At 42.5% G+C, this 288,358-nt stretch overlaps 1 protein-coding gene across 1 annotated transcript; it reads right to left on the bottom strand.

Moving 5' to 3' along the window:
• Nucleotides 1-133,430: 133,430 nt before the first annotated feature.
• prkx (protein kinase X-linked) lies at nucleotides 133,431-261,509 on the bottom strand. The gene is made up of 9 exons (XM_041199379.1): nucleotides 261,097-261,509; nucleotides 218,896-219,064; nucleotides 214,867-215,130; nucleotides 188,176-188,295; nucleotides 181,755-181,850; nucleotides 169,930-169,987; nucleotides 147,616-147,693; nucleotides 140,058-140,200; nucleotides 133,431-137,753 (listed from the first exon to the last, which is right to left on the bottom strand). Exons 1-8 carry the CDS (start codon nucleotides 261,290-261,292, stop codon nucleotides 140,075-140,077), a joined length of 1,107 nt encoding a protein of 368 aa, XP_041055313.1. The 5' UTR covers nucleotides 261,293-261,509; the 3' UTR covers nucleotides 133,431-137,753; nucleotides 140,058-140,074.
• Between the last annotated feature and the right edge of the window lie 26,849 nt (nucleotides 261,510-288,358).

The raw sequence follows: 288,358 nt of genomic DNA, 5'->3' as shown, positions 1-288,358 counted from the left end.
AGAGTGTCATCGACTGCCTGCACGTGAGGCATCCCGTGATCACCCAGGGGTATTCATCAACTACATCAATGTACACTGGTGTGCAGCTGCAATAAGACCTGTCTGCAGCTGTATTCAAGATTCCTGTGCACCTACCATGATGCTTTTATCCTGGGACAGCTCACCCTCCCTAATCTCTTCACACCTCAGAGCGGACATGCCTGCTGGCTGCTCGAAGACAATCCGATGAAAGGTCATTGACCTGAAACATTAATTCTGTTTCTCTGTCCACACAGATGCTGCCAGACCTGCTGAGCATTTCCAGCATTTTCTGTTTTCATTCCATTTTACCACAAGCCCTTTCATCAAGGATCTAACATGCTTCTTCTTGGACTTGAGTTTTAAAATTGGAACATTAATCTTTATCTGAGTCATAACTGAGTTGTATTGTGGATGACTTAATTTATTGCTGCACTAGAAAGGGAACAAGTTAGCATAATACAACTGCTGGTATTCAGTGCCACGTCAATCTTTTGCTAAACTATTAATAGACATCTCATCAGCAACCATTTTTGGCAAGGGTGGAGGTGAAATCTTTTTTTCATTCATAGGGCCGAATTTTGCCCTCGTCGGGCGGGCTCAGAGGGGGTGATTGGGAAGCCTCCTGCTGCCCGCAATTGGGGCCGGATCACAATTTCACGCTGGTGGGCCTACTAAGGCCCACCCAGTGTGAAACATGCGCAGCAGCGTTCAGCGTTGCCTGTTTGGGAGGGTGGGGAGGAAGGAACACAAAGTCACGCATGCGCGTGGGTGCGAGCTGGGAAAACTCCCTGAGGCACAGAGCTGCTTCAGGGAGATGAAGAGTTGTGAACCTTCAAAATAAAGATTTTTAAAATGTTACAAAACGTGTCCCCTCATGTGACTGTGTCAGACGAGCAGGGACATGTATTAATGAAGTGTTAACACTTTTATTTCATTTTTGTTTTGCTGTTGGAAATGTCATCCCGCCAGCGGATGAGGTTTCCTGAAAAAATGCAAAGGCCGCTTGGCCTTTTCACCAGTTGGATGAGCAGCAAAAAATGTCTTTCAATTATAACTGTAATGGCCTTAACAGGCCTTTTAACTGTCAGCAGGCGCACAGCCAACTCCCGCGTACGGCCGCCGACTGAAATATCGCGCGAGTGCGCGATGAGGTCAGGAAGCTTGCCCAATGCCATCGCGTGTCATTTCACACGTCATTGGGTCAGGTTGGCCGCGCACCCGCCCGATTGGCATTATATTCTGGCTGTAATGATACTTCTTTCTTCAGATGTTAACGTTACTTCACCTCCTCAGTCTTAATTTCAAGACCAACAATTTACATTTATATAGCACCTTTAAAACACCCCAAGGTGCTTCACAAGAGCATGATGAAACAAGGGAGGTGATCGCGTAACAGTATTGTCGTTGGGCTAGTAATCCAGCGATCCAGGGTAACGCTCTGGGGACCTGGGCTGGAATCTCGCCCGGGCACATGGTGGAATTTGAATTCAATAAAAATCTGGAACTAAAAGTCTAAAGATGACCATGGAACCATTGTAATATTGTTGTTAAAAAAAAAAGCCCATTTTCCCTTTAGGAAATCTGCTGTCCTCACCTGGTCTGGCCTACATGTGACTCCAGACCCACAGCAATGTGACTAACTCTTAAATACCCTCTGAGCAAGGACAATAAATGCTGGCCTAACCAGTGATGCCCACATCCCATGAACGAAAAGGACACAGAGTAACACAAAGAGAAATTTGGTCAGATGTCAAAGAGGTAGGTTTTAAGGAGTGTCGCAAAGGAGGCAAGCAAGCTAGAGAGGCAGAAAGGTGTAGATTGTAGGGTGTAAGATGGTATTCCAGGTCTTAGGGCCTAGGGAACTAAAGGTATGGCCATCAATGGTGGAGCAGTTTTAATCGTGGATGCTGAAGAGGCCAGAATTAAAGGAGTGCAGAGATCTTGGAGGGTTGTGGAACTGGAGGAGTTTACAGAACAGAAATAGGGAGGGGCAAGGTCATGAAGGGATTTGAGAATGAGGATGAGAATCTTAAAATCAAGTTTATTGGCCAGGAGCCAAAGTAGGTCAGCAAGCACAGGGGAATGCAGTTAAGGCATGGGCAGCAGAGTTTTGGATGACCCTCAGGTCACGGAGGGTAGAATGAGAGAGACCAGCTAGGAATGTGTTTGAAGTTCGGAGGTAACAAAGGCATAAATGAGGGTTTCAGCAGTAGATAAGCTGAGATCATGGCAAAGTCAGGCGATGTGAAGGAGTTGGAAGTTGGTGTTCTTAGCGATAGCGTGGACACGATGTCAGAAGCTGATCGCGGAGTCAGATGTGACACCAAGGTTGCAAAACAGACTGGCTTAGTCTCAGACTGTTGCCAGGGAGAGGAATGGAATCAGCGAATGTTCTTTAATTTTGACATTGGACCAGCCACCTCATGGAAGTGGTGACTGCAGCTCGACAGACTCTTGCTACTTACAAGACCAGAAATATTAGTCATACATTACCAGACACTGACCGCACACTCTAATCAGCCAAGCATTTCCAACTCTCGGGTTCAGCTGAGACAACATCTCATTTACACTAAGGCAGCAGATACTGTGGAATGAAATAAGATCCTGCGCCGTCATTGGGTGTAACTTATGAGTGGTACAGTTAAGAATTGGCCTAAGAAACCCCATACAGTTTAACTCTGCTAGTTCAGGATCGTTAGTCACCATTACAAGTTCTCACGTTTGACGTAAACAGTGCTTCTCTTAACTGAAAGAAAAGCTGTCAACAGTTCTTCGTCACGGAAGTTACGCTCAGCCATTAACATACAAGTGATGTGTTCCTGCCTGCCAAGGGTTTCAACTCCTTAAGATAAATGGAATAACACCTTAAAATAGCAAGTGGCATTTGTTCAAATGCATTAAGCATTGCTACACACCATCTCAAAGCCTTGCTTAAAAAATTATTCTTTGAATAGTTTAACAGAGAATTGTTGTGCAAACCAGAAATGGCTATAATTAAGTCATGCCACATTCCCAGGACTAGCTCTTTCTCAATATTTTTTTGAAAAGTGCAACATCAGTAAGAAGTGTGGAGAAATGGTCTTTCAAAGCAAGACTATTAACACCTGTCAACATCAGGGCATCTACCAGGTGTTTTCCTAATCTAGCCAACTTGAGTTCAACACAAGGTAATAAAAACAGAAAATGCTGGAAAAACACAGCAGGTCTGGAGGCATTTGTGGAGAGAGATCGCTCTACAGATGCTGCCAGATCTGCTCAGGTTTTTTTTTGCAGCATTTTCTGTTTTTATTTCAGGTTTCCAGGATCTGCAGTATTTTGCTTTTATTTCAGTGCAAGGCAGTATAAGATCATCCATTTGGATACAAGAAAGAGAAATTGGAGTATTTTCCAAATGGTGAGAAACTAGGAGCTACGGAGGAGCAAAGAGATTTGGGTGGTCATGTACACCAATCACAAAAAGCTAACAGGCAGAAACATAGAAAAACAGGAGCAGGAGTAGGTCATTTGGCCCTTTGAGCCTGCTCCGCCATTCAATATGATCATGGATGATCCTCTATCTCAACGCCATACTCCTGCTCTCTCCCCATACCCCTTGATGCACAAAAAGTGATCAAAATTACCTTTATTTCAGGGGGGATGGAATGTAAAAGGGAGATAGTTGTCTTTCAGCTGCACCAAGCCTTAGTTAGACCCCATATGGAGTATTGTGTTCAGTACTTGGCACCACACCTCAGGAAGGTTATAATAGTCTTGGAAGGGAGTGCAGTGCAGGTTCTCCAGAATGATACCAGCGCTAAGTGGTTAAGTTATGAAGACAAGTTGCACGTGCCTGGTTTCTACTCCTTTTAATATAAAAGTTTGAAGAGTGCTGTAACCAAGTGGTCTAACCAGTGTAAGGTGGTAACAGGGTTTGATAGGCTAGCTAGAGAGAAATTACTTCCTTGGCCATTCAGGAACAGGATCAAGGGGCACTTCTTCACACAAAAGTTAGTAGAAATGAGGAAGCCTTTCCTGCAAAAGGCCATTGATGCGGGGGGACAATTGGAACTTTCAAGACTGAGGGTGACAGAGTGTTCTTAGGTAAAGATATCAAGGAATATTGAGCAAAGAAGGGTAAATAGAGTTAAGGCACAAATCAGCCATGATCCAAGTGAGTGGTAGAACAGGCTTGAGGGACTGAAGGGCCAACTCCTGTTCCTATTCTTTTAGGAAGCTGTCTCCATGCTATTTCAATATTTGGCATTGTAAGATCCCATCACTAATGAATTGTGTCTGTTTGTTATCTTCATGCACATATTTTTGTCCCATAGGGAATAGCGGGGAAGTGTTGGAAGGGTTAGCAGGCTGGTTATCAATGTGTCAAGCAACATCATAAACAGTCCTTCCATGGCTAACAAGTTCTGGTGTTGGACTTGAACACAGAGCTTCTGTTTTAAAGGCAGTGGCCTTATCTACTGAGCCAGAAGCCTGTCTAATTGTAGCTATAATGCACCCCTACCTCTACAAAGGGCCATCAACTTTATCATTGTTATGGTCAAATTAAATTGGCACTAAATTCACATGCAAACTCACTTCACTAAGAGTAAAAAGAATTGTCATTACCTTGTGTCTTTCACAATCTCAGGATGCCCCCTGAGTGATTAGGTGAAGGTAACAGGGTTCTTTCTGATTAAAATGATTCAATATCTCATAGAATTCATTAAAAAATCTTTGTGCTGTGAACCCATAACTCTGGAACTGCCAGAAAAAGTCAGTGGAACACCTTTGCAGACATTCTTGTCTGTGCCCTGCATTTGCCTTCAAAGTTGCGATCAGAGCCTGTTAACACAACACTTAATTCCTGAGCAGCTATCTTATCTATTGTCCTTTTGAACCTCAAGGAGTTTCCTTACATGAAAGTACTTCGCTGATGTGACATTTGTATTTGAATGCTTCAGATTACAAATTGAGCCAAGGGCTGCTGCTTGCTGTTCACAAAAGAAGGCCACAAACAAACTCTTCAGACAAGGAAAGAAATGACTCTCAGCTCGGCCAGGAGGCAAACTGGCTGATAAATACTGAACTCACTGGCATCTGAATCCAAGTATTTGAATCCCCAATTAATTCAAGCCATGAAGTAAACTGTATGCTTTGTAACATTAATGACAGCTAGGGTTCGTGCATCAGTTTACTGAAGCAGCAGTAATTAATTCTATGCTGCCAACCTTTTGGGAGAGACTCATGAAATCAGTCATCACAAAAAAAGCCCCTTCACCATCTTGTAAGGGTGCCATCAGTTATGTAGATTGGAGAAGCTGAGGCTGCTCTCCTTGGAGAAAATGAGGGGATCACAGAAATGGTTTCAGCACAGAAGGAGGCCATTCAGCTCACTGTGAAAGGAGCAATTTACCTAGTGCCACTCCCTGGCCTTCTCCCCATAGCCTTGCACATTCTTCCTTTTCAATTAATAATCCAATTCTCTCTTAAATGCCTCAATTGAATCTGTTTCCAAATCTTTTCTGCACTCTCCAATGCCTTAAGATCTTTTCAAAAGTGAGGTGCCCAGAACTGGACACAATATTTCAGTTGAGGCCGAACCAGTGTGCTATACAAATTTAACATAAAATTCTTGCTCTTGTACATTATGCCTCTCTTAATAAAGCCTAGGATACCATGTGATTTATTAACTGTATGCAGCAGTTCAAGAAGGCAGCTCACCATCACCTTCTCAAGGGCAACTAGGATTAGGCAATAAATGCTGGCCTAGCCAGTGAAGCCCACATTCTGTGAATGAATTAAAAAAAAAATTGCTCTCTCATCCTGCCCTGCCACTTTCAGTGACTCACGCACATATGCACCCTCTGCTCCTGTACCCACCTAGAATTATATCCTTTATCTTCTATTGTCTCTTTGCATTCTTCCTACCAAAATGAATTACTTCGCACTTCACTACATTAAATTTCATCTACCACTTATCCGCCCATTCTACCAACCTGTCTATGTCCTTTTGAAGTTATACACCATCCTCCTCAGAGTTCACAATGTTTCCAAGTTTTGTATCATCCACAAATTTTGAAATTGTACCTGGTACACCAAGGTCAGGGCATTAACATATACCAGGAAGAGCAAGTATCCTAACACCAACCCCTGGGGAACTCCACTACAAACCTTCCTCCAGCCTGAAAAACATACACTAACACTGCTCTCTGTTTCCTGTCATTCGGTCAATTTTGAATCCATGTTGCTCTGTCCCTTTTAATCCATGGCTGGGATTTTATGGCCCCGCTGCAGTGTGTCTCCCCCTCAGTGGATACAGCAAGCCGCTTAGACAGTGGGATCGTAATATCCTGACAGGTGGCGGGGCCATAAAATCCTAGCCCATGAGTTATAACTTTTCTCTTAAGTCTGTTGTGCAGTACTTTATCAAACGCCTTTCGGAAGTCCCTGTACACTGCATCGACAGCATTACCCTCATCAGCCCTCTCTATTAGCTCAAGTTGAGAGGAGATTTGATAAAGGCATTCAAAATCATGAGGGATCTGCACAGAGTAAATAGGGAGAAACTGTTCCCTTTGGTCAAAGGATCAAGAAGCAGAGGACACAGATTTAAAATAATTATGTTATGATCTCAATCGAAACAAGTAACTTTTTAAAAAAAAAGAAACTGAAATCTCTGTTATTTACTGGGAGAATAAAGTCAGAAGATTTCACAGTTTAAAGCAAATTAATCAATCAATCAATCAAGGTCAATCAAAACAAACACAAATATTATCTTGGGTAACCACCTATCCTCTAAAACCCAGAATCAAGGTAAGTTAAACATGAATTGCCAGGCAAATTGCGATTGACTATAAACTATAAATTACACTTTAAGTGACAGATACAACTGAGACAGATCTTACAAATTGGTCTAGCTGTCCACTCAGCATATATGTCATCAATCCCAATCATAAAGTCCTTCAAAACTCTGATTTACTCACAAAGAATTTCAGCTCTATTTCTAGGATTTAGCCTGAAACCCAGCCAATAACAGCACATAACCAACCTGAGTTCCAAGGGCAGGGTCTTCACCAAAAATAGGACACATCTACAGAACCTCTTAAACTCTGTTTATGATGGTCAAGATGGTATAGATTTACCAATATTATCTTCAAGTAACAGAAACAGCTGCAGCAATCATATATTTCCCTATTCCCAGCTTCTGGATCTAGCCTGTCTTCTTCAGCCTGCCTGTACTGCACTACTGGACTCATCATCATCTGACCTCTGCTGGCTCTGTGTCCTCTTATATGGTTTCACCCAGTTTCATTCTCACCAGAAGTTTTGGCTTCCAATTTCAGTTTTAGTCTTAAGTTTCCTGAAGGGTTTCCTTTCCCACTTTCTCTTTTCATAGAATCACAGAATCACAAAGTGCAGAAGAGGCTCTTTGGCCATCGAGTCTGCACTGACATTTGAGAAACACCTGACCTACCTACATAATCCCATTTACCAGCACTTGGCCCATAGCCTTGAATGTTATGACATGCCAAGTGCTCATCCAGGTACTTTTTAAAGGATGTGAGGCAACCCGCCTCCACCACCCTCCCAGGCAGTGTATTCCAGACCATCACCACCTTCTGGGTAAAAAAGATTTTCCCCACATCCTCCCTAAACCTCCTGCCCCTCACCTTGAACTTATGTCCCCTCGTGACTGACCCTTCAACTAAAGGGATCAGCTGCTTCTCATCCACCCTGTCCATGGCCCTCATAATCTTGTACACCTTGATCAGGTCGCTCCTCAGTCTTTTCTGCTCCAATGAAAACAACCCAAGTCTATCCAACCTCTCTTCATAACTTAAATGTTTCATCCCAGGCAACATCCTGGTGAATCGCCTCTGCACCATCTCCAGTGCAATCCCATCCTTCCTATAATGTGGTGACCAGAATTGCACACAGTACTCCAGCTGTGGCCTCACCAATGTTCTATACAACTCCAACATGACCTCCCTACCTTTGTAATCTCTGCCTCAATTGATAAAGGCAAGTATCCCACATGTCTTTTTCACCACTCCACTAACATGGCCCTCCGTCATCAGCGATCTATGGACACACATGCCAAGGTCCCTTTGTTCCTCAGAACTTCCTAGTGTCATGCCATTCATTGAATACTTCCTTGTCAAATTACTTCTTCCAGAGTGTATCACCTCACACTTTTCAGGGTTAAATTCCATCTGCCACTTATCTGCCCATTTGACTATCCCGTATATATCTTCCTGTAGCCCAAGACACTCAACCTCACTATTAACCACCCGGTCAATCTTTGTGTCATCCGCAAACTTACTAATCCTACCCCCGACATAGTCACCTATGTCCTTTATATAAATGACAAATAATAGGGGACCGAGCACAGATCCCTGTGGTACACCACTGGACACTGGCTTCCAGTCACTTCTGTCATCACCCTATGTCTCCTACAACTAAGCCAATTTTGAAACCACTTTATCAAATTACCCTGTATCCCATGTGCATTGCCTTCTTTAAAAGTCTCCCATGTGGGACCTTGTCAAAGGCTTTGCTGAAATCCATATAAACTACATCAACTACACTACCCTCATCTACACACCTGGTCATCTCCTCAAAAAATTCAATCAAATTTGTTAGGCATGACCTCCTTCTGACAAAGCCATGCTGACTATTCCTGATCAAACCTTGCCTCTCCAAGTGGAGATAGATTTTCTCCTTCAGAATTTTCTCCAATAGTTTCCCTACCACTGACATGAGACTCACTGGCCTGTAGTTCCCTGGCTTATCTCTACAACCCTTCTTAAATAGCAGAACCACATTAGCTGTTCTCCAGTCCTCTGGCATCTCCCCCGTGGTCAGAGCCCATGTGATCTCCTCCCTTGCCTCCCTCAGCAGTCTGGGACACAAATCATCCGGACCTGGAGATTTGTCCACTTTTAAGCCTCCCAACACCTCCAAAGCCTTGTCACTCCCTATATCAATTTGCTCAAGAACCTCGCAGTCTCTCTCCCCGAGTTCGATACCTTTGTCAGTTTCCCATTTCAATTGTGTCTGTCGCAAAAAAATACAAGCTTTGAAACTACATTACAATTGGCAAAAAAAGCAATGGTGACATGAGGAAGAATTTTTTTATGCAGTGCGTGGAAAGGATCTGGAACGCCTGAGATTGTGATGGAGGCAGGATCAATTGAGGCTTTCAAAAGGGAATTGGATCATTATCTGAAACGGAAATACAGAAAGGGGAGAAGACAGGGGGAGTGGTGCAAGGTGAATTGCTCCTGCAGAGGACCAGCATGAACAATACAGGCTGAATGGCCTCCTTCTGTGCAGTAACCATTCTATAATTCTAGGCATTGTGCATAGTGGATCACCAAGGAATTTCCAATGCTGCATTTCAGGGTCTATCGTAGCAGAAGTCATCAGGGAAGACATGAAGATAGCAGGGCAGGAAATAAGGTAAGAGGGTAAAGTAGAAGCAAAGTACAAAAATGTAGTTTTGCTGTGACAAAAGGAGACTTAACCAATCAATCACTGTCCTTGGACACTTCTGTCAACACCATTTTAAAAAGAGCAACATAGAGTCACCCCATGTCATCTCCTGGTCATCGGTTTCGATTGCCTGGGAAGGTTTGTTTGATAATGCTGCTGTGAAATGCCTTGGGATGTTATAATACATTAAAGTCTCTATATTAATACAAGTGGTGGTTACTGGCCCTGGGACTGCATTTAACACTCCTACGCAGATAAGGTTAAAGGCGGGGCTGGTGGTGGACTAGTAAAATCCAGATGTAGGCTTCCTACCTGCCCGCCCCAACCTGTCTCAAATTTTACATATGGTGAAGACATCAGGCAGCCCACCTCCCTTGGACTGATTAAGGCCCTTAAGGCTATTAAGGCCTGTTAAGTGCCCAGTAAATGGCCACTTAAGTGCCTCACCCCACCCTGCCGCTATTGTTTTCCATGGCAGGAGGAGACCTACACTAAGCGGGCAGCTCTAGCTGTGTGGGCTGGTCAGGCAATGACGGGCTGGGGGGGTTCCTCCTTTGTGAGTCCTGTTTGTCCATTGGAGGCAATGTCCCCAAGGTCATTCCCCACCTTTTACCAACCCACCGGCATCTCAAAACCAACCCCCATGTCCCTCAAATCCCTTGCGGGGGCTGAGAGGCTGACCCTGGCAATATTCTGGACTTACCAGGTAGTCCAGCTCCATTGCAGCACATGTACCTCTGGGGCTGCCTGTAGTCCCAGCAGCGGCCACAGCTCGAACTTGGCACTGCTGGGGCTACAGAGCCTCCAGCCTATCTGTTTGGTCAGCGGCTCTCTAAGGCAGCACTTCCTCTGGAGAAAGGGGGGTGGAAGTCTTGCCTTAGGCCAATTTTTAGCCATGTGGGGAGGTGGGCATCCCATTGCCTTGACTGTGTAGATGGTTGCAGCAGGGGCAAAGGAACAAGGGAACATCAGGCTTGATGGACCACTTGGCCTTCTCCTGCCCCATCAATTTCATTTGTTCATAAGTTCCACCATAAAAATAACCAGACCTCTGTGTTCAAAGGTATTTAATGGAAGTTGATTCTTATGCATTTTATGACTACCAAAGATCATGAAAGGTGCAATGAAAATTATTTCTTTTTACCATATGGATAAGCTGTACTATGATAGATGTTTCTCCAGTTGCAATCTATAGTGAGATTGTGATTCCCTTCCTTTATTTTTCTTGGCAATGAAGTTCCAAGAGAAAGCATTCACAATTTCAGTAGGGATATCCAACTGAGGGAACCTTCCCAAGCGTACTTGCCATCTTGCTACTGATGGAGTTAAGATACAGATCAGACATGAGTGAATTGAATAGTGGAACAGGCTTGAGGGGCTGAATAGTCTTCTCCTGTTCCTATGTCCCTAGCTAGCAAGAACAGTGTTTCTTGCCTCAATACACACACACACACACACACACACACTCTTTTGGGAAGTTAAAGGAATATAAATCCTGATGATGATCGACATGATTTATCACTAGTTATTCTGCCAGATCAGTAGATCTCTCAGGCACTGACAATTTATCACCTGCTCATCTAGAGACTGTTGATTTTGTTCCGGGGTTGACTGCTGTTTCTATGAGGTGCAGTCACCATTCCAATACCACTGGCCCGTGAACAGAGCCTTTTCTGTCCATATGTTCCAAGGTTGCTTCCAATTTTTATGATGCAAGTCAACCTACAGAGCATTCAGGGGCCAAGCTTGGGGCACAGCATATGTGTAAATATATATATATATTTATATATTATATATATATGCACACACATATATCTATAAATAATATATAAAAATATATAAAATATAATAAATATTTAATATATACAAAAGTATATATATCTATATCTATGTATGCATATTAATATCAACATCATAACTCCTCACATTAACTTTAAGCAGTCAGTATTACAAAACGATCTTTGTAATGGTCACTTTGTTGGTTTGTTTTGTATTAGTTGCCCAAGAAGAATCGTTCATTTCTGGTTATAACTTAGATGTTTTAATGACACAAGTTCTTTTATACAAACATACAACATAGAGCAGAAGTAAACCATTTGGTCCCCCAAACCTGCTCCACCATTCAATAAGATCATGGCTGATCTGTTTGTGTTTCGAATTCCACATTCCCATCTACCCCCAATAACCTTTGATTCCCTTGCCTAACAGGAATCTGACTACCTCCACCTTAAAAATATTCAGTTACCCCGCCTCCACCACCTTCTGAGGCAGAGAATTCCAAAGTCGCGCAACCCTCTGAGAAAAAAATTCTCCTCATCTCTGCCCTGAAAGGGCAACCCCTAATTTAAAAACAATGCCCTCTAGTTCTGGACTCACCCTCCAGAGGAAACATCCTTTCCACGTGCACCTTGTCAGTACCATTCGGGATCTTTTATACTTCAATCAAGTCACTCCTCACTCTTCTAAACTCCACTTTCCTCATAAGACAACTCACTCACTCAGGAATCAATCTAGTAAACCTCCTCTGAACTGCCTCCAAGACACTTACATCCTTCCTGCACACAGGGCCAAAACTGCACACAGTGGGCAGGATTTTACTGTCAGCGAGCGGAGGTGGGGCCCACTCACCGACGCATAAAATAACACACGGTGACATCGGGGGAACTCCCGATGTCATCCCGCCCGATTTAAATTTTCAGGAAGGCGGGAGCACAGCAAAATCAGCTGCAGGCCCGCCAACCTGTCAATGGCCAATTGAGGCCATTGATAGGGTCAATTAAGCAATTAAAGGACCTGCCCGTCCAACCTTAATGTTGGCGGACAGGCCAGGAGCCCCGGCGGCAACTAGAAAAAACCTGAAACCTCATTCACCGGCGGGATGAGGTTTCATGTAGGCCTTTAAAAAATTTTAATAAAGATTGTGTAAAACTTTTGGACAAGTCCCAACTCATGTGACATTGTCACATGAGAGGACATGTAAGGGAAATTTTATTTTTCTACTTCTATCTTTTTCTCATGTACAGCCGATCTCCCTGAGGCTGCACTTAGCCTCAGGGAGATGAGTGCGCTCTTTCATGTGCATGCGCGAAAGAGCGCACTCTCAATTTTAGGCATTCTCCCACCCCCCACCCCACACCCGCACAGCGAGCACATAGCACTTCCCTGTGGATGTCATGCTGGGTGGGCTTTAATTGGCCTGCCCACGTAAAATGGGGGGGAAATTCTGCCCAGTATTCAATTGGTCTCACCAATTCCCTGTATAACTGAAGCATAACATCCTTGCTTTTATATTTAATTCCTCTCTTAATAAAGGATAGCATTCCATTTGCCTTCTTAATTACTTGCTGTACCTGATACTAAACTTTTGTGACTCATGTACTAGAACACCTAGATCCCTCTGCACCTGGGAATTCTGCAGCCATTCTCCACTGAAGTAATACTCTGCTTCTTTATGCTTCCTGCCAAAATGAACAACTTCACATTTTCCTGGATTATACTCCAACTGCCAGATTTTTGCCCACTCACTCAATCTAACTATATCCATCTGCAAACTCCTTATGTCCTCATCACAATGCTTTCCTACCTATCTTTCTGTCATCGGCAAATTTAGCTACCATGCCTTCACCGCCCTCAAATAAATCATTGATATAAATTGTAAAAAGTTGAGGCCCCATCACAGACCCCCACGGGACTCCATTCGTCACATCCTGCCAATCAGAAAAAGACCCATTTATGCATGCTCTCTACTTTCTGCCAGCCAACCAGTTTTCTATCCATGCTGATATGTTACCCCCTACACTATGAGCTTTTATTTTCTGCAATCACCTTTGATGTGGCTCCTTATCAAATGCCTTCTGGAAATCCAAATACATCACGTCTACAGGCTCCCCTTTATCCACAGCACATGTTACTCCCTCAAAGAACCCTAATATATTGGTCAAACATGATTTCCCTTTTCTTGTCATTCATTCATGGGATATGGGCTTCACTGGCTGGGCCAGCATTTATTACCCATCCCTAGTTGCCCTTGGGAAGGTGGTGATGAGCTGCCTTCTTGAACCGCTGCAGTCCATGTGGTGTAGGTACACCCACAGTGGTGTTAGGAAGGGAGTTCCAGGGATTTGACCCAGCAACAGTGAAGGAACATGATATATTTCCAAGTCAGGAGGGGAACTTCCAGGTGGTGTTGTTCCCATGTGTCTGCTGCCAATGTCCTTTTAGATAGTAGTGGCCTTGGGTTTGGAAGGTGCTTTGCCCTCCATAGTGTTGAGCTTCTTGAGTGTGGTTGGAGCTGCACTCATCCAGGCAAGCGGGGAGTATTCCATCACACTCCTGACTTGTGCCTTGTAGATGGTGGGCAGGCTTTGGGGAGACAGGGGGTGAGTTACTCATTGCACAATTCCTAGCATCTGACTTTATATGGCTAGTCCAGTTCAGTTTCTGGTCAATGGTAACCTCCATGGATGTTGATAGTGGGGGATTCAGTGATTGTAATGCCATAGAACCTCAAGGAGTGATGATTGGATTCTCTCTTGTTGGAGATGGTCATTGCCTGATATTTGTGTGGCGTGAATATTACTTGCCACTTGTCAGCCAAAGCCAGGATATTGTTCAGGTCTTGCTGTATTTAGACATGGACTGCATCAGTATCTGACGAGTCACAAATGGTGCTGAACATTGTGCAATCATCAGCGAACATCCCCACTTCTGACCTTATCATGGAAGGAAGGTCATTGATGAAGCAGCTGAAGATAGTTGGGCCTAGGACACTACCCTGAGGAACTCCTGCAATGACATCCTGGAGCTGAGATGACTGACCTCCAACAACCACAACCATCTTCCTTTGTGCTAGGTATGATTCCAACCAGCAGAGTTTTCCCCCGATTCCCATTGACTCCAGTTTTGCGAGGGCTCTTTGATGCCACACTTGGCCAAATGCTGGCTTGATGTCAAGGGCAGTCACTCTCACCTCACCTCGGGAGTTCAGCTCTTTTGAACCAAGACTGTAACGAAGACAGGAGCTGAGTGGCCCTGGCAGAACCCAAACTGGGCACCAGTGAGCAGATTATTGCTAAGCAAGTGCTGCTTGATAACACTGTTGATGACCCCTTCCATTACTTTACTGATGATCGAGAGTAGACTGATGGGGTAGTACTTGACTGGGTTGGACTTGTCCTGCTTTTTGCATACAGGACATTCTTAGGCAATTTTCCACATAGCTGGGTAGATACCAGTATTGTAGCTGTGCTGGAAAGGCTTGGCTAGGGATGCAATAGTTCTGGAGCACACGTCTTCTGTACTGTTGCCAGAATATAGTCAGGGCCCATAGCCTTTGCATTATCCTTGCCTTCAGTGGTTTTTTGATATCATGCGGAGTGAATCGAATTGGCTGAAGACTGGCACCCGTGATGCTGTGGACCTGCGGAGGAGGCCGAGATGGATCATCCACTCGGCAGTTATGGCTGAAGCTTATAACAAATGATTCAGCCTTATCTTTTGCACTGATGTGTTGGGCTCCTCCATCATTGAGGATGGGGATATTTGTGGAGCCTCCTCCTCCAGTGAGTTGTTTAATTGGCCACCTCCATTCACGACTGGATGTGGCAGGACTGCAGAGCTTAGATCTGATCTGTTGTTTATGGGATCGCTTATCTCTGTCTATCACTTGCTACTTATGCTGTTTGGCATTCAAATAGTTGTGTGTTATAGCTTCACCAGGTTGATACCTCTTGTTTTTGCCTATTTCTTTTTCTTTGCTGTTCCTGGCATGCCCTCCTGGACTCTTTATTGGACCAAGGTTGATCCCCTGGCTTGATGATAATGGTAAAGTGGGGGATATGCCAGGCCATGAGTTGACAGATTGCGTTTGAGTACAATTCTGCCGCTGCTGATGGCCCACTGCACCTCATAGGTACCAAGTCTTGAGTTGCTAGATCTGTTCGAAATCTATCCCATTTAGCACAGTGGTACTGACACACAACATGATGGAGGGTATCCTCAATGTGAAGGTGGGACTTTGTTTTCATAATGACTGTGTGGTGATCACTCCTACTGATACTGTCATGGACAGATGCATTTTCAGCAGGCAGGTTGGTGAGGATGAGGTCAAGTATGTTTTTCCCTCTTGTTGTTTCCCTCACCGCTTGCTGCAGACCCAGTTTAGCAGCATGAGCTTTAGCACTCAGCCAGCTCAGTCACTACTGGTGCTACCGAGCCACTCTTGGTGATGGACATTGAAGTCCCCCACCCAGCGTACATTCTGCACCCTTGCCACCCTCAGTGATTCCTCCAAGTGGTTTTCAGCATGGAGCAGCACTGATTCATCAACTGAGGGAAGGTGGTACGTGATAATCAGCAGGAAGTTTCCTTGCTCATGTTTGGCCTGATGCCATGAGACTTCGTGGGGTCCAGAGTCAATGTTGAGGACTCCCAGGGCAACTCCCTCCCAACCGTATACCACTGTGCCACCACCTCTGCTGACTCCTCTCTCAAATCATTCACCAAGTTTTCGGTGTAGGCTTGGCCCTGTTGCCTATATTCTTGCCTTGGGATCAGATGTTTGTCAGTTCAAGGTCTATCCCAGAGACCAATAACATAATTAGACCCAACTAGATTGACACTTCAGCATTGTGCTGAAAGAGTACAGTATTGGATAGCTCTTTGAAAGAGCTGACACAGACACAGTGGGCTAAATGGCCTCCCTATGTGCTGTATCATTCTATGATTTGCCTTTTGATTGAGACCTTAATCTCAGGTGTAAAAGGTAACGCGATACTATATGAAGAGGAGCAAGGAGTTTGCCTTAGCCAACATTCTGTAATTAAAGCTGCCATTATGCATTATCTGGTTATTCGCACATTTACAGCTTTGGGACTTCTGCTGTGTGCAAACTGATAGCCATTTCCTCACAAAATCAAAATGATCATACTTCAGAAGTAATTTAATGGATATGAAGCACTACAGGCGAGTCTGAGGATGAGGCACTAAATGTAAGTCTTTTTAAGGAAAAGCAGTGGGAGAGGTGTCGGAAATGGTCTCACTGTCCTTACAGCTAAGGAGGAGAGGAATCAGGTCAGGGCCCCTCTTGTGATCACTGACCAGTAACTTGCTGGAAAGTGTTTTTCATGAAGACAAGATTGGACTCAATGCTGTTGGCCCTCCAACGATTGACTACAAATAGTAACAAGTGAAAATTGGACTATTGGATGAGGTACTGGATGGCAATCAATACTGATGGTTCATACCCCAGCATGAACCAGTGTCTTCTGTAGAAAAGGGGTGAAAATTATGTCGAGCAAGTGGTAATATTTATCAATTTCGCCGTAGTCTTTTGAAAGATGGATTCGAAGGTGGGCATTTTTATAGTGCATGCTGAATAAGCAGTATCAGTATCCATTAAGAGCTTCTGGGGCAGTGGGCAGCATCCCTATCTCAGGGCCTGAATGTCTGGGTTCAAGTCCCACTTCAGGACTTGATGGCCATGGAAGGTGCATTCATGACATGGACAAACAAGTTGGTTATCAGCCTGTAAATCTTTCCAATACACTTGATGGCAGGTGGTAAGAGTGGGAGAGTTTCCTGGTCAGCCATACGGCAGGAAGCAGTACTGAGCAGCAAACCACTGCAGTACTTTGCCAAGGATAATCATGGACCAAACTAATGGATGGCCATGGACACTAACACTCACTTACGTCATGGTACCTGGAGGAGGAGGTGTGATAATTAAATATAACAGTCTACTCGTGCCTAGAGCACCCTTTGGACCACCAAAAATGGGATTGCAAGTAGGATAGTGCTGCCTTGAATGTGTAAGAGAAATAGCCAACAGGCACTAGATGTTAAACCTGCTCAAATAAACATGGTATTTGCCATGGCTCATTTAGTAACCTCTTGTCTCTGGGTTATGATTCTAGTTCAAGTTCTACTCCTAAGAATCGAATCCAAAATCTTGCTGATATTCCAGTGAGTACTGAGGGAGTGCTACACTGTCAGAGGTGGCATCTTTCAGATGAACTATTATATGATGTCCCTGTCTGCCTTCTAGGGGTGAACGTATAATATCCCAAGGCCTTATTTTGAAGAAAAACATGTCATAACCAATGTTTATTCCTCAATAAACGTCACTAAAACAGATTAGCTGGTCATTATCACACTGCTATTTGTGAGAGCTTGCTGAGTGCAAATTGGCCGCTTCTTGCCCTACATATGAACAGTGCCTACACTTCAAAAGTACTTAATTCACTTAAAGTACTTGGAAACATCCTAAGACCATGGTAGTCACTATATAAATGCAAATCTTTCCTTTTGCAGGCAGTAAAGATAAGGATCCATGTAGTGCCGAGATTTCACTAAAGGAAATCTGATTACAATGACATTTGATATGAATAAATTTAGTCATCTGTTGGGTCTGGCTAGCAGACTGAACCTTATTATGCTGTAATTACAGAGTCTCCAAGATGATTAGGCAAACTGTGGCTTATGGTTATAATTTTATAAACTTTATAAAATTTTATAAATGTTATGTTTATAAATAATTTATAGTTAATTAAGATGTGGAGTGTAACTATGAATTATGGAATCACAGTGATCTAAAATGCAATGAGTTAGAAAAGGAGAAAATTGTCATCTCAGCTTCAGGTATGTTGAAACTGATGTTGAAATTTTGAAATTGTGCCCTGCACACCAAAGTTTAGGTCATTAGTATAGATCAAGAAGAGCAGATATCCTAATGCTTACATGGGTATGATGTCTCTAATTATTGGAATGAAAACAGGAGCCAAACATTTCTTTGATCATCCTCCTTATTATGGGGGGCAGCTGACTTTAGCATTGCTAGACAGCCTTCAAGAAAGTATAGGAGGTGAATCCACAATCTCACACTCATAGCAGGGAGCTATGATTGTGGAGACTGTGGTAAAAGAACTGGGTCCTATCTCTGACCTGGGAGCACAGTGCAGTGAAGTCACTCCTTATACAAATATGACTGCCTTTAAGTAGTAATGGTGCAAGCACTGCACCTAAGCTGAACAGACTAGGGCCACTGGCAGCATGCTGGCAAAGGAAACCTTAGCAAGCTGATCTGTTACATATCCAGCTGGCTTTCTTATGGTGCCTACACAGGCCTTCATCTGTAAAGCATCTGGACAGGAGTGACTGACCACAAGATTGGTGGTTGGTTTTTACCACTGGTGGTCGTCTTATTCCCCCTGGACTTTACAATCGTTGACCACATTCAGGGTATGTGTTTGTTCTACATTGGGACTTCCAGTAGGCATCTCCAAAAATGACAAACAATCTGATTTATATTACATACTGCAAGAGATATATTTAAAATTCTTCGCAATATCCTCCAAAAGAAGTAAAATAATGTTTATTCCATTCAGCAATATATCTGGCAGAGTTAGTTCTCTCCTCCCATCCTCCACCATCAGGAAGATTAAGTTAGCATGCTTACTCAATTGAGCTATGTCCTTTTGATGTGACTCAAACATGCAATCTGGCCTGGAGATCATTTTACAGAATGAGTTCTGTCTTCATTAATTTAATGGCAGCTTCCAATGTCTTCATCAACCACAATCTACAAAAGCTGAAATTAAACTAAATGAGAACAATGCATACTCATAAGGTCACAAGACTCTCTCCTTCATTATCTTTCCCTCTTGAGTTATTTCTTTTTTTACTGAAATTAGTTGAAATATAGGTTAGTTATTTACTATATTTCCCTGCTCAAAGGCACCTTGCTGTGGAATGAGTCCATATAGGAAACCCTCCAGTTCATCATCCAAATGGCCCATTCTCCATGATTGAGAGTGATCAAGTGCTTGAACCTTGGCCCCTTAGCCATTGTCATTGAGATCAATTGTAACTATAATCAGCGTAAGTCAGGAACCAAACCCTGGGACTTTATTAGGGTATTGATAAGGATCATGCTAGGTTCTATAATGCATATGAAGTGTGTGTTTTCACCTAGGGATTTCTATGTTTGACCATAGCTCAGAGAGATGACTGTATCTGCTTTGTGCAGAGACCTTTGAAGGAATGCAACAGGTTAGAGCAGTTAATAAAGCATAAGGTATCCTGGGCTTTATAAAGAGTGGCACAACACGGTGAATTTCACCACATATTTTAGGCATTAAAGAACCTCTGAAGTAAAAGGTTTTGAGTTGAAATTTAGCCCATGTTTAGTGCAGAACACCATCTTGGTGAATCAGTTCAAGTCCGTGCTAGGATTGGCGTCCCAGAGAATTGCCAATGACCCAGCATCAGGAAGTGGAGGTTGCCACTGAAAGCCATCCCCCTGCCTTTGTCTCCAATGCTCCTGCCCCCATCTCCCACAACCCCCACCCAATGATCCCAGGCCTGCCTTCATTCACTCCCACCTTTGGTCTGGAATCCCACAATGATCCTGAGACCCTGGTGTGTGCCTTACAGTCAGCTGCCACTACTCCTGCTGGTGCTAGTGACACGAGAAGCTGCCGACCTCTAATTGGCCAGCAGCTGTAGGCGGGTGGGACTTCTTGCGCCAAAGCAGAATTGCACGCAAGACCCGACAGTGGCCACTTATGTACCTGAATGGCAATTCATTCCATTGGGCCTCGGCATGGAACTGACTGGGGTTCCCCACCTGTTCTCTGGCCATTGGGTGAGACCCCTGTCAGCCTGACAAAGTCCCAGCTCGCACCTCCGACAGTGCAGCACTCCTCAGTACTGCACTGGATTGTCAGTTTTGATTTTTGTGTTCAAAGTCCTAGGGGGGGACTTTGTGACTCAGAGGCAAGAGTGCTACCAACTGAGCTATGGCTGGCACAATGAGTCAGTGCATGGGATTTTGAGTGTTACTTAAAGGAACACCACCTTTTACTGCTCACTTGCTGCAAGAGGTTTATAGAAGACCTTTGAAACACATCGGGCGGCTTTCTGGGTCTCTTTGCCAACACTTCACCAAACACTCCATTAACATTAGATAAAAACAAAAAACTGCGGATGCTGGAAATCCAAAACAAAAACAGAATTACCTGGAAAAACTCAGCAGGTCTGGCAGCATCGGCGGAGAAGAAAAGAGTAGACGTTTCAAGTCCTCATGACCCTTCAACAGAATTGAGTGAATATTGGGAGAGGGGTGAAATATAAGCTGGTTTAAGGTGGTGGGGAGGATGGTGGGAGAGAAGTGGGGGGGGTGGTGGTGGTGTGGTTGTAGGGACAAGCAAGCAGTGATAGGAGCAGATAATCAAAAGATTTCACAGATAGAGGTGTTGAAGGTGGTGATATTATCTAAACGAATGTGCTAATTAAGAATGGATAGCAGGGCACTCAAAGTAAAGCTCTAGTGGGGGTGGGGTGGAAAGACTAGCAGGGCATAAAAGATTTAAAAATAATGGAAATAGGTAGGAAAAGAAAAATCTGTATAAATTATTGGAAAAAACAAAAGGAAGGGGGAAGAAAAGGAAAGGGGGTGGGGATGGAGGAGGGAGTTCAAGATCTAAAGTTGTTGAACTCAATATTCAGTCCAGAAGGCTGTAAAGTCCCTAGTTGGAAGATGAGGTGTTGTTCCTCCAGTTTGCGTTGGGCTTCACTGGAACAATGCAGCAAGCCAAGGACAGACATGTGGGCAAGAGAGCAGGGTGGAGTGTTAAAATGGCAAGCGACAGGGAGGTTTGGGTCATTCTTGCGGACAGACTGCAGGTGTTCTGCAAAGTGGTCGCCCAGTTTACATTTAGTCTCTCCAATGTAGAGGAGACCGCATTGGGAGCAACGAATGCAGTAGACTAAGTTGCGGGAAATGCAAGTGAAATGCTGCTTCACTTGAAAGGAGTGTTTGGGCCCTTGGACGGTGAGGAGAGAGGAAGTGAAGGGGCAGGTGTTGCATCTTTTGCGTAGGCATGGGGTGGTGCCATAGGAGGGGGTTGAGGAGTAGGGGGTGATGGAGGAGTGGACCAGGGTGTCCCGGAGGGCACAATCCTTACGGAATGCCATCAGGGGGGTTGAAGGGAAGATGTGTTTGGTAGTGGCATCATGCTGGAGTTGGCGGAAAAGGCGGAAGATGATCCTTTGAATGCGGAGGCTGGTGGGGTGATAAGTGAGGACAAGGGGGACCCTATCATGTTTCTGGGAGGGAGAAGAAGGTGTGAGGGCGGATGTGCGGGAGATGGGCCGGACACGGTTGAGGGCCCTGTCAACGACCGTGGGTGGAAAACCTTGGTTAAGGAAGAAGGAGGACATGTCAGAGGAACTGTTTTTGAAGGTAGCATCATCAGAACAGATGCAATGGAGGCTAAGGAACTGAGAGAATGGGATGGAGTCCTTACAGGAAGCGGGGTGTGAGGAGCTGTAGTCGAGGTAGCTGTGGGAGTTGGTAGGTTTGTAATGGATATTGGTGGACAGTCTATCACCAGAAATTGAGACAGAGAGGTCAAGGAAGGGAGGGGAAGTGTCAGAGATGGACCATGTGAAAATGATGGAGGGGTGGAGATTGGAAGCAAAATTAATAAATTTTTCCAGGTTCCAACAAGAGCATAAAGCAGCACCGAAGTAATCATCGATGTACCGGAGAAAGAGATGTGGGAGGCGGCCAGAGTAGGACTGGAACAAGGAATGTTCCACATACCCCATAAAGAGACAGGCATAGCTGGGGCCCATGCAGGTACCCATTGCCACACCTTTTATTTGGAGGAAGTGAGAGGAGTTGAAGGAGAAATTGTTCAGTGTGAGAACAAGTTCAGCCAGATGGAGGAGAGTAGTGGTGGATGGGCATTGTTCGGGCCTCTGTTCAAGGAAGAAGCTAAGGGCCCTCAGACCATCCTGGTGGGGGATGGAGGTGTAGAGGGATTGGACGTCCATGGTGAAGAGGAAGCGGTTGGGGCCAGGGAACTGGAAATTGTTGATGTGACGTAAGGTGTCAGAGGAATCACGGATGTAGGTGGGAAGGGACTGGACAAGGGGAGAGAGAAGGGAGTCAAGATAACGAGAAATGAGTTCCATGGGGCAGGAACAGGTTGACACGATCGGTCTGTCCATTAACATTCTCTGAGGACTTTACTTAAAATGAATAGGTGCAGTATTCCCCCACCTTACTGGACACCTTGCAGGTGTTACCAGAAGAAAGTGGGTCCTTGGTTATCAGTATCTTTCTACAGGGCATTTCTTAGTCTGGTTGAGGAATGAGAAGAAGCCTTGAAGTCGGGCAGAGCAGTGCCAGCTGCTGCAGAAGTGAGAGAGAGAGAGGGAGAGTGGAGGGACAGGAGGGTGAGTGGACTCCTCCCACCTGTGGGGACAGGACATCCCTCCTCCTTTAGAACATCCTCCATCAGCACCTCCAGTGCCATGTCTAAGAACCTATGTGCCTTCATACTCAGTCCCTGGGCCATCATGCAAACATACAAATTTGGAGCAAGAGTAGGACATTCAGCCCCTCAAGCCTGCTCTGCTATTCAATAAGATCGTGGCTGATCTGATTTTGGCCTCAACGCCTCTACCCTGCCTACCCCGGGTGCTCTTTGATTCTCTTGTTAGACACAAATCTATCTTCCCCAGCCTTAACTATATTCAATGACCCTGCCTCTACCACTGACTCGCAGCCCTCCAAGGAAAAAAAATTCTCTTCATCTCCATGTTAAGTAGGAGACACTTTATTTTTTCAACTGCGTCCCCTAGTTCAGGTCTCTCCCACAAGAGGAAACATCCTTTCAGCATCCACTCTGTCAAGCTCCCTGAGGTTCTATATATTTCAATAAAACCATCTTCATTCTCCTAAACTCCAGTGGATACAGGCCCAACCTGTCCAGTCTTTCTTCATAAGATAACCCCTTTAACCCCTTCATCCCAGGAATCAGTCGAGAGAGCTTTCTCATCCTAAAATTTGATGGTGTGTGTCAGCCACGCCACTCCGCACCGTCAGTGAAAGTGGGTGCATGGAGCCTACATTTCCTGCCTTACAAAAATTGCATCTAATCGGCACTTGAGTGCTAAACCTGTAGATACCTGATGTTGGAGCCTACAGAGGAGACGATAGTGTTGCGGTATTGTTGTTGGACTAGTAATCCAGGGACCCAGGGTAAAACTCTGGGGGCCCAGGTTTGAAGCCCGCCATTGCAGATTGTGGAATTTGAAGCCTAATGATGACCACGCAACCATTGTGTTGTAAAAACCCACCCGGTTCACTAATGCCCTTTAGGGAAAAAAATCTGCTGTCCTTACCTGGTCTGGCCTACAGCTGACTCCATACCCACAGTAATGTAGTTAACTCTTAAATTCCCTCTGAACAAGAGCAATTAGGGATGGGCAATAAATGCTGGCCTAGCCAGTAACACCCACATCCCATGAATGAAATAAACAAAAAATGAGAACAAATTATGGTAATCAGTAATTAGATCCAAAATTGTACACCAAAAGGTTTGGAAGAAGAGGTTTGGCTTATTAGCACAGCTAATTTTTTATTCATTCAAGAGATATGGGCTTAGCTGGCAGGGCCAGCATTTATTGTCCATCCCTAGTTGTGGTGATGAGCTGCCTTCTTGAACCGCTGCAGTCCATGTGGTGTAGGTACACCCACAGTGCTGTTAGGGAGTTCCAGGAATTTGACCCAGCGACAGTGAAGTAACGGCAATATATTTCCAAGTCAGTACGGTGAGTGACTTGGAGGGGAACATCCAGGTGGTGGTGTTCTGTTGCCTTTGTCCTTCTAGATGGTAGTGGTTGAGTGTTTGGAAGGTGCTGTCTAAGGACCCTTGGTGAATTTCCTGCAGTGCATCTTGTAGATGGTACACACTGCTGCTACTGTGGGCTGGTGGTGGAGAGAGTGAATGTTTGTGGATGTAGTGCCAATCAAGCGGACTGCTTTGTCCTGGACAGTATCCAGCTTCTTGACTGTGGGGAGTATTCCATCACACTCCTGACTTGTGCCTTGTAGATGGTGGACAGGCTTTAGGGAGTCAGGAGGTGAGTTACTCATCACACGATTCTTAGCCTCTGACCTGCTCTAGTGGCCACAGTATTTATGTGGCTAGTCTAGTTCAGTTTCTGGTCAATGGTAACCCCCAGGATGTTGATGGTGGGGGATTCAGTTATGGTAATGCCATTGAAAATCAGGGGGCGATGGTTGGATTCTCTCTTGTTGGAGATGGTCATTGCCTGATATTTTTGTAGCGCAAATGTTACTTGCCACTTGTCAGACAAAGCCTGGATATTGTCCAGGTCTTGCCGCCTTTGGACATGGACTACTTCAGTATCTGATGAGTCACGAATGGTGCTGAACATTGTGCAATCATCAGTGAACATCCCCACTTCTGACCTTATGATAGAAGGAAGGTCATTGATGAAACAGCTGAATATGTTTGGGCCTAGGACACTACCCTGAGGAGATCCTTCAGTGATGCCCTGGAGCTGAGATGACTGACCTCCAACAGCCACAACCATCTTCCTTTGTGCTAGGTATGATTCCAACCAGCAGAGAGTTTTCCCCCTGATTCCCATTGACTCCAGTTTTGCTCGGGCTCCTTGACGCCTCACTCAGTCAAATGCTGCCTTGATGTCAAGGGCAGTCATTCTCACCTCACCTCGGGGGTTCAACTATTTTGTCCATGTTTAAACCAAGGCCTGTAATGAGGTCAGTGTTGAGTGGCCCTGGTGGAACCCAAACTGGGCATTAGTGAGCAGGTTATTGCAAAGCAGATGCTGCTTGATAACACTGCTGATGGCCCCTTCCATTACTTTACTGATGGTCGAGAGTAGACTGATGGAGCGGTAATTGGTGGTAATGGGGCGGTAATGGGAGAGGCAGTGGGGTAGTGGTATTTTCACTGAACTAATGATCCAGAGACCCAGGGCAATGCTCTGGGGTAAATAAAAACAGAAAATGCTGGAAAAACTCAGTAGGTTGACAGCATATGTGGAGAGAGAAACAGAGTTAATGTTTCGAGTTTGCATGGCCCTTCTTCAGAGTTAAAAAGAAGCAGAAATGCTCTGGGGACCAGAGTTCAAATCCCAATATGGCAGATGGTGGAATTTGAATTCAATGAAAAAAATCTGGAATTAAAAATCTAATGACCCTTGGTGAATTTCCTGCAGTGCATCTTGTAGATGGTACACACTGCTGCTACTTAGGGTTGGTGGTGGAGGGAGTGAATGCTTGTGGATGTAATGCCAATCAAGTGGACTGCTTTGTCGTGGACGGTATCCAGCTTCTTGACTGTGGGGAGTATTCTATCACACTCCTGACTTGTGCCTTGTAGATGGTGGACAGGCTTTGGGGACTCAGGAGGTGAGTTACTCATTGCACGATTCCTAGCCTCTGACCTGCTCTTGTGGCCACAGTATTTATATGGCTCATCCAGTTCAATTTCTGGTCAATGGTAACCCCCAGGATGTTGATAGTGGGGGATTCAGTGATGGTAATACCATCAGGGGGCGATGGTTGGATTCTCTCTTGTTGGAGATGGTCATTGCCTGATATTTGTGTGGCGCAAGTGTTACTTGCCACTTGTCAGCCAAAGCCTGGATATTGTCCAGGTCTTGCTGCCTTCCATGAAACCATTGTTGACTGTTGCAAAAACCCATCCGGTTCACAAATGCCCTTTAGGGAAGGAAATCTGTCATCCTTACCTGGTCTGGCCTACATGAGATTCCAGATCCACAACAATGTGATAAAAGCAAAACACTGCGGATGCTGGAGCTTCAGAACTGAAGAAGAGTCGATTCAAAACATTAACTCTATTTCTCTCTTCACAGATGCTGCTAGACCTGCTGAGTTTTTCCAGCATTTTCTGTTTTTGTTCCACAGTAATGTGGTTGACTCTTAAATGCCCTCTGAAATGGCCTTGCAAGCCACTCAGTTTCTCAAGGGCAATTAGGGATGGGCAACAAACGCAGGCCTAGCCAGCAACACCCACATCCCATGAATGAAAAAAAATCAAATGCCTGCTTTCATCCTTTCACAATAAAAGCCCCCACTGAGCACAAAATTGAGGAAGTTATCCTAAACCTATATAAAACCTAATTTGGCTCAAGCTGGAGTTTAGTGTCCAATTATTTAGGAAGGAGGTGAAGCTCTTGGACAGGATACAGGAGAGATTACTAGAATGTTCCCACAGTTGAGGAATTACATGGATAGACTAGAGAAGCTGGAATTGTTCTTCTTAGAACAAAGAAGGCTAAGATGAAATTTGGTGGGGGTATTTAAAATCATAGGCTTTGATAGAGAAAATAAAGAAAAATTGTTTCCAATGGATGTGGCATTAACAACAGGGTAGTGTCCTGGGCCCAACCATCTTCATCAATGACTTTCCTTCCATCATCAGGTCAGAAGTGGGGATGTTTGTTGATGATTGCACAAAGTTCAGCACCATTCATGACTCATCAGAAGCAGTCCATGTCCAAATGCAGCAAGACCTAGACAATATCCAGGTTTGGGCTCACCAGTGGCAAGTAACATTCATGCCACACAAGTGCCAGGCAATGACCATCTCCAACAAGAGAGAATCTAACCATCAACCCTTGACATACAATGGCATTACCATCACTGAATCTCCCACTATCTATATCCTGGATGTTACCATTGTCCAGAAACTGAATTGTATCAGACATATAAATACTGTGGCTACGAGGGCAGGTCACAGGCTGAGAATTCTGTGGAGAATAACTCACCTCCTGACTCCCCAAAGCCTGTTCACTACCTACAAGGCCCAAGTCAGGAGTATAATGGAATACCCTTCGCTTGCCTGGATGAATGCAGCTCCAATAACACTCAAGAAGCTCAACACCATCCAGGACGATGTAGCCCACTTGATTAGCACCCCATCCACCACGATAAACATTAACTCCCTCCACCACCGACACACAGTGGTAGCAGAATGTGCCATCTACAAGATGCACTACTGAAACTCGCCAAGGCTCCTTTGAAAGCACCCTCCAAGCCTGTGACTTCTACCATCTAGAAGGATAAGGGCAGCAGATGCATGAGAACACCACCAGCTGGAAGTTCCCCTCCAAGCCATACAGCATCCTGACTTGGAAATATAACTCTGTTCCTTCACTGTCTCTAGGTCAAAATCCTGAAACTCCCTCTCTAACAGCACTGTGGGTGTACCTACACCACATGGACTGCAGTGGCTCAAGAAGACGGCTCATCACCACCTTCTCAAAGACAACTGGGGATGGGAAATAATGGCCTAGCCAGCGACACTCACATCCTGTGAAAGAATAAAAACAAAACTGAAGCACAGATTTAAGGTGATTGGCAAATGAATCAGAGGTGACATGAGGATAAGCATTTTTACACAATGAATGGTTAGGATTTGAAATGCACTGCCTGATAGGCTGGTGGAGGCAGATTCAACAGCAGCTTTCAAAAAGGAATTGGATAAATACTTGAAGGAGATAAAAAATACAGAAATATGGGTTAAGAGTGGGGGTGTAGGACCAACTGTCACTTCAGCTCTCCTCCTGTTGTGCACAATTCATGATTCTTTGATAAAAGATAAGACTACTTTCTCTTTATTGTTTGTTTATTTCTAAGCAGTCTCATAGCAGAAAATTTAGGAAGAGGAATGGACCAAGATGTACAACAATTCCGATCCTTTTATTCATTTTAAACCCTTCTTCTGATGTCTATCCCCCCTTTTCCTTGAAGCTTGTTTGGTTATCTTCTGACCAGAGAATACATAAAAAAATTGAGGTGGGCATTTGGCCAAGTGTTCGCAGTGAATGTGAATCAATAGAAAAATGTTGAACTTAATTTGGTATAAGTTGGACTTCAGCATTCAGGCCAACTGGGGAGATGATGTGCAGAGTGGAAATGTCACATTAAACAGTATCCCTAATGCAACTGAACCATTCCATAAATGTTCCATGGAATAGTTGATGCTTTCAATTGCTACAAACAAGATATATCTTCATCATCATTGACCTTGAACTTAATCCAGGAAGCAATAACAATTATAATATTTACTATTGCCCTGTGTATAGATCGATATCATCAGATTAATTTAGGGAAATACCTTTTACAAGATGAAATCATAAGTGCATATGAATTAGGAGCAGGAGTAGGTCACTCGGTCCCTCTAGCCTGCTCCACTATTCAATCAGATCGTGGCTGCTCTGAATGTAACCTCAACCCCACATGCCTGCCTACCCCCGGGGCAGAATCTTCTGTTCAGCCCCCCGCTCGCCGACGCGTTAAATGGCGCACGGTGATGTCGGGTATGCGTCCCGCCGTTACCGTGCGTCGTTCCAATCTTTTGTTCGGCAGGTGTGCACCGGAATCAGCTGCGCGCCCGCCGAACTGTCAAGGCCCTTAGTAAGACCACTAGCCAATATGACAGGGCTGCCTGTCCGACCGTAATGTTGGCTTCGTGCAGGCAAAGAGCCCAGGCGGCCACGGGCGGGATGAGGTTTCATGAAGGGCTTATTAAATTAATAAATATTTTTTAAACATTTCATAAACATGTCCCAGCTCATGTGACGCTGTCACATGAGGGGACACGTGTAAAATGATTTTTACCTTTATTTACTTTGAAGTTTGAAATCGAACTTAACATCCCTAAGGCAGCCCCGTGCCTCAGGGAGATTTCTGCTCTCTTTCACGCGCATGCACGCGAAAGACTACAGGCCCTGACTCTCCCTCCTCCGCCCCCCGCCCGCACAGGGAGCGCCGAGAGCTATCGGGAGCGCGTCACGCTGGGTGGGCCTTAATTGGCCCTCCCACGTAAAATGGCGGCGTGCAACCGAACATGGGCGGCAATCGGCTCTGCGCCTGCCCACACCGGCTCCCGACAAGCCCGCCCGACGGGGAGAAAATTCACCTCCCAATAACCTCTCACTCCCTTGTTTATCAAGAATCCATCTAGCTCTGCCTTAAAAATAGTCAAAGACTCTGCTTCCACCGCCTTTTGAGGGAGAGAGTTCCACTGACTCACAGCCCCCTGAGGGCCTCTCATCTCCGTCTGAAATGAGCGACCCCTTAAAAACCATTAAATAAAGACATGTGTGTGCTTTGATTCATAATAAATGTCTCTGAGGTATTATAATCAGAATGGAGTGCTGCTACAGTTTTCACTCATACACATTCCAGTAGAGATAAATCCCTGCCATCAGCAGCTATTCCCATAAGGAAGAAGAACCTGGATTCATGGAGCACCTTCCATGACCTCCAGACATCCAAGAATGTTTTACAGCTAATGAAACACTTTTATAGTCACTGTGGTGATATGGGAATAACAGCGGCCAATTTGTGTAAGAAGGCCACAAGCAGCAATATGATAAATGACTAAATATTCTGGGTTTTTTTTAATGTTGGCTAAATAAATATTGGCCCAAACACCACTTGGAATCTATTCAGCTCTTCTTTGAAATAGTGCCAAGGCATCTTTGACATTCACCTGAGAGGGCAGTCATAGCCTCAGGACGGCATCTTTTTTTATTCTTTCATGGAACATGGGCGTCGCTGGCTGGGCCAGCATTTATGTTGCCCATCCCTAGTTGCCCTTGAGAAGGTGGTGGTGAGCTGCCTTCTTGAACCGCTGCAGTCCATGTGGTGTAGGTGCACCCAGAGTGCTGTTAGGGAGGGAGTTCCAGGATTTTGACCCAGCGACAGTGAAGGAACGGTGATATATAGGTCCTGTGTGTGACTCGGAGGGGAATTTGCAGGTGGTGGTGTTCCCATGCATCTGCCGCCCCTGTCCTTTTGGTGGTAGAGGTCGCGGGTTTGGAAGGTGCTGTAAAAGGAGCCTTGGCGAGTTGTTGCACTGCATCTTGTAGGTGGTACATGCTGATCCCACCGTGCATCAATGGTGGAAGGATTGGAGGTTGAAGGTGTTGGATGGTGTGCCAATCAAGCAGTCTGCTTAGCACTCATCCAAGCAAGTGGAGACTATCTCATCCAAAAAACTGCACAGAGCAGCACACCCTGCAGTATTGCACTGGCTTGTCAATCTAGGTGATATCTTCTGGTTCCTGGAGAAGGGCTGGAACCCAAGAACTGCCAGCCTCAGAAGTAGGGAGCTACCAAGTGAGCCACAGATAACATCTTAATTCATCTACTGTAACATAATTCAATCCTCATGTAATCAAATACAATGATCAAGAAAAATAAAACGGAAAGTAACATTGCAAAAAAATGGTGAACTCCATTCAAACCAGGAAGGTCCCAGTACCACCCACAATGCTCTATTACATTATCGGATCCCATATCACAGAATCATAGAATTGTTACAGTGCAGAAGGAGGCCATTCAGCCCATCATGTCTACACCATAATGAGCAATTCACTTAGTGCCATACTCCTTCCTTCCTCTTCAAATAACAGTCTAATTCCCTTTTGAATGCCTTGATTGAACCTGCCTCCACCACAATCTCAAGCAGTGCATTCCAGACCTTCATCACTTGCTGCATAAAAAAGGTTTCTCTCATATCGCTTTTGCTTTGCAAATTAAATTAAGTCTGTGCCCTCACGTTCTTGTCTTTCATGAGTGGGGACAGTTTCTCCCGATCTACTCTGTTCAGGGCCCTCATGATTTTAAATACCTCTATCAAATCTGCTCTCAGTCTTCTCTCCTCACAGTGTTCCAGTATCTTTACAGTGCAGAAGGAGGCCATTCAGCCCATCAAGTCTTCACTGGCTCCCTGAAAAAGAATTCCACCTAGTCCCACTCCCCTGCCTTATCCCCGTAACCTTGCACGTTCTCTCTTTTCAGGTAGCAATCTAATTCCCTTTTGAATACTTCAATCGAACCTGCCTCCACCACACTTTCAGGAATTTTGTTCCAGACTCCAACCACTCTCTCGGTGAAAACATTTTTCCTCACATCACATTTACTCCTTTTGCCAGTTATTTTGAATCTGTGCCCTCTAGTTCTTGATGTTCTCTTGAGTGGGAACAGTTTCTCACTATTTACCCTATCCATACCCCTCAGGATCTTGAATACCTCTATCAAGTCTCCTCTCAGACTTCTTTTCTCCAAGGAAATGAGTCCCAGCCTCTCAAATCTATCCTCATAGCTACAGTTCTTTATCCTGAGAACTATTTTTGTGAATCTCCTCTGTACTCTCTCCAATGCCTTCAAATCCTTCCTCAAGTATAGCACTCAGAACTGGACACAGTACAAAAACAGAATTACCTGGAAAAACTCAGCAGGTCTGGCAGCATCGGCGGAGAAGAAAACAGTTGACGTTTCGAGCCCTCATGACCCTTCGACAGAACAGAACTGGACACAGTACTCTAGTTGAGGTCTAACTGGAGTCTTATACAAGTTCAACATGAGGTAATTGGTACACTAGAGAACTTACAATTGAGAGGAAGGAGATGTTGGAAAGGCTATCTTTACTTAAAATAAATAAGTTACCAGGACTGGCTGAGACGCATCCAAGGCTACCTTCCTCCAATCTGAAAAACAACTATTTCTCATTGCTCTCCATTTCCTGTCACTCAGCCAATTTCTTATCCAAATGCCTACTTTCCCTTTCATTCCATGGCCTAGAATTTTGCTCACAATTTGTGTGGCACTGTATCAAATGCCTTTTGAAAATCCATATACACCACATCAACAGTGTTTCCCTTATCAACCTTCTCTGTTACCTCCTCAAAAAATTCCAGCAAGTTACTTAAGCATCATTTTCCCTTAATGAATCCATGCTGGTTTCCTTAATCATCTTGCATTTGTCTAAGTGAGTATTGATTTTATCTCTTACTATAGTTCCCAGAGGTTTTCCTACCACTGAGCTCAAACTGACTGGTCTGCAGTTGCCAGCTTTATCCTTGCACCTGTTTATCAACAAGGATGTAACATTCACAATTCTCAAGTCCTTTGGCACCTCCCCTGTGTTTAAGGAAGATTGAAAGATTATCACTAGTGCCTCTAAAATTTCCAGTCTCATTTCCTTCAGTACCCTTGGATGCATCTCATCCAGTCCTGGTAACTTATTTATTTTAAGTAAAGATAGCCTTTCTAACAACTCCTTCCTCTCAATTGTAAGTTCTCTAATGCACCAATTACCTCCTCTCTCACCTCGGTCTGGGTAGGATCCTTCGTAAATACAGATGCAAAGTATTCGTTCAACACCTCTGCTTTCTCTCCGGCCTCCACATGCAAGTCCTCTTTTTTGTCCCTAATCGGCCCAACTCTTTCTTTTACCAACCTTTTATTATTTATATGCTTATAGAAGGCCTTGGGATTCCCTTTTATGCTCACTACCAGCGTCCTTTCATGCTCTCTCCTTGTTTTTCTTATTAGCTTCTTCACTTCCCCTCTGGTCCTTTTATATTCAGCCTGATTCACTATTGTATTTTCTACCTGACATTTATCATACACACACTTCTTCCTTTTCATCTTTACTTCTATCTCTCTCGTCATCCAGGGCTCTCTGGATTTATTTGTCCTACCTTTCCCCTTCAAAGGAATATGCCTTGACATTGCCCGCAATGCTTTTTCTTTGAAGGTAGCCCATTGTTCACCCACCATCCTTTCTGCCAACATTTGATTCCAACTCACTCGACTCAGATGCATTCTCGTCTCATCAAAGTTGGTTTTCCCCCAGTTAATTATCCCTGCTCTGGATTGTTCCTTGTACTTCCCTATGATTAACCAAAACTTTATGATACAATGGTCACTGTTCCCTAGAGGATCTCCCACTGATATTTGAACCACCATGGCCAACTCATTCCCCAGAACTAGATCCAAAAGTTCATGTCCTCTCATTGGACTGGAAACATACTGCTGCAGAAAATTATCTTCTACTCACTCCAGGAACTCTCGACCCTCTTGTCCTTTTGTACTATTCCTATCCCAGTCTGTATTTGGATAATCGAAGTCTGCCATTATGATTACCCTATAACTCTTGCACCTCCCCGTAATTTCTTTGCAAATTTGTTTCTCCACATCCCTTCCACTAGTTGGTGGTCTACTTATTACACCAATCAATGGTATTGCACCTTTCCCATTCCTTACCTCTAGCCAGAGAGATTCCATCCTTGACCTCCCCGGAGCATCCTCTCTCTCCAGTACTGTAATGCCATCTTCAATCAATATTGCCACTTCTGACCTCTGACCACCGCCTCCCCCACCCACACCACCACACCACCCCCACCGCACCCCCACCCACCACCACACCCGCCGCACCCCCACCACTTTCTTCCTTTTCTGTCTTTCCTAAACACCTTGTACCCAGAAATATTTAACACCAAGTCCTGCCCTTCTTTGAGCCAGGTCTCTGTAATAGCAATATTATTGCAATTCCAATTGTCAACCTGTGCCTGTAGTTCTCTAAGCTTATTAATCACACTCTGTTCATTCACATACATGCACATTAGCCCTGATTTAGGCTTTTTTACATTCCCCCTTATTCTGGCCCCATCTAATGGTTTACTATTGCCTAATCTAATTGTATCAAATTCTCCAAGCATTCTATCTACCTTGATACTACTCTCTGATATATCCTCATTATCAGTTGATACTTCACTACTTCCCACTGCCAGATTTTCTCCTCTCCACTCTGAATTGATAGGAACCCTCAGGTTCCTATCCCCCTGCCAATCTGGTTTAAACCTTCCCCAGCAGCACTAGCAAACCTCCCCCGGAGGACATTAGGCCCATTCCTGTTAAGGTGTAAACCATCCTTCTTGTACGGGTTCCACCTGTTCCAGAACTGATCCCAATGCCTCAGAAACCTAAAGCTGTCCCTTCTATTCCATTTCTCCAGCCACGTGTTGAACTGCTTAATCTTCCTATTCATGGCGCTGGGAGTAAACCTGAGATTACTGCTTTTGAGGTCTTGCTTTTAATTCCTTTCCTAACTCCATAAAATCTGCTTTGAGGACCTCATCCCTTTTCCTACTTATGACATTGGTCGCAATGTGGACCCTCCTCAAAAGAATGTCCTGCAGCCACTCCATGACATCCTTGACCCTGGCATCAAGGAGGCAACATAGCATCCTGGATTCATGCCTATGGCCACATTAATGCCTGTCGGCTCCCCAAACTATGGAATCCCCTAATACTATAGCACTTCTACTCTTCCTTCTCCCATCCTGGGCAGCTGAGACACCCATGGTGCCACAAACTTGGCTCTTGCTATAGTCCTCTGAGGAACCATCTTGCTCACCAGTATCCAAAATGGAAAAACAGTTAAAGGGCGAGATAACCTCAGGGAATTCCTGCACTACCAGCCTGTTTCTCTTAGATACTCTGGCCGTCACCTATTCCCTCTCTGACTGTGTATTTTTAGTTGTGGAGTGACAACCTTTTTAAAACTTTCCAAGGAAAACAGTCCTAAATCCTCCCATCTACCTTCATAACTGAAGTTCCTTATCCCAGAAAACATTGTCCAGGCCAGAAGACAGGAAGGAAAAAAAGTATATATATTACGTCAACCTGGCTACTTTATCAAGTTATTACTTTTATTTTAAAAATAGACAAGGCTTTACCCTGACTAGTCACGGCTCATACCAGGGGAGTTTCTAACCTTCAGAAGCCAGCAGGGTCCATGCCGCCATTTTACATGGGTGGGCCAATTAAGGCCCACCCAGCGTGACGTGCGCCCGGAAGCACTGAGCACTCCCTGTGCTGCAAGCGGGGTGGGGTTGCCTGAGTCAGGAGTGCACGCACGCGAAAGAGTGCAGAAATCTCCCTGAGGCACAGAGTTGCCTCAGGGAGATTAGTTTTAAGTCCAAGAAGTTTAATAAAGTGGCGGAACAATTTTTATGACATGTCCCCTCATGTGAAACTGTCACATAAGCTGGGACATGTGCATCACTTTTAATAAAAAAATTTCGTCAAAATTTAAAATCATTCATGAAACTTCATCCCACCCATGGATGAGGTTCCATGAAAATTGTGAAGGCCGCCTGGGCTCTTTGCATGCCCGCCAACCTTAAGGTTGGACGGGCAGCTCTGTTAATTACTTTAATTGAGAGTTAAATGGCCTTAATAGGCCTTTGACGGTTCGGCGGTGCACAGCTGACTCGAGTGCGCGCCCGCCGAACTGAAAGTCTGAATGACGTGCGGTGACATCAGGACGCACACATGACATCATCATGCGTCATTTTACGCCTCGGCGAGCAGGCCCCGCCCCAGCTTGCCGAGCCAAAGATTCAGCCCATTATGTCTACAAAGGACAAAAGGGACCTTGGCTCCTCTATTAAATACCTCAAGATTGCAGACCTGGGAAAATACACCCTTTGACCAAGACCCCGGAGAAGGGTGGGAGGCATGTCATGTGGCTTCACCTAAGTTGCTAGAACCTGTAATATTGCTGTGTGGAACTGAACCCAGGCAGCCTACTATTTTATCATCTAACGGGTAGCAGTAGAAAGAGCTCTGTCCAGGTGAAGTGCCTGGCCCTAGTCTACACTGTGAACTATTGAAACACTGGAGCTTCTGTACCTGTGTCTTCAAGGCTATATCATTTCTACATACCTTCTCCCATCTTGGAAGTCCTATCTTCTGGAAAGATGAATCACCCTGCAACAGTTTCAGCTTGCTAATGTCTGAAGAAATAGTCAACTGGACCTTTCGATTCTGGACTCTGGACTCAGGTGAAACCATAACTCTTATTTCTATCGCATTCTTGCCCTGTACTCCTTTATTTCCCTTATCCCTTTTTTATTGTATGAATGCAAAAAAGGGGCAGATGTTGCAAAACCTCTTTCCCACGTTTTGTGTGTGTGTGTAAAATAAACCAATCCTCTTAGTTTACCTTATCTCGAATATACTGTGGTGTTATTAATACAGAATTGGATAACTCCCAAAGCTGAAGAGTTGGGAAAAATACGCCACCACTTATAAAGGGGGGATTCAAAAATCAAGAACACCTTCCCCTTTACAGACTGGTAGTGAGTGGAGAAATCAGGGCTGTTTAAACTAATGCCCCTCTTGTCTGTAACACCATTCACGTGGGGTGTTGCAGTTCCCATCATTGTCAAGTGATTTATGCTGAGAAATAGATTGGTGTGGGTGTGAGGTGGTTACACTCATGGTAAAATAGTCTGTCAGCATCCACTGCAAAATGTGGGTGAGGTTCAGGGGGAACTGGGGATCTGCACCATGACCTTCAAGAAGAGGAGAGGATAAAGGAAGAGTGGAGAAAAGAATGGGGAGGAAAAGTGACAACTGAGAAGAATAAAATGACCCAAAAATGATTATATTTGAAGATTTGAGCAATGTGAACATGAGAATGATGCAAATCAGAATAATCTGAACTAACACAAAACCCAGACCATGCAAAAATTGAGGCATGCATAAAATACCACAAGCATTGTAATCTAACCCCACCACAATTGCATGTGGGAAATGTTTCTCGTTGACACTGAGAGACATGGAATGTACAGCTGTGCAAAACACTGAAACCAACATATGCTAAGCTGCAGAAAGACACAATCTCATTCATGAGACATTTAAATCTGTAACATCCAGAGCAAAATTACATCCAGAAGCTGAAAACTTCACTCAGGCTCGGTGTTATGACCAGGTGAGAAGGGGTGAACTGGTTCCCCTCCGTTCAACCTCCTCAGTTGGTCACAACAAAGGTTTAAGTTTCTTTATGACGAGGATATGCATTTTCCAAATCAGAATGTATTTAATTATTTGAGCTGTGAGCAATAAGGAGCCAATAAAACAAGGTTTTCTTGAGTCAAAGAAAGAGCAAATTTATTAACCACTAATCCCAAGAAAAATAGCAAAAATGCAATGTCAAGCATTCAGCCCTCATGTAGTCATTTGGGCCCACACACACACTTAGATATACACCAACACGCGCATATACACACATACACACACATCAGAAATAAGGGGATTTAGATTCCAATAAAAAAGTCAAAAGGATATATGGTTTAGTGTCCTTTGATTGTCCTTGAGGCATAGCTTTTAAAGTGTACAGCCGATTTGGGTTAGTTGGTTTCTTGAATGTGATCAGATGTAGAAGATGTTGCAATATTTACAAAATCTCGGTTTGCTGGTAGGTGCCTGGGGGAGCTGGCTTCTCAAACCGGGTGACACTCTCATTCCAAAAAAGAGAGAAAGAGAGAGAGAGAGAGAGCAGCCCTCAGCTAATTTCCTCTGCTGAAGACCATCTTGTTGCCACCTGTGTCACTTGCAATCCCTCTCTAGGGATTGGCAGTCTTGCATTGGAATACTTCGTCCATTGTGTATTTCCAAAAGGTTTTGGGCAAGTCAGTCTGTGGCAGCCATTGTTTCAACATCCAGTTGCATTGTTTAAATGCAAATCCTTTGCATTTTTTAATGTTTCTCCCTTAGACAGTTATGAGTTTCAGTGGGTGTCTGGATTATAGGAAACGCCTCTCTCTTCACACTCCCTGAGGGTGATTTGGTTGTTTGTCACTTTCCCCTTAGAGTTTGGCCTTGCATTTTTAAGCAGTTTTCTCTGTCTCAGCTCGAATTGCAAAATTTCCATTGAGTTGAATGTTGAAAAATCACATTTTCAAAAAATAAAGGGACATGGCCTAATGGCAATGGAGAGATTGAAGCTACAATCCTTTTTTCTAAATAGAATCTAAATGTTTCAGGTTCCAAAACAGGCGAAGATAATTAAATGTTGGTGCAACATGTTTCCTCAGCTGTCATGACCCACAAGGGGAAGGCTTCTCCTTTAAGATGTTTGATGTAGGATATAATGGTAACTATAGTCAGATATTCCGGAGTTTTGTTTCATAAAGCTCTGGGGTGGGGTGGAGTCGGGGGTGCATGGTGGCGGAGGTGACGGAGGGGCAAGGTTGAGAGAGATCTTGCAGAAACCATCCTGAGAAGATTAAATGGGCTCCCTGATAGAGGGAATGTGCGTCGTCTGTGGAGGAATTGAGCTTTGTAGGATACGTTCAGCAATGCTAAACACTCACAATGGACTTTTGCTTCATGTGAGTGAAAATCAGAGAATTAGGCACTAAGGTTCAGTGCTCCTGTGACTCAAGGTGATCCCAATTTCCTACTGGGAATGTAGCCTTACATACCCTTACATATGGATTTTATAAGAACATTAGAAATAAGAACAGGATAAAGCCAAATGGCCCACTAAGTCTGCTTCACCATTCAGTAAGATCGTGGCTGAACTCTAAATCACCTTTGCTGAATCCAAGTTTCCCTTTGTTATGAAAAGTTTACAGACAGGACTCATTTGATGTGCTCGCTGGAAAATTTTACATTTGGTAAACTGAGTAGTTTCAATTCGGAAATAAGAACAGAAAACTCTATAAATATGCTGGAGGCCAGTCAACACCTGTAAAGAAACAGGACATATTCATACCTTGGGTGTAAAGCTTTCATTAGAACAATGCTCTGGCTATTCCAACACTCCTCTGGCCAGCTTCCCATCTTCCGTACACTTCAACTCAAGCTCTGCTGCCCTGATCCTATCTTGCACCAACATCCCACCACCACTGTGCTGAATTAATGGAGGACAGGAATTCAGCTGAGAGCAGCCAGAGAAGGTGGATAGGTTGTAGAAGCTTCATGCCCTTTTGTGTGTCACACCAACAAGGAGCAGGAGTAGGCCATTCAGCCCCTCGAGCCTGCTCCACCATTTAATAAGAACATGGCTGATCCAATAGTAAGCTGAAATCAACTTCCCACCTACCCTGATAACTTACCAAGAGTCTATCCACCTCTGTCTTAAAAATATTCAAACACTCTGCTTCCACCACCTTTTCAGGGAGAGAGTTCCAAAGACTCACGACCCTCTGAGTGAAAGAACTGTGCCTCATCTCTGTTTTAAATGGGAGACCCCTTATTTTTATCAATGTTTTTTCCATAAACCTGAGTTCATCCAAAACTATTCTCCCCAGTATTCTCATCTCTATTTTAAATGGGCGACCCTTATTTTTATCAATGTTCTCTCCATAAACCTGAGCTCATCCAAAACTATTCTCCCCACATTCTAACTTGCACCAAACCCCATTCACCCTTTACTCCAGTTCTCATTGACCGACTTTAGTTCACAGTCCCCCAAATCCTCGATTTTAAAGTTCACTTCAAGCGCTCAAATGCCTACATGAGCTTTCCGCTCCCTCTCTGTAGCACCCTTCAGCCCCACCATGCTCGGAGATCTTTGCGTTCTTCAAACTCAAGTCTCTTGGGCGTTCCACTTTTCATCACTCCGCCATTGATGGCCCTGCCTTCAGTCATCAAGCCCCTAAGATCAATAATTCTCAATGTAAAGCCCTCCCACTTCTCCACCTCTATCTCCCCTCCTCTAAGACACTGCTTGAAATCTATCACTTCGACCAAACGTTTTGTTCTGTCCTAATGCCTCCTTCTTTGGCTTGATATCAGATTTTGTCTGTGATATTGTCCTTAAAAAGCACCTTGGATCATTTTATTAAGTTAAAGATGCTACTTAAATGCAATCTGTTGTTATTGAGTCTAAAATTTTAACCTCTCCTTTCCCTCAGATGCTAAAGAATCTGCCTTGTATTTCCAATTTTTCTTTCTGTTTGTATTTTAACTTCAAAATGAATTCCATGGATAACTTGAGAGAGGATCATGTTGGAAGGGAACCTTAACACAATAATCTTTACAGCACAGGCAGATCCAAACCAAAACTGTATATGGAGTTAGCCGAAATAAAAAAAAGAATGTCAGTTCCGAAGAAGGGTCATATGGACTCTAAACGTTAACTCTGTTTCTCTCTCCACAGATGCTACCAGACCTGCTGAGTTTTTCCCAACAATTTCTGTTTTTATTTCAGATCTCCAGCATCTGCAATATTGTGCTTTTATTAAACAAAATGCAGACATGGAGATGAAGTCAAAAAGGTTGAAAAGATCTCAACAAACACAAGAAGACAGTTCAAATTCCCACTATTTCTTTACCCCAGCAATTATATTACATACACAGAGTTATCAGTAAATTGGCACAAAGGCATCTCGCTCGGGATTGGCACAGTTGCAAACCATTTTCTTCTGGTAAAATCCTAAGCATTCACCTGATGCTTCTCACCCAACTTGTATCTCTCCCCAAGTCTCCCAAAAGCTGTGCACTAAATTCACTGTTTCTTCAACTGCAGAGCAAACAAATGAGTTCCCTAAACTCCAGTGTACCTGTGCTAAAATGATCAGTTTACTAAGGACCATAACAGATTATTTAGTTAACTACTGGCTCACTAACCTTGCAGGTTTCCCTCTCAGAGCTTCAGATCCCTGTCTTCTCTCTCTGACAAACACGCTGAGCTCCCCTCTCTCAACTCATGTCTTTTTCCGTGCCTGTGTCACTGGATCGCTGTCGCTAGGCAACAGTAAAGCTTTTCTATATTTCCCTTTTTGTCCCACTGAGTTTTTAACCCATTTTAACCCATCTCTTTAACTTTAGGGGCTGTAAAGCCTCATTAAAAATGGATATACATAAACAAACCCAAAAGACCTGACCATTCAGTCACAAGTCTATCCTGACACCCAGTCACTAAGGCTCTTAAACAAAATCTAACTGAAACTGAAACCATTTTTACCTTTCTTAGCGCACACACACACACACACGCACATATATATATACATATATATATATATATATATATAATTATCATTATTCATAACAGTGGAGCAATTGTGGTTGCTCAAATGTCCAGAATTAAATGATTGTAGATATCTTGGAGGGTTATGGGGTTGGAAGAGACTACAGGATCAGGAGGGGCAAGAGCAAGGCCATGGAGGGACTTGAAAACAAGGATGCTAATTTTACAATCAAGTGATCAGGAGCCAATGTAAGCCAATGAACGCAGGGGGTGGGGTGACGGGAGGGTGGTAATGGATGAATAGGACTAGGCACACAAGAAGACATGGTCCATAGAGTTTTAGATGGCCTAAGTTTTACAGAGGGTAAAAAGTGGTAGGCCAGCCAGGTGTGCAATAGAATGGCTAAGTCTTGAGGTAACAAAAGCATTTGCTATGGCGTGTAACCACAACAGTTTTTTTAAGGATATGTTTTTCAATTCTGTGAGTGTTTAACTGTTTATGCACTGAGATTATAAAAAGTATGATCAGAGAGGTTTTCCTGAGCTTTAAAAAAAATTAAAAGAGGATGGTTTTTATTGTTCTTATGTTGCCATGGGAAAGAGGGCAGACCAAGCCATTTTTGAGATCAGGTTACAGACTTCCCTACAAATCAAGGAATATCTCAGAAAGCAGTTTTGTGCAGGGAGAAGAGGCTACTTAGCTTTATGATCTACCACAGCCCTTTGCAGCAGTGAGGCAGTCTCTAGTCGAAGAGGCACATCCTTCAGCCATCTAACGATTCCAGGAGATTCATCTTGGCTGGGGTAAAAGGAATCATTGGAACAGGCTTTACTGATAGTTAGGGATTTAAGGAACTCTCTAAAAACTAAGGAAAGTGCCTGCACATGGTTACTCAAAGCTATTACTCAGCAAAGTATGGATACAGGAACCCACTGGAGGCTTGAAGCAACTGTGGAAAGTTTGTTAAAAGGACTGTAATTATATGAAGAGTGTGATGAGTGGTAAGTATGAAATGGGAGCATCACTTTCTGTAGTTTAAAATATAAGTTGCATACAAGAAGAAAATAGTGTTTAGTCAGTAGTATTTTCTTAGTCATTTGTGTTATGATGTGGCAGATGATGTGTTCCAAGCAGATCAAATCCAGGAGGGAAAACCTGATTGTGCTATCACAACGGTTTTTCAATTTGTATTTACTATGAGATGAGTGCACTGAATTAAGAAGTAATAAGTCCACCAAGACCTTTAGAGATTTTAAAAATTAAATTGAGGTAGTTATTAACAAAATAAAAGATGTCAACCACATACATAAGAGTATAATTGCTATTATAATCACCCCTAAAATTCTGAATTAACCTGGCCCCCAGTTGCACTCCTTTTAAAGCAATGGCCCAAAAATAGATCTTAGATTTAAAACAAACTCAGCAAGTTAACACAATACCCTGAACAATGGAATTCCAAATGGCTTTTCTCCAGCTTTCGTTTCGGTAGGCAACAGAATTGTGCACAATTGCTGGAGGTTTCATTAAGGCTAATTCATACACTTCTGTTAGATCTTACATGGCTTTCTGACATAACCTTTCATTCTCCTTTATACATGTTCTCTCTTTTTAATATGTACATTCTATTCCAGATGCCTTCGAAACTGTATCTTCCTCATAACATAAACATTTTCATGGTGCCAATATTGCCAATAACCTTTGGGGAAAATAAACATAGGCTTGCTTATCTGTAAACAGACTAAGATCCCTTTGAAATCGAAACATCCCTTCATTTATCTAAAAATGCAAATTCCCGTCACATCTTACATGCTAAACTAGCACCCATGTTTACTCATTAGCATGTCATTCTTTTGATGATTTAAACTTGCAGTCCACTTGACTACAAAATGTAATTAAATTACACACAGACGCAACTATATTTACCCCTGTAAACCTACTTTACAATAAACCAGAAAAATAATATGAAAATTATTATACTTTCATCACGTGTTACAGTAAAGGTTTTAAAACATGAAATCTTGTTATGTCGTTCTTTCAGCTATCCAAAATCCATTTTTAAAAGTTATAGGTCCCCACAGAGATTCTAACATGTTCCACAAGTTGCTATCCAATCTGTGTTTTGTCTATCAATTGTGGAGCTGACCATATTGTGAACAGCATACTCAGTTGAAAGAAGTACAATTAAATCACAGTTTCACCAGGATGGAGTGTTTGGGGCCTTAGATGGTGAGCAGAGAGGAGGTAAAAGGGCAGGTGTTGCATCTCCTGCACTTGCATGGAAATGTGCTGTGAAAATGGGAGGGGGTGTTGGGAGTAATTGAGGAGTGAACCGGGGTGTCCCAGAGGGACTGGTGACTTTGGAATGCTGAAAGGGAAGGGAAAATTATTTTGATGGTGGCATCATGCTAAATATGGTGGAAATGATGAAGGATGAGCTGTTGGAGTGTGAAGGCTGGTGGGGTGGATGATGAGAACAAGGGAAACCTATCATGGCTCATCTGCCCTTGAACCATCAGCTCTTGCATCATTTAATCTCTCCTGTCTTCCACCAGATCACAGATCCTCACTTTTGTTCTTTTCCTACCCTCTTCCATTTCACTTGCTTAAAACCCATTATATTTCTAACTTTTCCCAGCTTTGATGCAAAGTCACTGACGTGAAACATTAACTCGCTCCACAGATGCTGCCAGCCCTGCTGAGTATTTAAAGCATTTCCTGTTTTTATTTCAGATATCCAGCACCCTCAGTATTTGATTTTGCTTGAGGAGTTGAGAGAGATGGTTGTGGGACAGGACTGGGTGTCACATGTGAAAACCAACAGTGTGTTTTCAGATGATGTCACCGAGAGGCAGAATGAGGATGAGAAATAGGAGGAAGCCAAGGATGCATCCTTGGGAGACATCAATGATGAGGGAGAGGGAATAGGCAGCACATGGGCTACTGTAGCTATGATTAGACGGATTAGAATGGAACCAGGTGAGTGCAGTCCCATCCAGCTAGGCGGCAATGGAAAAGCAAAACTGGAAAATACATTGATCATCATCGAGGTAGAAGAGTCAAATAAAATCAGTCTTTGAATACCTCTCATTAATCTACATAATGGCAGACCTGATGACACCAGTGAGATCATTGAATTCCTGCCTCTTGCTAGTGTCTGGTGGAATCCCCACCCCAAGGTGGTTGCACCTTGTCAAGAACACAATTGGACATCTCTACCAATACTTACTAACTCACTTCACTGCATAATTGCTTTATCTGTGTCAATTGAAACACCAGCAGCCCTCAATGCTTATGGGTCCAGGTTTTAAAATCACAGCAAAGAGGAAGGTCATTAGTCCCAATAAGACTACCTTTTTGTAAGAACTATCCCATTAGTCCCGCTCCCCTCCTTTTTCCCCATCGCCCTGCATTTTTCTTTTAATTTTGAACTATTTATCCAATTCTCTTTTGAAAGTTAATACTGAATCTGCTTGCAACACCCTTTCAGGAAATGCATTCCAATGATTACAACTCGCTGAACTAGCATCAATTTCTCTTTGTGGAAGAGGCTTCCAAACTTCCAGCACCATTTATGCCTGAAGTGTTCACTCTTGAAATGTGTGTAATGTCTTGACTAGAATCCCTATCTGGTGGAAATAGTTTCGATCTGTTTATTTCTGATCCCCTTCATGTCTTGAAAAGTTCAACCAAATTAGCCTTTATTCTTCTAAATTCTAGGGAATGCAACCCTAGTTTCTGCAATCTCTCCTCATAATTTAACATTTGCAGTCCAGGTATCATCCCGATCAACCTTCGCTGTACTCCCTCCAAGGCTAATATATCCCCACGCAAAGTATTCCAGGTGTGGCCAAACCAGGCCTTTGTACAGCTGAAGCATGACTTCCTCACCTGTGAATTCCAATCATTTCGAGATAAAGCTTTATACTACATCAACATTCTCAGATTGCTTTTTATTACCTGTGCACTAGCTTTTAGTGGTTTATGTGCATGCAGAATGAGATCTTTTTACTTCTTCACAGCTGTTAGTACTTGACATAGTTAAGTTCGCTCTCTTTGTATCTCTATGTCTCTTTGTAATGTTATGCTCCCATCACACAACCTACTGTGCCTCCTAACTTAGTACCATCTGCTCACCGGTTCATTGCTTGTTGTCTTCCTCTGTCACTCTTTGATGGCTCAGCACCCCCCTCATTTCCTGGGCAGGTCTCTAAAGCTTGTGCTCTTTGTTTTCTTTTCCATCTAGCTCATCATCATTACTCTTGTTGCTCTCCTCTGGGTCTTCATGGCTCAATGAGCCAATTGGCCTTGAGTCATTCCATGCTTCCGTGACCTCTTCATGATGGAATGACATCCTGGCAATTTCCGTCATCAGTAGAAGGTTTGGGGAGCATTTTCTTCAAGAGATTTTTGTCTCTTCAAAAGTTCTTTATTTGTTGAACCTGCGGTTGTCCATCTCACCAAACAGACTAAATAAGGGAAACAAAAATAGCTGGCAGTACAAATTGCATGTGGCCTCTTGGAAAGAATTGGCCCGTTAAGTGAAACTTTTTTCTCCCTTTCCAAACTCTAATATGTTCCTTGTGTGTTTGTTTAAATTCTCATTCTTGGATTTCAGGGATGGAATTGCTAAAATCTTTAGCTTGCTGACTGGAATTCTGTCATGAGTAATCTTTCCACTCACTTTTTTTGACAAAGCTCTATTTACAAGGCACTTTTTAAAAAATATCCTGGTTCCAAATATCTTCACAAATTGCCTTGTTCATTGGCGAACAATGATGCCATTCTACAGTTAGAGTCAAGCAGATGACAAGAGGTCTATTAAATCACAGGCCTTTACTGGGATGGGATTTTCAGGCAGGGTGGGAGGAGTTATGGTTGGGATCTGGAAGTCCAGGTTTCCCCCAAATTCCGTGTTCATTTTTTTGACAGGTTCTTCACCCAAAAGCCATCCCTGACTGTCAAGCAGGGAATGCTGCAAGGAGACCAGGTGCTATTTGAGGTAGAGTTTGCAAGGGATTGAATTAGGTGTGAATTGGGGGTTTGGGATTACAGTTGGGAATTGGGGAGAAAACTGGAAGGAAAGTTGGACAACACAGAGGCCAGTGACATGTTGGGGCGGGGGCGGACAATGGAGGGTGTGGCCAGAGATCAGGGGGGGCTAGTAATAAGTGGGGGTGGGATCAGGTGAGTGCCAGTCTAAGATCCAAGATAAAAGTATGCAAAGGCCTCATCAGAGAGTTGTTCTCTGCTGATGAAGCTGCATTGGCAGCCCATACCAAGGAACTCCTTCAGTGGCAAGTGGACAAACTCTCCCATGCCTGTCGAGAGTTTAGTTCGACCATCAGCATCAGGAAGATGAATGCTACTGTCCAGGATGTTACTGTACCCTCACCTATCAGCATTGACAATGTGACACTGGAGATTGTTGATAGCTTCACATTTCTAGGCTCCACAATCACCAGCAATCTGTCACTTGATGCTGAAATCAACATGTGCATTTCAAAAGCTGCAGCTGTTAATGTCCAAGCTGAAAAAGAGAGAATGGAAGAACAGCAATCTGACTGAGAACTCTAAACTCTGCGTTTACCAAGCCTGTATCCTCAGTGCACTCCTCTGTAGTAGAGAGACCTGGACAACATATGCTAGACTTTCATTGTCTCAGACATATCCTTGGTATCTCCAGGTAGGAAATAGTCACCAACTCAGAGGTCCTGGGGCATACTAATTCCATCAGCAAACACTCATTACTAAACCAACCACATTTGCACTGGCAGGGCCATGTTTATCAGATGGATTACAGCAATATAGCCAAAGACTTTTGGTACAGTGAACTCGCCACTGGTCCTGAGCGCCCATACCTTCGCTACAAGGACAACTGCAAGCAAGATATGAAGATGGCAAACATAAACACAAACAACTGGGAGACAGTCACTGGCAGCTGTGACTGCCGGAGGCTGACTGTTTGGAGAGGAATTAGAAGGGCTGGAGGTGAGGAGGAATCCCAGCTGCTGGAGAAGAGGGCCCAGAAAATACAGAGACCAGCAAATCCTGCACCATTGCAGTCCACCACCTTCCCCTGTAGCAAGTTTGGTAGAAACTGCCATGTCAGAGTGGGGCTCCTGAACCCCACCCAGACAATGTTTAACACAGCGTTGACCACCAGGGTGCAAACCATAGTCTCACAAGACAGAAGGCTGCCAGGAGTTCCTTTTACTACAGGGAATACAACAAAGACAAAAACAAAAACAGAATTACCTGGAAAAACTCAGCAGGTCTGGCAGCATCCACGGAGAAGAAAAGAGTTGACGTTTCGAGTCCTCATGACCCTTCGACAGAACTGTCGAAGGGTCATGAGGACTCAAGACGTCAACTCTTTTCTTCTCTGCCGATGCTGCCAGACCTGCTGAGTTTTTCCAGGTAATTCTGTTTTTGTTTTTGTTTTGGATTTTCAGCATCCGCAGTTTTTTTGTTTTTAATACAACAAAGACTTTAATTAGGGAAGAGGAAAGATAGGAAGCAATGGTACAATGTAACAAGAGATATCAACCACCCTCATTATTGTCCAGCAACCTGTTCAATGATCTAGAGATCATAAAACATCCTTTAAATGCCCGGTCAGCAAGAACTAGGCAATGAAAGAAAACGGTATCAAAAGAGATACAACACGTCGTGTTCTTATGATATAAGTCCTTGACCTTATTTGCGCCATAAGACAGAAGAAACTAATCACTCACAAGGGATTGGGTAAACACACTGTGGGTTCATTTATTATGGTCAAGCACATGAGAACAGTCTTACATTGTTAAAAATGGGTCTGTGTATATGCCCTGATCAAAGCAAAAGTGAAACTAAGACTTGATCACATGAACAACTTCTCTTTTAGTGATGTCATGCTGATATCCCGTAATGGCATATTACAACATTCCCCTTTCTTTTTAAAGACATTTTCCTCCCAAAGAAATTCCATTCCAAAGGAATTTTACTATAGGTTCATGTTTAATTACCATTACATTAGTGCACAGAACTGATGAATCTATGAGTCTATAAAGCGTGAAGGTAGTCTGCTGGTACACCCAGATCTTGTAAGGCTAACCTTGTCTGGAGGCTTCTTTAATTGCTCACAGTGATCTATGGGATTGTCGTTCTTGGATGCTGTTCCTGCTTGCATTTGGGATCTTGTCCTAGATCCAATAAGATGCAATAATAAAGATGGTTGAGGAGCTGGAATGGATCTGATTTGCCCTCGATTATGTCTCACCATTGTGCCTTTGTGTGTAATGACTTCATAGGACCTTGGTTCTGAACAAATCCTTTTCACCTTGGCTGGTTGTTACATACCTGCTGTGGGATCTGGATGTGAATTTCTTGATCTAAATATAAACTTGGCAGTTCTGTACCTGCATTTCTATTATGCACGTTGCTCATCTTCTCTTGTAGTTTTAAAAGTTGCTCTCTAGTTTCTGAGACAATAGAATGGGTAGGAGTAGGTAAATTGGTACGCACTGGTCTGCCAAACATGAGCTCCGCTGGTGATGGAATAGTTGCACTTAAAGGTGTTGTTCTCAGATGTAACATTGCAATGTGTAGATCTTGCTTGGTCTGTCTACATTTGAGAATTAGGGATTTCACTGTGTGAATTATTTGTTCAGCTAAGCTGTTAGATCTAGGGCAGTAAGGAAACGTAGTGTGATCAATATCCCACTTCTCACACATATCCTGAAATGGCTTACCAATAAATTGTGGACTGTTATCCATTATGATCACTCTAGGAACACCAAATAAACTGAAAATAATGCTTAAGCACTACTGTCGTGCACATTCTAAGAAATTGTGCAATTGTTGATTAATGGGGTACTTGATAAAGTAGTTGACAATGCCGATGACGTCAGTGCCGTGGACATGAAAGAGGTTGGATATGATTTTGGACCAAGGATGAATCCGAATGTCATGTGGAATCAGTGTTTTTTTTGTGGCTGACTTGGCATATGCTCTTGACATGCCTTACACTTCTTGACAACAACTTCAATGTCATTGTTCATAACTGACCAATAGACTGTCGTACTATCATTCTTGCGAATCTTTTCATCTGACCTACGTCCATGTGTGAGTTGGCTGCGTGCCTGCCGACCTGTCAATGGCTTCTTAAGGCCATTAATAAAGAAATTGAATCAATCGATGGACCTGCTCATCCAACCTTAAGGCTGGCGGGCGGGCTGGGAGCCCAGGCGGGCTTCAGACAAAACATGGAACCTCATCCACGGGCAGGATGAAGTTTCATGAGGGTATTAAAATTTGTATTAAATGTCTAAATAAAAGAAATTGACATCTCCCAGCTCATGCGACAGTGGCGCATGAGGGGACATGTCAGTAATTTTTTTTCTAATCTTTATTCAATGTTTCAAACCTGAGGCGATCTCCCTGAGGCAGCACTTTGCTTCAAGGAGATCTGTGCATGTGAAAGAGCATACACCTGGCTCAGGGAATCCACCCACCCCACTGCCCGCACAGGGAGCGCATAGCACTTCCTGGTGGACATTACACTGGGCGGGCCTTCATTGGCCTAACCACATAAAATGGCAACATGCTTCCAACCAGGGGTGCCGATCGGGAACCCGCCACCCCCCCTCCCACACATCCCCCACCCGATGGGGGGGGAAATGTTGCCCATAATCTCACAGCCATAACCTTGAATCTTTATCAAGAGACATTGCAATCTTGCCATGCACTGGTCATGATTTTCACCAAATCATCTCCAATGGCTTGTGGTCGATCTCTACCACAGAACAGATCATTTGCCAGATAGATAGGTATGAAAACGCTTGATTCCAAAAACTAAAGTTAATGTTTCCCACTGGATATTGGAGTAGTTGGATTGCGTGACAGACAGAGATTTAGAAGCAAATGCAGTTGGTTTGTCTTTTTGTAGAATGAACGCTCCCAGGCCTTTCTGTGAGGCACTTATCTCCAGGATAGTTGTCTCCCTAGGATCGTAAAATTGCAATGTCGATGCTTCTGATAATAATTGCTTCAATGCTTCGAAGAGGTGCCTTCACGCCACAAGAAAGGCACATTCTTTTTCAGCAATCCTCTTAGTGGTGGTGATTTTTGAGTTAAATTGGGAATGTATAGAGACGAGAAATTAAAGAGACCCAGGCATCTTTGAAAATCATCCTTATCTTGAGGAGTTGGCATGGCTTTAATATCCTCTATTTTATTTGTATAGGAACATATGCCAGCTCTGGAATGAATAGAACTGAAGAAATTGACCTGCTGCATTTTGATGTTGCATTTCAGACAGTAGAACACCTGTCCTTCATTACGTGCCACTTGCATCAATAAGTGCAGGTTATGGTCATGTTCTTGCTTTGTTCTTCCCACAACAGCTACATCATTTACGGTACAAATGAATCCTGGTACAGTGCATGTAATGCTGTCCATATGAGATTTAAAGAGATCCTGGCTAACAGATAGCCTGAAAGGAAGTTGTTGAAAACAATATTGTCCAGATGGGGTATGGAATGTAGCAAGCTCTTTGGGCTTCTCCACGAAATATACTGGCCAGTAACCATGCTTGGCATCAAGATTCCAGAAGTGTTTTGCATCTGTAAATCTCAGATTTAATTCTTCTAACGTGGATATTTTGTAAGAACATTTCAAATCTGCATTTAAATGTTGTGGATTAAGGCATACTCTCAATAATCTGTCCCTCTTTATGGCATATGTGATTGAGCTGCCCCAATCTGTGTTCTCTTGTACCCTTCTAATGATACTGTCTTTCTCCATTTTGTCTAACTCAACCTTCAATTTGTCTTGTGTGTGGGTGTTGCATTTATGTGGTGGATCAATTAATGAACTTGCATTCTCCTGCAAGGGTAATGTTGCAAATTCTTTTAAACTGCCAATTTTGTCAAAATATTTTGAATATTTCAATGTTAGGCCACAAACTGAAGGAAGAGGAGTAGTTTCTGAGGCTGTTCTGCCTTGTGATGTCCAACTGATTCCATGGATTATTACTAGTGTGAGGTCTTGACATGCCGGGAGACCTGCGATCATTGGCCTTTAGTTTCCACAATGTAGAACATCTGTGACAACCAGGAGGAAGGATATAATTGCACTTGAGGTCTATTGATCCTGGTCATGAAATTTGCAAATTGTTGTACGCTGGAAGTTTCACAGTAATAGATTTTGCCATGGCCTTCTACCATATGCACAGAGGTAAAATGTTCACACTGCCCTTGTGTCAATCTTAGCCAATAACAAATAGTTACCAACTTTCTTAGGCTAGATAATTTGATTCTTGGCAAGCACTTTGGATGGTGTGACGGCTTCTATGTTTTCATGAGATTGACAGTGTGAAACATGTGTTCACCACTCTTTGTCTCATCATGTGCATCATCGTCATTGTCTGGTTTGTCAATCCCCTCTGATAGGTTACTGGATGGTCATTCTTATTGCTTAAAGGTACTCATTGTGTATGGTCTGTTTAAATCAGTGCACGGCTTTATGTAGCAGCATCAGCCTTTGGGCTAATGCACTGCCCCTGCCAATGGCCCTTACTGCCACATGCAATACAGAATTAATGGAAAATTGGGCATTTCCTTGGCGCATGCAGAAGGCCACAGCCTCTATATGGTCTTGCTAGGTTTTGTGTTCTCATGAATGTGTCAACAATTGGGGTTGTGCTTAGGACCTGTAAGCTTTGTTGACCTGCGAGGATCACTTCGTACTTCCATCCATCCTTGAATAGCTTTTTGATTCCATACACTTTGGGCTTGTCTAGCAGATCTTGCTGGAATGTTTCCATGGGAGTGGGTGTGATCACCAGCTCCACAATTCTGCTTGCTAGCTCTGCAGTTGAAAAATCATATTATATACCCTTTTCTCTTGTTATGGAACAGAATCCAACACTGTATATTTTTAAAAATAATAATCCTATTACTTTTTCTTATTTTTTTAAACTGGACCTTTCTGCTGAAGGAAGATAATTAAGATGGCAGACACAGTCTGTGAGTTATTAGAACAAAATAATTCACTTCTCAGTTTCGGTAATGTCACACCTCGTTATGTCTGAGGAGTTTCTAACAGACCAGCTGGAACTGAACAGGCCAACTTCAAGGAGAGCTACATGAAGGCCATTTGCATTTGATAAGCAAGCTTGTTAGCAGAGTCATTGGGTATATGGAGACAATGGCTTCCCAAACACCAGACCCTCAACAAATAGCACCTCTTTCAACCCATAATGGCTGAGACGTCATCGGTCCAGGACACGAAGCTAATTTCCAGACACTGTATAAACATTCTTTGTTGAAAGGATGTGGATAAGTAAGATCACATGACCTAAGACTCTGTCTTGCTGAACTGGTTAACATTGTTCTTTGAGCTGCATACCCCCGTCTGCTGTTAAACAGAAGACTGGCAGGTCACACAGCTCCAGCCAAGTTGGACAACTGGCCCCCATCTAACTTGACTCTGCTGTGAATATTTTGTACTATCACCTACAGAACTGATTCAATCTCTGAGTGCTTACTTCATCTTGGGACATCAACACCACCGGAAAATCAAATCTTCCACCACCGGTCTTCAGCAGCCAACCTCTGTGAAAGAATTCCTCATTGGACTTTGATTATGAACTCTCTGTAACTCATGTGAACCAATATTCATTAACTCTGTGATCCTTGTATTATATAACCTCCTTTTCTCCAACCCTCCCTTTACTGTATGAATGTGGAATGGGCAGTTGCGGACAATCCTTTCACGGTTCTGAATGTGTGCAATAAACTAACCTTCCAAGTTAATCTTAACTTGAGTTTGCTGACGGCTTATTAGTGGAAATTGGGTCACACAAAAACTGAGAGGTTGGGGAAATTTGTCACCTCTTGTTCTTACAAGAAAAGAAAATTGAAAATGCCTTCTGTTTACAGATAGGTGGTAAGAGGAAAAATCAGTGCAGTGAATTGACGCCCTCCTGTCCGTAACACTCTGCATCTGCTGACAGAGTGGTCAATGGATTCTACAGGTTGTTGACATGAATGCTAGTCGACAAATATGGAAGTTTAACCTGGTTCTGAACCGGTTTTCCGTTAATTGGCCAGCCAGCATGAAATCGCGGTTGGGGGCCGATCGCGAGTGGCAACCCATTTCCCAGCCACTCCCAGGCCTACCTACTGCGCCCGCCCAATGACCCAAAGATCCTGCCCCATATCTTTTGGGGATCCTTCAGCTCTTCTGCTGTTAATCCTGACGTGTTCTGCCTGTGTGCACGTTCATTCCTAATTGTTAGGTGAATTTTTATGGCTTGCTGGCCTGGTTCAGACGCAGCTGAATCGAGAAACCACGGGTGAAATTTGACAGCAGCGGGATTTTACGTCCCTCCTGAAGTCAATGGAGTTTAGAAGGGCTCCCTGCATTTTATGGGCCTTCCCCACCGTGATGGGGCCATAAAATTCCAGCCCATAGCTCGGGACACGGTTTAAACATTTTGAATTTGGAAAGTAAGTCAGCTGAATCCCAGGTCAGCTGGCAAAATCCCTTTGACCTTTCTTCTTCATGTACTACCTGGGATGAGTGGTGCTGTAGCCACTTTCGTGCGATTTTCTGAAGCTCCACCCACAAAGATGAGCTGTGGTGGGAACACACCAGGGAGTAATGGTGCCTGAGCTTTTTATTCAAGTTATTGTTCAGCAACTTCCGAAGCCACCCATTATAATCACAACCTCCTCTGGCCCGATATTTGCTTTGGGTTTTTCTTTTGTTTGACTCTCCCTCGCTCGCTATCGATCCAGCCCACACCCCTGGTCACTCGCCTTTCCCAACTGAGCTAACCCAGTGCTGGTCCTCTCGATGCGCTATCCCACTCACAGAATGGACAGCCTATCTGCTACAATCTCACCAGGAGGGATCCGTCTGCCTACCAGCTCTTTACTTGGGCACTAGCTCAGCGCTGTGTCTTTAAAATTTTTCTTTCCAGGCCCCACACTGTGTTGTCAACATTCTCTGATGCTGTGATTTCATTGTGGTCTGACCAAAACATTAGGGGTCTTCTCCTGCCATGTAGCACAATCTAAGGCTGTTCATCATGTCGTACCTGAGCTTACTCTTGTTGCCACTTGTCTGACCACTACTGACCACTATGCCACGTTCTTCTAATGATATAAGTCCTTGAGTCTATTTGCTGTATGAGACACAAGTCACCAACCAACTCCCTTACGGATTGGGGAAATTTAGAAGTGAAAGCTTAGTGAAACTAAGACAGGATTACATGACACACATCCCTTCTAGTTGATATCCCTTAATGGCATATTACAACACAAAGTAGGAACTTTGACTGCCTTTAACACACGGTGGCATAAAGATGCTTGGATAAGCAATGCTTACAATTTCTGCCAAATTCTGTACATATAAGTTTTAGGCTTAGGACTGGCAAGTATTGCTCTCTAGGAAGTTTTAAGATGAATGTTTTAAAACAATAACAAATTAAGTTAATTGACAAATCACTATCTTTAATAAATCGATTATTAAAGGGAAATGGAAGGAATTAATCTAACATATCCCATCAAGGGTCTAAAGGTAGAACTTCCAGGTTTGGTGGGTCTGGGCTTTTTTGGGAGGGGTATTGAGATAGAACTGCAGTATCTCATCGTCCCTTCTTTGTACAACATACCAACTTTTATTTCCAATGCCTTCCATTGAACAGGGTATATAACAGGCAACTAATCCAAAAAGCTCCTGTCCTCTGCCCCACTGAGTTGAAAGGTACCCCAAATGGCTTTAGGAGATGAAGGGAGAAAATTGGTGGAAAAATAGTATGAGCTGATAATAAGGAACTTCAAATATAAGATATGGCTTGAAAATAGATGCTTTTCCAGTGATATGGGTGGGGCATGGGTGCAGATAAGGGTGTCGGGAATAATTTTGATAGTACAAGAGTGTAAAAAGGGTGATAGCAAATCGGCAGCTCTCTTTACATCTCTCTTCACATAAATTTCCATTCACTTCAGTGAAATTATGACAAAATGAATTCAGCGAAATCATCCAACAGAGCAGTTCAACACCTATACAGGTAAACTGTAGCATGCACTGTAAAGTATCCATCAGCATATACCATTGCCAGTGTGTACTTCATATGTGTGCCACCAACTAGCTTGACAGTAATTTAGTTTCCAGATAAATGAGTCCTTATAATATTGCAACAAGATTACCTCTGTACTCCAACCCTTCCTAAGTTACAATTTTTCATTTCTTGTTACATACCTGTAGTCTGCTGCGGTTTTGTTGACTCTGCTACCTACTTCATAAGACTTGTATAAAAAGGTCTCGTGGCTTAGTAGGTTGTGCTCCCCACCCATCTCTAAGTCAGAAGTTCTGGGTTCAAGTCCCACTCTAAGACTTGTTGGCCATGGAAAAAGCAATGTTTTAACTAGCCTTCCATCACTCCCTCACTGTTTCCCCAAAGGGAAGAATGTGCATGATGATATGAAACAAAACTAAGGATGCGTGAAAAATGCTGGCTTTGCCAGCAATGCCCACATCCCCTGAAAGAATAAGAGAAATAAACAAACCACAAAAAAAGATGCATTGATCTTTATGATTCATTTCCTGAGGTTAAATCATTGAAAGGGGCCATTCAACCAATGAGTCTTTGACAACCCTTTTGATGAACATTCCATCAGCATATACCATTGCCAGTGTATACTTCATATGTGTGCCACCAACTAGCTTGACAGTAATTTAGTTTCCAGATAAATGCTTTTTCCCCACATCCACAAAAAAAAATTTCTCCTTCAAGTATTTTTCCAGTTCCCTTATGAAGGCTATGATTGGGCCGGTTTCCATCGCCCTCTTTGACAGTGCCTTCCAAATCCTAACAATCCATTGTGTAAAAAATGTTTTTCCTCATGTCGTCTCTAGTTCTTTTGCCCATCTTCTAAAATCTGTGCTTCTGGTTACTCACCTTTCAGCCTTTGGAAACAGTTTCTCTTTATTCATTCTATCCAAATTTTCCTTGATTTTAAATATTTCTATCAAATCTCTTCTTAGCCTCTAGTCTAAGGAATTGAATTTTCGGTGGCAGCAAGTTCAAGAAAGGAGTCCGCCAGTAAACTAACAACGAAACGGCATACTTGACACTAAGCTGAATGCCATTTATCCAGCTGATTTACATTGTTTATTCATCAGCTCTGCCTGGATATAATAATGGGCAAATTGAAAGGGAGTTCTTAAATCAATTCAGCAAGGTTGTGGGAACCAGAAGGGAATATCAGAAAGTAATGCTAGGGTGCACTGATTGTTGGGAGAGGCAGATAGCACTAAAATAGAGAATATTAAGTTAATAGATGGAGGAGGAGGAAGGAAGCAAGTAATGAAATCTAAATCAGGGTTACCCTGCTTGCATGTGAATACACGGAGTATAGTTAATAAAATTGGGGAGTTACAGGCAGAGATTGCCTTGTGGGATTATGATGTTGTGGTGATAACAGAGACCTGGCTTAAGGAAGGGCAATATCTGGATGCTAAATACTCCTGGTTACAAAGTATTCAGAAAAGATAGGAAAGGGAAGAAAGGAGGAGGGGTGGCAGTTTTTGTTAAGGAGAGTATTGGAGTACTGAAGAAAGAGGATGTGTCAGAAGTTTCAAAGACATAATCGATTTGGCAAGAGATAAGGAATAAGAAGGGTGAAATTACATTGCTCGGTGTAATATATAGACCACCAACTAGTGGGAAGGCCATAGAAGAACAAAACTGCAAGGAAATTACAGACGACTGTAAACATTGTAGAGTAGTTGCAATGGAGGACTTTAATTACCCATATATAGACTGGGACAGTGGTAGCGTAAAGGGCAGTGAGGATCAAGCGTTCCTAGATTGTGTTCAGGACTATTTCCTACAGCAGTATGTGTCCAGTCCAACAAGAAAGGAGGCACTGCTAGACCTGGTTCTTGGGAATGGGGTGGTCAAGCAGATCAGGTGACGGTGGGGGAACATTTAGGAGACAGTGATCATTGTATCATAAGGTTTAGGATGATGGTGGGAGAGGATATTGGTCAATCCAGAGCAAGAATAATCAACTGGCACAGAGCGGACTTTAATGGTGAAAGAACGGAGCTAGGCCAGATAGACTGGAACCAAAGGTTGGTGGGAAAAACAGTAGCTGAACAGTGGGCTATCTTCAAAGAGGTGATGGTTTGGGCACATTCAAGGTATGTACCCTCAAAAGGGAAGGGTAGGACAAACAAATCCAGGGCTCCCTGGATGACAAAGGAGTTAGAAATTAAGTTAAAGAACAAAAAGTGTGCTTACGACAGATGTCTGGTAGCAAATACAGTTGAGAACCAATCTGGATGCAGAAGATTCAGAAGGTGAAAAAACAAATACGAGAAGCAAAGAGGGATTATGAAAAAAGACTGGCAGCTAACAGAAAAGGAAATCCCAACGTATTCTATAAGTACATCAGTAGTAAAACAGAGGTAAAAGAAGGAGTAGGGCTGATTCAGGACCAAAAAGAGGATTTATACATAGAGGCAAGGGGCATGGCTGAGGTGTTAAATGAATATTTTACGTCTGTCTTTACCTATGAGGCAGATGCTACCCAGGCCATGGTGACAGAGGAGGGAACTCAGTCACTAGAAGGGTTTAAAATTCATAAAGAGGATGTATTGGATAAGTTATCGGTACTTAAAGTTGATAAGGCACTGGGACTGGATGGGATGCATCCAAGAATATTCACAGAATCACAAAGTGCAGAAGAGGCCCTTCAGTCCATCGAGACGGCACTGACATGTGAGAAACACCTGACCTACCTACCTAATCCCATATACCAGCACCTGGCCCACAGCCTTGAATGTTATGATGCGCCAAGTGCTCATCCAGGTACTTTTTAAAGGATGTGAGGCAACCCGCCTCCACCACCCTCCCAGGCAGTGCATTCCAGACCGTCACCACCCTCTGGGTAAAGAAGTTTTTCCTCACATCCCCCCTAAACCTCCTGCCCCTCACCTTGAACTTGTGTCCCCTCATGAATGACCCTTCAACCAAGGGGAACAGCTGTTCCCTATCCACCCTGTCCACGCCTCTCATAATCTTGTACACCTCAATCAGGTCACCCCTCAGTCTTCTCTGCTTCAATGAAAACAACCTAAGTCTATCCAACCTCTCTTCATAACTTAAATGTTTCATCCCAGGCAACATCCTGGTGAATCTCCTCTGCACCCCCTCCAGTGCAATCACATCCTTCCTATAATGTGGCGACCAGAACTGCACACAGTGCTCCAGCTGTGGCCTCACCAAGATTCTATACAACTCCAACATGACCTCCCTACTTTTGTAATCTATGCCTCGACTGATAACTCCCATATGCCTTTTTCACTACCCCACTAAAATGCCCCTCCACCTTCAGAGATCTATGTACACACACGCCAAGGTCCCTTTGTTCCTCAGAACTTCCTAGTGTCATTGAACACTTCCTTGTCAAATTACTCCTTCCAAAGTGTATCATCTCACACTTTTCAGGGTTAAATTCCATCTGCCACTTATCTGCCCATTTGACCATCCCATCTATATCTTCCTGTAGCCCAAGACACTCAACCTCACTGTTAACCACCTGGCCATATTGAAGGGACTGAGAGTGGAAATTGCAGAAACTGGCAATAATCTTTCAATATTCCCTGGATTTGAAGGAGGTGTTGGAGGACTGGAGAATTGCAAATATTATGCCCTTGTTCAAAAAAGGCTGCAAAGATCTACCGTGCACTTACAGACTAGTCAGTTTAACTTCGGTGGTGGGGAAACATCTAGAAACAATTATTCGGGATAGAATTAATAGTCACATGGAAAAATGTGGATTGATTCGGAAGAGTCAGCATGGATTTGTTAAAGGAAATTTGTGTTTAAATATTTTGCTGGAGTTTTTTGAAGAGGCAACAGAGATGGTTAATGAGGGCAAGGCCGTCGATGTGGTGCATATGGACTTCCAAAAGGCAATTGATACAGTGCCACACAACAGACTTGTGAGGAAAGTTATAGATCATGGTATAAAAGGGACAGTAGCAATGTGGATACAAAATTAGCTGAGGGATAGGAAACAGAGAGTAATGGTTAATGGGTATTTTTTGGGCTGGAGGAATGTTTGTAGTGGAGTTCCCCAGGAATCCTTGTTGCGACCCTTGCCTTTCCTGATATTATATAAATGATCTAGAGCTTGAGTGAGCAGGGGACAATTTCAAAACTTGCGGATGACACAAAACTTGGAAAAATTGCAAACTGTGAGCAGGGAAGTGTACAACTTCAAAAGGACAGTGACACATTAGTGGAGTGGGCAAATAGGTGGCAGATGAAGTTCAATGCGGAGAAGTGTGAGGTGATACACTTTGGTACAAAGAACATGGAGAGACAGTATAAAATAAAAGATACTATTCTAAAGTGTGTGCAGGAGCAGAGAGACCTGGGTGTATATGTACATAAGTCATTAAATATGGCAGGACAGATAGAGAGAGCTGTTTCTAAAGTGTACGGTATTCAAGCTTAATTAATAAGGGCATAGAGTATAAGAGCAGGGAGGTTTCGATGAAGTTATATAAGACGCTGGTTAGACCTCAGCTGGAGTACAGTTCTGGGCGCCACACTATAGGGGGGATGTGAACGCATTGGAGAGAGTGCAGAAGAGGTTTACGAAAATGGTTCCAGAGATGAGACACTTCAGTTATGAGGAAAGATTGGAAAAGTTGGGACTATTTTCCTTGGAGAGGAGAAGGCTAAGAGGAGACTTGATAGAAGTTTTCAAAATCATGAGGGGTCTGGACAGAGTAAATAGGGAGATATTGTCCCTGCTCATAAACAGATCGAGAACCAGAAGGCACAGTTTTAAAGTGTTTTGCAAAGGAAGCAAATACAAGGTGAGAAAAAACTTTTTCACACAGCGAATAGTTAGGGTTTGGAATGCACTGCCTGGAAGTGTCATTGAGGCAGGTTCGATTGAGGCATTCAAGAGGGTATTTGATGATTGTTTAAACAAAAACAATGTGCAGGGTTATAGGGAAAAGGCAGGAGATTGGCACTAAGTTAAAATGCTCAGAGAGCTGGTGCAGACGCGATGGGCTGAATGGCCTCCTTCTGCATCGTAACAATTCTGTGATTCTGTGAAATTCTGAGCTCCTCTATCCCCCTCTGTTGTGTTGGTATATAGCACACCTAAGTGCACATTTACAGGATCTAACAGCAGAATATGCTTACAGTGCAGCAAGTATAAGTTGTTAGCATTATAGAGGGCAAAAGTTCATACCCTAGCACTGACTGAGTGATCATATCTGTTAGCCCTGATTGCAATGAATCTTTGCTGGGTCACTATAGGGACCATATTTCTGATTTTGATGTTCTGAAGAAATTTATTTTGACTGTCCAAGTTCACTCCCAGGACAATTGGGATATTCTCAGAAAGAATGGTGCAACTGTAATCATGGCTGTTACTTAAAAGTGTGCTCCCTAGCTGTACCCACATATACTCCCTGAGGATATTTTAAATGAATTATTACACATTTGTAATAAATCACATGAAATAAAATCTTCTGATATGACATGCTTTATGTTCCGAATTAGCCATGCTGCATGTAAATCCTTACTTAATCCTTGACAAACTATTCAAGGTCACCTATCTACACACTTGAGCTAGTCCTACTAAAATAAGGCCATGTGATTATGTACAATGAATATCCCTTGAGTGAAGTCAATGCTGTGTGGTAGATTGCTGGCAACTGAAGATTACCACAACATCAGCCTGCTATCTAATACATGTTCTGCATCATTCCTCCAAATCGCATTAATAGCATCAGGTCAAAGTGACCCATGAGAAGCACCTGATACAACGTGACACGCTGAAACACTTGGCCAAAAAAGATTGCCCTCTCTTTACTCAGAAGACAGGAGATTTTTAATAACAATAGCCATGAATTGCTGCCAGATTTTCCTCCCTCCACCCTCGGGGTCTTCTCATTCCACCGAAAGAGAATCCAACATGTGTCGCAGATGTGCTCAAAGCCTCTGTTACCATTATTGTGTGACTGGCTTGAGGCATTAAAGGATTGGCTCCTGGTCAAGCCGCGCCTGGATTTTAAGATTCTCATCTTTGTTTTCAAACCTCTCCACGGCTTCATCCCTCCCTATCTCTGTCATCGCTCTCAGCCTCGCAACCCTCCGAGATATCTGCACTCCTTTAATCCTGCCCCCTTGAGCATCCTTGATTTTAATTACTCCATCACTGGTGTCTGCGCCTTCAGCTGCTGGGCCCCAAGCTCTGGAGCTCCCTCCCTAAACCATTCCAACTCGCTTTCCTTGTTTAAGATTCTTAGCCCTTTGGACAAGCTTTTGGCCATCTGCCCTAAACTCCTCCTTATGTGGTTTGGAGTCAATTTTTGCTTTATATTGCTCCTGTGAAACACTTTTGGACATTTTATTAAAGTCCCACACATTGTTGTTGTAGTAATAGTTCTTATAGGAGAGCAACACATTTAAAAGCTGATACCTGGACCCAAGGTTAGGTAAAGGGGGTACAGAAGGGTATCTATAGCTCAGAAATGGTCAGACTCTGAAGGATGGAGATAATGAAATGATGGAAAACAATTTCCATTTCTATAAAGCAGCCATTTTTTCAATCACAGCCAGTGTCCAAACTAATCACAGAAACAAAATACAGTATGCTGCACCATGCAGTAAAATACAGTGTATGTTACAATAAAAACTTATGAGTGGAAAAATATTATACACATGATGCCAAATGGTTTCTGTAACTCTGAAAGGTCAGTGGGGCTATTAAATTGGGGTAAAATAATTTTATTTCTATTAAACACTATGCTTTCCAGATATAAAAAAAAATGTCCAAACTGATCAGAGAAAATATAACACACCGCAACTAGAGTTAAGGCAAGCCACAGTGCCACCCATCATGGGAAAATGTTACAGGGAGTTTTAGAAGTGTTGGTGCTGCTGCCAAGGGCAGAATTTACAGTCCATCACTAGAGTTGCCCCTGAGAAAGCGGTGGTGAGTCATCATTTCTGATCTGCTGAAGTCCATTTTGTGAAAAAAGAAAGGCTTCCATTTATGTAGCACTCTTCATAACCACCGGATATCTCAAAGTACTTTACAGCAAACAAAGTATTCTGGAGGCATAGCCACCATTGTGTCGCGGACAGAATATATTTCTCTCTAGCTGCCTATGTGTTTTGTATGGAAAGAGGCGTGTGTTTTCTTACCCTTGGAGTGCACATTCCTATTAAATAACTCAGCAGCAATCTTTTGTGAGATTAAAATAAAGGAGGTTCATTATTCTCACACACGTATCCTGAATTAATGCAATGTTGTGCATTTGGTCTCATGCATGCACACATACGAAGAATGGATACAGATAAAGATAGTGCACTTTTGCAAATTCCAGTTAATTCAGTCTCGATTTATGAGTTCAGGTCTCCCAAGTGGAAGGCCAGCGGTTTCTTGATTGGATTCAATGAATTAAAGTTGAAGTGAGGGCCTAGTAAAGTGAAGGATTCATAGAACATTGAGAGGTTTCTGGCAGGCAAATATCTAGGAGGTTGGTCCTCAGGTGAACGTTGGAACAGGTTAAGCACTTTGGTTTCTTGATGACTTGCAGCTTGTTGCAGAGTTTGGTTCTCAGGCTGGCTGATGAGTGTTGGATCTTAAAAGGCAAAGGTGATGTGGCCTTTCTCTGTGGTCGTTGTTTGGTTGGTGTTTTTCGAAAGTCTGCCCAGGTCTCTTCTGCTTTGATCTTGGGATAATAAAGGATCTCAGTATCAGAAACTAGTTTCAGTCACATGGTCAATGGCCATTGTCCACCCAAAATGGCTTAAAGTCAAAAGGCCATTGATATACAATAGCCAATAGATGGTGGTCTTTCATAGTTAATTTGTGGATAACTGGCTTCTTTTGTTAATTTGCAAACTTGGGGACATAGGACAACATTTTCCCCCCGTTGGGGGTGGGGGGGGGGAGTGCGGGACCGGGTGTGCTTCCGATCAGTGCCCCCAAAAGGGGGCGCAATGCCATTTTACATGGGCGGGCCAATTAAGGCCCCCCTATCATGACGTGCGCCAGGAAGCATAATGCGCTCCCTGCATGGTGGGGTGGGGGGGGGGGGGGGGGGGGGTGCGGTGGGGAGCGGGGATTGTCTCAGCCAGGAGTGGGCTCCTTCGTGCATGCATGCAAAAGAACGCACAGATCTCCCTGAGGCAAAGTGCTGCTTCAGGCAAATCGGCACCGATTTAAAACTTTCAATAAAGATTAGAAAAAAATTGCCCTGTCATGTCCCCTCATGTGACACTGTCCATAACTTTTATTGTAAAATATTCTGCATTTTTTAAATCACTCATGAAACCTCATCCCGCCCGTGGATGAGGCTTCATGATTTTTCCAAGCCCGCCTGGGTTCCCAGCCTGCCCGCCAACCTTAAGATTGGTCGGGCAGGTCCATTAATGAATTCAATTGGTTTCTTAATGGCCTTAATAGGCCTTGGACAGGTCGGCGGGCAGGCATACGAGTCAGATGCCCACCCGCTGAACTGACAATCTATGTGACGTGGGGTAATGTTGGGGCACACACCCGACGTCACCCCTCATCATTTTACACATTGGCGAGCGGGCCCCGCCTTCCTTACCGACCGGAAGATGTTGGTCATAGAGTCTCGGAGTCCATTGACTCTGCGTTTTGATTATGTTTCGAAAATGACAGGTGTGAATTCCACAGATAACATTCGCCTTGGTATGTCCGTTCCAGCGGGGAGGCCTCCAACTACAGTTATTCAATTCAGAACTTTCCGGAAACTTGATAGTCTGCATTGAGTAAACAAACCTGACCCTTTGGCAGCAGTGTAACAGTTTATCAGTGTCCATTTTAAATAGATAAAAGACAGTCCCAGAAGCTTCCATACAAGTACATATGTTTAAAGTTATGAATAAGACACACTTTTCATAGAGTCATAGAGAGTCATAGAGGTCTACAACACAGAAAAAGGCCCTTTGGCCCATTGAGTCTGCGCTGGTCAAACAAGTACCTAACTATTCTAATCCCATTTCCCAGCACTAGGCCCATAGTCTTGTATGCCATGGCATCGCAAGTGCACATCCAAATACTTCTTAAATGTTATGAGTGTTTCTGCCTCTACCACCTTTTCAGGCAGTGAGTTCCAGATTCCCACCACCCTCTGGGTGAAAAATTTCTTTCTCACATCCCCTCTAAACCTCCTGTCCCTTACCTTAAGTCTGTGCCTCCTAGTTATTGATCCCTCACTAAGGGGAAAAGTTCCTTCCTGTCTACCCTATCCATGCCCTTCATAATTTTATACACCTTGATCATGTCCCCCCTCAATCTCCCCTGCTCCAGGGAAAATAACCCTAGTTTATCCAATCTCTCCTCATAACTAAAACTCTACAGTCCAGGCAACAACCTGGTAAATCTCCTCTGCACTCTCTCCAGTGCAATCGCATCCCTCCTATAATGAGGATTCCAGAACTGCACGCAATAATCTAGCTGTGGCCTAACCAGCGTTTTATACAGTTCCAGCATAACCTCCCTGCTCTTATATTCTAAGCCTCGGCTAATAAAGGTAAGTATCCCATATGTCTTCTTAACCACCTTATCTATCTGTCCCGCTACCTTAAGGAGCCGGTGGACATGCACACCAAGGTCTCTCTGATCCTCGGTACTTCCCAGGGTCCTACCGTTCATTGTGTATTCCCGTGCCTTTATTGGGCATAACTGTTGTAATGTAGGAAACAGCAGCCAATTTGCAAACAGCAAGCCTTTGCAAATGACCAGATAATCTACTTTTTGTGATGTTGATTGTGGGATAAATGTTGGCTAAGACACCTTTCACATCTGCAATAGATGGTTTAATGTCTCATTGAAAAGATGGCACCTTCGACACTGTAGCACTTTCTCAGTATTGCACTGAAGTGTTAGCTTTGATTTTCTTGCTTAAGTCCTGCGGTGGGAATTGAACTCAGAGGCGATAATGCTACTAACTGAGCCCCGGCTAGCATAGTGCTGTTGGCTAAGGGGCTCCAGGATGTTGACCCAATGACAATAAAGAAACAACAATAGGTATGTCCAAGTAAGGATGGTGCATTATTTAGAGAGGGACTTCGAACTGAAGGAACATATGATCCAAACATAAGGCTACAGTTCCACTGTACACTTTCCTTTCTCTCCAACAAAGTCTTCTGACACATCAATTACCTTTCTCAATTGCTGGACAATGTTAGACTCCACATATAATATCGCAGGTGGGTCCAATAACCGCACAATGTAGTACTCCTCCAGTCAGCAAGTTACTGTTTGATGGGCATTTGGCTCCCAGCCAGGATAGAAGATAAAAGCATTGCAAGCCCCCAGCAGCGGAGAAGGGCGAGGGGAAAGAATTGCAGTCGGCTGCAACAGCAAAGAAAACAAGAGGGTTTGAAATTCAGGGACATGCCTATAACTAAAAGAACAAAGTAAGATTGTTGCTTTCCTTTCAACCCTTGCGGCAAAACATTGCTCTTTTCCAAACGGAGGTGCTATTCTACCTCTGCAGTAGATCAGGGGAAGGTCAGATAGAACAAAATAAAAGGTCAGGGAAAGGTTTGATGGTGGAGAGATTAAACGACAAAGATGTCATGGAACAAAAGGCAGGGCTGTCCTTTATTCTGCCATTAACACTTACTCTCGGCTAATTATTTGTTTCTTTACTACCATTACCTCTCCTTTTGCCTTTTCTTCCTTGGTCATTTAATCTCTCCTGCCCTCAAACTTATCCCTGACCTCTTTTGCTCCACCTGACCCTTCCCCCTTTATCAACAGCATAAAACCCATCACATTTCTGCCTCTATTCAGTCCCAAAGAAGAATGGCGATGTGGTAGCATAGTGATATTGTCACTGCACCAGTATTCCAGAGACCCAGCGTAATTCTCTGGGGACCCAGGTTTGAATCCCCTCCCCCTCCTTGGTAGATAGTGAAATTTGAATTCAGTAAAAATCTAATTTTCAATAACTATCTGGGATGACCACAAAACCATTGCTGATTCTTATAAAAACCCATCTGGCTCATTAATGTCCTTTAGGGAAGGAAATCTGCTGTCCTTATCTGGCCTGGCCTGCATGTGACTCCAGGCCCACAGTAATGTGGTTGCCTCTTAAAATGTCCTCTGAACAAGGGCAATTACGGGTGGGCAATAAATGCTGGCCTAGCCAGGGATGCTCACATCCCATGAACAAATAAATCTTTTAAAAGTCGGACTCGAAACATTAACTCGGTTTCTCCACGGATACGACCAGACCTTTTGAGTTTTTCCAGCCCTCTCTATTTTAGTTTAAGTTAGATGATACATTATTCTTTAATGGCAGGAGCACAGAAAGATCTCCCTTTAAGGCCTAAAGTGAAATTGCTATAACCGTGCTGCTGGTGAGGGAAGCTTACAGATTGAGATGTGCCCAAACTTTCCTGGCTCCAAGTAAGTTAAGGCCAGCGTGAAACAATTACCTTCCTCATTTTTTAAAACACGTTTGATTGCTTGATGCATGGCCTCTGAAGTGTGATGGCCATGCACTAAATCAAAGACTGTACACCAGTATACCTTGACTTAGCAGTAGCATTCTCGCCTCGGAGTCAGAAGTACATGTTCTGAGCTCCACTCCAGAGACTTGAGCACACAGCGAGGTTTATAATTCAGTGCAGTACAGAGGAAGCGCTGCACTGTCAGAGGCGCCATCTTTTGAATGAGGTGTAAAGTCAAGATTCTGTCTGAATCACAGCGTAGTTATGGTACAAAAGGAGGCCATTTGGCCCATCATGCCTGCGCCAGCTCCCCGAATAAGCAACTCACCTAGTCCTATTCTCCCGCCTTCTCCCCTTAACCCTGCATATACTTTCTTTTCAAATAACAGTTTAATTCTTTTTGAGTGTTTCAATTGAACCTGCCTCCACCACATTCCCAGGCAGAGCATTCCGAACCCTCATATCACTTTTGCTTCTTCTACTAATTACTTTCAATCTGCGCCCTCTCGTTCTCAATCGTTTCACGAGTGGGAGCAGTTTCTCCCTATCTATTCTGTCCAGGCCTGTTTTGATTTTGAACACTTCTATGAATTCAATAAAAATCTAATTTTCAATAAAAATCTGGGATGACCACAAAACCATTGCTGATTCTCATAAAAACCCATCTGGCTCACTAATGTCCTTTAGGGAAGGAAATCTACTGTCCTTTTGTCAGTCTGGCCTACATGTGACTCCAGGCCCACAGTAATGTGGTTGACTCTTAAAATGCCCTCTGAACAAGGGTAATTAGGGATGGGCAGCCTTCTTTTCTCTAAGGAAAACAGTCCTAACCTTTCCAATCTATATTCATAACTGAAATTCCTCATCCCTGAAACCATTCTCGTGAATTTTTTCTGCACTCTTTCCAATGCCTTCACACCTTCTCCAATGGACATAAAAGACCTCATAGGCACGATCTCCCATCTCCTCCAGTCCCAAGATATCTGCACGCCTCCATTTCCGGCCTCACGTGCATCTCTGGTTTTAATTGCTCCACCATTGGTGGCCACATCTTCAGCCGTCCAATCCCTAAACTCCGGAATTTCCTCCCTACACCTCTCCACCTCTTTTTCCTCCTCTAAGACTCTTCTTAAAACCTACCTCTTTGACCAAGCTTTCTGTCATTTGTTCGAATATCTGATGTGGTTTGGTGCCAAGTTGTGTTTGATAACGCTCTTGTGAAGTGCCTTGGGATGTTTTACTATGTTAAGGGCGCTACATAAATACAAGTTGTTGTTGTCAAAAAGGTGAGCACCACTGGTGTTTTGGCTAACATTTATCCCCGAATGAACATATGCAATGAGCATAATATGCAAAAGTGTGAGGTTGTCCACTTTGGCAGGAAGAATAGAAAATAGAACATTATTTAAATGGAGAGAGACTGCTGTATGCTCTTGTTCCGAGGGATCTGGGTGTCCTCGTGCATGAATCACAAAAGGTTAGCACATAAGTGCAGCAAGTAATTAGGAATGCAAATGGAATCTTAGCCTTTATTGCAATTTGGATGGGGTATAAAAGTAGGTAAGTCTTGCTGCAACTGTACAGTGCATTGAGGAGACCATACCTAGTGCACTAGGTACAGCTTTGGTCTCCCTACTTAAGGAAGGATGCACTTGCATTGGAAGCAGTTCAGAGAAGGTTCGCAAAACTGATTCCTGGGATGAAGGGGCTGCCTTATGAGGTTGGACCTATACTCATCTGAGTTTAGAAAAGTGAGAGGTGATTTTATTGAAACATGTAAGATTCTGAGGGCACTTGACAGGGTAGATGCTGAGAGGACGTTTCCCCTCATGGGGGAATCTAGAACTAGGGGGCACAATTTAAAAATAAGGAGGCTCCAATTTAAGATGGAGATCTGGAGGAATTGCTTCTCCCAGAAGGTTATTAGTCTTTGGACCTCGCTTCCCCAGACAGCAGTGGAGATTGGGTTATTGACTATATTCAAGGCTGAGTTAGATGGATTTTTGATCAACAAGAAAGTCAAGGGTTATGGGGGGGCAGGCAAGAAAGTGGAGTTAAGGCTACAATCAGATAAGTCATGATCTTATAGAATAGTGGAGCAGACTCAATGGGCTGAATGGTCTACTCCTGCTCCTCTTTCTTATGAACTTAAAGCATTATCTGGACATTATGTCCTTACTACTCTGGGAGCTTGCTGTGTGCAAATTTCCCTTTATAGCACAAGTGACTAAGCTTAAAAATATTTCCAATAGCTTTAAATTGCTCCAGGATACCCTGAAGCCAGAACAATAGTGCGTAAAATCAATTCTTTCTTTATGTCACTACTACTTTCATTATCCAATTACATGCATGAAAGCTTGCCATTTATTGCTGGTCCATGCAGCTGAGCCTGATTTTAGCACCAAAAGGTTCGCTTTGAAACAATACAGCCAAGTGGCTTGTTGGGGTTAAAACGTTGAGACAGCATTTGGATTGCAAAGGTTTTTCAACAACATTGACATGAATGGCAATAGGGAACCCCAGCATGAGATCTGGCTACCATCTTGTGCATAGGCATGATGTTTGTTAATTGCTTTTAAGGTGAAGAAACAAGGTTGATAGAAGGAATGAAAGAGGTCAATTAGATTAGAACAACATGTGCCCTTGCAAAGCACACAACCACAGTGAGTTCAGATTACTTTGGGCATGAGTGTAAGTCAGATGGGGCTGGATATTCAGTCCAGGGTCAGGAACCTGAGGTTGGTACAAGTGCCAGGTCCCGACCCCACACAGTGTGTTCAAGACATGTCTGCCAGGTTTTTAAAGGGCAAGGCCAGTTAATGCGAGGGTGTAGGCTTACCATCCACCTAAGGATGGTGGGCAGGTTCCTGAGGCTGGAGGACCAATGGGAAGACCTCCAACACTGTTATATCAGGAGCCCCTTCAGCTGAGGAGGGAGCTGTCAATTCATGATGGTGAAAGGGAGCGCGCTTCAGAAGTAGAGGTCATTTTTGTTTTTAAATCTAAGATGACCGCAACTGCCTGGCCGTGATTATGGAGAGGTAAACTGCACAAGAGACAGCCAGCAGTGGCAGCTGTGGCCTGGTGACCATGACAAGTATGGTGGTGATTGGGGAGGTGAGTGGAGGGAACCTTATGAGATTAATCGTGGCAACCCTTCATTTCCCAATGTGAGCCTTGTCTGCATGGTCTGGGCCAGTGTCTCTTTCCCATATTGCCATAGAAATCACATGGTGGCGTGGAAACAGGGCCTGTAATTTGCCTTAAACTGGCTACTTGGGCTACTCGCTGTTTGATAGTGGGCAGCCAGTCCGACCCTGATCCAGCCAGCTCGGTGTTGGGACCCTGGAGCCGAACCGACACAATGGTCAGCTGCGTGAAATTCCGGACTCCAGCCTCTAATCCCAAGCCCAACCTGCTTCTAAAATCCAGCCCATCGATTCCTTGTCAACAAGATCTAAAGGTGGTGAAAACACACACCAGAATGTGAAAGAGAAATCAAGCCCAATCTTTCGGCTGTCACACCTCATCAGTACATTCTAACTGTTCTTCATGCAGAAAACCTTTGCTTACAGGCACCAGAATCCTTTGGCAAAGAGCCTCAGTAGTGTTTCAATAAATAGTTTGTAACTCAAGTTAAAACTCGCCTACAAAATATATAGTCTCACACTTAGTGTTGACTTTACCCAAGTAATTAGAATTACAACCCCATACATAATAATCCTGCACAGTGTTTTACTGATATATTATGCCCAGTGATTGAAAGCAACTTGTGCTTGGCTGCTCCATTTATAGAAATTGGATACAACTGCTGAAAAGTGTGCCTCGGCTGTAGAGGGAAATAAGAAATTATACAGAATCTGCAGCACTGAAACAGACCATTCGGCCAGTGTTTAAGGCTCCACACAAGCTGACACCCACTCTACTTCAACCAGTGCTAATGCACATCCTTCTATTCCTTTCTTCCTCTTGTACTTATCTGTCATCCTCTTAAAAGCATCCATGTGGCAGCAAGTTGAACATTGTATAGGATCTTACAAGAGCCCAGAATGTATCAAAGCTAATATAGTGCTTTCGGAATGGAATCACATGCAATGTGGAGAAGCTTATGTGCACAGCAAGGTTCCACATACAACAACAAGATAAATAGCCAGATAATCTGTTCTTGTGATGTGGTTTGAAGTGTAAAGTACAACTTGATATTTGGGTAGCTCCAAGAGATGCCATTATAAAGACGTTCTATTTTACTTCAATTAACTTGCATTACTTTTGGAAATAGTTTTCATATCTTTTAAATCTCTAAGTCAAGAAGTGTTCTGTAAAAGTATGCCTGATGATAGAAAGAGCTGGTCTCTCCCTCAGGCCTTTTCTTGCTGAAGTAGATTAACATTTGCAGCAACCAGCATGTTGCAAATTTACATTTATATATATGTATATTTGTTCTAATATGGGAATAAGCCTGGGAAGTTTCAGCCCAGTTCCCATTGGACAGGAGGGTGCAACTCAAGCTTACTAGTTTTGCTAAATCAGCAGGTTAGCTGGGGGGTAAAAATAAGGGCCCAATCAATGCACAGAGCTGTCAAGCCACACACTTTTGGCATGAGAATAGTTTTCATCTTAATTGCATACACACACACACACACACACACACACAGAGCAAAATCTTCACAACCCCATTGCAAAGCGCTGTCATGAAGATTCTGTTTAAAGGCTAAACTGGCAGCAGAGGAATTCTGATCCACTGGCAAGATGACAGCATGGAAAGGCTACTTACTATCACTGTTCAAAGGAAGTAAGATTGATATGAATAACAGTCCCTTTGTTAAGGTATAATTATTTAAGGAGCACAGTTAACGTTTCGAGTCCAAATGACCCTTCAACAGAAGTTCTCGAAACGTTAACTGTGTTCCTCTCCGCAGATGCTGCCAGACCTGCTGAGTTTTTCCAGGTATTTTTGGTTTTCTTTGGATTTCCAGCATCTGCAGTTTTTTTTTTTTGCTTTTATAATTATTTAAGGTTGGGTTAGAACATTACCCTTTCACCTTTGGAAAGGAGATGACAGAGAGAATCACATGGTGTACTGTGTGATGTCCAAACTACTGTAGTGATAGGCCAAGTCTATGTGTCAAAATCAATCATTATAACTAAAAAGCCATAGAATTAGGCAGACTCATGGCTAAATGCAGAATTCTGCCCCAAATTACCTATTACTTATTTGCCTATGCCAGTAACTTGATGACTGTGAAGTCTTTGGGACATCTTGAAAATGTATAAGGTTCTTTATAATATAAGTTCTATCTTTATCTTAGACTTCATAATTGAATAATATTCACAAGTTTATTTAAATGAGTACCTGAAGAGTGAAGACAGTGGTGTAGTGTGACAGTGGTAATGATGTTACTGGACTCGTCATCCAGAGGCCCAGACTCTGGTCTGGGTTCATGGGTTCAAATACCACTACGGCAGCTGGTGGAATTTAAATCCAGTTAGCTAATAAATCTGGAATTAAGAGCTATTATGACCATAAAACTATCATTGATGCCATAAAAACCCACCTGGTTCACTAATCTCTTTCAAGGAAGGAAATCTGCTGTTCTAATCTGGTTTGGCCTATATATGACTCCAGATCCACAGGAATGTGGTTGATACTTAACTACATCTCTGAAATGGCCTGGCAAGCCCACTCAGTTCAAAAGCAATTAAGGATGGGTAATAAATGCTGGCCTTGCCAACAACACCCACACCCCCATGTGAAAGAATAAAATAAGAGGTTCCTTCCTCGCTATAAAGATATGGGGCAAATATCCAAACATGCCTTTTCAATAGCTAGAAGAGAATGGCATGGAAAATGTTGCATTTTTGCTCATATCAGGATATTCTATTCAATTAATCAGCTCAAGTGTTAATGTGTTGATGTCAAATTGGAGGCTGATATAGTGTTGGCCCTAAATTTCCATTTCTTCATAATGAAACTGTGGAACATTAAGTAATTTTCCAATAAACTTGTAAGATTGATGAGTGCGAACAAGTTTATTGTCCATTTTTGAGGTGAGATGTTAAATCCTGTTTGTCCTGTTCAAGTGAGCATCAAAGCTTGAATGGGGAGACAATGAGGTTTGTCATTTGAAGGAGTGTGTTCAAATATGCCTCATTTACCTGAGCCTTTCTTCCACTGAAACTCTTAATGCTGGTCATTAGTGATGTTAACTGTTGATGCCGCACTGAGCAAACTCCTTGAAACAGCTTCCATTTGGCAAAAAGAATTCCATCCGTTTTACCCACAAAATGAGAAAAGGTCATTAAACCAACTCTTTGCATGGAATATCCATCATGTGCCCTATCACAGCTATCTAAAATTCTGAGGGAAAGTCTAAACAAGTTCCCTCTCTGACTCGCAATGATATCAGTGCGACTTGAAACTATCTATTTATCCACCTGCAGACCTTTGCCATTCAACTATGACTGATTGCTTTCCAGTGATCGGCCTTGTTTAGTTGTACTAATGCAGAGACAGTATTCCAGGAGGTATTTGGCTATCTAAAGCCGAAATTATTCCTATTCCTCTTATCCAAAACTGAGTCAGATGTTTAACTAATCCTTTTTTAAAGTTGTGAGGAACATTGACCGATCTGATTTTGCAGAGAACTGTTCCTCTATTCTAAGATAAAAGCATAAGGTACTACAGATGCTGGAAATCTGAAACAAAAACAGAAAATGCTGGAAAAACTCAGCAGGTCTGAAGGAGAGTCATTAAACCTGCTGAGTTTTTCCAGCGTTTTCTGTTTTTGCTTCACTATTCTGTTTAAGGAGCTGTGGGATGAACAGGGAAGGGTAGGATATTCAAAATCACAGGATTCTGCTGGAACAGTTAAGCTTTTAAAACCTCTCTTGCAGTCTGGGCAATGTTGTTGCTGTTCTGCATTAAGCCTGACTAGCTCCATAATAGCTTCAGCCACTGACAGCAAAACAAAAGAATATTTTCCATTCCTTAGTGCTGTTCTCCATCACCTTAATGAGCACGTGCACAGCTTTGGTTTCAATTCATTTTAGAATCTGAAAGCAGGAAAACAAAGTGTCTTGCAATTTTCTTGTCACCTTCAGAAAAGTAAATGGAGAATGAAGGCATGGAAAGAAATCTAGACTAATTATTCCACTTAATTTGCAACTGATGAAAATGCAAGCGCACAATAGCTACAGAGAGAAGCAATGTTACCTCAGGTCTTGCATGTCAGCCCTGTCTACCTCACTACTTAATTTCCCAGCTTTCTTATGAAGAAATGGAAATTTAGGACTAACACTGTGTCAGCCTCCAATTTGGCAACAACATCATTAACCCTTGAGCAGATTCATTGAGCACAATATTCTGATATGAGGAAAAATACAACATTTTCCATGTTGGCCCCTTCTAGCTTTCTTCCCATTTATCCTGAAGGTGCTGACTCTTGCCATGGCTCTGTTCTAAGTATACAGCAACTTACATTCACATAGCACCTATAACTTGGTAAAAGGTAAATGTCATTCACCCAAGTTAGCATTCCTCATGAGCAAGCCTAAAAGTTGCTTGTGGGTAAGTTATTATATCTCTGAAATAAAAAGAGACTTGCATTTATAAAACACTTTACATGATCACCCATGTCCGAAAGCACTTCACAGCCAATGGGGTACTTTTGAAGGGTAGTCGCTGTTGCAATGTATGAAACACGGCAACCGATTTGTGCACTAAAATCTCCCACAAACAGCAATGTGATAACGATCAAGTAATCTGCTTTTATAATGCTGATAGAGGGATAAATACTGGCCAGAACACCAGGTGCTAATACCTGCTCTTCTTCGAAATAGTGCCATGGGATCTTTTATCTGCACCTGAGAGGTCAGATGGGGCCTCGGTTTCAGATTTCATCCAAAAGACAGCACCTCTAACAATGCAGCACTAAAGTGTCACATACTGGGACTTGAACTCACAACCTCAGACTCAGAGGCAAGGGTGCTATCAACTGAGTTGTAGCTAACACTCAAATACAGAGGCAGACTGCATTGGAACCTGATCTTATTACTACCTGAATACACACATAGACCACTTAGCAATGGGGTGGGCGGGGTCCACTGGATAAACACCCCTACTATTGCCCCAACTGAAATCAGCTAAACACGCACAGAATTATACTTTAGAATTACACTGTTACACGTGGTTCCACGATGGGGCAGGACTTGCTGAATAATCCCGAGTGTGCTAATAGCTACACTGACAACTAATTTAAGATAATCAGTCAATCTTGTAACATGGCTCACTTACACTTGCTAGAAGCAACATACATTTATACACAGGGGCCCGTACTATGGAAACAAAAGAAATATGCATAAGCCCTATGCCTTTTTTGAATTTTTTGGGAGCTTGGGGAGCCTACAGTTCCTCATTTCATTTTCCATGGCATGCATCATTAACTTGCCAACCAATCAGCACTCTTTTCTCCTATAGTATAAATTATGATTGTTTGAAATTTGGCATTCTTGCATTTGTCCTGATGCTTGCCAGACAGAAAGTAACATGACTCTCTTTTCAACAATATTCAAGTTCTGTACTACCAAGTGACTGAATTATATTTTCTTTTCAGGGGAGTCCATTAAAGACTCCAGTGAATACTGTATTCTAAATAGAAGATATTGTAGGGAGCAGTTAGTTAATAGTTCATTCGCAGGTTTAAAAGATTGCCAAAAAATTCCAAAATTAATAAATTCTAATGGCCCTTGACACATTGAATTTGTGGTTACTGAGTAAAATTTCTTCATTCTCTGGGCAGGCAGTTCATTCACGTTTCTTCCCAGATAGAGCAGTGTTCAGAAAAAAAATTATCCTGCCTAGTTAAAATGCTTGTGATTTGAAGTGAACAATAACTTGCAATTATATAGCACCTCTAGCATAGCAAGGCATCTCACAGTGCTTCACAGTGACATAATCAGACAAAGGTTAACACCGAGTTAAAGATAGAGATATTAGCATACATGACTAAAAGCTTGCTGAAAGTGGCAGGAGAAGAGAAAAATGCAAAGGGGCTTAGGGAGGGGATGAATGGGTGGGAGTACCAGAGACTAGGGCCTAATGGTCTGAAGGCATAGTTACCAATGATGGGGTGAAGAGAGTAGAAGATGCACATGATTACCAATGCTAAAGGAGAGCAGAGTACTGGGAGGGTTGTAAAGGTGAAAGCTGCAGAGTGATGGAGCCTCAAGCCCACAAAGGAATTCGAACAAGAGGATGAGAATTAGGCATTGGAGGTGTTGGTGGGTGACAGAGTCATTCTAGGTCAGTAAGGATAGTGTGATGGGTAAGCTGGTCCCACTACAGGATAGGATACAGAGAGCAGAGTTTTGGATAAGCAGAGATTGAGAGGGAGGTCAAAAGAATGCAGAGGTTGTTGAGTCTGGAGGTGACAAAGGCATGGATAAACAATTTCAGCAGCCTGTGAGCTGAGTCAGAAGACTGAGAGAGAGAGAGAGGTAATGTTATGGAGATGGAAGAAGGCAGTCTGTTTGATGGAGAGGAAATGAATTTAAAAGCTTAGCTTGGGGTTCACTCAGGCAGGAGGAAACACAAGGACAGGATACTAGGTGCATGAGTGGTTTCATAATTCAAGCATTGCACACTTTTGATTTAATTATTTGGACATGAATGAAGCGTGGATATCCAGCCTCTCTGCTGACAAGCTGTGCACACATCCACTATCCATTAGACCATCCACGATCCATTAGACCAGCCAACATTCTACTCGAGTTACAAAGCTGAAGGCATTGATACTGCAAAGACTATGGGTTCTGACAATATTCCGGCAATAATACTGAAGATTTGTGCTCCAGAACTTGTTGCGCCCCTAGTCAAGCTGTTCCAGTACAGCTACAACACTGGCATCTACTCAGCTATGTGGAAAATTGCCCAGGTATGTACTGTTCACAAAAAGCATGACAAATCCAACTTAAGACCATAAGACATAGGAGCAGAAATTAGGCCATTCGGCCCATCGAGTCTGCTCCGCCATTCAATCATGGCTGATAAGTTTCTCATCCCCATTCTCCCACCTTCTCCCCATAACCTTTGATCCCCTTACTAAGCAAAAACCTAACTATCGCAGTCTTAAATATACTCAATGACCTGGCCTCCACAGCCTTCTGTGGCAATGAATTCCATAGATTCACCACTCTCTGGCTAAAGAAGTTTCTCCTCATCTCTGTTCTAAAAGGTCTTCCCTTTAAGCTGAGGCTGTGCCCTCGGGTCCTAGTCTCTCCTACTAATGGAAACATCTTCCCCACATCCACTCTATCCAGGCTTTTCAGTATTCTGTAAGTTTCAATCAGATCCCCCCTCATCCTTCTAAACTCCATCGGGTATAGACCCAGAGTCCTCAAACGTTCCTCATATGTTAAGCCTTTCATTCCTGGGATCATTCTCGTGAACCTCCTCTGGACCCTCTCCAGGGCCAGCACATCCTTCCTGAGATACGGGGCCCAAAATTGCTCACAATATTCTACATGTGGTCTAACCAGAGCCTTATAAAGCCTCAGCAGCACATCCCTGCTTTTATATTCTAGTCCTCTCAAAATAAATGTCAACATTGCATTTGCCTTCCTAACTACCGACTCAACCTGCAAGTTAACATTAAGAGAATCCTGGACTGGGACTCCCAAATCCCTTTGCACTCCAGATTTCTGAATTCTCTCCCCATTTAGAAAATAGTCTATGCCTCTATTCTTCCTACCAAAGTGCATGACCTCACACTTCCCCACATTGTATTCCATCTGCCACTTCTTTGCCCATTCTCCCAACCTGTCCAAATCCTTCTGCAGCCTCCCCGCCTCCTCAATACTACCTGTCCCTCCACCTATCTTTGTGTCATCTGCAAACTTAGCCAGAATGCCCTCAGTTCCTTTATCCAGCTTATTAATGTATAAAGTGAAAAGTTGTGGTCCCAACACTGACCCCTGCGGAACTCCAGTAGTCACCAGCCGCCATCCTGAGAAGGACTCCCTTATCTGCCTCCTGCCAGACAGCCAATCTTCTATCCATGCTAGTACCTTGCCTCTAATATCATGGGGTCCTATCTTACTGAGCAGCCTCCTGTGCGGCACCTTGTCAAAGGCCTTCTGGAAGTCCAAGTAGATAACATCCATCGGCTCTCCTTTGTCTAACCTAATCATTACCTCCTCAAGGAATTCTAACAGGTTTGTCAGGCATGACCTCTCCTTGATGAAACCATGCTGACTTTGCCCTATTTTACCATGCATTTCCAAGTATTCTGAAATCTTATCCTTAATAATGGATTCTAAAATCTTACCAACGACTGAGGTCAGGCTAATCGGCCTGTAATTTCCCGTCCTTTGCCTCACTCCCTTCTTAGACAGGGAGGGTTACATTAGCGATTTTCCAATCCTCTGGGACCCTCCCTGACTCGAGTGATTCCTGAAAGATCACCACTAACGCCTCCACTATCTTTTCAGCTATCTCCTTCAGAACTCTGGGGTGTAATCCATCTGGTCCAGGTGATTTATCCACCTTCAGACCTTTCAGTTTTCCTAGCACCTTCTCCTTGGTATTGGACGCCATACTCACCTCTGCCCCCAACTCTTTTGAACTTTGGGGATGTCACTCGTGTCTTCCACTGTGAAGACTGACCTATTCAGTTCCTCCGCCATTTCTTTGTTCCCCATTACTACTTCTCCAGCGTCATTTTCCAGCGGCCCAATGTCCACTTTTGCCTCTCTCTTACCCTTTATATATCTAAAAAAACTCTTGCAATCGTCTTTTATATTACTGGCTAGTTTACCCTCATATTTAATCTTCTCCCTCCTTATTTCTTTTTGAGTTGTCGTCTGTTGGTCTTTGTAGGCTTCCCAATCCCCTGGTTTCCCACTGCTCTTTGTCGCATTGTATGCTTTCTCGTTAGCTTTTATGCTGTCCCTGACTTCCCTTGTCAGCCATGGTTGCCGCGTCCTCCCAACCTGGCCAATTACTGCACCATTAGTCTACTCTAAATCATCAGGAAGTGATGGAAAGAGTCATCAACAATGTTATCAAGTGACACTTGGTCAACATTAACCTGTTCATTGACACTCAGTTTAGGTTCTGTCAGGGCCACTCAGTCTTAGTCCAAACATGGACAAAAGAGCTGAACTCAAGTGATGAGGTGAGAGCGACTGCCCTTGACATCAAGGCTGCATTTGACTAAGTGTAGTATCAAGGGGCCCTAGCAAAACTGGTATAAATGGGAATCAGAGAGAAACTTTCCACTGGTTGGAGTCATACCTAACACAAATGAAGATGGCTGTGGGTTGTTGGAGGTCAATCATCTCAATTCCAGGGCATCACTGCCGGAGGTTCTCAGGATAGTGTCCTCGGCCCCAGCATCTTCAGCTGCTTCATCAATGACCTGCCCTCCAACATAAGGTCAGAAGCGGAGATGTTCACTGATGATTGCGCAATGTTCAGCACCATTCGTGACACCTCAGATACTGAAGCAATCTATGCAGCAAGACTTGGACAACATTCATAGGCTTGGGCTGATAACTGGCAAGTAAAATTCATGCCACACAACTGCCAGGCAACGACCATCTCCAACAAGAGAGTCCAACCATCTCCCCTTGACATTCAATGGCATTGCCATCAATGAATTCCTCACTATCAATTTCCTGGGGGTTGCCATTGACAAGAGATTGAATTGGACTCACCATATAAGTACTGTGGCTGCAAGAGCAGGCCAGAGGCTGGGAATTCTATGGAGAATAACTCACCTCCTGACTCCCCAAAGCCTGTCCACCATCTACAAGGCACAAGTCAGGAGTCTGATGGAATACTCTCCACTTGCCTGGATGAGTGCAGATCCAACACAGTCATGAAGCTCAACAACATCCAGGACAAAGCAGCCAGCATGATTGGTGCCCCATCCACCACCTTCAACAACCACGCCCTCCATCACCAACAGTGGCAACAGCATGTAGATGTACAAGATGCACTACAGCAACTCACCATGGCTCCTTCAACAGCACCTTCCAAACTCTTGACCTCTACCAGCTAGAAAGACAAGGGTAGCAGACGCTTGGGAACCTGCAAGTTACACCAACTTGACTTGGAATTATATCGCTGTTCCTTCACTGTCATTGGGTCAAAATCCTGGAACCATCTCACTGACAGCATTATGGGTGTACCTACAGCACATGGACTGCAGCTGTTCAAGAAGGCAGCTCACTACCATCTTCTCAAGGACAATTAGAGATGGGCAATAAATGCTGGCCTAGACATCGATGCCCACATCCCACTATAGTGTAAAAAGAAGAAAAAAAAATACTTGAATCAATTTCATGAGAATGGTTCCAGGGACGAGGAACTTCAGTTATGAAGATAGATTGGAGAAGTTGGGACTGATTTCCTTTAAAAAAATGTCGAAAGGAGATTTGATAGAGTGTTCAAAACCATGAAGGGTCTGGACAGAGTAGATAGGGAGAAACTGTTCCCATGAAAGGATCATGCATGGGATGGCACAGATTTAAAGTAATTAGTAAAAGAAGCAAAAGTGATTTGAGGGAAACTTTTTCATGCAGTGAATGGTTGGTTAGGGTTTGCAATGTATTGCCCGAGATTGTGACAGAGGGAGGCTCAATTGAGGCATTCAAAAGGGAATTAGACAATTATTTGAAACTTAAGAATGTGCAGGGTTTTGGGAGAAGGCAAGGGAATGCTACTAGTTGAGTTGCTCTTTTGGAGAGCCGATGCAGACATGTTAAATGGTCTCAGTCTTCGTTGTAACAATTCTGTGACTCTGTGGGTCAAGGACATGCCCCTTTAATTGAGTCCAGATTACATGCAGTATGATGGTGTTGCAACATAAATGATCTTGCCTGATATCCACACAGCCATCAGTTGGAGCATCAAGTGGAAGGCAATATATAAAACCTGGCCACCTCCCTCTGACTGGCAGAAACCCAGAGAGGAGGCACCCTTCCTACCTTCTCAGCCAGGGTATGTTGCATTGCCCCTGACCAACTCAGAAGATAAAAAAAAAATTAACTTTAAGTCACTTGGTAGTACAGAACTTGAACATTGCTGAAAAGAGGGATATGTTGCTGAAGCCTTTTGTCTTGCACTTATCAAGACAAACACAAGAATGCCTAATTTCAAACCATCACAACTATTTAAAATATAGGAGAAAAGAGTTGCTGACTGATTGGCAAGCCAACTTTGATTGGCCAAGACATTGCTATGGAGAAAACAACAGGGAACTAAAGGCTCCCCAAGCTCTCGAGTAATTCAAAAAAATGTACAAGGCTTGAACATATCCCTTTTGTTTGCAGAGAACTGATTCCTGCATATGAATGTATGTCACTTGTAAGAAGCATAAATGAGCCATGTCACAAGCTCAACTGATTATCTTAAATTGGTTGCTAGTATAGCTATTAACAAACTCAGGATTGCTCAGCAAGTGCTGATTTAAATGATTCCCTTAAGTTCAGTGCTTCTCTCCCTCCTTTCATTGCTTAAGATGCTCCTTAAAACTACCTCTTTGACAGGATTTTGGTCATCTGACTCTAATATCCTTTTTTTTATTTATTCTTTCATGGGATGTGGGCATTGCTGGCAAGGCTAGCATTTGTTGTCCAATCCTAATTGCGCTTGAGCTGAATGGCTTGCTCGGCCATTTTGGAAGACTGTTAAGAATCTACCACATTGTTGTTAATCTGGAGTCACATGTAGGCCAGGCCAAGTAAGGATAGCAGGTTTCCTTCCCTATAGCGCATAAGTGAACCAATTACATTTTTATAACAATCAGTAAAAGTCGTCATGGTCAACATTACTGATAGTAGCTTTCAACTCTAGATTTATTAATTGAATTCAAATTTCACCAGCTGCCATGGTGGGATTTGAAGCATGATCATTAGCCTGGATCTCTGGATTATTGTCAAAGTAACACTTCCACTTTCCCACCATTACCTTCTTAAATGGCTCAGTGCCAAATTTTGCTTTAACAACCCTGTGAAGCAACTTGATATGTTCTATTGTGCTAATACCAGTTGTAAATAAATTCATAGAATGGTTACAGCACAGAAGGAAGAGATTCAGCCCATCGAGCCCATGCCGGCTGTCTGTAAGTGCAGCACAACTAGTCCCACTCTCCCACCCTTTTCCTGTAATCTTGCAATTTTATCTGCGGGTGTTAATCCAATTCCATTTTGAAAGCCACAATTATAGCTGCCTCCAACACACCCAGACAGTGCATTCCAGATCATAACCGCTCATTGTGTCAAAAAAGTTTTCTCATGGTGCCATTGTCTCCTTTGTCAATTAGCTTCAATCTGCATCCTCTGGTTCACAACCCCTCCAGCATTGGGAACAACTTCTCCCTATCGATTTTGTCCAGACAGTTATGACCTGGAGGAGTGCATGAATTATCAAGCCCTACTACTCATTTTAATTTTCTCACCAAAATAGCCAATTGTGTACCTATACTTCTAGTACCCAAAAGAAAAGAGATTCTGACCAGGCTTCCTTCAAAAACTCAGAATGAATAATTTATTATAAAACAAAACTCCTTTTAAACAAGTTTCAAGAACTGGTTGGCACAAGATTGTAATAATGTTATGGCACAGCCGATGGTGAATCCTGAGTCGTTCAAATCCCAAAGGGAAACTTGAAACAACTGTCACAACTTGTTTTGAAATTTGTATAAATATCGATATGTATGCCCTGAATTCAGTAGTAATAAGACCACCAAGTCTTATAGGTTTTCATAAAACTAGATTAAACATTTATTAATAGAAGAAATGACTTTAAATACATACATAGATCTGCAAATTACTACTATGATAACTTCTAAATCCTCCACTTAATCTGACTCCCAGTTATACTTTCGTTAAGGCAACAGTAAGACATACAGATTTTAAAAGACCTAGGCAAAGAAACATGATACCTTGAACAATCCACTTCAAAGTGAATTATCTTAAATTCAGTCTCAAGAGAGAATCCATTCATCTGCCTTGGCATTCAATGGCATTACCATCACTGAACCCATCACTATCAACATCATGGGGTTATCATTGCCCAGAAACTGTCCTGGACCAGCAATGTAAATACTGTGGCTATAAGAGCAGGTCAGAGGCTAGGAATTCTGTGGAGGATAACTTGCCTCCTGACTCCCCAAAGCCTGTCCACAAAGCATAAGTTATGAGTGAGATGGAATACTCTCCACTTGCCTGGATGTTTGCAGCTCCAGCAACACTAAAGAAGATTGCCACCATCCAGGACAAAGCAACCCACTTGAGTGGCATCCCATCCACCAACTTCAACATCCACTCCCTCTACCACTGATGCACAGTGGCCGCAATGTGTACAATCAACAAAGTTTGCTGCAGCAACACACTAACTCTCGTTCAATAGCACCTTCCCAACCTGCGTACTCTCCCACCTAGAAGGACAAGGACAGCAGATACATGGGAACACGACCACCTGCAAATTCGCCTCCAGGCCGCTCACCATCCTGACTTGGAAATATATCGCCAGTCCTTCACTCTCGCTGGGTCAAAATCCTGGAACTCTCTCCTGAACAGCACTGTGGGCATACCTACACCCTATGGAATACAGAGGTTCAAGAAGGCAGTTCACCACCACCTTCTCAAGGGCAATTTGGGAAGGACAATAAAAATGCTAGCCTAGCCAGCGATGCCCACATCCCACGAAAGAATATAAAAAAACACCCCACACAGTTTAATACTGGACACAGGAGCAGGGGTTTCTATTTTATCAGATGAAGTCAAATGGTTCAAACAGATTACATTGCAACCCTCATCTATCAAATTACAAGATCCTGTTGGGACAACTTCAAAGCTCTACTGTCTACTCAGTGAAAAGGTCGAGAGATCTTTAAACATATCTATGTCATACAAAATCAAGAGTGCTCTCTACTAGCAGAAAGGCACTAAAAGTAACCTATAAAGTAGATGAAGCTACTGATGAGAGCTCCAGCAGGGCATTTTGAAATGATTTGCTTACAGGGCTAAGGAAGTTAAAGACCGAGTACCATAGCACCCTACGAGCTGATGCCAAACCAATTTGCCTCTTTACCACTCTTGGGCAAAGTCAAGGGAGAAATTGAAAAGATGCAGCAGCAAGGGGTCACCTCACCATGCCAACAAATAGGTGCTCCGGAATGGTTACGGTCCCAAAGCCAACTGCTCAATAAAAATCTGCGTGAATTTAACTCGACTAAACAAATCAATGGAACATGAGATCCACCCGACAGCTTCAATGAATGAGAGCCTTGCCGAACTAGCTTTACTTACCAAATTGGATGTGAACAGTGGGTTTTGGCAGTTGCCTCTGGACAAAGAATTCAGATTGCTGCCCATATTTATAACTCCATTCAGTCATTATTGTTTCAAAAGATTGCCCTTGGAATAGAGTCTGCTCCAGGAATTTTCCAGAGAACAATGCTTCACACAGAAGGTATGGAAGGAGTAATATGCCGTATGGGTGGCGTACTTATACATGGCACCCTGAGAGGAGAGCATGATCGCAGGGTCAGAGCAGTCCTGAGAGTCTTACAGGATGCAGGCTTAACATTGAATGAAAAATGTAAGTTCACCAAACCCATGATCAAGTTTCTAGATCACATAGTACAAGCCGTCAGAATCACATTTGATCCACAAGAAATGAAATTAACCAGAGAATTTCCACAGCCCAGGAACATAACTTCAAAGATTCCTCAAGATGGTCAGCCAAGCAGGAAAGTTCCTGGCAAATTCAGCAGAGGTCAACAAGCCTTTGAAACAGCTGTTGAGACAGGGTCAATGGTAGTGCTGGAATGTGGGCCAGTAAGATGCCTTCAGAAGGATTAAACAATTTTTAACTTCTTCTGAAATCTTGGCACATTACAACCATAGTAGCAGCAAATGCATCATCTACAGGACTGGGGGCAGTTTTATTTCAAATGCAGGGAGATGGCAAGTGTAGACCAGTCCACTGTGCCTCTAGGTCACACACACAAACAGAACAATGATACGCCATGATAGAAAAAGAAGCATTGGCAGCAACATGAGCGTGTGAAAAATTTTCAGATTATGTTATGGGATTGCATTTCAAAATCAAAGTAGCCCATAAGCCACAGAGTTTAAACTAGGCACAGGAGCAGAAAGAACATGAAAGAAATTGTTAAGATAGCACACAGGATTCAATGGTTTAGACTAAGCTTGATGAGATATTGCTCCATCACAACTCATGGACAAGGGGAATAGCAGACACACCATCATGGTTACCATCAGAAGGAGCAAAACAAGAGGATTTACACTTCATCGAGGAGGTTGAAGCATATATATTGTTAATCAGTCAGTAGTTACAGGCCATTGTAAAAATGTTGCAGAAAATAAGACAAGCCCAGCAACAAGATGAAGAATGTTTCCAAATCCAAGAACATTGCCTGGAAGGAAGGCCAGACTATATTACCACTAATCTGATATTACGGCAGTACTTTGAACAGCGCAACCATTTGACAGTCATAAGAACATAAGAAATAGGAGCAGGAGTAGGCCATTCAGCCCTTCAAGCCTGCCCGGCCATTCAATAAGATCTTAGCTGATCTGCCTCAGGCCTCACCTCCTCTTTCATGCCAGCTCCTCATAGCCCTTAACTCTCCAATATTTCAAAAATCTATCTATCTCCTCATTAAATACTTTCAGTGATCTAGCCTCCACAACTCTATGGAGTAAAGGATTCCAAGCATTCGGTACCCTCTTGAGAGAAGAAATTCCTTTGCAACTCAGTTTTAAATGTGTCCCCTTATTCTGTATCTATGTCCCCCAGTTTCAGATTCCCCCACTGATGGAAACATCTTCTCAATATCTACCCTGTCAAGCCCCTCAGAATCTTGTACATTTCAATAATGAATAAAGGCCTAACCTGTTTACCGTTCTTGATAAGTCAACCCCTTCATCCCAGGAATCAGCCTAGTGGATCTCTTTTGAACTGCCTCCAACGCCAATATATCTTTTCTTAAATACGGGGACCAAAACTGTATACAGTACTCCAGGTGCAGCCTCATCAACACCCTGTACAGTTGTAACAAGACTTCCCTATTTTTATACTCCAACCCCCTAGCAAAACAGGCCAAAATTCTATTTGCCTTCTTAATTACTTGCTTCACCTGCATGCCAACTTTTTGTGTTTCATGCACAAGAACACCCAGATCCCTCTGTGCTGCACTTTTTTGGAGTCTCTCTCCATTTAAATAATAGTCTGCCTTTTGAATCTTTCTACCAAAGTGTATAACCTCACACTTCCCTACATTAAACTCCATCTGCCAAGTTTTTGCCCACTCACTCAACCTGTCTATATCCCACTGCAGGTGCCTTATGTTCTCATCACAAAATGCCCTGCCATTTATTTATGTATTGTCATCAAATTTGGATACATCACACTCTGCCTCTTCCTCAAAGTCATTAGTATAGATACTAAATAACTGAGGCCTTAGGACTGATCCTTGTGGCATTCCATTAGTTACATCTTTCCAACCTGAAAAAGACCCATTAGTCCCGACTCTCTCTCTTCTGTGTGTTAACCTATCCTCAGTCCATGCTAAAACATTACCCCCAGTACTGTGAGCTCCTATCTTGTGCAATAACCTTTTATGTGGCATCCTATCGAATGCCTTCTGGAAATCCAAATATACTGCGCCTACCAGTTTCTCTTTAGCAACTCTGCTTGTTGTATCCTCAATGAACTCTAGCAAATCTGTCAAACATGATTTCCCTTTCACAAAACCATGTTGACTCTGATTGTGTTAAGCTTTTCTAAATGTCCTGCTATTCCTTCCTTTATAATGGACTCTAGCATTTTCCCAATGACAGATGTTAGGCTGACTGGCCTATAGTTTCCTGCTTTTTATCTCCCTCCCTTCTTGAACAGGGGAGTCACATTAGCGGTTTTCCAGTCCGCTGGGACCCTCCCATAATCCAGTGAGTTCTGGAATATTTGGACCAATGCCTCCATTATCTCTGCAGCCACTTCCTTTAAAACCCTTGGATACAGGCCATCAGATCCTCATGACTTGTCTGCCTTTAGCCCCATTAGTTTGTCAAGCACTTTGTCCCTTGTGATAGAGACTGTTAGAGGATTTTTCCTCCCATTAGTTACTTGCTTATCTGATATCTTGGGGTGTTTATAGTGTCTTCCATTTTGAAGACAGATGCAAAATATGGGTTTAAGTTATCTGCCATTTCCCTATTCCCTGTTATCAATTCTCCAGTCACATCCTCCAACGGCCCCATTCTCACTTTAGCCACTCTCTTTTTATATACCTGTAGAAGCTCTTGCTGTTTGTTTTTACATTTCTTGCCAATTTCTCCATCTTTATTAGCTTTTTAGTCACCCACTGCTGGTTCCTAAAAAATTCCCAATCCTCTGGCCTACCACTATTTTTTGCCACTTTCTACACCTTAAGTCTTTGATTGGATACTCTCCTTGACCATCTTTGTTAACCACAGGTGGTTCATCCTTCTCATCGAGTCCTTCTTTTTGACCGGGATAAATTTTTGCTGAGCTTTATGAAATATCTGCTTAAATGTCTGCCATTGCTCATCCACTGTCCTTCCCCTTAGTCTATTTTCCCAGCCCGCTTTAGACACCATCACAATTTCTTCATACCTCTGTAATTGCCCTTATTTAAGTTGAGGACATTTGTTTGACACTGGAGTTGCTCGCCCTCAAACTGAATTTGAAACTCTACCATGTTGTGATCTACAGGATCCTTAACTATGATATCTCTTATTAATCCCACTTCATTAAACATTACTAGATCTAAAATAGCATTTTCCCAGGTAGGTTCTGCAATATATTGCTCTAAGAAACAACTTATGATATACTCTAGAAATTCGTCTTCCATGTTCCCCCTGCCAGCCTGATTTGTCCAGTCAATATGCAGATTAAAATCACCCATGACAATTGTAGCACCCTTCTTACACTCCTCCATAATTTCCTGATTTATACTTTGTCCTACATTGAGGCAACTCTTCAGGGGCCTATAGACAACTCCCACCCGTGACTTCTTCCCCATGTTATTCCTTATTTCCATCCAAACTGATTCCACATCATGATCTATTGCACCTATATCACTACTCACCACAGCACTGATATCTTCCTTTATTAACAAAAACACCCCATCTCCTTTTCCTTTTTGCCTATTTGTCCAGAACATTGAATACCCTTAAATATTGAGTTCCCAGTTTTGGTCACCCTCCAACCACCTCTCTGTAATAGCTATCAAGTCATACTCATTTATTCCTATTTGTGCCATCAACTCATCTATCTTGTTACAAATACTGCATGCAGTCAATTAACAGCCTTAAGCTTTTACCATTATTATTCATTCTGGTTCTGATTTCTGTTGCATTCTTCTGCTTATATTTTCTGCCCCCTCCTGTCACACTTTGATTATAGCTCCCCTTTTATTATCCTGAATCTCTGCTGTCTCGCTTTTTTTTAAACTTCCCTTCAATTGAACCCTTCCTCCCACTAGTTAATTTAAAGTCCTATCTACAACCCTGGTTATACAATTTGCCAGAACACTGGTCCCAGCATGGTTCAAATGAAGCCCATCCCAATGGTACAGAGCTCTCCTTCCCCCATACTGGTGCCAGAGCTCCATGAATCAGAACCCATTTCTCCCACACCAATCTTTGAGCCAAGTATTTACCCTTCTAATCTTATTTACCCTATACCAATTTGCACATAGATCAGGTAGTAATCCAGAGATTATTACCTTTGCGGTTCTGCCTTTTAATTTAACCTGACCTGCTCATAGTTCCTCAGCAGAATCTTTTTCCTAGTCGTTGGTACCTTTGTGGACCATGGCAGCTGGATCCTTCCCCCGCACTCCTAGTTTCTCTCCAGCCGAGAAGAGATGTCCTTAACCATGGCACCAGGTAGGCAGCACAGCTTTTGGGACACACTGTCTTTGCTGCAGAGAACAGTATCTATTCTCCTAATTATGCTATTCCCTATCACTACTATATTTTCTTTTCTCCCGCCACTTGAATGGCATTCAGTACCACAATATTGTGGCCAGTTCGCTCTTCCTCCCTGCAGTCTGTGCCCTCGTCCGCACCGTGAGTTAGAACAATTTACCTATTGGACAAGGGCATTGGCTGAGGCTCCTCCAAAGCTAAATTCTGGCTCCCCATACCTGTCTCACTTACAGTCACACCCTCCTGTCCCTGACCATGGCCTATATTTGATGTAATTAATCTAAGGGGTGTGACTGTCTCCTGAAACACAGTGTCCAGGTAACTCTCCCCATCCCTGATGTGTTGCAGTTTCCGCAGTTCGGACTCCAGCTCATCAATTCTGAGCCATAGTTGTTCGAGCAGCCAACACTTGCAGCAGATATCGTCACCACCAAGCGCACTGGTGTCCACCAGCACCCACATTCTACAGCTGCAACACTTGCCCAGCCATCTCTGTTCTATTTAATTAATTAATTTGGATGTTAAATATTTTAAAGTGAATTTCTTAACTGTACTCTTCAGCTGTAATGTATCCTGATTTAAACCACTTGGCCAATCTAAAGAGACACAGAAGAGATACCCACCAATCACCGACCTGTTTTACTTCGGTGTCACACTTTGGCTCTGACAGGTAGAAACAGGTCCTCCTCTCACACTCTCCTCTTTTTGCTGCTGACCTCCTGTCCCAGGGTCCTCCTCTTGCACTCTCCTCATGGCAACATACTAGGTCTCAACATGAAAATAGGCATGCTGAGAATATTTCTGCTTGATACTCTTTAAAGACTTCAAGGTGATCTCGGAAAAGCAAAATATCGTGCCAGATCACAGCAACAGCCTGGTGGCCAGGCATTACTCACTCTATAGAAGAAATGATTTCTAACTGTCCTACTGGTAGCATAAACAGCCAAGGACAAAAAGAACAACTATTACCTTCTACTTTTTGATCAAGGTTGTGGGAGTGCCTCTGAATGGACTTATTTGAATTTAGAGGCAAAAGCTTCCTTATTGTCATCAGTTACTACTCATGGTGGATTGAAGTAAATGGATTACATAGTATCACAGCAGAAGCAGTCATTCAATCCCTCAAGCGAATATGCAATGTACGGCATCCCAGACATCGTAGTGTTTAATGATCACAATTTGCTAATGAGCTATTCCACAATTTCGCAAACAAATAGGGCTTCATTTACCCTAACCACTTTGCCTCGTTATCCTTAAGTGAATGGAGAAGCTGAGATTTAAGCTCTTAGCACAAGAATTATGCTGACAACCAATTCAAGATTATCATTTGGACTCGCAGTGTGGTGCACTTACGCGTGCTATATGTTACATACATTAATATACATGGCGCTATTCTTTGCAGACAGAAAGAACATGTACACATATTGCATCTGTCTCAACTAAACAAAATAGGCCAAGCCATTCCCTGGGTCATTCCCTATGGCAATGCCTTGGCCAATCAGAGTCAACCTGCCTGGTTTGAATTTAAACAAAGCTTGGCAGTTAAATGTCAGTCATCAGTTAACTGGTGCATTCCCCTTCGCAAAGCCCCTGCCAAGCAGAGTCCATTTGCCAACCAGTCAGCGCTCTCTTCTCATGAAGTATAAATTGTTTCTCCTTTTACATTTGGTATTCACAGAATCACACAGTGCAGAAGAGGCCCTTCGGCCCATCGAATCTGCACCAACATGTGAGAAACACCTGACCTATCTACCTATTCCTATTTACCAGCACTTGGCTCATAGCCTTGAATGTTATGACATGCCAAGTGGTTATCCAGGTACTTTTTAAAGGATGTGAGGCAACCCGCCTCCACCACCCTCCCAGGCAGCACATTCCAGACCGTCACCACCCTCTGGGTAAAAAGGTTTTTCCTCACATCCCCCCTAAACCTCCTGTCCCTCACCTTAAACTTATGTCCCCTCGTGACTGGCCCAGCAACTAAGGGGAACAGCTGTTCCCTAACCACCCTGTCCATGCCCCTCATAATCTTGTACACCTCGATCAGGTTGCCCTTCGGTCTTCTCTGCTCCAACGAAAACAACCCAAGTCTATCCAACCTCTTTTCATAACTTAAATGTTTCATCCCAGGCAACATTCTGGTGAATCTCCTCTGCATTCCCTCCAGTCCAATCACATCCTTCCTGTAATGTGGCGACCAGAACTGCACACAGTACTCCAGCTGTGGCCTCACCAAGGTTCTATGCAACTCCAACATGACCTCCCTACTTTTGTAATCTATGCCTCGATTGATAAAGGCAAGCGTCCTATATGCCTTTTTCACCACTCCATTAACATGGCCCTCTGCCCTCAGGGATCTATATACACACACGCCAAGGTCCCTTTGTTCCTCAGAACTTCCTAGTGCCACGCCATTCATTGAACACTTCCTTGTCAAAGTATTCCTTCCAAAGTGTATCACCTCACACTTTTCAGGGTTAAATTCCATTTGTCACTTATCTGCCCATTTGACCATCCCGTCTATATCTTCCTGTAGCCCAAGACACTCAACCTCACTGTTAACCACCCGGCCAATCTTTGTGTCATTTTTGTGAATTGTCCGGATTAGCACAAGATGAAAAGCTTTGACAAGGTGTCTTTTTGCAGCAGTAAATGAAAGTCTTTCTCTTTAAGCCCTCAATAAAACAGCAAGGTGTGACTGTCTAAAGAAACTAATGGAGGCTTATAGTGTACTCACTGTAAGGACATAAATATCATCCATGAATGAAGTGCAATTTTTCTAAACCTTTTCTCTATAAATTTCTACCTAGTATTGCTGATTAGTCCAGAGTCTAAAGTCCTTAGAGCCCCAAACTGAGCCCCGTTTCTCATGATGTGTCGGAATAGAGAGGCCAGGGGACCAAATTAAAGTAATTCTTGTGCCTCAGCATAATCATTCAGACAAGCTGCAGGCAGCTGGCCTGTTGAGGCCAAACTAATTCTGCTCCACACTGAGGCTCAGAGGCAAGTCCAGATCAGAACGGAGGGGTTGAGGGCGCGACAGGCAATCAGGAGGAGCTGCATGAGCCATCCAGTAGCGGCCAACAGATGCTTGATAGCGTCAGGGGGACCGTTCCTGCATCTTTCGATTCCACACACAAAAAAAAGAAATCAGAAGCTTTGACGGCTACTGTTGAGTCCGGCAGTCCTTTTAACAATCACATGCTCGGCAACTGGGTATACCAGTCGTAGCTTGCATGTCACTCTCACCGACAAGCGTGAACAAATTTAATAATCCAGGTCGGAAATGGAGGGAGGAGGCTTACGTTAATATTGAAAAGAGGCTGCCTGAATCTCCTAAAATTGGGCCTTGATGAACTTCAGGTCTGGGCCTCTACCCTGCTAAATTAGTCGCCTTTGCACCCGATTTAGGTCAATAAATGTAGTGTAAATATGTTAAATTTAGACCCCACTGCCTCATGCTGGGATAAGGTTGCTGCGCACTGGATACCCTTTCCCTGAGGTGGAGGATGTCTTTTCTTTCTGTGCAAGCTAACCAGGAAGTATGATGCTCCATCGCAAAAACGATCAGAGCCAAGCCCAGTCCTGTTCTTGATTGACGCCCAAGCCAGCACTTGCTAGCAGGAATCAAGCTAATTTCACCCCTCCTGACATCTTCTCCTCAGGCATTCATTGTAGTGCAGCTCATGTATTGCACACGCCTCAACAGTACCTGTAGAATGACACTGCTGTCCTGCAGGTTAAAGATAATCAATTATCGTTGTCCTCCATCACATTGGTTTAATTAAAGTCCAATGCACCCCCTGTAAATGGTAATTATCCTTTTAAAAGACAGATATTATTTAACAAACAGTTGTTAAAGGCCATCATCACACACCAAACTTAAGACTGCATTCTGAAGGACTACAAGCAAGAAAAAAATCATTGAATTTCACTGTTAAGGCACTCATAAATAGTTTGCAAACTCATCAATAGTGTGTAACTGATTGTGAATTTAATGAACTCTACCTGACAACATATGATCTATGGACTTTAATTTAAAAAATGCAGCGTTCAGTATACCTTTCATTTTTATTCTGAAAGTGAAGGAGACCATCATTTTGCAATGTATTGTAATCATTTGTAAGCTGAAATGTTCATAGTTGTGCAATCCTTTAATTAATTTATGCTTTTTTATTTTAATGATTGTCTATAATTGTCATAAATGATGATCACTTGTTTTATCTGAATCATCATCACAATTCGACACCCACCGCCATGATGATTTCGCAATAGATCAAACAACTATCTATCGTGAAGAAACACTTAAATTATTCAGCCATCAAGTGAACTTGCACACTGCTGACACTTATTAAATATAATTTCACAGTCACAAGTTAATCAAAATCATTGGCGGTTATTTATCAGAATCATAGAAGGAGCCCATTTGGCCCAACAAGTCCATATTGGCGCTCTGTAAAGCAATCCAGTCAGCCCCATTCCCCCGCCTTATCCTCGCAACTCTGTTCAATCGGTTCTTTCATTTAAGAAGATCATTTACGTATATCAATCGTACTTCGGAAAACATGCCTCACTATTGTAAAATTCTAAATGTTTGCATGAGTTGGGTCTTGCAATTTTTCTCATTCCTTTACTCAGGCAGATTCATTCCTTCAGATGTAAGCTTTTATTTCCTTGGTACGCTATAGTGTATGGTAAAATGTTAAAAGCAACCACTGTGTTATCTGGGCTTCTTTTTTTCAGGCCTTGAATGAATTACTCAGGAAGCCTGAGTGGGGCCTGGAGGCTTTTACAGATGGGTCCAAGTTCCTGTCAGCTTCAGTTTTTCTTACAAAACAAGAAGTGCTCCTGGGAGCAATGGTTATGAATCTGTTATTGCACCACAACCTGCTCTGTTAAGCTTAAAGCATTCTACTGTACTTCCTTCATCAAGGCCTCTGTCATGTCTGACTTGTGCCAATTGTATGATTTGCCAGTTCTGTGTTACCTTGTGCCAGGATACTAGGTGCTTGAGTGGTTTCATGACTCAAACATTGCGCACTTTTGATTTAATTATTTGGACATGAATGAAGCATGGATATCCAGCCTCTCTGCTGACAAGCTGTGCGCACTTCTACCACCCATTAGACTGGCTAACAGTCTTTTTAATTCACAAAGCTGAAGGTACTGGATACTGCAAAGGCTATGGGCTCTGACAATATTCTGGCAATAGTGCGGAAGACTTGTGCTCCAGAACTTGCCACGCTCCTCACCAAACTGTTCCAATACAGCTACAACACTGACATCTACTCAGCTATGTGGAAAATTGCTCAGGTATGTCCTGTACACAAAAAGCAGGACAAAGCCAACCCGGCCAATTACTGCCCCATCAGTCTACTCTCGATTGTCAGTAAAGTAATGGAAGGGGTCATCAACAGTCGATCAAGCAGCACTTGCTTAGCAATAACCTGCTCACTGATGCTCAGTTTGGGTTCTGCCAGGGCCACTCAGCTCCTGACCTCATTACGGCCTTGGTTCAAACATGGACAACAGAGCTGAACTCCTGAGGTAAGGTGACAGTGACTGCCTTTGACATCAAGGCAGCATTTGACCGAGTGTGGCATCAAGGAGCCCTAGCCAAATTTGGAGTAAATGGGAATTAGGGGGAAAACTCTCTGCTGGAGTCATATCCAACACAAAGGAAGACGGTTGTGGTTGTTGGAGGTCAGTCATCTCATCTCCAGGACATCACTGCAGGAGTTCCTCAGAGTAATGTCCTAGGCCTAAACACCTTCAGCTTTGACCTTCCTTCCATTATTAGGTCAGCAGTGGGGATGTTCGCTGATGATTGCACAATGTTCAGCACCATTCGCAATGACTCAGATACTGAAGCTATCCATGTCCAAATGCAGCAAGACCTGGACAATATCCACGCTTGGGCTGACAAGTGGCAAGTAACATTCACACCATACAGGCAATGACCATCTCCAACAAGAGAGAATCCAACCATCACCCCTTGATGGTCAGTGGCACTCCCATCACTGAATACCTCACTATCAACATCCTGGTGGTTACAATTGACCAGAAACTAAACTGGACTAGCCATTTTATTACTGTGGCTACAAGAGCAGATCAGAGGCTAGGAATAGTGCAATGAGTAACTCATCTCCTGTCTCCTCAGAGCCTGTCCACATTCTACAAGGCACAAGTCAGGAATATGATGGAACACTCCCCATTTGCCTGGATGAGTGCAGATCCAACAACACTAAAGAAGCTGGACACTGTCCAGGACAAAGCAGTCCGCTTGACTGGCACCACATCCAAAAACATTCACTCCCTCTACCACCGATGCACAGTAGCAGCAGTGTGTACCATCTACAAGATGCACTGCAGGAATTCACCAAGGCTCCTTTGACAGCACCTTCCAAACCCACAACCACTACCCCCTAGAAGGACAAAGACAGCAGATAACTGGGAACACCACCACCCGGAAGTTCGCCTCCAAGTCACTCACCATCCTGACTTGGAAATATATCATCGTTCCTTCACTGTCACTGGGTCAAGATCCTGGAACTCCCTCCCTAACAGCACTGTGGGTGTACCTACACCACATGGACTGCAGCGGTTCAAGAAGGCAGCTCACCACTTCTCAGAGGCAACTAGGGATTGGCAATAAATGCTGGCCCAGCCAGTGAAGCCCACATCTCAATGAATAAAAAAAAAACAAAGCACTGCTATTCTGGAAGACTGAATTATTAAACTGCAGAATGAAAGAGTTGGGAAATGGTTACTTAGTTCAGAAAACCCAGGGCACTACTGCATTTCACATCTAAATCTACTTTGGGCCCTAGCAGTTGCAATTTTGGTTCTGACAACAGATAGGAGCTCAGGGGTGGAACGGGTCAAAGCTCCCTTGCAGCCGATAGCTTATCACTCCAGCACAATGAACAGCATCTCAGCGCATTGTGCACACAAGGCCTGCCCATTTCCATTATGGGTGGCAAAATCTCAGCAATGCATCCAATAAAGCACCGGCTGCATGTGAGGCCCACCTAGTTGTTAAAGCTAACTAGTAAAACATTTTTTTACTAGGTCAATCTCCTCCAAGGATGAGAGGTTTTGGAGTGGAGGTCAGTTCCAGGAAGGTGTGGTTGATGTACTTAACGTTGCTAACTTCCATATTTCCCCTTGCGTTCTAGCCATCATCTTGCCACAAGGCAGAGATTGCAGCTGCTTGGTTATTGGATGGCGTACTTACTGGATTTGTTCTTATTATTTATAAGGAACAGAAGCCTTGAAATTACCCTTTGAAATAGTCAAGGGGGCAAGTTTAACTAAATTTGCACACCGATAAACTGACATGATCACGTACAATGCTGGTTTAACATCTCATTTGGCTATGCTCTCTGTTGAAGTCAGTGGAGGTTAATATTGGGTGACAGATAAACCTGGCATTCCACCTGATCACAAGGGATTCCTGCCCGGTGAACTGGGTTAAAATTACCCGCTAAGTGGCTGAATACTTAGCTCGGCATGATTTTTTTTTCTGCCCGTTATTTTAACAGAGAGGACAACCACTTTAACATGATGAAGAGTAATTATTAGGCTGTATGAATAAAAGTCAAATCCCTGCAGATCCATCGAGTCAGGATCTGCTGTTTTGTTAATCCTAATAAGTATCTATCATCCTTTAAAACACGCGATTGATACTGCATGTGTAGAAATATAAGTTGTGAAAGACCATTTTGCCCGACAGGTTCCATCCACTATATACTAGAATCCATTCTATTAAAGGAAAGCTCTGCAAAATCCTCCCTGATCTCCCAAAAATAATCAAGTTAACACTACAGAACATTTCATCTTGGGTTGTGCATTTTCACCCAAGACAAAAGGAGAAGATTTTTTAAGACAGCATCGCAAAATTGAGACTGCCCACTCAGCTGGTCAACTGGAACCTCCTGATCTCCTATTGTTCTCCTGACACCAGCCCCACCCCTTGTCTCTGACCCTAGCCTAGTCCTCATAATTCTGCAGCTTTTCTCCAACCTCAACTCCTGCCTTTTCCAATACCTACCTCCTACCTGAGCCCTATATTTAACCCAGCTAGAGGAGAGTGTGAGAGGAGGACCCTGAGCCAGGCAGTCAGCTGCACCTAGAGGAGAGTGCAAGAAGAGGACTTGTTTTTAACTGTTAGAGTGGAAGTGTGATGTCAAAGGAAAACAGGTAGGTGATTGGTGGGCGTCTCTTCCGTGTCCCTTTCGATTGGCCAAGTGGTTTAAATCAGGAAATGTTATTACAGCTGAAGAGTACAGTTAAGAAATACACTTTAAAATATTTAACATCCAAATTAATCAATTAAATAGAATAGAGATGGCTGAGCAGGTGATGTATTGCAGCTGTAGTATGTGGGAGCTGGTGGAACTCGGTGCGATCCATGGTGACCTCATCTGCAGCAAGTGTTCCTGCTCGAGGAACTTTGGCTTAGAGTTGATGAGCTGGAGTCTGAGCTGCGGACACTGCAACACATCAGGGAGGGGGATAGTTACCTGGACACTGTGTTTCAGGACACAGTCACATCCTTAGATTAATTACATCAAACTTGGACCATGGTCAGGGGCAGGAGGGTGTGAATGTGAGTGAGGCAGGTATGGGGATCAAAAATTTAGCTTTGGAGGAACCTTAGCCAATGCCTTTGATCAATAGGTAAGAGGTTCTTGCTCACGGTATGGATGAGGGTTGAGGCTCCAAGGAGAATGAGTGAACTGACCACAGCACCATGGTACAGAGCGCCATTCAAGTGGGAGGAGAAAAGAGAAATGTAGTAGTAATAGGGATAACGTAGTTAGAGGAATAGATACTGTTCTCTGCAGCAAAGACAAAGAATCCTAAAGGCTGTGTTGCCAACCTGGTGCCAATGTTAAGGACATCTCTTCTGGGCTGGAGAGGAACTTGGAGTGGGAGGGGAAGGATCCAATTGTCATGGTCCATATTGGTAGGACTATGAGCAGCTTGTGGCTAAATTCAAAAGCAGAACCACAAAAGTGGTAACTCTGGATTACTACCTGATCCATGTGCAAATTGGCATGGCTCAAAGATTGCTGTGGGAGAAATGGGTTCCGATTCATGGGGCACTGGCACCAGTACTGGGGAAGGAGGGAGCTGTTCCACTGGGATGGGCTTTATTTGAACCATGCTGGGACCAGTGTCCTGGCAAATCGCATAACTAGGATTGTAGATAGGATGTTAACTAATTAGTGTGGGGGAGGGTTCAATTGAAGGGAAGTTTAAAAAAATCAAGAAGAAATGGGAGAGCAGAGGCTCAGGGTAGTAAAGAGGCGAATGACAATCAAAGTGACAGGAAGGGGCAGAAAATATAGGGCAGAATACGGTGCTTATCAGGCTGGAGTACACTCGGCACGAACGAGCGTAAAATGACGCACGATGATCTTGGGTAAGCGTCCCGATGTGCACTCGTGCGATAATTCAGTCGGCAGGCGCATGCGGGAGTCAGCTACATGCCCGATGACAATTAACAGGCCCATTATGGCCATTAAAGCAATAATTAAATTAAATTTTTTGCTGCCCATCCAACCTTACGGTTGGCGAGCAGACGAAAAGGCCAAACGGCCTTTGGATTTTTTGGGAAACATGATCCACAGACGGGATGAAGTTTTGATCTGTCATTAAAAAAAATAAAATATTTTCAAACTAATTTCTAACATGTCCCTGTGTCACATGTTATTAACATTCTTTTGATTTATTTTTTATCGTCAAAATTCTTCAGCTCCCTGTGGCAACTCTGTACCTTGAGGAGATTATACTGTGTGCACCGTGCACATGCGCAAGCTTCAGCCCTCATGCTCCTCTCGCCCCCACCCCGGCAGCACTAAGTGCTGCAGGGTGCACTTCACACTGGCTGGCTGTTAATTGGCCAGTAAGCAAGAAATCGCAGACAGAGCCCGATCGCACACGGCGGTCAGCTTCCTGACCGCTCCCAGGCCCACCCGCCGAGCCCACCCAACCACCGGAAAACCCTGACCATCAGCAGGAGAGTGCTGCAGAAATCAGAACCAGAATGAGCAATAATGATGAAAAGTCAAAGCTTTTTATCTGTCTGCACACAGCATTTGTAGCAAGATAGATGAGTTGACGGCATAAATAGAAATAAATGAATATGAATTGATGGCTATTACAGAGAGGTAGTTGCAAGATGACCAAGACTGGGAACTTGATATTCAAGTGTAGTCAACATTCTGTAAAAAGGAAGTGGGGTAGCTTTGTTAATAAAGGAAGGTATCAGTGCGGTGGTGAGTAGTGATATAGGTGCAATAGATCATGATGTAGAATCAGTTTGGGTGGAAATGAGGAATAGCAAGAGGAAGAAGTCATGGGTGGGTGTCGTCTATCAGCCCCTGAAGAGTTGCCTCACTGTAGGACAAAGTATAAGTCAGGAAATAATGGAGGCATGTAAGACGGGTGCTACAATTATCATGGGTGATTTTAATCTGCATATTGACTGGACAAATCAGATTGGTAGGGGTAACATCAAAGACGAATTTGTAGAGTGCATCAGGGAATGTTTCTTAGAGCAATATATTGCAGAACCTTCCTGGGAACAGGCTATTTTAGATCCAGTAATGTGTAATGAGGTGGGATTAATAAGAGATATCTTAGTTAAGGGCCCTCCATGGGGTAGCAATCACATTATGGTAGAATTTCAAATTCAGTTTGAGGCAGAGCAATTCGGGTCTCAAACCAGTGTCCTCAACTTAAATAAGGGCAATTACAGAGGTATGAAGAAAGGGTTGTCTGAAGCAGATTGGGAAAATAGACTAAGGGGATAAGCAGTAGCAGATGTTTAAGTAGATGTTTCATAACACTCAGCAAAAATTAATCCCGGTCTAAAAAAGAACTGGATGAGAAGGATGAACCATCCGTGGTTAACAAAGGTGGTCAAGGAGAATATCCAATCAAAAACTAAAGCATACAAGTGGTGAAAAGTAGTGGTAGGTCCGAGGATTGGGAATTTTTTAGGAACCAGCAGCGGGTGACTAAAAAACTAATAAAGAGGGAGAAAATTGATTATGAAAATAAATTGGCAAGAAATATAAAAACAAACAGCAAGAGCTTCTACAGGTATATAAAAAGAAAGAGTGGTTAAATGGAGCGTGGGACCCTTGGAGGATGCTACTGGAGAATTGATAAAAGGGAACAAGAAAATGGCAGATAATTTAAACCAATATTTTGCGTCGGTGGAGAACAATATAAACATCCCAAAGGTATCAGATAAGCAAGTAGCTAATGGGAGCAAAGACCACTTGTAACTTTCTCTATCATGAGGGACAAAGTATTTGACAAAATAATGAGACTAATGGCAGACAAGACCTGATGACCGACATCCAAGGGTTTTAAAGGGAGTGGCTGCAAAGATAGTAGAGACATTGGTTGAAATATTCCAGAACTCACTGAATCCTGGGAGGGTCCCAGTAGATTGGAAAACTGCTAATGTAATGCCCCTGTCCAAGGAGGGAGGGAGACAAAAATCAGGAAACTATAGGCCAGTCAGCCTAACATCTGTCGTTGGGAAAATGCTAGAGTCCATTATTAAGGAAGAAATAGCAGGACATTTAAAAAAGCTTAATGCAATCCAACAGAGTCAACATGGTTTTGTGACAGGGAAATCACGTTTCACAAATTTGCTAGGGTTATTTGAGGATATAACAAGCAGAGTTGATAAAGGGGAACCAGTAGATGTAGCATATTTGGATGTCCAGAAGGCATTCAATAAGTTGCCACATATGAGGTTATTGCATAACATAGGAGCTCACGGTATTGGGGGTAGTGTATCAGCATGGATTGAAGATTGGTTAACACACAGAAGAGAGAGTTGGGATTAATGGGTCTTTTTCAGGTTGGAAAGATGTAACTAGTGGGGTGCCACAAGGTTCATTCGGAGGGCCTCAATTATTTACTATCTATATTCATGACTTGGAAGAGGGGGCAGAGTGTAATATATCCAAATTTGCTGATGATACAAAAATAAGTGGGAGGGGCATGTTGTGATGAGGACATGAGAAAGCTGCAAGGGGATATAGACAGGTTGAGTGAGTGGGCAAAAACTTGACAGGTGGAGTTTAATATAGGAAAGTGTGAGGTCATGCACTTTGTTAGGAAGAATTAAAAAGCAGACTGCATTTAAATGGAGAGAGACTCCAAAAAACTACAGCACAGAGGAATCTGAGTGTTCTTGTGTATGAAACACAAAAAGTTAGCATGCAGGTGCAAAAAATAATTAAGAAGGCAAATGGAATTTTGGCCTGTATTGCTCGGGGGTTGGAGTTTAAAAATAGGGAAGTCTTGTTACAATTGTACGGGGTGTTGGTGAGGCTGTACCTGGAGTATTGTGTACAGTTTTGGTCCCCATATTTAAGAAAGGATATACTGGCATTGGAGACAGTTCAAGGAGATTCACTAGGCTGATTCCTGGGATGAAGGGGTTGGCTTATCAAGAATGGCTAAACAGCTTAGGCCTTTTTTCATTATAGTTTAGAAGAATGAGGGTTGATCTTATTGAAACATACAAGATTCTGAGGGGGCTTGACAGGGTCGATGTTGAGATGCTTCCACTAGTTTCAAACTAGAGGACATAGTTACAGAATAACATGACACTCATTTAAAACTGAGATGCGAAGGAATTTCTTCTCTCAGAGGGTACTGAATGTCTGGAATTCTCTACCCCAGAGAGTTGTGGAGGCTAGATCACTGAAAGTATTTAAAGAGGAGGCAGATAGATTTTTGAAATATCGGGCAGTTGAGGGCTATGAGGAGCTGGCATGGAAGAGGAGTTGAGGCCTGGGGCAGATCAGTCATGATCTTATTGAATGGCGGAGAAAGCTTGAGGGGCCGAATGGCCTACTCCTGCTCATATTTCTTATGCTCTTATTGACAACTGGCTTACCTTTCTTACCTCCACTGTTAGCTGGTATAGATCCCAATTAGATACAACTCCTCTCCCTTTCAAAAATGATCCTCTCAAAGCTGCTCCTCAGAAAGTCTGCTCTCAATCTGATCATCCCCTCTCAACTCCTATCTCTAATCTCCCATTTTCCCCGAAGATTCTTGGATGGTCATTAGCTCAGTCTTTTAAGACAACTGTCTGTTTAAATCTCTCCCATTAGCCATGGCTCAAAAGTAACTTTCTCACCTCTGGGTTAGAAGGTTGTGGGTTCAACTCCTACTCTGGAGATCTGAGCTCAAAATCTATGATGACACTGTTGATAGAGTCCATCCCTGTTGGGGGTGCTACCTTTCAGTTGAGATGGTAACACAAGTCTCTATTAGGCCTCTTGAGTGGCCATAGAAGATTTTATGGCATGGTTTCGAAGAGGCACGTGGAATTTCATATGTTCTGACCAATACTTATCCCCCATCAACACGGTCAAAGCAGGTTACCTGGTCAATGATCACATTCTTGTTTGTATGACCTAACTTTGTACAAATTGGTTGCTGTGTTTCCTACAATCTAAAACTATTTAAATGGGTTTTAAAACTTTTTGGGAGGTTCTTGAGGACAGGAAAAGTACTTCATAAATGTGTCTATATTCCACCTAGATTCATCCTCATGGCGCGGCAAGTCACCAATGTCTTCTGTGACTATTATCACGCCCATTAAAGGTCATAGAGTGCACTTGGTTCGGAATCTTCAGGAACTGACTTTTCTTTTAAAAATTGGACAATGATGGGCTGCAAAGCTGGCCTGCGAGGGTCACCTGGCTCTCGGTCTGTGGATTCAAAAATTGCCACACTGTCTCCAAAGGACACATTCCAGACTAGAGGTGTCACTACCCATTTCCAGAAACCATCCAAAAAGATATTTCCTGACTTGATTGAGTCACTCTGAAATTAAGACGGTGATTGTCTCAAACTCCCGGAGTAATCCAAGTATGGCTAATCAGCTTAAGACCAACACCATATTTGGAAGGGAATTGTGAGAGACCACATGGCCAGGCAGCTATGTTGGTCTCCCTATTTATTATTTCAGTGCTCTCTATAAAAGACACAGCTCAACAACTGCAGAGGCAGCAACAGCAGAAAGGACAGCAACACCTATACTTTAAGAGCTGGAGATCATAAGGTCTTCAAGCCTGTTCCTTTTCAAGTCCGCCAATACAGCAAACCGACCTCTGGTAACAAGGCTACAAGTAACTAACTCTATGACCAGCAGAAAGTCCATCTCTTTGAGAGAATCCTGTAACAACTCTGGTATATGACTTTGGCTATTGAATTCACCTAAACTGCACTTCAGGAGTGAAAAATTTCTTCTTCATCTAGCCTGCATTCTGTGTCTTCCAAGATGAGCCAATCATGGGAATTATGAACTGTTCTTTTGTTTACAATCTATAAAAGTGCACTATTCTCTTTAACTGTATTTTTCATAAGTGTGTGCGTGTGCGTGCATGTGTACGTGCATGGGCACATGCATGCGAGGGATGTAGTAGCATTATATTTTTGGGGTGAGCATGTGAATAAACAATATTCTTTATTTAAACCCTTGAAAAGCTTGCTGCTGGTTATTCAAATTGTTCGCAAACTTAGGGTTTAAAAAACACCTACCTCTTCCTTTTAAAAAAAAAACTAATTTCAGACAGTAAGGGAAAGGAACAGGGGTTTTTGTTCTTTCTCACCCCTGCCCATAGCACTGTGAAAAGAATGTATTATCCATCCTTATCTTCCTGTCACTGCGTATCCATGAGTCTGTTCCCCAGTGCCCTTAGCTCCCAGCATAGGAACAGTTTCAAAACATTGATAATCCTGAACTCTATCTCTCCTTCACCTCCCTTAACCATGTGTGTTATCAGACGCTCAGTTCACATAGTCATTGGTAAGGCAGAATATCATCCAATTCACTATTAGGAAGACCAAAGCCATTGCTTTTTGCTCCCACTAACTATTCCTTGCTCCTACAGTTCCTTGCTAGAATGAATCGAGTCCTGTTCAAACAGATGGGCCTAAATTTCACGCTCCCCCGCTGGTGGATTTTTAGGTAATGGGTGGGGAGCACGAAATTGAAGGTACCAGATTCCCTCTGGGCTCCCACTCACCCCGGCCTCACAGAGATTTTCTGCTGGGGTGGGCAAGGTCTCGGACCGGACGGCCGCCCTTACCCTGATTGAGGCCCTTAAGTGGCCAGTTATTTGCCACTTAATGGCCGTTTCCTACTCAGCCTCAATTTTTAGGCTGGTGGGAGGATTTGCCTGGCGTGGGGGGAGCTCGAAAATGAACGGCTTAGGCCTTGAGTGGGAAGGTGGGGTGGGAGCACCACCATCAGCAGCCCCCATCTGACTGTGGGGAGCGTCCCGTTAAGGTCCGGTGGATCTCCACACCACCCCCACCCCACTCCCCCTGCCAGCCTCTCCCCGAAACCCGAATCGCTCACTTTGCAACTCCTCCAGGACTTCCCTGCCCTCCACGCCTTGGGACCTCTAAAACTTCCCTTGCTGTCCAGTCCCAGGGTTTAGGCCCTGGCATGTTAAAACGCTTCCACTGCAGCTTCTATTGCTGCAGGGGCTAGAGCGCTCTGAGGTGGGACTTGCATCCGAGTGAGGGGGAGTATACCCCAGTTGAAGCCAATCGATGCTCATTTGAGCGCGAAATGGATGCAGGGCAGCCAAAGCCGGCGGGGATGACTCTTCGGATAGCAGGAAGGAAAGCCCTGCCATCCAAAAATGTTCAGGCCATGATCTTAAAACCTCGCATTCCAATCATAAACCAATTTTAGGAACATTGGCTGGGATTTTGTGGCCCTGTCGCGGGTGGGACCCACCACGGGTGAGTCGGTGCCCCAGCCAGAAGTCCATTGACTTGCGGCAGGACCAGAAGATCCCGGCGGTGGGCGGGTGTAGAAAGTCCCGCTCATTGCCTGCCTCCCGGATCTATGTCACCGACACCTTTACTACCACCAAACTTAACATTCGTTTTATGAAGCTTGCATTCCCTCCATGGGGTCCATCTCTATGGCACTATGCGCTGATTGAGCAATCTATTCTAACTTACCTTGCTTGCCTCACCATTGAAGGCAGAGCCCTAAGCAACCTCAGTCTTGTTTTGGAAGTTTCCCATTAAAAGCCAAAGTGAAGCTTTTGTAAATTGAAATTCCACCAGCATTTATTCTAATGGGAGCACAGGTCACAGATAGGGCTGTAACACGATAAGGCCAATTCTGCAACTCCAGGAGAGTGGAGCTCCTATAATCTTAAACGCTTATGAAGATCAGTGCTTTAGTCATGCCAAATTGACAGTGACAATAAACCCACAAGGAGAAAATTACATCTGTCCAAAGCATGCATTCTTCCTGGCCCTGCTTCCTACGGTTAAAAAAAATATCATGCTTAAATATTACATTTTCTGAGGTGCAAAAAGAAGTGCATAACCATTGGAAGCCTGAATTATAGACAGAAAATGCACAGTGGGTAACGTGTATTGACACCTGACAAATGATCAGAAATCTACTGCTAAAGAATTTGCAATTGAGGATCCCAACTGCAACTAGAATTCCCTGGCCAAGCTGCTGTGCATTTTCTGCTTTTACATCAAGCGGGTTCTCTGTCGTGTTTTTTCAAACTGCAGCTTCGTGGAGACTTACCAAGCCAAGTCTCCTGACCAGAAATTTCCCACTCAGATGGCCAGGCTTTGACCAGCTGTCATTACACTGAATGAACCCTGACTTACTTGGATACTGATCCTGGCAGGGGTTCCAGGTGATAGCGAGCTACTTAAATTGGACTTTTGCAATGGGGAGAATAGTGATCTCCTTTTAAACAAAAGCAAAATGTCTTAAGCATACACAATGAAGCATGGGCATCCACAGGAGAAAATGTGAGTTAGCTCTGCAAGTGTCAGTGCAGGTGGAGCAGCTGGAACTGGAGTTTGTTCATGAAAGGACTGAGTTTGGGAACATAGGCCTGAATTTTTTGGATGGTGGGGGCTTGCCTCCCGCCATCCAAAGGGTAGGTGGGGAACACATCTCTGCCAACTCTGACAGCCCCGCTGCCACTTTACGCTCTGATGAGCGTTGATTGACTTACTGCCTTAGAGAGCTGCCGGCCAATCTGATTGGCTGTCAGCGCTGCGGTGGACAGAAGAGGAATTGTACCAGCCAGCCTGAGTCTAAGTCCTGGGAACCGGAAGACAAGGTAAGAGGTCCCAGGGCGGGAGAGGGCAGGGAAGGTCTTTCATTGGCCACTTAAGGCCCTCAACTGGGGCAAGGGTGGGCTTCCCATCCGAGACCTTGCCCGCCCCAGTGTAAAATCACTGTAAGGTTGTGGTGGGCAGAAACCCAGAGAGGATTGCGTCCCTGCAATTTCACGCTCCCCTGCCCTGCCTAAAAACCCCCTGGTGAGGCAGTGTAAAATTCAGACCATAGATCAGGAGTAGATTAGAAAATTAATTCTTGGGAAGTGGAATTACTGGCTATAGGATTTCATTTATTGCCTATCCTTAGTTGCCTTAAAATATGGTGATCAACCTTCCACAAGTGCTGGTCACTACGCTAGAAGAGAGTTCAGAGTCAGCCTCCATTGGTGTGAGTTTGGAGGCAATTACAGGCCAGACCGAGTGAGGACATGAGTGAACCAGTTAAATTTTTTTACAACAATCCTCCATGGACACTTTTTCTTGTACCAGCTGTTTATTTCCAGAATTATTACACTGAAGTCAAATTGTCAAACTGTATTGGCAGGATTGGAACTCATGTTTGTTGGGTCACTGGTCCAGTAACATAACCACTATGCTGCCGTCACAGCCTGCTTCAGCACTTAACTTGATCATGATTGATCTGCAGCTCAAGTACATTTATCTAACTTGCCTTCATCTCCCTGGTGAAATGTTTAACTCGGATGGACCTTCAGGAATGGTATTTTTGGAGCTGAGGCTGGTGCTCAGGGACCAAATCTAATTATAGGACTGAGCCAATATGAACACAGTGACCTTAAGCCATGGGGCTTGCGGTGGACCACTGTGGATTTCAAATTACTTGTCCTTAAAATTAAGACCAATCCATTCATACTTTTAAACAGAGAACTGCTTAACCCAGATACAATAGAATGCCATAAACAATTGAGATAGACCCTTAGTATATATTAAGCAGTAAATAAAATGCACTCTGAACATTAATTGAAATTCCAGTAGGGCAATAGCAGTCAATAGCAGTGAAGTTCCCCTCATTTTAGTAGACAAGGGAGGTTGTATTTTTACATCCTTGCAGTTGAGAGGAGGATAATGGAGTTTATACACATTTTGAGTGCACCATTGTTTAATTGGTTGCAAACAACTATATTTATAATAAAAACAAAATACTGTCGATGCTGGAAATCTGAAATAACAAACAAAAATAGCTGGATAAACTCAGCAAGTCTCACAGCATCTGCGGAGAGGAATACAGTTAATGTTTCAAATCCGTATGACTCTTCATCAGAACTAAGGAAAAATAGAAATGAGGTGAAATATAAGCTGGATGAGGGTTTGGGACAGGTAAAGCTGGATTGAGGGCCAGTGATAGGTGGGAGCAAAGAAGAGATTGCGAAAGGCTATATCTGTATTGCCAACATGCTGATCTTGTTGGCCTAATAGAATCATAGAATGGTTCCAACACAGAAGGAGGTCTGAACTCGCTCTCTGCAGAAACAATTCAACTAGTTCCATTCCCATGCCCTTTCCCCATAACCCTGCACATGTTTTATCTTCCAGTGCTTATCCGATTCCCTTCCGAAAGCGACCATTGAATCTGCCTCCACCTTACTCACAGGCAATGCAATCCAGATCTTAACCTCTCGCTGCATTAAAAAAATGTCTCCTTTGCTTTTATTTGCGAATCACCTTAAATCTGTAGTCTCTGGTTCTCAGCGCCTCTAACAAAGGGAACAATTCTCTTTATCTATTCTGTCTAGACCTCTCATGATTTTGAACACATCTATCAAATTTCGAACTCGAAACATTAACTGTCTTCCTCTCCGCAGATGCTGTCAGACCTGCTGAGTTTTTCCGGCTATTTTTATTTTTGTATCAAATTTCCTCTCAACCTTCTCTTTTCCACAGGAAACAACCCCAACTTCCCAAACTCTGATCATAACTAAAATCCCTCATTATTGTAAATCTTTTCCACACCCTCTCTAATGCCTTCACATCCTTCCGAGAGTCCGGTGCCCAGAATTAGGACAGTACCCCAGTTGAGACCAAACTAGTGCTTTGTAAAGATTCATCATAACGTCCTTGTTTTTGCATTCTATGCCTCAACTTATAAAGCTCAAGGTCCCATATTGCCTTTTTAAGTACTTTCTCAACTTTATACTTACTTACACTTCCTGATTTAGACTCTATGCATGTCAGTATGTAATATTCAATCAGCCTGTTTGAGGAGACACACCATTGCTTGCCCGGTAACACTTTTTTAAATACCTGATAACAACAAAAACAACATTTTCACACGAGGGGCTCATGTTAATGAATTTTTTATTGTTCCATTTTTTTATATTTGCCATGCTTTCAGTGATCTCCCTGAGGCAGCACTTTGCCCCAGGGAGGTGTGCGCTCTCTCGCACGCGTGTGCGGATGGGGAATCCCTACCCCACCACCCCCCCCAACCCCCCTGCACAGGAAGCGCAAACCGCTTCCCATCAGGCAGCCCGCTGGACAGGCCTTAATTGGCCCGCCCACCTAAAATGGCGGCGGGGCCTGTTTTGGCATCGGCGATCGTCAGCCTGCCTGCCGCCGAGCCGATGGGGCCCGCCTGCCCATCAAGGGCAAACTTCTGCCCTATATAAATGCAAGTCTTTCCTTTTTACCCTCTTAAAGAGACAAGCACATCAGCTGGACTATTATAATGTATAGATTCCTTTAGCTTTTAAAGTTAAGCACAGAGCATAGGGTGGGAGGAAAGCAAATGAGGGAAGCCCAATTTATGACATCCGGTCCGGAGCTGATCGCCGGGAGTGCATGCACCTTCAGTCAAACTATTTCACACCCTTCTAGACAGCCCCTTACAGCCATATAAAAACGATAAGCAGGCAAAGACAACCTGGCTCATCAAGCTAGGTCCAAGCTCGCGATGCCTGGAATATTATGACAAGACACTTCCTAACTTCTATTTCCCCCTCACCCACAGCCACATAACCTCCTGTGCGAGGCCGAAAAAAAGAGGGAAAAGGAAACTGGGGAAGATTCCTCTCTGTGACTCCCTCTGTGAAACCAGTCCAGGAGTTCATTCGCACGTTACATGGTTTTACACTGTTCCCTGTGTGCATTCTGGGAAAGATGAGATCACAGCACCAGCTTGTAACCCATAATAAAATTTTCCTGTAAAAGTTTGGTAGTAGTAAAATTACAATTTCATCTGCTACAATTTTGTGATGCTTTTTACATTGCATCAAATATTTATAGCACAGCAATTGAGTGCAATTTATTGCCAACGCTTCACTTTCGTTAATACAGCATCTGTCAGCTGGCTAACATTTTAGAAATCTTTTTGCCCAGTGATCAGTTTATGATTACTTAAACCTCAACGATTGAAGAACAATTTATTGTTAACTATTGATCTGAAAAAGACAGTCATCGTTCCGTTTGATCCCCAATACTATGGGCCATTCACAACAGACGGGGATAAATTAATGGGCCTTCAGCCTTTTTTAATCCCATCACTTTACTGTTTTCCAAGTAAATTATCCTGTTATTTCTCAAGAGTGCAATATGTGAATGTCAAACCACTTGCTAGCAACCCACTGCAGGTAATTTGGCCTCCAAAGCATTGAACGAGCCATTCTTGTCATACTGCCCTGATATATCTGAAAAATATTAGTCTGCTATTACATTAATCCAATGATTATCTTGTGTTAGATCAAAATAATCTTAGTTTGCATGACAGTATGAACTATGACGAACACCTGTCAATGGAGATCAGCCATACTATTTTCCTCTGCATGAACTGCTAGGGGCTGACTGGTCCCGTTATATCACAGAAACCATAATCGCATGCATAACTCCAGGAACTGTTGGCAGGCACCAAACAAACGGCATCCAGGCCCCTGTCAACGACATTGTTAAGAAATTCAATTTAGACCTTGGCAAAAAGGGATAATCAGAGAGACAGGTGGTCAGCTCATTTCCCAGCACTCAGCCAGTTATTTTACCTCACTCCAGTCTTGAACACATTATACAGGCCAACATTTCAGTGCAGCGTGAAAGGAATGCTGCACTGTGGGAGGTGCCGTCTTTCAGATGAGACATTGAACCCAAGTCCAGTTTGCTCTCCCCGGAGGAGATACTATTTCACTACTTGAAGAGCAAAGGAGGTCTACCCAATACTTGTCAACAAACTTAAGTGACCAGGTAATTATTTATTTAGGGTCATTGTGTTCATGCTGGCCATCAAGCACCTATCTATTCTAATCCCATTTTCCAGCATTTGGCCCATAGTCCTGTATGCAATGGCATTTCAGTGCTCATCTAAATACTTTTTAAATGTTGTGAGGGTTCCTGCCTCTAATACCCCTCAGGCAGTGTGTTTCAGATTCCAACCACCCTCTGGGTGAAAAGATTTTTCCTCAAATCCCTTCTAAAGCTCCTGCCCCTCACCTTAAATCTATACCCCCGGGTTATTGACACCTCCACTAAGGGGAAACATTTCATCCTATCTACCCTATCTATGCCCCTCATAATTTTGTTTACCTCTATCAGGTCCCCACTCAGCCTTCGCTGCTCTAAGGAAAACAACCTGAGCCTATCCAAAACAAAAACAAAAACAGAATTACCTGGAAAAACTCAGCAGGTCTGGCAGCATATCTCTCTTCATAGCTGAAACGCTCCAGCCCAGGCAACATCCTGGTGAATCTCCTCTGCACCCTCTCCAGTGCAATCCCATCCTTCCTATAGTGTGGCAACCAGAACTGCACACAGTAATCCAGTTGTGGCCTAACTAGCGGTTTATACAGCTCCAACGTATTCTATGCCTAGGCTAGTAAAGGCAAGTACCCCATATGCCTTCTTAACGACCTTATCTACCTGTGCTGCTGCCTTCAGGGATCTATAGACAGGTACATCAAGGTCCCTCTGATCCCCTGTACTTCCTAGGGTCCTACGATTCATTGTGTATTCCCTTGCTGTGTTAGTCCTCCCAAAATGCATCACCTCACATTTCTCAGGATTAAATTCCATTTGCCACTGATCTGCCCATCTTACAAGCCCATCTATATCACCCTGTAATTTAAGACTTTCCCCCTCACTATTTACAACGCCACCAATTTTCATGTCATCTGCGAGCTTACTGATCATGCCTCCTATATTCACGTCTAAATCATTAAAGAACACTACAAACACCGATCCCTGTGGTACACCACTCATCATAGATTTCCTGTCATAAAAACAACCTTCGACCACCACTCTCTGCCTCCTGCCACTAAGGCAATTTTGGATCCAGTTTGCCAAACTGCCCTGGATCCAATGGGCTCTTACCTTCTTGACCATTCTCCCATGCGAGACCTTTTCCGAAGTCTATGCACATTACATCAACTAACACAGCTAGTCACCTCCTCGAAAAATTCAATCAAATTGTTTACAGGTGGAGCGTGTGGGGGCATCCACACATAAAATGATGCGTTGTGATGTTGGTTGAGCGTCCCAATATCACGTTGTGCCATCACGATATTTCGTTGGGTGGATGCCCGGTGATGTCCGATGCACGCCAGCCATTAATTAACAGGCCACTTGAGGCCCTTGACTCCCCAATCGGTGCCCATGCAATCTTTGGGTTGGTGCATAGGCGCAACAGGCAGGCGGGCAGGACACATTTGTACAAATCTCATCCACAGGCGGGATAAGAGGGCTCACTGGGATCATGAGTGTGATCACACAGACAAGACGGAAACTTGTCTGTGTGATCTGCAACACTTCAAAACGCATTCCAGCTGCTTTATCTGGACTCTTAACCTTCAGGTCAGCACTCTGCAGTGAGAAATCTTTTCTGGGCCTGCAGGTTTCAGGAAACCTTCCCTTAGCTTGGGAATGGGCGCTGAGCTGTCCACTGGAGGCAGCTCCTCTGAGGAGGAAGGGAGGGCTAGAAGGGGGAGGAGGCCAGGAGTGTACATTCAGCCTCCAGGGGAGCCACCTTTGGGAGGACAGGCGCAGGCACAAGGGGTGCGGGACTGAGAGGTTGTCCAAGGTGGAAGGGGCCGCAGAAGACACCACTATCCTGCTGACAGGGTTTACAGGCAGCGAAGCAGCTACCTCAATATGCCTGAGATGCAGGAAAGAAGGAGGCTCCGTCTGTCAAGGGAGACAGTCAACTCTATCTGTCAGATGATTGGCCCTGAGATTTCCCCTAACTGTGGGGGTGGACACCCCATGCCAGTGGCTCTGAAGGTCACAGCTGCCCTCAACTTCTATGCCTCTGGCTCCTTCCAGGGCTCAGTGGGTGATCTTTGCAGTGTCTCCCAATCAGCTGTCCACACTTATGTTAAGCAGGTTACAGACGCTCTGTTCAGACGTGCATTGAACTTCAAGCACTACTGCTGTGACCAGGCAAGTCAGACACAGCGAGCCAGAGGCTTCGTGGCCGTTGCTGGCTTCCCCTGAGTCCAGGGTGCTATAGAATGTACACATGTGGACATCAAGGTGCCCGCAGGTGAGCCCGGTGCCTTCATCAACAGGAAGGGCTTCCACTCCATGAACGTACAGATAGTGTGTGACCACAGGATGCTGATTCTACAAGTCTGTGCAAGGTACCCAGGCAGCTCCCATGATGCCTACATCCTCAGATACTCCCAGGTGCCGGGGCTCTTCAGTGCTCCAGCCCGACTGGATGGATGGCTGCTGGGTGACAAGGGCTGATGAGTCCAGCAACGAGTCCGAGGATGAGAATGCACAGGGAAATGATAAGGGGTAGAAGCTGATCCGGGCAAACTGCAGGGAGCCAGGGACACCCAGGAGGCTTTAATCCAACAAACCTTCAGCTAGCACCCCACAGATGGACCTCCAAGACAAGCCTGGGCTGCAGGCTCCATACTCGATACCTAAGTGCCAAATCTGCCTGGATAGAAACATTAACTAAGGGCCTTGTTAATAAAGCTGACTGTCCACAAAGCACTCCTAACGTTTTTGGAAACCATACACATGCAGAAGAAAAGAGGCACCCTCAGCCATGGTCACATGTCTGAATTTAATATCACAAGCAAAGAATCTTAATATGAAAAATGACAATGGTGTTGCAATTCAAAGCAAATCATAAATACCTCATCTCATCTCAGGACAACACAAAAACACCAGTGATAAACCCGTGGTGGGCCTAAGGTGCCTTATGTTTACGTTTCCGGGTGTTACGTCTTGGTGCTGCCCCATCGCTCGGAGAGGTATCTGAGACAGCCTGCTGACTCTGCTGTCCCGTTGGCCTCTTCTGGACTGTGCCAGCCCCGCCTGGGAGGGAGCTGCCAGTTCCACAGCTGGCATCTCCCCTGTCGTCGTAGCCTCACCGGATGATACGGTCACTGGGAGAGGGGCAGAGGAGCTGCCGCCCTCATCCAGAACGTCCTGAGAGGAGCCCGGAGAGACAACAGGCAACTGCTGCATCAATGTGAGGTTGCTTCAGACCTCCCTGCTCACCATAGATGGATGGGCATCAAGCTGGGAAAGTTGGTGCCCAGACCATCTCCCACACTGGCACTGACCAGCTGAGGTCAATGCCGATGTGAGGGCTTGCTGGTCAGAGCGCATCCCCAGGAAGCCCTGATGGGTCTCCTGGAGGAGGCTCTCCATGTGAGTCGCCACTCTCTCCATGGAGGACGCATGGTGCTCGGACAAGCGGCTCGTTGCTTCGGCGCATGTAGACTACTCCACCACGGAGACCAAGCCAACATAGCTTGTCCAACCTCACGTATCTCCCCCCGATGCTCCCGCTCACCCGGCCGCATTTCCTGCAGCTGCTGCATCGCGGGCACATCATCAGGCACTGACTGAGCATGTGCCTGGTCCCTTGAAGTCAGCTGCTGATGCCATGGGCACTCTCTACCTCCACCAGCTCCTCCAGCGACTGTGAAGTGCCTTCACCACTGTGTCCCGGGACACTGGTTTGAATTCCCACCGAGGTGCTAGTATAGCCTGCCTTGCAGAGATGGTGTGACGCTGGTGAGACTTCAGGGCCCTCAGGTGTGAGAGGGGGGCCTCTGCTGCTCCTCCTCCCAGCACTGCTCCGATGATGCTGAAGGAAGAACAAGGACATTGGATCAATTAGCGTGGAGGCAATGACAAAGTGCATCCCTGTCCCCTGGATCATTATGCGCTCATCCTTCCATAACCAATGGTCAAGCCATGTTGCAAAATTAAATCATTTAACATTCAGCACTGCTAGGGCTGTTGGGAGAACAATGCTGACCTCACTGTTGGCACAAATACCTGGCCGTGGCACCCCAGCCTCACCGACACCAGTGGACCTTGGTGCATGGCACCTCTCCAAATCCAAGGCCTCCTGCTCAAAGCGGCTAAGAATGGCAAACTGCACCTGGCCGCTGCCAGTCCTCACACGCTCTGCCGCGTTATGAGCATTCTTCTCCTAAAAATGAGAGACGAGCATTAATTAGTGCAAATTACACATGGACTCTCTTCACACACGGCCCACCCCCAACCAGAGTGGGACATAATCAGGGCTCCAGAGCCTCCTCACCCCACTGCTGCCGAACACTCACACAAAGATGCTAGGCCTGCTCCCCACCCCCTCAACCTCCCCCTGGCCACATCACATTAGGCACCACACGGTATATCCTTCCATAGCAAGGAGGCACAAGCATGTGGAGCGCAGAGCGCAGCAGATGGTTCGTTGCCACGCCACCTTGAAGCTCCCTTCCCAGCATCTCATCACCCCGACTTGGACATGTCCTGCAGTTCAAACACAGCGCCCTAGGTGCAGCTCCTCCAGGTTGCCCCCAGACCAGTCATGTGGGTCTCAGTGTAACACATGCTGCGGGGACAAAACACATCTCTTCACCACCCTCTCAGGGTGATCTTGGCATGGGCAATATCTGCTGGCCCACCCAGCCAAGGACACGATGCAGTCATTACACTCCGGCTTTGGGAGGGGTGCATGGGCAGCAGGAAGTAAGCCGACCTGTTGGGTTAAATGCTCAATGCCAACATGGTACCCACCCTGCCAGAGTACAACAAGTCATTGAAGCGCTTGCGACACTGGATCCATGTGTGGCACCACATCACGGGGGCTCACCACCTCCGCCACCTCCTCCCAGGCACGTTTCATCATGTGAGGGGGGCCTCCTTCTTCATCCTGGGGAACCAGCACCTCCCGCTGTGCTGCCATCTCCTTGAGGAAGGCAGAAAGGCAGTCATCCGAAAAACGAGGGGCACACTGGTGCCCTGCTCTGCCCTACCCTCTGGCATGGCCTGCCCCAATGGCCTACCCTCTGGACTTGCATGAACTCCATTGCCCCTCTTCGCCCAGCCATTGCAAGCAGCCGTTCTGAGGCTGGGCCTTCCTTTATACAGGCTGCCAGGTCGCCATTGGACCCGGCGGCCTGAGTGCACCCACAGACACCCGCCCACTCCCGCTGTGCAGGGGAGCCTGCATTGGCCCACCTGGGTAAAATGGCGGCACAGGCCTGATCGCAAGTGACAATTGGGTCTGTGCCCACCCACACCCACTTTGCCCCTCCCCCCACCAACCAGAAAATTCAGCCCGTGATCCACCCTGACAAAGCCATGCTGACTATCCCTGATTAACCCCTGTCTCTCCAAGTGGAGATTCATTCTGTCCCTCAGAATTTTTTCCAGTGGTTTTCCTACCATTGATGTTAGGCTCACTGGCCTGTAATCACCTGGTTTATCCCTACTATCATTCTTGAATAATGGTACCACATTCGCTTTCCTCCAGTCCTCTGGCACCTCTCCTGTGGCCAGAGAGGATTTGAAAATTAGTGTCAGAGCCCCTGGTAATCTCCTCCCTTGCCTCACACAGCAGCCTGGGATACATCTCATCTCGGCCTGGGGATGTAGCCACTTTTAAGCCTGCTCAAACCGCTAATACCTCCTCCCTTTCAAAGCTAAGTTGTTCAAGTATATCACGGACCCCCTCCCTGATTTCTACACCTACATTGTCCTCCTCCATAGTGAACAGAGGTGAAAATTAATCATTTAAAACCTCAACTATGTCCTCCGGCACCACGCACAGATTGACACTTTGGTCCCTAATGGGCCCTACTCTTTCCCTGGTTAGCCTCTTGCCCTTAATATATTTATAAAATGCCTTGGGATTTTCTTTTTTCTTGCCTGCCCGTGATTTTTCATGCCTCCTCTTCGCTCTCCTAATTTTTTTTAAGTACCCCCCCTACACACCTCTAGGGCCTCCACTGTTTTCAGCCCTCTCTATCTGCCATAAGCCTCCTTTTTTTTTCCTTATCCAATCCTCTATACCCCTCGACATCCAAGGTTCCATGGACCTATTGGTCCTGCCCTTCACCTTTACAGGAACATATTGGCCCTGAACTCTCACCATTTCCTTTTTGAATGACTCCCAGTGGTCTGATGTAGACTTTCCTACAAGTAGCTGCTCCCAGTCCACTTTGGCCAGATCCTGTCTCATCATATTGAGATCGGCCATCCCCCAATTCAGGATCTTTATTTCCGGTCCAGCTTTGTCCTTTTCCAAAACGACCTTAAATCTTACAGAGTTATGGTCACTATCCCCGAAATGCTCCCCCACTGACACTTCTAACACTTGCCTGGCTTCATTCTCCAAGATTAGGTCCAGTACCGCCTCTTCTCTTGTAGGACTTTCTATGTGTTGGCTCAAAAAGTTCTCTTGGATGCACTTTAAGAATTTTGCCCCCTCCAAGCCTTTCACACATTTAAAAGTTATGTTGCTGGTGTTTGTGGGACCATGCTGTATGCACATTGACTGGCTTGTTTCTCTCCATAATAACAGTCCCCAACTTCAAAATTGTGACTGTTTTGACTTTGAGACAACCTGAAATAGTGAAAGGTGATTATATAAAACCAAATTCTCTGTTGTGCAATAGTAAATGCTTACAATCTATAAAGGTTGACCCATATCTTCACCTTCTAGAGACAAGAACGATTATCAGTAAAATTTTCTTCTATTTCTTCTCTTCTCAATTACTTTGAGACCTGCAATGAGACACAAAGGATAGTGTATCATTAGCACCATCCTTATTTTTTTGTGTAGGGAGTGTACATTAACAGCAGAAAACACCATTCAGGACTTTGATACTGCCTGACCATTTTGAGAGGGTGATCATTATATCAGACTTAACTCTGAGCCACATCGTCCATTCTTTGACTGGAGGACGCAACTGATTCTGTATGTTGAAGTCGAACGGTTGGCAGAAGAAAGTTAACGCAGAAACGTGTGAAGCGATACATTTTGATAGGACGATAACCGGGAGAAGAAATGTAAAATAAAGGGAGCAAATTCTAAAAGGGACGTAGGAACAGGAAACAGGGACAAATGTGCACAAATCATTGAAGGTGGCAGGACAGGTTGAGAAAGTGGCTCAAAAGGCATATGGAATCCTGGGTTTAATAAGAGAAACATAAAATACAAAGGCAAGGAAGTTATGGTGAACCTTTATAAAACATTGGTTTGGCCTCCAATGGAGTATGGTGTCCAATTCTGGACATTGCCCTTTTGGAAGGATATGTGAAGGCTTTCGACAGGGTGCAAAAAAAAGGTTTAGGAGAATGGTTCCAGGGATGAGGAACTTCAGTTTCCTGTATAGATTAAGAGGAGCTGTGAGTATTTTCCTTGAAGAGAAGGATGTGAGGAGATTTTTTTTAGAGGTGTTCAAAATCATCACGGGTCTGGACAAGAGTTGATTGGGAGAAACTGTTCCCATTGGTGGAAGGACCAAAAACCAAAGGACATTGATAAATGGTGAATGGTAAAAGAACCAACGGTGATGTTGTAGGGTGTTGATTACAGTTCAGTAGCTTTGATGAAGTTTTCATAGTCTTACATAGGTTAACTTTAAATCTTTATTGATTCTTAGAATTATTTACAAATATACAGTTGCGCGTACAATCTACGAGCTGTCTTCATGCTTAGGTATGCATGTGGCAGACCTGTGGTGTACAACACCACAATGATTCTGGGTGCAGGTCATGTGCTCTCTTACAACACTGTATTGGCAGTGCTGTTCTCAGTCTCACATGATGCAGAGATGTGCCAGGCTCTTATACTACAGACGAGGTGGTGAAAAGCGGGAGTGGTTAGGACCTGGAATGCGCTGCCTGTGTGTGTTGGAGGCAGATTCAGCCATGGCTTTCAGAAGGAAGTTGGGTAAGCATGCAGAGAGAGCCATTTTGCTGAGCTATGGGGAAAGGGTGGGGGAGTGGAACTGCTGTGCTGCTCTTGCAGAAAACCAGCACAGAGGCAATGGCCCAAATGGCCTCACCTTGTGCGCTTTAACCATTACATGGTCCAATGAAATGAGTAAAAAAGTTAAAATGTAATCACAATTCTTGTGACCCCAATAAAAAGAAATGATCAGAATACCTCACGAGGAGGTCAAGAAGATGTAAAACAAGAAATGCTAAATTAAGGGGCAGGTAAAACGTATTGGTAAAGTGAAATGCTTCTAATGAAACCAATCCATTACTGCACCCAGCTTTCTGGATTTCACTCCTTAAACCTCTTTGTTTCTACCTGCTTTCAAGATGCTTCAAAAGCTTACCTCTTTCTCATGTAACATCTATTCAATCCCTTGGCCTTTCTTCCCCGTGCCACCTCTCCTGCTGTCCTTTTTTCTTCTTCCTCTTTACAAAAGTTCATCAGTTCCTTTGTAAACTGCGGTGTAAATCTACTACATAAATGCTGCTACATAAATTCAAGCTTTTTAAAAATTATCTAATATTTTTCCTTACGTTTTATGCTTTCAACTAGGCACCATTGATCCAAAGTAGGGATCACCTTTTGTGAAGTCCAAAACTAGATGAAGTTGATGATAATAACAAGGGGAAGAATAACCATGAACTTAAAATAAAAGGGCTTTTCTTCTGATGAAAATTCATCGAAAACTTTGACTAATGCCATTACAGTTAAGTGGAAAAATTCAGCGACATTTTAAAGAACGAGACTTTTGGTGCCAAGTTTATATTGCAGTAATTTTGCAGCAATCCAATTAAAGCCGAGAAGTTGAGGCCAGTTTGGAGCGCAGAGGCATTTGTGGAGTGCTTGTTATCCTGAGCTGTCAGATCAAGAAAACACACTTAGTGAAAGACCTATAAGGTAACACAGCTGGAGTTTTACAAGATGGCATATAGGGAACAGGAAGACTGTGATCACTAAGTTTTATTGCAGTGAATTTTCAGCTTGCCACTACAGTCTAACATTTAAAATTCCACTTTTGTGGTTAGAAGTCAAAACATTCTTCGAAAAAGAAATCAAAAATAGAATCAGAATTTAAAGCTAGAAGCAGCTGCGTGCTGCAGAAATCAACATTTACAAACTGAAGATAAGTTTAAGGAAGCAGACTAAAAAAGGAGGAAAAGGAAGAAAATAAGCTCTGAAGAAGAGTCATACGGACTCAGAATGTTAACGCTGTTTTTTCTCTCTGCAGATGCTGTCAGACCTGCTGAGTTTTTCCAACATTTTCTGTTTTTGCTTAAAATAACCTGGTGTTGTACACATGGGCTATCCCAATGCTGTTTCAACTAATGAATTAGGGTTACTTTGGAATTTAGTCACTGTTGTTATGTAGGAAAGTTGCTAATGAACACGCTTACTGCACTTAACTAGCAAGTTTTTAAACGTTTATTCCTGAGGTGTAAGTGTTGCCGGCAATGCCAGCATTTATTGCCTGTTTGGAGTTGACAATCAACAGCATCAACATTGCTGAATCCCCCATCATCGGCAACCTGGGGATCATTTTCGACCGTAATCTTAACTGGAGCAGCCATATAAATACAACAGTAAGTCAGAAGTTGGAATTCTGTGGCGGGTAACTCAGCCCCTGACTCCTCAGAGCCTGTCCACCGTCTACAAGGTACAAGTCAGGAGTGTGATGGAATCTTCTCCACTTGCCTGGATGAGTACAACTCCAACAACACTCAAGATACTCAACATCACCCAGGACGAAGCAGCCCACTTGTTTGGCCTCCCCATCTACCACCTTAAACATTCATGCCCTCCACTACCAGGGCACAGTGGCAGCAGTGTGTACCATTTGCAAGATGCACTCCAGCAACGTGGCCTGCCTCTTTCAACAGCACATTGCAAACCTCCAACCTTATAGTCTTCAAACTAGAAACGCAAGGAGCAGATGCATAGGAACACCAACACCTCACATTTCCTCCCCAAACCACGCACCAGCCTGTCGCTGGGTCAAAATCCCAGAACTCCCTCCCTAACAGCACTGTGGGTGTACCTACACCACATGGACCGCAGCGGTTTAAGAAAGTGGCTCCCCACCATCTTCAGTAGGGCAATTAGGGATAGCCAGTGACATTCACATCCCAAAAAATAATAATAAAGATAGCATATTGGGCCAAACAGCCTTTCCCTTGTCTGTGATATCTTTATCACTCAAGGGTCCAAGTTACTGTACATCAAATCAACATTACCCTGCCCAGAACATTAGTTTTACGGGTAGTTCCTCACTATGAATCCAGTGATGATACCAGGCTAGCCTGAGATAATCTAATTATTGGGGAATTAGACTACATGCCCATAAAGAGAATTTGATAGTTAGTAGAAAGAAAATGATTAAAACTTTCAGAATCCTGTGAGAGAGGACGGAATGGAATCATGCTTAGAGTCTCATAATGTCTCTGAAAAACAATCTATTCAGAAAACTAAATACTGTTGCAAAAGCCTCGTACAACAGCAGTGCCCCTTGTCTGATTAACACAGAACCCATTTCTTGAGCCCTCACTTAGGTTCTGGTGCACTTAACCTGTTGAAAATAAGTTTTGACAAACATTCTAAAGAATATACGATCATAGATTAAATTATACTTTTACATTTTTGAGGATAAAATAGAGGACATAACAACATGGAAAGGCCTTTTCTACACTAATGCATCCTAAATTGAGGTGATGAAAGTTGTCACAGTTGGTTTACATAAGAAATAAGGATAGGAATAGGTCAATTAGCCCAGTGAGCCTGCTCCCCGAGTCAATAAGATCATGGTTAATCTTTCACTTCAACTCTGCCATCCCTCGTATCCACTATCCTCAACTTCTTTAATAAGCAAAAATCAATCAACATCTGTCTTAAATATACTCAATGACTTGAGCATCCAGAGCTCTCTGGGTTAGAGAATTCCCAAGCTTCAGAACCCTTGGAGTGAAAAGAACATCTCTTCTCAGTCTTATTCTGAGATTGTAACCCCAGACACCCAGAGAGGGAACACATCCCTCCAGTACTGCCCTGTCAAACCCTTAAATAATGTTTAATGTAATGTAAATAATGTAAGAGAACTGTGTTCCTCTCCGCAGATGCTGTCACAGCTTCTGGGGTTTTCCAGCTATTTTTGTTTTTGTTTCAGATTTCCAGCATCCGCAGTATTTTGCTTTTACCTTAAATAATGTTGTCTGTTTTATTTAGATCACCTATTATTCTTCTAAATTCTTGGGAATATAGGCCTAGGCAACTCAATTTCTCCTGATTGGATAATCCCTTCATCCCAGGAATCACACTAGTGAACATTTGTTGCACTTCCTCTAAGGGGAAGTATATCCTTTCTTAGATAGGTTCAAAACTGTACACAGTACTTCATGTGTGGGCTCACCAAGACCTTATATAATTTTAATAAGACTTTACAGGGCCTATAATGAGATGCTAAGGCATTGTAATTAGGCTCCCAACATGCAACAATACTTTTAACATCTCATTATAAACCCTGCTCACTGGAATCACCCAGGCAAGTCGGCATGAATGATTGCCAACATGTTTTACAACTGTACATAAGCGACGTGCACCTGGCGAGCTGCACTTCACTCGGGACTTCAGGGTTTGTTTGCCTACCTTGCTTCAATCAGCACTCCCAGTCATCAGCGCCAGGCTTCGCAGACAGCACCACATCACTTTTAAGGGGGGCTCACGGGCAGGTCTCTACCTATCTGACTAGCCATAAGGCGGGGTGGCTTTTCAATGGCTGCAGGGCTGGGGCTTAATTGGGGAAAGGGGGGGAGAAGTGACCTCAGGCTGCAGGGCGAGGGCTGTACTGGGGAAGTGGGGTTTTCAAGGGTGTGCTTGGAGGCACATGTTGATCGGTGCAAGCGGCATCAAGACAGTGAGGGCTGACGAGGCAGTCTCCAGTGGAGATGAGGCCAGGTGGTGAGGGTGTGTGTGAGAGAGTGAGTGGTGATGATGTCCCTCGAGGTGGTAGTAAATATTCCAGTGAATGTGTGATGGCCTTGTGAGTACGTGAATCTTTCCAGCAATTTCTCTATTGTCTTCACACTTTACCTGAAGTGCAGCATCTAGGACTGAATGCAGTTCTCCAGCTGACGCCGAACCAGTGCTTTATAGAAGTTTAACATAACCTCCTTAATCTTATACTTGACGCCCCTATTAATTAAAACTAAGATACTATTTTTTTAAATTCCTTCATGGATGCGGGTTAGGCCAGCATTTATTGCCCATCCCTAATTGCCCTTGAGAAGGTGCTAGTGAGCCACCTTCTTGAGCCGCTGCAGTCCATTTGATGCAGGTACACCCACAGTGCTATTAGGAAGGGAGTTCCAGGTTTTTGACCAAGAGACAGTGAAGGAACGGCAATATATGCCTGCATCTTCTGGTCAACGAGCGGGGAGCAGGGCCTACTCACCAACGCGTAAAATGATGCGGGGTGACATCGGGTGTGTGGAGGATGATGACGACATGCAGTGAGGTGTCCCCATAGATCCTCACATCGTAGTTGTGAATGTTTGACTCCAGTCTGGCTTATGGCAGCGCCAATACCCTCTGAGAGAATGCTCCTGTCAAGGCCCTAATAGTTGCTCGATCGCAGGAGAAGGATGACAACATGCAGTGTGGACACTCCATAAATCTTCACATAGCCTCTGAGAATGTCTGACTCCTGTCTGGCCGAGGGCAGCTCACTTGCGCTCCATGATCAGGGCCATCTCAGAGACGCAGCCATGAAACTTTAGACACATCTGAAGCTGCGTCCGCCTTCAGCAACTCAGCCCTTCAGGAACTGATGCACAGCATCACTGGTCACAGATGCTGGTGTGAAGGGGGTGAACCCCACCTTAAAGGTGCTGAGAGCGCACAAAGAGTGTGAGGGAACTCTGTGGTGCCTGCCCACTACATTCTGGCAGCAATGACCAGCATTGCCAAGGTGCAGGAATCAATAATGTTTCCAGGGAGTGTGGTCTGAAGACTGCATTGAGCACAGGGAAGATGCCCTGGACTGAGAGCTGCCTTTTATCTTGTGCAGAAAGGTTTCACATCTCAGTGACAAGGACACTGCTCATCAGAACAAGGAGCCATAGGCAGGGTGACATTCTTAGGAGTTTATTGACAATAATGAACAGTATGTACAAAGTGATCAACACCCATGGCCAGGCTGTGCAACTACCTTTACCTAACTCTGCCGCTGCATTTTGGTGCTCCCCAGACATCCACCGTGGAGGTGGAGGCAGCCTGCTGACTGTGACGCCCTGTCTGTGATGACTTTGGTGGGCTTCCTCTGGAGGACCAAGACCTGGAGGGTCCCAGCCTGCTTTCGGGGTCCTGCTGTTTGGCAGTGGTACCCTCCTCGGCCTGTGGACCTGGATCTGCAGTAGTCACAGGAAGATGGGATTCGGATGGGCAGATGATCCCGGAGCATGTACCTGCTGACCCTATGGGTGCCTGAGGGCCCTGGCTGACTCTGTGAGTGGAAGGAGTCACTTGAGTGAGATCAAGCTGCCCAGCACCCCTCTCGTGTACACACTGTTGGGGGCCAACTATAGCATCAGTGATGGAGTTAAGCCCACGCAGCAGCAACATCCTGAACCAACGTCTCCATGGTGGATGCCATCCAACCAGTGTTGACCTCGGTGCATTGCAATGCTAGCGCTATCACCTCAGACTGAAGGCAGACAGATTCCTCCATCGTACCTTGCAATCTGAGGAGTGCAGCGGACATCCCTTCCTGATGTCCCTGAGCTTGCCTTTGCAGCTCCAGCAACTGTGACATGACCGAGTCCAGAGGCTCATCATCTGACTCAGACTCAGCAACATTCTGGCCTCCAGCAATCGCCTGAGTGCCGGGGACCTGGGGAGTCCCTGCTGCCACCTGCGGTGGATCAGAAAGTGCGATGTGCTCCCCAGATTGTGATCCCGAGGCTACTCTGAAGCTTGGTCCAACTGAGGTGTGTGTCTCTGCGCTGGTGGAGGGTGTGGGTGAGCGCTGTGATGGAACTTCGGGGAAGGTGCCTTCAGATTCCTCTTCAGAGGTTTTTTCAGAGCTTGATTGGAGGCCCTGGGTCATGAACTCTGTCGGCTGTTTGGCAGATGTGAAGGAGAGATAATTAGTGCATGGCAGAGGCCTGTGAAACAGGACACATCACCCACAGCATGGTTATCTGATGGATGTTGCACTGCTGGATTCTCACTTGGTAAAGCACTGCCGACCTCATCGTCAGCACAAGACCGGTCCAGATCCCAAAAATGACCTGTTTATTTCTACTCTGTTCTGACACAGCAGATGGTAAATGCTGAGCTGCTCAAATCCAGGAGGGAAACTTGAAACAACTGTCACAACTAATTTTCAATTTGTATGTTTCAAGATGCGGGCTTTGAATTCAGTAATAACAAGACCACTGAGTCTTAAGAGGTTTTTATTAAGCTAAATTAAATAAATTTCCTGTTAATCTGATTCCTTCGTCAAGGCAACAGTAAAACACATAGGGCAGAAATCTTTGCTCCCTTGGCAGGTGTGCACCCGGTATGCATGGGCGTTAAATGATGCGCACTGACGTTGGCCGAGTGTGCTGACGCCAATATGCAGTCACGCGATAGTTCGGTTGGTGGGTGCTTGCTGGAGTCGACAGCACGTCCGCCGACAATTATAAGGCCTGTTAAGGCCATTAAGTTATCAATTATCGTAAGGTTTTTGCTGCCCGTTGAACCTAACAGTTGGCAGGCAGACGAAAAGGCCAAACAGCCGTTGCATCTTTTTCGAAACCTCACCCACAGGTGGGATGAGGTTTCCGAAAGCAAATAAAAATAAAACAAAAACTTGAATTTCTCATTAATAACATGTCCCTGCTCAAGTGACAGGGTCATGCTTTATTACATTTTTATTTTTTAATTTAAAAAAAAATCTCTTCATCTCCCTGAGGCAGCTCTGTGGCCGGCTTGCACTCCCTCCCCCACCCCTCCCACACAGGCAGCGCACAGCGCTGCCGCTCACGTTTCACGTTGGGCTGGTCTTAATTGGCCCTCCAGCATGAAATCGCGGTGCTGTGCTGATCACGGGTGGTGGTCGGCTTCCCAATGCCGCACCCCCCCACCCCCGCCCACTCCCGTCGAGCACCGAGCACCCCCGCCAAGTGCAAAATTCTGCCCATAAATTTTAAAAGACCCCCAAATGACCGAATGCAAAGTGAGTTCTCTTAACTTCAGTCCCTGAAGGCAGCAAGTTTCAGGTATTGATGCTGAAAACTTTTCGCACTTGTTGAATCTTAGGCTGCCCACTCTTACACACAGCCTTCGCTTCTTCAGACATATTTTGCCCTTTGAATGCAAATTCCCATTGTTTTGCCATGCGCAGAATTTTTACCCTGGTGGGCGGACATGCGCCCGACCTGCTCGAGCGTAAAATGATGCCCATTGATGCTGGGCCATCATCGCTACGTCAACGTGCAGTCACACGATATTTAGGCCGGGGGACTCACACGGGAATCGGCAGCATGCCCACCAACAATTAAAAGGCCTATTAAGGCTATTAAAAAGATAATTAACTTAATTAATTAACCATGAAATTGGGGTCCGGCCCCGATCACGGGCAGTGATTGGCTTCCCAAACGCCCCTGCCAAGCCCACCCGACAAGGGCAAAATTCTGCCCGATATCTTTGGACTTTATCTTTCTGATAATAAAAATCTCTCATAGCACTCAGCTTTACCAGCAATCTTTGGGAAAAATAAACACACACTTTCTAAACTTCACCTGGCTGGGTGACACATTTCGCTCACTCTTTTGAAAACCATCTAGCCTGGCTTATTTAAAAATGCAAACCTTCCCTTGACACTTACATTTCTAAACTTCCACCATGCTCACCTAATTAACACTTCAAACCTAATTTATCTTCTTAAATCAAAGCACCCAGACTAGCTGCCTCTAATTCAATTAGGTCTCTCACACACGGATACATAGACACATACCACTATTACTCTATTTTATAATAAATTCCAATAACTTTATGAGAATCTTCCTGACAACTCTGTTTTCTGTCCATTAACCAATTCTCAATCCATGCTAATATATTACCCTCAATCCCATGAGCTTTAATTTTGTGTAATAATCTCATGTGGCATCTTATCAAATGCTTTTTGAAAATCCAGATCCAGATAAACACTGCATTCTTGACTCCACTGTCTCTGCTTGTTACAATCTCAAAGAACTAACATATTTGTCAAAAACAATTTCCTTTTCATAAATCTATGCTGACTCTTCTCTAGCCATGTTATGTTTTAAGCGCTGGTATCATGTTCCTAGTAATAGATTCTGGTATTTTCCCTGTTACTGATGTCAAGCTAACTGATTATTGGTCCGTTTACTCTCTCGCCTTGTTTGAATAGTGTTTTGAAGGTGCAAGAAAGTTCCTTTTGTTCAGTACAAGTGAATGCTAGATTGATAATATTTTGGATGGACTCAAAGAATGGTTAATGTAGCAAATGGAAAAATACGCACTGGCCAGAGTTTTGAGTGATATACTTACTGTCGCTGAAGTTTCAGACCTGTGCAAAACCTGTCTGAGATGCTGGCACTGCAAAAAGAGGAGAATTGTTTCTTTCCTCAGCACTATTATCGTTTACCTTCACAAAGTGTGTAAAACATGATTCAGGAAGAAAATTCCTAATTCCTTCCATTGTTTGACCTTATAAACTTTGCAGTATGGCGGTTATGTTATGAAGCGAGTAATGCAGAGGGTTGGACTAATGATCCGGAGACACGAGTTCAATTCCCACTAGGGCAGCTGAAGGAGTTAAATTCAGTTAGTTAAATAATCTGGAATAACAAGCTAGTATTAGTAATGGCTACCACGCAAACTACCGGATGCAACTGAAGGATTGTCATAAAAATCCACTTGGCTCACGATTATCCTTTAGGGGAGGAAATCTGGCATCCTTACCTGCCCTGGCACATAAGCACTCCAGACCATCTGCAATGAGCAAACAAGTCACTCAGTCGTCAAAGCAGCTCATTACATTTTCAAGGGCAATAAATGCTGACTCTGCTAGTGACACTCATTCCATGGATGAATTAAAAAAACTCAGGGTTCTGTATGTTGGCAAACTTTGGGCATGGATTCAAGCCTATTGGCTATGACCTAGGAAGAACGGCACCACTTGGCACTGACACTACGGACGCACAAGTGGCCTGAATCTGGTATCAGGGTTTAGAGAAGACAATGAAGTAAAGAGCAGCAAAACTTGCTGGAGGGAGTCTCACTCCACTTTGATTCAGCATGTCTTGGGTCTAAACATAGTTGCAAACCCAAAACTGTTTTATGAAAGCACTCTAGTGCATTTTACAGTGGTCGATTTGGCAGACACCCAAAGATAGCCTGTCATATCAATGACAAGGAGATGTGGAGACCTAAACAAGAATTTGCTTTTCTGCATGGTTAAGGACAAAACACTCCAAATGTTCTGCCGCAGGTTACAAAGTGAACATCAGTTCTAAGCTGTCCTCCAAGTAACACATTATTCTGACTGGTGCATGCACACAAATCATAAATCTGGTGCAGAAAGTAATCAAAAAGGCTAATGGCCTATGTCATAAGAGAAGTTGGAACATAAAAGTGACAAAGTGATATTTCAGTTGTACACAGCCTTGATCAGATTCCATCTGGAGTACTGCATTCAGTTTTTGGCAACAAAAATGACGTGTTAGTTTTGGAGGAGTTTCAGCACAAACTCACTAGAGTGATACTGGAACGTGAATTCAGACTGAACTGATTGGCGGAACAGGCTCGAGGGGCTGAACGACCCACTCCTGTTTCCATGCATCGGTGTTTATCACTGGCTGGTTTGGAATCCTCTACCTAATAATCATGGAAATGCCATCACCAAAGACTGCAGTAGTTAAAGGCAGCCCACAACCAAATCCTCAGGACAAGTACTTTAGCCTTGCTAGTGGTTCCAACATGTGAGAATACAATTTAAAAAAAAAACATTTTTAGAACAATTAAAAGTATTGAGGGCTATTTAATAACTCCATCAATACATTAAAAAATTCAAGCAATTGAAAATTTAATAAGAAACAGGGAAAAAAGCATTCCTAAAATATGCTAAATGTAGCATTAACTTGCCAGTTCAGAGGCCATTTGAAAACTATGCAGCAAAATGGAGTACATTATAAATGTGTCGCATTGGTAGCCTTGGGATAATGATGTCAAAATAAAGTTTCTACTAGGCAACATGAAACACAAAAGGACACTATCAAATAATTGGAACATTTGGAAAGATGGAAACATACAATATTTATTTAGTTTAACCGAGTGTTAAAAACGACATTAGCGGTAAAGATCATTTTTTTTTTATACTGCTGTGGTATATCCATAGATGAGGACGTCACAGAATGTTGAGGCGATGTGCTACACTAGTTGGTCTTTGGTATGTCTATTAGTTTTTTTTAAAAAAAAACAAATAAGGAATGGCTTGGACAAACCTGCATTGTGTATTTTGCACATCTCCAAGATATCCAAGGTTGCAGATACTCATATGAGGCACAGAAAATAATGAGAAATATTGCAACCAGATTGAGAATGTCTTTTTTAGGTAACTAAAGGCCATTTCCAACTAATGGCTCAAAGTGATAAACATAAGTAAGATTTTTTTTTAAAGAATGGAATTTGTGCTATAGGAAACTGATCAGGAAAAAGATGTAGGGCACTAGTGGGCAAATGGTCAGGGCAATGCATGATTGCAGGAACAATGGCAAAATGAAATACTCGGGATAGACGACGACGGCAACAACTTACATTTATAGAGCACCTTTAATGTAATGAAACATCCCAAGGTGCTTCACAGGAGCATTAGAAAACAAAGAATGAAAGTAAGCCACATAAGGAAATATTAGGTCAGAAGACAAAAAGCGAAAATATGTAAGATAGATTGTCGGAGAGGTGTGAGGAGTGAATTCCAGCACTTGGGGCCTAGGCAACTGAAAGCACGGTCACCACTACAAATCAAAAGAAATGTAATTACAAGATATTGATGGGACTCCATCTAGAGGTCTGCGTGCAATTCTGTTCACCTAATTACAGGAAGGATATTATTGCTCCGACGCGAATAGCGGCAAGCAACATAATCCAGGTAATTAGGAATTTAAGTGGGAAGTTTAAGTAAGCTGAAAGTTTAAAATGATCTCATTGAAGTTTTCAAAATTACGTAAGGTAACTGGTGCAGACAACTGGGCAAACTGCTGATGGCAAAGATCCCAAATACTGGAGGACACAAGTTAGGATTGGAAGTGAGCAGAGTGTATTCTTGAAAATGTAATTTATTTAAAATTTAGTAACACTGACTTCAACATTTTGAGTTACACACATTTAGTGCAGGGCTAAAGTTTGAAAGGAACTTCAATACACTTTTTCACAAACATATTCTTATTTAATCCTCCCCAATTTTAATAACTAAACACAATGAATTACAAAAGTTCCCTTGTTAATTGTGGGAATCTATCTAATCGATATCTCGTTATAAACAATCAAAACCCTGTCCTTACAGCAAGTACAGAAAATTTCCCACTGCAAAAATGAACCAGGATAAGTTTTAATTTGAAATGCACCTACTGCTGTTTCATATTAGTCTTAAGTCACTCAGCCCTAGAGACACTGATCCAAAATTAATTATCTGGAGGCGCCATGCAAATATGGATTTTATGACTTTATGCCTCTGCATGAGAGTACACTTTCTCTTACTTGAAGCGACATCCTGAAAGGACAGCTGTCAACAAAGCAGGAAAAAGTATGTGGGTAGGTACACTGTACGCAAGGAACCAAAATCAACTGGTTTTGGCACAACTTGATGAAGTGCTTAAGTCACTGATCAATGCTGATTTTATGATTGTTTTTGGTCCCTGTTCCAAATTCCAGCCCACAGCTACTGACTCCACACCCCTCCCTTGCAACAGCCTAATGGTTAAGCCAGTCTGCTTGTAACCTTTGTGTCAAGCAATTGATCCAGAGATGAGCTTCCGACCTCATACTCGTGCCATCACTGAGGCTGCCTATTTCCACTTATAATTTTTCTTTCACTCATGGGATGTGGGTGTCGCTGGCTAGGCCAGCAACTATTGCCCATTCTTAACTGCCCTTGAGAAAGTGGTGGTGAGCTGCCTTCTTGAACCGCTGAAGTCCATTTGATGTAGGTATATCCACAGTGCTGTTAGGAAGGGATGGTGATCCATTTCCAAGTCAGGATGGTGATTGGTTTGCAGTGAAACTTCCAGGTGGTGGTGTTCCCATGTATCTGCTGCCCTTGTCTTTTCTGATGGTAGCGGTTGTGGGTTTGGAAGGTGCTGTTCTAAGGTACCTTGGTGAGTTCCTGCAGTGCATCCTGTAGATGGTACACATTGCTGCCACTATGCATTGGTGGTGGAGGGAGTGAATGTTTATGGACAGGGTGCCAATCAAGCAGGTTGCTTTGCCCTGGAATAGTGCCAAGTTTCTTGAGTGTTGTGGGAGCTGCACTCATCCAGGCAAGTGGAGAGTATTACATCACATTCCTGACTTGCGCCTTGCAGATGGTGGACAGGCTTTGGCGAGTCAGGCAGTGAGTTACTCGCTACAGGATTCCTAGCCTTTGATTTGCTCTTGTAGCCCCAGTATTTATATGGCTAGTCCAGTTCAGTTTCTGGTCAATGGTAACCCCCAGGAAGCTGTTAGTGGGAGATTCAGCAAGGGACGATGGTTAGATTCTCTCTTGTTAGAGATGCTCATTGTCTGGCACTTGTGTGACACAAATGTTACTTACCACTTGTCAGCCCAAGCCTGGATATTGTCCAAGTCTTGCAGCATTTGGTCATGGACTGCTTCAGTAGCTAAGGTGTTGTGAATGATGCTGAACATTGTGCAATCATCAGCAAACATCCCCACTTCTGACCTTATGATGGAAGGAAGGTCATTGATGAAGCAACTGAAGATGGTTGGACCAAGGACACTACCCTGAGGAACTCCTCCAGTCCTGGAACTGAGATGATTGACCTCGAACAACTATGACCATCTTTCTTTGTGCTAGGTATGACTCCAACTAGTGGGGAGGTTTCCCCAGGATTCCCATTGACCCAGTTTTGCTAGGGCTCCTTGATGCCACACTGTCAAATATGACCTTGCTACCAAGAGCAGTCACTCTCACCTCACCTCTGGAATCCAGCTTTTGTTCATGTTTGAATCAAAGCTGCAATGAGGTCAGGAGAGGAGTGATCCTGGGGAACCCAAGCTGAGCATTAGTGAGCAGGTTATTTCTAAGCAAGTGCCGCTTGATAGCACTGTTCATGACTCCATCACTTTACTGATGATCGAGAGTAGACTGATGGGCAGTAATTGGTCGGGTTGGATTTGTCCTGCTTTTGTGTACAGGACATACCTGGGCAATTTTCCACATTGCTGGGTAGATGCCAGTATCGTAGCTGTACTGGAACAACTTGGCTAAGGGCATGGCTACTTCTGGAGTACAAATCTTCAGTACTATTGCCAGAATATTGTCAGGGTCCAAAGCCTTTGCAGCATCCAGTGCCTTCAGCCAATTCTTAATATCACATGAAGTGAATCAAATTAGCTTAAGACTGGCATCTGTGATGCTAGGGAGCTCCGGAGGAGGCCAAGATGGATTATCCACTTGGCACTTCTGGCTGATGATTGTAGCAAATGCTTCAGCCTCATCTTTTGCACTGATGTGCTGGGCTCCCCCATCATGTTTGTGGAGCCTTGTCCTCCAGTTAGTTGTTTAATTGTTCACCACCATTCATGATTGGATGTGGCAGGACTGCAGAGCTTAGATCTTATCTGTTGGTTGTGGGATTTGCTTAGATCTGTCTATGGCATGCTGCTTACGCAGCTTGGCACGCAATTGGTACTGAGCTGTAGCTTCACCTGGTTGACAACCCCATCTTTAGATATGCCTGATGCTGCTCCTTGCATGTCCTCCTGCACTCTTCATTGAACCAGGGTTGATTCCCTGGCTTGATGGTAAGGGTAGAGTGAGGGAAAGTGAGTGAGTGAGAGACATGTCAGCCATGTGGTTATAGTCTGTGGCTAACTACAATTCTGCTGCTGCAGATGGCCCATAGTGCCTCATGGGTGCCCAGTCTTGAATTGCTAGGTCTGTTTGAAATCTAGTGCACTTAGCACAGTGGTAGTGCCGCACAAAACGATGGAGGGCATCTTCAACGTGGAGACTGCACTTTGCCTCCACAATGACTATGTGGTGGTTATTCGTACCAATGCCATCATGGACAGATGCATCTGCAGCAGACAGACTGACGAGGATGAGATCAGGTATGATTTTCCCTCGTTAGTTTTGACCCAGTCTAGCAGCTACGTCCTTTAGGACTCAGTCAGCTAAGTCAGTAGTGGTGCTACCAAGCCATTCTTGGTGATTAACGATGAAGTCCCCCGCCCAGAGTGCATTCTGAGCCATTGCCACCCTCAGTGCTTCCTCCAAGTGGTGTTCAATGTGGAGGAGCATTGATTCAACAGCTGAGGTGGGTTGTACGTGGTAATCAGCAGGAGGTCTCCTTGCCCATGTTTGACCTGATGCCATGAGACTTCACAAAGACCAGCATCGATGTTGAGGGCTCCCAGGGCAACTCTCTCTCAATAGGGGAACAGGACATACCCAGGGATGGTGATGGTGGTGTCTGGGACATTATCTCCTAAAGCAATATTGGTGTCAAATTGATGCTTACATTGTAACTGAGAGAGGAGGAGGAACAGAGATGATGCAAGTAGACATGATCAGATGCCTAAATACTCCTTAAGACATGAGTCTTAAAAATAAGTTTTCTCATCTTCATGACTTTGGACTATACCCCATAGCATAAATAGTGTGGAAAAAATATATTAATGGAAACCTAGTCCTGATTTAGTCCTGCACTTTTAAAGTGGAGCTGTTCATCTAAAGTGATCCATTAATGACCAAAGTATTAGTCATTTAATTATCTCTTCTATATTGTGCAATAAACCAACAAATAATCACAACAGTGGGAAATATATATATAGTAAATTAAATAAAGCTTTTCTGGATTAGTTTAGTTCCATTGATTATTGTTATTCCACAATTAGCTCTCACCGATCACACCATCATCTATAAATTACTTAGTTCGGGGTGGAGAGTGAGAAAGGGAGAGGATTGTGCACATTACCCTCACTGCTACTAGCCCTGAAGCTCTCCACAGGTCTGATTCAGCTGACAAGGTCAATGGTTTTGGCTAGAGACGCTCATTATCATTGCTACTGTTCCATGACCAGGTTAGACTAATTTGCCTCTACCATTAAGGCTTGGTCAAGGCTGATTTATTTTCCTCCCCTTCTCCCATAATGTGCAGCACAGCGTTACCACAAGATTCTTAATACCAATATTTGTTATTATGGAGGGGATTTTATAGAAAGAACAGTTCGTGTTATTCTATCCTGGAAATGAATAGAATTTGCCTTAGAAATCAAAAATATTGATTGACGTTAAGGATCAACATATGTGCCCGAGTATGATCACAACACTATTTTAAAGTAATGTTTCTTAGCAACTTAGGGGAACAAAAAAACTTAACACAATTAAAGAATGCTGGTTTATTAGGTGCTGCAAAAATAACAATCCAGGAAGGCAAACCCAGCTGTTTGGCTATACTAGAGCAATTGAAAGAATAAATCAGTGACTGTACAATGCTGCAAAATTGATTTACAAAATTAAACTTGTTCATATAATTGCGGTAATTAAACAGATTTGGATCAAGGAGACAATAATTTCACCTCTCATTCAATTAATGCTGAAGAATCTTCTGCACTTTGTTTTGGCAGGTTTTTATACATTACTTGATTTACGGATTGCACTTTAAAGTGACAGTTCAGGAAAAAAAAATGAAAACACTGATCTACCCTGTGTTGTTTCAAGTTTTCATGGCAACAGCCATGTTTGAAGCGGTTCGACTCTTAAGCCTAGGGCAAATATCAGGTCTATAAATTAAAATTATACTATTAAGTTAAACTTGACTCACAGGGGGCTAAATCCACACAACACCAAGCTTCAGGAACGTGGATTAGATCCAGAAGAAACATCTGGCAAAATGGTGTTTCTTGCAATATCACATCAATTTAAGACAATGAAGCTTCCTAATCCATTCCAGTAACTCTCACCTAATATGCTGCAATGGCCCTTTCATTTGACCACAGCAAAAGGACAACTTCTGCAGAGAGCTTATACCTGGGAAGGATGGTAGCAGGTTTGACTGGCAGCTCAAGTGGCCAAACCCCACACACATTGAGCTAGGGGAGGGTCACATGCCAGGTATTTGGCTTTCAGTCTGCTGGAACTCAACAAACTTTGGAGTAGTAACAGTCACAGAAGAGGGGATCTCTCTTCTTAAGGTTAGGGAGCTGACTAGTTTCAGAGATTTGAACTAAATTCAGCTCACTAACAGGCATATAATGGTGTGCTCTGTTGTTTTCAATGATTAACACAAACCAGAAGCAGCTTGTTGAATTACAACTAGCTTCCTCTCACTACACAGTGTTTATCAATCCACTTGTGAGATGGCAGTACCCAGTACACAAAAGGGGTTTTCATATTATAACCCCTAGGTCATGCTGTCATACGATCGTATGTTGGATAGTAAAGGCGAACTCCAGATCACAGGGGACACAGGAAACACTGCTAACACTGCAAATTATGGAGCAGAGTCTCAAAATTTGAAATGCAGCCTTTAAGATCAAAACGACACATATTATTGACCTAAAGTATACACAGAAGAACACTGTATAACATTTGGGGCTTGTCATTAAGAGCAATACAGATGAAAAGATGAAACTCAATGAGTTGCTTCTTCACATCAACAGTGGGAATCTCAGGCTTAGCTGAAAGGGCATGCTAACCTCAGCCAGATTGTTTGGTGAAGCACCACCAAGCTGACAATTGGAAAGTTGGATGGGAGTTAAAAAGATGTTTAAAAATAAAAGCTGTAGATTTGATTCACCTCAACAGGCTTGTAACTGGGTGGCTATAATGAGCACTGGCAAGAAACACAGACTTGCAGAGTCATGTCTATTTTCTTAATCGTAAATCAGAATATACAGGCCAAGGCACATATGGGGATCAGTCTTTTTAAAAAATAAATAAAATTACATATTTTCAATTCTTCATCAGGTTTGAAGTGTCTGAATTGGTAGAGGCTGTGACAGTGAACAAATGAAGCACCAAAAAGAAACAAACAATGTCAATACCCTGAAACCAATTACTTTTCAAATCATTAGATTGTCATTAGTTCCTGTAAAACAAATTCAGAACAAATACATTTGGCTAAAAACAATTTCCAACAGCAATAAACATTTGCATTTCAATATGTACAATACAACAATCACATAACAAATACAGCATAAACTGAGCTGTACAGGTGTCCGTCTATTTTTACAATTCTACAGTCCTCAAAAGGTCAGTTTATTAGGAGGTGCAGTATTTTTTATTTCACAATGGCTATCATCAGCAGTTTCTCCCACATTTAGATTGGAAAAGGTGTTTAAAATGTTTTTATTCCCTTGCTTTTGCAGGATGAGAACTGCACATAAATCAGGATGTGCACAGTGACAGTTAACTGTCATGATCATCATCGCAAATGTGGAACTTTGTAAACCTAAACTGCCTTCAAACTGTACAGTGCAATCCTGTTATAAATAGAACCAAAACCTCAACTTTCTTTTCTTTTTACACATTATTCAGGAGCATACATTTAACAGGATTAAGTATTCTGCAGTACATAAACAAGTTAGAAATTTGTTTATGTACAGCAATATTAAGGCTACTTCGAATGGAATATTCATAGAGGTTATATAGTCATTGGATAAAACAGTGAAAAAGGAGGTTGATTAAAAACCTTAATCTTGAACAGTATCTCATTGTACAAAACATATTCAAAGAAAACAAGGATAGTCTGGGTTGGCAAATGAAGAACACTATAATATATAATAAAATGCCTTTACAACAGACATACTTGCATTTCAACTTGCAGTTTTTCTCTGATTTCACATATATAATTTTGTGCAGTCAGCCATTCCTCTTTTGTCTGGCATTCTGTTCATCAAACTCAAAGGTGTAAGATACAGTTGGATAAAAATATTAAGAAATGTAAACCATAAAATTCAGTGCACAAGTCAGATTTCAAAAAACAGGTCTTTATAGCTTGTGATTCTGAGGAGCAGATTACGCACAGATACTCAAGTGAGAATCAGGTGCTCTCTCTCTCTCTATGGGGGTTCTTATATATTTTAAGAAAAACATAAGGCTGTTAGGTGCATGAGTAGAACTTGCCACAGAGTGATAATGCCATGATTTCTCTCTCAATAATTTAGCTTAGTTGGGTCATCAGGTAGGGGAAAAAGGAGTGACCATGTTGACCATAACTCTGCGAAAGAAACACAGATCATCTCACAGCTGCCAAACAAGGTGTGGTACTGGTAGAGGAGTGGAGATCATTTAACTAGGAAATAATATAGGAGAAACTAATTAGAATGTTTGGGAGGCTTGGGGTTGGGAGAGATGGAAGAAAAAATATATCATGTAGCAAACAGCGAAGATCAGACATGCTCTCACAACAGTCAGAATTTAGTGCTATACTCAGGGTTTTTCTAATCAATTCCAATATGCCATAAAAATGCATTCAAACAGATATGTCAAGGTAAACACAACAGAATCCTTAAAGACCAAGACAAAAAATATTTTCTTTAGTGTTTTCTCCTATACAATAAACAAATTCTGGTACATCAATATTTTACTTGAGATAGAGAAAGGTTTATTCCTCTAGCTAGCGAGTTATAATCCATTCTCAAGTTCATTAGCCTTGGTGCTCATCTCCTACCCATCATACATCCTCTCCATACTATACATTTTTCCAAAAAATGAAGCTAAACCCACATTAAAAAATAGTTGTCCGCTACAACTTCTAGATGTATGAAAAACAGATAAAAAGTTTTAGAATTAAAATCTTTTAAAGATTTTTATAACCCCACCTCTCCTAATCAATAAAGCAAACCAAATGGTAAAAGGCCCAGTTGTCATTGTGGCTCTATTAATGAACAAAAGTATTCAAACTGCAAGCCTGTTTTAGAAAAAAAAAAATCTGAAATTTAGCATGAAAACAGTTGTATCTAATAGGAGCCAGTGATAACTCCTGAGTGTTCTGCAGACATCAAATACTTACATCTCAAAGTAAGAAAAAAATGGCAAGATGCTGGTATTTAGGATGATCCCTTTAAACATAAAATCTATATACATATATTTTTCTTAAAAACCACATCCTGATTCTACTCAAAACAAAAATCATAAAATTTGAAATTTTTTATATTTGCATAGTGCATCTATTTCAGGTATCTGTATATACAAAGTGATATGACCCTAGTTTTACATCTCTATGAACACAAATAATTATTTTTTAAAAATAAATCATTGTAAGGAAATACTTGTGCTTTTCAATCAAGGCAATTTTACAATAATAAAGAAATCTGGATCCACTGCTTAATAATACCACATTTTAGAATAACCAAAACAGGAATTCAGTTATTAAAAACAAGTGTCATAATGGACATGTGATAATATAGTTATTATACAAAATTTGGGTGTTTCATTACATGATCTGTACCACACATCCATGTAAAGAAAATTCCAGTTTAGACCTCCAATCTTTTGTGTACATCTTCTAGTTACAACATACTGATGGGTACTGAAGTTGAACCATTATTCCGTCTGGAACCTTCCAATGTGCTTATTTGTACGAGGTCATCATAGGTACAGGCAGGCCATGTAGCAAAAACAAAAAGTGAAAAACAAAATGTGCAATTTGATGTCCGATCCTTTTATGAAAATACTCCTCTTGGTCACACTTCATCAGTGCTCTGTAGGGAGGAGGAAGGCATGTATATAAGGAAATGCAGAGATTATTTTACATTGGAAATGGTCTGTCTTTCCAAAACATTAAACCTTGCAGGCCTCTGGTTAAAGATCGGGAATTCAAGCTTATCAGTGCCTTTCAAAGATATAATTAAGAGTCTCAGGCATCATTTCACCAAGTTCTGTCGAGCAGTTTCAGTGAAAGCTATATTATTAACTCAACGTTACCAATATTAAGTAGTTATATCAAAAGGCTAAATAAAATGTTACTGATCTATGCAAATGATTAATCACTCTACGGAATACAATGGCTCATATATCTGGATCTGGATGAGATTCTAGCGAATCCAAGTTTGGCTTTTAAAGGTGGACTAATGTTGCATTGAAATATAAATAGAAAAGACTGGAAAAACTCAGCAGGTCTGGCAGCATCTATGGGGAGAAAAAGAAAGAGAGACAGAGCCAGGTCAGAGGCTGGGAATTCTGTGGCGATTAATTGCATTTTGTTTCTTCACTTTTTGAGAGTAACTCTCCACCCAACTCTCCAAAGCCTGTCCACCACCTACAAGGCTCAAGCCAGATTGTGATGGAATACTCTCCACTTCTCCTGGACGAGTGCAGCTCCAACAACATTCAAGAAGCTCAACACCATCCAGGGCAAAGCAGCTTGCTTGATTGGCACCCCATCCACCATCTTTAACATTCACTCCCTCCACCGGCAATGCACAGTGGCAGCAGTGTGTACCATCTATAAGATGCACTGCAGGAGCTCAACCAGGTTCCTTTGACAGCACCTTCCAAACTCACATCTACCACCTTCAAGGACAAGAAAGGGCAGCAGATGCATGGGAACACCACCATCCGGAAGTTCCCCAAGCCACACGCCATCCTGGCTTGGAACTATATCGCTGTTCCTGCGCTGTCACTGGATCAAAATCATGGAATTTGCTTCTTAACAGCGCTGTGGGTGTACCTACACTGCATGGGCTGCTGCGTTCAAGCGGGCAGCTCACTACCAGCTTCTCAAGGGCAATTAGGGATAGCCAATAAATGCTGGCCCAGCCAGCAACACGACACCCACACCCCACAAAATAAAATATTCTATACAGCAAATCAATGACACTTCTTTAACATTGCATTGAGATGGACATCTTCAAAGAGTTTCAAGAAACACAGTGAACCCCGCAAAAAACTGAACCAGAGGGGCTCCTGCTTGGTGAAGAACATATTCCCGTCATGTATTCTGCTGACCTATTTGGAAGTAGCTTTTTTTCTCACTGAATTATCCCAAGATAAATAAATGTTGACTCTTCTTGAACTAATTAAAAAAATTTTTGGCACAGGCAAAGATAATAAAGCTAAATAATACCACTCTTTCTGATAAACCTCAAAGAATATTCACCTTTGCACCACACCTCCCAATTTATTCTTTATGAGAAATGATTGTTATGTGCCTGGTTCCTTTGTTTTATGTGGTAGCTTTAGCCACAAGTTAAGTGAAAAGGAAAATTGTAATGGCTATGAGGAAAGGTCACAGAAGTGGAACAAATTGGATCTCCCTTTCAAAAAGTCAGCACATGGGCTGAACGGCCTCTGTGCTGTATTAGTCTAATAAAGTTTACCTAATTTCCCTTTGACTCCTTAAAACATATACTCCTATCTTCACTGATACTGCCTGACCTGCTGGTGTTTCCAGATTTTTCCATTTTTATTTCAGATTCCCAGCATCTGCAGTACTTTGCTTTTGTTCCAACTAAACCCATTCACTATAGTCAATAGTTTACAAGGGTCACTGTAGTTAACCTGATCATAATCTTGAAAACTTCAGGTAATCCCAAAGAATGCAACCCGACTGTCTCATTATTTAAATTCCTAATACCTAACATTTTTTTTGTCTCTGCGCACACTCAAAAGTCAATTGTCCTTTCAAAGTAAAAAGCACAAGTTTTGCAAGCCGCTGGAGTTACAGGAAACTCCTGCAGCTAATCTGAATGGGGAAAACATCTTTGATATCTTCAGAATGAAAGATTGCGTCCTTTAGGTAGTTACCTTTATTTGCAATCTAGAATGCCTAAGATGTTTTAATATGGTCATTAGAATGTGAAGACTGACTCAAAAAGGTTAACCAATGAAAAGATCTGCCACCTCAAAAAATTTAAAATACTTTTTCATATACCAGTTAAATGTAAAATATTGACCTTACAGAGATTCACAGAATGTTACAGTACCAGTATGGACTATATAAGAAAGCATTCTACAGAACTATTTATTCAGGCTTTCAAGCCTTAAATGATAGAAACTGAGTTCACCTTGCCGAGTAGCGCAATCAGAAGGTCTTGAAAATTTCCAGATCCTTGGGAGGAACAGGCGGAATCTTTTTCCACTCATTTTCTGGGTAGGATTCAAAATTTGATGTATCCCCATCATGAGAGAGCTTCGGTACTATTGGTGGCTGAAAAAGAAAATTATGCCTTTCAGGTAACTAACTTTGAGTACCTCTAGAATAAATAAAGATCTGCTGGTAATATATAATTTTGAAGTCCTGTGCAGTCAAAGGGGAGTGGGTATACCCTTCCTCAACCAACAGGTTTACTGGTCATTCATCTTATTTCTTGCGTGCATAAAATGGCGACCATATTCACTTAAAAAACATGACTGATATCCAGACTGATGCACATAAAGCAGATTATTCTGTTCCTCAAAGATGTAATTAGGTGCTGTATATTCCTGAGAAACCTAACTCATTACACCTAAGCCCATGAAAAACAGTTTCACTACATTAGGGGGAGGCAGTGGGTTAGTGGTATTGTTGCTGGACGAGCAATCCAGAGACCCCAGGGCAATGCTTTGGGGACCTGGGGTTCGAATCCCACCAAGACAGACGGTGAAAATCTGGAATTAAGTCTAATGATGACCACAAAACCATGTCAATTGTCATAAAAACCCATCTGGTTCACTAATGTCCTTTAGGGAAGGAAGCCTGCCGTCCTTACCTGGTCTGGCTTACATGAGACTCCAGACCCACAACAATGTGGTTGCTTCTGAAATGGCTTGGCAAGCCACTCAGTTGTATCAATCCTCTAAAAAGCCTAAAAGGAATGGAACTGGATGGACCACTCAGCATTAACCCAGGCACTGGAAACAACAATGGCAAACTCAACCCTGTCCTCCATACTAACATCTGGGGGCTAGAGCTGTCTTACAGACTAGTGCCTGACATAGTCATTCTCATGGAATCATACCTTACTATGTACCAGACACCACCATCAGCATCCCCCAGGGTATGTCCTGTCCCACCGGCATGACACATACACCACAGTGGTTTAAACTCAGGAGGGAGCTTCCCTGTGGGTCCTCAACATTTATACCAGACCCCATGAAGTCTCACAGCATCAGGTCGAATATGGGCAAGGAAACCTCCTGCTGATTACCAAGTACACCCCCCCCCCCCCATCCGCTCAGCTGATGAATCAGTATTCCATCATGTTGAACACCACCTGGAAGAAGCACTGAGGGTGGCAAGGGCGCGGAATGTAGTCTGGATGAGGACTTCAATGTCCATCACCAAGAGTGGCTCGGTAGCACCACTACTGACCAAGCTGGCCAAGTCCTACAGGACAGAGCTGTTAGTGGTCTGTACCAGATGGTGAGGGAAACAAGAGGGAAAAACAATGTAAAAACAGAAAACGCTGGAAAGACTCAGCAGGTCTGGTGGCAGATGTGGAGAGAGAAACGGAGATGTGATGGATTTTATACTGTTTAAGAGGGGGGTGGAGCAGGTGAAGCAAAACAGAAAGTCAGGGACAGGTGGGAGCTCAAGAGAGAGATTGACAAAGATGTAAATCCTTGTCATTAACAGTGCTATCAAGCGGCAATTGCTTTGCAATAACCTGATGCTCAGTTTGGGTTCCGCCAGGGCCACTAAACTCCTGACTTCATTACAGCCTTGGTGCAAACATGGACAAAAGAACTGAACTCCAGAGGTGAGGTGAGTGTGACTGCACTTAACATCAACGCAGCATTTGACCGACTATGACATCAAGGAGCCCTAGCAAAACTGGAGTCAATGGGAATCAGGGGGGAAAACTCTCTGCAGATTGCGTTAGATCCAGCAAAAGGATGTTGGCTGTGGTTGTTGGAGGTCTGTCATCTCAGTTCCAGGACATCACTGCAGGAGTTCATCACCGTAGTGTCCTCGGCACAACCATCTTCAACTGCATCATCAACGACCTTCCTTCTATCATAAGGTCAGAACTGGGGATGTTTGCTGATGATTGCACAATATTCAGCACCATTGACGACTCCTCAGATACTGAAGCAACCCATGTCCAAATGCAGCAAGAGCTGGATAATATCCAGGCTGGGGTTGACAAGTGGCAAGTAACATTCATGCCACACAGGTGCCAGACAATGACTATCTCCAGCAAAAGAGAATCTAGCCATTGCCCCATGACATTCAATGGCATTACCATCACTGAATTCCCCCACTATCAACATCCTGGGCATTTCCATTGACCAGAAACTAAACTGGACTAGCCATATAAATATTGTGGCTACAAGAGCAGGTCGGAGGCTAGGAATCCTGTGGCGAGTAACTCACCTCCTGACTTTCCAAAGCTTGTCCAGCATGTACCAGGAACAAGTCAGGAGTGTGATGGAATACTCTCCACTTGCCTGGATGAGTGTAGCTCCAACTCAAGATGCTTGACATCATCCAGGACAAAGCAGTCCACTTGATTGGCACCCCATCCATAAACATTCACTCCCTCCACCACTGACGCACAGTGGCAGCAGTGTGTACCATCTACAAGATGCACGGCAGGAATTCACCAGGCCTCCTTAGACAGCACCTTCCAAACTCTCAAACTCTACCATCTAGAAGGACAAGGGCAGCAGACACATGGGAACACCACCACCTGGAAGTTCCCCTCCAAGCCGCTCATCATCCTGGCTGGGAAATATATTGGCGTTCCTTCACAGTCGCTGGGTCAAAATCTTGGAACTCCCTTACTAACAGCACTGTGGGTGTACTTACACCACATGGACTGCAGCGGTTCAAGAAGGTACCTCACCACCACCTCAAGGACAATTAGGGGTGGGCAACAAACGCTGGCCACATCTCATGAATGAATTGAAAAAAAATATTGGGAGTGATCCATTATTGAATGGACAATGACAGGTTCAATTAGCCACTTGAGACCAAGTGCATATGTAAAAAACCTGCTAACTCAAGATCAATCAATAGTTTTATCACTTCTACTGGGAATGTGCTGTATCAAGAGACATGACAATATATTTATGGACAGCACAATATCTACATTCAAGTTCCACAATTCACAATAGTATGAAAATGCAAACAAAGGAAAATTGCTGGAAATAATTAAGGGGTTAAATATTCAAGGACACAAGTTTGAGAGAGGATGTTAGAAATTAAGGAAAAAAATGCATTTATATTAAAATATCCTGTTTTTTTTAACAAAACAAACAAATAGGATAAAATAAACTTAGCATATAAATCACTACAGTGATTCCAAGTGATCTTTGAAGTCCTGAACCGATTTAGAAACATGCAAACCTGATTATTTTTGTAGTCTGCACTAAAGCAGATTAAGTTTTGAAGTATGCACATCGGTAAGAAATAGTGCATAATTTCACAAATAGACAGCCAAATTGAACCGGAAAAAAGGAATTACTGGTATGTGTGGAAATGTGTTTTGGGTGGGGTAGCATCTGCACATACATTATTTTGTACATCTGCAGCAGACTAGATTTGTCTCGAGGAAAATTAAGCCATCCAAACTGCAGAGAAGTGGAAGAGATTCAAATAGAAAGTAATCGTTCCAATGTTGAAGGTTGGCTCTGTGGATACTGGTTCTACAGATCAATTGCTTTACATAAATACTACTGTATGGTAACAAATAGTCAACCAGGCAGTTTAATCCAATTTGCATTTATAAAATTAAGCAATAGACAGACAACTGATAATTTTTCAGGATTTTAATACCTGCTTAACAGCTTATTTTCTTGCATAACCTCATGCTCCTTGTTAAATAATATGTCAGAGTGATTGCCAATGTTAATTTAAAGCCCCCAGTGACTTAAAGAAGTTTAACTGAAAATTGCAGTGTACTTTTTTTTTTAGGGAACTCAATGCAATTGATATCTTCTAACTTATCATATGATCACCAGCTAAGAAACTAATTCCAAATAGTAAAATCAACCTCACAATTCCATCCATCAATTCACATGCATGTCATTTTTTTTATTCATTCACGGGATGTGGGCTTCGCTGGCTGGGTCAGCATTTATTGCCCATCCCTAATTGCCCTTGAGACAGTGGTGGTGAGCTGCCTTCTTGAACCGCTACAGTTCCTGTGGTGTAAGTACATCCACAGTGCTTTTAGGAATAGAGTTCCAGGATTTTGAACCAGTGACAGTGAAGGAAAGGCAATATTTTTCCAAGTCAGGATGGTGAGTGGCTTGGAGGGAACTTGCAGGTGGTGGTGTTCCTATCCATCTGCTGTCCTTGTCCTTCTCGACGGTAGTGGTTGTGGGTTTGTCGAAAGAGCCTTGGTGAATTTCTGCGTCGGTGGTGGAAGGAGTGAATGTTTGTGGATGTGGTGCCAATCATGCAGGCTGCTGTTTCCTGGATGGTGTCAAGCTTCTTAAGTATTGTGGGAGTGGCACTCATCCAGGAAAGTGGGGAGTATTCCATCACACTTGTGCCTAATAGATGGTGGACAGGCTTTGGAGAGTCAGGAGGTGAGTTACTTATTGCACTCTTCCCGTCCTCTGACTTGCTCTTGTAGCCACAGTATTTATATGGCTAGTCCAATTCAGTTTTTGGTCAATGGTAACCGCCGGGATGTTGATAGGAGGGGATTCAGTGATGGTAATGCCATTGAACATCAAGGGGTGCTGGTTAGATTCTTCTTGTTGGAGATGGTCATTGCCTGGCACTTGTGTGGTACGAATGTTACTTGCCACTTGTCAGCCCATACCTGGATATTGTCCAGGTCTTGCTGTATTTGGACATGGGCTGGTTCAGTGTCTGAGTCATCACGAATGGTGCTGAACATTGTGCAATCATCAGCAAACATTCCCACTTCTGACCTTATGGTGGAAGGAAGGTAACTGATGAAGCAGCTGAAGATGGTTGGGCCGAGGACACTACCCTGAGGAACTCCTGCAGTGATGTCCTGGAGCTGAGATGACTGACCTCCAACAACCACAACCATTTTCCTTTGTGCTAGATATGACTCCAATTCTCATTGACTCCAGTTTTGCTAGGGCTCCTTGATGTCACACTTGATCAAATGCAGCCTTGATGTCAAGGGCAGTCACTCTCACCTTAGGAATTCAGCTCTTTTGTTCATGTTAGAACCTGGGCTCTAATGTGGTCAGGAGCTGAGTGGCTCTGGCAGAACCCAAATTGGGCATCAGTGAGCAGGTTGTTGCTAAGCAAGTGCTGCTTTATAGCACTGTTGATTACATCTTTCATTACTTTACTGATGATCGAGAGTAGACTGATGGGGCAATAATTAGCCTGGTTAGATTTGTTCTGCTTTTTGTGTGCAGTGTGTACCTGGGCAATCGTCCACATAGCCGGGTAGATGCCAGTGTTGTAGCTGCACTGGAACAACTTGGCTAGGGGCGGGGCAAGTTCTGGAGCACAGGTCTTCAGGACTATTGCCAGAATATTGTCAGGGCCAATAACCTTTGCGCTATACAGTGCCTTCTGCTGTTTCTTGATATCATGTGGCGTGAATCGAATTGGCTGAAGACTGGCATCTATGATGCTGGGGGACCTCTGGAGGAGGCCAAGATGAATCATCCATTTGGCACCTCTAGCTGAAGATTGTAGCAAATGCTTCAGCCTTTTTGCACTGATGTGCTGGGCTCCCCCGTCATTGAGGATGGGGATATTTGTGGAGTAGCCTCCTCCAACGAGTTGTTTAATTGTCCACCACCATTCATGACTGGATGTGGCAGGACTGCAGGGCTTAGATCTGATCCGTTGGTTGTGGGATCGCTTAGTTCTATCACTTGCTGCTTATGCTGTTTGACACACAAGTAGTCCTGTGTTATAGCTTCACCAGGTTGACACCTCATTTTTAGGTATGCCTGGTGCTGCTGCTGGCATGCCCTCCTGCCCTCTTCATTGAACCGGGGCTGATCCCCTGGCTTGATGGTAATAGTAGAGTGGGGGTGTGTGTCAGGCCATCAGGTTACAGATTGCATTCAAGTATAATTCTGCTGCTGCTGCTGGTCCACAGCATCTCATGGATGCCCAGTCCTGAGCTGCAAGATTTGTTCAAATCTATCCCATTTAGCAAGGTGCTAGTGCCACACAACACAATGGAGGGTATCCTCAATGTGAAGGCGGGACTTCGTCTCCACAATGACTGTGCGGTGGTCACTCCTACCAATACTGTCATGGACAGATGCATCTGTGGCAGGCAGGTTGGTGAGGATGAGGTCAAGTATGTTTTTCACTTTTGTTGGTTCCCAGACCCAGTCTCGCAGCTATGTCCTTTAGGGGTTGGCCAGCTCAGTCAGTAGTGGTGCTACCGAGCTACTCTTGATGATGGACAAAGTCCCCCACCCACAGTATCTGCAGGTATTCTGCACCCTTGCCACCCTCAATGGTTCTTCCAAGTGGTGTTCATCAGCTGAGGGAGGGCACTACATGGTAATCAGGAGGAGGTTTCCTTGCCCATATTTGACTTGATGCCATGAGATTTCATGGGGTCCGGAGTCGATGTTGAGGACTTCCAGTGCAACACCATCCCGACTGTATACCACTGTGCTGCCATCTCTGCTGGGTCTGTACTGCCGGTGGGACAGGACATACCCAGGGATGGTGACGGTGCTGGTGGTATTGGGACATTGTGTGTAAGATATGATTCCATGAGAATGACTACGTCAGACTGTTGCTGGACTAGTCTGTGAGGCAGCTCTCCCAATTTTGGCACTAGCCCCCAGACGTTATGAAGGAGGACTTTGCAGGGTCGATAGGGCCGAGTTTGCCACAGTCGTTTCCGGAGCTTAGGTTGGTGCCGGGTGGTCTGTCCGGTTTCATTCCTTTTCTGAGACATTGTCGCAGTTTGATAGAACTGAGTATCAAGATAGGCCCTTCCAGAGGGCATTTAACAGTCAACCACATTGCTGTGGGTCTGGATTTACATTTAGGCCAGACAAGGTAAGGATGGCAGATTTCCTTCCCTAAAGGGCATCAGTGAAGCAGATGAATTTTTACAACAATCATCAATGTTTTCATGGTCATCATTTTAATTCCAAATTTTTACTGAATTCAGATTCGAACTTGGCTTTCTGGATTACTAGTCCAGTGACAATACCACTGCGCCATCACCTCCCCTGTGGTTTATCAAAAAGGTCAAGCAAATGCTACTATTTATCTTGACTGTATTTTCATAGCTATTAAGGAGTTAGCCTTGTAACAATTATTTTGGATACATTTAGGATATTGGGGGCAGTTTTGTTTAGCTTTTCAAAATTATACAGACACATTGGAAAGCATTCAGGAAACAGTAAACTTTATGAGGAGATTTACAGAGCTGAACATATGTTCACTGGAGAAAAGATCATACAGGAGTAAGCAAGTGAAAAGCTTTGCCTTCCTGATAAACAGGATATCCTAAAGTACATATAACAAGAATGGATTTTTCACGTTCTGTTCCTAAATTAAACAAACATTGTAAAAGCACGGCAAATACTTTAAACTTCCATCCATGAATGGTATACAGCACTAAAATATTTAGTGAATTGTTTCGTTATTTGGCTTAATTGTTGCTAGAAAATAATCAGTGTGGTGTATTTTGGATGAAAACATTGTTTTCAGCTCACCTTTAGTTTTCTGAGAGGCACTGCTTCCCAGTCCACATATTTAAACCATCGATGTCGCTTAATATCATCTGCTCCATTCTGAAAATTAATGGGAAAAAGTTTTAGAATTCTTAAATCTCTAAGGATTACACCATACTAGGATTAAATAAATGAGGGAATTCAGTGTAGTGCGACTGTCATGACTCGCCCACTGTTGTACTCACTACACAGTGGAAAAGTTTTGCACAGTATTAACTTGGTTAATTGCTTTTGGAGAATGAGCTATGGGGAACAACTTGTTAAGGCACTTCAGCCTCAAGTGGAGCTTGTACAACCAAGTAAGGTATCTAATGTAACTCAGGAAAACCTCAAATGCTTTCAGATCTTTCATAAAACTTAAACAAAAGGGAGCAAGTTCAGGGTTGTGAAAGTCAAATTTATTACAGGATTCACTTCTTTAGATAAGGGGCAAACAAATGGCTGGAATGAGTGGCTGAGGAGTGTGGTTGAGGGCAGGACATTCAAACCATTTAGCAAACAGCCATATAATATGTCATGAGAGGGTTTCATACGGTATAAAAATTGGATCAAATGGGGTGAACAGAAATCTTTAACCAAACCTATCCTGTGAATGTACTCAGCAAATCAAGTTGCAACTGCCATAAAAGCAGAAAGAGTCCTTTATTTCAGTGGTAAGAGTGGACTGGAAGCCAGGTCTCCAGCAGTTATGTTCAAAGCAGAACATGAGGGAGGGTTGTGCGGGGGCAGGTGGGAGCGAGCGCGAACCAGATCGGCGCCCCCGATGGGGTGCGCGCCGCCATTTTATGTGGGCAGGCCAATTAAGGCCCGCCCAGCGTGATGCTCGCCCGGAAGCGCTGAGCGCTCCCTGTGCAGTTGGTGGGGAGGGGGGTGGGATTCCCTGAGTCGGGACCTGCACTCCTTTACACGTGCACCCAAGAGCACAAAAATCTCCCTGCTGTCTCAGTTTTTAAAAACTAAATACAGAAAAGGAAGTATTATAAGGCATGTCCCCTCATGTGACAGTGTCACATGAGCTGGGACATGTCAATGAAATGTAAAAAATTTTTAATGGAATTTTGAAATTTCAAATTCAAAATTCAAATTTTAAAACACTTCATGAAACCTCATCCCGCCCGTGGATGAGGTTTCATGAAAAATGCGAAGGCCGCCTGGGCTCTTCGCCTGCCCCCCCGCCAACTTTAAGATTGGACGGGCAGCTCATTTAACTATCTTAATTAGTTTTTAAACAGGCCTTATTAGGCTTTTGACAGTTTGGCAGGAGCACAGCTGACTCAGCTGCGTGCCCACCGAACTGAAAATCGAAATGACGTGTGGTGTTGGGGTGCACGCTTGTCACCGTGCATCATTTTACGTGTCAGCGAGCGGGCCGCAAAATTCATCCCATAGAAGCAAGTGACAGATGGCCCTGTGGGGAAGGAGGGGTTGGGGAAAAAGGATTTAAAAAAATGAACAAATAAAATAATAAAATTTAAAATGCATAATTGATTAAATAAATAAAAATTAGATTAAAAAAGGGGTCACGATGGAGGAAAGAGTTCATGGTCTGAGGTTGTTGAACTCAATGATAAGTCCGGAAGGCTGTAAAGCACCTAATCGGAAGATGGAGGTGCTGTTCCTCCAGTTTGTATTGGGCTTCACTGGAACTCTGCAGCAGGCAAAAGATGGACATGAGAGCATGAGAGAAAGATGGTGAGTTGAAATGGCAAGCGACAGAAGGTCTGGGTCATCCTTGTGGACTGAGCGAAGGTGTTCTGTAAACTGGTCATCCAGTCTGCGTTTAGTCTCCCCAGTGTAGAGGAGACCGCATTGGGAGCAGTGAATACATTAGATCAAATTGAGGGAGCTGCAAGTGAAGCTCTGCATCACCTGAAAGGAGCGTTTGGCACCTTGGCCAGTGAGGAGGTAAAGGGGCAGGTGTTGCACCTTCTGCAGTTCCATGGGAAGGTGCCATGCGAAGGGGATGAGGAGTTGAGGGGGCTGGACAAGTGGACCAGCCTGTCACAAGGAATGATAATTGGGGGCGTGGGGGGGAAAGGGAGGTGGTGAGGAGATGTGTTTGGTGTGGTATCATGCTGGAGTTGGCGGAAATGGTGGAGCATGATACTTTGAATGCAGAGGCTGGTGTGGTGAAAACTGAGGACAAGAGGCACCTTATCGTGGACCATGCTTTTGTGAAGTTGGCCAGGACACCAACGAGAGCGCTCCTGCTATTCTTCAAAACAGTGTCATCGAATCTCTTACATCAACCTAAGAATGCAAGCGGTCGTCATTTAAGCATCCCCTCGGAAAGAGTGCAGCTCAGATGGTGCTCCTTCATTACTGCACTGAAGTATCAGTCTACGCTGTGTGTTCAAGTGCCTGAAACAGCCAGAAAAATCACAAACTGGCCATAGGCAACCTGCTTGTTTGCTCTCCCGGGTGAGCAAAAATGAAAAATCCCCTTTATTTTCAGTGTTACAGAAGATTTTTTTAAAGCAATGAAATGAACAGTAGAGTGCTGAAAAATTGATGTAGTGTTAAAAAAAAATAAATTGGACTGCCTTCTCTTTTCCCTCTAAACTCAGTTAAGTGAAAGTTCAAATTAACTGAAGAATCAAAAAAGGCATTGCGAGATTCATACAGATCCAAACAAAGCTATGCTGCAGATTTAAACGTTATTTTTGCATTTCTTCAAGCTCCATCATATAGCATGGGGGTGCCAATTACATTATGGTATAGCATGTCTATATTAGGCAACATAGCACCATGTTCCCCTAACATTTGGCACTTAGCATACAACCGTGTAGTTGAGCTTCAGGGTTGCAGCATTCCTGTTTATCCCAGAGCCTGGAAATGATTATCTGTACACCTGTGACATACAGCCAGGAGTAATCACCACAAGCTTAAAGTGTGAGCAGTACTGTAAGCAGTCCATACAACTTCTGATAACCCCAGAATTGTAATGATGCCCATTGGCCCAGCGTGTCTGCACCGGCTCTCCCAATGAATATTATGACTTGGTGCCATTCTCCTGCCATTTCTCCGTAACCCTGCACATTGTTTCTAATCAAATAATCGTCTAATGCCCTCTTGGATGCCTCGATTGAACCTGCCTCCACCACACTCCCAGGCAATGCATTCCAGACCTGAACCACTGCTGTGTGAAAAAGTTTTTCTCACATCACATTTGCTTCTTTTGCAAATCACTTTAAATCTGTGCCTTCTCATTCTCTATCCCTTTACGAGCAGGAACAGACTCTCCCTATCTATCCTATCCAGCTGCCTCTTGATTTTGAACACCGCTATCAAATCTCTTCTTAGCCTTCTCCCAACCTCTTCGATCTATCTTTGTAACTGAAGTTTCTCATCCCTGGAACCATTCTTGTAAATCTCTTCTGCACGCTCTCCAATGCATTCACATCCTTCCTAGAACGTGGCGCCCAGAACTGTACACAATACTACAGCTGAGGTCTAACTAGTGTTTTATATAAGCTCAGCATAACCTCCCTGCTCTTTTTCTTTATTTGTTCACAGGATGTGGGCATCACTGGCTAGGCCCGTCCCAGGGCAATTGCCACATGTAGGCCAGGCCAGGTAAGGACGGCAGATTTCCTTCCTAAAGGACTTTAGTGAACAGTCGACAACAGTTTCATGGTCATCCTGAGACTTTTAATTCCAGATTTTTATCAAATTCAAATGTCACCATCTTCCGTGGTGGGATTCAATCCTGGATCGCCACAGCATTTCTCTGGAATACTAGTCCAGTCACAATAACGCTATGCCACCACCACCCCCTCTTGTACTCTATGTCTCTATTAATAAAGCCCAGGATACTGTATACTTTATTAACAGCTCTTTCCACCTGCCCTGCCACCTTCAATGATCTATGTACATATACATCCAGGTCCCTCTGTTCCTGCACACCCTTAAGAATTGTACAAAATAAAAATTACTAATTATCATTAATAATAATATGAAAATTAGGAGTATTCAAAGTCATTTATATGGTAATGTTGATAAAAGAATTCTAAAGTACCTAACTTATAAAAAGAGATGAAAATCAATTCATTTTGGAGTTTATTTTTCTTCATTCTATATTTTTTGCTTTCGACTCATGCCAACTATTTGCTAACAGTGAAAGGTGAATGTTTGCATTTTCACCAATGTTTATGATTGTCTTTGCTATAAGAAACTTGAGATTTACTCAAAAATAAAACCATAACATAACAGTCACTAGTGGACTGTATCGCCAATTAGTTTCACAACTAAAACTAAGCGCAAACCTCCCCACCCTTCCTCAGGATGTGAAAAAAGATTAACTATTTTAAGTGCCTTGTAAGTACATAATGAAACAAACCACAAAAATATTAGAGGAGTATCAGTTGCTATATTAAAAAGACTGTTTGTACTTAACACAGGTTAACATTCTGCAATAGTAGAGATATCAAGCAAAACTGAACTTCATCTAAATAGTTTATGATGATCTGACACTTCCTTCACTTAAAAAAAATCAGGATGAAGTTTTTTTTCCCAAGGCAGAGCTATAGTAAATAATTGTATTCACATATATGATTGCACACAATGGCCCGGAATTTGCGGTAATAACAGTGTGGCTATCAACACTCACTGTTATTATCTGACATCAGCTTCTGCCATTCACACATGCGTAGTTAAACCCAGAAATCCAGATGCTGCTGTTAAAAAATAATCTACTTCTCCACTGGCTGGATTGTTGGACTTTTGTCAATAGATGTGATACTGAAATCATTGTAATAGCACGAACTTAGAATGCCTAACTATTAATTCTGCATGAGTTGGTGCATTTAGGTACAAGTGAGCTTTTGACCACATAAAAAAAGTATTACTACTGCTGAATAACCTCACTGGCCCTCAAAAACTAATTTTACAAGTGTGGAGTCTCATTTACTGTGCATCATTTAAATGCAATTTATATTTCCTGCTGTATATCCTGATTTGAACTCTGTCACAGTGAGGATTCTTCAATCTGACTGAAAAGCCTTGCTGTTCCTTGCCCTATTCACACAGGTGCCACAATTCCCCTGTAGATGGCAACACACTGAAACAAATGCTCAATTAGTGGAAATACCTGTTAACAGTCCATAATATGTATGTGAGGTGCTGCTAGTGAGGCCAACGGCAAAAACAAAGAGCAAATCTTGTATTTATCATTAGGTTCCATATAGCAAGATAACAGGTGAATTTTACACACCATTATAAGAAACACAACAACTTGCCATATGCTATCCAATTTTACAAAGCTTCTGGATTAAATTTTAAATGTTTACCTCCAGTAGTTACAACTACCTTTTTGAATGCTACCTGCATACAGAAATTCTATGTCAAACCAAACTACTTTACAGACATACTTAATCTATGTTCTGCATTTTCCTGCCATGACCTACAGAGAAAAATACAGTGTGTTTAGATTCTACAAATATATTCGATGCCTATTTTTACATCAAGCGTAGTAAAAGAATTAAACATCCTTGAATGAAAGAGTGGTAACTGCTCATAATAAAATTTTAATTATATTGGGAAAAAGAAAAATGAGGGATGAAGTGAGACCATTGAAAGTAGCATCAAGCGAGGTCATGACAACTAATGTTGCACAGGCCGCAAATGTGCTAGAACTTTTTAAATCTTAGTTCTTTTCTGATCTGGAAAGGGAATTAGAGGGTGTTATAGCAGTAAGTTATTACACAATTCACATTACAGTTGCCAATTAGCTGCACAAGTTTTAAGGTGAATAAATCTCAGGGCTAGCTGAGATGCATCTGAAGGTCCTTCAGGAAGTGAATGAGTAAATCACAGAAGCTGTGATAGTGGTATTGTCACTGGACTAGTACTCCAGTGAGCCAGGGTAATGCTTTGAGGACCCGGGTTTGAATCCCACCACAGCAGATGGTGATATTTAAATTCCAATAGAAATCTTGAATTAAAAGTCTATTGATGACCAAGAAATCATTGTCAAATTTTGTAAAAACCCATCTGGTTCACTAATGGCCTTTAGGGAAGGAAATCTGCCATCCTTATCTGGTCTGGCCTACGTGTGACTCCAGACTTACAGCAAAGTGGTTGACTCTTAAAAATGCCCTCTGAATGAGGGCAATAAGGGATGGGCAATTATTGCTGGCCTAGACAGCAATGTATATCACTGGATACTGGAAAGGCACCTGGGGACTGTAAAATGACAGGTGTTGCACTTATTTTATTAAAACGTAGAAGAAAGTGACCCAAGAAATTACAGGCCAGTGAGTTTCATGTCCATTAGGGTAATGAAAACTGCAATTAAAGATCATGGAGCACTTAGATGTAAAAAAAAATAAAGAATAGCCAATATGGTCAACATCTTCTAATTCTCCTTAGATATGGGGATAGTGCCAGAGGACAGGAGAATTGGAAATGTTCAAAAGAGGTTGTACTTAAATCCTGCAACTACAGGCCAGTCAGTTTAGCTTCGATGGTAGAAAAGCTTTTAGAAATGGTAATCCGCAACAAATTAACAGTCACTTGGACAAGCGGGGATTAATTAAGGAAAGCCAGCAACGATTTGTTAAAGGCAAATCGTGTTTAACTAACTTGATTAAGTTTACTGATGAGGTAACAGGGAGGGTTGATGAGGATGATGCAGTTGATGTGGTGTGTAGGTAGGGACACCCAAAAGGCACTTGATAAAATTGCTTCATGACAGCTTGCCAGGAAAGATGAAGCCCACTGAAATAAAAGCAACAGTGGCAGCATGGATACAAAGTTGGCTGAGGGACAGGAAACAGACAACAGTGGTCAATGGTTATTTTTGGACTGGAGGAAGGTATACAGTAGAATTCCCCAGGGGTCAGTACTAGGACTCTTGACACATAATAATGACCTCTTCTTGGGTGTGCAGGGAACAATTTCAAAATTTGCAAATGACACAAAACTTGGAAGCACTGTGAACCAGGAGGGGGTTAGTGAGAGATGAGAACAAAGACAGGTTGGTGGAGTGGCTAACCATGTGGCAGATGAAACTTAACACAGAGAAATGTGAAGTGATACATTTTTGTAGGAAGAACAAAGAGAGGCAATGCAAAATAAAAGGTAAAGGGGTGCAGGAGCAGAGAGACCTAGGCTATATATGTATATGTGCATCGGTCATTGAAGGTGGCAGGTCAGGTGGAGAGAGTAGTTAATAAAGCATATAGTATCCTGGGCTTTATTAATAGGGGCAGAGAGTACAAGAGCAAGGAGGTTATGCTGAATTTATATAAGACACTTGTTAGATGTCAGCTGGAGTAGTGTGTACAGCTCTGGGTGCCACATTAAGGAAAGGATGTGAACACACTGGAGACAGTGCAGAAGAGGTTTACAAGAATGGTTCCAGGGATGAGGAACTTCAGTTATGAAGACCGATTGGAGAGGTTGAAGCTGTTCTCCTTGGAGAGGGGGTGGCTAAGAGGAGATTTGATAGAGGTGTTCAAAATCATGAGGGGGCTGGACAGAGTAGATAGGGAGAAGCTGCTCCCACTCATTAAAGGATCAAGAACTAGAGGGTACAGATTTAAAGTGATTTGCAAAAGAAGCAAATGTGACATGAGAAAAAACTTTTTCACACAACGAGTGGTTCAGGTCTGGAATACGCTGCCTGAAAGTGTGGTGGAGGCAGGTTCAATCGAGGAATGAAAGGGGACATTAGGTGATTATTTGAATAGAAACAATGTGCAGGGGTACAGGGAAAAGGCAGAGCAATGACACTAGGTCATAATGCTCATTTGGAGAGCCGGTGCTGACACGATGGGTTGAATGGCCTCCATCTGTGCCGTTAAAATTCTGTGATGTGTGCATAAATGATTCAAGGTGGCAGGATAGGTTCAGAAAGTGGTTAAAAAAGCACACAAGATCTTCAACTTTTCAACTAGGGGCACAGAGCACAAAAGCAATTTGCAGGGCTACAGAGGTGATTTGGGAGTGGGACTAGGTTGCTTTTACAGAGAACCGGCATGTACATGACAAGCCAAATGGCCGGCCGCTCTGTAACAATTCTATGATTCTAAGAAAGAGGTCCTGTGAATCTAATTTCCTGCTTTTATTTTAACATGTGACAAAGGAGCTCGAAAAGGGTGCAGCTGTGGATGTATCGTAAATGGATTTAAATAAGGCTTTTGATGCAGTTCTAGCGGAAAGGCTAGTGTTGAAAGTAACAAAAGCAGTCATCACTGTGAGTATTCTATAATGGATAACTCATTGAGTGGCAAAATCCAGAGGGTAAGTGGTACAGGAATCATCAGCCTAAGATCCAACAGTTGCTTGTTTTAGAACCTCTTTTGTTCAAAATCTTCACTGAGCAGATAACACAATGCTAATCAAATAGATTTCAATGGAGTGAATAACAAAGTTTTTCATTTGGGCACAAACAAAACTCCAGGAAGGTTCTATTACTTACATGGGAAGAAAATAACATATATAGAAATGAAAGGGATCGGGGTCCTGAATGACAATAAATTGAAACTATCACGAGAATGCTCACCGTTTGTAAAGCAATTTAAGTGTTGGAATGTATTAAAAGGTCAATATTGAGCAAAATTAAAAGGGTAAACCTGTCACTTTATAAATCACTGACATTCACTGCAGTTCAGAAAGGGTATTCCAGCTATTGAAAAGATGCAGAAGTACTTGATAACCAGAATGATTGAGGGAATGGAAGAATGGGAATACAAACAATTAAATAGATTGAGCACGAGACATTTTACACTTTTTCTTTTAATTTCAATTTGATAATATCTTTAATTCCCTTAGCCACAAATAATGCATCCTTCACTAAGAGTCTCTCTCACTGGAATGTATCTTTGCTGAACATTAATGCCTCCTTAAATGTCTTCCACTGCATTGCTACTGACCTGTCCCTTAACTTAATTTCCCATTTCACTTTAGCCAGCTGTGTCTTCATACCCTTATACTTGCCTTTATTGAAGTTCAAAACACTAGTCTTAGACCCACTCTTCTCTCCCTCAAACTGAATGCAAAATTCAATCATGTTATGATTATTGTTGCCCAGGGGCTCCTTTACTATGAAGTCATTAATTAATTTTGTCTCATTACACATCACCAGGTCTAAAATAGCCTGCTCCCTGGCTGGCTCCAGAATGTACTGCTCTAAGAACTGTCCCAAAACCACTAAGAACAGATGTCCCAAATCCTTGCACCAGCCAGGCAACACCTTAGATCTGTTGAACTCATCTCCAAAGACAGCATTTTCTCTGTCCTTTCACCAAAATGGCAGCCTAGCATTTGTCCTTGAGCCAATGAGAGGGACCTGAATGCTACAACCTCTGACAAGTGAAAGGGCAAATACTGAACCAAGAAGCCTTAAGATGTAGTTTGCCTTGATTTTTTTAAGTGTGAGATAGTGGAAATGAAAGGGCATGAGGGTAGAGTGGAGCAATTGGATAGGATAAATACAGATGAGAAACTCTGAAAAAGTGGTCCATAATGGCATGCATCCTAGAGATATTCAAATATACAAATAGTTTTGATAAACTAAATGAGCAATAATATTTTTACTTGTAGCAAGTGGTTACATAAAGAGTAAAATTTAGGATTATGAAAAGGGCGAAGAGAAAGACTGACAAGAATTTCTTTTAAATACTGTATTAAAATTTTAAAGTTTAATTAAAATTTTAAAATTAAGGATAGTATTAGGTCCAAAGTGGAGTCATGTAAAGTTGCTAAAAAAAAAGTAGCAAGCCTGTGGATTGGGGGCAGTTTAGAATTTAGCAAAGGAGGACCAAGAGATTGATCAAGAGGGGAAAAATAGAGTACGAGAGTAAACTTGCAAGGAACATAAAGGCAAACCGTAAAGGCTTCACGTATGTAAGAGAAAAAGGTTAGTGAAGACAAATGTAGGTTCCTTACAGTCTGAAATGGGAGAATTTACAATAGAGAACAATGAAACGGAAGCTACTTTACTTCTGTTTCATGGAAGAAGACACAAAAAACTTCCCAGAAATGTTAGGGAACCAAGGGTTTAGTGAGCAGGAGGAATTGAAGGAAATAGGTATTAGTTAAAAAAAAAAGTGCTGGAGAAATTAGTGGGACTGAAAGCCGATAAATCCCAGGGTCTGATAATCTATATCCCAGGGTACTGAAGGAAATGGCCATGGAAATAGTGAATGCATTGGTTGTCACCTTCCAAAATTCTATAGATTCTGGAATAGTCCCAGTAGATTAGAGGGTGGCAAATGTGAACCCACTATTTAAAAAAGGAGAGAGGGAGAAAATAGGCAATTACAAACCAATTAGCCTAACATCAGGAGTAAGGAAAATGCTAGAGTCTATTATAAAGGACACTTAGAAAATATCAACGGGATTAGACAAAGTCAACATGGAGTTATGAAAGGGAAATCATGTTTGACAAACCTACTGGAGTTTTTTTTGAGGACGTAACTGGTAGAATAGATAAATTTAATGTGATGTATTTGGATTTTCAGAAAGTTTTTGATAAGTCCCACGCAAGAGATCAGTGTGCAAAATTAAAGCACATAGAATTGGAGGTAATATATTGGCATAGATTAAGAATTGGTTAACAGACAGGAAACAGAGTAGGAATAAATATGTCTTTTCCTGAGTGGCAGGTGGTGACTAGTAGGGTCAGTGCTTGGGCCCCAGCTATTCACAATACATATCAATGATTTGGATAAGGGAACCAAATGTAATATTTCCAAGTTTGCTGACGACACAAAACTAGGTGATAATGCGAGTGGTTAGGAGGATGGTAAGAGGCTTCAAGGCGATTTAGACAAGATGAGTGATTGGGCAAACATATAGCAGATGAAGCATAATGTGGTAAGTATGAAGCCATCCACGTCAGCAGGAAAAACTGAACGGCAACAAGTAGTTAGGATGGCAAATGGCATGTCAGCCCTAATTGCAAGAGAAATTTAAGTACAGAAGCAAAGGAGTTTTACTGCAGTCCTACAGTGCCATGGTGAGACCACACCCGGAATATTGTGTGTAGTTTTGGTCTCCTTACCTAAGAAAGGATATACTTGCCATAGATGGAGTGCAGCAAAGGTTCATCAGGCTGCTTCCTGGGGTGGCAGGATTGTCGATTGAGGAGAGATTGGGTCGACTAGGCTTGCATCCACTTGAGTTTAAAAGAATGAGGGGGGATCTCATTGAAATGTATAAAATTCTGACAGGGCTGGACAGGCTGGATGTAGGGATAATGCTTCCTGTGGCCTAGGGATCTATAGCAAGGGGTCACAGTCTGAGGAAATGGGGTAGGTGATTTAGGACTGAGATGAGAAATTCCCTCACTAAGAGGGTGGTGAATCTGTAGAATTCTCTACCACAGAGGGCTGTGGAGGCCAAGTCACTGAATATTTTTGAGGAGGAAATAGATAAGACTTCTGGACGCTAAAGGCATCATGGGGTATAGGGGGAGAGTGGGCGTATAGCGTTGAGATAAGAGGATCAGCCATATTGAATGGTGGAGCAGGCTCAAAGGGCTGAATGACCTACTCCTGCTCTTATTTTCTACATTTCCATATATGGTTGTTAGGACACGGAATATCCTGCAAAAAACAGTGAGGGATACAAAATCTATAATACCTTTTAAAAGGGATGTGGATAAATATCTGAAATAAAATTTTAAAAAGGACATATGGGGAAAGATCGGGGAATGGAACTCCGGCCATCCATTTACCAAACTTGGCATGCGTAAACCTATTCCCACTGCTTTGTTTTTAGCTACTCACCTCTCACCGGACCACCCTGCCATGATTGCCATAAAATTAATCTGTTAAATTGGTGCATACTAAAGTTGACAGTCACTCAGCATGCCAATTACTTGATAATTGGGAAAAATGCAGCAGTTCGAAATCATTCCACATAGTCAATTGTCGATTGGAATGATAAGGCACATATTTTACTGCTTGCAAGCATGAGAACATGACTGAACATCTTGACTCAGAATAGTTTTCCATAAGCACAGTGTATAAAACTAGCATGGCATCTGCCAATTGTTGTTATATGGGGGTCAAGATAACAGATGACAGCTTAATCTGGGAGCCACACTTACAATGTCCACAGCCCATCAGCATTTCAATCACATGTGAATCGAAGAAATGTACAAAGCATGCTGTGAATTTAACCTGCAAGTGCTCTCCTGATGCACAGAGCTTCAAAAACTCAAATTACCAAGAATCAGCAGCTGCAGCTCCACCTAACTGGACAGGCTATCCAGCTACACCAACTGGTTGAATGATAATATTAAGGGAAATCAGGCCCTAGTCAGTCAGTTTTATGGATAGAATGGATGTCCTGTTTGGCAGGTTTCTAATGTAATGCTACCAAGAAAGAACTGCAAATCAAGACAAAGCCACATGTGTAGTTTTATTATGTAACAGATGCATTCAATTTTTTATGGCTTGTGCATTCAAATTTTTATGGGAATTAGTATTTTAGATTCGAAAGCAATGACAAAAAAGACTAACAATTGATGACTAAGCAAAGCTTTCAACAATAATTAAATTTTGAGAATCAATTTGTTGGGATCATCCCAAAAGTAAAATAAAATTGCTGTGTATTCACTCACTTTACCTGAACTTTGGAGACATTTATCTATTGGTTTCAAGCCATTCTATAACTTAGGTAATTGCAATGTCGCCACTTTAACTAAAAACAAATGTTACCCAGGGCTACCCTGCTAAAAAATACATAACATAATCATTCAGCAATTTGACCTATATGCAAGTTTATTTGAAACTTTGCATTCTCTAATTAATTTTACTCAGGAGAAAAGTCAGTGGTGAAGCATAAAATTGTGGGTATGCTAGTAATGACCTCCCAATTGTTGCTTCAAATCTACATGATTGGCAACTGCAATTTGCCTTGAGGATATAATATCTCAGTTTATAAATGGCTGACACCACAAAGAAAACCACAAATATCATATAAACTGTTTGGTAAGGTTTATTTGTAGAATTTGGCCAAATTAAGTAAACTATGAAAATTGTCATGCCCAGTGGGCCGTCATCACTGAATGGCCAGGAAAAGTTATAACAAAGCCTGAAGCTACAGCTTATAGGTAAAGTTGCTAACTGCTTATCTTCCTTGATGCATTACACGTAAGTCAACTTGTTACAAAATTTAAAATCACAAGGCTTCTTAAAAGAAAACAAACATTGCAGGGTAGCAATTCATCTCGGGCAGTGGTGTAAGATAAGTGGTACTGGATCTGGCGTCTGTTAGACAGCATCTGATATTCAATTCAGTTAATGGCAACAGAAACTGAATATTAGGTGCTGCTTATAACAGGTGGTTGATCCAATACTGCTTATTTCAATACCACCCGAGAAGAGTTTCAGCCCCAGCAACTTCTACATGATGCTAAAATGCCAGACATCTAATAGAAATAATCCCAAGCAAGAGTCCAAGCTAAATCAGCCATACAAATATCACTGTTGCAATGTGGCTGATTTTTTACCTTAAAATTAAATCTTAGGACTCACGAGATGATATGTCTTAGCTTTATAAGTTACTTAATATATTATTGTTCTTCTCATTTTCAACATGATATATTCATTTTGGTCTTAATGCTTACAAAGCACAGAGAAAACACATTTGTATGAAACTCATTCCAAATTAATAATTCTTTTTAAGTAGTACAAGATTCTGAAGGAGCTTGATAGGGTAGGCGTTGAGAGATTGTTTGCTGGTTGAGGAAACTATAACACAGTCTCAGCTTAAGAGGCTGATCAGTTAGGGCTGAGATGAGGAGAAACTGCTTCACTCAAATGGCCGTGAATCTTTGGAATTCTTTACCTCAGAAGACTGTGGATGTTCCATTGTTGAATATATATTAGACTGAGTAAGACAGGTTATTGGTCTCTCAGGGAATCAAGGGATAAGGGAAGGGGCCAGAAAGTACAGCTGAAGCCCAAGGTCTGCTATTATTGTACTGAATGGCAGAGCCGGCTTGACAGGCTGCATGGTCTACTCTCGTTCCTATTTCGTGTTCCTCCGTACAACTTTTGTTGCCTACAATTTTTCCACATTGAAAAAAATTGGCTTTAGTTTTTCTGTAAACTTTAAAAGCTGTTTTCAACGTATCAAGATCTAAAATATTGGCCTGACTGTGACTAGACCCATCTCAGAAATGGTCCTTGGGTTCCAAAAAAAGTCTTCATTGAACAAGTCTTCTCATCTGGTTCACCAACAACAAGATTACGCCCAGATAAAATTGGTTATCCACAGCATATCAGGGGTTGAAGCAAATCTTCTTTACCATGATGCTACCCAAAAATATCACTAATAAAAGTATTACTCTTATAATAATCTAGCAGGGGAGTGATAGCATAAATTATACAAATAGAGTGCAGTATAACACTCCCAACAGTGAATTTTATTAAGTCCAATAACAGAAATACCAATGGCAACAAATCTCAACTGCTTGATTAGATTTGTTCCATATATACCATATTTATGTACTGCTTGGAAAGTATACTATATTTATGATCAAACTACTTAATTACAGGAATGGAAAGGCCTACGGTAAAAGGCCACCTATATAACAAAATAAGTTTGATTTGACAGTTCCATCAGGCGGCTATTTTTTGTTTCACAATAAATTCTTAAAACAAAATGAAAACCATGAGATCTTGCATTGAGGTACTCTACTAATGAACCACCACTTTCTAACGATATCTTATATCTGGGAAATCAAACACTATGAGGACAAATTCTTCCTCATTTTTTTTTTTAGAACATTGCTATTAATTGTCCCACTAGCAAACACTAACCTTTTTGTCTTATGTGCACTGGCACAACTGGTCAACTTTCAAAAAACCCTCAGACATTCCTTGATGACTTGCTGAACCAATGGCTCTCCTTGCTGGCTGTCCATCCTTTCAAATTTATAATTGTTAGTCCATCCAAAACTGCACCGCTCGATTCTGCACCAAATTCCTCTTGCCCGTTTCATCACCCCCACCTCCCAACCCCCTCTCCACCCACCACCATCCTTTTTGGCCATTATTGGCACCCAGTCCCTTCACTCCTCATATTTAAAATCCTTGTCCAACACTCTCTCCTTAAACTGTTCGTATGACTCCAGCTACTTGTGCATCCTATTTCCTCTTACGCTATTCATCCTTCTAGATTCCACTTTCAGGAATTCCATCCCTGCACCCCTCAGCCTCTCCAATCTTTGACATCCTCATTAAAACCCACCTCTTTGACCAAGATTTGCATCATTCCTCCTAATCTCTCCTCCTTTGACTTGGCGTCCATTTTCCTCATGCTTCTGTGAGGTGTTTTTCTATGTTAAAAGTGTTATATAAATGCAAGTTGTTATTCTTTGGTCATAAGTGAGTTTTAAAATTTTAACTAAAACAAATAGTGCAAGTACAAAACTAATATTGTTTGGTTTCAGTGAAGTTCCTCTGTTACAAGGCACTTGACAATTTATAAAATTTGAGATTGAGCAAATTTTTGAAAGGGCAATGGTCTCTTGAATAAATAAATAAACACATTCAGCTGATATTCACTCCCTCTGCTCTATATAAGTCACAATTTATTTTTTGACTAAAATAGGCAGGATTAAGATACCAAACAGCAGAAAGAGAACTGAAGCGCAACACAATAACTGGTAGGACCAACACCTAACTATGCAACGTTTTAAAGAAAAGTAAAGCATTGACTGGGTGCAAACCTCATATGTGCAAACTGAACATGAACATATGAATTAGGAGTAGGCCACTCGGTCATTCGAGCATGCTCTGCCATTCAATAAGATCATGGCTCATTTAATTTTAGCCTCAACTCCACATTCCTGCCTACCCCCGATAACCTTTCACCCCCTTGCTTATCAAGAATCTATCTACTTCTGCCTTAAAGATAATCAAAGACTCTGCCTCAACCACCTTTCGATGAAGGGAATTCCAAAGTCTCATAACCCTCAGAGAAAACTTTGTTCCTCATCTGTCTTAAATGGGTGACCCCTTATTTTTAAAATGTGAACCCTAGTTCTAGATTCTCCCACAAGATAAGACATCCTTTTCACATTGACCCTGTCAAGTCCCCTCAGGATTTGATATGACTCAATCAAGTTGCCTCTTAGTCTTCTAAATTCCAGTGGATACAAGCCCAGGCTGTCCAGCCTTTCCTCATAAAACAATCCACCCATTCCAGGTATTAATCTAGTAAACCTTCTCTGAACTTTTTCCAATGCATTTACATCTTTCCTTAAATAGGGAGACCAACACTGTACACAGTACTCTAGACGTGGCCCTGTATAACTGAAGCATAACTTCATTTTTGTAATCAATTCCCCATGCAATAAATGATACCATTCTATTAGCTTTGCTAATTACTTGCTGTACCTGCATACTAATCTTTTGCGATTCATGCATGAGGACACCCAGGTCCCTCTGCATCTCAGAGCTCTGCAATCTCTCACCATTTAGATAATATGCTTCTTTTCATTTATCCTACCAAAAAGACAACCTCACATTTTCCCACATTATATTCCATTTGCCAGATCTTTGTCCATTCACTTATCTATAGCCTTTATTGTAGACTCCTTACATCCTCTTCACAACTTACTTTCCTATCTTTGTGTCATCAGCAAATTTAGTAACCATACCATCTGTCCCTTCATCTAAATCACTTAAATAAATTGTAAAGAGTTGAGGCTCCAGTGCTGATCCCTGTGGCACACTAGTCACATCCTGACAACCAGAAAATGACCCATTTATGCCTCTTTTGTTTCCTGTTAGCTAGCCAACCTTCTACCCATGTCAATATGTTACCCTCTACAACATGAGCTTTTATTTTCTACAATAGTCTTTGATGTGGCACCTCATCAAATGCCTTCTGAAAATCTAAGTGCTGTACCTTCACCGGTTCCCCTTTACCCACAACACACGTTACTTCGTCAAAAAACTTCATTAAATTGGTTAAACATGATTTCCCTCTCACAAAACCATGTTGACTCTGCCCAATTACCTTGAATTTACACAAGTGCCCTGCTATAACATCTTTAATAATAGCTTCTAACATTTTCCCTATGACCGATGTTAAGTTAATTGGCCTGTAGTTTCTTGTTTTCCATCTCCCTCCCTTTTTGAATAAAGGAGTTACATTTCCTGTCTTCCAATTTAATGGAATCTTCCCCAAATCTATGCAATTTTGTAAAATTGAAACCATTGCATCCTCTATCTCACTAGCCGCTTCTTTTAAGGCCCTAGGATGAAATCCATCAGGAACCAAGGAATTGTTGGAACTGCAGGTTGACAAGTACGACTTCTCTGGTGATTGTAATTTTCTTGAGTTCCTCCCTCCTTTCCAATTCCTGATTTATAGCTATTTCTGGGATGTTCTTTGTATTCTCTATCGTGAAGACCGATGCAAAATATCGGCTTAATTCATCTGCCATTTCCTGATTTTACATTATTAATTACTCAGACTTGCCTTCCAAAGGGCCAACACTCACTTTGTTAACTTTATTCTTTTTTTTTAAATATCTATAGAAACTCTTAATGTGTCTCTTATTATTTCTAGCTAGCATTTGCTCGTACACTAAGTTTTCTTTCCTTATCTAAACAGGGAACTACAGACCTGTTAGTCTTATATCAGTCGGAGGGAAAATGCTACAATTTATTATAGAGGTTGTGATAAATGGATGCGAGGATAATCATGATCTGATTGGGCGTAGTCAGCATGGATTTGCGAATGGGAAATCATGTTTGATGAATTGTTGGAGTTTTTATTGAAAATATTACTAACAAAATTGATAAAGGAGAGTTGATGGACGTATTATACTTGGATTTTCAGAAGGCTTTTGATAAAGTTGTAAACAAAATAAAAGCACATGGAATAAGGGGCAATATACTGGCACAGATTAAGGACTGGCTAACAGGCAGAAAACAGTAGGAATAAACAGGTCATTCTCGCGTTGGCAGGCTGTTACTGGTGGGGTACCACAAGGATCAGTACTTGGGCCCCAGCTGTTCACGATATATATCAATGATTTGGATGTGGGGACCAAATGTAATATTTCCAAATTTGTGGATGATACGAAGCTAGGCAGGAATGTGTGCTGTGAGGAAGATGTCAAGTGGCTACGGAGGATTTGGACAGACTTAGAAGGCAAGAACATGGCAGTTGGAATATAATGTGGAAAAATGTGAGGTTATCCACTTTGGTAGAAGGAACAGAAGTGCAGACTATTTCCTAAATGGTAAGAGATTAGAAAGTGTAGATGTAAAGGGGCCTGGGCGTCCTTGTCCATAAGTCACTGAAAGCTAACATGCAGATACAGCAGGTAATTAGGGAGGCTAATGGATTGTTAGCCTTTATCACAAGAGGATTTGAGTACAGGAGTAGTGAAGTCTTGCTTCAATATTGTACAGAAGCTTGGTTAGACTGCATCTGGAGTACTATGTGCAGTTTTGGTTCTCTTACCTCAGAAAGGATATTATTGCCATAGAGGGAGTGTATCAAAGGTTCACCAAACTTGTTTCAGGAATGGTGGGACTGATTCTGAAGAGAGTTAGGGGAAACTAGGTCTGTATTCTCTAGAGTTTCGAAGAAAGAGAGGTGATCTCATTGAAACCTACAAAATACTTAAAGGAATAGAGAGGGTAGATGCAAGTAAGATGTTTCCCCTGGTTGGGGAGTCTAGAACCAGGGGGACACAATTTCAAAATAAGGGGGAAGACACTTAGGGCTGAGGTGAGGAAAAATTTCTTTACTTAAGAGGGTTGTGAATCTTTGGAATTTTCTACCCCAGAGGGTCATGGAAGCTCAGTCATTGAGAATGTTTAAGGTAGAGATTGATAGATTTCTGATTAACAATAATGTAAAGGGTCATGGGGATAGTGTGGGGAAAAATGCATTGAAATGGATGATCAACCATGATCGTATTGAATGGCAGAGCAGGCTCAATGGGCTGAATGGCCTTCTCCTGTTCCTATGTTCCTAATCTTTTGGTCATTCTTTGCTTTTTTTTATATTCTGTCCAATCCTCTGACCTGCCACCCATCTTAATTTTTTAAATTAACCATAGATGGTGGGTGGTCCTCTTTCAATTTTTCTTCCTCGTTGGAATGTATTGATTCTGTGTATTCTGAAATATCCCCTTAAATATTTGCCACTGCATCTCTATTGACCTATCCCTTAACTTAAATTGCCAGTTCACTTTGGCTAGGTCTGCTCATTTTTGCCCTTATTTAACGTTTAAAATACTAGTCTTAGACCACTCTTTTCTCTCCCTCAAACTGAACATAAAATTCAATTATATTATGATCATTACTACTTATGGATGCATTTACTATGAGGTCATTAATTAATCCTATCTTGTTGCACAATACCAGGTCTAGTATAGCCTGCTCCCTGTTTGGCTCCAGAGTGTAATCTCAGAAATTATCCTGAAATCATTCTATAAATTCATCATCTACACTACCTTTGAAAAAAGTCAGATGGGCAATCTATATGTAGATTAAAATTACCTTTGAGGTTCTGCTTCTTAATTTGGTCCTCATACTGACTGTGCAGAACTTCTTTCCTTGTGCTGCCTATGTCGTTGGTTCCTACATGGACTGCAGCTACTGGATCCTCCCCCTCCCACTAAGTTCCTCTCCAGCCCTGAGCAGTTATTGTGAACACTGGCACTGGGCAGGCAACACAACCTTCTGGACTCTCACTCTCTGCTGCATAGAACAAGGTAAATCCCCTTTATTATACTGATCCTTACCACCACTACATATCTTTTTGCTCCCCCCACTTGAACGGCTTCCTGTACCATGGTGTCATAGCCAGTCTGTTCATCTACCCTGCAGATCTCACATTCGTCCACACAGGTTGTAAGCACCTCAAACTTGTTTGACAAACGCAAAGTCTGAGTCTCCTCCATTCCTGTCTGCTTGATCCCTTTGCCTGCTTCACTCATGTCACATCCTCCTGTCCCTCACTGCTGACCAAAACAGACCACCCTATTCTAAGAGGTTTGATTGTCTCCTGACACAAAGTGTCCAGGTATTTCTTTCTTTCCCTCCTTCATGTTGCACAGTGTCTGCAGTTCAGTTTGTAGTTCAGTAACCCTGATCCAGAATTCCTCCAGCTGCTTACACTTTCTGCAGATGTGTTTATCCTGGGTCGGCTTGGCATCCAAAAGCTCCCACATATCTTTCAAAAATTTAGGTAGACCCTTATTCCAGCATAAATTGGTGAACTAAAATTTTCTATACTGGACCCTATTCTGGCTGGGACGATCACCAAGAGGTAGGGAGGAACAAACTAAAGAACAACCCTTCATTTACATAGTACCTTTCATTTCTCAGTGCATCCCAATGTGTTACACATTCAATGAATTAGCTAGTCACTGCCACTTGTAGGACCCTGCTGTGCTGCATCTGCTACAGAAAAATGAGATGATTAACCTATTAAACTGTTTTGTGGTGTTGGTCGAGGGATGAACGTTGACAAGGACACAGAACTCTCTGTTCTTCTTGGAAAAGATCCATGAGAACATATAACTCTAAACAGTCAAGACCCCATTAGAAAGCCTGTACCTTTGACAATATAGCACTCCCTCAGTACTACATTGAATTGACTGCCTAGAATTATTTGCTCAAATCCTGGATTTGTACTTGAATCTGCAACCTAAGTGATGAGGTTGCTATTATGGTGGACTTAGTTCACTCATCCCTATTTAATCAGCTTGAAGCATCTTTCCTATAAGAAAGATTAGCACCAAAGCTTTTCATTCAAGTGACTCTCTCCTTTATTAGAAGTTGAGCTTACAAGGTAATTACTGATGAGGTCCATTTAATTCATCTCATGTATTCAGAATGGCCCTAAAGTTCTACCATTGCAGTACCTAATTAGTTCTTAACTTATTCCAAAGTTTTCATTTCCACCATTCTATCAGGGTATCAGTTTCATTAGCAGTTTACTGTGTTAAAAACTTCCTGGTATCAATCCTAGATTTGACTTTAGTTTAAACCTGTCTACTCACACACTTTTAACTCAAAGTAATGTTCTAGATTTGCCTTTTGCCATACCTCTATAGGACCCCATTTAAAACATCTCCTTCCAAGGTAGGAGGTGCCATATGGCCCCAATATTCCCTTATTGAAAGTTCCAAGACTCTTTTAATTACTCTTTTCTGCCCTACCTCCCAGCTTGAATGTCTTCTTCTGGCCAGACAACTAGAACTCAACAAAGTATTCAAAATATGGTTTAACCAAAGTCCAACATAGTTTGATAATGACTTCCTCTGACTTGCATTCTACTGTTTTAACTTTTCGCCCAATATTCTGTTGGGTTTATTAAGCTGCTGCTCTCCATGGCTTGGCTTTGCACTGAGCCTCCAAAGATTCCAAGTCCTTTTCAACTTCACTCTTCAATACATGTGTTGTTTATCTTTCCTTTCAGTGTAAAATACTTCACATTTGTCGGTATTAAATTTCATCCTCCTCTGTTCTAACCAGTTGCATATTTGCCCAATTTATTCTGTAACTTTTGTGCTGCCTGCTTAAAAGTCACTGACTCTCCTAGTTGGGTAGTGTTACCACATTAGGTCGCTGAAATGGTAGATAAAAGCAGTTGTGAAATCTGGTTAATTTTCCATCCTTAAATTGAACACAAAGATCTAAAGATCTGTTAATTTGTCCTCATTTTTTCTGTGGTTCAAGGTTTTAAACTGAAACTCAAACAGTCTGGGAATATAAAAAATTGTTGGGAAGAATTTGCAGCGTTTGCAAGAAATTCAGGGTAGGCAGTATTATGTCTAGGAATGGGCTGCAGCCAACATTCCTTACCAAAAGTGTCGCTGGAGGGAGGGAGAAAATGCGAAGGCGAGAAGAGGTGCGTGGGTGAGGGGGCGTGCAGGAGGGAGCGAGGGAAGGAGGGAGGAGGCCGGGGGTGAGAGTCAGGGCCCCGGGGATGGTGGGCGGGGTCGTGCGAGGGGGTGGCAGGGGGGCCACGGGGGCGCGCAAGGGAGGGGGCTGCGGACGAGAGAGAGAATTCTGTTCAAATCATTTGCTCCTAGCTCACCTTGGCTCAGCAGTTTTAAAAACAGAAATAAAATTGAACACTAAGTTCCATGTAGCAATTCAGAAAATACAGTTTCCTTTCACATTATTGATGCTTACCTCCAATTAAAGGCAGTGAATGGTTTTAAAGAGCCATCAGTTCTAAAGAACAGGACAACTGTTCAACATAGTTTACATCAATTACATAATTCCAAATCTGTAATTTCAATGATGAAGCTTACGTTATATGGTGGTTTCCATCAACGTATCTGTTACTTACCTTCATATTTCCTAATCGTCTTGTCCTGTCAATAACTAGGAGCTTTTTTATGAGGTCTCTGAAACGTAAAAAAGTGTACATGTAACATCAGAAATATTATTTCCGATACAGTAAAAGACTTGGCAAACATTAATGATCTCATTTGAACATGTATAAACAGAATATAAGCAAATCCGTTAAAGTTATCTAAAATAGTATCATTGGCTAGTAACAGGTCATGTAATGATGTTTAAAAAACTGACTTTTTAAACAATTGAAAGGCTAGCACAAGGATTGAAATGTTTTGTAATTTTGCACAAATTAACCTGAATGGAAGGCTAGCATAGCTAACATGTTCCATTTCCATATATTGCTAGATCTCCTGGGTCATTGCTCATGGTTATTCGAAGGTAGAGACGTGAGAGAAAAGGAAAGATGCAGGTCAGTCAAAAACATGTCAATTCTCAATAGCAGAGGCTCAAAAACTATTACAATCCAAAGATTGCCTCAAAGATCTAAACTCCTGAAACGAGTTGCAGAAGACGATCTTAAACATAAGGCAGCAGGAACAGGATTAGGCCATTCAATCTTGCTCCACCACACAATGAGACCTTGAATTAGTCTTGAAAATTTCAATTGACCCATTATCCACAGCCTCTTCAGGGGATGGCAGAAAGAAGAAAAAGAGTTCCAGATTACTACTCTCCTTTGTCTGAAGAAGTGCTTCCTAGAGTCCCTCCTAACTGGTTTAGCTCAAACTTTAACATTATGTCACTTTGCGCTGGATTTCCTCAAAGATAATAGTAATTAATATTATTTGAAGCATTGAAACAAGGATGGGAAAGCTTACAGGGAAGTTTCTTTTTTGTGTTTTTCTACACGAGTATTTTGTGTCTTGGCAGTGATTTTTTTTTTAAATTTAGGAACATATACTAGGTTGAATGGGGTGCCAAACTGGCCAATAAAATAAACATTTTTTCTGGTTCTTCTTTCAGGAATGGGATTTTTGGACAATATTGCATACATGTATATTCCTGCTTTTAAGAAATGTGAAATTTGAAACAATCAATATTCTCTGTTCCCTATCATGTCCATCAAATGCCAAGCAAACACTCAGTGGAAGCAAAATACAATGATATGTCTCTACCTTTAGACTTCATGAAAGGAAAAGGAAAGTACAGGGAAAGTAATTTTCAAGTATGATTTTAAAATTGAATGTGGCGTCTGTCTGGGCAGCATGTAATCTCCTTTCACATGGAGAGGTGGGTTTTCTGGTTTCTGCTCTGCATCCAGTGATGTACATTGTATTGGGGTGGCCCATGTACACAATGTAACAACTCCATTCAGCTAAAAATGAGAGCAGATACCTCAGGCCACTCTGGGTATGATCCACAGGCCAGTCTTTCTCCCCACTATACCACTGTCAAATCATCCTGAACTCTAAAAGGCCTTCATTTCCTAAATGTGTACAATGTAACAATCTACCCTAATGTACCAATGTCTGCCTTTAGTACTGTACAACAAACTGTATAGCGAATGCATAAAATATGTTTTAAGTTTTCTTTAACTGAAGGACAAAGTCTTGTCTGGCATCTGTATATTACATACAAAAAAAACACGACCTATGCCCAACCAATCATTGATAGATCAATTGGACAAACTTCACATATATCAGTTGCAAACTATCTGAATCCAAGTTAACACTAGTGTAACCTCCCCCGACTATGATTAGGGAACTGAGACAGAGGTTTACCTTCAGTCAATTGTGCTGTCCCTCAGTGCTCAGTAAACGGAGCAAAAAATATTCTATCCCAAGCACCAACATCCCTCATAATGATAGGCACAAACAAACAAAAAAAGTCGCAGTACCTAATTGATGAGGTGAGACCCCATTGGACCTCAAAGCGCTAAATAGCTTGGATTCACTGTAGCTAACAGGAAGAGACAAAATTCCCACAAAAAAATGATTAGTTTTGATGATTTAATTCCCATGCAATAAAAACAGAATAAGCACATTACTATATTCCTATCTGTTAAATTGTATTGTGTATATGAGCTTGTATTTATATAGCCACTTTCATTTCCTCAGGATGTTCCAAAATGCTTTATAGCAAATGATTGCTAAGTACTGTCACTATCTTTGCAGAGAAATACTCCAGGAGAATCCCCCCAAACAGCAACGAGATGAATAATGAGTCCCCTCCCCCGTCCTTGCCCTGTTGTCCTGCAAATTTTTTTTCTCTTTGGATAATTATCCAATTCCCTTTTGAAAAACACGATTGAATCTTCCTCTTCCACACTCAGGCAGTACACTTCAGATCCTAACCACGGTGTAAAAATTTTTAATGCTGTCTTTGGTTCTTTTGCCAGTGACCCTATATTGGTGTCCTTTGCTTCTTGAGCCTTCTGTCAATGAGACCAGTTTCTCTCTATCTGTCCCTCAAGATTTTGAACACCTCTATCAAATCTCCTCTGAACCTTCTGTTCTCCAATCTATCCATATAACTGAAGTACCTCATCTCTGGAACCAGTCTCATAAATTTTTTCAGCAAATGCTGTCACATCATTCCTAAAGTGTGGTGCCCAGAATTGGATATGATATTCCAACTGAGGTTGAACTAGTATCTTACAAAGGATTCACCATAACTTCCTTTGGTTTTGTACTCGATGCCTCCATTTATAAAGCCCAAGATCACTTACCTTTCTCATCTGGCCCTTCCATTTTCAAGGTACTGCTGGCCAGAATCTCAAAATAAGCACTACTATTCATAGTTATTAGTAGGGTTGGAATAATTTGCCACAATTGACGATTGATAACAAAAATCTTTAAAAATATTTTTTAAAAGGCAGTGGGTAATTAGTTGAATGTGTACAGGTATAGGGAAAAAGCACAGACAAGAAGCACCAATGGCCTCCTCCTGGGTTTATGCTTCTGACAGAAAGATAGAACTGGTTAGAAAATAAAAACAACAATTAAAGTGTAAAGAAGAGTAAAAAGAAAGCACTTTGACACTCAGTGTACATAGCTTAACTTTTTTTTTAGTAGCAGTGACACCATTAAGTACAAATGAGAGAGCAGCACATAGCTCTCCTTGAGGTCCTTGCATAGGTGGCTAGTGTGAAACAGGAAGAGATGAAAATAAAACACTAGTCCAAAAGCGCAGAGCACACATGTAACAGAAATATAGCAAAGACAGACCTGCTTGATTACAATACATGCTTGTAGCTCTTCTATATTTATTATAATTCCTATGACTAATCAGTGATTTCTCAAACATCACACTGCCATTTTGATTAGGCTCTAGTATCTAGAACAAGCCATGCAGCCCCATGTAACAACATTTGAAAAGCCCAAAAAAAACCTCCACAAATTTTGATTTCCATCATTAACAACCTCAGCTTATGCTTGTGTTATATAAATTTTGTATGTTGGAGAATAAAGGCACTATGCTGTTAGTCTGTTTGCTTCTGTAACGCCATCATCAGCAAAGAAACGGCCCCTTAAATCTGTCACTATGTGCAAGGCATTTCCATGCTATGGCGCAAAGGTACAGTGGAACTAAAGTAAACTTAACAAGAGAATGTGTGACTTATTCAACTGAACAAATGCTGCAGAAGGTGGCAAGCATTTAAATAACATTACAATATTAAGTCTTGTGCCAGCAGGCTGTGAAGAATAACTGCAATGCAATTTATCTGTATATGGCTTCAAACCTTATTCTAACATAAACGTTACATTTTCAATCAAATTAAGGCAGCCATAACAAAAGCAAACAAAGCATTAGGTTTTAGTCCTGGGGGAACAGAATTGAAAAATAGATACATGAGTTGTATTGAACCTTGGTTAAACCGTGGCTGGAGTACTTTGAGCAGTTCCAGCTGCCATATTACAAGAAGAATATAGAGAAACAGGGGGCGCAAGAAAGATTTATAAGGATGATACCATAACTGCAAGGTTATACCTATCAGGAAAAGGGTGTACAAGCTGGACATCCTTTTCTCTAGAAAAGGAAAAGTTGGGTGGCGGTCTAATAGAGGGGATATTTAGAATTATGGAAGTTTCTGATGGGGTAGACACAGAGGGTGGTATCTAACCAAGGTGATGGGGATCTTGCCCAGCAGCTGGAGACCTGGCAAGAGCTCGTGTCACCTCTTTTAGGGAAGGCCGCCATATTAAGTGCCATGCAGGCACAGTGGAGGGCCTCTGACAGGATCAAGGAGCCGGGGTGGAAATGCCGCTTGCCGAGAGCTGCCAGCCGGAGGCTGATAGCTCCACTGAACGGCAATGCCACCACTTGAGGCCTAATATCATCAATGGATTCCTTAACATAGTTGAGTGATGACCGGAGGGGGTATGCGGGGGAGGAAAGGCGGCTCCGAGGACAGGCAGCTGACTCTCAGGATGCCATCCCACACAGCCCCACCCCTTTCCAATGACCAGTCCCTCAATCAGGCACTCAGTGCCTTTGAACAAGGGGTCACCCACCCCCCACATGGATTGGCTTGTTGTGCTCCCTGCATAGCGAGCCCCTTGCCCCGTGCTGGATTAATACCAGTGGCGGTGGGATGAGGCCTTATGTGGGCATTAATTGCTCACTTAAGGGCCTCAACTGGCGACGGGGCGGGAAGGCCATCCACAGGCCTTCCTCTCATGGACTTAATTGGAGTGGAGTAATTGGAGTGGAGACGGGAAGGTGGTGGGGGCCCAACTCTTCACCCACCCACCTAATTAAAATGTCCTCCCGCCAGTAAACTCACCACGGGGGAAGAGCATTAAATTCTGCTGAGTCTTGTGGGGAATGTCAAACTCTATAGTATTAATATAAGATAGTCACCAAGAAATCAAACAGGGGATTCAAAAGAAACTTCTTTATGCAGAATGGCAAGAATGTGGGATGCACTATCACATGAAGCGGTTGAGCCAAATAGACACACTTAAAGGAAAGCTAGAAAATTGGGGAAAAGGGAATACAGCAGGGCTTCCAGAACTGTGGGTCTCAAGCTCTGAGGCAGTGATGGCTACCATGGACCTCCGACAGTGTTAACAGCTGCCTCACACCTCACAGCTCTAACCGTCTCTCTCTCCCCACCCCACCACCTCCACCCCCACACCACAATCATCTCTCCTCGCCCGCTTCCTGCTCTCACAATCCTCACTGAGGGGCCCACAGCAATTTTCAAACCTCAAAATGGGGTCACAGTGGAAAAAAGTTTGGGAAGAACCAGACTAGAGGGTAATACCAATAGTTAGATGGGGACGAATGGGAGGAGGCTTGAATGGAGCACAGTTGCAGATAGGGACTGGTTGGGCCAAGTGGTGATTTATTACCAATGCAATCTATCTAATAAGTTAAGCAGGATCACTCTTTATATATAACACAAACAGACATGTTACATTGTTGGAAAAGCGTGACATATCCAAATTGGACCACGATTAACTAAATGTAAAAACAGCTATTTAACAGATTGCGGCCATCTGGATACCTGAAAAAATGCAATTGCCTGTAAACATGCAGAAATGTGCTTTAAATTACTTTCACATGTAGGTTTAGAAACTGATGGGCTGTGACTATGTTAAAAAGGTGTTATAAAAATAAACCATCAGCATCACAGCTAAAATAAACCATCTTACTTGACTGCTGTCTGATAAGGAACATATACAATATCCTGGCTTGCAAAAAATACTAGGTTAAAAAATAGTAATTTCTAAGTTGAATTGCTAAAATTGTTAGAATTTCTCCACTCAAGTGTAAAAGCCCATTGAAGCTTAGGAAGCAGTGTTTTGCACAATCAAATGAAAGAATACTGGTAATAGTTTAAAGAGCAAGATTGCCTATTTATTCATTTGTTTACCTGATTTTTTTTAACATCTTAAGCTATTAACAAACAGCAAAGCAGATGATAGCTACTCAAGTGTATACTTTTAAAGATGCTGATTTTTCACACAAATTAGGGCTTGTTATGCTATTCAATGCAAAACGATTCCATAAGTTACACAATTAAACAAATAAAAAACATTAATCAATCTCAGGTTGGTTCAGATAACTAAAGTGCCACTGAAATTTTGCTCGGAGTTAAAGAGATTGTATGAACTCCTCTGCAAGATTTTTTTTCATTGAGAAACCAAGTTGAAGGGCTAGTTTAATACAGGGTGCCATCAAAGCTGAGGAAGAGCAAGAGAAAGGGTGCAGTGACGAGGTGACACTGAACATACACAATAAAAGCCTGAAGCATCTAGATGGAAAAAGGGTGCCACAATTTTAAGGTGCTGGGAAAGACCAAATTAGAGTAAGAGATTGTCAAGTACTTCTTAATTTCACCACAATGAGGGGGTGGTGGTGGTGGAGAATGGAAAGGACAAAAGCTATTTATTAAATTTACAATGCAAAACATGTAGGCATGTAGTCAATATTTACATATAGTACAGTGACAGAATTTTTGATGTAGCTTATCAAATGTCTGAAGGTGAAGGATAGCGACCACCTTCTCCCACAACGTCTGACACAGATGTAACATTCTGTAGCAGTAACATCAAGGATCAGAGGATCCTGAGTTTGATACCTTGTCTGTATTGTTAGCTGCTACTGAATTCATATATGAGTTCTGTTCCTGATTGTTACTGGCAACTTCACTGGGGCACTTTACAACTGTGGCATTCCTTACTACTTTTCCATTTACATGCTTCAGGCTTTTATTGTGCATGTTCAGTGTCACCTAATCACTGCACCCTTCCTCTTGCTCTTCCTCAGCTTTGGTGGCATCCTGTATTAAACTAGATCTTCAGCTAAATATTCACCATCATCTTCAGCTTTGATAGATAGTCACCTGCCTATGATAAAATAGCCTAATGACACCTCCCATCCAAACCAATACAACTACACCTCAGTATCTTCAGGAGAGAAGCGCAGGGGGAAATTCAGAGGGCAAAAAACAAATTCATTATAGAGTTCAGAAAATAGTCATAAGCCACTTAGTTTTGAGATTTTTGTCACACAGCCTGTGAAAGAGAATAGGACCATAATTAACTAAAATGTTTTGAAATGTGGGTACTAAGGAATATGCTTAAAATTTCATATACAGACCATAAGGAAAATGAAGAGGTGTTTGAAATTGCAAGTACAAAAAGGACTCTGAAAAGTGATATCCAAAAAAGAAAACATTAGTATTTTGGGCATTTGATCAAAGTTGAAAAGTTACAGACATCTCTTCTAGAGGGTAAAATGGAGGGTAGCGGAAAGAGAAGTCGACCCAGGCAAAGTTAGGGGACAGACATCACAGACTGGTTGCAGACAAGCTACGATGGATGCGTGAGGATGGCGCTAGACAGACGAGTGTGACATTCCATGACAGCTGGTCTCCTGGCAGGAGTAGCTACAAGCAGCAGCAGCAACAGCCTTCTACAACACTTATAAGCTATCACTTGACAATCTCTTACTCTAACTTGGTCTTTGCCAGCACTTTACAGCTGTGGTATTCCTTACTACTTTTCCATTTACATGCTTCAGGCTTTTATTGTGCTTGTTCAGTGTCACCTAATCACTGCACCCTTCCTCTTGCTCTTCCTCAGCTTTGGTGACATCCTGTATTAAACTAGATCCTCAGCTAAATATTCATCATCTTACATTAACTGTTTAATAGTTAAATCTTAAAGGCATTGCGATAGCTGTCATGGCAGTTATGGTGAGTTGTTACAATTTAAGTGTCTGGCTGAAGAATTGTTCCATTAAGCCTCAGCAGCCCAAACTTAGGGTACTTGTTTCAAACTCACACCTGGAGGAGTTCAGCTTAAGGGCACCTAAAATGTCCACTGAAAAGATTTATTACATAAACACTAGCAAATAAGATATGATTCACAAGATAGGTATGCAAGTCTTTGGAGCCACTGAATATTTTTTCCATGTTAGATATTTAACACTTCTTCTAAGTGGAAATGGGGGAGAAAGGTAGGTGGATTCTACTTAAATTTAAATCTCTATCTGGGTTGGATACACCAGCCTTGATCAAGCTTTGTAAATGAGGCCAAAAATAAAATCTTCAACTTTTTTTGTTGCAACAATTAAGAATGCAATACTTCAAGCTGCATTTATGAACAATAGCATATAACATTTTCTTGCCTGAAGTGCTTCTTATTCAACACAAGTAGCAATCAGAATTTGACAAAGTCACAAGAGGGCCATATTTTCCAAAGGCATAGTGAATACCTATGGTTTTATACAAGGCAGCAGTCTTCGAAATGGATTTCTCATACAGGGCAACTACAGTCCTAATTATCAGTACCCACCATGGTGTTTTTCTATACCCAAAACTTTCTCCGCTTCAGCCATTTTAAAGTTTTTTCTTTTAAGCTTCTTTTCATTGAAATATCTTTTATATCCTTCCCACAAGATACTTTCTTGTAAATAGAAAAGACTGGAGAAACTTGGGCTTTTCACCACTGATATGTGGTATCTGAGAGATGATCTTATAAAAGTATTCCCATTTAAAGCACATTCAGTGTTTTCATTGTAGCACGGTTTATAATTCGGGACGTTCCCCAATAGTGCCATTTTCATTTCAATAGCTCCATTTTCATTTTAGCAGTTTCTGTTCAATTGTGTATAAACAAACCACCGCTTCACTGACCCTTCTGCTTCTTTTCCTGCCCGCTCCTCACCCCAACATTCCCCTTACTGCTTAACTCCCCAACACCCCGTTCATAGCTTCCCTCTGACACCCCTGCTCAATGCCTTTCTCCCCAAAACCCCTGCTTGTAGCTTCCCTCCCTTGCCCCACCACTTCTCTTCCCGACGCTCCTGCTTCTCTCCCCAACCCCCAGTCTTCCCAACCCCCTGCTCGCTGCTTAACTTCTCGAAACCCCTGCTTGCTATTTCTCTCCCCAACCCTCCCATGTAACTCCCCCAACTCCTCCTTACCCTTTTCTCAACGACCTTGGCAAGGTGGACATCAAAAGTATGTTTCCTTTTGTGGGTGAGTCCAGAACTAGGGGTCACTGTTTTAAAATTAGGGATTGCCCTTTTAGGACAGAAACAAGGAGAACATTTTCTCTCAGAGTTGTGCAACTTTGGAATTCTCTGCCTCAGAAGGTGGTAGAGGCAGGGGGTCGTTGAATATTTTAGGCAAGGGAATCAAAGGTTACTGGGGTTAGATGGGAACGTGGAAATCGAAACACAAGATCATCAGCCAAGCGGCGAACGAGAGGATGGGGAGAGTGAAGTGGCGAGCGAGAGGGTGGCAAGAGGGAAGTGGCGAATGGGAGGGTGAAGAGAAGGAAGCAGCAAGAGGGTGGGGAGGAGGAAGCGGCGAGCAAGAGGATGGGAGGAAGGAAGGGATGAGTGAGAGGGTCAGGAGAGGGAAGCAGTAAACAGGAAGTAACAAGCTGGAGTTAAGTTATTAAGAGTTTGCAAGTTTTTAAGATGATTTTTGGGCCAGTTAGGTTCAAGGCAGTCAACAGTATTTTAATGTAACAATCATAGGTCAGGAACATAACCTACCCTTACTACATGGTTTCTTATGGGAGAGTGATTTTTGTTTAGCATGCTGCATTTTAGAACACATGGAGTGCTAAACAAAGGATAGCTGCACAAGGTTACACAGTGTTGAAAAGACAAATCCAGAAACGTAAAATAATTACATGAGAGTACAACAAAGTTCAGAGGTTTAAATCAGTAAAAGGCAAACTTAGGACTAATATCAGGAAGCTTTTCTTCACACAGACTGTGACACACGGAATGGGCTCCCAGATTAAGTGCTGGAGGTGAAAACCCTGAAAGCATTTAGAAACAAATAGAAACTGCAATAGAAAGATAATAGACTTCAGTGTCACTTTGGATGAATGAATCAAAGTAGGTTGAATAGCTGAATTTTCCTTATTTTAATGCTGTACCATAGCATTGTACAGTTTTGTTTCATTAGTGAGTTGTCAGTGCAACAATTAACCAGGATTTTAAATTTTAAGAATTTGGTACTGTTCAAAGAAATGACGGAGTTGTTCAAATATTTTAGTCAAAAATCCAGCTACAAGACATGAATCAAAAACTTTCGGATTTCCTACTAATGAGACAACAAATTTGAAGTGTTTCCCATGTCATATGCAAGCCAGGCCAGATGCGCTCCAAAATTGCTTAAAAAAACATCTGTTCCAATCTTTTACTGCGCCAACATTTTTCACAAGACGCCTTCCCCTCCATTAATAAAATTAAATTTCTGCCAAACAGTCATCAACATTGTACTATGGATTTGCTGTCGCTTACAACAGCATAGCAGCCTGTCCAGACACATTTGGACTTATTGAACTGCAATCTCAAAAGTTCTCAATCTCACCTAAATGAATGACTACCTAGCTGGTTTTGTATGCTATGTTACAACATGGACACCTGGTTTGATCTGCTGTTTTAAACAGATTGCATTTCCTCAGATACAAAGCTCCCTTTGAGATTATTATTCAACATGCCTACACATCATCTTCCCACTCTACTTGATCAACTCACAATAAAAAATATAAGCAGAGAATGAGCAATAAGATCTGTAGCAGATAAAGAGTACACCGCAAGAAAGGAGCCATACTTCTGCACTGAACTGATGGCAAAAATACTCAATATGCAATCTCAATCTTAAATAGTGCAGGCATGCCTGTCTCTAATAACAGAACCCGAATCCTCTCTTGATTGAGCTGGTTAACAAGCCAACTGGCCTTTATAGTATGTTGTCCACACTATAATATGGTGGGCTTGAAGAGGCGGGCGGGAGTGCGTAGGCTGTTTTTTTTTTTACATTTCTGTAAAGGAAAGGGGGGGTGCCCTTTGCTCTTCCCTGAACTTCAATTCTCCCCCTCCCACCCACGCTGAGCTGCTCGATCCTTCCCAGTCCAAGACCCCCAACATCCTTAGGTTCGGAGGCCAGGGCTGCCTTCCTCCTGGGCCTGCAACAGCAGCGCCCGCTACTCAGTTCAGATTGGCCAGCAGCTCTTGAAGGTCCCACTGAGGGACAGACGTCTGATTGTCAGCTTGATTAGCCTGCCCGTAGCATGTCATAGCCATGGGTGGTCTTTTTTTCCATGTATCGGCTGCCAACCAACTCTTGCAACGGGGGTGGGGTCTGGCGGAGCAAGAGGTTGCGGCCCCTCCCCTCCTCCACCCGCCCTGCAAAAATTCCGCCTGACGAGTAAACAAACAAATTAGGGCCAGGGACAATCAAATGGGGAGGGGCAAAGGATTAAAGCAGAAAGATGAGAATTTTAAGTTGGAGTATTACTGAACTGGGAGTCAGCAAAGGTGATGCTCGGGGCTTGGTGCAAGATAGAATACAGGCAATAAAATTGTACTCAGCTGATATTCACAAGGCAAGGAGAGCATTGAACAGTTGACTGTGGAGGTGACAAAGGCATGAATGAGTGTTTCAGGAAGTTGGGGGGGGGGGGGGGGGGGGGGGGGGGGGGGGGTGGCGGCTTACAGAAGGCCAAATACAGACAACTGAAAGGTTTGAGGAACCAGCAAAGGTGAGCATAAATGTGAGTAAAATGCGGATTTGCATAACAATAACAGCAAAAAACAGTCATTTTTCCAGCAAGATCTCAAGATCTGCAAGTTAAATTGTAAGAACAGAACAAGGGAAAACAGATTCAAAGTTGTAAACAGCAAACAGAATTGAGGTGAGGATGTTGTCCTTGACATATAGAGTAATCAATACAAGGAATAAACTTCCACTCAGAATACTAGAAGTGAAAATCCAAAGTTAGTTAACAACTGCATGCTATAACAAGATTCTTTTTTGGATGGACAATCTACGAATAGCCTGACTGATAATTATTTTGTAATATCCCAATCATTGAAGGGTTTAATTAAACTTACTTCACATAGAAATCGAGGTGTCTTGGGAAGTCCAGCTTTCCAGCAAGAATCTTTTGGTAAATACCAAAAGGGTTGTCATCAAAAAATGGTGGGTAGCTGTAAAAGATATCACACAAAATGAATGGATTGAAAGAAAACTCAAAGCAAATTATGTTATCTGATAAATGCCAAGGGGTCTTCAGCAACAGTACAACAGAGCGATTGCGAATCAATACCCTGTTTGACACTTTACCCAGTTTCCTTCCCCATCGAATAGCAAAGCAAATTTATGAAACAGTTAACTGTTTTATGAAAATTTATCACTACTTCCAGTACTGGTTATTGGCAATTTAGTGAAAACATGATCTTTTAATCATGGCTACTTGGAAATAAAGTCTCTTCTCCCCGTCTCTGTGCCAGTTGCAAGTTGACAGACTGAAATATGTTTGGGAAATCTGGCACTAAACACTGGATTGAAAGGCCACAGAACAAAATGCCAATAAATCTGCACAACTTCAGAATCTCATTCACAAAAGTTGTAAGGAAATGTGGATTAAGACATGAAAATGCCTCACTCATGCTGTTTAAACATTCTTCAGAAATCAAGGTCAAATTGAGATTAGAGTCAAAGGTACACCTTAGAATCATAGAATGGTTACAGTATAGGGGGAGGCCATTCGGCCCATTGCTCTTTACAAGAGCAATTCATCTCGTGCCACTCCCCTGCCTTTTCCCTGTAGCCCTGCAAACATTTCCTCTTCAGATAATAATCCAATTCCCTTTTGAAAGCCACAATCGAATCTGCCTCAACCACATAGACAGTGCATTCCAGACCCTAAACACTTGCTGCGTAAAAAAGTTTCTCCTCATGTCGTCTTTGCTTCTTTTAACAATCACTTTATATCGGAGTCTGCTGGTTCTCAGTCCTTCCACCATCTTGGGAACAAAGCATTGTGGACTTTAAAATGCACATGCCTTTCCATTACACTTGACCTGGGAGTGACTCATGAATAAACTTTATGCAAAATATGGGAAATATTGATTTCTTAACCCTGACGTTTCTCACCTTAAAACAAAACAGCTTTGGAAGTATTCATGCAAAATTAAGCACATCATGTTAAATTACAGCAAAACTTTATAGCAGGTACATTGTCCTAGGTTTCAATGTGAACCAATTTACGCCATGTAACCTGTACTCATCGTACATTTGTTTTAAATGAAAATTGCAGAATTATTGCTGAAATGAGAAAGCAATAAGGATCAGCTTCAGTCTTTGGAGGTTTGAAAGAAGAATTATCTTCTGACCAGAATTTTCATAGCAGTGAAATCAAGGAAATGTCAAAGCTTTTATTAACAAATCAAAACCGAGCACACATAGCATGAAATCTGCACCAGAACACTTAATTCTGGGGAAAGCACGTACATCTAACTGGTTGGTCATCAATAGCTATTCCCCAGGGCTAGAAGGCTGTATATCTAAATCCAACATATTTCTTTCCCTAATTACTAGAAATGGCTATTTATTATACCTGTTATTTATGGTATGGCGTTTAAGAAATTATTCAGAGCTCTGTCATTTGTAAAAATCTGTAATTATTTTATACGACATGATTCTTTACCACTCAACCACATCTTGTTATATACGATTCAAAAAATCTTCTTGAAGGTCAGAAGTTCAGCAACTTTACAATTAGTGTTTTTTGGTATTTGCCTGGACTTTAGGCCCAAAGGCCAATGAAATAAACAATGTTCAATATTGATATCAAGTAAACTGAAGTCTTGCACATTCCAATTCTAAAAGTGTAACACTTGTCTAGCTTGCTACCAAAATAGTCACTCAGTTGTATTACAATAGGAAATAGCAGTTAGCTTTGGCAGTGATGACATTCCATGAATGAATAAAAAGGGTGAGGGGCGGTGGTGGGGGGGGGGGGAATTTAAATTCGTCACTCATTGTTTTCTAGTAACTCTTGCCTGAATGCATGCGTTCATCAATGCTGCATAAGGATCCATGGGTCTGTTGCAACAAAAACGCTTCTAACATGTTGTCCATGCTCATCCATGAAAAATGATCACGTAGGCAAGGCACCAAAGGCTGCCAATACCAGCTAGTGTACCCAGCATATCAGTGCCATCTTTAGAGGGGAGAGAGCTGACAAACCAAATGATATTGATACACTATGAGGGGTGGTTTACTAAGTACATGAAGACATTGAAACCAAATGCAAAATTCTAAAATTTCAAAACATAATGAGTAGGGGAAAAAATGAACAGATGTACCAAAATTTAACTGGTCCTAAATATCCCCAAACAAGTGTTATTAACCTTTTCATAGCATTACGGTGCTGCTACTTGGTATATTTGCATAACAGACAGCTGAAATCATCCTCAGTTATGCCAAAGACTAACAGCTAAGGACTGATATGTTATTTTAACTGAAAAACTGCAAATTTTCAGGTCAATATCATGAGACACATCAAAATAATTAACTTGCCATTAAACTAAAATAGAGCAGTACATGGATTACCCAGTTGAAACTGAATGTTTATAAACCAGAACAAATATTCTCAAAAAGGATGTTAAAATGGTCACAACTGAATCCAACTGTGGAAACATTCAACAGTAAACAAGACAATGAACTGGTTATGTGTAAAGAATGCTTGGCAGGGGAAAGAGAATGAAGGACATAAAACTGAATAGAGGGAAACAAGATGGAAAAATACAGACAGGAAAATCTTGAAAATGATGATCTAGCAAGATGGAAACAGAGAATATAGAAAGAACTCTTCATCACCTTGGTACATCCTGAAGCAACTTATAAACAGCAAAGTACTTTTGAAATGTAGGAATTCAAAAGGAAATTAAATGGACATTAGAGGGAAATAAACTTACAGGACCAGGGGGATAGAGAGGAGAATGGTACTGTTCTGATTTTTCCACAGAGAACCAGCGTGGGTCAATGGTCCCCTTCTGCACCATAACAGCTCTATGACTATGAAATGAAGGTCCCACAAACAGTAACATGATAATGAGCAGATCATCTGTTTGAGCGATATTGGTCGAGGGATAAATATAGGCCAGGACACGAGGGATAACTTCCCTGCTCTTTTTTCCAATAGTGCCATGGGATTTGTTTTTTAAAACTTCTAGCTGAGGAGGCAGGCATTTTTTCCAAACAATTTCATTTGTGTTATAAGCTTCTTCTCTTGCGAATGTGCGCAAGTTCATTTTCACCAAAGAGAGTTTATGGTGGTGTCGGTATTACTTTGCTGAACTAATAATCCAGTGAACATGAGTTCAAGGCGAACCATTACAGCTTGAGAATTTGAATTCAGTTTAAGAAATATACCAATGAGAAGCTGGCATCAGTAAAAGTTACAAAAAACTCAAATGATTTGTCATGTCCTTTATGGAAGGAAACATTCTGTCCTTAGCCAGTCTACCTATTTATCTTTCCAGTTCCACACATAGCTGTTTGATTCTTACCTGCCCTCCAAAGTTACTTAGAAAGCCACACAGTTACTTTTTCAGGGCAACAAGGGATTGCCAATAATTGCTAGCCTATGATACCCACATCCTAAAAGCTAACTCGACACTTGCAGTGACTTAGCAGATTCACCAGTGCAATAGTTTAGAGAATTATGTTGGCAACCCAAGTATAACAAAAAACTACAAAGTGCCTTTTTTCTAAAATTCAGGGATAAGTTGTAAACTCTAGACAGTAAGCCATACACTCATGCACATTCCAACTGAAAGCGGATGTGCAGCAATCCAAGCAATTTTTTGTAAACTATTCTGAAAGTCACCAGCTTTTATAGGAATAAACAATTGTATGTTCCAAACAATAGTAATTTGCATCCTCCAATTGGTACACCTGCTGCCAAACGTTTTCCAAAGAACTTACAGGCCATAAACACCCTACATTTAGCTTTGCAATCCATAACACATTTTTATGACTTGATTCTGGAAAGTTTCCTGGCAAATGTACATTTTACTGAACAAACAGATGAAGTTTTGAAGAGGGTCGTAGAGGAGGAGGGGGGAATTCATAAAAAAAGACCTTCAGAAACCTTATTGCTTTCTTATTAAACTCTCATACACTGATTTTTTTTAAAAAATTAATTCACGGGATGTAGGCATCGCTGTCTAGGCCAGCATTTATTGCCCATTCCTAAATGCCCTCAAGAAGGTGGTGGTGAGCTGCCTTCTTGAAATATCGTTTTTTTTATTTTAAAACATAGTCATTTAATCATAACGTGTTTCTACTATGTGAAAAATGCTCAAGGATTCTATGGCTGATTAACTTTTCAGGAATATTTATTATTGTTTGTAGGATTGTAAATTATCTCAATAGCATCCACATAGATTTATATAGTGCCTTTAACAGTACAAAAAAACCCAAGACACTTCATGCGGGCATTATCAAACAAATTTTTACATAGTATACCAAACTATATCAATGCCAACACAATCAAAGGTGTTTGACTTAATGTCTGAAAGTGCCCAAATGTATAAAAAAATCCTCAATTGTAAAATGGCTTTGTACATGGCTGGCTTGCTGTTTTACCATACAGCGTTGCCAACAACATTTTATTTTTCATTACGGCCAAGCTTTGTCATATAACTTTAAATCATTTATTTCCAAGATATATATGTGCTTAGAAATGTCTATAGCAATTTTGATTATCAATCAAAATGATTGGGATCCTCATATCCATTATCAAGGGTCCCAAATTCAAGGTTAACCAAGTACCAAATTCTATTTGAGCCAAATTTTATCCTCATCCAACATTCTCACCTGCTTAATTTTTAGCAAGAGTTACTGGATAGCGATCAAGTGAGGAACTCTGGTCAGTGTTTCCTTCCCCTAACCTAGTGCACCAAAACTATACTGCCATGAGACTATTAGTCCAGGGTAAGTCAGCAAAGACGCAGAGTTAAGTCTAACCTTTGTGATTCAGCACCACACCGGATGTTGCTCACATTTAACAAGCCATTGGGGAAGCTCATTAAGGGTCTTAGACAGTGGCTCACTGCCCATTCCACTTAACAGGTCATTTGTCAAGTATTGTGCAAAGTTCAGCTTTCTGGAGTAGGGGTATAGTAGTTTTTTCAAAGCATAGAAATAACACTGCTAACGTTTTGCCTGATTCCTAACCTCAATAATCAATTTAGTTTTATTCATTGCTGAAAGGAGAGAAGCTTATTGTCTTACACTCATCAAGGACAAACGCAAGAATGCCAACTACAGGAGAAAAGGGTACTCACTGATTGGCCGAGGCACTGCCATGGAGAAAGCAATGAGCAACTCTAAGCTCCAGAGTAATTCAAAATAGATACAGGGCTTGAATACATGCTTTTTATTTGCAGGGAACAAATCCCTGCATATGAATGTATGTTGCTCCTAGCGAGCGTAAATGAGCCACATTACGATCTTGGCTGATTATCTTAAATTGGTTGTTAGTGTAGCTATTAGCAAACTCAGGATGGCTCAGCAAGTGCTGTCCAATCGCAGAATCACAGCCACCAGTGGACGTTTTGTTTGGCATTTTGCAAGCACAGGCTGATAAGTAGTCTGTGCTCTTCCTATTACAAACAACTGAGGGAACATGCAGTTTCATTCAATGAGCCAATTGTTTGGGCATATGACCTATGTACCTGGCATCACACTGGCACTGAAATTCATATGCAATGTTGCTCAATTGCATAGTATTTTCCAATAGGTTGCCTGCTTCAGTCTAAAAAGACATTCTACCTAACACACAATTGAGCAATGGCATGTTTGAATTTCGCTGGTGCGATGTCGGGTACATAGGCTGTGCGTTCCAGTGAATGGCTGATCGAATCAAACACAATGTTAATTTGGCTATTTATAATAGCTGTAACAGTGCAGATTGTACTCAACTAGCCCGCACTTGCAAAACCCAAAACAAAATGTCTGTTAGATGTGATTCTGCAATTGGGAAATACTTGCTGAACGTGGATCATTTACGTTGTTAGAAGTGACATACATTCATACACAGGGGCCTATTCTCTGTAGACAGAAGGAATATGTTCAAAGGTTGCACCTATTTTGAATTACTCGGGAGCTTGGGGAGCCTATAGCCCCTTTTTGCTTTCTCCACGGCAACACCTTGGTCAATCAGGATCGATTTGTAAACCAAAAATCATCTTTTTCTCCTGTAGAATAAATTGTTGTGATGGTTTGAAATTTGGCATCCTTGTGTTTGTCCTGATGGGTGCAGGACAAAAAGCATTGGCAATATATCTTTCTTTTCAGCAATATTCAAGTTCTGTACTATCAAGTGACAGTTTTATTTCCAAAAATGAAGTGCTTTTTTAGGTAACCCCAAGATTTAGCATTGTCAAACAACAGCAATTACAAGTCTTTGCAACATTATGAATTTGAGGGAATAACTGAAAAATCTCCAAAAACACTTACCCTGAAAGCATTTCAAACATCAGCACACCTAATGCCCACCAGTCCACAGCTCTCCCATGGCCTTTACTCTGTATAACTTCTGGTGCAAGATATTCTGGTGTCCCACAGAGTGTCCATGTTCTAACAAAAGGGAAAAAAAGGAAATATTCTCATTTATTTTGTTAAAAAGAGTATCAGAGCAAACCACTGTTATTGGTGAAACAGGTCAATGTACAATGATCAAAATATCAACAAAGAATAAACACAGCTATGTACAGCTTGAGTAGCTTAATTATATAATGGATATCCGTTGTTTCAAAAGGTAAAATTGCTCTAAAATGTTTGCTGGGCAATGGAACACTCTTCTACTTTTGGCTCTCAGTGCCAGCACTAAGCAGGTTGGTACATTCAGGTTCAAGGGTGGAATGCCTACAATTCCTAATACGCAATGCATTCTGAATTGTGTCTCCTGCTGCATTGGCAGAGAAGTTCCACTTCCTAAATGAGCTGGGTTTGTGCCTTCAATGAATGACTGGAAACTAATCAGATACTTTGAAGCAGAAGTTATTAGCACACTGTGCCTCACTGTTAACATGGCACAGCCTAAGGACCTATATAATGAAACCTTCCTGGGATGCAAAGTGAATCGTTAGCCTAGATGCTGCATTGCACATTGAGCCACTCGGAATTTCGCCGCCCCCATAATATACAGGAACAAACACTGACACACTTTTAACCCCTCTAATAGCTCATCTATATACATTTTTTTTTAAACATACTTTTATATCACCTTACATTAACAAAATATTACAAGGTGCATTACTGCAGGAGAGACAATGGACAGAAGTTGAATAGAATTAGGGAAGGTGGCCGAAAACACAGTCACAGGTGAGTGTTACAGTTTGGGTTCTCTCCAAACTTTGTGCTCAAAGAAGAAAACAGTTTCCAGGAACAGATTTACAATTCCCATGATCTGCAATTTACATCCATTTGTGTACCATAGATGGAGCAGTTTGTCACAGGATCTTTTTTGTTCCATCAGCAACAGCTTCTCTTCCTGCCTCAAACCTCCAGAGTCTCCAAGCCACATATCCTGGGTCCTACCTATTTTCTTATTGACAGCATGTTCGCCCATGGTACCACCCACAGGCACAAGACCAGTCTTCATATTAATGCTGTCAACACCCAGTTCTATCTCACCACTATCTCTTAACCTCAACTACCTCTTTTCTGTCAGGTTGGCTGTCTGACAGCTGATTTTGGAGGAATGACAGTTTCCTCGAAGGCTGGTAAAATCAACATCATTATTTTGGCTCCTGCCATAAACTTTTTCCTGTGTCACTGATTGCATTTTCCTTCCTGGCTACTTGCTGTGGTTGAAATAGACCATGAAAAATCTTCCTGGCCTGTATGACGAAATGCACAAAGTTAAGAATGTGCAATGAACACTGGTAGCAATATCCGCATCAGCAGAATGAACCATAAGGTTTCAAAGCCAATATCCATGCATTCATTGTCAACATCTCCTACTTTGATCTGCACATCACCTGTCTCCGCCAATATCACAGCTCCTCCACCATTAAAACCTTATTCTCTATGCCTTTGTGACCCATAGATTCAACTAACACAATGACTTATCGTCTACAAACTTTACCTTGCCTAAAATGCAGGTGTCCATGTACAGTCGCAGATTCTTGCTCACCTATCTATCCGTATCTATCTATCCGTGGTGGTCTAAGTTACTTCCTTGTTCCTGAACATATTAAACTCTAGGACCACATCTTTGAACACCTCCGGCTACCATGCTCTACCGCATTGTGGCAACCTCTTCTTCCTCAAATGCCCTTAAGTCTTCTGATCCAGCCTCATGTTCTCCCATTTTCGCCTCTGGATGCATGGCTTGAAATAAACAGGGCACTAAGCCCACTGGGCATACACTGACCAAGCTGTTGTGGTGGAGGATAGAGAAGCATCTGCAGCACACTGCTTCTGGTGCAACAAGTCAATAAGAGCACAAGATACAGGGGGGTCTTCAAAATAAGTCATTCCATAGAACATCTGTATTTTACAGAATTGTCCTATTATACTACTGTAGAAATTATACTTTAATACATTGTATAACTTGTATTCCAGAGAGAATGCTTCTTGGATCCCCAGGCTAGCAAAAGATTTCCAACAACGACTGAATTGATACAATATTAATGCACTTTTCAAGAAGAGAATTAGACTAATATAAACTTCATATAAATCAGCAATAATTAAAAGGTTGCAAATACATTGATAATTGTCAGTTTAATGATTAGAAAGCCCGCTATTCTAAATTCTGCAAGCTTAGTGGAAAATTTCAACAGTCAATGATAATTAAGATATTTAAATCTACACCTATAAGAAAAGTGATAGCTCCAATGAATGCAATTGTACGAGAAACCTAAAATGAATGCATTTCAAACTCCACTGGATGAGTATTCCTCACAAGGAATTTTAAAGTACTGAAGCAGCAACTTGGCCCACTGTGGCTATGCTCTGGTTTCCTAAAAAAGTTAATCTTTCCATAAATCCTTTTGAATTTTTATTCTTCAAATATTTATCTAGTTCCCTTTTAGGGATTATAAAGTCTCAGAGATCAGCAATGTTCATCAGCGTATTATTGGTCAAAGATAAGAAACAGGATGACTTTTTTCCCCTAGGATATGCACATTGCTGGCAAGGTCAGCATTTGTTGCCCATTCCCAATTACCCTGGAGAATTGCGCCTTCTTGAACTGCTGCAGTCCATGTGATGTTGTCTGGAAGGGATTTCCAGGATTTTGGTCCAGTAACAGCAATGATAGTTCCAAGTTAGGATGGTGTGTGTCTTATAGGGGAACTTGCAGGTGGTGCTGTTCCCATGCATCTGCTGCCCTTGTCCTTCTAGGATGGTCCAGGTCGTGGGTTTGGAAGGCGCTGTCAAAGGAGCCTTGGTGAGTTGCTACGCTTTCAGGCTGCTGCCACTGTGCGTCAGTGGAGGGAGTGAATGCTTAAGGTGGCTGCCTCAGCCAGTGAGTTCACATTATCTGTTAATGCAGTGTTGCCAACAAACTAAACACACAATAAACCTAACTTTGAATTCTAATTTTAGCATGTAACGGTCTTGTTAAAAACAAACTGTCACTCCAAGCTACATTCAGCATTTCCTTATACCAACAAAGAGGAGTGGTCGAAGGGTGTTTTTGCAAATGGGAAACCGTTTCCAGTGGTGTTCTACAGGGAACATTGCTGGGGCCCTTGCTGTTTGTCGCATATATTAATGATTTAGACTTAAATGCAGGAGGCATGATTGGGAAATTTGCCGATGACACAAAAATTGGCCATGTAGTTGACAGTGAAGAGGATAGCTGTCGACTCCAGAATGATATCAATGGTTTGGTTGAGTGGACGGAGAAGTGGCAAATGGAATTCAATCTGGAAAAGTGTGAGGTAATGCATTTGGGGAGGGCAAGCAAAGCAAAGTAATACTCAATAAAGGGAAAGTTATTGAGGCAGGTTGAGGAAGTGAGACACCTTGAAATGCACGTCCAAAGGTCCTTGAAGGTGGTAGAACAGATGAGCAAGGTGATCAACAAAGCATATGCAACGCTTTCCTTTATTGGGCGAGGTATCGAATATGAAAGCAGGGATGTAATGATGAACTGTATAAAACGCTGGTTAGGCCACAGCTGAAGTTTTGTGTATAGTTCTGGTCACATTATAGGAAGGGCATAACTGCTCTGGAGAGAGAGTGTGCAGAGGAGATTTACAAGAGTGCTGCCAGGGCTCGAAAACTGCAGCTATAAGGAGAGATTGGATAGGCTAGGGCTGTTTTCCTTAGAACAGAGGTGGCTAAGGGGTGATTTAATTGCGGTGTACAAAATTATACGGGCCTGGATAAGGTTGACAGGAAAGACAGAATTACCTGGAAAAACTCAGCAGGTGTGGCAGCATTGGCAGAGAAGAAAAGAATTGACGTTTCGAGTCTTCATGACCCTTCAACAGACGTTCTGTTGAAGGGTCATGAGGACTCGAAACGTCAACTCTTTTCTTCTCCGCCGATGCTGCCAGACCTGCTGAGTTTTTCCAGGTAATTCTATTTTTGTTTTGGATTTCCAGTATCTGCAGTTTTTTTGTTTTTATCTATTGACAGGAAAGACTTGTTTCCCCTGACTGTAGGGTCAATTACCAGGGGGTATAGATTTAAGATGATTGGTAGAGAGGGGACATGAGGAAAAACTTTTTCACCCAAAGGATGGTGGGCATCTGGAAATCACTGCCTAAGTTAGTGGTTGAGGCTGAAACACTCAATTCATTTAAAAGGCACCTGGATCTGCATCTGAAGTGCTGTAACCTGCAAGACTATGGACCAGCTTCTAAAGAGTGGGATTAAAATGAGCGGCTAGTTCCTTTTTCTCTATTTGGCCAGTGCAGACACTATGGGCTGAATAGCCTCTTTCTGCACTTTCTGTAGCTTTTCTATGGTCCAAATCTGAAGTACAAAGCTAGTTTATGAACTACAAAACCAGTTTATTTTTTACAGCAGTATATATTTATAACAATCAAGCCCTTTCAAAATAGAAAACCATAATCTGATACAGGTGTTGACGTAAAATATTATTGATTCGTAGAATGATTACAGCACAGGAGGCCTTCGGCTTGTCATGCCTGTGCCGCTCTGTACAAGCGCCACTCACCTAGTCCCAAATCTATTATTATCCAAATCTCTTTCAAAGTCATGAATAAATCTGCTGCCATCACACTCTCAGGCAGTGAATTCTAGATCTTAACCAGTCGCTGTGCAAAAATGTTCATTCGTGGGGTGTTATTGCCCATCCCTAATTTCCCTTGTTCAGAGACCATTTTTTTTTTTTAAAAAGAGTCAACTACATTACTGTGGACCTTGAATCACATGTAGGCCAGACTAGGTGAGGTCAGCAGATTTCCTTCCCTAAACGACACTAGTGAACCAGGTGGGTTTTTATGACAATCGACAATGGTTTCATGGTCATCATGAGACTTTTAATTCCTGATATTTATTTGAATTCAAATTAGACCATATGCCGTGGTAGGATTCAAACCCGTGTTCCCAGAACTTTACCTTAGGTCTCTGGATTACCAGTCCAGTGGCAATACTTCTACGCCAATGCCTCCCCATATGTGGGGAGGCTGTGTAAAAATGATTTTCTTCATGTCACTGCTGCTTCTTTTGTCAGTCACCATAAATTGGTGCCCTCTAGCTCTCGATCCTTCCACAAATGGGAACAGTTTCTCTCTATATACTCTGACCAGGTCCCTCATGATTTTGAAAACCTGATGAGTGCAAGTTGAAAAGTTTTGACACCGTGACTCTCGTTTCAACAATATTCAAAATATACTATTGAGGGAAAAAGGGGTGGGTTGAAAGTTTAATAGGGTAAATTACAGATGATTAATAATAAACTTTCAAAGAGAACAGAACAAGACCCCAGGCTTTTGAATCTCAAATATAATTGCTAACATGTCAAAATGCCTAAACATACTACCAACTAAAATGCCATCAGCACAAATGACACTCAATTCTGGGATCGTTGTCAATTAAATTGCATTGCAGCAAATTTAAACTACAAGCCAGATGCCCAAGAATTCTACTGTCCTTTAATTAATCACACCTATCCCATATACCAATACGGTTTTAAATAAAATTTACCATGTACACAAAATATATATCGCTCTGTTTTATGTGTAACAATATTATTTTTAAATACAATTTTTTAAAAGAGAGTAATTATACGAGTTTTTATACCAGCATAAATGTAGTCACAATGATGCTAAAGTGGTACATGCACATTCAAATTCTTAACTGAGATTATAACAGCAATTTTCAGCATAAAACACACCATAACCTATGGTTAAAAAAAGGGACAATTAACACCACCAGTTTTGGGGTTTTAAAATTATGTTAAACATGGTTTTGATCTGAATATAACTAACCTTATCGGTTTCTGTGCAGGGCTATAACACCATCTGGTGTTAGAATAAGTAAAGTGCATACTTTACGGTCACTTAAATCGTCTCAAAGAGCTCTGCTGATCAACTAACAGTTGTCTTGCTACAGGACTCAGCCATCGACTGAGTATTTCTTAACATAAAAAACATTTCTCGACTAAATTATCAAATTAGAAAATTCTCTCAGCAGTAATATTATGAAGTGGGTTTGAATTCCCCTCCCTCAAATTTACTTGGCTCAAACATGGACAAAAGAGCTAAACTCCCGAGGTGAGGTGAGAATGACTACTCTTGACATCAAGGCAGCATTTGACCGAGTTTGGCATCAAAGAGCCCAAGCAAAACTGGAGTCTCTGCTCTTTGGAGTCATACCTAGCACAAAGGGAGATGATTGTGTTGTTGGAGGTCAATCATCTCAGCTCCAGGGCATCACTGCAGGAGTTTCTCAGAGTAATGTCCTAGGCCCAACCATCTTCAGCTGCTTCATCAATGACCTTCCTTCCATCATAAGGTCAGAAGTGGGAATGTTCGCTGATGATTGCACAAGATTCAGCGCCATTCATGACTCCTCCGATAATGAAGCAGCCCATGTCCAAATGCGGCAAGACCTGGACAATATCCAGGCTTGGGCTGACAAATGGCAAGTACCATTCGTGCCACACAAGCGTCAAGTAATGACCATCTCCAACAAGAGAGAGTCCAACAAGAGAGAATCCAACCATAGCCCCTTGATGTTCAATGGCATTACCATCACTGAATGCTCCACTATCAACCCATGTCCACTGTGCTCAGTGGGATTCTCGGCCTATCGGCTCTGCTCGGCCAGTAGGCCCGACTCCGCCCGGGAGATTGGCACCGCAGAGTCGGTGACTGGATTCAGTGTATTGTCAGCTGTGATTCTGATCCCTGCAGCCTGGTTTCTGGCTCACATCAAGAACTTCAAGAAGCGGGAGTGAAGGAGTGTCTACAGCCTGACCAAGAAACCAAAAGCTCAAACCTTAATACTCCACTGTCTCTCCCCTTGAGCTGTCTCTCTGGAGATCAACATTCCAGCCGTGTCTCTCAGAACCAGTCTTTACTGCAATGTTAAACATTTCCTTTGTCACTTGATGTTGTAGCTGATGTCAGTTACAAAAAAGTTATTTTAAAATGTAAAAAAAAAATCAACATCCTGGGGGTTACCAGTGACCAGAAGCTGAATTGGACTAGCCATATAAACACTGTAGCTACAGGAGCAGGTCAGAGGCTAGGAATAGTGTGACAAGTAACTCTTCTCCTGACTCCCCAAAGCCTGTCCACCATCTACAAGGCACAAGTCAGGAGTGTGATGGAATATTCTCCACTCGCCTGGATGAATGCAGCTCCCACAACACTTAAGAAGCTTGACACCGTCCAGGACAAAGCAGCCGCTTGATTAACACTACATCCACAAACATTCACTCCCTCTACCACTGACACACAGTAGCTGCAGTGTGTACCATCTAGAAGATGCACTGCAGGAATTCATCAAGGTTCCTTAGACAGCACCTTCCAAACCCACGACCACTTCCACCTAGAAGGATAAGGGCAGCAGATAGATGGGAACACCACCACCTGCAAGTTCCCCTCCAAACCTTTCACCATCCTGACTTGGAAATATATCGCCATTCCTTCCCTGCTGCTGGGTCAAAATTCTGGAACTCCTTTCCTGACAGCACTGTGGGCATAACTACACCACATGGACTGCAGCAGTTCAAGGCAGCAGTTCACCACCACCTTCTCAAGGGCAACTAGGGATGGACAATAAATGCTGGCCCAGCACAAAGCCCACATCCCGTGAATGAATAAAAAAAATTCTATAATTTTACTCCTTAGATATTTGGGTAATTCAAGTCCACCAAAAATAGATTCTTAAACAAGTAACCAAATTTCAGATCATACAATCCTTTGGTCAGATACTTAGATTCGGCTAATAGTCTCAGATTAATTATTCAGAAATAATGGCCCAGAATTTGCAGGAGCATCAATGTCTGTTTTGTTAGGTCTCCTTAAACATTCAGCTGGAAAATCCTTGTGCTGGAAGTGTGAGCAAATAACCATGCAGTAAAGACAAAGGGCCATCTGGGACCTTGATGAATGATGGAACCAACAGTTTGCCTTAACCTATCAGATTTAAAATGAGAAAAAGCAACAGGAATGACAGAGAAGGAAATAGAGTGAATTAAAGTGATATCTGGTACTGAAAGAAAGATAGAAAGGGAAAGTAGGGTTGGATTTGGAGAGAGAAAAAGAGGCAGAAAGACATAGAAAGAAAAAAGTAATTTAAACATTTAAAAACTTGTAATAACAATTTACTACCTGCAGGAATAACAACCGACAGTTTCAACTGTTTCTTTCCAAGGCTGCAGAGTTTGAGTCGTATTGCAGGAACAGGTATTCCATCATTAAAACTGTTGTAACATCATTTTTTCAAATTTCTACAGTGCACTTGATTTGCTTTAACAGCGTAAATGCAGAAATTTCTTGAGACTCAAGGGAAATTGCCAAAAGGTTGCCGTTTTCACAGAGCATATGGCTGAGCTACGCAAATCATCTGACAATTTGTGCTATTCACAATTCATGGGGTTCCTCTTCCTCACCACAAATAGTTACACACTAATAAGTGCGCGTATTAAACTCGCCACTAGGTCTCTGCAAACTTTAGCCCAATGTTTTTTCTTGACCCCACAAGAAATTTGCTGAGCTCTTCATTTTATAATGGACTTTGTTAGAATATCATGCATACTAATTCTGCAAGAGTTAGAAAGCACTCACATACTCCCTATCAAACTGCAGGATGAAATTCCTGAATACCACAGAATAAATGTCAACTTTACATAAAACTGGTATTGTTTCAACATCTAAATCTGCTTTACAATGATTGTAGCCAACAAACACACTGCTCTCAAACTTGGATAAATCAGATCACTCCCAGTGTTTACTCATTTGCACAACAGTGTTCTGTTAACCAACATACAAATGGTTAATGTTAAAGAACAGCCCACACTTTATTAACTTTAAAAATTTAGATGCAATTCAGCAGAACAGGAAAATCTGTTTCGTTTCCCACCACTTATATCATGGCTATTGTGAAGTTGGAGTATGAAACGACCTCTTCCACATTTGATACACAAACCAAAAGTTGACATATGATTCCCTTCACTAGGATTTGAACATTTAAAGTAACCACTGAAAACTGTGTACGGTACTTCTCAATATTTCAAGACTAGTTTGGATCAAATAACATTCAACGAATACATGAGCTTTGCTCCTTCAGTTTAGTACGTCTGAACCTCCAAACAAGCTAGCAAATTAACAGATTTGTTTTTAAATCTACATATTTGATAGTACCTGCATCAACCACTTTCATTTAAATAATGCCTTTAACATAGTAAAACTGACACCAAATCAAAGGATGAGATATTCAGACAGGTAACCAAAAACTTGATCAAAGAGGTAGCTTTAAGGAACATTTTAACAGAGAAGACCAATGGGGAGACAAAGGTTTAGAGAGCATGGGTGGGTGATGGAAGCCGGGCAGAGGGCAGAGTTAGAAGAACACAGAACTCTCTGAAGATTATAGGATTGAAGGAGATAGGGAAGTGTGAGGCCACAGAAGGATTTGAACACAAGCATGAGTATTTTAAAATCAAGACGCATTGGTGGTCTGGGAGCCAATATAGCTCAGCGAGAACAGGGATGATGGGTGACTGGGGCTTGTTGTGGGTTAGAATATGGACACTTATTGAACATATCGATATATCGATTGGATATGTAATTCATTTAGAAGAGCCTTTCCAATTGTGAGCTTATAATTAAAGTAATGTATTGACTTTTGAATTGCCTGCTCTCAATAAATTTACACAAAAGCACAAGATAGTGATTTTGAAAATCTCAAACAAGGTACTTGATCAATGCGGCACCAGTTAAAACATAACAGAGAGACAATGCAAATACAGTCACATACTTCTATGAAACAATAATATAAAGCCATACGAGTGAATATTGGTCATTTCATGCTTTACTGACTCCCAGCAGGAGCCTGACAGGATGAGGGAGGTAGAAGAACACACATGGTTGAATCACAGGGTTAGTAAGAGTCCCTCTATTGATGTTGCTTCAGCTCCCCCACACCAGCAACTTCAGCAACTCCAAGACAGTTGATGACAGCAGGAACAAAAAAAAATAGTAATTCAAAATATTTTTCACCAAAATACGTGCATCATTGACCTCTAAATATTTAAGACACTTATACAGCACTGCTACTTCTAGATCGCTTAAACGTAATTAAGGCAAATAGTTTGGGGTATCTCCCAAACCGACCCTGGGGAGCTCAGAAGTTAAGGCACAGCTACACAAGTATGAAGGAGAAGGAAATAGAGGGCTATGTTGAAGAAATTAAAATCAGGAAGGCTGGAGGAGGCTTGAATGAAGTTTAAATGCCGCCATGACTGTTTGGGCTGGATGTGCTGTTTCTGCACTGTATATCAGTAATTTATATAATTTTATGGAAAATGTCAAAGATAAAATAGGCAACAGGGACATGAGATTTTGAAATGGTTCAAGCAGATTCTTAAATAGATTAATTCATTGACTTTTGAATTTGCTGCTCTCAATGAATTTACCCAAAAGCACAAGATAATGATTTTTAAAATCTCAACCAAGATACTTGATCAATGCGGGACCAGTTAAAACATAACACAAAGACAATGCAAGTACAGTCACATACTTCTCTGAAACAATAATATAAAGCCATACGAGTGAAAATTAGTAATTTCATGCTACAAGAGCAGGACAGAGGCTAGGAATCGTGCAACAAGTAATTCACCTCCTGACTCCCCAAAGTCTGTCTACCATCTACAAGGTACAAGTCAGGACTGTGATGGAATACTCCCCACTTGCCTGGATGAATGCAGCTCCCACAACACTGAAGCTGGACACCGTCCAGGACAAAGCAGCCTGCTTGATTGGCACCACATACACAAACATTCACTCTCTCCACCACCGATGCACAGTAGCAGCAGTGTGTACCATCTACAAGATGCGCTGCAGGAATTCATCAAGGCTCCTTAGACAGCATCTTCCAAACCCACGACCACTACCACTAGAAGGACAACAGTAGCAGACACATGGCAACACCACCACCTGGAGGTTCCCCTCCAAGTAACTCACCATCCTGACTTGGGAATATATCGTCGTTCCTTCACTGTCGCTGGGTCAAAATCCTGGAACTCCTTTCCTAATAGCATTGTGGGCATAACTACACCACAGGGACTGCAGCAGTTCAAGAAGGCAGTTCACCACCACCTTCCCAAGGGCAACTAGGGATGGGCAATAAATGCTGCCCCAACCAGTGAAGCCCACATTCCGTGAATGAATAAAAAATAAATTATGAAGTTTGGTAGTAGCCTGTAATTTTTTCCCTGCATTTATTACTTTACTATGTCAAAAAAAAAGGTGAAGTCTTATGGTACGCAGTAGATTACCCAAAGACATCAATTATTATCATGGAAAAAGAAAGCAGTGAAGTGCAGAGGTGTTCAATATATTGGACAGGGACACAGAATTTGCTCTGCTCTTCATGAAGTCATTTTGACATGCAACTTGTTGTCCAAAACCTTCCATTCAAAGAGAAAACCTTGAATTATTAACTCAAGCAAACTTTCTGTGTTTATCCAAGGAGTTTTAAGGAGTGTTATGATCCTTGGCCAGACCAAAGGACATGGGGGGGGGGAGATCCAGTTGGGGACCAACCATGTTTTGTTTAAAATAGATAAAGGTAGATATTCAAGACACTTACTAAATGAATAATAACACAAAATTTCATGGGTTTTGAATAAACAAAAATAAACTTTACTATACAAGATCAGAAAAACAAAACAATTTATAATATCTATTTTATACTCTAACATTCAGGCTAAGTATGAGGTACGTGTGAATTAGCAGGTGATCTGTGGTCAAACACGCCACATTGCAGAACTGATGACAAATGCGACCAAAACAGATTCCATGGATCTCTCAATAACCCAGCCAGACACTTGTCACATTGAGAGTCAGCCAATCTCTGAAACTTTGTCTTTTTCACAAGGGTTTCCAATCTCCACATCTGAAAATCATGCCTTAGAGTTGGTTAGCAAAATTAAAGCACATGGGATAGGAGGTAATAGGCCAGCATGGATTAAAGATTGGTTAACAGACAGAAAACAGAGGAGGAATAAATGGGTCTCAGACTCAGACGGTTACAGCACAGAAGGGTGCCATTCAGCCCATCGAGTCCACACTGGTCAACAAAGATCTGACTACACTAACCCCATTTTCCAGTGCTTGGCCCATAGCCCGGGAGGCTACGACAACACAAGTGAATATCTAAATACTTCTTAAATGTTACGAGAGTTTCTGATTCAAACACCCTTTCAGGCAGAGAATTCCAGACTTCCACCACCTCTGAGTGAAAACATTTCTCAACTCCCCTCTTAGTCTTCTACCTCATACCTTAAATCTATGCCCCATGGTTATTGAGCCCTCTACTAATGGAAAAAGTGCCTTCCTTTCCACCCTATTTATGCCCTTCATGATATTATACACCTCTATCAGGTCCCCTCTCAGCCTTCGTTGCGCCACAGAAAACAAGCTCAGTCTATCCAACCTTTCCTCATAGCTCAGACCCTCCAGCCCAGGCAGCATCCTGGTGAATCTCCTCTGCACCCTCTCCAGTGCAGTCACATCCTTCCTATAATGTGGTGACCAGAACTGCACGCAGTACTCCAGTTGTGGCCTAACCAGCATTTTATACAGTTCCAGCATTACCTCCCTGCTCTTGTTTTCTATGCCTCGGCTAAGAAAGGCAAGTATCCCATATGCCTTTTTAACCACCTTATCTACCTGCCCTGCTACCTTCAGGGATCTGTGGATATGCACACCAAAGCCTCTCTGAACTTCAGTACTTTCCAGGGTCCTACCATTCATAGTGTAAATTCCTTGCCTCATTAACCCTCTCCTAGTGCATTACCTCACACTTTTCTGGGTTGAATGCCATTTGCCGCTGGTCTGCCCACCTGACCAGTCCATTGATAATCTCCTTCAATTTTTGGCTATCCTCCTCGCTATTTACCACCCAACCAATTTTCATGTCATGTTGATCGTACCCCCTACAGTTAAGTCCAAATCATTTATGTACACCACAAGCAGCAAGGGACCCAGCACCTAGCCCTGTGGAACCCCACTTCTCCACCGCCAAGGTTAGGCTGACTGGCCTGTAATTTCCTGGTCTATCCCTTCCTCCCTTTTTTAATAACAGGACTTTAGCAGTCCTCCAGTCTTCTGGCACCTCACCTGTGGCCAGAGAGGATTTGAAAATTACTGCCAGAGCCCCTGATATCTCTTCCCTTGCCTCCCTCAACAGCCTGGGATACATCTCATCCGGGCCTGCAGATCTAATCACTTTTAAGGCCGTTAAACCCGCTAGTGCCTCCTTTCTATGTTAATTTCCTCTAATATTTCGTCATTCTAATGCTGGCACACTGTGACTAGTAGGGTACTGCAAGAATCAGTACTTGGGCCCCAGCTGTTCATAATATATATCAATGACTTGGATGTGGGGTCAAACATAATAGTTCCAAGTTCATGGATGACACAAAGCTAGGTAGTAGTGTGTGTTGTGAGGAAGATGCAAAGCAACTTCAAGGGGATTTGGACAGATTTAGTGACTGGCTAAGAGCATGGCAGATGGGATATAATGTGAAAAAACTTGAGGTTATCCACTTTGGTAGGAGGAACAAATGTACAGGATATTTATTAAATGATAAGACATTAGAAAGTGTAGATGTACAAAGGGACTGGGTGACCTCATCAATAAGTCACTGAAAGGTGCCATACAGGTGCAGCAAGCAATTAGAAAGGCTAATAGTATGTTAGCCTTTATCGCAAGAGGATTTGAATAAAGGCATAGTGAAGTCTTGCTTCAATTGTATAGAAGCTTGGTTAATCTGCACCTGGAGTACTTTGTGCAGTTTTGGTCCCCTTACCTTAGAAAGGATATTATTTCTATTGAGGGAATGTAATGAAGGTTAACCAGACTTGTTCACAGGGTGGCAGGACTAGCCTATGAAGAGAGATTGGGAAAAATGGGCCTATATTCTCTAGAGTGTCAGAGAATGAGAGGCGATCGTATTGAAACATACAAAATACTTAAAGGGATAACCAGGGTAGATGCAGGTAAGATGTTCCCCCGGCTGAGGGGTCCAGATCCAATTTCAAAATAAGGGGGAAGCCACTTAGGACCGAGATGAGGAGAAATACTTTCAATCAGAGGGTTGTGAATCTTTGGAGTTCTCTAGCCCTGAGGGCTGTGGAAGCTCAGTCATTGAGTATGCTTAAAGCAGAGATCGACAGTTCTAAATACCAATGACATAAGGGATATGGAGATAGTGTGGGAAAAATACATTGAAGTGGATGATCAACCGTGATCATATTGAATGGCAGAGCAGGCTTGATGGCCTTGTCCTGCTCCTATGTTCCAATGAATTCGCTCCGAACATTGCTCCCACACGGATAGCTTCATCAATGACCCACCTCACAGGGTTTCAATCTCACCTTCCGAGATTCCTTCCCCTTGGATCTCCAAGTACACTCGAGCTTCATCTTCTAAGCACAATTTCAGATCTTCGGCCGTGCCAAGCAGACGACCGTTGCTCCAAAGGCGTACCTTTGCCCCAACATCCTGCAGCACAGAGTCACCAACCTTCAGCTGCCTTCTCGGGTCTTCAGGGCTCCTCTCCTGCCCACTTCGCTTAAAGTCTGCTCCCTGTAGCTCTTTCTTGAATTCAGAGCCTATTACTCGGTTCCTTTCTTTTAACTTCACTTAAGGGACCTAATTCTGTCCTCTGTCTTTATCTCTTATTTGAAACTACCTTTTGGGGCCTCTCCCTGGTTTGGGGCCTTCTCCCTATCCCCCTCCTGTGTCCTGCTCCCTGGAATACCAACAAGATTGATGGGACTTGATATCAGGTCATCTGACCTGCGTTTTCACACCATCTTCCATGCGAGTGCTCAGGTCCGGCCATCGGCCAAAAGAACGCAAAACCACCGAATAGCATATGTGCGGCCATTTCCTAGCCTTTGTATGCACAGGAGGCCCGAGGATCGTCAGAGCTGGAGCTCCCGAGCTACGAACTAAAGAAGGTGAGTTTCGGTTTCACCACAGGAGTGAGTCAAAGGAGGAAAGAGGGTAGAGAGGTGGAGATTTAAGGATCAAATTCCAGAGGATAAGATCTAAGCAGTTGACGATATGGTCACGAATAGTGGAATAATTAAAATCAGGGACCCGTAAGAGGCTAGGATTGGAGGTCAGAGATCTCAAAGGATTGTTAGGGCTGGAGGAGGTTACAGAGATAGGGAGGGGTGAGGTCCTGTAGGAGTTGAACACAAAGAAGATCATTTTAAAATCTAGATGTTGCCAGGCTTATAGCATTTGTAGGTCAGTGAGCACAGGAGTGATGGATGAATGGGAGTTGGTGAAAGCGAAGATATCGGCAGAGCTTTGGATAAACTTATGTTCATGGAGGGTGGGGAATCTGGGAAGCTGGTCTGGAGGGCATCAGAATTATGGAATCTGGAGATGGCAAAGGAACGTTTGAGGATTTCAAGCAGATGAGCTGAGACAGCAAGTAGAGACAGGCAATATTAGAAGTGGAAGCAGGTAGTCCTGGTGATGGAGAGAATAAGAGTCTGAAGCATAGCTCAGTGTCAAAGTGATCGCTGAAGTTGAAAGCAGTCAGGTTCAGCCTCAGACAGTGACCAAGGAGCAGGATGGAGTGGGTAACATCAAGTTAGCCATATAATGTTTTAATTATTCTTTCAAGGGATGTGAATGCCATTGGCAAAGCCAGCATTTGTTGCCCATTCCTAACTGCCCTTGAGAAAGTGGCTGTGAGCCACTTTCTTGAACTGCTGCAGTCCATGTTGTGTAGGTACACCCACAGTGCTTTTAGGAAGGGAACATGTGTGACTGGAGTCATGTGTAGGCCAATTGGGTAAGGATGGTACAGCTGGTTGCCTAGTGGTTAAGTTACTGGACCAACAATCCACCTGATGGGCTAAAATTCCACCATGAGCATTACATCATAACCTCCAGAACAAAAGGGTGAAAAGTTTGTCAAAGTTGAGGCTCATGTCATGGCTTGAGTTAGCCAGTAGGTGGTGTACCTGCACCAAAAGAAAAGGATTAAGCAAACACATTTGTGATACACATTAGAGAGTCAGAAAAGGTAAAATTCCCAAGGCAAAATTATTATTGTAATTGAAGGAAACCTTAGAAGTAAAAATAGTCGTTTGGTAGTGCAGAACTTGAGCATTGCTGAGAAAAGAAGCTTTTGTTGAAGCTTTTCATCTTGCACTCATCAGGACAAATGCAAGAATACCAAAGTCAGGAGAAGCAACAACTTTATACTGTTTGAGAAAAGGGTGCTGATTGGTTGGCAAATGGACTCAGATTGTTAGAGATGTTGCCATGGAGAATGCACTAGTTAATGGTGATTGGTAGTTAATTGCCAAGCATTGTTTGAAATTTAAACCAGGCAGCTTGACTCTGATTGGTCAAGTTATTGCCCTGAGGAATCAACCAATGAATGGCTATCACTTATACTGTTTAGCTAACACAGGTGCAATGTGTGTGCATGTTCTTTCTGTCTGCAAAGAACAGGGTCCTGTGTATTAACGTTACGTAGCTTCCAGTAGGCACAAGTGTGCCACACTGCAAGCCTGGCTGACAATCTTGAATTGGTTGTCAGCGTAATTTTTTAGCGCACTGAGGATTATTTAGCAAATGTCGTCCAATCGCAGAATCACATCTAAAAATGGTGTAGAACAGCACACTGTGCATTTCGCAATGAACGTAATTAAAATTACAATTTTTGTAATACTGATAAAGAACATATGGAGCGTCATAATAGAGTTATAGCAACAGGACATGAATGACCTATCGTGTCCAGGCACAATTTAGCATCCAGGGCTACCAAGCTTCAATTACTGGATACCTGGAGGAATCAAATTTAAACATGTGCAACAGGTACAAGGGTTTTGTTGTAGAGGAAAGATGTGTAATCACATGGTGTAGACCCTTCGTCAGAATTCCCAGATTTCGTCTCTCATATGGACACAAAGGTGAAAGAGGAACATGGAGTTTTGAGATTTGTAAATAAAAAAAAGGGGGAAAACCGCTGGGGAAATACTAGCAATACATAGCAGGCTTGTCAACTAATATAGTTGCACCTTTAAACTTTGAAAAAACAACTAAAGAGGATGCAGTACATAATACACTATATTACATAGAAACACCAAGTTAAAAGAAATGCAGAAAAACAGGGTGAGTAGAAATGAATAAAAGTGTTCATCAATTGCGCTGTATAGAATTTAAATGCTCCTGATGTCACAGTACCTTGCTTATTACAATATTATTATTCAGCAGCTCAGCATGCAAGTCAAACCTCGCGACCAATCCAGTGGACCTGGGTTTTCCCCAGGGCTTCCAGCACTGTTAATTTACAGCAAATGAGTCATGTGGAATAGACAAGCTGGAGATATTACATTTTTCTAGCGTTAAAAGTTAGAGGGATATATAGGGTAGAGAACAGGGTCATGATTCACGTGCTTTCATCCTTAACAAAAGCACTTATACAGCACTTTTCACGGTCTCAAGACGTCCTAAAGCACTTCAAAGACAATTAGGTACTTTTGAAGTATAGACACTGTTGTAATCTAGGAGACACAGCAGCAAAATCAGACAAATAAGATAAAAGCAGAAAATAAAAGCAAAATACTGCAGGTGCAGGAAACCTGAAATAAAAACAGAAATTGCTGGAAAAACTCAGTAGGTCTGACAGCATCTGTGGAGAGAGAAACAGAGTTAACGTTTCAAGTCTGAATGACCCTTCTTCAGAGCTAAAGAGAAGTAGAAATGTGATGAAATTTATACTGTTTAAAGGGGCTAGAGCAGGGGAAGCTGAACAGAAGGCCAGCGAAGGGTGAGGGACAAGGAGAGATTGACGAAGCTGTCATGGAAAAAAAGACAAAGGGAGCGTCAATGGTGGTGGAAAAGGCTAGAGGAGGTGCTGATAGTGGCATAAAGGTAAGAAAGCAGAATGCGTTAAAAGCAGAACAAGGGTCAGAACAACATGAAAGAACATGGAACAAGTAACAGAGGCCCTTTTGGGGCAGGGTGGGGGGCTAGGGGCAGTGGTTGGGGAAAAAGGATGTTAAAAGAGACAAAAAGGGGAGAGATAAAGGGGATAAAACAATGAATGAGTGATTTAAAATGAAAATAAGTGAATAAAATAAAAATAATTATTATTAAAAAGGGTATTAAAAAAGGGGTGAGGATAGAGGAGTTGTTGAACTCAATGTTAAGTCCAGAAGGCTGTAAAGTGCCTAATCGGAAGATGAGGTGCTGTTCCTCCAGTTTGCGTTGAGTTTCAGTGGAGCAATGCAGCAGGCCAATGACAGACATGTGGGCAAGAGAGCAGGATGGTGTGTTGAAATGGCAAGTGACAGGAAGGTCTGGGTCATGCTTGCAGACAGACCGAAGGTGTTCCGCAAAGCAGTCACCCAGTCTGCGTTTGGTCTCCCCAATGTAGAGGAGACCGCATTGGGAGCAGCGAATGCAGTAGACTAAATTGAAAGAGGTACAAGTGAAGCACTGCTTCATCTGAACTGAGTGTTTGGGCGATGGTATCGATGAGTTGTTGGAGCTTGCATTCCTTAACACCTGAAAGGAAGAGAAAACATTTGTTAAGGCGTCGGATGAGACGAAGAATAAAATGAACCTGAGGACAAGGACAGCTTTGAGATAGGATGAGTTGGTGCTGCTGGAGGGAGAGGTCGAGGGTGGCACCGAGAGTGCATCTCATGGGTGGCATCGAGTGTGGATCTCAGGATGCAGCGAGAACAGCAGTCCAAAGAACATTGTATGTCCCAGAAATACCTGTAATCCTGAGTGGACTTGAAACATGAGGGATGGACTTTCAGTTGGAATCCACGTGGGGTAAGTTGAAGGTGGAGACAGTTGCTGAGGAAGGAAATATGGCTGTGAAAGCAAGTTTTTTTAAACACGAAATGGAAAGCAATGAAGGTGAACAGGGCAAAAGAGATAGACTGAAATCCTGTTGGGGAGAAGAGCAGTACTTATCCTTTATTAAAGGACTTTATGAAAAACAGAAAATGTTGTAAATACTCAGGTCGGGCAGCATCTGTGGGGAGAGAAACAGGGATTATGCTTCAGGCCCACAACTGAAAATTTGTCCTAGTGATAATAGAAAACAGAAAATGCTGGAAGAACTCAGCAGGTCTGACAGCATCTGTGGAGAGAGAAATAGAGTTAACGTTTCGAGTCTGTATGACCCTTCTTCAGATCTATATGCCCTAGTGATATTGATTGAGGAATACGTGGTGGCTACAACACCGGAGAGAACTTGTCTCTTTTCCTTCAAAATTATGCCATCCACTTGAAACTGCAGGTGGGATTGGTTAAATGTTTCATCAGAAAAATTATGCCTTAGAGTACAGCACGTTCTCAGTATTGATGTTGCAATGGAGACCTAGCCAAGATTGTGTGTTCATTTCTGGAGTGGGGCTTGAACTGAACTTTATCCATGTAAGGATACTAATAGCCAAATACAATATTAATCAACTACTGATCAAGTCTCAATGCAAACTGGGATCAGTTAAGTAACATTACCATTGACAGTGCACTTAGTTTGTCAGTTGGTGTGAGTGAAACTAATTAAATACACAGAATACAATGTGATAATTTTCTAGATACATGCTCAGCTCAGAGTTTGTATAAACTGACAACAAAACAGTCCAATTTTTGTGCCACTCTGCCTCTACCAATTTAGTCACTCAGATTTGAATTTAACAACTGAAGCATCAAATGTTGCTCCACAAAGCAATTAATTCTAAAATGTGTTATCTCGTCAGTAAAGTTCAATGCAAAGGATATTGGGTGCATCAAACGCTCAACTTTGAAATCTGTTAGCTATGTAGAAGCATAAGTTGCTTTCCTAGCCTGAGTCTCAGAAGAGCAAGCTAGCTGAGCCTCTTATTTATCATGTAACATCTATCTGGTCTCCCTGTAAGCCGGCTGCAGTGTGTGGGGCCTAAATATTCCACCCTTGCAAGAGTCTGGCAATTACATAATGCCAACCAAAGTGTTAAGAATAGTGATGTCATAATAAATTGCCATATTTTTACCATGAAAACTGAAGACTGGCGGTAATCAATAAACATTACTTGATGTCACTGTGGCCATTAGAGTAACCAGCTGTAGGAAACCATTATAAAACTAGCTTTATCTAGCTTTTGAGCTTAAGTGATATTCAGTTCATCTTTATGTTCCTCACAGAGATAGGTGAACTATCTGTCGTGGGAAGACAGATGTGGAAGCATTGTTGTGACAGGGCATACCTTAAAACAGTAGCCAATGATTCTATTAACCATTGAATTATCCTTGTTATCAGTTTCCTTCTGACTAATGGAAAGACCTATAACAAACTGTTCACAATGGAACAGAATAAGTCTGCAGTATGATAAAAAAAAGTGTATAAAAGCAACAGATAGTCAAAGGTGCAATAAAAGGATATTTAAAAACACATTAGTTCAAACTAATAAATTGAATTTGTGTCATTAAGAGCTCATCTTAAAGCAAAGGCCATGAAGGGACTGGACTTCAAGTTACATTTGTTCAATTTGTTTTGGTAGGAATACCTTTAACCTTTAGACTGCATGCTAAACTACTTACTTTAAAAAAAAGGATTGTGCTCATCAAGTAAGGAGTATTAGTGCTGTAAAGGGACATCTTAACTTGTGCTGTCTAGCGTCAGCATCAAGGTTAGGTACACAATAGCCCAAAGTTACACAAAGCCATAATAATATGCCTCAGCCTAACCTTAGAAGTGCAGTTCCACTGCATCAGTGTAACATTTTTTCCTACACTCCTCATCCTATGTCATCTGTTTTTATAAAGACATGTTAAATAATCACTGGTCATAATCCCATGCAAATCGAAGCTGACATAATTACAAGAATCTCGTTCCCTCCATCACTGGTTTTTGACTTCTTACACACTCTGCAATTATTATGCTTCACATACATGTAGTGAACAGAAGTCTTCAGGTTTCATCCCATGATTATCAAGAAGCCTTGAACTTGCTGAAACAACTGTGTCCCAGAAGACAATTGTTTTTTTTTGAATATTGAAAGAGAGCACAGATTTTAAAAAGTGGGTGGGGCAGATTGAGGATGGGGGGTGATGTGATGGTATTGGGGGGAGTCCGATTCTCTAAGGAATAAGGAAATGAGGAAGAGGAGGAGGATGTAGAGGAGGAGGAGGATGAGGAGAGAAAGATTTAAACAGTGATATCATAACCCAGGGAGTGTTCAATAATTGGGCGATTGGAAGAAGGGGTGTGGGCAAAAAGAGTCAAAGAACTTACTTATTTATGTTAAAGGTCATCTGACATTCCTCATTACACTTTCTAAATTGATTTAGATCTCGTTAAATAACATTAACTTTCCTTATTGCATCACTTAGCTACATAATTTGGTTCTGCGAGTAAATTTTATATTTTACAAGATGTACTCTCTTCCATATAATGTAAATGTCAACAACAGGGGGAGGGTGGGAGGTCACACTGGCTTTAATAGGAATCTGCTTGCACTGCTCCCCCAGCCCAGGAAAATACCATCTCTCCGGATTACATTACGTCCCACAAGTGCCAGGCAATGACCATCTGCAACAAGAAAAATATCTAACTATCTCCTCTTGACATTCAATGGCATTACCATTGCTGAATTCCATTGTGGCTACATGAGCATGTCAGAGGCTGGGAATTCTACAGCGACTAACTCACCTTCTCGCTCCCCAAATCACGTTCACCATCTACAAGGCACAAGTCAGGAGTGTGATGGAATACTCTCCACTTCCCTGGATGAGCGCAGCTCGAACAACACTCAAGAAGCTTGTCACTACCCTGGGCAAAGCAGTCTGCCTGATTGGCACCCCATCCGCCACCTTAAACATTCACTCCCTCCACCACCGACACACTACCATATACAAGATACACTGCAGCAACATGCCAAGCCTCCTTTGACAGCACCTTCCAACAATTGGCTTCTACTACCTGGAAAGACAAAGGCAGCAGATACATAGGAACACCACCACCTGCAAGCTCCTCTCCCAGTTACACACCATCCTGACTTGGAACCATAGTGCCATTCTTTCACTGTTGCTGGGTCAAAGATTTGGAACTGTCTTCCGAACAACAATGGGGTGTATTGCACCTACATCAGATGCAACGATTCAAGGCAGCGGTTCACCAACCTTCTCAAGGGAAATCACAGATGGGGAACAAATGCGACATAGAAACATAGAAAACTAGAAGCAGGAGTAGGTCATTCAGCCCTTCACGCCTGTTACGCCATTCAATATGATCATGGCTAATTCTCTAACTCAACACCATACTCCTGCTCTCTCCCCATACCCATTGATGCCTTTAGAGTCTGGAAATCTATTTCCTTCTTATATATATTTAGTGACTTGGCCTCCACAGCCCTGGTGAACCTTCGCTGCACTCCCTCTGTGGCAAGTATATCTTTTCTTAGGCAAGGAGACCAAAATTGCAGAATATTGCAGGTGTGGTCTCACCAAGGCCCCGTACAGCTGCAGTAAGACATCCTTGCTCCTGTACTCAAGTCCTCTAGCAATGAAGGCTAACATATCATTTGCCTTCTTAACTGCTTGCTGCATCTGCATGCTTGCTTTCAGTGATTGGTGTACAAGGACACCCAGATCCCTTTGTACATCAACACTTCCCAATCTATCACCATTTAAATAATACTCTGCCATTCTGTTTTTTCTACCAAAATTGGATATCCACATTATACTGCATCTGCCATGTATTTGCCCACTCACTTAACCTGTCTAAATCACCTTGAAGCTTCTTAACATCCTCCTCACTACTCACCTTCCCACCTAGTTTGTGACGCTCATATCCCATGGAAGTGAAAAAATACTTTCAACTAATCTGTCAAAAAATAATTAAAATCTGTGATCATCCCCATTCTGAACATGGCAGTGTGTGGATAATTATTTTACCAAACTTACATGGTTTCCTGATCTTCAGGTCATAGTTGTAGAATCATAGATTGGTTAGAGCACAGGAGAAAGCCATTCAACCCATCTTGTCTGTGTTGCTCCCTGAAGGAGCAACTCATCTGGAATCACTCCCCTGCCTTCTCCACATAGCCCTGCACATTCATCCTTTTCCGATAATAATCCAATTCCCTCTTCAATTCCGTGATTGACTTGCCTTCACCACATACTCAGGTAGTGCCTTCCAGATCCTAATCACTTGCAGAGTGAAGTTTTTCCTCATATCGCTAGTGGTGCTTACGCTAATCAACTTAAATCAGTGTCCTCTGGTTCTTGATCCTTCCACAATGGGAACAGTTTTTTCCTATCTACTCTGTTCAGCCTGGTCCAAGGAAAACACTCCCAACTTCCCCAATCTATCCACATAACTGAAGTTCCTCATCCCTGGATCCATTCCTGCACCCTCTACTGCTTTCACAAGCTTCTTAAAGTGTGATGCCCAGAACTAGAACAATACTCCAGTGGCGGCTGAACCAGTTTTATAAAGGTTTGACATAACTTCCTCGCCTTTGTATTCTATGCTCCATATTAACAAAGCCTAGGATACTGTATGCTTTATTAACTGCTTTCTCAACCTATCATGCCACTTTAATGATGTATGCACATATACACCCACCTCCCTCTGTTCCTGCACTCTTTAAAATTGCACCCTTCTATATTGCCTCCCCAAGTTCTTCTGACCAAAATGAATCTCTTACTTGCATTAAATTTCTTCTGCCATGTGTCCTCCCAATCCAGCAACCTGCCTATGTCCTTTTAAAGTTCTGTACTATCCTCCTCACAGTTCACAATATTTCCAAGTTGTGTATCATCAGCAGATTTTAAAATTGTGCCTTGTAAACTAAGGGCTAGGTCATTATCAGGAAGAGCAGAGAACCTAACACCGACTCCTGGGGAATTCCATCTTCCTCCTGTTCGAAAAACAACCACTAACGACTATTCTGTGTTCCCTGTCACACAGCCAATTTTGCATCCATGTTGCTACTGTCTCTTTTATTCCAAGAGCTCTAAATTTGCTTACAAACCTGTTGTGCAGCAGCATTCAGCAATTTGATATCTCCAGTAGAATATGCCTTCAAGAAAAAGTTGCACAAAATACTCTGCAGGTTTGTCAGTTTGTGTTCTCTCTGTTTACAGGTGTTAAATGAAAGATCTCCACTTTAGTACAAAAACTTGATGAAAAGAAAAACCAATCCACCTTCTCACTTTCGGGAAGTTATGCATTGGAACTTGTATCTTGTTAGTCAACACCCTTCTGCATTTTTCCATTGAGTATATAACTACCATTCTTTATGTTCTTAATATATTCTCATTTTTCCACATTAAAATATATATTAAATGTTATATATTATATATATATTAGATATTAAAATATCTTTCTATTCCACAGCCCTACGTCTTCCTGACATCCTTTGTAATCTTCCTCAATATTTGCCAAATCTTCTTAGTTTTGTATAAGCCTTACTAGCTTCCTCTGCACTTGCTCCTAGGACAGTATATTCCAATGGAATTTGCTAAACTACCCACGGGTGTGGCTACAGCAACATTGTTTCATCCACATGCATTAATTTTAGGAGAAAATGCCAAACACAAAATACAGGCAAATTTGCTTTCCACGTATATTTACTTAACAAATATCTACCATCATTACCATCATTCAGTACAACACTTTTCAGTCTCTCTTTCACCAAAGTTTAACTTCCAGTAACTAGACATGCTGTGTCAATTATGTTGTCCAGCAGCTACGAGCAGCAGAGGCATTGCTGAAAGTGTTGAAATGCACATCGAGATACATCAGATGTTACTTGCCCTGTGCCATGAAGGGATGTTGTAAAGTTTCTAGCAATTAATTGAGTTTGGTTTCTTCTGCTGAGCTGGAGTTGGGCATTCCAATCAATTGAGCAGACTACACTGGAAGCTTGAAATAAAAACAAAAATGCTGGAAAAACTCAGCAGGTCTGGCATCTGGGGAGAGAGAAACAGTGCTTCAAATCTGTATGACTTTCTTCAGCTCTGGAGAGTCATACGGACTTGAACCATTTACTCTGTTTCTCTCTCCACAGATGCTGCCAGACCTGCTGAGCTTTTCCAGCATTTTCTGTTTTTAATTCGGATTTTCAGCATCTGCAGTATTTTATTTTTATGTTAGAAGCTTCCTCGTTCATAATTTTTACTCCAGTGTTTCCATTTCACCAGCAATTTTTTTATTCCTTCAAGGGATGTGGGCATTGCTGGCAAGGCCAACATTGATTGTCCGCCCCTGAATGACTTTGATTGGTTATCGTCTAAATTGGTGTGCAACACCAACGTGCAGTAACCAAGAAAGCAAAGCAAAAAATACAGGCACTGTGAGAAACGAGTATCAAGAGTACATACCCAATTGTATCTATTACCTTTTTTTAATTTACTGAGCAAAAATGCAATTAGCCACAGTTGAATTCCCAATTAAGCCACATGTGGCTAATGCAATGAAAAACACTGTTCTAGAGCCTGAATCATCTGTTTTGACATTTGTGCAAAATCAACTTGAAAATACCTTGATGAGAAGTTTAAAATGCTCAACATTTACCATTCTTGCCGTTTTAGACCAGTAATTCATTCAATCTTTGCCATTAACCGTTTGCCAACATTCCTTTCCATGGACATATTGGACAGAAAAATACATTGGCAGGAAACCTAGCCCAGAGCACTGATTTACCATAATTCTCATTCAATAATCCAACACTTACAGAAAAATAACATTTCAAAACTTCAGGCACAGCTGAGTTCAATCCTGTGCTCTACTAACATCCAATATGTTCTCCAGCAGGAGTCTTTAAATATCAATCAGTAACAAAGGCTATCATCAACTTTCCTTTTTCTTAGCCCAAGGGTGTCAAGGGCAAATATATCAACTGAGCTCAGCTCACTCAATCAAACTTAGGACGTTCTAGGCTGTAGAATTCAGCAATAAGACAGGGCATTTACTCAAACAAGAAAAAGTTTATAAACGTAAAAGGATCTTTCTGACAAAGCATTTTGATTCTTAATATATTACTTTAATTGATCAGTTCCTGAAAGGTTTAGAACACCAGTGTGAGGAATTATTTTATACATTGCAGGACATCTCAAATTGAAATTTCAGTATATGTGCTTAAAAGCAACAACAGAAACAGTGGATTGTTAATTTTACTTTCAAATTAAATCACTTTATTCATGTTACTTCTTCACAGAAGGTCAAGTTAATGCAACCATAATGATTCCAAACATTTTTTCCATTGTTTCTAAATGAATATCAATCAACAGGCCTAGGCCATAACAAGTTATTTGTTCATAAAAAGTCATCAATTCTCAATTTCCATGGAACTATTAAAATATTTTGAAAACTGGTAACTTATATTGCTCACGTTGTAGATGGCTTGCTCTATTGCACAAAATAATAATAAAACATTTTTAATATAAAGCAGGCAGCAAGCTCCTTTAAGAGCAGTTAGCTAAGCTAAGGCAAGGAAGACTTACCGGTCAACAAGTTTCTTTGCAAATCCAAAGTCTGTAAGCTTAATGTGGCCTTCTCTGTCCAGTAGAATATTTTCAGGTTTTAAGTCTCTGTAAACAATGTCTTTGGCATGTAGATATTCTATTGCACACACAATCTCTGCAGAGTAAAAAAGTCCAGTACCATTGTTGAAACGTCCAAGGTTACGCAAGTAAGAAAACAGTTCTCCTCCAGGCATGTATTCCATTAACATATATAAAAAGCGTTCATCATGATGTGTCCAGTACCTGTCGTTAAACATTAATAGGTAGATTAACACAGGAGAAAAATGACTATTAAGAAGCCACTGATCTGTTACACTGAAAAATAAGTGAATGGCAAAATGAGATCCCCAAAGCAAATATTCTAGCCTCTCATTTAATAGAAAAATAATAACATATTGAATTATAAATCAGTGGCACTAAGCAAAATTCAACCAATTATTTTAGAATTCTTACTGATACAAAGCTAGGTTGAAATGCAAGTTCTGAGGAGGACACACTGGCTGCAAAGTGCTATAGACAGCTTAAATAAATAGACAAGATGGCAGATGGAGTATGTGGGAAAATGCAGGGTTATTCACTTTGGTCATAAAATAAAGGTAATCTTTTTTTAAAAGCATGAAACTTGTAAATGTTGGTGTTCAGAGAAACTTGGGTGCACTCGTACCGGGGCCTCAGAATTAGAATGTGGGTACAGCAAGCAAGTAGGAAGACAAATGGCGCTTTGGCCTTTATTGTAAGGGGATTGAAGTACAAGAGTAAGGGAGACTTGCTACACTTGTACAGGGCTTTAGTGAGACCACACCTAAAATACTGTATAGCTTTGGTCTCCACATTTGAGGAAGGAAAGATATACTTGCATTGGAGGTATTACAGTAAAGGTTCACAAGATTGATCCAAACAAACATATGAAGATACAAATTAGGAGCAAGAGTAGGCCACTCAGCCCCTTAAGTCTGCTCCGCCATTCAATAAGATCATGGTTGATCTAATTTTTGTCTCAACGTCACTAACTTGCCGACCTTCAAAACTCTGATTCCCCTGTTAGTCAAAAATCTATCTCTGCCTTAAAAAAATTCAACGATCCTGCCTCTACTAATCTCCGGGGAAGAGAGCTCCACAGGCTCATGACCCTCAGAGAAAAGAATTCTCATCTCCATGTTAAATGTGACAGCTCTTATTTATAAACCGTGTCCTCCTAGCTTTAATCTCGTTTACAAGAGGGAACATCCTTTCAGCATCCACCTTGCCAAGACCCCTTGGGATTTTACATGTTTCAATTAAGATCACCTCTTAAACTTCTAAACTCCAATGGGTTCAGGCCCAAACTTTTTTTTATTCATTTACAAGATGTAGGCATCCCTGGCTAGGCCAGCATTTATTGCCCATCCCCAGTTGCCCTTGAGAAGGTGGTGGTGAGCTGCCTTCTTGAACTGCTGCACTCCATGTAGTGTGGGTACACCCACAGTTCTGTTAGGAAAGGAGTTCCAGGATTTTGACCCAGCGACAGTGAAGGAATGGTGATATACTTCCAAGTCAGGATGGTGAATGACTTGGAGGAGAACTTATAGGTGGTGGTGTTCCCATCTACCTGCTGCCCTTGTCCTTCCAACCTTTCCCCATCAGATAATTCTATCATTCCAGAATCAGTTGAGTGAACATTCTCGGAACTGTTTCCTATTTAAAGAAAGTATATAATTGCGTTAGGAGACCAAAGTTGTACACTGTACTCCAGATATGGTCTCACAAATGCCCTGTAAAACTATAGTGAAACATCCCTACTTTTATGCTCCATTCCCCTTGCAATAAACAACAATATTACATTTGCTTCCTAATCACTTGCTATACTTGCATACTAACTTTTTCTGATTCACGTACCGGTTCACCAGGATCCCTCTGAGCCACCGAGTTCTGCAATCTCTATGCTGCTTTTCTATTCTTCCTGCTAGATTGAACAAGTTCACATTTTCCAACATTATACTCCATCTGCCAAGTTTTTTCCCTCTCACTTAACCTACTTATGTCCTCTTCACAACTTACTTTCCTACCCAGCTTTGTGTCATGACCAAATTGACCAACTCGATATTTGGCCTTTTGATCCAAATCATTGATATAGATTGTAAATAGTTGAGGCCCCAGTGCTGATCCCTGTGGCACTCCATTTATTCCATCTTGCCAACCCAAATGACCCATTTATGCCTACTCTGTTTCTTGTTAGCTAACCAGTCCTCTATCCATGCTAATATGTTATCCCTACACCATGAGCTCTTACTTTGTGTAGTAACCTTTGTTGTGGCACCTTGTCAAATGCCTTCTGGAAATCTAAGTACACCACATCCACAGATTCCCCTTTATCCGCGTTGCTAGTTACTACTTCAAATAACTTAAATTAGTCAAACATGATTTCTCTTTCACAAATCCATGTTGACTCTGCTCAATTCTGGTTGTCCTATGAAGTGAGGCTGATTATATTGGGCCTATGTTCTCTGAAATTTAGAAGACAGAGGTGATCTCATTGAAATATACTAGATTATGAAGAGGTTTAACAGAGTAGAAACTGAGAAGTTGTTTCTGTTGACTGGGGAATCTAGAACATGGGGGCATATTCTCAAGATAAGGGGTCTATCATTTAAGGCTGAAATGAGGAGAGCTTTCTTCACACAAAGAGTTGTAAGTATTTGGAATTCTCTACCCCAGGGTGTTGTAGATGCTCCATCATTGACTATAGTTAAGGCTGCAATAGACAGATTTTTTGGTCTCTCAGGAAATCAAGGGATATGGGGAGTGGGCAGGAAAATGGAGTTGAACCCCAAGATCAGCTATGATTGTAATGAATTGTGGAGGAGGCTCAATGAGCCACATGGTCTTCTCCTGCTCCTATCCCTTGCATGTTCTAGTGTAGGGTTCTTTCCTGTAATTCAAAGGATGGGAATGACCCAGCTACATAGGGTTTAGGGGGAGTAGGCTATTTGGCCCTTCAAGCCTGCTCCGCCATTTGATTAGATCATGGCTGATTTGACTATGAACTCAACTCTACTTTCCTGTCTGCCCCCACCCCATTCTCAATCTTTGACTCCCCTGTCTATCAAAAATCTATGTAACTCAGCCTGTAATAAATTCAATGACCCAGCCTCCACTGCTTTCTCAGGAAGAGAATTCCACAGACTAATTACCATCTGAGAGAAGAAAATTTTCCTCATCTCTGTCTTAAAAGGGACACCTCTTATTCTTAAACTGTGTCCCCTTGTTCAAATCTCTCCCATCCTGTCAAATTCCCTCAGGGTCTATGTTTCAATAAGATCACCTCTTTCTTCTAAACTCCAATGAGTATAGGTTCAACTTGTTCAACCTTTCTTCATAAGATAAGCCCTTCATCCCAGAAATGAGTCGAGTGAACTACCAGGTACCCAAGTCGATGCATATACAAAACCCAGGTGAAACATTATATAGAAGTGCACTACTTTAGTTCACGAGGGCAGAAATTGATCAAGGGCATAAAGAGGCATTATGGAATAGAGAATTAGCAAAATGCAGAGGAATAGAAAATTTAAGTAGTGTCATCATATCTACACCTAACATAAATGCAAGTTGTTACTGTAAATGAATGACACATTTTAAGCTGGTTTGATGTTAAAAATGTGACTCCACCCCATCTGAACTGCATTCTTTTTTAGTCGTTAGAGCCCTTGTACAATGTTACATGCAAACTGCAATTAATATTTTTCATAATGTTTAAGATGGAAGTGTTAACATTTTTTCAAAATTCTCATTTTTCATATGCAGCAACAAGGAAAAACAACTCCCAGCATGGTCTATTAAAAAAATGGAGTTCAATAAGGACCAAACAAAAAAAAATCAAATGATCTAATTTAAAATTGCTATATGCAAACTCAGCCATCCATATTGAAGAGAAAGTAGAAAAGGAACTTACACCAGCAACACTACCTAAGTCTAATTGTTACAATGCATTAAGCAGGCAAAATCATCTTAGCTAAATACAAGCTTACTTACAGCCTTATAAGAAATGGATGATGGATCTCGGTTAAGATGCTTTTCTCATTATGCACGTGCTGTTCCTGTTTAAGCCGAATTACATCAGGAATGCTCATCACTTTCAAAGCACAGTATTCTCTTGTCTTCTTGTCTTTGACCAGCAGAACTCGCCCAAAGGTTCCAGTCCCTGCAAAAAAAAGATGATCAGAGTCGCTGAAAATCCATTGATGCAGAAAAGGCACAGAACCCCATTCTCTGAACATTTTAGATTTTTTAAACAACACCTATAACGTTCATAAAAGCAAAATACTGCAGATGCTGGAAATCTAGAACAAAAACAAAACTACCTGGAAAAACGCAGCAGGTCTGACAGCATCTGCGGACAAAGATAAGGTTGATGTTTCGAGTCTGTATGACCCTTCATCAGAACTAAGACATATAGAAATGAGATGAAATATAAGCTGGTAGAAGGGGGTGGGACAAGAGAGCTTGAAAGGTGGCCAGTGATAGGTGGAGGCCAAGAAGAGACTGCCAAAGATGTCATAGACAAAAGGACAAAGGGGTGATATTATCTAAAGGATGTGCTAATGGGGGCATTAAGGGAAGCAAGCTAATGGCAGATGGCCCTAGTGCAGGTGGGGTGGAATGGATTGAAATGGGCTAAAAGGTGGAGATGAACCAATAGATCGAAATAAATAGGAGGGAGAAGAAAAATATATAGTTGTAAAAAACTTATAAATTATTGGAAAAAGGGGGATCGGAAAGGGGGTGGGGATGGAGGAGAGAGTTCATGATCTGAAATTGTTGAACTCAATATTAAGTCCAGAAGGCTGTAAAGTGCCTAGTCGGAAGATGAAGTGCTGTTCCTTCAGTTTGCATTGAGCTTCACTGGAACATTGTAGCAGGCCAAGGGCCAACATGTGGGCACGAGAGCAGGGTGGTGTGTTGAAATGGCAAGCGACAGGGAGGTCTGGGTCATGCTTGTGGACAGACCGAAGGTGTTCCGCAAAGCGGTCACCCAGTATGAGTTTAGTCTCTCCAATATAGAGGAGACCGCATTGGGAGCAGCAAATGCAGTAGACTAAATTGAGTGAAATGCAAGTAAAGCGCTGCTTCACTTGAAAGGAGTGTTTGAGCCCTTGGACGGTGAGGAGGGGAAGTAAAGGGGCAGGTGTTGCACCTTCTGTGGTTGCATGGGAAGGTGCCGTGGGAGGGGGTTGAGATGTAGGGGGTGATGGAGGAGTGGACCAGGGTGTTCCGGAGGGAATGATCCCTGCAGAAAGCTGCCAAGGGGGGTGAAGGGAAGATGTATTTGGTAGTGGCATCAGGCTGCAGTTGGCGGAAATGGCAGAGGAAAACTCTATACCTTTCATGTTTGCATCAAAATGTGGTTAATTTACCTATGGAGACATTTCCAATTTTAATGCAATTTTCACATCACTCAATAAGCTGCTAAAATCTTGACTGAATCATAGAATGGTTGCAACATAGAAAGAGGCCATTTGGAAAACCCGAAATATGGCCAAAGAATGGGTGAAGAAGTTTTTCCTCATGTTGCATCTAATCATTCCAGGAATCACCTTAAATCTATGCCCCCGGTAATTGACCCCTCAGCAAGGGGAAACAGGTCTTTCCTGTCTACTCTATCTAGGCCCCTCATTTTTGTACACCTCAATTAGGTCACCCCCCTCAACCTCTTCTGTTCTAAGGAAAGCAACTCCACTTCTCCAAACTTTCTTCATAGATGCAATTTTCAAGCCCTAGCAACATTCTTGTAAATCTCCTCTGTCCTCTCTCCACAGCACTGATGTCCTTCCTGTAAAGTGGTGACCAGAACTGTACACATAATTCCAGCTGTGGCCTAAACAGCATTTTATACCATTCCAGCATTACATCCCTGCTTTTATATTCAATCCCTTGACCAATAAAGGAAAATATTCCATATGCTTTCTTTACCACCTTATCCACCTGTCCTGTCACCTTCAGGGACCTTTGAACTAGCACTCCAAGGTCTCTCACTTCCTCAACCCCTCTCAATATCCTCCTATTTTTGTGTATTCCCTTTCATTGTTTGCCCTCCCCAAATGAATTACCTTATACTTCTCTGGATTGAATTCAATTTGCAAGAAAATGTCAATGCCAGGGGAAACAATAAATTTACAGTGCATGGGGAGTATGTGCTGATTGATTGGCAAGTGGACTCTGATTGGTAAAGGCATGGAGAATGCACCAGTTGATGGTGACTAACAGTTAACTGCCTGCTTGCAGAAATGGCTTTTGCCAATTAATTCTGTTTAATTTACATCTCTTTGGTTGCAACATTTGGACTCGTTGGTCAGCTAAGTATTTGATTTTGGCTAGAACAAACAAGTTGCAAAGATAATCAACAAAGAAATTGGGGTCCTAAAGAGAGCTCTGCTTTTGCACACAGGGGTTGGGAGCAGTCAAGTCTCAGCCCCATAATAATGTCAGAATCACAGTAGCTACTGTTAATGCCACTTGGTGGATTGTATTAATTCTAGGCACTCATACAGAATACCAGTAGAGTTTCACACCCAAACTCTTGACCATCATTAGGTGCCAAATGTGATAAAAAAAAAGTTCCCCATTCCCAATATTCTTCATAATGCGGGTAAAACAGTCTGCAAGCTGCTGAAATTTTACTTACTCACCTTGACAAGTTCATACTGAGGGGAAGCATTGGCAGCAGTTTGAAAAAAGTTTGCATTTTATATTGCTAAGTGCACTGATCAGTTGATCACCATCACAATGATCACACCATCAAGGTTGCTCAATATACTGACTGCAACCCCAGCAAGTGGTACACACTTAAACACTGGGGGCAGCAAACATGGGAGATTTTTGACCAGGCATCCAAATGTCAGCATGGAATTTGCTGCTTTCAGAGAAATGTACAGATATACCACAATGACATAATTCACTTACACTAAAACACATTTTTCAAAAATACATTTTATACCTTAGGCAACAAATGCTTCAAATATGTCTGCAATGAAAATGACTGCCTGCAGTGAAGATTTTGGGAAAAAAAAGCTGGTCAAACAAATTGATAATGTGGCAATATGAAAAAAATAACCAAATAGAAATGAAAACAGAAAAATGGCAGGCAAGCTGAGGTGAACAAAGTTTATCTACTTTTGTAGCCTTTAAGCTTTAACAAGCAGCACATTCATAAACCACCCAAGTAAGCTTAGTCAGATCATCCTCCACATTCTCAAAAGGCCACTGACGATTTCAAAAGGATGCAAAGAAAAATGATAGAATAATTTTATTTTGTTCCAGGGATGTGGGAAGTCGTTAATTGCTGCCCCGAGAGGTTTAAGAGTCAACCAGGTGGCATGGATCTGAAGTCACATTAGGCCAGGCTCAGTAGAAAGATTCCCTTTCCTGAAGGGAATTAACAAGCCATTTGGGTTTTCATTTTTTGGTGTTAGCCCATGAAGTACCAGATTTCACAACTTGCTATTGTGGATATCAATGCATAACCTCAGTACCATAATTACCAGGTTGACTCTTAATTCCCACAGAGCAATGAAATTGGGACTTAGGAGTAGGCCATTCGGCCCTTCGAGCCTGCTCTGCCATTCAATAAAATCATGGCTGATCTGACTGTGGTCTCAACTCCACTTTTCTGTCTGCCCCCATAACCCTTGACACCCTTGTCTATCAAAAATCTATCTAACTCAGCTTTGAAAAAATTCAAAGACCTAGCCTCTACAGTTTTCTGAGGAAGAGAATTCCATATACTAATGACCCTCAAGAGAAAAAAATCCTCTCATCTCCATTCTAAATGGGAGACCTCTTATTCTTAAACTGTGTCCCCTAGTTCTAGTCTCTCCCAGAAGAGGAATCATCCTCCTGGTATCCACCCTATCAAGTCCCCTCAGGAAATTATGATTCAATAAGATCACATCTCATTTGTCTAAACTCCAATGGTTAAAGACCCAACCTGTCTTCATAAGATAAACCCTTCATCCCAGGAGTAAGTTGAGTGAATCTTCTCTGAGCTACTACTTATGTAATTACATCTTTAGTATTGTTGGAAAAAAGGACAGGCGACCAAAGGTTTTCATCTTGCACTCATCAGGATAGCTCACAAGAATTTTCCAACCATAACAGCAGAACAACAATTTATACTCCTTGAGAAGAGAGTGTTGATTGGTTGGCAAGTGGACTCTGATTGATAGAGGCTCTGCCACGGAAAATGCAGCATTCTCATCATGTGCTCGTCTTTTACATCTGCTGTCGTGTCCAAGACAGTGTTGGTGAGCTGGGTTTCCGTGTGTAATGGAGACTTGAGAGCACGCACTCCACATTAACACTAATGAATACTGGCTTTCCCATATCCCTATAAATGAAAAATAAAGCATAAGTAATATCTCTCTCAGAGGGGGGACAGTGGCATAGTGGGAACATCACTGGACTAGTAATCCAGAGGGCCAGGCTAATGATCTAGGGACAAGGGTTCAAATCCCACCAGAGCAGCTGATGGAATTTAAATTTAATTAATAATCTGGAATTGAAAAGCTAGCCTAAGTAATGGTGACCATGAAACCATTGATGATTGTTGTTAAAAACCCATCTGGCTGACTAACGTCCCTTAGGGAAGGAAATCTGCTGTCCTTACCTGGTCTGATCTACATGTGACTCCAGACCCACAGCAATGTGGTTGACTCTTAACTGCCCTGTGAAATGGTGTGGCAAGCCACTCAGTTCAAGGGCAATCAGAGATGGGCAACAAATGCTGGCCTTGCCAGCAATGCTCACATCCCATGAAACTACATTCAAAAATGGCCTATACTGGTCACAGGCTATCAAGTAGGAAACCTGGCTTATTTTTCCAATTGTGGGATCAGTGTCAACCTTAAATTAAACTTGGCACCATCTAATATACATGGGCTAGTTCTAAGCACAAGGCACCTAAAGGAAGTAGTTTTTAGAGCTTATAATTGAGAAGTTATTTCCAAATCATTGCCTTCTTCTCTAGGGTCCTTTAAACTTGCTACAGGCTTAGCAATGAAAAGGATGGAGGTTTCAAACTTAAATGTGGAAGATAATCCATAAATTTTGATCTTTGGCCTGATAATCCAGCTTCGAGCAACTGGTTGCCATCATCTAACCTTTCCAACTCCCCACCTCAAACAGCTCCCCCCATCCCCGACTTTCTGTCACTTGTTGGCTATTAATGAAGATTTTGAGTGGTTCCCTAAGGTTCTCCAAAAGCCTAGTCTGTTTTTTGCTCAAGGCAGCATTGCTTTGTCAAGTCAACTAGAGTTTGATGAATTGATTCAGAATCAATTCCTTGGTGCAACATGTACATTTGCCCAGTTTGACATGTCTTCAGTGGGGGTAAAAAAAACCATCTCTGTCAAAATTCTACTTAGTAACATAAGTAATGGAAGTGCATCAGTATTCGAGGTTGGGAAGTAGGCTACAATCTCAATGCACATCACAGGCTCAGTTTATTTGTAACCAATTTACTGGTCAGATTTCCTGCAGAGCATTACAGATCTGATGGATAATGGTGCATGTCGCCTACCTATGCCTGTGCTGTAGACGTCTATGAGTCTACCTAGTCTTCAGGAGATATTTAATACCGTGCAACACAGCAGATTGATTTCTCAGTCATTTTCCCATGACTTATAAAGTATTAGGTTAGATTGGCAAGTGGCCAAGAGATAGCAAAAGGTGGGAGGAACTGTCATAGTGGAAAATAATTGCCAATAGGAGATCCATAGGGGTCAAATGTTGGGGTCACTGTTTATATAAACAACAAATAGACTACTACTGAAAGTCCTGACCAAGATTTATCCCTAATTACCACAAAAATGCCAGGATGGCTGGTCATTTACATCATTTCTATTTGTCTATATAAGCTGGTTTAAGGGGGGGGGGAGGGGGGGTGGGAGAGAGTGCTGGGACAAGAAAAGCTGGATAGAGGGCCAGTGATAGGTGGAGATAACCAAAAGATGTCACAGACAAAAGGACAAAGAGGTGTTGAAGGTGGTGATATTATCTAAAGGAATGTGTTAATTAAGGGTAGAAAGCAGGACAAGCAAGGTACAGATAGCCCTAGTGGGGGTGGGGTGGGGGGAAGGGATCGAAATAGGCTAAAAAGTAGAGATAATTGTTTAAACTCATAATTACATTATCCAAGTATTTTCCACTGAAAGGCTCACTAATATTTGCATCCAGCAACGTGGATTTCAGAAATATAGACACAAGTCAGGAAGGAGTACTGAGATGATATATTATATATGACAGGGGTGATGAGACAAGCAATGATTTTGGGGCACATAGTCTTTCAGAAAATCTTTAACAGTGCCACATATGAGTTTGTTAATGATGATCAAGGGCTTTGGAATTAAGATATCAAACCTAATAAAATACCGATGGAGGGATGAATCAGAGTAGGAGTTAAAGACAGTTTGAGGATTGGTTAGCTAACAGGAAATCAAGAGTAGGCATAATTGGGTCATTTTTGGGTTGCCAAGATGTAATGAGTGGAGTGCCACAGGGATCAGTGCTGGGCCTCAACTATTTACAATCTATATTAAAGAAGGGGCCGAATGTATAGTTGCTAAATTTGCTGATGGCACAAAAAGAGGTAGGAAAATTGTGAAGAGAATATAAGGAATCTGCAAATGAGTACTGCTAAGTTAAGTGATTGGGCAAAAATTTGGCAGATGGAATATAACGGACATATATGGACTCAAAACGTCAGCTCTTTTCTTCTCCGCCGATGCTGCCAGACCTGCTGAGTTTTTCCAGGTAATTCTGTTTTTGTTTTGGAATATAATGTGGGAAAATGTGAACTTGTCCACTTTAGTAGAAAGAATAGAAAAGCAGCATATTATCTAAATGAAGAGAGATTGCAGAACTCGGTGCTACAGGGGAATCTGGGGGTGCTGGTACATGAATCACGAAAAGTTAGTATGTAGGCACAGCAAGTGATTAGGAAGGAAATTGGAATGTTGTCATTTATTGCAAGGGTATTGCGAGTAGAAATAGGCATATAATGTAGGGATATTTTGCTACAATCGTCCAAGACATTTGTGAGACCACGTCTAGGGTACTGTGTACAGTTTTGGTCTACTTATTTAGAAAAGATCATAACTGCAGTTCAGAGAAGGTTCACTCAAATGATTCCTGGGATGAGTGGTTTATCTTATGAGGAAGGGTTGGACAGGTTAGGCCTATATCCGTTGGAGTTTAGAAGGAGAGGTGATCCTAGTGATACATGCAAGATCCTGAGGGGACTTGACAGACTGGATGCTGAGAGGATGTTTTCCCTTGTGGGAGAGACTAGAACTAGGGGACACCATTTAAAAATAAGGGATCTCCCAATTAAGGCAGAGATTAGGAGGATTTTTTTTCTGAAGGTCATGAGTCAGTAGTACTCTTCTGCAGACAGCAGTATAGGCAGGGTCATTGACTATTTTTAAGTCAGAGGTAGACAGATTCTTGACTAACAAGGGAGTCAAAGGGTAAAGGGGGTAGGCAGGGACATGACGTTGAGGCCTCAAATCAAATCAGCCATGATCTTACTGAATGACAGGGCAGACTCAATGGACTGAATGACCAACTCCTGCCCCTAATTCATCTGTATTTTTCTTGGGATACTGTTACAGACAGGAGGGAGTTTAATTTAAATAGCCCTGATTTCTCTCCTCAACACCCATCTGTAGACAGAAAGGTTTTTTGATTTTGATTTCCCCCTTTTAATTTTCCAACCCCTCAGTTTTGGTGTGATCCAATTTCTATTAATAGCCCCACAGCAAACTCGGGATAGGGTCAACCCAGAGGGTTAGTTTATTCACGCGCACTCAAAACGCAGTGGTGGTGGAGGGTGGAGTTGCTACATAGCCCCCTGTGCATTCATACAATAAAAGAAGGTAGAGAAAGAAAATATTTACAGGGCAAAGGCCACAGAGCAAAGAACACACAGCAAAGACCACAGAGCAAAGAATTATTGTTCCATGAGTCCAGAATCAAAAGTCCAATGGTGAATTCCTTCAAAGAGGTCAGCAGATTGAACGGATGCTGGATAATTTGCCTTTCCAGTAGAGCTGACTTCCACATTGAGATGGGCAACGTAGAGATGAATTAGCTTTGTAGGTGATGGTACAGAAGTTCAGAAGTCCCACAGTGTAGATGGGTCAGGCATTCAAACCTAGACAGATCCCTTTTATTGAGCTGCTGCCTACGTGATACAAGATGGCAGACTGAGCTTCGCAGCTCCACAAGGCTCAAGAGGTTCCTCCAGCTAGGGGGAAGGGAGGGGTGGTGGGTGCATGTCACATGACTCCCACCTCTCCACTTTGGCTTTGAGTCCCTGAGATTGTTAATGTTCCAAGCATTAAGAACGACAAAGGAAGGTTGTAGGGTTCTTTGTTCTAGCAGACTAGTAGACTCCAGTGGCCAGGCCTGGCTTATGAAAGGCAGATGCCCCTTGTATACATCCCATTGAATTTGGTCAATGCAATTCACAGGGTTGTTGGCATCTCTTCAGAGATAACGAGCTTCAAATTTCTTCGATATTGCGAGGTTAGACCCTATTATTCAAAGGTCACAGCCAGACATGGCTTCAGTCATTGTAAAAGGGCATTGTTCAGTTTTAAAATTTTAGAAAGTAGCCTTCATGAGATATGTGTGTGTGTATATATGTGGCAAATGGAATTTAATGTCAGTAAGTGAAAGGTTGTATAATTTGGTTAAAAAAAGGTAAATTGTTTGAGGAAAGCTGGTTGATGTTGAAGAATAAAAGCATTTTGTGGTTCAAGGTCAGAGGACTTTATGACCAAAACTGTTGTTGAATAAGGCAATAAAAAGCTAATGAAATTCAGAGTTTTATGGTAAATGGTATGAATATAAAAATGTTCAGATAAGCTGGTGAATCTATATAAAACCCAAGGGAAATCAAAGTTTCATTAGAGAGAGTTATTTTGGGCTCCACACTAAAAGAAGGATGTTGAGAAAATGGAAAGCATCAGCACAGATTCACTGGTATACAACTAGAATCAAGAACTACAAATATGGAAAAAAGATTATGGGATGATATGATGGAACTGTTGAAATTATAAAGGGATGAACTAAATAAATAGATACCTTACTTTCATTTATCACTATTTATGGCACCATTCATGGCCACAGAATGCCCAAAGTGCATGAGTACATGTGAAGTGTCGTTGCTGTTGTCCTAGGGTTGAGGGATAAACATTAGGCAGGGCATGAGATAAAACATCATTTCTAGTGATTCATGGGTCTAGAATGATGGAATATAGAGGACAGATGAAATAGAAGAGGTCTAGGACAGAGAGGAGAAACTCTAACATGAAGAGCTTGGGGAGCGAGCAAGTGAAACAGGGTTCATGTCAACAGGTTAATTAGGCAACTGAAAGAAAGGAAAGCGAAGAAATATGGGAACACAGCAGGAATAAGCAATTAGGGCTAATGTTCATATGGGAGATAAAGACTAACATGGGTTGGGGCAAACTGTTGGTTTATTTTGCATTGTGTAATTCTAATATGACTGTGGTCATTTCTGCTTGTAATTTCCCATGTTCCTTTTCGAGATCCTAAAGGGCCATTCTGTTCTTCCCTTTGCCTATGTGTTCAGCATGCTGAAATTAAGAAGAAGCACACCATTTCCACACAAACTTGTCTTCCTCCAGCAATTAGAAGGCTTTTAAAAACCCCAAGCTTGATGTCACCTAGCCACTACTTCAGATATCTTATCTGCTCTTTCAGTAATGGCAACATCCTGCACCTTTTTTTTTACTCATTCATGGGATGTGGGTGTTGCTGGCTAGACCCCATTTATTGCCCATCCTGAATTGCCCTTGTTCAGAGGGCATTAAGAGTCAAACACACTGCCGTCGGTCTGGAGTCACTTGTAGGCCAGACCAGGTAAGGATGCCAGATTTCCTTTCCTAAAGGTGTTAGTCAACCAGGTGGGTTTTTACATCAATCGGCACTGGTTTCATGGTTATCATGAGACTTTTAATTCCAGATCTTCATTGAATTTAAATTTCATCATCTGCCATGGTGGGATTCGAACCTGGGTCTCCAGAGCATTACCCTGGGTCTCTGGAATACCAGTTAATTGAAAATGCCACTATACCATAGCCTCTCCATTAGCCCTTATTGAAGTTTCGTAAATTAAAAAAATATCCCTTGCCCAATCGTGCATCCATAATAGAGTTGAATAATTTTGGACAGTGCATAATCGAAGCTAATAATTTAAATTACATGCAAGAACAACAACTTAAGAAAAAACATCTTAATGGCCATCTACCAGTTCTTTCTAACTTAAAATCTCGCCGTTCTGACAATTACAAGGCATTAAATAGTCCCTGAACACAGCTCAGAGATTGACCTGGACAAAGGTCGCTGAAAGGGTAACTGTCACTATCACCTGAGAACTGGGTGCAATGCAGAGAAAGGTTTATCTATCTCAAGGGCGTCAACGGCAAGATGTTTATCTCTCTACCTATCTCAGTAGCATTTCACAGCACTCCTCACAGGCCCTCCCCGACATTTTTTAAATTCTTTTAAATTTTTAAAATGACGTGGGCATCACTGGCAAGGGCAGCCCAAGGTTAACTGCCCTTGAAAAAAAGTGAAGCTGCCTTCTTGAAGTGCTACAGTCTGTGTGGTTTGGTACACCCACAGTGCTGTTAGGGGGTCCAGGATTTTGACCCAGCGACAGTGAAGGAATGGTAATATAATTCCAAGGAATGGTAATATAATTCCAAGGAATGGTAATATAATTCCAAGGAATGGTAATATAATTCCAAGTCAGGATGGTGTGCAGCTTGGAGGGGAACTTCCAGGTGGTAGGAGGTCATGGGTTTGAAAGGTGCTGACGAAGGAGGCTTGCCAAGTTGCTGCAGTGCATCCTGTATATGGTACACGCTGTTGCCACTGTGTCAGTGCTGGAGGTCATGAATATCTACAGTAGAGGGTGGGATGTCAACCAAATCGGGCTGCCTTGCCCTGGATGGTGTCAAGCTTAGTGTTTTTGGGACCGCATGCATCCAGGCAAATGGAGAACATTCCATCAGGCTCCTGACATGTAGATGGGGAGACAGAAGGTGAGCTACTCACCAGAATGCCCAGCCTCTTAACTGCTTTTGCAGCCACTGTAGTGATTTGGCTGGTCCAGTTTAGTTTCACATTCACACAGGGTAAACAACAACATCCCTTTCTCAATACAAACACACCTACCCTCTTCCATTTCATCTCTTGACACTCTTCTCCCTTCCTACCACTTGCACAGCCACCAAATCTGCCCAACAATCTTCCTGCCCTAATATTCACCATTTCCCATCCTCATTTCCAGTTCATTCTTCTCCAACTCTCACCACATACATAACATGTACATCTCCCACAGACTCTCAATAACTCTCACTCTCAGACAGTGCATAAAGAGCGAGAGGAACAAGATCAGGGGATAGGAATCATAGAATAGAATCACGGAATTGTTATGGCACAGTTGACAGCAGTTCGACCCATTATGTTCGTGCTGGCTCTCCTAAGAAGCAATTCATGTATTGCCAAAGAGTAGCGAGCATCGTGATCATTGACACAGAGCGAAGCATCCTGGAGCTCAATGGGCAACCAGAGTCAGCAGGGTTTCTTCATCCACCTCAAACATGCAGCAAGTTTCACAACTTCACGTTCTATTCTCAAGACAATCAGATGCAGAATGTGCAGCTTCTATCCACCATGCAAACTCTTCTCCCTTGCCTTTTGCTTTTTGGTCCTTCTCAGGATTAATGCTTTTGTAGAAGGCACCTTAGAGAAGGACAATCCTTCTGCAGATGCACTGTCACTCACTTCTCAGGTCAGACATTGGTACACTGCATGGTTAATAAGCCAGAGTGGAGTCTGCACTTGTCAAGACGATAGCACAAATGAGCAGCATCAAGCACTAAGGAGATAAAAGAGGAACTCTTCGTGGGCACAGCCATGAAAAGATAACTAACTACAGGCCACAAACAGTTATGGGGTACTGGGAAACCTGCCAGAAAGTTTTGACATGATGGATGCAAGTGTGTTGGAGGCTGCTTCCAGCCTTTCTCCAGCTAATTTTATTTTTATCTCCAGGTAATCATTACGAGTTGTAACGAATTATCCAGACACTGAAGAAGGACTACACTTTTCACTCTGGGTCCCAAGGTAACAGCTGCAATCTCTGACACCACTGTGCTCAGCCAGTACTAGGCTAGATACAAAAGATAAGGCTGGGGTCTAAGCAGTCACTTGTTCTTTTGATGGTCTAGTCATGAACCCTGCGTGGTGTGCTTGGGAGAACAACCTAATTCCAGGTCTCTAATTCACAATTTCTGTCACACTAATAGGAATTAAACTACAGAATACTTAGTTTCTGCTAATCAACAGTCGCTATCCTCATCTTCCAAACTTGTATTCAATGTCAACAAAGACCAACAAATGTGTGGCTCACTTTCACAGCCCGGCAAGGCTAAAAAGGATACGTTGTAGGGCAATCTGGGAAAATGGGGAAGTTAATGTTTACATCCAAAAGCAGAGAAAGTGTATGGGAGAGTGTGTATAGAGGCTTGCTGGAAAAAAGCTGGTGGTAATTATGTATCCAGCTGCTACCACTCATTGAACTGGCTACCTACAGAATAGGTTGGTAACCGCAACCTGTTTGTTTAGTTATGCAATAGTTCAGCAGTCAAGTCAAATCTTGAATAAATCTATGACCCATTTAGTGTCTCTCTCTCTTATGCGCTCCTGGCCCTACTACTCTTGAAATGTCCTGCTATAGTGCAGCTTCAATAGCAGCCAGGTCCACGTTAAACACACAACACAAGGAAGTGATTCAGAAAATTAATATTTTCTCCAATGTGCAATGGCTCAGTCAGGAAGGACTGCACAGATAATAGCAAAATCACCGTTACTACCAAAATAGGTGGCAGATGAGAATGTATGTGCCACCTCCAAATGCAGAAAACTTCAAACAAATGGGTCATAATACAGGAAAGTATATTAATGCTTGAATGAGCTATAAATTCAGAAAGCAAGGGATTTTAATGGGCTATTCTAGTTGTCAAATTAAACACATCTGAAAACCACATACTTTAGACTAGCCAATCAATGTATCTTCTAATGCCTTATCCTTGCCAACATCCATATAACTCCCAAAAAATGCAGCCAATAATAAATGTAAAACCCACAGAGCACTCTTCACTCTCTGATTAATGAGCTATTTCAGAGTTTTTCCATGCACTTTACAGCATATTTAAACAATTCAAGCTTTTGAAAACCCTAAAATGCATTACTTTATCAGTTACACCAAAATAAACTGCCTAGTGCACAAAATACAATTTTTTTCTGTATAGTAACAGTACATTTAGTTGTTGATGCAAAGTGATAGCATATTCATCAACATGCTTATCAAGGGTAACACAAAATCTAAATCAACTCACAAAACATATAGCAGCGCATACAGTGTGTAAACAGTAGCAACATTCATTGCCGATGAACCTTTTTAAAAAAAAATTACACACAACAGCATCCACACCCAAAGAAATCCCAAGCTGCAAAGTAAGACCCCACTGTGAGAAGTAAACAATGTTATGAGCCAGAACCAGACCCCAAGTTGCTCGTACAAATCTGATTAGGGACCAGTACCTTTTTGTTTAAAGTAGACAAAGTTTGACATTCAAGGCACTTAGTAAGAGAATTAAGCCACAAGATTCCACAGGTTTTGAACAAACCAATAGATGAGACGAGGAAACAAATTTGGGAAGATGTGGTAATTCAAAGAGTAGAGACAAGGTGAGACAGAAAGGTATTAATTTGGGAAAGGATAAAACAGCCCATGACAGTAAGGGACAGAGTACAAATCTAACAGTAAATCAACAGATAAGGTTAAAGTTAGAGGTTACAAAAATAATAAAAGCAATAGTAAAAACTAAAGGCTATGGATCTGAATGCACGGAGCATTCAAAACAAAATAGATGAACTGATAGCACAAATAGAAATACGATCTGATCGCCATTACAGAGGCCTGGCTGAAGGAAACACAGATGATTGGGGCCTGAATATTAAAGGGCACATGAGGTTTAGGAAGGACAGGAAGCAGGCAAAATGTGGAGGGGTTGGCTCTGTTAATTAATGATGGTATTAGCATTTTAGAGAGGGGTGACCTAAACTCAGGAAACCTGGGTGTAGAAGGGGTTTGGGTAGAGATGAGAAATGATAAAAAGACAAGTCACTTGTGAGAGTGGTGTACCAGCCCCCTCACATTAACCACACGGTAGGAGAGGTTTAAAGGAAGAAAGGTATGGCTATAATCATGGGGGATTTTAATCTACATATTGGCTGGAAAAATCTGATGGGCAAAGGTAGTCTAGATGAATAATTCCGAACATTTTCAAAATAATTTCTTAGAACATCATATTCTGGCACCAACCAGGGAGGTGTCAGGAGGATACAATATCTTCATAATGCTTTTGGAATTTATTGTAAAGTACAGTAATAATGGGGGAAGTGCGGCGGGGAGTGCGAGACTTAATTGAATTAAAGACAGCTTTGGTATATGAAGAGAAACTAGGTTTGAAATGCTAAATAGGTAAATATGGGTGAAGTTTTAGAATATGAGGCTTAAAGGGAACATTTGCATTTTTAAATAAACCGCAGCAACTTGAATTCAAAAAAGAGGGAGTGAAATGTTACACCTAGCCAGAAGTTGTTAAGAAAGTGTTTATTTTTCGTCAAAGATTACTGGTAAAATTAGCACGATGATAGATTTTTATTGTTAGAGAAGTAAAGTCCAAAGACATAGTGAAGCAATGGGAATTTGCATTATAACGGGAAAATATGTATAAAGGAGAGAAGGCTGTATGTAAGAGCAGGCATTTTAAGATCTAATACAAATGTGAAAAGCCTCCAGCATCTAAGCCTCAAGCTGCTGTCTACATTAACCAAAGCTTAGAAAAACTCACTGAGTTCGACTGTGAGGGCTGTGCGCTTTGCCTGGGTCTATTTAAATCTGTGTTTTACTGTTGCCTTAACAGACGTGTAACTGGGAGTCAGATTAACTAGGGGATTTAGAAGTTATTATAGAAGTAATTTGTAAAGCTATGTGCTAAAATCATTTTTTATTAAATTAATAAAGGTTAATTTAGTTTTGTAAGAAAACTATCAGACTTGGTGGTCTTATTGTTACTAAGTTCAAGGCACGCCTCACGAAATAAATACAAACTGTAAAATAGTTGTGGCAGTTATTTCAAGCTTCTCTCTGGGATTTAAACAGCTCAGCATTTACCAATCACTGCGCCATAACAGCAAACTATACTAGACCTGGTATTGTGCAATGAGATAGGATTAATTAACAGCCTCATAGTGATGGCGCCCCTAGGTAGCAGCGATCATAATATGATTGGATTTTACATTCAGTTTGAGGGATAGAAGAGTGGGTCTAATACAAGTATTTTAAAGTAAATAAGGGAAATTATGAGGGCATGAAAGTACAACTAGCTAAAGTGAACTGGCAAATTAGACTAAGGGATAGGTCATTAGAGGGTGCAGTGGCAGACATTTAAGGGGATATTTAAGAATACACAGAATAGATACATTCCAACAAGAAAGAAAAATTCCAAGGGGAGGACCCACCATTGTTGGTTAACTAAAAAAGCTAAAGATAGAATCAAACTTAAAGAAAAACAAAGACGAGCAGCAGGTCAGAAGATTAGACAGAATATAAGAAACAGCAGCGAATGACTAAAAGATTAATAAGGAGGGAAAATTAGAGTGCAAGAGAAAGCTAGTTAAAATTTCAGGACAGATATTAAGAGCTTCTATAGTTATTTTAAAAAGAGTTAACAAAGTGAGCATTGGTCCTATAGAAAGTGAATCTGGGAATTAATAATGGAAAATAAGGAGATAGCAGGTGAATCAAATAGGTATTTTGCATCAGTCTTCACTATAGCGGATACAAAAAACATTCCAGAAATAGCAGTAAATCAGGAAAGGGAGGAACAAAGAAAATTATAATCATCAGGAAAGTAGTACAGAGCAAATTGTTGAAGCTGCGGGCTAACAAGTCCCCGGGTCCTGATGTACTTAATCCTTGGGTCTTAAAAGTAGTGGCCAGCGATGTAATTGATGCAATGGTTTAAATTTTACACAATTCCCTAGATTCGGGGAAGGCTCCATTAGATTGGAAAATTGCAAACGTAACTCCTGTATTCAAAAAGGGAGAGAGACAGAAAGCAGGAAACTACAAGCTAGTTAGCTTAACACTTGTCATAAGGAAAATGGTATAAGCTATTAAAGACATTATAGCAGAGCACTTGGGTAAATTGAAGGCAATCAGGCAGTCAACATGCTTTTGTGAAAGGGAACTCATGTTTAATCAATTTACTGGCGTTCTTTGAAGAAGTAACATATGCTGTGGATAAAGGGGAACCAGTGGATGTCCTCTACTTGGATTTCCAGAAGGCATTTGATAAGGTGAACATCAAAGTTATGGCAGAAAATAAAAGCTCACGGTGTAGAGGTTAACATACTGGCATGAATAGAAGATTTGTTAGCTAACAGGAAAGAGATAACAGGCATAAGTTGGTCATTTTTTTAATTGGCAAGATGTGACAAGTTGTGTGCCACAGGGATCAGTGCTAAAGCCTCAACTTGTTAACATTTATTTAAATTACTTGGATGAAGGGGCTGAAGGTACGGTTGCTAAATTTGCTGATGATACAAAGACAGGAAGGAAAGTAACTTGTGAAGAGGACAGAAGGAGACTACAAAGGTATATAGATAGGTTAAGTGAGTGGAAAAAGATCTGACAAATGGAGTATGATGTGGGAAAATGTGAAATTATCCATTTTGGCAGGAACAATAAAAAAAAGCAGCATATTATCTAAATGGCGAGAGATTGCAGAGTTCTGTGATGCAAAGGGATCTGGGTACCTTACTGCATGAATCGCAAAAGCTTAATATGAGGAAACAGAAAGTAATTAGGAAAGCTAATGGAATGTCATAACCTATTGCAGTGGGAATTGAATAAAAAAAGTAGGGAGGTTATGTTTCAGTTATACAGGGCATTGGTGAGACCACATTTGGAGTACTTTAAGGAAGGATGCAATTAGAGTCAATTCGGAGAAGGTTTATGAGACTAATACCTGGAATGGGCAGGTTGTCTTTTGAGGAAAGGTTGGTTCGGCTAAGCTTGTATCCGCTGGAGTTTAGGAGAGTAAGAGATGACTTGATTGAAAGACTTAAGATCCTGAGGGGTCTTGAGAGGGCGGATGTGGAAATAATGTTTCCTCTTGTGGGAAAAGCCAGAAATGAGGGGTCACTGTTTAAAAATAAGTGGTTGCCCATTTAAGAGAAGAGATGTGGTGAAATGTTTTCTCTTAGAGGGTTGCAAGTCTTTGGAACACACTTCCTCAAAAGACGGCGGAAGTAGAACCTTAAATTATCTACCTCTGCATTAAAAATATTTAATTTATAAGGGTGAAAGGTTATCGGGGTCAGTGGGAATGTGGAGTTGAGGTTACAATCAGATCAGCCATGATTTTATTGAATAGTGGAACAGGCTCATGGGACCGTGTGGCCTAATCCTGCTCCTAATTCATATGTTCGTAGAAATAAACTTTCCTATACAAGGTCAGAAAATAAAATAATTTGCAATATCTATCTTATACTATAACATTCAGGGTTCATAGGAGGTAAATGTGAACTAAAAAGCAAACTGTGGTCTAACACCCACACTACACACTGAACAGCAACTGCAATCAGGCCAGATCCCGTGGATTTCTCAGCAACCCATTGGGACGTCAGTAAATACTTAGTTAATCAATCTCATTGAAACATTATCTGAAGAGGTATTCCAATCTTCACCTTCAAAGATCAAGCCTTAGAATCATCTCCAAAAGTCACTCCAACCCAGATGACCTCAACAACTGTTCACTTCACAGGGTTTCAATCTCGTCTCCCAAAACTCTGTTCCCCTGAATTCCTGAGCCTGCACTCCTGCATACACCAACACAGATGCACATTTTCAGCTCTTCGGTCACACCGAGCAGATTACTACTGCTCCAAAGGGGCACATTCGTCCCAACAGCCTGCAGCACAGAGTCACCAATCTTCTGCTGCCAGCTTAGATCTTCAGGGCTTTGCCTGAGCCCACATTATTTAAAGTGGGCCAACCGCAGCCGTTTTACTAGTTGGAGCGTCTTTCTCTGCTCTTCTCCCTTTAACTGTGACCTCTCCCTGTCCCTGTCTCGGACTCCTCTTTTGGGACCTCTCCCTGTCCCCCCTCCTCTCTGCCTCCTCTGCTTGCGACTCTTCTCTGATTATGATGCTCCACTCCCAGTCACACGATCTGGATTTCTGCGCCATTTCTTTCTTTTTTTCCTTCACGCGGGCACCTTGAGAATTCCAAACACTGTGCATGCACAGCCCACTCTTGGTCCCCACATGCACAGAAACTCCTGAGGCCTATTAGGAAGGTTCCTAACCTTCCGCTAGACAAGGTATCTCTAACAACAGCTACAACACAAAAAAAGCTTTCACAAAAATGGAACTGATAGCTGATCAGGAAAATTATAGACAGGTTGCATACTTATGCAGTATAGGATTTTAAGTTCCAGATGTGCTCCAAAACAGTCAGAATGCAGATGGTAAATATTAACAAGAATTTAACATAATTAACTGTATTTACCAAAATATTATAAACAATGCATTAAATTCATTAAAAACATTCATTTCTACAACACTTCTCTATTACTAAGAGGCATCTTAGAATGATTTAGTGTGCCAAATAATGAATAGCCATCAAGCCGAAAATGAAAAAATGGACAGAGAGAGAAAGTATAAAATTGCTGAAGGAACACGCTAACTAGCCATTTTCCCCCTACCAATCCATGTTGGTGTTTCTCTTCCACATGAAGTTAACTTCACGTGCTTACCTTGTTTCCATTTTTTTTTATTGCTCTTTTCTTCAACTACCTATCTAACCACTTAATCCAAATAGAGCGCTGAGCACCTGTGGAATACACAGTGCAAAAAAAAATTGCATCTCCTACTCTCTAAAATTCTTACATTTGATGTCTTATCTTTGTCCACTCATTCCAAGTCTGTTCCCATATACTGTCTTTACCAACATCTATCCATAATCAATATTAATAAAAGGTTATGTGGACATTTACTGAGTAAATTGGGCCTATATTCTCTGAAGTTCAGAAGAATGAGAGGTGATATCATTGAAACATGCCAGATTATGAAAGCTTTTGACAGGGTAGACACAGAGGTTGTTTCCCCTGGCTGGAGAATCTAGAACATGGGGGCACAGTCCCAGGGTAAGAAGCTGATCATTTAAGACTGCGGAGAAATGTCTTCAAAGGGTTATGAATCTTTGGAGGCTTCTATCTCAAGATGTTGTGGATGTTCCAGGTGTTGAATATATTTAAGGCGGAGATAGATTCAGAACAAAGGAACATGGAAAGAAGGCTGGAAAGTCAGGTCACTGATCAGCCATGATCACATTCACCGGTGGAGTAGGCTCCAGGGGCCTTATGGTCTACTCCTCCTCCTATTTCTTATGTTATATTCACCTGTGTACAAACTGGCTGCTGCATTTTTGTATGTTACAATACTGACTACACGTCAAAATAATTGTGTGTGTTTTGGGCCAACATTATTATTTTTTTTAAATTGTTCGTTGACAAGATGTGGGCTTCGCTGGCTAGGCCAGCTTTTATTGACCATCCAGGATTTTGACCCAGTGACAGTGAAGGAATGGTGACATATTTCCAAGTCAGGATGGTGTGCGGCTTGGAGGGGAACTTCCAGGTGGTGGTGTTCCCATGTATCTGCTGCCCTTGTCCTTCCAGATGATAGTGCTTGTGGGTTTGGAAGGTGCTGTTGAAGGAGCCTTGGTGAATTCCTGTCGTGCATCTTGTAGATAGTACACACTGCTGCTACTGTGCATCCGTGGTGAAGGGAGTGAATGTTTCAGGATGTGGTGCCAATCAAGTGAGCTGCTTTGTCCTGGACGGTGTCAAGCTTAAGTGTTGTAGGAGCTGCATTCATCCAAGCAAGTGGGGAGTATTTCATCAAGTGGCGAGTAACATTGACGCCACACAAGTGTCAGGCAATGACTATCTCCAACAAGAGAGAATCCAACCATCGGCCCTTGATGTTCAATGGGTCAAAATCGTGGATCTCTATTCCTAATAGCACTGTGGGTGCACTTGTACCACTTGGACTTCAGCAGTTCAAGCAAGCTAGCTCACCACCACCTTCTCAAGGGCAACTAGGGATGGGCAATAAATGCTGGCCCAGCCAGCAAAGCCCTCATCCCGTGAATGAATTTAAAAAAAATCCCCAGAACTCTATAGGATAAATATTGCACTTAAAAGTTACATCTAATTCCCTGGAAAACTAGTTCTCACTTTTAAGGAACAGTCAACAGTGCTTCATTCATAAACACCAACTGTTAAAAGTTTGAGTCTGTAGAAATTAGCTTGGGTTCACTGGCACCAGACATTTCCTTAAGTAGACCAGATTTATTACCCAATAATAATTTAATTTAGCCCATATTAGCATCCTCTACATATATTACACCAAGGTCCCAAGGCAACAGCCTTGTCTGAATCCCAAAATTTGGAAGTACTACATAAGAATTGTTCGTGGGAGCAGGGCTATTATCTAGAATACCCAAACCTAACTCTATTAGACATGTGAAACAGCTAGGTATCCTCTGGGAGATCCTCAGTCACATTTTTAGTTCAATGAGTTGTTCAATATGAAAGTAGAGCAGAGAATAATTTCTGGCAAAAACACAAGAAGTCTGCACTAGCTCAGTTGACAAACACAATATCTGATGAGCTATTGTGGTGACAGACAAGGAAGATTACAGGTTTAAGCCCAAGTCTATGATGAGAAGCCACCAGAGCCAACTCTAGACCTTATCACAGTTTCAATCCAAGCATGGACCTAAGAGCTGAAGTTCAGAAGGGAAGTGAGATTGACAGTCCTTGACATCAAAGCAGCATTTGGCCAAGTGTGACATCAAGTAGCCCTAGCAAAACCGGAGTCAATGGAAATCAGGGGGAAAACTCTCCACTGGTTGGAGCCATATCTAGCACAAAGGAAGTTGGTTGTGGTTGTTGGAGGTCATCGTCTCAGTTCCAGGGCACCACTGCAGGAGTTCCTCAGGGTAGTGTCCTAGGCCAAACCATCTTCAGCTGTTTCATCAATGACGTTTCCCTCCATCATAAGGTCAGGAGTGGGGATGTTCGCTGATGATTGCAGTGTTCAGCACCATTCACAGCTCCTCAAACACTAAAGCAGTCCATGCCAAAATGCAGCAGGACCTGAACATTCAGTCTTGGGCTGATCAGTGGCAAGCAACATTCACACCACATAAGTGCCAGACAATGACCATCTCCAAAAAGAGAGAAACTAACTATCTCCTTATTACATTCAATGACATTACCATCACTGAATCCCCCACCATTAACATTCTGGAGGTTAACATTGACCAGAAACTTAACTGAATCAGCCATATAAATACTGTGGTTACTAGAGCAGGTCAGGGGCTGGGAATTCTATGGTGAATAACTCACTTCCTGACTCCCAAAGATGTCCACAATCTACAAAGGCACAAGTCAGTAGTGTGATGGAATACTCTCCACTTGCCTGGATGAGTGCCGGTGCAACACTCAAGAAGCTCGACAGTAAGACAAAGCAGCTTGCTTAATCACTATCTTCAGTGCTCACTCTCTTCACCAGATGTGCATGATGGCAGCAGTGTGTCCCATCTACAACAGTGGTGGGCAACATGCGGCCCATCAGGGTTCTGAGTGCAGCCCTCCTAAACATTTTGTTGACCGTTATCCACATGCATGGTTGCCAGATTCCGCTGGTTTCCATCCACAGTTTCTTTTCCTACTGGTATTATTAAAGTGATATGCACACGAGACAAGGGCACATGAAGTGAGCTGCCAGCTGACTGCACACAGCATTGACTGTGAGAGCCGTACACTCCTTCTGCGTCCAAAGTGCTGATACAGTTCAATCAGCACGCCCACAAATTCTAGGTATGCAGGAGGTCTTCTTGGTTATTACGACAGTGGACATGGGAGGTTCCACTTTATGTTACTTTTGCCGGTAATTTCATTTGCCCTTAATTAGATAATGGATCACTTTGTGTTGAAGTGGCGTGATAAAGGAGGAGCAGCAAGTGCCAATCAAAAAGTACAGAGGAAGGAGTAGTAGCCAAAAAGAGGATCATCGGTGACAAGGACAGAATGGTAAAAGAGAATTGGGAGCTGGATTATTTTGTTATTGAACAGAAAGGGAAGCCATTTTACTTAATTTGTAATGAAGGGTGATATCAGTTCCAAAAAAAAAGAACGTTAAGAGACAATGAAACATGCCATTCCTCTCACATAGCAAAATTTCTAGTAGGTTCTGCCTGACATGCTCAGCAACTTCCAAAATCTGAAGAAAGCCGTGGAACCACAAAAGCAGGTACTTAGACAAGCATTAAACAGTGACTTTAACTAGCTTTCATATCGCTTGGTTACTTGCAAAAAAAGCAAAGCCATTCTCAGACAGCGAATTAGTGAAACAATGAATCATTGAATCCTCGGATGTTTTATTTGATGGTTTTAAAAACAAAGAGGAAATTATCAAACGTGTTAAATGTCTGCAACTCAGCAGGGATACTGTGAGTCACAGAGTGCAAGATATAGCTGCCGATCTGGCAGAGCAGCTTTTCAGGAGTATACATTCAAGTGAGGCTATCAGTATAATGCTGGATGAATGCAAAGATATTAACAACATCACTCAGCTCTGCATTTGACTCGTTATGTTGACAGTGATCTAAGCAAGACAGAAGAATTTTTAGGTCTCTTGGGAATACACAGGCCAGCACTGGGCTCAGAATTTTGAGGCATTTACTGATTGTTTCAAAGAGTGCGAGTTACCTTCAGAAAAAATTGCATTGGTTGCAACAGATGGGTGCCCCTCCATGAGAGGGGCACATCATGGATTTGTAGCTTTGTTGAAAGCTTGTGTACTGACATATTTGGTGTGCACTGCACAATACACCAAGAAGTGCTCTGCACTAAACTTGACAAGGGAGACAGACTGAAAGCTGTAATGGACAAAGTGGTACAGATTGTTAACTTCATACACACTCGCCCCCTGCATCACTGTCAGTTTGTGGAACTTGTGGATCAAATTGAAACAGGATATGGAAACTTTATCATACACACTGAAGTACGCTGGCTAAGTCATAGTAAAGTACTGGTTAACTGAATGCGTTGAACCAGTTGTTGCAGGGGGGGCCGGAAAGAGGGCGGACATCGGACATTGCCTCTTGCCCACACTAGTTGCTAGTGTCAGAAAATTCATGATACACCTGCAGTTAATGTCCACTCTGTGACCTTCATGTGACTACACTCATACACTCACTTCCCAAATTTGAAAAAAATGCTGAAAAAACAATGATCAAGGAAATGAATCTGATCTATCAGTTCACATACAAGTGCTGTCTACGCTGGCAGAATGTTACTAGAACTGCTTTTCTTCTCAATGATCTGAAGACCTTCTTCTCGTTGTTCTCAAATCCATTTGAATTTGAACTGAGCAAATGTAGCATAGTATGTCAAAGGCTTGGAGTTGATAAAAGAAAGTTTGAGGAAGAATAATTCATCTTCGTGCCCTGGAAGATGACAAAATTAACCAGAAAAAGAGGAAAGGTATACGAAAACTTTGGTTGAATATTCCCGATCCAGTTCTCTGGCATTACATTGCAAAGCTGATGTTAATCTTTGGATCAACATATTCATGCGAGCAGGCTTTTTCTGCTATGGGACACATCAAATTCAAAAAGCACAACACACTAACGGATGGAAACCTCAATGCTGAATGGCAAAGCATCTGCACATCCCTGTTTCCTAACCTAAGAAAGCTTGTGGAGTACAGATCCAATCAGAAGAAGTTGCACTGAGTATGATGTAAGGGAAGTATAAATATTTGTTTTTATCATTTGAAGTTGACAACAGTTCTATTAATATATGAACAATTAAGCATTTTCTATAACTCGTTATCAAATACACTTAATACACACTGGATATTTCATCTTACTCATAGGATCATAGTTAGTGAACGTGCCCAATTTCAATCTTGTGGCCCACTGAGATGAAGGAGGGCCAATCATTCAGCCCACTCACTAGCCCATGTTGTCCATCACTGATCTACAAGACTCACCAAAGCTCCTTTGACAGCACTTTCCAAACCCATGACCTCTACCATCTAGAGGGACAAGTGCAGCAGACACATGGGAACTCCACTACCTGCAAGTTCCACTCCAAGTCACACACCTTCCTGACTTGGAACTGTGTTGCCATTCCTTCACTGTAGCTGGGTCAAAATATTGGAACTCCCTTCCTAACAGCACTGTGGGTGTTCCTACAACACATTGACTGCAACAGTTCAAAAAGGTGGATCACCACCACTTTCTCAAGGGCAATTAGAGATGGGCAACAAATGGTGGCTTTGTCAGCAACAGTTACATCCTAAGAACGAATAAGCCAAGGCAATTTTGGAGCTGCACGATTATTTCAGTTCCAATAAAATATGAAGATTGCTGATCTTTTGTCTCGGCATAGCCTGAAGTCAAATAACTTAATCACTTAAGTACCATGTGTAGTGCCAATAAATTATGTTTAATGATGCTATGACAGCAGTGAAAGGGCAAAATCATCTTGGGCGACTTTAAGGTGGGGATATGTGGACATATTTAAATTATCAAGCACAAAATTCAATCAAATCAAGGAAACCTTTCTAATTTTTGTATTACTCATTAAGCAAATAAATGCTTTGCATCAGACACATTAATATAATCAAAGGCATTAAGGGAGTCATCTGCCAATGGATATTAAGCTGAAATATTGGAGAGAGGATCAATAAGTAGCCTTTTATCGCCTGGACTTCTTTAAAAAATGCTCTTTTTCCATGTAATACTAAGTTCACAAAGTAACTGCCATGCAAAGTTTTCATGTAATACAGTATACAAGTAACTTTCCTAATTACTACGCATTAATCAATGTTGGGAAGTGTGTGAAGTCAATCTGGGCAACTCTTTCAATGCCTTATGTGCTGCAAACTCTACAACTAAATAAAAAATGGCCACATTATTGAAGTGCACAAGTGTGACTGGAACCAGAATGCTGCTACCCCCCAAGTCTTCTCCCCACACTCCCATCAGAATAGCCTGGCCAGTCCAGCTCTACTAGCACTCTTTACCCCAGCAATTTTGATTTGGAAACTCTTCTCCAAGCATGCTACAATTCTGACATCAGATTACTGTGCTTCTCCCCATCAAACTAATGGAGGCCAAAAATTCAGACATTAACTGCTATCTCTTGCTAACTCTATCTTGTTTTTTTGAAAAATATACTTTATTCATAAAATATCTGGAAGAACATTACAAAACATTTCTAAATCATTACAAAAAGTGTAATCAGATTCAACTCTTACACACGGATCACAAGGTGCTTCAATACAATCAATAACTCTATCCTTATATTTTTGAAACCATATCTCAAGAACGCTTTACGCTTTTCTCTAGACTAAGGTCCTTAAGTACATCCTCCGTACCCACTTCAAGTTGGTTCTTGCATGTGAGGAGTGAATTGCTGTGGCTAGCACATGTTTTTCAAGGAACCAATCATCTCTCTCAAAGCAACAGTGAAAAATATAGTGTTAACATTTTGTCTGTCTTGCAGCTCAAGAGGTCAGATACGAAAGAGAGTTAGAACTGTATTTAATGTACTGAGCATAGCCAGGCATTTCCTGGAAATCTTCAGTCATATTTATAGTTCAATGAGTTGATTGATGTGAAAGAAGAGTAGAGAATATTTTCTGTTGCACTCAGTAGCTCAGTCAACAAACACATTACCAGATGAGTTCCTGTGCTGGACAGATCAGCAAGTTTGCAGGTTTCATCTCCAGTCCATGATGAGCTAGCTAATCTCAGTTGTGGCAATTATTTTGGAATTGCTTGATTAATTTTGCTGCCATTAGATTATGAAAATAATGGATGAATATACCTAGATAGAATTTTAGGCACTACTGGAAAGCATCCCTGTGAATGTTAGGAGAGTGCAAGGTCAGGTTTGTTTCAAATTCACTCTCTTCAGTTGAAGCCAAGAAAAGAATTAATAATAAAAAACTGCGGATGCTGGAAATCCAAAACAAAAACAGAATTACCTGGAAAAACTCAGCAGGTCTAGCAGCATCGGCGGAGAAGAAAAGAGTTGACGTTTCGAGTCCTCATGACCCTTCAACAGAACGGAGTGAATCTTAGGAAAGGGATGAAATATAAGCTGGTTTAAGGGGGGGGTGGTGGTGGTGGTTTGGGTGGGGGGGAGAGAAGTGGAGGGGGTTGGTGTGGTTGTAAGGACAAACAAGCAGTATTAGAAGCAGATCATCAAAAGATGTCACAGACAACAGAACACAGGCATTGAAGGTGGTGATATTATCTAAACGAATGTGCTAATTAAGAATGGATGGTAGGGCACTCAAGGTACAGCTCAGGTGGGGGTGGGTGGAAAGACTAGCAGGGCATAAAAGATTTAAAAATAATGGAAATAGGTGGGAAAAGAAAAATCTATATAAATTATTGGAAAAAACTAAAGGAAGGGGGAAGAAACAGAAAGGGGGTGGGGATAGAGGAGGGAGTTCAAGGTCTAAAGTTGTTGAATTCAATAATCAGTCCGGATGGCTATAAAGTACCTAGTCGGAAGATGAGGTGCTCCTCCATCCCCACCCCCTTTCTGTTTCTTCCCCATTTTTGTTTTTTTCCAATAATTTATATAGATTTTTCTTTTCCCACCTATTTCCATTATTTTAAAATCTTTTATGCCCTGCTAGCCTTTCCACCCCACCCCCACTAGAGCTGTACCTTGAGTGCCCTACCATCCATTTTTAATTGGCACATTCGTTTAGATAATTTCACTACCTTCAACACCTCTGTGTTCTTTTGTTCTTTTGTCTGTGACATCTTTTGATATCTGCTCCTATCACTGCTTGCTTGTCCCTACAACCACACCCCCCCCCATTTCTCTCCCCCCACCCCCCAACCCCATCCACCTTAAACCAGCTTATATTTCACCCCTCTCTTTGGATTCACCCAGTTCTGTTGAAGGGCCATGAGGACTCGAAACGTCAACTCTTTTATTCTCCGCCAATGCTGCCAGACCTGCTGAGTTTTTCCAGGTAATTCTGTTTTTGTCCAAGAAAAGAATGCACATTAAGAATGGCTGCATAGCTTCCAGTGCTTTGGCTATGCCAGTGGAACCATATCGCAACATGAAACGATCTTTTCAGGAAAAGGAAGGAAACAGAAATATGAAATATCAGTAAGAATGGAGAAGCCCATCTCTTAAAAAAAAGTACTTAGATGGGATCTGAGGACAACAAGGGTGAAAGGGAAGGGAATGAAAACTGCAAAGCCTAACAGCAATTTAACTTAAAAATACTTCAATCCAGATGTTCAAGTACTCAGCAGATTTGGCAGGCTGTCAAAGATCGTCTACAAAAACACAGGAAAAATCCAATCCAACCCATTATCACGCCACCTGTCTACTCTCGACCATCAGCAAAGTAATGGAAAAGAGCACTGGCAGTGCTATCAATCAGCACTTACACAGCAGTAACCTGACCAATTACCCACCAATGGTGAAGGAAATCAAGGGTGGATAAGGAGCCAGAGTTGGAGGAACGCATAGTTCTCAAAAGTTAATGAGGCAGGAAGGTAAGGAGAAGCGTAGCAATTAAGAGGTTTGAACACATGGATAACAATGTTGGTTAATGAGTAAAATAGCAATGGGGGTACAAGAAGTTTTGGATAAACCCAAATTTGGAGAGGAAGAAGATAAAAGCTAAAAGAAAATGCAGAAAGCTGAGAGCGCATTAAAGACAAAGCTCATATATGTAAGGATCAAGTGGATGGAAAAAAAGGAACTGCACAGCCTTTTGTGTTATTACATTTCAAAACATTTGCACTAATTTATAAACCAGAAGCAAAAAAAGTAGAAAGGATTAGATATTGTCACTAGACGAAAGCATCTGAAGGAGTATAAATAAGGAGCAAGTCCAAAGGATTAAACGGCTAATGGTGTAGAGTGACAGGCTACAATAATAAGAATTCTGTCTTTAGAGTTAAGGCAATCAGAACAGAAGATAAAAAGGACACTGGCTCAAACTGATACAGGGCTGAATAAGGTTGTAGGAATAGGAAGGAAAAGGCTATAGGAGGCTTTGTAGATATGGACAAGGATTTTCAAATTGTACTCCGATAAATGTAATGGGGGGGTGGTGCCGGTGAACTATGGGTAATAGGGAACAAGGAATGTCTTCAGCAAAGTTTTGGACAAGATGCAAATTGTAATGGGCAGAACCCTGGAAAAGAACTCCATACTTGAGACAAAGAAGGCAGAAGTATTTCTGGCATTAGAGCCAAAGCATACTGTAGCGCAGTGGGAGCTTCACTCTGCATTTAACCATATTATACTTGAGTTTCTTACATTGGGTGCTGAAAATTGAAACCTCAAAAAATGAAAGCAAAGACAGGATGCCATAGTATAATCCTGCTTTTACATTTCTGACATTAAATAAAAATCTTATCTATAAGGTCTTGTAGAAACGAATGTGTATTTTTAAAGCTATTTTTTATATTACAAATCTTATTTTTATTTTAATTGACTTAAGTGAAGAAAAACACGAGAAATAAAATAGGAGCAATATCTAAAGCAAAGTGTTTAATTAAAAACCAAAAACGGCATTTAAAACTCAACAAGAAAGTATTAAAATGACCTGAGGTGTAGTTTAAATCTGGAACTTGACAACTGCAGTTAAGTACTTAGCTTTACTTTCAAATCATCTAATATGATAAAGACTCATTACCAAAACTGCCCTGCATCTGTAGAAATGGTTGATTCATAAGTTTACAATCTAAGAGGGAAAGATTATGTTGTAATTTTTTGATTCACAATAGGATGATCTGGTGAGGGAGTATGAAACTAGGCTGGTTTTATTGATAGAAACCTTCAGCTCAGGTGATAGCATGAAAATGCGCGGTCTTAGCTGCAGATCAGCTCCTGTTCACTGATTACATTGAATAAATGTGGTTATGACAAAAATGGCTTGGTTGTGTTCTGGTTATGGTGCTGGACTGGCAAGTCTAAAGGTTAAGAGTTCAAATTCTATCAGTGCAAGTTATGAAACTGAGTTCAAAAATTGAGTGATATTATGGGCTAGTGCCAGAAATTTTATTAATGTAATTAAAGAACCTAGGAAAAGGAACTTGGCACTCTTACTAAATAAACATCTAATAATAGAAGCCAAAATATTTGTACATTTACTTTTTGTTTTACAACTTTGCTCACAGTATTCAGTACAAAGTCATGAACAAGCTACACAAATGCTTTGACTGCCAAACTGACACCATGAAATCACTAGTGAATTTCAGCAATTCATTCAGGAAATGAGCAATGATGTTGATCTTCATCTTATTCACTGGTCATATGTACCCAAGGTCCCTACCCACTTCCAGCACAGATTTTTAGATGGAATGGCAGTGTTTCTTACACAGATCCTTTTAATAATTCATAAAGATTAAAGCCGTGTAATGTAATAAAGCCAGTGATCTGTATACTCTATTCAATCACAATGCCAAAAACGCTGCGCACTCAAAGTCAATGACAAATGACCATGGTTGAGGGAAGAAAGAGTGACTGGGTATGGCCATCCGGCCCCTTCAATGTCAGATTTGCAATTGAAGCTGGCTGAACTACAGGCTTTTTAAATACCTGGAACAACAAGTTAGTTTTGGTTATTCTGAGTCACTATGATTAAAGTCAAAATTAACTAGTAATAGTTTGAACAAGCATGTTCAAACTATGACTAGTGGACTAAAAAAACTTAACATGCAGTAACACAAATAAACCCATGAATGGATACATATTTCAATGCTACCAAGTAGAATATGCTGTTGTGTGCTGGTAACACTACCAAAAAAGTGCTCATTTTATGCTGAAGTAAATTATAGATTCTTTCAGTCACTGAGAAATATGCACATTAACCTAAAAGGAAATTTACAAGCACTTGGTAAGCTGCAAGCTTTCAGTAAAGCAATTAAACTGACTTCAGACTTCTTATTTACAGCAACTAGACTTTGCCACCCTAAAAGCTCACAAAACGTAGCTCCACCCTAGAATACACTGTGCACTACAGGCTATACATAAAGCAGCATAAGCCAATATGAACAATGCCAGAATTACTAAAATTTGTCACAGATCAAATTAAAATAAAAAGTGTACATATCTATATATTTAAAATAGTTGATCGTAAACTTTGACTTTGAAGTATTTTAGGAACGGGATATTGTAATCATTGTATGTTCCGCATTCATTTTCTTAGAAACCCAGCTGTGGTCAATATTGATGCTTTCAGAAATATTTCATCTTGGATATTTTGCTGTCAATGAGCCCACTTTGTTACATGTTTTCATTCATTGTGTATCACCTTTATTATAAACCATGAATGCTCTAGTTTTGCTCAAACTTCTGGGTTGTTGATCAGTGGTGTAGTTCAGGCTGGTGTTTGGGTGGCCAATAAAGCCTATTACATTTTGTTGTGATGCCTCTTTTAAATACCAAACTTATTTTCCTTGTGACAACTCAAGTCAGCTGTGATTGGCAAACTTCTAAGTGCTACTCCCCTCTAGAATTTAACGGTTGAAAGCTGAATCCCAAGATACAATGTATACAGGCATGTTACTAGTGTGATACATGCACATATAAGTCTCCACTAAAGCCAGGAAGAATTTGGTTGTACGTTGATCAAAATTGGGTAGGAATGCTCCTTTAACCCAGAAAATTTCAAAAATTTATCCATGAAATCACTTTTAAAATCAGTTGTGTTGACAGCTGAGAAGAATATAATACCGAAATGTCAACAATGCTGTTACAACAGCAGATGCAAATGCAACAATAATCCTGGACAATCCCAAGCGATGTGCCATACATAAAGCAAGAATGCGCAAATCTTATCTCAACATGAAGCAATATCCAAAATTGCAAACTATGATCCATTTTCTTCATTTCACAGTGATACCTTTTAGGTGTAACCAGGGTAGATCACACTGATAGAGTCTTGATTTGAATGTTTTCGGTCCCCATCCACCCTGCCCACAGACAACAAGAATTTCAACAGGGGCTAAGGACCTTATCTGGCAGTCTTTTTTGTTCATTGTGTTATGATCCTTGGCCAGACCCCGGGTCATGGGGGGAGGTCCGGTTAGGGACCAATAACGTTTTATTTAAAGTAGATAAACTTTGAGAATCAAGACGTTTACTAAGTGGATAAAGCCGCTCGGTTCCATGGGTTTGGAACAAACAAAAATAAACTTTAAGTTGAGAAAGATAAAACAATTTACAATAGCTATCTTATGTTCTAACATTCAGGGTTAAGTATGAAGCATATGTGAATTAACTGGTGAACTGCATTCACGCACACCACACCACAGAATAAAAGGCAGATGTGACCAAACCACAGTTCCATGGATTTCTCAACAACCTACCCATATGTTTGTCACACTGTGAGACAACTAATCTTCACTGAAACTTCATCTTTCTCACAAGGGTTTCCAATCTCCACACTTGAAGATCTCACCTTGGAATTCTCTCCAAAAGTCGCTCCTGCTTGGGCGGCTTCAATGACGAATTACTTCGCAAGGTTTCAACCTCGCCTTCCAATATTCCTTTCCCCAGATCACAAAGTACATTCAAGCTTCACCCTCCAAGCAAAAATTAAAATCTCCAGCAGTGCCAAACAGATCACCACTACTCCAAAGCGGTACCTTTGCCCCAACTGCCCGCAGCACGCAGTCACCAATCTTTGCCTGCCTTCTCGGGCCTTCAGGGCTTCTCACGAGCCCACTTTGCATAATGTCTGCTCCCTGCTATTTTTTTTAATTCGGAGCTTATTTCTCCACTCCTCCTCCTTATAACTTTACTTAATAAGACCTATGCCCATCCCCTATCTTCATCCTTTACCTGAAATTCTCCCTATCACCCTCTCATGTCCTGCTCCCTGGGACACACTCACTATAATAGCGCTCCTTATGAGGTCATCTGACCTGCCTCTTCGTGCCATTTTCTCCTTTTCCTTCTGAGCAGGGCCAGTCCCCAGCCTGAAGAACTTAAAAAAGAAACAACCTGCGCATCTGCTGCCAGCTCCCAGCCAGTGCATGCGCAGGAGACACAAGGCTCATCAGGAACCAGAGTTCCCAACCTCCAAAGTATTGGTCTCTTAAAATGACAAAAGCAACCAATATGGAATAAGACCATAAGAAATAGGAATAGAAATTAGGCCATTCGGCCCATCGAGTCTGCTCCGCCATTCAATCATGGCTTATAAGTTTCTCAACCCTATTCTCCTGCTTTCTCCCCATAATCTTTGATCCCCTCACCAATCAATAACCTATCTACCTCGGTCTTAAATACACTCAATGACCTGGCCTCCACAGCCTTCTGTGGCAATGAGTTCCATAGATTCACCACTCTCTGGCGAAAGAAGTTTCTCCTCATCTCTGTTCTAAAAGGTCTTCCCTTTACTCTGAGGCTGTGCCCTCGGGTCCTAGTCTCTCCAACTAATGGAAACATCTTCCCCACATCCACTCTATCTAAGCCTTTCAGTATTCTATAAGTTTCAATCAAATCACCCCTCATCCTTCTAAACTCCAACGAGTATAGACCCAGAGTCCTCAAACGTTCCTCATATGTTGAGCCTTTCATTCCTGGGATCGTTCCCGTGAACCTCCTCTGGACCCTTTCCAGGGCCAGAACATCCTTCCTGAGATACGAGGCCCAAAATTGCTCACAATATACTAAATGTGGTCTGACCAGAGCCTTATAAAGCCTCAGCAGCACATCCCTGCTTTTATAATCTGGTCCTCTCGAAATAAATGCCAACATTGCATTTGCCTTCCTAATTACCAACTCAACCTGCAAGTTAACCTTAAGAGAATCCTGGACTAGAACTCCCTTTACACTCCAGATTTCTGAATTCTCTCCCCATTTAGAAAATATGGGGAATGCCTCTATTCTTCCTACCAAAGTGCATGACCTCACACTTCCCCATGTTGCATTCCATCTGCCACTTCTTTGCCCATTCTCCCAAACTGTCCAAATCCTTCTGCAGTCTCCCCGCCTCCTCAATACTACCTGTGCCTCTAACTATCTTTGTATCATCTGCAAACTTAGCCAGAATGCCCTCAGTTCCTTCATCCAGATCATTAATGTATAAAGTGAAAAGTTGTGGTCCCAATATTGACCCCTGCGGAACTCCACTAGTCACCAGCCGCCATCCTGAGAAGGACCCCCTTATCTCCACTCTCTGCCTCCTGCCAGACAGCCAATCTTCTATCCGTGTTAGTACCTTGCCTCTAACACCATGGGCTCTTATCCTACTGAGCAGCCTCCTGTGCAGCACCTTGTCAAAGGCCTTCTGGAAGTCCAAGTAGATAACATCCATTGGCTCTCCTTTGTCTAACCTACTCGTTACCTCCTCAAAGAATTCTAACAGATTTGTCAGGCATGACCTCCCCTTGATGAAACCATGCTGACTTTGCCCTATTTTATCATGCACTTTCAAGTATTCTGAAATCTCATCCTTAATAATGGACTCTAAAATCTTACCAACGACCGAGGTCAGGCTAATCAGCCTGTAATTTCCCATCTTTTGCCTCGCTCCCTTCTTAAACAGGAGGGTTACATTAGCGATTTTCCAGTCCTCTGGGACCCTCCCTGACTCCAGTGATTCCTGAAAGATCACCACCAACGCCTCCATGATCTCTTCAGCTATCTCCTTCAGAACTCTGGGGTTCAGGTCCAGGTGATTTATCCACCTTCAGACCTTTCAGTTTTCCTAGCACCTTCTCCTTGGTAATGGCCACCATACTCACCTCTGCCCCCTGACTCTCTTGAACTTTGGGGATGTCACTCGTGTCTTCCACTGTGAAGACTGATGCGAAGCACCTATTCAGTTCCTCCGCCATTTCTTTGTTCCCCATTACTATTTCTCCAGCATCATTTTCCAGCGGCCCAATGTCCACTTTTGCCTCTCTCTTACCCTTTATACATCTAAAAAACTCTTGCAATCTTCTTTTATGCTACTGGCTAGTTTGCCCTCATATTTAATCTTCTCCCTCCTTATTTCTTTTTTAGTTGTCCTCTTTAGTTGGTCTTTGTAGGCTTCCCAATTCCCTGCTCTTCGCCACATTGTAGGCTTCCTCTTTAGCTTTTATGCTGTCCCTGACTTCCCTTGTCAGCCATGGTTGCCTCATCCTCCCTTTAGTATGCTTCTTCCTAGGGATGAATTTTTGCTGTATCTCCCAAATTACTCCCAGAAACTCCAGCCATTGCTGTTCCACTGTCTTTCCTGCTAGGTTCATCTCCCAGTCAATTCTGGCCAGCTCCTCCCTCATGCCTCTGTAGTTGCCTTTATTCAACTGTAATACCGTTACATCTAATTCCAGCTTTTCCTCAAATTGCAGGGTACAATCTATCATATTATGGTCACTTCCTCCCAAGGGTTCCTGCACCTTAAGTTCCATTATCAAATCTGCCTCATTACACATCACTAAATCTAGAATTGCCTGTTCCCTAGTGGGCTCCACCACAAGCTGCTCCAAAAAGCCATCTCGTAGACATTCCACAAATTCCTTTTCTTGGGATCCACTACCAACCTGATTTTCCCAGTCTACCTGCATATAGAAATCCCCCATGATCACTGTAACCTTGCCTTTCTTACACGCCTTTTCTATCTCCTGGTGTATCTTGTGCCCCATATCCTGACTACTGTTCGGAGGCCTGTACATAACTCCCATTATGGTTTTTTTACCTTTGCAGTTCCTCAACTCTACCCACACAGATTCTACATCATCTGACCCTACGTCGTTTCTTGCTATTGATTTAATCTCATTTCTTACTAACAAAGCAACCCCACCCCCTCTGCCAACCTGCCTATCTTTTCAATAGGATATATATCCTTGGATATTTAGCTCCCAGTCCTGATCCCCTTGCAGCCATGTCTCCATGATGCCCACCACATCATACCTGCCAATTTCAATCTGCGCCACAAGCTCATTTACCTTATTTCGTATACTGCGTGCATTCAGACACAACACCCTCAGTCCTGTATTTCCCGTCCCCTTTCTCATTGTCGTCCCTTTATCTGATGTGCTTCTGATTAGTTATGATAAAAATAAAGCTGAATACTGAGGCAACATGCTGTGAGACACAAAAGTAGGAGCATAGTGACAGATCACAGCTCATTCCTCAAGTGGAGAAAAGTAATACAATGAGAGAGGCTGCAAAATAAGGATAGTTCTGAATATTAATCCACCCCAAGGTTTGAAAACATATCTTTCATGGTATCACAGAATACAGTCAAGTAGATTTCTACTTCTTTGTCCAAATTAAACAAACTTGTTTATTTACAGAATTCTCAATTAAAGTTTCAGTACCACAGAATGCCTGGAGGTTTTCAGCATGCTTATGAAATAATTCCAGTTTAAATACAAATATAAAAACAGGGAAGTTCAAGTCACCATCAGTAACACTCAAAAGTAGAAAAAGTAGAGCTAGATTTTAACAGTTAATAGGAAACCTCAAATTTATCAATCTTCCATAGGAAAGATGATTATAAAACATTCACTACCTTTCACTGCATGCAGTTACATTTGCCCTCCTAACTTCTTGCAGTATGTTAGCCTATATTGCAAGGGGATAGGCGTGTAAGAGAAAAGAAATCTTGTTGCAATTAAAGAGATCTTGGTGAGATCAGATCTGGACTATTGTGTACAGTTTTAGTCTCCTTATTTAAGGAGGGGATGCAACAGAAGTTCACTGGATTGATTCCTGGGATGGGAGGGTTTCCCTATGAGTAGAGATCAAATGGAATGGTCCTCTGGGGGTGATTGTATTTCAATGAATAAAATTCTTGAGGGCTTGGCAGGGTTGATAGCGAGAAATTGGTTCCTCGGGTTGAAGAGCCTCGAATTAGGGGTCATAGTCTCAGAGTAACGTCAACCATTTAGGACTGAGATGAGAAATTCCTTCAGTGAGAAGGTCATGAAAATATTCCCTTTAAGCTGAGTAGCCACACAGAAACCCAGAAGTTCCCTTATGTTACCACATGTGTTTGGCTGCGCAAAAAAAAATTAAAGGGGCCTTGGTTGTGAATCTTAGATTCTCTACCCCAGATGGCTGTGGATACTCTGTCAATAAGTATGTTCAAGATTAAGATCAATAGATTTAAGGGCACTAAGGGAACCAAGTAACATGGAGATGGGGGTTGGGAAATGAAGATGTTTAGCAATTATCACATTGAACAGCAGAGCAGGCTTGACTGGATATATGTGTAATCCTGTTCATGTTTCTTAAGTGCTTACGTTCCAAAATTAAGGAGTGAATCACATGTACATTGTGTGATTATTTGTCAACCTCAGGATATTCAGAAACATTCAGGCTATACTATACTAGACCTGGTATTGTGCAACAAGATTAACTAATGACCTCATAGGAAGGCACTATAAGGTAGCAACAATCATAATATTTTTGTATTTTACATTCAGTTTCAGGGAGAGGAGATTGGATCCAAAATTGCTATTTTAAAGTTAAATCAGGGCAATTATGAGGGAATGAAAGCACGAGCTAAAGTGAACTGACAAATTAGGTTAAGGGGTCGGTCATATGAGATGCAGTGGCGGACATTTATGGGGATATTTCAGAATACACAGAAGAGATACATTCCAACAAGAAAGAAAAATTCCAAGGGGAGGATTCACCATTGTTGGTTCACTAAAAAAGTTAAAGACAGTATCAAACTTAAAGAAAAAGCATATAATTCTGCAAGGATGGGTGGCAGGTTAGAAGGTTGGACATAATATTTTTAAAAAGCAAAGAATGACTAAAAGGCTGAAAAGGAAGGAAAAATTAGAGTACAAGAGAAAGCTAGCTGGAAAAATAAATAGAAAGTAAGAGTTTCTATAAATATTTAAAAAGAAATGGTAACAAAATGAGTGCTGGTCCTATAAAAAGCGAGTCTGGGAATTAATAATGGAAAATAAGATGACAGATGAATTGAACCACTATTTAGCATTGGTCTTCATTGTAGAAGATACAAGTAACATCGCAAAAATAGCTGTAAATCAGGAAATGAAGAGGAGGAAATCAGGAAAATTTACAATCACCAAGGAAGTAGTACTGAGAAAATTGTTGGAGCTGCGGGCTGACAAGTCCCAGGGTCCTGATGATCTTTCATCCTAAAGTCTTGAAAGTGGCTAGTGAGATAGTTGATGCATCGGTTTTAATTTTCCAAAATTCTCTATATTTGGGGAAGGTTCCATTAGATTGAAAAAAGAGAGGGAGGACAGAAAGCAGGAAACTACAAGCCAGTTAGCTTAACTGTTAAAAGGAAAATGTTAGATGAAACTATTATTCAAGATGTTATACAGGGCAGTTGGAAAAATTCAGGCAATCTGTCAGAGTCAGCATGGTTTTGTGAAAGGGAAATCATGTTTAACCAATTTATTGGGGTTCATTGAAGAAGCAACATATGCGGTTGATAAAGGGAAACCAGTTGATATACTGCATTTAGCTTTCCAGAAGGCATTTGATAAGGTGCCACATCAAAGGTTATTGTGGAAAATAAAATTTCATGCAGTAGAGGGCAACATATTGGCATGAATAGAAGGTTGACTAGCTATCAGGAAAGAGTAGGCATGAATGGGTCTTTTGCTGGTTGGCAAGTTGTGACAAGTGGTGTGCCAGAGATGGGTGCTGTGGCCTCAACTTTTGACAATTTATATAAATGACTTGGATGAAGGGACTGAAGGTATGGTTGCTAAATTTGCTGATGACAGAAAGATAGGGAGGACAGTAAGATGTGAAGAGGACACAAGGAGGCTACAAAAGGACATAGACAGGTTACGTGAGTGGGCAAAGACCTGGCAAATGGAGTATGATGTGGGAAAGTGTGAACTTGTCCATTGTGGCAGGAAAAATAAGTATATTATCTAAATGGTGAGAGGCTGCAGAGCTCCAAGATACAGAGGGATCTAAGTGTCCTAGTGCATGAATTGCAAAAACCTAGTATGCAGATGTAGCACCTAGGAAATCTAACAGAATCTTATCGTTTATTGAATAAGAGTAGGGAGGTTATGCTTCAGCTATGCAGGGCATTGGCGAGGCCACATCTGGAGTACTGTGTACAGTATTGGCCTCCTTATTTGAGGAAGGATGTAAATGTGCTGGAAGCAGTTCAGAGAAGGTTTACTAAACTAATACCTGGGATGGGCAGGTTGTCTTATGAGGAAAGGTTGGACAGGCTCGGCTTGACAGGCCCGCTGGAGTTTAGAAGAATAAGAGGTGACTTGGTTGAAACATATAAGATCCTGCGGGGTCTTGACAAGGTCGATGTGGAGAGGATGTTTTCTCTTGTGGGAGAATAGAGTTACTAGGAGCCACTGTTTAAAAATAAGGGGTCACCCATTTAGGTCAGAGATGAGGAGAATTTTTTTCTCTCTGAAGGTTGTGTCTCTTTGGAAGTCTTTTCCTCAAAAGGCTGTGGAATCAGTCTTTGAATATTTTTAAGGCAGAGGTAGATAGATTCTTGATAAGCAAGGGGTTGAAAGGTTATCAGGGTTAGGTAGGAATGTGGAACTGAGGTTACAATCAGATCAGCCATGAAGGCTGAAAGGGCCTGCTCCTAATTCGTATATAAACATTCGACCAGAGAAGTATTTGCACTTGAACGTAACCCAACTTTTGAATTGCCCAGTGTATGACATTCCCTGAAGAAAGGAAAAAGCAAGCACAAAATAAATCAAAAATATTGAAGACTTCCAACTTATTGATAGCCTCCACCTTCACCAATTTTTCTCAATACACTATATTCAAAATCACCATTTTCCTGCAATACCAGTACACTTTTACTAATGGTAGAAACAATGCCTGATATAAACTGACCAACAAATTCCCAAACATTAAATAAAAGCTGATTATTGTAAAGCAGATTATTAAATCAAAGGTAATTTACAAGCAACATCAAATACATTTATCCTCAATAAATAATTCAGTGGCAATTTAAGAAGAAAAGCCACCATCACCTTCGGGGCAACGAGGGATGGGTAACAAATGTTCCTGCACCAACATCATGCAGATTCCATAAATAAAATAAAAGTGACTCGCACACTTGGCTGTTCCAATACACTCTTGGGTGGTCTCACATAGCCCTAAGCTTCTACCATCCATGTGCTAACTCGCACCAGGTTCTATTCACCCACTATCTCTGAGCACACTAACCTACATTGTTGCCAGTAAAGCAATGCCTTAATTTTATAATTCTCATCCTTCCTTTTCTAATCTGTCCAAGTTCTCACCCAGTCCTATCTCTGTACTCTCCTCCAATGAGATGTCTGTGCTCCTCTAATTCTGGCCTCTTGTGCAATGCTCCTTCTGAGCCGTGCAGCAACCCGCAAGTTTCCTTGAATGCCGAGCATAAGTCAGCCCCTTTAAATGACCATGTGTAGATGGCTGTGTAAAAGAGGCAATGGGCCTGCGCTGCCCACACAAACGAATCGGCCGTAGACTACACAAGATAATCGATACTCTGCTCGAACATCCCCGATTTTAAATCGGTCCACGATTGATGGCTGTATCGTTAGCAGCCTCGGTTCAAAGCTCTGGAATTTCCTCCCTAAACCTCTCTCCTCCTTTAAGACTCTCCCTAAATCATCCCTCTTTGGCCAAGTTTTTTGCCCTGATATCTCCTTATTTGCTTAGTGTAAAGTTTTATTTGATAAAACTCCTGCAAAATGCCTGGGGATTTATTACCATGTTCAACGTGCTACATGACTACAAGTTGTTGTTAGATTCTTAAGACAGATGTGGAGCATGTCGGGCTTTTGAATGTCTATTTAACTGTCCTTTAAGGAAAGGTATTCTCCTTTAAAAAGTGTTACTTTTTATTGTGCAAGCTAAGCTACATTGTAACAAATCTTCTATTGTATCAGGACAAATATTTTGTATCAAGAACTGACAGTCCATGGTAAACAACAGTTTATACACAGAAAGTCAACACAAACAACTAAAATTCATGATGCATCTGTACAATAATAAAGACACGATCAATACACAATTAAACCTTTAACATTCTATTTGTTAACTGAAAGCTCTGCATCACTTCATTTGTGCTCATGTATCTTATGTCAATTCTGTTGAACATTGTTACAAAAGCTTGGTAGTGATTTGCAATATTTAGAGTCGTCATAGGAAGCACTTAATACAAATTCTAAAATAAACTATACATATATACCAAATTAAATTTATCAAGTGCAGAAAACCAGAATATAAAACTAATCAAGAAAAAGTGATTCAATTCTAGTTGCATTGAAATAAGGTTATTTTTAATCTGCTTGCCCTCCAGAGTTCTTTCCATCTCGAATGTTCTGACCTTATCCATGAAGGCATTCAATAGTGAAATTAGCACAGATAATCTGAATACTTTTTATATTCATCATTAAACCGAACAATTACATTGATAATTTTCATCCAGTTAATGGTCTCCAATGCCGAAATGAAATGTTTATCACTGAATTTGGTTTGTACGTTGCTACCAGTGCAATGTAGGAAAAATCCTACTCAAGGTAGATTTATTTTTTAAATTAAATCATATGTCGCAGTCAACTCTAAATACATGTCCCATTCACTTGTTGGCAGAACTAAAAATACAGGGGGCTTTGTTGGCCAATCTAGTAACAGAAACAAGCTAGTTTTGATGCATCTTCTAATCCATTAGGTACTGCCCAGTAAACACTTCAACAAACTTCTAACACAGCATTAAACCTGTCTTTGCTGATGTAACAGTAAACATTGAAAATCGATGTGTGTAGGTTGCCCTCCCAAGGCTCAGAAACTACAATGTGGAAATGCATGTTATAATACAAAAAATATGCTTTGTATTAGGTTATCTTAATTCATTCTTCATTTGCTCCCATTGGTAAGTTGTGTGAGCAGTAAGTCACCTTTAACAGCACAGAAACCTTGCAAACAAAAGTTTGGAAGGACAATGACAAAACATGAGTGTCTTACATAAATTAATGTGTTTTTAAAATTTTCATTCCACCACCATTAAACCTTATCAAAAAGCACTGAAGCACTTAAATCTGCCAGGAAAGCTTGCAGGTCTAGCTGAATAAACACCAAAACAGAGGTGGAGGTCAAAAAAGGAAATAGAAATCAATCATTCCAATAAGGGAAAGTTCCTTTCATTATTTCATTGAAATCACACCCATTAAAGCACCACATCCACTGAATAAACAGGGCCAAGGCAAAAAGTTTAAAACTTACAAACGCAATAGCAAAACTGGGGAACTAAATACAATTCAATTAGCCTCCCTCAAAAAAAAATCGAATTAAATCCAAGTTGATCCATGGTTGCATTCCATTCTCCTTTATCAACAATCATGCAGAAAAAGCCTTCTGAAGAGAAAGCAAAGCCCATTTAGTCGTAGAAAACTTCACTGGGAGAGTCAAGACAAGAGATAATTTGCGAACACCATCAAAAGAACTTTTCATATATATATATATAAAATATTTTGGGAACACATGAAAATAACTTGACATATACATTTTTATATATTATATACACATGTTATATGCTACATATAATATATATATGTACAACATATATACATTTTATGTATGAAATGTGCATGTAACTATAATGGAAAGCATATATTGTATGCATAGATATATGGAAAGCATATATTATAGCATACACCTATATAGATAATTACATTATATATATCCCTTAGACAGTAATCTTGAAAGCTTGCACAAGTTTCTTTTAGTTAAAAAGGCAAAGTTTGCAATCGAAGTAAGATTGAAAAACAGGGGGAATGCATTAATGCAATTTAAAGAATGCAGTGCAAAATTGCATCATGCAAAGGTGAAAAGATAAGAGTCCCATGAGATAAGGTGAGGCGGGTAGGGATCCAGAAACGTGGGGGTTTCACCCCTCCCCCCCGGCGGAGAAGCAAGCGCCCGGCGAAAGTGGCTGTGAACCTACCCACGGTGGCGACAGTCTCCAGCTCCTCCATCCGGTAATCCCGGGCTTGGTGCGGGCTGGCTGAAGGGGCCGTTAAATCCCCGCCGGCTGCCGCTTGTTGCTGATGCGGCTCCCCGTCCTTGGACCCGGCCACCGGTAACCGCAAGCCGGGCTCGGCCGGAGAGCAGCCCGGCGCCTTGACTCGCAGCGCTGCCATTTTCCCTCACGACATATATATGTATATAATCACATCTATAGGTTTACCGATGTCAAGTGGGGCTCTGTTATGAAGTCTTTTATATATATATATATATGTATGTATATAAATGACTGAAAACCTCCGCAAAAAATAAATTAAAAAACTTTTAAAAACGTCCACAAGTTGTCAAGCATTTTCACTTGCCGCCGTCGCTCTCGCCGTGAAACCGCCTGCCCGGTTGGTGCGGGGAAGGGGAGGGCGGGGCTTAGAGGAGGGGGCGGGGCTTGGAGGAAGAGGAGCGGCTTGGAGGAGGGTGGTTGAAGTGAAGGGGCGTGGCCTGCATGAGAACTGTTTGGGGGGAGGGGCGCGGCTTGGAGGAGGGTGGTTGAAGTGAAGGGGCGTGGCCTGAAATGAGAACGGTTTGTCGTGGGGGGGGGGGGGGGTGCGTGGCTTGGAGGAGGGTGGTTTAGGGGAGGGGCGTGGCTTGTGAAGAGACTGTTTGGGGAGAAGGGGTGGGGCTTGGGAGAAGGGACGTGGCTTATGAATCAGTCTCGAAGGGAAGGGCTGGGAGAAGTGGGGTTAGTTTAAGAAGGGAGGGTGGTTGGGTGGGGTAGAGGGGCGAGGCTTCAGTTACACCGGCTGATGACGTTGGGTGGTGTTTGGGGAGGGCCGGAGTGTGGGTTACAGGTGAGGAGGGGCGGGGTTGGAGTGGGGCCGAGTAGGTTGGGTTGGCTCGTTTTTCCAAAGTGAATTAGCTATAGGTGGGGGAGGAGGGGCAGTGGTTATTCACTAACAGTTCATGTCAGCGCGCGGCTTTATGCTCCGCCCCCACCCCCCCCCCATGGTTTGAATTTTAAATCTATTTGTGAGACAGTCAGCTCATGCGCCGAAACTGGCCCGCTGACTCCGCTCTCGCTGATTCGCTGCTTTCGAGGGCGGAGCCTCAGCCGCTGGCACTTGGCCCCGCCCTCCACTTCCTGATTGGCGTAATGGGTGAGTGGGCAGGGCCCTCAAAAACCCCACCCACACGCAGCTGGCGCCCACGTGCCTTGAGAGGCCGGAGCGCCGCGCCCACAATGCGCAGTCCATTCCTCGTGTTGCCTCATGCCAATCAAACTAAGGGGGGGGTGGGGTGGTGTTGGGTGTGTATTGTGTGCCTTTTGGTTTCCACCCAATACTAATATTCTGATTAATGCATGAAAGCAAAATACTGCGGATGCTGGAAATCTGAAATTAAAATAAAAAATGCCGGAAAAACTCAGCTGGTCAGCTGGCAGCATCTGTGAGAGAGAAACAGGGTTAACGTTTCGAGTCCATATGACTCTTCAGAGCTCATTTCCAGCATTTCCTTGTTCTGACTAATGGAGTTCAGTTTGAACAGGTTGATACCTTCCACTATCTTGGACCTCTCATCATAGAAGATGCAGAGATAAAAACAAAAAAACTGCGGATGCTGGAAATCCAAAACAAAAACAGAATTACCTGGAAAAACTCAGCAGGTCTGGCAGCATCGGCGGAGAAGAAAAGAGTTGACGTTTCGAGTCCTCATGACCCTTCGACAGAACTTGAGTTCGAGTCCAGGAAAGAGCTGAAATATAAGCTGGTTTAAGGTGTGTGTGTGGGGGGCGGAGAGATAGAGAGACAGAGAGGTGGAGGGGGTTGGTGTGGTTGTAGCGACAAACAAGCAGTGATAGAAGCAGATCATCAAAAGATGTCAACAACAATAGTACAATAGAACACATAGGTGTTAAAGTTAAAGTTGGTGATATTATCTAAACGAATGTGCTAATTAAGAATGGATGGTAGGGCACTCAAGGTATAGCTCTAGTGGGTTTTTTTTTTATATTTTATATAATGGAAATAGGTGGGAAAAGGAAAATCTTTATAATTTATTGGGAAAAAAAAGAAGGGGGTAACAGAAAGGGGGTGGGGATGGGGGAGGGGACTCACGACCTAAAGTTGTTGAATTCAATATTCAGTCCGGAAGGCTGTAAAGTCCCTAGTCGGAAGATGAGGTGTTGTTCCTCCAGTTTGCGTTGGGCTTCACTGGAACAATGCAGCAAGCCAAGGACAGACATGTGGGCAAGAGAGCAGGGTGGAGTGTTAAAATGGCAAGCGACAGGGAGGTTTGGGTCATTCTTGCGGACAGACCGCAGGTGTTCTGCAAAGCGGTCGCCCAGTTTACGTTTGGTCTCTCCAATGTAGAGGAGACCACATTGGGAGCAACGAATGCAGTAGACTAAGTTGGGGGAAATGCAAGTGAAATGCTGCTTCACTTGAAAGGAGTGTTTGGGTCCTTGGACGGTGAGGAGAGAGGAAGTGAAGGGGCAGGTGTTGCATCTTTTGCGTGGGCAAGGGGTTGTGCCATAGGAGGGGGTTGAGGAGTAGGGGGTGATGGAGGAGTGGACCAGGGTGTCCCGGAGGGAGCGATCCCTACGGAATGCCGATAAGGGGGGTGAAGGGAAGATGTGTTTGGTGGTGGCATCATGCTGGAGTTGGCGGAAATGGCGGAGGATGATCCTTTGAATGCGGAGGCTGGTGGGGTGATAAGTGAGGACAAGGGGGACCCTATCATGTTTCTGGGAGGGAGGAGAAGGAGTGAGGGCGGATGCGCGGGAGATGGGCCGGACACGGTTGAGGGCCCTGTCAACGACCGTGGGTGGAAAACCTCGGTTAAGGAAGAAGGAGGACATGTCAGAGGAACTGTTTTTGAATGTAGCATCATCGGAACAGATGCGACGGAGGCGAAGGAACTGAGAGAATGGGATGGAGTCCTTACAGGAAGTGGGGTGTGAGGAGCTGTAGTCGAGATAGCTGTGGGTGTCGGTGGGTTTGTAATGGATATTGGTGGACAGTCTATCACCAGAGATTGAGACAGAGAGGTCAAGGAAGGGAAGGGAAGTGTCAGAGATGGACCACGTGAAAATGATGGAGGGGTGGAGATTGGAAGCAAAATTAATAAATTTTTCCAAGTCCTGACGAGAGCATGAAGCAGCACCGAAATAATCATCGATGTACCGGAGAAAGAGTTGTGGAAGGGGGCCGGAGTAGGACTGCAACAAGGAATGTTCCACATACCCCATAAAGAGACAGGCATAGCTGGGGCCCATGCGGGTACCCATAGCCACACCTTTTATTTGGAGGAAGTGAGAGGAGTTGAAGGAGAAATTGTTCAGCGTGAGAACAAGTTCAGCCAGACGGAGGAGAGTAGTGGTGGATGGGGATTGTTCGGGCCTCTGTTCGAGGAAGAAGCTAAGGGCCCTCAGACCATCCTGGTGGGGGATGGAGGTGTAGAGGGATTGGACGTCCATGGTGAAGAGGAAGCGGTAGGGGCCAGGGAACTGGAAATTGTTGATGTGACGTAAGGTGTCAGAGGAATCACGGATGTAGGTGGGAAGGGACTGGACAAGGGGAGAGAGAAGGGAGTCAAGATAACGAGAAATGAGTTCTGTGGGGCAGGAGCAAGCTGAGACGATCGGTCTACCGGGGCAGTTCTGTTTGTGGATTTTGGGTAGGAGATAGAAGCGGGCCGTCCGAGGTTGGGCAACTATCAGGTTGGAAGCTGTGGGAGGGAGATCCCCAGAGGAGATGAGGTCAGTGACAGTCCTGGAAACAATGGCTTGATGTTCAGTGGTGGGGTCATGGTCCAGGGAGAGGTAGGAGGAAGTGTCTGCGAGTTGACGCTCAGCCTCCGCGTGGTAGAGGTCAGTGCGCCAGACAACAACAGCACCACCCTTGTCAGCGGGTTTGATGACAATGTCAGGGTTGGACCTGAGAGAATGGAGTGCAGTAAGTTCAGAGAGAGACAGGTTAGAATGGGTGAGAGGAGCAGAGAAATTGAGACGACTAATGTCGCGGCGACAGTTCTCAATGAAAAGATCGAGAGAAGGTAAGAATCCAGAGGGAGGGGTCCAGGTGGAGGGAGAATATTGAAGATGGGTAAAAGGATCCGTTGAACTGGGAGAGGACTCCTGCCCAAAGAAGTGAGCCCGGAGACGAAGACGGCGGAAGAAGAGTTCAGTATCATGCCGAGCCCGAAATTCATTGAGGTGAGGGCGTAAGGGTATGAAACTAAGTCCTTTGCTGAGCACTGAACGTTCAGCATCGGAGAGGGGAAGGTCAGGGGGTATAGTGAATACACGGCTGGGGTTGGGATTGGAAGATGGGGTGGGGACGGAGGGACAGGCAGGGGTGGAGGGTCCTAGATGGGTGTTGGTGTCGATGAGTTGTTGCAGCTTGCGTTCCTTAGCACTTGAGAGAAAGAGAAAAAGTTTCTTGTTGAGGCGTCGGATGAGCCGAAGGATAAAATGAAACTGGGGGCACGCGCAGCTTTGAAAAAGGGTACGGCGGTGCTGCTGGAGGGAGAGGTCGAGTGTGTTCATATGGCGGCGCATGGCACTGAGAGTGGATTTCAGAATGTGACGGGAACAGCAGTCCGAGAAACGTTTTATGACATAAACGTTCAGTGCTCAGCAAAGGACTTAGTTTCATACCCTTACGCCCTCACCTCAATGAATTTCGGGCTCGGCATGATACTGAACTCTTCTTCCGCCGTCTTCGTCTCCGGGCTCACTTCTTTGGGCAGGAGTCCTCTCCCAGTTCAACGGATCCTTTTACCCATCTTCAATATTCTCCCTCCACCTGGACCCCTCCCTCTGGATTCTTACCTTCTCTCGATCTTTTCATTGAGAACTGTCGCCGCGACATTAGTCGTCTCAATTTCTCTGCTCCTCTCACCCATTCTAACCTGTCTCTCTCTGAACTTACTGCACTCCATTCTCTCAGGTCCAACCCTGACATTGTCATCAAACCCGCTGACAAGGGTGGTGCTGTTGTTGTCTGGCGCACTGACCTCTACCACGCGGAGGCTGAGCGTCAACTCGCAGACACTTCCTCCTACCTCTCCCTGGACCATGACCCCACCACTGAACATCAAGCCATTGTTTCCAGGACTGTCACTGACCTCATCTCCTCTGGGGATCTCCCTCCCACAGCTTCCAACCTGATAGTTGCCCAACCTCGGACGGCCCGCTTCTATCTCCTACCCAAAATCCACAAACAGAACTGCCCCGGTAGACCGATCGTCTCAGCTTGCTCCTGCCCCACAGAACTCATTTCTCGTTATCTTGACTCCCTTCTCTCTCCCCTTGTCCAGTCCCTTCCCACCTACATCCGTGATTCCTCTGACACCTTACGTCACATCAACAATTTCCAGTTCCCTGGCCCCTACCGCTTCCTCTTCACCATGGACGTCCAATCCCTCTACACCTCCATCCCCCACCAGGATGGTCTGAGGGCCCTTAGCTTCTTCCTCGAACAGAGGCCCGAACAATCCCCATCCACCACTACTCTCCTCCGTCTGGCTGAACTTGTTCTCACGCTGAACAATTTCTCCTTCAACTCCTCTCACTTCCTCCAAATAAAAGGTGTGGCTATGGGTACCCGCATGGGCCCCAGCTATGCCTGTCTCTTTATGGGGTATGTGGAACATTCCTTGTTGCAGTCCTACTCCGGCCCCCTTCCACAACTCTTTCTCCGGTACATCGATGATTATTTCGGTGCTGCTTCATGCTCTCGTCAGGACTTGGAAAAATTTATTAATTTTGCTTCCAATCTCCACCCCTCCATCATTTTCACGTGGTCCATCTCTGACACTTCCCTTCCCTTCCTTGACCTCTCTGTCTCAATCTCTGGTGATAGACTGTCCACCAATATCCATTACAAACCCACCGACACCCACAGCTATCTCGACTACAGCTCCTCACACCCCACTTCCTGTAAGGACTCCATCCCATTCTCTCAGTTCCTTCGCCTCCGTCGCATCTGTTCCGATGATGCTACATTCAAAAACAGTTCCTCTGACATGTCCTCCTTCTTCCTTAACCGAGGTTTTCCACCCACGGTCGTTGACAGGGCCCTCAACCGTGTCCGGCCCATCTCCCGCGCATCCGCCCTCACTCCTTCTCCTCCCTCCCAGAAACATGATAGGGTCCCCCTTGTCCTCACTTATCACCCCACCAGCCTCCGCATTCAAAGGATCATCCTCCGCCATTTCCGCCAACTCCAGCATGATGCCACTACCAAACACATCTTCCCTTCACCCCCCTTATCGGCATTCCGTAGGGATCGCTCCCTCCGGGACACCCTGGTCCACTCCTCCATCACCCCCTACTCCTCAACCCCCTCCTATGGCACAACCCCTTGCCCACGCAAAAGATGCAACACCTGCCCCTTCACTTCCTCTCTCCTCACCGTCCAAGGACCCAAACACTCCTTTCAAGTGAAGCAGCATTTCACTTGCATTTCCCCCAACTTAGTCTACTGCATTCGTTGCTCCCAATGTGGTCTCCTCTACATTGGAGAGACCAAACGTAAACTGGGCGACCGCTTTGCAGAACACCTGCGGTCTGTCCGCAAGAATGACCCAAACCTCCCTGTCGCTTGCCATTTTAACACTCCACCCTGCTCTCTTGCCCACATGTCTGTCCTTGGCTTGCTGCATTGTTCCAGTGAAGCCCAACGCAAACTGGAGGAACAACACCTCATCTTCCGACTAGGGACTTTACAGCCTTCCGGACTGAATATTGAATTCAACAACTTTAGGTCGTGAGTCCCCTCCCCCATCCCCACCCCCTTTCTGTTACCCCCTTCTTTTTTTTTCCCAATAAATTATAAAGATTTTCCTTTTCCCACCTATTTCCATTATATAAAATATAAAAAAAAAACCCACTAGAGCTATACCTTGAGTGCCCTACCATCCATTCTTAATTAGCACATTCGTTTAGATAATATCACCAACTTTAACTTTAACACCTATGTGTTCTATTGTACTATTGTTGTTGACATCTTTTGATGATCTGCTTCTATCACTGCTTGTTTGTCGCTACAACCACACCAACCCCCTCCACCTCTCTGTCTCTCTATCTCTCCGCCCCCCACACACACACCTTAAACCAGCTTATATTTCAGCTCTTTCCTGGACTCGAACTCAAGTTCTGTCGAAGGGTCATGAGGACTCGAAACGTCAACTCTTTTCTTCTCCGCCGATGCTGCCAGACCTGCTGAGTTTTTCCAGGTAATTCTGTTTTTGTATAGAAGATGCAGAGTCTACCAAAGAAATTTGGGCTAAACTTAACAAGGGTGATAGCGTTGTGAACACAATTAAAAGAGTATGGGGTAGCCACAGCATCTCGAATACAACAAAAATTCCTCTTCTGGAAGCCCTTTTGTGGCCGGTGGCAAGGTACGGCTGTGAAAGCTGGACTATCAAGAGCAACGAGGCTCAAATAAGAGCATTTGAAATGAAAGGACTCAGACGGATATTACATGTGCCGTGAATGGCCAAGCGAACCAATGAGTGGGTGCTCGAGAAAGCTGGTGCTAAGGGAAACTTGCTTGATATCAGGGAAGCTCACATTTTCGACGCTTGATGCAAAAAGGAGAGGTGTTTGGAAGAGGAGGTAATGGAAGGAAAAACATCTGGAAAACGTGCACAAGGAAGATCCAAGCTGGCATGGATGGATAATATCAGAACGTGGACTGGCCTCTCTATGGGACATGCAGTAGGGACAACAGAGAATAGAAATCAGTGGAGAAAGATTGTTTATAGTGCGGTCAACCCTCAGAATGAGGATGGATGAAAGACAAGAGAAGACAAGACAAGCACCCTATGGGAGATCGCATTTCACATGGGAGATTGTACACTGCTTCACTGAGGTGATTTAATTAGTTATGGCCTTGGATTTTTTATCCAGCAGTTCTGGAGTAAATGATCATTTAAAAATCAAGAAGGGCAGTCACCAATCTGTCAGATTGTCATAAGACACCAGCTTGGCTCATTAATGTTCTTAATGTTCTTCAGGGCAGGAAAGCTTCTTCCTCACCTAAAATAACATCAGAAAAGGCAGGAAACACTTGCCAGCTCTGGCAGCCTCTGTGGAGAGAGAAACAGAATCAACGTTTCATAGGAATGAAGGAAATTAGAACAGGGGTTAGGGAGGTGGTGGCAGGGGATATTGTCATTGGACTAGTATTTCAGAGACCCAGGGTATTGCTCTGGGGACCCAGGTTCGAATTCCACCATGACAGATGGTGAAATTTGAATTCACTTAAAAAATCTGGAATTAAAAGTCTGATGATGACCATGAAGCCATTGCCATTTGTCGTAAAAACCCATCTGGCTCAGTATTGTCCTTTAGGGAAGGAATTCTGCCATCCTTACCTGGTCTGGCCTACGTGTGACTCCAGACCCACAGCAATGTGGTTGACTCTTAAATGCCCTCTGAACAAGGGCAGTTAGGGATGGGCAATAAATGCTGGCCTAGCCAGTGGCACCCATATCTCATGAATGAAGATAAAATTAAAGGAGTAGGTCATTTGGCCCCTTAAGCCTGCTCCACCATTCAACTAGTGACTGGCTGATTTCCTACCTCAGCACCATTTTCCTGTACTATCCCATATCCCTTGATATCTTTAATACGTAGACATCTATCGATTTTGGTCTTGAACATGCTCAACGATTGAGCTTTCACAGCCTCTGTGGTAGAGAATTCTTGGGTTCACCACCCTCTGAGTGAAAACATTCCCCCTCACCTCAGTCCTAAATGGCCTACCAGTTATTCTGAGACTGTGTCCCCTGGTTCTAAACTCACCAGCCAGAGGAAACATCCTTCATGAATCTACCCTGTCAAGCTCTGAGAATTTGTTATGCTTCAATGAGATCACCTCTCATTCTTCTAAACTCGAGAGAATACAGTCTCGGTCTCCTCCATCTTTCCTCACAGGACAGTCCCAACATCCCAGGGATCAGTCTGGTAAATCTTCGATGCAGTCCCTGTATGGCCTTAGATAAGGAGACCAAAACTGGACACAATAGCCCAGGGACGGTCTCACCAACGCTCTTTGAAACTGCGGGAAGACTTTGTTACACCTGTATTCAAATCCTCTTGCAATAAAGGCCAATAAACCATTTGCCTTCCTAATTGCTTGCTGCACCTGCAGTCTTCAGTTCTGATGAAAGGTCCAAAGGGGGTTTGAACAGGTGGGGGACCCATCCAGGGGCATCTGCTGATCCTGGATTCTGGGGGGGATGAGGGGCAGGTTGGATGCCTTCGGGGAGATCTTGAAGGGACATCAGATGTCTCAAAGGGAACACTAAGGATGGAGAGGGTGTCCAATTGCGGTGGGGATGGGGGGTGGTTGCTAGGGAGGGATCCTCAATCTTAGAGGTAAATATAAAGACACTCGCCTCCTGGATCCAGCAAGCCTTCTGCTGCATGTAGCTGCCCAGTTTCCTGAGACTCAGGAAGCCAACCGGCCTCAGTTAAAGCCAGTGGTTTGGATCTGAAATTTGAAATCTGGTACTGTGATGGGCAAAAACAGTTATAACTTCACTATGTGTAACAGCCAGTACTCCGTTGCTAGCACTGTCACGTCTGATGTCACAAGGTTATGGGTTCAAACCCATTCCAATTACTTCAACAGGAAAATCTAGGCTGTCACTCTAGAGCAGTAGTAAGGGAATGCTGCATTGTCAGAGGTTCTACCATTCAAATAAGACATGCAACCAAGGCCCCTCCTGCCTTTTTAAGTGGATGTAAAAGATCCCATGGCAATTTTTCAAAGAAGAGCAGGAGCATCCCGTCCAAAATTCACCCCTCAATCAACATCACTACCAAAAAAAAAAGCAGGGTATCTGATTATTATTGCATTGCTGTGGGAGCTTCCTGTGTGCAAATTGGCTGTCTTGTTTCCTGCATTACAATTGTGATTGCATTTCAAAAGTATGTCATTCTAAAGTTCTTTGGGATGTCCTGAAGTTGTGAAAGGTGCTATATAAATTTAAAATCAGTGCACGCATCAGAAGTCCGTGATTTTTGGTAGGTGTGAATATTTAATTTCTTTATACCACAGCTGCTAGACTAATAGTATCCTTTCACATGGACATAAACTTTTCCTATGAGGAGGGGAGGTTATTGTCCTCTTATTGGAGCTAAGAATTTGACTTATATCCTGGCAATGCATATGCCTGTTTATTTATATTTTAAATATACACCATCAGATGCCCATCAATCTTCGACTGGTAAGCAAGGGCAATATGTTGAAAATATAGGCAGTAGCCACTGAGTAGTTTCCTGTGGAACTGGAGATGGCTCAAGGATCAGGTTCCAATTGACATATGGGACCAGTTCAACAGTCCTCTATGCTTGTCTCATAAGACCAGCAAAGGTTTAATACCAGATTGACTTGACCTCCTGGCTTCTGTTTACCAATTTCCGAGGGAAACAACAACGACTTATTTCGAAAGCCACAATAATTCGATATACAGTATCTGATGTCTAGGAATGGGGATGAGGTGAATTAGCCTTTCGAATCCATTGAGGCTCACTTCATAGGATTAGTAAACCAATATCACTGCAGGTATCAAATGTCTGCAATTCTTGGTAGATAAGCATACTGAAAGTAGGTGGTTGAGCAAACAAAATTAAATATACAGTCAATAGAACACCACGCAACTAATATATAGAAATGATGTGACTATAACAATATTAACTCTTGGTAAAAGCTGATACAATGTGATTAATTGTCATAATATCATAAAACACTGAATTAATTTAAGTGACAAGGGATAAGCCCTAAAAGTCAGTGGTTAGTAACAATATACAGATTTGACTCAAAAAAAACTTCCAATATTGAGATTCAAATAAATTTCAAGAAAATGCTCAGGATACATTATGACTGCAAAAAGTGTTCAAGGATATAATCTTCTCTCATAGTTTGGATTATTGTGTAAATCGCTTGTTTCTGACATAGTCCAGGAGCCTTCAGCCAGTTACACACCTCATATTTCAGTTCTGTGTTTGGACGAAGGCTCACACCTGAATGTCAACTTGTCTGTATTCTCCACAGACGCTGCTTAGTTATTTCGCGCCTTGTCAGCTTTTGTTGTATACTTGCTGCCAGTGGTTGATTTTATTTGTCCTCATCCAAAGTAATTTTCATCAGGACTAAAGGAAGATTTGTTTCCTGGGTGTGAGCAAGAGATCTGCATGACTGCCAAGAAACTAGGGAAGTGCTGTGTTCGGAAAGAGACAGAAGATGAATAGACCCTTGCTGTGCTTGCACTTTGAGTGACCCAGCTTGCACTTCCCCCTCTTCAAGTCATTATAAGCCCAGAACATAAATAACTTATGCCTGCTGAGAAATTGATCAGAAGAATTAAACTGCATAACTTGCCCCCCTCTCATTTTTTTTTTTAATTAGAGTGGAATGTTTTTGGAGGAGTGACACAATTCTAAAGCCTTTTAAGTTAACAGAAATTATGAATATAAGCAGGGATCAATTATCTAATTCAGTTCAACCTTTCATTTAGTTCCTCATTCAGTATTCATAAGGGAACGGCGAGTTTTCTTATAGGCAGCCTGTATATTTTGTTCCATACCATGACGATCAGTGGTGTAGTAAGTACCAATGAGATAAACTGTAAGATAAAATTAGAATTTATTTTACACATAGGTGTCAGCCATGGCTCAGTGGGGGTAGCACTCTCACCTCTGAGTCAGAACATAGAGAGCTCTTAGCCTCACTGCAGAGCATATGTTATAGACTGGCACTTACAGTGCAGCACTGATCCATCTCATTGCTCGGGTGGGACATTAAACTGAGGCCCCATCTGCCCTCTCAATTGGCTGTCAACGATCCCTTGGCACTATTTTGAAGAAAAGCAGGAGAACTCTTCCTAGTGGCGCGGCCGAATATATATATACCTGAAGCAAAATCACTGAAAAAAAATTATCTGCTCATCATCCCATTGTTGTATGTAGCATCTTCCTGTGTACAAATCGGCTGCCACGATTCCTATCACAGTGACTCCACTTCAAAAGTACTCTGTTGACTGTAAAGCACTTTCAGATGTGAAAGGCATTAAATAAATTAATCTCTTTCCAACAAGATGAGAAAAAGAAAGCATATCAGTAAGCAGCTGCAGCAGGTGGTGAGGGAACCAGCACCAGGGAAAAACCTACTTGACCTTGTCTTCACCAATCTCCCAGTCGCAGAAGCATCTGTCCATGATAGTATTGGTAGCAGTGACCACCTTGTGAAGACGCAGTCCCATGTGAGGAAAACGTCCATCTTGTATGGCACTACCACTGTGCTAAATAGGCTAGATTCAGAAAAAATCTAGCAACTCAAAAAAGGGCATCCATGAGGCACTGTGCGCCATCAGCAGCAGCAAAATTGTGTTCAACCACAATCTGTAGCCTCATGGTTTGGCATATCCCTCACTCGACCATTACCATAAAACTGGGCGATTAACCCTGTTTCAATGAAGAGTGCAGGAGAGAATATCAAGAGCAGTACCAGGCATGCCTAAAATTGAACTACAACAAAGGACAAAACAAAAACAGAATTACCTGGAAAAACTCAGCAGGTCTGGCAGCATCGGCGGAGAAGAAAAGAGTTGACGTTTCGAGTCCTCATGACCCTTCGACAGAAATTTCTGTCGAAGGGTCATGAGGACTCGAAACGTCAACTCTTTTCTTCTCCGCCGATGCTGCCAGACCTGCTGAGTTTTTCCAGGTAATTCTGTTTTTGTTTTGGATTTCCAGCATCCGCAGTTTTTTGTTTTTGTTTTTACAACAAAGGACCACTTGCATGCCAAGCAGTATGCAAAAAACACAGCTAAATAATCCCACAACCAATAGATTAGATCTAAGCTCTGCAGTCCTGCCACATCCAGTCATGAAGGTCACGGTGTTGGACAATGAAACAACTAACTGGAGGAAAAGGCTCCAGAAATATTCTCATTCTTAAAGATGGGGAGCCCGGTTCATCAGTGCAAGAGGCAAGGCTGAAGCATTTGCAACCATCTTCAGCTGGAAATGCCAAGTGGATGATCCATCTCAGCCTCTTCCTGAGGTCCCTGGCATCACAGATGCCAGTCTTCAGCCAATTCGATTTAGTTTACATGACATCAAGAAATGGCTGAAGGCACTGGATCCTGCAAAGACTATGGGAATTGTGATATGGTATCACAGTGCCCTGTACAACTGAAGCATAACCTCCCTACCTTTGTATTGAATTCCCTTCGTAATAAATTATAACATTCTATTAGCTTTGCTAATTACTTGCTGTACACTGCAGGAGTTCCTCAGGGTGGTGTCCTATGCCCAACCATCTTCAGCTGTTTCATCAATGACCCTCCATCAGAAGGTCAGGATGTGGATGTTCGTTGATGACTGCACAAGGTTCAGCACCATTCGTGACTCCATAGATACTGAAGCAACCCTTGCAGTTATTCAGCTAGATCTGGGCAACATTCAGGCTTGGGCTGATAACTGGCAATTAACATTCATGCCACACAAGTGCAGTCTCCAACAAGAGACAATCTAACCATTTCCCTTTGACATTCAATGGCATTACCATTGCTGAATCCCTCATTATCAACATGCTAGGGGTTATCCTTGATGAGAAACTTAATTGCACTAGTCATATAAATATGGTGGCTAAAGGAGCAGAGTAGAGGTTGGGTATTCTGCAGCAAGTAATTCATCCCCTGACACCCCAAATCCTGCCCACCATCTACAAGGCACAAGTCAGGAGTGTGATGGAATACCCTCCACTTGCCTAGACGAGTGCAGGTCCAACCGCACTCAAGAAACTTGACACTATCAAAGACAAAGCAGCAGCATCCCATCCTCAACCTTAAATATTCACTCCCTCCACTACCAATGCACAGTGGCAGCACTGTGTAATATATATACAAGGCGAACTGCAACAACTCACCAAGACTCCTTCGACAGCATCTTCCAAACCCACAATCTCAATCATCTAGAAGACAGTGGCAGCATGGGAACACCATCAAATGCAAGTTCACCTCCAAACCACACACCTTCCTGACTTGGAACAATAGCGCTATTCCTTCACTGTCGCTAGGTCAAAATCTAGGAACTCCCTCCCTAACATCACTTTGGATGTATGTGCACCCAGATGAACTGCAGCAGTTCACGAAAATGGCTCAGCACCATCCTCTCAAGGGCAATTAGGGATGGACAATAAATGCTGGCCTAGGCAGTGACACCTACATCCCGTGAAAGAATAAAAAAATTGGGAAAATTATGGGAATGATTAAAGAAGGCAGTCATAAACATTGTCCACCGGAAATACTGAACATAAAGAGAAGAAGAATCTGTTAATGCCTTCCCTAGTCTTGGAATGAATTAATTTTTAAAAATTGGAAAAATATTAAGTAAAGCATATGTTTTGTACAAAGGTTATCTCAGGTTGTGAAAGGACACAAGAAAGAAAATGTTGAGTGGACCAACTCCAAAATGGAAAGGAGTACTAAAACATTATGCAGATAAGAGAAATTAGCAGGAACATAGAGTTTCATTAGGGTAAGGATGCTCATTTATTTTTGCTTGATAAGGAGCTTAGAAGCAATTCTCACAACTCCACATTAGTTCACTGAAGTTCATTATCAGCAGAGAGGAATCTGGGAACTTGTCGCATGTTAATTACTGTCTGCCTTGCATAAAGAGTTGCTACATCGGTGGTCTCAACAACTGTACCTGCAGAATCACATTGAGGTGATTGTTTTATTGCCAATTGAATATATAATATAAAAACAAAAAACTGTGGATACTGGAAATCCAAAACAAAAACAGAAATACCTGGAAAAACTCAGCAGGTCTGGCAGCATCAGCGGAGAAGAGCAAAGTTGACGTTTCAAGTCCTCATGACCCTTCAACAGAACTAAGTAGAAATAGGAAAGGGGTGAAATATAAGCTGGTTTAAGGGGGGGAGGGGGGGAAAGAAGTAGGGGCGTTGTTGTTGGAACAAGCAAGCAGTGATAGGAGATAACCAAAAGATGTCACAGACAAAAGAACAAAGAGGAGTTGAAGGTGGTGATATTATCTAAAAGAATGTGCTAATTAAGAGTGGAGAGCAGGACAAGCAAGGTTGCTCTAATGGGGGTGGGGTGAAATAAGCAATGGGTGGAATACATTTAGAAATAATGGAAATAGGTGGGAAAAGAAAAATCTATATAAATTATTGGAAAAAACAAAAGGGAGGGGAAAGAAACGGAAAGGGGGTGGGGATGGAGGAGAGAGTTCAAGATCTAAAGTTGTTGAACTCAATATTCAGTCTGGAAGGCTGTAAAGTGCCTAGTCGGAAGATGAGGTGCTGTTCCTCCAGTCTGTGTTGAGCTTCACTGGAACAATGCAGCAAGCCAATAGATTGGCAAGTAGACCTGCTTTCAGCAGTCTATAGGCCCTAAACTCAGGAATTCCCTCCCTAAATCATTCCACCTAACAGGTGGCTAGTTTTACTTTATAATGCTCCTTTGAAGTGGCTTGGGACATTTTATTACTTGAAAGGTGCTGGTATAAATGCAACTTGTTGTTGTAGACAAAGCCTATTGTACAGACTGCATGGGCAAGTGCAGGTTAAACCTTCAGCCTGCCTCCAAGCATGAAAGTCCTTAATTTTACTTGAAAATAACCTACTGACCAACAAGGGGACATAAAATAGGAGACACTGCTAAATTAAAAGGCAAATGGAAGTGAAAGAAGACATGTCTAGGATTCCAATTAATAGCTCATACACAGTTCATAGTCATTTTAAAATGGTGACATTGCAGGTTTGCTGAAATATGAGAAACAGGATATATTCATTGCACAGGGGAATGTAACTACCACAAACAACCTAGTAATCTTCAATGCCTGGAGCCCATTTTAGGAACAACACTTTTGTCCTTTGAATTAATTCCAGTCATAACCAAAACATGCTATAGCATTCCTTTGTTATTTATCAAAAAATCCTAAAATCTTATTTATTTTTCCACTCTTGCCAGAGGAAGAACCAGTAAAACTTGGGAAATAACTGGTGCTGGTCCAAACTAGTCTTGTATACTTTAAAATGGAACTACATTTCAGATCAGTACCAATCATTTCCAAGTTTTACTGGTTTTTCCCTCTCTTCTTCTCAGGCTCTCATTAAAATCTTCCTCTTTGACCCAGCCTTTGGTCGAGTGCCCTAAATTCTGCTTATGGGGGGAATTTTAGAACCCCCAGCAGCATATTTGCAGACAGGGGGAGCAGATAAAACGGGAAGGGCCGCTAGCCCACCACCTTCCCACCCACCCCTGAGCTGTCCCCCATAATACCATGGTCGGGTAAGGCATCAGCCAGCCTGCCTGCGCTTAGGCCTTTTGAGTCCCTTAACTGGCTAACTAATGACCAGTTAAGGGCCTGTTTCCATCCCCACCGCAATAATATTTGAGGCTGGGGTAGGTGGAAAGAAGGATGCCTGCTTGCTATTTTACCATCTCAAGTGAAAAGGTGGAAAGGAAGGAGAGTACTTCCTTTGGTGGACGGGGGAGGAGGGGTGTCCTGTGCCCATCAGGGTCACACCCCCGCACCCCCCCCCCCAAGATGTTAACCCCTACCCTTTGTGACTACCAACTGGGCCTCCAAAACCCAACCCCACACCCTTCCCGCCACCCTTTCAGTCCCTAGAAGCCCTGATTGCTCCCCGAACAAAAACCTCAGACTCACCTTAGTCTACATCCATGTTATCTCCCTTCTTGGGACATCCTGTCCTAGCAGTGGCCATGACTGAATTCCGGCGCTGCTGAAACTACCCAACTGCCAGCCAAGCTGATTGGCCGGCAGCTCTTGAGGACGGTATTCTTGTCCCTGAGGGGCGGAGGTCCCACCGTTACCTCGCAAAGGCCGCCCTCGGTGTATTATTGCTGTGGAGCAGACTTTTTTAAAGTGGGTGGGGTGGGAGGGTGCGAGCAAAAATTCAGCCCTACGTGTTTCAATGTCAAATTCTCTTTGATAACAATCAGGTGAGGTGCCTCGGAGTGTTTTACTAAGCTAAAGGTACTACATAATTGTAAATCATTGTTATTGTGCTGTGTTTTCAATGAAAGTAATTAAAAAGCAAAGTGGCTGGCTTGAATCTGGGGGACATTGTTTTAAATATTTTTTTTTAAAAACACAGAAAACGCTAGGAATAAACCATAGGCCGTTCAACATCTGAACGTGAGAGATAGGCTGGATTCCTTCATCGGAAATGTCCAAGACATCATCCAAAGAGTTAACTCATCGTTCTCTTTCAGATGCTGACTGCCCTTCCCCTGCCCCGTCCCCAACACCACCACCACTGCTCCCTGCCCAACCCTGCGCATTTTCTGCTTTCATTTTATATTTCCAGCACCCTTGTTTCTTTTACTCATTTCCCCTTTTTCATTGTAAACAAAATCAAATAGAAATAACTTGTTTCTAACGAAAGAATGGCAGGAGCTATATCTACAAGTAATTTGGCTTGCTGGGTCTTGAAGGGTAGTTATTATGGTCGTGTCACAGTGGGGGATGATCTTGTGGCAGCTCTGCACGATGCATGTTCTAGGCCATCTGCTTCGGCTCACACGTAAGGTGGCAATTAACTTGCGTTTCTCATCGCAGAGCGACGCTGCTCCTTTCTGATTGGTGGGGAGTGCTGTACTAGGGAACTGTACAGCACCAACACAGATCTTGGCATTCTGCATTCCAAAACTGCCTGCCCTGTGAGGAAACATAATCTTGCAATGTTTCACGTGACTCGACAGGGAAGCTCACAAAGAGCTGGAAGAGTAACCTTAGGGAAAAAAAAAAATGTTGTCCAGTCAGCTGCTGGCCTGAGCTATGGACCAAAACATTTCCGAGAAACTTCTTGCAAATCCTTCCCCACTGCATGGTACTATTTTTAAAACATGGACTTTTTGAAAACACAATACAATGTTGTGAATCATAATTAACATTTTCTGCTGTTTGAAACAAACATAAACCAGGAATTACCCAATGAATAATTCATTTTTTTTTCATGATGCATCTATTACAGTAACAACATGTGGCATTTCATGCCAAAATTCCATGTGTATGTATCAGCCACAAACCATTATTGCTGATGATACCATCCAGCAGTTATTCTTCACCACAGTGCAGCAGCCTTATCTACATTTATACGCAGTTAACTGCCACAGGCTTTCTGATCTTTATTTTATTAATGATAATCTGCTCCTCCGAACCTTTCTGTCCTCTTCATCCTCACAAGATAGTCACAGATAAGAAAAGTATTCACCCACCCAGAGAGATCCGAACATTTTCCCTCTGTAGCATCCATTTTTTTCTAAAGTGATTCTAACAATCACTTTTTACATCTTTTTCCTCATATCTTCCTGCTCCTACCAGGTTCCTCCTAAGTGGCTTCAGCATTGGAGCTGGTAGGTTCCTGACATTCAGATGAAGGCTATACAATTGTTTGAGATCGGTACCCTTTAGGAACTTTGTCAAAGAGAGTGCAGCACCTCATCAACGCCAAGGCAGTCAGGCTCACCTAGCTTTTGGGCACCATTGGTTGAGGAGATAGCAGGGAGCAAGTGTGCTATCATCCTGAGTCAGCGCAACATTATGCCACTACCACTACCATGGTTCTGTAGCTCAACACTGTGTGAAAGTAAAAAGACCTGTGATACGATTGAAAAGTCACTCCAAGCGTTACTCTAAGCTTTTCAAGAAAGGAGAAGAGAGCCTGAATGGCACAGTTTAAGCTTCAACCAGCACTGCCACTACTGGTGATGTTACCTACTGGACAAAGGGCTCAGCTGCAGCATATATCAAAGTCCATGCACCAGGGGGGCTGCAGAGTGTTCATATCATGCACGAGAGCACACACAACAACGTGGATTCCCCCATAATGTTAGATATGGTGTGATACCTCTTAGACGTGCTGTCCAATGCCTGGAGCAATTGCTGGTGCACATGCAAGATCTATCTTATGGACGCTGGACTGCTACAACCTTTATCTTTTTCCTTTTTGGCAAAGCTGGGACACAAGTTTACCCTGTAGCCTCCTGATCTATTCCTCCCATGGTGGCAAGCTCCTGCTCACTTGTGCCAAGAGATTCACCCTGTGCAGACTCCTCTAACTCATTATCTATCTCACCCAGCTTGGTTCCTTGTCAGAAGAGTGCAAGTGAGTTAAGGTGTGCTTCTTATAAAGGGGCTATATGAAGTAGTTTCACATGTTCAGCATACGGCAATAAAGAAGCAATATGTTGTGAGCAAGCTAGGCAGGTGTTAATGAGAGCGGCTCCAGCGTGAAATGAGAAAGCAAGTCACGTAAAAGACAAATGCTTTCCAGTTGTTGGATGGCATAAGCAGAATAGCACTAGTGGTCATTCTGAGAGCAACGACAGCTGGTGAATGTGTGCTTAAAATGAGAAAGAGAGGAGTATTGCAATGTCATATTGTGATGGGAAGAGAAACAAGTGGAATGGGGGAATGAAGGGTTCAGAGTGTGTTGTGGCAAAGCAATGTCCTGAGAAAAAGAGATAGCAAAATATCATTCCACCTTTACTGTCCAGGTAAGGTCATTGAACAGTGTACTGGGAATGATGCTTCTGGCATTCATGTTTTCAGCTATCTCCTTCCGGTCTGTTGCAGCATTTACTTGGACACCCATCTACCACACGACAGATAGAGGACCTCTCTTCCAGCCCTCAGTGGCTCCACCAAGATATTAATCACTAAATATTGAAGCCCGAGCAGGAGCCATCACTGGTCCAACATTGAAAAAATGTGCTACAAATTATACCAATGAGTTAATAGGCTCCTCCATTTAAGGGATGCATGTTAATGTTAAACTAGCATTGGACCAGGAGAAAATCTCACCCTCTAAATTACTGAGCTGCCACTCAACACTGCTGAGGTGCAGACATTCGATTCAAATGAGGTCCAACTATCACAGTTGTTAGATCCACGCTGATGCCATTGGGCAGATGCCCAAATTGATCCACCTGCCCACTGCGCTTCACATATGAAACTTAACCTCCAGGACCTTCCAACAGAAGCTGATTTATAATGACCCTTGGCTGAACTCTGACTGATGTTTTGTTTCCCATAACCCAAGAGCACTGTGGCCAGTTGCAGCGCTCCTGCTGCTAGCTTAGCCCATATTGATGAGCTCAGCATGACCTGGAAACTGGACCTGAGCTGTTCCTGGTCTGTATGGAATCAGCTTTAATATGTTCTAATAAACCAATATATATCATAAAAAAAAATGCAGAAAATTCAAAACACTGAAAACATCGATGACACTGCATTGGGAAATCTATTGTTGTCATTGTGGCTCTTAGATTAGGTTGTCCTTGGTCAGGATCAATAGAGACTGCTGAAGGCAAGGTTTTTGATAAATGTAACCCTGTGTTAAACATTCTTCTCACTATATACAGGACAAGGCTTAGCAGGAGGCCTCACACAGAACCATCCCTCAGCATGCCCTGTTGTCATGTGACCTTATATCATTGATGATGTAGACTGTCTACTGACACATTTAACCTTAACCCTTCACCAGCAACAATTAACTAGCATTTGTTTTTGTGTAATGTCCGATTTGCGTTTATATTTCTTCCAGTTAACCATCATTGTTAAGCTACTCAGGAATTCAGGCATTCCCAGGGAAAACATCCATGGTGGGAATGAGCTTGAAAACATGCGGTTCATGAAAACAACTACTCAAGGTGAATTCTGTGGGCTCTCTCTGTCTGCCCCAGTGATCTGACAAGTGTTAGGATCAGTGAATGGGTATTAAAATAATCAATGCTTCTCGCATTAATCCTGCTCGCAATTATTTGTGAAAAGTATTGAATGATCTGGTTAAAGCATAACTGGTTTTAAAAGATTATTGCCAGTAAAGCTATCATTTTTTAAAAAAATTATTTGCTTATGAGCATTGCTAGCTAGACAGGCATTTATTGCTCACCCATAATTGCCCTTGAGAAGGTGGTGGTGAGCCATGACAAGAAGTCCTGATCAGATTTGCTTATCTTCTGAATGCACACTAGCGTAGTATTCCAAACCCGTGGGCTCCACCACCAAGAAGGACAAAGCAGCAGATGCATGGGAACACTACCAACTGCAGATTCTCCTCCAAGTCAAACACCATCCTGACTTGGAAGTATAATGCATGTAGTATAAAGATGTTTAGCAGTCCATGTGCCATAGGAACACTGACAGTGCTGTTAGTAAGGGAATTCCAGGATTTTGATTCAGACTGTGAAGGAATGGTGATGTTGTAAGGGTTAGTTCAGTAGGTCTCACGAAGTGGTTCGGAGGCATGTAAGATTGAACATATTGTTTATTTAACCAAATGTTATGTGTACAAGTTATAGCCCAAACTAGGAGCTAACTTCATGATGACGTCTACTCAAGTCTCTCCATACAACCCTGTCTACTGTCTTGTGTCTGTCTACATCATACATGTGTAGTACTGTTCTCCAGCCACACATTAACCCTTGCTATGCTAAACACCCTTATACTACAGGCATTATACTTCCAAGTCACGGTGGTGTGTGACTTGGAGGAGAATCTGCAGTTGGTGGTGTTCCCATGCATCTGCTACTCTGTCCTTCTAGGTGGTGAGGCCACAGGTTTGAAATACTAAACTAATGTGCATTCAGAAGACAAGCAAATCTAATCAGGATTTCTTGTCATTTCTTCTCTTTGCCAGCAGATGAACTTCGAAACGAATTACACACGAACGTATGAACAAGAACCAGAAGTAGGCCATTTGGTCCCTTGAGCCTGCTCCGTCATTTAATAAGATCATGGCTGATCTGATAGTAAGCTTAAATCTGCATCCCGCCTACCCCCGATAATCTATCACCCCCTTGCTTACCAAGAATCTATCTGCCTCTGCCTTAAAATATTCAAAGACTCTGCTTCCATCACCTTTTCAGGAATAGAGTTCCAAAGACTCACGACCCTCTGAGAGAAAAAATTTTACCTCAACTCCATTTGAAGTGGGCAACACCTTATTTTTAAACAGTGACCCCTAGTTCTAAATTCTCCCACAAGAGGAAACATCATCTCCACATCCACCCTGTCAAGTTCTTTCAGGATCTTATATGTTTCAATCATGTTGCCTCTTACTCTTCTAAACTCCAGAGGATACAAGCCTAACCTGTCCAATCTTTCCTCCTAAGACAACCCTCCCACTCCAGGTATTAGTCTGGTAAACCTTCTCTGAACTGCCTCCAACACATTTACATCCTTCCTTAAATAGGGAGACCAATAATGTTCACAGTACTCCAGATGTGGTCTCACTAGTGCTCTGTATAATTGAAGTATAACCTCACTACTTTTGTATTCCATTCCCCTCGCAATAAATGATAACATTCTATTAGCTTTCCTAATCACTTGCTGTACCTGACACTAGCCTTTTGTAATTCATGTACTAAGATACCCAGATCCCTCTGCATCTCAGAGCTCTGCAATCTCTCACCATTTAGATATTATGCCTCTGTTTTATTCTTCCTGCCAAAATTGACAATTCCACATTTTCCCACATTGTACTCCATTCGCCAGATCTTTGCCCACTCACTTAACTATGTCTTTTTGTAGCCTCCTTATGTACTCTTCACAAATTACTTTTTTACCTATCTTTGTGTCATCAGCAAATTTGGCAACCATCCCATGCATCCCGTCATCCAAGTCATTTATATAAATTGTAAACAGTTGAGATCCCAACACTGAGCCCTGTGGCACACCACTCGTTAACATCTCACTAACCGTAAAAAGACCTATTTAGGCCTACTCTCTGCTTCCTGCTAGTCAGCCAATCATCTATCCATGCCAATATGTTACATCCTATACCATGAGCTTTTATTTTCTACAATAACCTTTGATGTGGCACTTTATCGAATGCCTTCTGAAAATCTAAGTACAGTATATCCATTGGTTCCCCTTTATCCACAGCACATATTACTTTCTCAAAGTACTCCAATAAGTTGGTTAAACATGATTTATCTTTCACAAAACTATGTTGACTCTGCCTGATTACCTTGAACTTATCCAAGTGCCCTGCTATAGCTTCTTTAATAATAGCTTCTAACATTTTCCCTATGACAGATGTTAAGCTAACTGGCCTGTAGTTTCCTGCTTTCCATCTCCCTCCATTTTGAATAATGCATTTGCTATCTTCCAATCCAATGGAATCTTTCCTGAAACTAGGGAGCTTCAGAAAATTAAAACTAATGCATCAACTATCTCTATAGCCATTTCTTTTAAGACCCTAGGATGAAGTCCGGGCACTTGTCAGCCCACAGCTCCAACAATTTACTCAGTGCCACTTCCCTGGTGATTGCAAATTTCCTGAATTCTTCCCTCCCTTCCATTTCCTGATTTATATCTGTTTCTGGGATGTTGCTTGTATCCTCTATAGTGAAGATGGATGCAAAAATATTCTCTTGTTATGGTCTGGGTCCCTTATCTAGCCTAATGTGTGTTCACATTGTCCCTCTGCCCTCCATGCACCTCACACAGGATACACAGCACAAAAACAGGCCATTCGGCCCAGACAATCATACTGGTGTTTATGCTCCACTCGAGCTTCTGTTTTTCCTCATCTATCTCTATCTGCATAACCCTCTGGATCTTTTTCCCTCATTTGCTTGTCTAGTCTCCCCTGAAATGCACCTTTACCACTCATTAAAACAGTCCCTGCGGTAGTGAATTCCACATTCTCACCACTCCTTAGGTAAAGAAGTTTCTTCTGAATTGCCTGTTTGATTTCTCGGTGACTATCTTATATTAATGGCCTCTTGTTTTGCTCTTCCCCTCAAATAGAAACATTCTCTCTGTGTCGACTCCATCAAAAGTTTTCATAGTTTCAAAGGCCTCTGATTGGTCAGCCCTCAGGCTTCTCTTTTCAATAAAATAAAGAGACCCAGCCTGTTCATCCTTTCCTGATATGTATACCCCCACGTTCCTGATATCATCCTTGTAATTTTTCTTACACCCTCCTCACTGCCTCTGTAACTTTTTTTTATATAATAAGGTGACCAGTATTGTAAACAGTACTCCAGACATGGTCTGACAATTCCAGGTTTGATACAAGTTTAGCGTAGCTTGTTTACTTTTCAATTCTATCCCCCTGGAAGTAAACCCGAGTGCACGTTCTCACAACGGATGTCTATACAGACAGCTTCATCCCTCCCACTATGCTTTTGACATGGCACATGAGATCAACCCATCAGTGCCTCACTAGCGAGCCAGTAGAATGCAGACCCGAGTGAATTCATATTTCTGCGGTACTCAGCAGAAAGAACATAACATGCTTTCTACACCATGAATAAAATCTGATGCAAACTGGTGTCTGCACAGTATACTTGAGAAGACTGAATATAGCCTCATCAGCCCAAAAGACTGAGGCATCAAACACGGAGACACATTATATAAATAGTGAGTGTGGTTGAAGGATAAAGTGGTAGACTGTTTTAGAAGTGTTGTAGTGCCTGAAACGAAAGTATAGGACAGTAATCACCAGAGTTCAGAATAGCATTTCCCAATATAAATAGCAGCTTCATTTAGTTACAGTGCGTATAGATTCTACTCACTGTTTTTTGAAGAACTGTGCTTACACCATAAAAAGTCTAACCATAATAAATATAAAAGTTTACTTCTGTGTCTAAAAAAGTTACAGGAAGCTAGCTTCTTTCTGGAAAGACAAAGAGGAAGAGACTGAGGTCAAATGTAGCAAAATATTACTTTCTGTTCCTTAATAACTTCACAGATAGTATCTTGCACCCACCTCCGTGGGATGAGATTGAAGGTGAAGGGGCACTTAATAAAGCAGGACAGTGGCGGGTGGGAAGCCCACCGTCTTCCCTCCTCCACCCTGAATAAGTCCATGGCCAGAAGGCCTGTGGATGACCTTTCCACCCTGCTGTCAGTTGAGGCTCTTAAAATCCACTGAAAAGCCTCATCCCGCTGCTGCTGGTATTAACCGAGTGGCGGGTGGGTTCCTGGCCATGCGGGGAGCACATCAAGCGAACCCTGTCAGAATTGCTTGCAGGTCCCGGGGCAGGAAGGTCCCCATTCAAATTGGCACTCAGAGCCTGACTGAGGGAGTGGCATTGGTAAGTGCGGGGTTTCCTGCTGTGAGTCACCCCACTGCCCTTGCTGCTGAACCCCACCCTTCCCCACCCTTTCAACTGAACCCCCCTCCCCCGCGACCTCCCACCCTGCAATTTCCCTCCCGCCATCATTCACCTCGCACCTGGGATCCAGCAACGATACTAGGCCTCAGGTGGGTTTTGTACCGCCAGCAGACACCATCTCCCTGGTTGCGCTGCTGGCCACTGATTGGCCAGCAGCCCTTGGCGGGCCGGGCCTCCCTGTTGGGGTCCTTGATCTCGGGGGAAGGCCTGCCTTGGCTTGTCAAGAGCTTGAGTGGAACAAGATGTGGTGAGCCTTCCCGAAAAGAGGCGAGGTGGGGCTCTTGAAATGGCAGAAGCGACCCCTGTTGCCTCCACAAGATTCTGCCCCATATCTTTCAGTTGACCAAGTAAAAGTGAAGGCCAGCACTAGAGTGCAGGACATTATCAAAGTTAAATAAAGTAAAAGCAGTGGGATAACTTAGCAAGAGCTGATTTGGTGTCTCTAAACCCTCCCAATTAGATAAGGAGAGAATTGGATGAGGAGTCCCTCAACGTTGGGAACTTTTAAATGTATCTGCTGCCTAAAAATGGAAGGTACTTTGGACAGTGGGCAATCCCGAGCCTATGGGCTGAATTTTCCCCCCATCGGGGTGGGGGGGTGGTGGTTGTACGGGGGCGGGTGTGAGCGAGCGTGAAACTGATTGGCGCCCCTGATCAGTTGCACGCCGCCATTTTACGTGGGTGGGCCAATTAAGGCCCGCCCAGCGTGAGGCACACCCAGGAATGCTGTGTGCTCCCTGTGCGGGTGGTGGGGTGGGGGTGGTGGGGGTGGTGGGATTCCCTGAGTCGAGGCCTGCGCTCTTTCGCACATGCGCGGAGGAGCCTCAGGGAGATTTGTTTAAGTTCTGAAGAGTTTAATAAAGGTAAAAAAAAATTTTTAAGGACATGTCCCCTCATGTGAAACTGTCACATCAGCCGGGACATATCCATTAATTTTTTCAAAAATTTTTACTTAATTAATAAACCCTTCATGAAACCTCAACCCGCCCGTGGATGAGGTTTCATGAAAAACGCGAAGGTCGCCTGTGCTCTTCGCCTGCCCGAAGCCAACCTCAAGTTTGGGCGGGCGGCATTCTTAACAACTTAAACTACTTTCTTAATGGCCTTAATAGGCCTTTGACTGTTCGGCGGGCACCGCTGAACTGACAATCTAAATGACGCGTGGTGACATCAGGACGCCCGCCTGACGTCACCACGCGTCATGTTACGTGCTGGCGAGTGGGCCCTGCCCCCGCTCGCCGACCGGAAAACTCTTCCCTATATCTCCTTCTGAACAGTTAACATCAACATTCAGCAAAGGTTCAGCATGGGGTCACATTTGAGAATTTGAGCATAAAATGGATCCTGTTTAAGACATGCCGAAACATGGTAGCAATGTCGCAGCACAAAGATTTAACACGTTCATATTAAATTCATCTCTCTATAATTTTAATGGAGGAGTCACCTGTTTGTTTTAAAAACGGGTTTGTGCCATTTTGTCCAAATAGCGACGAGAGTGGTATGATATGGCTGTGTTAAACATTCTTAGTAACGTCCGGGCCAAAGCAAGTAGAAGTCTAGGAAAGGCACTAAGTTCACAAGGAAGACTGCCAAATGCACCTCTTTGTGTGCCTTCAGTTGAATGCCAATGAGGTGAAGTAGAGGGCATGAAGGTCAGCTTGTTTATACTGTGAGGTGATTCTAAATTTTCAAAATTGGGACACTGAGGTCTGGAACTGTACATTCAGGTTCAAATATCATCAAGCAAATTCTTTTTGTTTCTCAGTTTTACTTCTTCCAGTTGTACAAACAGAAAATGGAGCTGGATGTGGACACGCAAGCCTAAGACTCAAGTTTAGATAGTGTGCTTATGTAAGCATTCAAAATACCCTGTAATGGATGCTGTATTATTAATGTGGCTCAAGAACATAAGATGACCTGAGATGCGAAAATGCCATTGAGCTCAAAAGATCTGCTCCTTCAACTGCTCTAGGTAGAGAAGTTGTTACATAGTTCAGAGGCTTAGCCTGATGATGACCCCAACGAACGACATGGTT

Source organism: Carcharodon carcharias, chromosome 11, assembly GCF_017639515.1.
Source record: "Carcharodon carcharias isolate sCarCar2 chromosome 11, sCarCar2.pri, whole genome shotgun sequence".
Taxonomy (NCBI): domain Eukaryota; kingdom Metazoa; phylum Chordata; class Chondrichthyes; order Lamniformes; family Lamnidae; genus Carcharodon; species Carcharodon carcharias.
This window is presented reverse-complemented; position numbering and strand designations above follow the sequence as displayed.

Coding starts and splice junctions, on each gene's coding strand:
- prkx (XM_041199379.1), bottom strand. CDS start 261,292: ATGGCAGCGCTGCGAGTCAAGGCGCCGGGCTGCTCTCCGGCCGAGCCC. Junction 188,296..214,866: donor GCAAAGAAACTTGTTGACCG/GTAAGTCTTCCT, acceptor CCCTTTTGTTAG/AACATGGACACTCTGTGGGA. Junction 169,988..181,754: donor CACCTCGATTTCTATGTGAA/GTAAGTTTAATT, acceptor TTTACGTTTCAG/AGACCTCATAAAAAAGCTCC.